This window comes from Homo sapiens, chromosome 8, assembly GCF_000001405.40.
Source record: "Homo sapiens chromosome 8, GRCh38.p14 Primary Assembly".
Taxonomy (NCBI): domain Eukaryota; kingdom Metazoa; phylum Chordata; class Mammalia; order Primates; family Hominidae; genus Homo; species Homo sapiens.
In genome coordinates this window covers 96400687-96612925 of record NC_000008.11, presented here as the reverse complement: position 1 = coordinate 96612925, position 212239 = coordinate 96400687, and the positions used below count along the sequence as shown (strand labels likewise).

Genomic DNA, 212239 nt, shown 5'->3' with positions numbered 1-212239 from the left:
GCTAAAGACCATATACAGCAGATAAACAAAAATAAATGAAACTTTACAACCATAAACTGTAAGAGTGAAGTCACCCAGAGTTTGGAGACAGAGTGGGACAGAAGTGATTTTGGTAACTGTTTTTATCACTGAAAGATGTGGTTTTACCCTTTTAAAGTTTTTTGTGCTGACTTAATGTAATTCCCCAGAAATGGCCAAGTCTCAAATTTCACAATTGTCATAAAATATTAGAACCAAAAAAAACCTTAGTGATCACTCACTTCAGATTACTCCATTTATCATCTGGCTTAATTTTAATTGGAAACCTCTTAGGGTCTCACCGATGTCTGGTGTGGGCTTAGAATTTAGAAGTTCACATTAGAGATAGTGTAGCTCAAAGTTGTTGCCTTTTTTGGTACTACCAAGTATGTTTAAAAATATTTTTTTCTCTACCACCCCCTTATGAAATTATAGTAATGCTATAAAGATCACACTTATAAAATTAACCCCACAATATTTCTAGGTTTTATATTTTTGCTCACCTAACATCTTTCCTTGATGTTTCAAAATGTCTAAGATATTGAAGAAATAAGCTCCTTAGAACTATGAAGTAGGACACAGTAGTTTCTTTAGGGACACTTGAAGAAAGTAATCATATTCTATTTAATTAGCTTACTCTCCTAGACCTAACAGACTACATCCATAACAAGTACATTTTGTCTAACTTGCAAAAAAGTGCATGGACAAAAATTCAGTAAACGTTTGATGAGAAACTATCAACCCTTAAGAAATGGCAATTTTTATAATCTTGTTCACTTTTATTAAACAGGTCCTAATCCTGAAATTCAGGTACTACGCACCTGCAACTAAAACTGAAAAACAAAAATAAAACCCAAGTGCTTCCTATTCCCCCTACGGGCTGAAAATGGGACAGTGTGACTATCTCAAGTCTCTCAAACACAAAGCCATATTCACTCAAGAGAAATCGTTTACATGTGGTTAAGGAAACAGGAAATTTTCACATTGGCTTTAATATTTACATTTTACCAAAATTTTCCTGAACTCAGTAATCATTACTAACACTTTTTATAGTATTATTTACTGCATCTTAAAAAAAAAAAACTAAGCAGAAAGTGTACAGTTGAAGAAAACTGGATGTCAGTCTATACAATGATTTACTTTTGGCATGACAGACTTTATTTTGGCACTTTCACAAATATTTTGCTTTACAGCAGTGACAAAATATTTGCCAGAAATTTTTCTTTTCCTGGCACGGATATTCCCAGCAGTTGTTATTCTATGAATTGAATTTCACTCTGCTTTGCACAGTTAGAGGTATACCCATTCCTACCCTCTGTAATTGAGGGACACAGCGTGGCTTTAGAAAGCTAGGCTATCGTTTCCTTTTAGTCACTCTAAAGTGAATTGGTTCTGTAAGTGATGGGGCAGGAATCTGAGAATTAATTAAGGCCATTAAGGATTTAAAGTAAACACTGTTCCAAGTGTTGCTTAAAAAAATGTTTTTAATGAATTATGTGGCAATTCCAGGGAATGTTCTCAAAATGAAATATTCATACTTTATTAAAAGTAAATTGTATGTTGGAAAAGTTGCTTTTTTTGCTGTCTTCTTCTGACTTGGACGGCTCACAGTTTAAAACAAAATTAGTGGTAAAATAGAAAAAGGAAATGTTTAGTACAGAAAGTACCAGCCACAGTACCCTCATAACTCCATCTCCTTCCCCAGGCATCACTCTTTCCAGCCACTTCAATCCTAAAGCAGTGAGACCCTCATTTTAACACACAGAGCCTCCCTGCCTACCCTCCTTCCCTGTAACGTGAGCTACTGTAGTCCATTTATTAGTTCTTCGGTTAAGCTTCAGTAGACATTTGGAGCACAATTCCAAAGGTAAATCAATCTATAGGCCTAAGCCTTAGATACCAACATCAGGAAAGCCCCATTCAGATCTTTGGAATTTACAGTCTTGTAAGTTATTTGCAAAAGCAGGCGTCTGTCTTAATATTGCCATCAGTTATCCTATAAAGGTTGCAAACTTCGAAATCCCCTGGCAGCCTTCCAATATCTCTACCTAGACACACACAGGATAATACATTCAGATTTCCTCTGGCCAATTCAGAAGTGAATCTGGTAATAAACAGTCTCATCGACAGGCTCTTTGGTCTTGATTTACAGACACTGTGAAACACTTAGAAATCAAACCCACGTCATCCTTGAGAGCAGACGGCCGTTAGCAAAGGGGAGATGTACATTTGATCAAAAATGTACAAAATTTATAACAGTGACATTTTCAATATTAGGCCACATGATTTATTCAGTAGTTTTTATGTTCCCAAATTACAATTTATGTCTATTCATAAGACTACAAAAGTTACCATTAGAATTGTCTGTGCTTATAAAATACCAACTTTTTTTTTAAACTGTTACATATACTCATTAACACCAGTCTGCAACAAGTTACATAGAATCAGAGGCACTTCAAAGGCTTAAAAAGACGTTTACAACTTAAATGCATTTTTAAGAACAAAAACTGATTTTTCTTTAAACCTCTACTCGTACCTTCAAATTGCAAGAAATTAACAAATACAGTGGCCAAAGGAATCTGCAGCAACTTCTTAAAATACTGTTAACATCTTTGGGTTTGCTGAGGCTTGTCAGTAACTTACATCAAATCCTCCCAAAAGAAGATCTGATTAGATAGATATGACTAAACGGTTTTGTAGTAATAATCCAATTTTACACATTAATTTGCTGTTGCAAATCTGCCCAAAGCTACAGGTAATGAAAAATAAAGCAAGTGTAAAATGGATAGTCTGACACTTAAAAATTTATACAAAGTGGAAGTTAAAGTTTACATATTTGAAAATCACATATACACTAAATTACCATTATCTGAATTTTCCAAAGACAAATTGCACCATGACAGCTACAAAAGGCATAGGGTTTGGTTTTAAGGGCACAAGAAGGGAGGGCAGAGGAGAGGAAGGGGACAACAGATAAATTAACAAAGTAAGACCAACTTGGTAAGGTCAATCTGAGACATGCTGACACAAATGAAACAGCTTTCATCTTTGAGTCATAGGAAAAAGACAATCATTTTGTATTTGCGCATAAAAGTTTAAACCAATTCCATGAACATCGAGGGTTTTCATAACATAATATTTTGCCACTGCTATTCACAGAACACTGCAGATGTTAAATTTTAATTTTATGTTGTTCTAAAGAAATACATGAAATGTTTTAAATACAATGGGATTTTATCATTAAAGTGCCAGAATGGCTCTTTAATGAAAACAAAAAACAAAGATCTTCATTATTCTATGCAAAAGCTTTATTTTGAAAAGTTCAGTGATCTCATAAATAGAGACACTAAGTTGGAGTTTTACGCATAAAACTCCTTAGTAGGTGCCTTCTGATAAGCAGCACTGGATGGTTTGCGTTCTCCAAGGTCATAGCTTCCTTCATCCTTCTTTCTCATGCGATACACCAACAGCAGGATAAGAAAAATTGCAAAGAGAAAGCCAATAACTCCACCAGCAATGACAGCTGAAACAACCAAAAGGAAGATTACTTTAGAAGAGATTCAAGGGTTGCAGACATTAGCTTTATTGTCAAGCCTAATCTACTTACACTTTTATAAAAGGCTTAATTTGAAAACCCCAATAAAAAAAAAGCTGGATTCAATGAAGCAACCTGGTAACTATGCAAATCTGAAACTCCTCAGGAAGGTACAGTAATTTCTTTGGTTAGTGTTAATAATACCACCCAAAAACCTCGATAAGAAAAATCTGGCCTTGATCTTAACTAATTCCATACTTGAAAACTACTTTTGTCTTTTCAGAACTCACATTTCATATTCTAATTTTCTAACTGCTTTTTTTCAACAGAGAACATAGTATAATTGACTTAAAATTTTAAAGAGTATACATGAAAAAAAGCATGCAAATTTATTTCTATTCTTGGATTTGAGACTACCAAGTGTGCCTAAATCTTGAAAGTTTTCCCCTTTAAAATATTTGCACTTCCATCCAATTAAGTTAAAATAGAAACAACGTTCTTAACACTTTGGGCAGTACTTATATGAACTGCCTTCCCCTAAAGAACTTTTCGTTCTCTTTATTTTGAAATGTAGAATGCCTGTGAGCAAGACTGATGGATCTCCACACTCTGCCATCTCTCTACATCCAGTTGTTCTGGATCAATTCAGATGTTAACTTTCCCTCTTTTAGGCTACCTCCTATCCCCTGCCCGATGGCTGGCGAAGAGGTAGGTTGAGGGAGCTGGCAGACAATAAAGACAATGTTTGCTGAGCCTCTTGCTTCTCGCTCTGGAATCAAGCACCCACAAGACTGCTTTCAGCAGAAAGATGACAGCAAGCTTTGCTGCACTTTTGAATATCACTTAGACTAACAGAGGCCTATGTAGGCACCCTCCCACCTGAGGCCCACCAGGCTACTCACCTGCTAGGACTTCTGTCCGTTTAAACAGACTGTCTGAGTGTTTCTCAGTATACACATTTGTATCCTCTTCGGCTGGGTCCATTTTCCTTTCTGAGTCAGAGAGGTGAACTTTCTCTTTATCAGTTTCTTCAGGTGACTGGTATGGGAAACAGGGAAAGATTACATTGATTTAAGGAAATGTGTTGGAAAGAAGAAATAATAGATGAGTATATTCCAAAATTTTTTTTTCCCCCAAAGAATGAGTTTAGGAAATAACTGGAATAATCACTTGTGTGATGTTTATAGCAATGGGTGAGTGTCATGATGGACCCATGTAGTTCATGGTTTGCACAACACCCATCGCATGATCAGGCAAGTCGGAGAGCTAGTGAGTTCATAATAATCCTAAGGACATGGTGAGGTTGTTTTAGTGGACATTTCCTAAGATTTCTACTTTCTCACCACTCTTCTAACTGCAGGTCACCATCTCCCTCTGACTGCTCCAACCCAACAGCACTGCCCCAATTCTCCCTGCTCCTTCACTTCTGAACTACACAGGGCACTAGGACAACAGTTCCCTTTCAGATATTCTCTCACGCCTGACTGGGCTTTTCCTGTCCCCACTCTGTGGGGAGCAATCCCCAAGCCTTACTCCTAATGCTTCCCCCTAGTTATATTACCTTCAGCAAACCCTAGACCAGGACTTCCAGGGACTTGGATTGCGCAAGTAGCTCCTCCCTGATCACATCATACTTCTTTTCTCCACCTTGATTTCCTCACCTGTCTAATGAACGACACTCACTGGGTCTCGGACACTGCACAATGCTCAAGCAGAAATCTATGGGAATACCTCTCACAGCCGCATCTCTAGTCAGCATTATTCCCAACAAGCCAGCAGCCTGCAGGACATTAACTGTTGGCTGTACCACCTTTAACTCTACTCGTCAAGTCTAAGTAGTAATTAATTCACTGCTGAATCAGATCAACCTCCTTTTCTATTCCCATTAATGGCACTGTATTTTGGGGTGTTACCAAGTTATCTATTACGGCACATTTTCTATCATATGTTTTCCATGTCACAGCACTGTCAATTTGCCTCCCATCTTGCTCTCACATTAACTTCTTCCCTTGGGTTCTCATTTCCACAGCTTCGTTCAGGTGGCCAGCACATCACAGCCCAGCTCCCATCCCGCATCGACCTCAGAACTGCAGGTGTTGGGTAGCTTCCAGTCCTCACCCAACCCACCACTTACTCCCAGTAGAAAACCCTGTGAGGTCATTTCCACCACCTCTTCATTATCAAAAATGGTTCTTAGTATCTGTGCTGTAGTTTAGCGGTCCCCAATCTTTCCATGAATGGGAGGGTGGGGGGGATGGAGGGGGATGAAACTATTCCACCTCAGACTCTCATAAGGAGCACAACAGGCACAGTTCACAATCGCGTTTGCGCTCCTAGATCCTATGGGAATGGCACGCCTCCACTGATCTGACAGGAGGCGGAGCTCAGGTGGTAATGCTCACTCACTTCCTGCTGTGCAGCCTGGTTCCTAACAGGCCACCGCTACTGGTCCGTGGCCCCAGAAGCGGGTGGGGAACTCTGCTCTAGTTCATGCAGTTCTATCCCCAGTCCAAATGTTGCACTTCTTTTACTATCTGTTTGTCCTTAATGAAGCCTTCTCTGACCTTTTACCTCACTAAACCCCCAGGATTATTTACACAGAAATTATCTCTTGCCTTTCTAACTCTCAGCACCATCACTGGCCATCTTATGTGAATCACCCAAGGTTACGCTGATCCACATCACCTGAAAGGCATTAAAAAAAATACAGTCCTACTACTAGAGGTTCCATTTCAATTGGTCTGACTTCAGGTCACCATCTCCCTCTGACTGCTCCAACCCAACAGCACTGCCCCAGTTCTCCTTACTCCTTCACTTCTGAGCTATACAGGGCACTATGTAGCTGGCACTGACTTTTACTGCTATTTAAGTTCTCCAGACAATTCCATAGTTTAAGAACCAGTGGATTAGAGAAGTCCCATTCAAAGGAGTTGTTCATTCTCTAACAGTCTGAAGTTCTTGTCGGCCAGCATCACTGATGAAAACACTGTCAACTTCATTGAGGTTTAAAGGCTAAAGGTGGCTGGGTAGGGAGCCCAAGGTGAGAGGATCATTCGAGACCAACCTGGGCAACATACTGAGACCTTGTCTCTACAAAAAAATTTTTAAAATTAGCCAGGCATGGTGCTGTGTACCTGTGGAGGATCTCTTGATCCCAGGAGTTGGAGGCTGCGGTGAGCTATAATTGTGCCACTGCATTCTAGCCTGGGTAACAGAGTGAGACCCTGTCTCAAAAAAAATACTGCAGACAATAATCCTTCTCAGCTCTACTACTCTTCCTAAGTTCCTGAGAGCTTCCTACCATCTTCATTAGGACTCCACAGAGTCTAACATACCATGGCTCAGCAAAGCAAATGATTGCTTTCTGAAGGCTAGAGTTCATCCAAAATGGCGGCCTGCTAGTTAAGTCTAGAGGCTTAAAGAGTGTAAGAAGAAAAGACCTCACACCTTCTTGGGCTGTGCAAGTAGCTCCTGTGGGACCCTGACCACATCATACTTCTTTTCTGCACCTTAAGGCCACCCTCATTGCTAGGAAGGACCATAAGCTAGACCAGGTGGATCCATTTGTACTCTAGGGTATGTAAGATCAATAGGTCCCTGTCTCAGTGAGCAGAACGCTACACTTCTACTGAAGGTGGTATGTAATAAAGTATAATAAAGAGTAACTGTCATTCCCAAATTGCAAGAAACCCTGTACTACCTAAACTTCAACCTGCCATGACTTACAAAAAGCAGAGGCCATAGAGAAATTTCATTTCACTGGTGCACAATATGCACTGAAAATGTCACCGTCCTTTCTATTACTATGAGAGAAGGAAATACGACAGGCCTTCCCAGGCCTTCAGGTACCAAAGTAAAGCAGAAGAGAGCAGCTCATTGGCAGTATTTTTGCTGAGATTTTTCTATTCTTCTCATGAAAAGCCCATCATTAATTGGCTGCCTTGTGGAAAGACAGACAACAGGTCAGAGAATGGATTATCTGGGTTCTAGTCTAGAGACCTTTTCACTGCTCATTAGTACTGCTTTACTATTACAAGTTAGAAAAGGGAAGAGAAATCTCAAATAGGTGAATACTCAGGTTTGTGACTAGGGAGAGAGGTAAACAAGTTCTGGTGAGAAATGAAATGGACCTAAGTAGTTACTGTAATATGAGAGACTGAGTTTAATTCATCCATATCCATATCATCTTTGTCCCATTATTATTACAAATCATATGGTTTCACCATGTGATTGAGTCCCTAAAGTCATTTAAGAGAGTTGATCTTTTCAGTTTCCTCTGACTCAGCCTCTGATCCGGCAGGCTGAACAAAGCGTGCAATCCAGGGATCTGAGAGTGTGGGAACTGAAGGACTCCACAGAACTGGAGCCGCCCTGCAGCTGGAGGTGCACAAGCCTCAAGCGGCTCTGGGTGGAAAATTCATTTTTTAAGTCAAAATGTTTTATCGTATGGAAGCAAAGGCTTGACTAAGAAGATACCATTTGGTAATATGGAACTAATCTGAAATACCTTCACTCTTGTATGAATGTATGTGCAAAATGAATCCGCAAAAAGACAGCAGGGATGATTAAATGAGGCCAAGTAAAGATCTGCCACATCCATGTCTGGTTGTTTGGATGCCATGGAAATGCAACAGAAGTAAAAGCTTATGAGTGATGCTCTTCTCAAACAAATAACGAGATTCCCTTTTGTGCATTTTAGTCACTTAAATTTACAACAAACTAGATAGGATATCCGTAACAGTGACATTAATGCCACTGTGAGACCAATTGAAAAGCAAAATCTACACTAATGGTATCCTAGAGGCAATGTTCAATTCGGCTGTACCACATAAACAGCAAAATGAAAAATTTAATCATTATTATTCATGTTATTCATGATCAATATTATCATTATCAGTGCTGCAAACAGTGTTCGACACATAATGAATAGCACTCAACAAATCTCCTATAAATGGATGAATTTCTACTATTACTATATTGAACACAAATGATAGTAAGAATATAAATGTATTAAAATCTTTTGGGCTCCTTAATTTTTAAATTCACCTGCCAAAGTTCTACATTTTTTATCTCGATCTGATGCAATTACTTCCTTAAAACCAATTTTTAAAAACTTAAATTAGTGGTCAATCCATTGCTGTTAACAAACCAGACAGAACTCTATGTCAAATTAAGTCTTGCTTAGGATAGAACTCTCTATCACTACAAGCCAAAACTCACCCAGGAGAGTTGCTTCCCTCAAGCTAGTGAGTCCTAATTGTCTCTGACTTCAGCAGATTTAGTCAAGAGAAGTGGTCAAATAAAAATGTGGTAAGAGCCAAATGCATCTTTAGTAAATAGTAGCTAATTGTGCCACACACACTCTGAGGCAGTCATCGTACCACCAATTGCACCTGCACTTTTCATTTCTCCCTTTCTTTTTTTGTTTCATTCACTCAACTGAAACATTGATACAGTAGCTTTTATGCATGGATCCAGCACATGCCAGGTGAGTCGGTCTCAGTTCTCATAGGGCTCTCCCTGCCTTCCTACCGCCTGGCTTGTGAAGTCTACCACTAATAGTAATTGACCCTTCTTGGTCCTACAGAAAGCACTTCAATTTGGACAGGGCTGGCTTCCTGGCTGTTCCACATCTGCAGAAACCCATCCAGCGGTGCCATTCACCATTCCAGTCACAGGCACTGGGAGGATGGAGGAGGAGGAAGAACAAAGGTACTCTGGGGCAAGGGTAAGAAAAGCCCACATGCATTCTGGCCTGAAGACGGGATGATTCTTACTCCAAGGAAGGCCTGTCGCCACCTTCATCAAACAGCCTTCCATATCCATACCCTGTCTGCTGCTAAAGCTTGGCAGCATCTCATTTCTAATCAACAGATGGGTGAGCTCTAAAAGGGGATGCTTGTGCTTCTGAGTTTTCTTAAGCCATATGTTACCCCTGCACTGATTGCAAAGTCTACCACTACAGTTATTACACATGCTCATTTGGTGAATTGGCTTGGTCTCTTCTGCTCCACCAATTCAATTAATGCTTACAGAATGGTGACTAGGTCTCAGGTGCCATGCTACATGCACTCACATTTCATCTTCTTCAAGGCCCATAGGAAATGGGTTCAGAAGCTAAGAAACCTGACTGGATCCAGGATTTGAAACTTAGGTCTTTGCCAGACTTTAATATGCATGTTCTAACTTCAGTGGGTTACCTATTAGTGGATGGTCAGCTAACTGCAATATTAACGAGGTCAAAATCACAAGCTCCAAGTTTTCATTAGCTGGTCACTTTACTCAGGTCTAAGGCCAAAGACCTTATTCTTAATAAGTCAGCTCTCAAAATGAATATATACAGATGTACCCAGGTTCATCATCATCGAGAGAGGTCAAGGATTACATAGTACTGATGGTCGGCCTAGGAAGACTGAGAAATGACTTAGTGAGACTAGGACCACCTCAAGACGTGACCTGGAGTCTTCTAATTACGTAACCTACAAACCAGGAAACCAAAGAAACAGGGCTTTACTTCTTAACTGGGCTTCAGACGTTCCTTAAGAAGGAGGGCCATGTGAAAAATAGTTGTATATAATTTGAGCCTGGATGACAGAGATTATAAGTGGGTAAATGCCAAAATGATCAAAAAGAGTAAGGAAGAGCCATTTATAACACCACCTGAAGACCATTTGTCCTTACACAATTTTAAGTGGGGTCTTTTAAAAGAACTGTTGTGTACATAGTTCATGATGGGTAGCTCCAAAAAGAAGAAAATAATACAAAAGGGACTGTTGTGTACAGTCAGTAAAGTGAAGCATTTGTAATAACCTGATAATGCAATGCAATGGAAAATAGAACGCACCTTTGTCTGAGCAGGTATCTTGTTCTGTATATTCAGCGTCGTGGTTTCCACTTTTGGAGCAGCACTAGTCAACAGTATCTTTGGAAGTGGTCGAGATGTTGTCAGCTCTGGACTCTCTACATCCTCATCAGCTCCTGGAAAAGTAAGTGAAGATGAACTGAGCATGGCAATCATGACACAGATGTCTCCATTATCAGGCACTATTGCCTGACGTTGACACTGACAGAATCATGTTCTTTCAAAATGCTGGCTCTTTAAGACTTCAGCACAAAGCTTCCTGTGGTCTTCACCATGATGAAGAAGTGATTTCAAAGGTGTCTGTGGGTAGTCTAGCAAGTTTTTCCTTAATAGTATTATCCTGAACATTCAAGTAGCCCTTCTTTCACTTGCATGTTCCTTTTCTCCCTGCTTGACAAGATTTTTTCCCATCTACACTGAAACGTGCTCCATTTCCATTTTAAGAACACAACAGTCCAGGTGCAGGGGCTCACGCCTGTAATTTCAGCACTTTGGGAGGCCGAGGAGAGCGGATCACGAGGTCAGGAGATCGAGACCAGCCTGGCCTATATGGTGAAACCTCATCTCTACTAAAAATTCAAAAATTTAGCTGGGCGTGGCGGCGCACGCCTGTAATCCCAGCTACTCGGGAGGCTGAGGCAGGAGAATCACTTGAACCTGGAGGTGGAGGTTGCAGTGAGCAGAGGTCACACCATTGCATTCCAGCCTGGGTGGCAGGGTGAGACTCTGCCAAAAATAAAAATTAAAAAAACCCACAACAAAACAAAATGCAAACAGGAAAACTCTCCTATGGCTGACTCCTTATTTCATGTGAGTTCCTTGCCCTCTCTCCCGGGTTTTTGTTTTGTTTCTTTTTTTTTTTTTTTTTTTGGAGATGGAGTCTTGCCCTGTCACCAGGCTGGAGTGCAATGGCACAATCTGGGCTCACTGCAACCTCTGCCTTCCAGGTTGAAGTGATTCTCCTGCCTCAGCCTCCCGAGTAGCTGGGACTACAGGCGCATGCTACGACACCCAGCTAATTTTTTGTATTTTTAGTAGAGATGGGGTTTCACCATGTTGGCCAGGATGGTCTGGATCTCTTGACCTTGTGATCCACCTGCTTCAGCCTCCCAAAGTTCTGGGATTACAGGCGTGAGCCACCGTGCCTGGCCCTCTCCTGGTTTTACAGGCAGATTTTTCCAGTGGGGGTGGATACTCACTAGGTCTTGTCCTCATCATCTTCTCCACTCTGCATTCTACTCCCTCCAGGAGCATTTTCCCTGTCATCACTATTAATACTGTTTTGTTAAGGTCACCAGTATCCACAGCACCCAATGGCACTCTTCAGAATCGCCTTCCTCTAGTAGAAGAACTTCCTAGCACCACTGCACACTGTCAAGTGCCATCTGCTTCCGGACAAACCCTATTTCTTTGGGTTCCTAAGAGTTCCTGGCTTCCCCCTCACCTCTCTGGCTATTCTAAGTTTCCTTTGCTGGTTTATCCTCCTCTACCTCAACATCAAATATCAAAGAGTATCTGAAGGTCTGTCCCTAGGCCTCTTCTTCCTCTACACTTTCTCCCTCATCCATGTCCACAATGTCAATAAATGATGAGTTAAGCACAGATGATACCTAAATTTACATCATCGGCTTTTACCACCCCTCTCAAAGTCACATATCCAGTGGCCTTCCTGGCATTTTCACTTGAATGACTCAAAGGTACAACACACCTCTGAACATGTCCAAACCAGAACTCATGGTCCCTTTGTCTTCTCCTCCTGTGACCTTGCAGTGACTGAAGCCCTCTGTTCCTACACACCAGAACTCTGACTTCCTCTTCCTTACCTTGTTTTTGAATCCATTATCCAGTCCTATCAATCTTATCTTCTTATTATCCCTCCACTCTTAACACCGTTCTACAGTTCCAGGGCCACCACTCCAATCCAAGCCACTGTGACCTTTCCATGAAACACTGTACCTGCCTTCTTCCTAATAGGCCCCTGAGTGCCTAACATAGTGTCTAAGACATAACAGGCTCTGATCTGGTATTTGTTCAACAAGTGACTTTCTACCTGAGCATGATTTTTGTTTGTTGTTGTTGCCTTTTCACTAGAATAGCATTTGAGAATTTCTGACATTCAAATACAACATTCCTTTTAAGTTGATCATTTGTCAAATTTGTAACAACTCAAACAAACTCCAACTCTGTAACTCAAACTAACCAGGCTTCCTCGGACAACACATTGATAAATACCTCTAAATTCCTCAAACAAAAGAAAATGGGTATTTTCCACAGAATCGCATCAATGTAATAAGCAGGTGGGAAAGCAACACATGCTGGAAACATGTGCAATGGCCATGGTTCACTTCTTTCTTTTTCTTTTCTTGCTCTGTCACCCAGGCCAGAGTGCAGGGGTGCGATCATGGCTCACTGTAGCTTCAAACTTGCGGGCTCAAGCAATCCTCTCACCTCAGCCTCCTGAGTAGCTGGAACTAAATATATGTGCCACTGTGCCCAGCTAATATTAAAAAAAAAATTATTATTATTTTTTGTTGTTGAGACGGGGTCTCAACTATGTTGCCAGGTTGGTCTCGAGCTCCTGAGCTCAAGGGATCCTCCTGCCTGGGTCTCCCAAAGTGTTGAGATTATAGGTATGAGGCACTGTGCCCGGCTCCTGGCCGGTTCATTTCTTAATTTATCAACTGTCTCCTTTAATTTCAAAACATATATATTCATTATTATACAGAAGAAATGGCAGGGCATGTTGGAATAAATACAGGGTTTGGTATTAAGAAAGCAAACAAACCTAGTACTGGTTCTGGCATTTATTAGCTCTGTACTCTTAGGCAAGTAATACTTGAGTCTTGGTTTCTTCATTTGTAAAATGGGGCTAATAATAACTAACCCACGAAGGTACATATATATCACAGATACATATCTAACAGACATGATACATATTTAAAGCATTCTATATAAACTGTTACGTAAATATAGGTCATTAATAATGATGGGTCCAGAAATATAATGCTGTTTTATCAGGTGACCTAATTATCTATCAACATTTTACATATAATATGCTTAATTTGTTCCTACAATGAATCATTTTCTTACAAAGAATAAAACTTCAATGAGAAATGAAAAATTTCAGTCTAGGGCTTTTAAAGACCCTCTTGTTTCACAAGAGTTACCAATATGAGTCATCAACCTAGAAGTGGGATGAATCTGTATGAGGGAAGAGATTTGTAACGTAGAAAATCCCCCTTAAGCTGGCACTTTTAAAGTTAAAGACAGGGCCAAGCACAGTAGCTCGCGCCTGCAATCCTAGCACTTTGGGAGGCCGAGGCCGGTGGGTCACGAGGTCAGGAGATCAAGACCATCTTGGCTAACATGGTGAAACCCCATCCCTACTAAAAATAAAAAGAATTAGCCAGGTGTGGTGGTGGGCGCCTGTAGTCCCAGCTACTTGGGAGGCTCAAGCAGGAGAATCACTTGAACCTGGGAGGAGGAGGTTGCAGTGAGCTGGGATACCACCACTGCACTCCAGCCTGGGCAACAGAGTGAGGCTCTGTCTCAAAAAAAAAAAAAAAAAAAGATAGAGACAGATGGGCAATCTGTCTCAGATGGCTCTGCTGCTTTTAATATCTTTATTAAAAACATTAACTCTTTTGCTCAAACCAGAAATCTCGAAGCCCCACTGAATATCTCCTCCTTCAGGTCCTACTGTTCTCCCTGTCTGAAATAGACTACTCCAAGGCCTGTTTCCCTCTGGGAAACTCCTGCTCTCACTATCAAGTACAGCATCAATATCACCCCCTCTCTGAAGCCTTCCTTGATCTCTCCACCAGGGCACCGGTTCTGTCTCTATGTTCCCATGCTCATTCTCTTATTTTTTTTTGTTATTTATTTATTTATTTTGAGATGGAATTTTGCTCGTCACCCAGACTGGAGTGCAATAGTGCAATCACAGCTCACTGCAACCTCCGCCTCCCGAGTTCAAGCGATTCTCCTGACTCAGCCTCCCAAGTAGCTGGGATTACAGGCATGCGCCACCACGCCTGGCTGATTTTTGTATTTTTATTAGAGATGGGGTTTCGCCATGTCAGGCTGTTCTCGAACTCCTGACCTCGAGTGATCCACCTACCTCAGCCTCCCAAACTGCTGGGATTACAGGCGTAACCCACCACACCCAGCCTTATTTTCTTTTTTAAAAATAACATTTTCTTTTACTTATGGTATGAATGTGTCTCCCCAAAATCCATGTGTTAAAACCTAATCTCCAATGCAATAGTATTAAGAAGAGGGACTTCAGGAGATGAGCAGGTCATGGGGGCAGGGCCCTCATGGAATGGAATTAGTGCCCTTCGGAAAGAGGCTTGAGGGACACTGTTTGTCCCCTTTGCCATGTGAGGATGCAGCAGGAAGGCACCATCTAAAAAGTAGTCAGAAAGCCCTCACCAGACACCAAATCTGCTGTGCCTTGATCTTTGACTTCCCAGCCTCCAGAACTGAGACCAATAAATTTATAAATTACCCAGTCTAAAGTATTTTGCTATAGCAACCTGAATGGACTTAGACAACTTATAAAAATAATACTTTTTAAAATACATTTGCATGTATGAATTTGGAAACACAGAAGGAATAAATACAATTAGCCTATCGCCAGAGAAAACATTGTTAGATTTTATTTACTGAAGTGTCCCTAGAACCTAGAATGGTGCCTGTTCTCCCATGTACTAAGTGATTAAGAAATACTTCCTCAATGAATGAATATCCTCTGTGTCTTCTCACCTTCCAAATGAGCTTTTCATTTTTGACACGACAGTCCCACACTCTTAAGAACTCTTATGTCTCAGAACATTCCTGTTTTATAGTATCCTGTTTTTGTGCCATTGTTCGAGCATCTGCTTTTCTCTCTGAATTTACTATGTTTTTCTGTGAATTTTTTTCTTCCTGTAAGTGGCTGTCCTCTCCCAATTTGGGGGTTTCTCTTTCTCTCATGTTACAAGTTTTTCCTAAATATCTGGGGAGCCTTGGTTGCCTGTTTATATTGAAGAGGGAAACACCGAAAAGAGGACTAGAAGCTTTGAGCACACAGGAGAGGTGTGTCAAATGTAGGCAACATCCCCTCGACTGAAATTTTTCATTTCTCATTGAAGTTTTATTCTTTGTAATACAGAGCTGTACGTTTCACTGGAGAGCTCCCATGCCACTCTCTTTGAATTGGTCCAGCTTCCCAGAGGGGAGCCTCCCAGTCCCCTACCCAGAGGGTAAATGGACAGACTGCCAGTGTTCTGGGAACTGACTGGGAGAAGACAAGACAACTTGGGATCACACCATATTAAATTATTCTTAATCTAAGAACTTATTTTCTCTGTCTTACATAAGGTACCCCCAGCCCCATCTGTTCCTGAAATACCCCCGGGTTCTGTTTTACCCTCTCCAGATAATAAATCTCCAGGTTTCCCTCTGAGGGCAGGGAACATGAGCCCCTTTGCTACATGACAGAGGAAAGGAACCAGGGGATCTATTTCTTAAACAGACTTCCAGCCAATCATCCTGAGTTTAACATCACTCTCACCCTCCACTGAATGCCACCAATTCCTAGGTCCCAAGAGATTCTGCTGTGTTAACTGGGTTGCTTTTTGGCTCTCCCCACTGCGAACTAACTCGGCCTTCTGAAGCCTGCCAAGTCTGTCCCCACTAGCTCATCTTCTTCCCAGCTTTCAAAACTTCATGGCTTTTGTTTCCTTTACTGTTTCGTTTGTCCTTATGAGTTCATGCCCAATTCTTTTATCGTCAATTTAGTTGCACACTGAAAGGTAGTAGTGTTCGATCTGCCATCTTTAACCAAAGGTCTATATTTTACCTCTTACATTTTTGTTATACAGCCCTTTCCTATATTATGTCACCCCTCACCGGGTATCACAATGATTATTTCTCATGTTTGTATTTCTTTCATTAGACTCTTGGTCCCCTACAGACAGAGACCAAGTCTTTCTTATCTCTGTGCCCCAAGAGCATGGCACAGTGTGTGGCACACAGCAAATGCTTATGAAGGGTTTCATGTTTGCTTATGCCCATACTTGAGCCCACATATAGAACATAGTCCTATCTCCTTGCCCAGGAAGTCCCCTCTGGGCCTTCAGCCATTTTTTCCAATCCATTTGCTTTTCTACTGGATAGCTGGATGAAAGAAGGGACAACTGGTACACTGGCCAAACCCTGGGGTGTTTTTAAGCTGGAACTGGGTAATTCTAGAAGGGGTTTATGACACAAGGAGGCAGCACAGCAAAGGAATGAAAGAAAACACACTCTCACGCCCAACTCCCTCACTTTCTCACTATCCCAGTTCTATTACCTTCTAATAGTGTGACCTGAGGCAAGTGAATCTCTCTGTGCCTCAGGTTTTCTCGTGGGAATCATCGAAATACTAACAGAATCTATCGTTTCAGAGATGTTATAGGGGTTAGAGTAGTTTCTGACACAGTTAAAAGCTTCACAAATTTTAGTTACAAGTACTGCTGCTTCATGCTGAAAAACAACACTCCCAGCTCAGTGTAAGGTGGTTTCCAAAGTCAAGAACGAAGCTCTTTCACTTCTTCACAGCAGTGATCTGCCTAAGGCTAGGGCCATGGCACCAGCAGTGTGGGCCCAGGTTTAACCCTCAGCTTGATCTATCTGATCAGTGGGTTCAGGACTTCAAATGACCCTCCCTAACTCTCTTTTACCTGGATGGGGGCAGGGGGTCTGTAGAGGTTGGCAAAGTCATTGTGTTGATTTGCTAAGACTGTCCTTAAGTTTAATTTAAAGAAAACTTACTTTAAGCATACTGGTTTCTTTAAACTAGACTTAAGGTCAACCTTAGCAAATCAGCAAAATGACTTCGCCAACCTGTACACCCCACTAACAACTCTTGGATTCTAAGATCTGCGAAGTAGGAACAAAAAATGTCCATAGTTATTATTTCCTGGGACATATTGAAGATGACAGTTACAAAGAACTCTTAAGGTGCTAAAAAAAAAAAAGAGGTGCCATGAGTGAAAGATATTTATAGAGTTGTGGGCAATAAGAACAACTCTTTTCACACCCATTTTGTGTGTGTGATATATATCACTCTCCCAAGAATAACTAGAGTTATTTTTACATTAGGACTGCATTGTAAGCTCATTGTTACTAGGTCAGCAACCACCTCTCTTGTCTTTCTCAGACTTTCTGCTTTTCAACTTAAAACATTCACTCTTACATGGCTAGATTTCTACCAAAGACACAACTGATTTTAATCTGTTCTGGGTCATTCTGAAGCCCAGCTCAATCTGATCACAAAAGTTATACCGAACATAGATATCTAACAATCTGTTGAATCTGTTATAAAAACCCTAAAGCAAAAAAGGTCTGGATAAGTCTTGCCTACCATGCTGCTGACCACAAATTTCTCACTTGACTATTAATTAAGTATGTGGAAAGCTCTTCCCTTTTTTGAGCTTCTTGGGGGTTGATATGGTTTGGCTGTGTCCCCACCCAAATCTCATCTTAAATTGTAGTTCCCATAATCCCCACATGTCATGGGAGGGAGCTGGTGGGAGATCACTGACTCATGGGAGTAGTTACCCTCATGCTGTTCTCATGACAGTGAGTTCTCATGAGATCTGATGGTTTCATAAGGGGCTTATCCCCTCTTCACTCATACTTCTCCCTGCTGCCACCATGTGAAGAAGTACATGTTTGTTTCCCCTTCTGCCATGACTGTAAGTTTCCTGAGACCTCCCCAGGCATGCTGAACTGTGAGTCAACTAAACCTCTTTTCTTTTATAAATTACCCAGTCCCTGTGTTGTTAGCAGGGTGAGAATGAACTCATACAGGGGCCATTCTGAGAACAGGGGAAATATTCATCAATTATGGTAGATTGTAAATGTGACCAGAATCCCTTAATCCTCCGTGTATACATATCCTCTGTAAATGTGACTTTATGAATCCTTTCACTAAGAGGTGGAGTCTGTTCTGGCCTTCTGACTTGCTTCAACCAGTAAAATGTAGTAAAAGTGATGCTGTGCCCAGTTCTAAGGCCTGGCTGCAAGAGGCTTTGCACACTTCTACTTGCTGTTACTGTGAAAAAATAGCTTGCCTACTGGAGAATGAGAGACCACACGAACAGAACCCAAGTCTGCTCAGCTGCCCCAGGGATATGAGTACCCGAAAGCTGCAAACCCAACCTAAAGCTGTACACTCAACCGGCAGCTGACCACTGACATGTGAGGGAGCCCAGCCAGCCCAGCCTACATCACCAACCTACAGAATAATAAGTTAAATGAATGACTGTTACTTTAAGCCACCAAGTTTTGGGGTGGTTTATTATGTAGCCTTAGAGTGGTAACAGATAACTATTAAGGAATAATATACTAAGGAATCTGATCATGTCACTACATAATCATTTTACTTGGCTGCTGCATTTTCCTCCTACAATACCCTAGGAATAAAAACGTATTAACTTCTTGGTCTCATCTACAATTTTTAACATAGGGTAGGTGGTTTTATGAAACCAGTGTTTGAGGGATTTCTTGAAGGGTGGTTTCCATGACATCACTCTGAAAGTCTTAATACGATTAAAAGCTAATGTTGACAGAGCACTATGTGCCAAGCCCCCAAATCTAAGAGCTTTAGATGTGTCAACTCCCTTTTAATCCTCACAACAACTCTATGGTAAGGACTATTGTTACTTTCCATTTTATAAAGGAGGAAACTGAGGCTCAGCAAATAAATTCTCAAGATCTCACAGCGTAAGTGGCAGAGAGAGCTAGAATTAGCACCCAGGCCCTTTGATTCCAAAGACGGTGCCCTTAACCACTGTGCATCCTGCCTGTCTCCTTGAAGTAAGCACAGTAAAATGTGTGTGCGTGCATGCCTGGAGAATGAGGTCCAGTGTTTAGAAGCAGCCACCTTACCCGAGCCAGACGCAGAAGCGTAGTCATCGTCATCAATAGGATACACTCCTGAAGCTTCTTCAATGGAGCTGTTGTCAAGGTACATGTCTTTATCAGATGTCAGCTCTGCTCTCTGAGAAAGGAAAGACAAGGGAGTCAGGATGTTGAGAGATTAAGAAACACACTTGTATATCTGATTGTTCAGGTACATACTGCAGTGACTACCCCTCCCACTCCCACAGTAGTCTGAATCCACATCTCTGGCCACAGTCTTCCTCAGGCACCCTGACAACTTAACAGCAATTTGAGAGGTGAGCACGGACTAATAACCTGCAAGGGAAGCCTACACAGCTTAAACCAGTAGAATGAAAACATTTCGGAGATCTAAACTCCTATCTTGGGCTTATTTTGTTGCATTCCACTAAACTTACCTGACTTTCAGCCATCCCAATGCTAGTTATAAGCCATCTTGGGCATTCTCTTTGTCACTCCCTTACTGGAAAGGGAACAAAACACTTAGGACTTTCTTGGGGATGTATGCAAAGGTATTACGGCTTAGCTTAGGCTAAATAATCACCCAGGGATCCATCAAATCCTACCAGTGCTTGCAGGCCTGGCAATACTCAGAACTTTACCGCTACAGATGAGAGATCCCCAGTCACCTGGGTCCTCAGGCCATGCAGGCCTTTCTACCCCAGCCCAGACCTGTGCTGAGGCCAGCCACAGTGCCCGGAGAGGAGCAGCGCCCGTGAGGCTCACCTGACAGGGAGAAAGCCCACTGCACGCCTGCTTCTAGGGCTCATTGGCTTAGCAAAGCCTTAATGACAAATACAGATAAACCCACACGAGCACATTCTTTTTCTATTACTGGCAACTGGTAATAGCAAATCACACGCTTAATATGGAGAGGGATCAGTCACTAAGTATACCAGTTCCACAGCTTCTTAACTCTTCAGTAAGAGTTTAGTATTAAAATTCAACCTAATCCTGCCAAAAGAAGAACTTGCATGAACTGGAGACAGAGTAGAGGTATAAGACTTTAAAAAATGGTTTTAGTAAATTGATATTTTACTACCATTATCTCGCAAAAGCCCAGGAAAAAAATAATAAAGCAGACAGGCAGCTTTTAAACAACGCTTGTTTGGAAACAGGCAACACTCATTATTGCTCTATTTTTAAAAATCATATAGAATGTTTGCTCTTAACAGAAATTATAAAATAATGTTTCCCTTACTACACTGGCTTTCATTAGATTTAATCTTAAAATAAAATTTTCTCTTCCAGCAGTCGCTGTGATTGGAACCTTCCTAAGAGGACAGGTCCAACCCTCTGTAACAGTACCACTTTATTTTCTCAGGTTTCAGCAGCTGGCTAGCAAGGCTAAAGCACTTTAAACCTGAGCCCACATTCTCCACCAGGCCTCAGTGCCAACTGAAAGCAAAGCATGGGAATCTATTTTGTTTGAGCTATCACACTGGTGGATTCTGAGAACTGAAACCTTAGGGACTGGTGTTCCAGTGGCCTGGACCACCCTGAGCCAAGAGTGTGCTGCAACTTTTCTAGTAGAATGGTCAGAGCTTAACTCTGCAATCTGACGCCACCCTGTTTCACTGGTTTCCAAGGCTATCACCATTCCAGATTGTAATTCCCAAAGCTTGTGAACTGTGTCAGGAGCCCTGTGTTCTACAGCTCTATCATCAACTGCCTCCTCTTAGGCTCTCAGCTCCTTTAAAGGCAAGGCTTCCCTCCCCCAGTCACAGTGCCTGGCATATAGTAGATGCTCAGTAAACACCGCTTGGGTTGAACCACCATTCGTGCTCCCATGAAAAAGCCATTCTCCGTCCTGCTTGTCTTAAACTTTGTCCCATTTACTTCCCCTGGAGGACCTCCTGGTTTCTTCTCTCAAATCCTGGCTACTATGAAACAGGCTGTGACTTCTCCACTCCTTATACACCTCCTAATTATAAAGTACTATTTTAGGATTTTGTAGCATATGAACAGTTTAAGACATAAACCCTCACTGTTACTTTTCATTGTTTCATGTGCATTTTTCTTGCCCCTCAGCAGAGTACAACTCATTGAAGGCATGTTTTGAATGACCTGTGTTCTCTGTCCCTCTCAAAATGCATGGCCACAAAATAAATATTTGACTGAGATTACTTAAACCAAATTGGCCTTGGACTGAGGTTTCAGAGTTACATGTCACAAGACCTCCAGGATCCTCGTAGTTTAAAATCTCTCCATTTTAAGCCTAGGAGACCATCTGCCCCAAACCTCCTATAGCTTGCATTGCATCTATTTAAGTAACCTACAGTCTTAAAAGTAAGCAAAATATTCCCTTTCCATGTTAGAATCTTGTTTCCCTTTTCTTAACATTGAATGACTTTCATTTTCCTCTTGGCTCTGTCAATGAAGTTTGATGTGGCAAGGGTAATACTGAGATACTTAATCCCTATGTGTAAATTGAATTTCAATTCATTCGATGACCCAGTTGTCTGGACTAACACATCTGTCATGCTACCAGGCAGATGGGCCAAAAATGCCTCCCAGAGAATTCTAGCCACCTCACCGTTCAACCACACTGGCAGTCTGACAAGCCAACTGACTTCCTGGGACAGCCGTCAGGCCTGTATTTCAACAAGACTTGGGGTGGAAGTCAGGGTGTGTCTAGAGAAGCTGGCTTACCCTCAGCCACTCAGTTACTTGGGGTCTACAGGGCTCCCGGGTGGTCTCTGGGCTGACCAGATGTTTAATGTGTTTAAAGGCAGCCAAAAGTGTGTTTCTCTGTGATCCAGGGTGGTGAAAATAATTTTGAAATCAAAGTTCTCTCCCACTCTGATTTCAGGAGCACAAAGAACATAGGAGAAATTACCAATATCTTTCCATGAAGTCCAATTTAACATAAAGCAGGGCCCTTTTCACTCTGTAGCAGATAATGAATACCTCTATTGCCTTCCCCTTTAAAAAATAAAAAATAAAAAAAAACCCCTGCGCTCATGACAAATTCCTTTTATGAAGACTCCACACTCTGTTCTGAAAGGTTTCTGGAATGAACATGCCTAGGACGGGAAATGATTTATGCACCAATATTCCCTTGGGACAAGGAGACAAGCATCTCCTCAAGGCCATGAAAAGGGGTGAATTCGAAACTACCGATTTTACACCTGGCGAAATGTAGTCTGCTTGACTGAGGAGAAAACCTCGGGACATACTCTGCACACACTCCCTTACTCAATGGGACCGAGACGCTGGACGAAAGCAACTGGAAGGAAACGTGCAGAAGCACAAGTCCAGAGCTGCAGCCTGGCTGTAGGGTGTCATAACGAGGCTGTTTAATTTGGGACTGACCATCGCTGTGAGGCAGTGCCAATACTGTTGGCTAACAGGGTCCAGAGTACAAGCTGGGAGAAAAACAAAGCTGGTCTTTCAGACCTTTCCCTTTTGGCTGATGCAAGATGTGAATACAGGAGAGCAAAGGAAGGCTGTGGAAAGCAACAAGGTACGACCAAGAGGAAAATGTGCGGCAGACAGATAGAGGGTTCTGCGTAATGCCACATTCAGCCAGGGAAACTGAAGCACTACACTGCCTCCATAGATGAAATTCCCAGAGGAGAATGCGCATCTGATTCAGTTGTGTAAACCCACAATGCCTAGAAGGAAGGCAAGATACATACTTGTCTCCTATCTCCACCCCTTTGCCTCTGGCCCCCCGGCTCTGGCTAACTCATCATGTTGGGCCTGGACCTGGACTAAGGCCTCCTGACCTTGTCACTGCCCACGTCCGTGTCTTTGAAGCCATTCGATGCAGAGGGACTGTTCTTGAACTCAAACATCATCGTATCACTCTCCTGCCTTTATTGGCTCCCTGCCACATAGAGGATGACATAAAAACTCCTTAGTTGGGCCTAGCACAGTGGCTCACGCCTGTAATCCCAGCACTTTGGGAGGCCAAGGCGGGCGGATCACCTGAGGTCAGGAGTTTGAGACCAGCCTGGCCAACATGGTGAAACTCCTTTACCAAAAATTACAAAAATTAGGCGGGTGTGGTGGCAGGTGCCTGTAATCCCAGCTACTCGCAAGGCTGAGGCAGGAGAATCACTTGAACCTGGGAGGCAGAGGCTGCAGTGAGCCAAGACTGCGCCACTGTACTCCAGCCTGGGAGACAGAGCAAGGAGACTCTGTCTCAAAAAACAAACAACAAACAAACAAACAAACAAACAAACAAAACAAAAGTCCTTAGCCTGGAAAAAAGTTCTTTACCAAGTGGCCTCAGCTGCAGTTCTAGTCTCAGCTGCTGCTGCTGCTTCCTCTACCCAAACCCCAGGCACCAATACAAAAACACCAAGAAGAGATCTGGTGACACTACTTTCCTTCGTATTATACCCCTAAGAGGAAATAAACACCTTTAGGTTGGAAAATTGAGGACAGCGATGGTGATTTAGGCCTTCCACATTTGATGATAAAAATTTAGAGTTTGATAAAATGATTCAGCCCAAACTTATACGGTAGTTGTAATAAAAATGACAAGAACAAGTGTTAATTCAATACACAAAAGATCAAGTGTAGTAGAGTCTTGATGTAGTCAGAAACATCACAAACCTGTCCATTTTCTCAGCGAAGACAATTTGTAGGATAGCAACTGAACAAATCTATTTGTTTGATTTTTCTCATGTAGGTAAAACCTACACTGAACAAATACCATGTTTCAAACTGCCAGTGTGGAAATCTGTTATTTAGAAATTCAAAGCCTTGTTTAAAAAACACAACGCCTTACCTACTAAGCAGAGGTCCTGCACATGCTTTCAACCAGTGCAACCAACACAGTGGTCAAAATAATTAAAGCTCAAATTAGTAAATGTCGAATTTACTTTATGGTTTTAACTCAGGTTAACAACGAAAGCAGAAGGTAGAAAACTTAATTATGGATAACTCAGACTCCCAGACCCAACTTTCAGAAAATTAGCCTTTGAACATAAAAATAAAATATCCATGTGGCCTAATAATACATTTCTGTATCACATCACAGACAACAAACATCTAGATGATGCCTCCTGTTTTACGGTAAAGGCAGTCCAACTCCAATTATGACTCAAATGTATATTAACTTTTATGATGATTACAAAGTGCCAAAAAGGCTATAACTGTAGCTTATCTTTCCATAGGTGACTCAGTAAACTATTTTATTACTAGCAACACACATTGTAAAGGAAATAATAATTAGCTAAAAATTTATGTCACCCACACAGTCACTCAGAGATGATATACCTGTCCTTAAGCTAAACTTGTCAATTCTGGCTTAGGTCTAGCCCAAAGGAACATACAATTTTAGAGCTTGACTGGACACTATAGTCACCAAGATCACTGATTTATTTCACAAATGAAGAAACAGAACACCAGAGTAGCAAAGTAGCTCAAAAGTCCTCTGGTCTAGCTGGTGGCCAAACTGGAGCCCGAAGCTCTTGACACCTAAGTGTGGGCTCTTTCTGCTGCACTGTCATGCCCCACAACATGAGTGACATCAGACCATTCAGCCTCGGGTTCAAAAGGATTAGCTGTGGCTGTTAGGTGTTTATTACGTGCCAGGCATTTTGTGCTTAGCATTTTATTAAGCATTGGCTCATCTAATCATCTCAACAATCTCCAGGGCCTACCCAGGAGATTGTTGCCTGAAATCATACAGCTCCAAAAGTAGGGACTTGGGACCTCAAAATGTATGTCACTGAGCATGTTCAACATGCTGCCTACCTCGTCCCTCCCTTTTCCTGTGATTCACACATAATAATAATAAAGGACTGGGGAAGAACTACAATAAAGAGCTGTGTTGAACTTGGCTTAATCCAGCATTTTCAAACTTTGATCATGGAAATTCTCCCCCCAGAATATCGATTTAACATCTTTCAGAACTAGTATTCTTGGCATCATAGATGGGGAAAAAATTGCACTGAGAGTTTTGAGTTCTGGCTTAACAGTTACTTCTCTGCCTAATGCCCCTCAAATTTCCTACATGGAAGATGCCTGGAGCCATGTACACCAATTGTCATTCATTAATTTTTAGTAACGCCAATTCTAACAAGCAGGTGACCCATGCAAACTAAAAATGTAACAGAAGGAAAGAGCCCTTTGTTTACTGTGGGAAAAAGATGATCTTGCCCTTGAATATGTTAGATATGGCTGACTTATAAGCACATACTGTTGTCTTTACTAGCACTTACTTTAAGGGTTTGTTTACAGAGAACTAACTAGTATGTAGCAATTTCCTAGGCTTACCTTATTATCCTGTATATACATACAAACCATCCATGGAAAAAAGCCAAAATCAAAAGTGAGGTCACACATGAAAGAAAATTCTTAACCCTCCCTACATAAGAAATTCTTAAGAAAGGTCTTTAGGCTGGACACAGTGGCTCACACCTATAACCTCAGCACTTTGGGAGGCCAAGGCAGGCAGATCACCTGAGGTCAGGAGTTTGAGACCAGCCTGGCCAAGACGGTGAAACCCCGTCTCTACTAAAAATACAAAAAATTAGCCAGGCGTGGTAGCAGGTGCCTGTTATCCCAGCTACTTGGGAGGCCGAGGCAGGAGAATCGCTTGAACCCAGGAGACGGAGGTTGCAGTGAGCCGAGATTGCGCCACAGCACTCCAGCCTAGGTGACAGAGCCAGACTCCATCTCAAAAACAAAAAAGAAAAAAAGAAGGGTCTTCAGTTCCAAACTGCTTCAAACATCTTAAATAGTTCTTAATTCATTATATAGAAAGCTAAAGTCTCTTTAAGAAACACTTCAACATCCCTTCCACAGAGTGGGAATGAATTTAAATGATTTACTCATGCGTATTAGGAAAACAAACCCAAAGCCAAAAAAATAATCAGGTTACATGAAGGTAGAATCACATTTGGGTGGAAAGTGGGAGGCACAAGGATGACTGGGCTGGTCATAAAGATGTCAGGTAATAGGCAACTTTGGAGAAATTCCTCTAGTTCCATGAAGCTTCTGAAATGACCCAAGGTCTGGGAGATGACAGAATTCCTACTGTAATTATTCACAGTCCTTGAAGTCTGAACCACTTACTTGGAAGGTGCCACTGATGTTGGCTGTTCCTGTTGGATGCCTCTTATAGAGTGGGGCTCTTCTTATACCACTGAGAAAGCGAGTTCCTTGAAGATGCCCAAGACCCAGGCCTGAGCCTGATCTTTCTGCGTCCTCTCCCTTGACCGCCGTTGTGTTCTAGGAACCAATATATGGTAAAGGCTCCACAGAAAGTAGAAGAAACCCTTTTTTCTAAGGGGCTGAATCCAAGCTTTACGCCATTTGGTGAAAGGAAATAACCAAGCCCTTTAAAGAAACTACCTGGTTACCCCACAACTGAGAAAAACAGATCAATGTTCTCTTACATGGTCTCTTTTTTAAAAAGCTGGAATTCGGCCTTATTCTGAGGGGAACTGCCAGAAAAGGTAAATGTGACCTTGGAAGAAACCTTGGGCTCATGAAGAAGGCCTCCAATGAGCCAGGCATGGCTCTGGTCTTTGGAAAACATTTAAATGGCTGAGGAGTGTGTTAAAAAGTAACACCAAGTTAGGGTACTTAACTGCAGAAATTCTCCTCTTTTGTTTGAAAAAAGAACTAAACTTGCTTCAGAGCAGTTAGATTTCCTAAGCCAACAAAGCTCCAAGTAAAATCTGTTTCATAAAATGCTCAGCGCAATAATCAGTACATTAACTGCGACCCCCACCAACCAAAAAAAAAAAAAAAAAAAAAAAAACCTCTTGCCAGAGGATTACTTGGCACATCTAAACTTGTAGTCATGATTCAATATAATCAATATCATTTTCAGAAAGGGTCCTTGCTGTATGTACGTTGGGGCATCTGGTGGTGTAAAACAATTTTTCTTCCTACAGTGTTTGCTTATTCATTCTACAGAACAGTACCTAGTGCAGTAAGTGGTTTGTTGGGTAAATTTAAAACAGCATCTCAGATATGATGATCCAGAAAGATCTCATATGCTTATTTAACTGAATGATGTCCCCTTCCCCTGTCCCCAAGCATCACAACACATAAAACAGGATGCACCCGCCCCCATCCTTCTCATTTCTCTTCAATCTAAAGCTTGGCAACAATGAGCAGCCCTGGGTACACACACTCACTGAGTCTATGCTCACCTCCCAGTCATCGTATCACTGGCATATCATTCTACAAACTCATGTCATCCGAACCCTCAGGTGTTCCAAGCCATCATCTCATGATGAACTCTTAACTGAATAAAACCAGCTAAAAGGAAACTAAACCTTTTCACCCAAACTCTTGACACATTTCGTACATTTTTAATCAAAATAATTACAGAGACAACTAATTAAAAGCCAAATATCCCACCTGGAGAGAATGTTCACATTATGCCCTTTTGTTGCTTTTGAATTTCAAAACACTTGCATTACAAAATCCCATCAATACGTTTTTTAAAAATACACTTCATGAAACTGGTGTATTGCTTACACTAAAAACAAATAAACGAACAAGAAATCTTCCTCCTCAGCCACAAGGATAAAAGGCAACTGGGGGAAAAAAACAAAATAAAAGCAAAGCAGAACACACTGACAATTCTTACTTCTGTTTGTGGTAATGGGTTCAGATTCCTGATCCAGAGACAGAAGGGAAGCAACCTTTGTCTTGAATTAAATTTTCTGGCAACAACAGTAGGGATGTATGAGGCAATGTATACTAAAGCAACGCCTGGGACTTTGAGTGGGATTATGTTGAATATGCATGACACACAAAAGGAAAATGTTCATGACTTACAGATGTGCTCCGCATTGAGCTTTCTTCCTTTTTTGGAATATCAAACAGAGAGAAGCGAGAGGTTTGCAGCCATGTTATTACAGGCATCGCTGCCTCTCCCCTTCCCAAACTAGAATATTCTAGTATTTATTTTGCTATCCATATGACCACAGTTTAGACTAGAGTAAAAACAGAAGCTGTGTGAGCCTAACCTGAAAAGCTCCAAGTGCTGGAGAGGGTCAGCATTAATAAATTCTAACTGAAGTAATGAGATTCTGTTTCCTGGCGGAGTTTGGCAGGAGAAAGGGGGAAAAATATTTGGAATTTATTTCGTATTCAGAAGTGTTTGTAAAAACTACCATAATGGAACAGAGTCCAAGTCAAGCACAGGAAGCCAACAGGCTCTGGTTTAGATTTAATAATTCACTTTAAGGGTTTTTCAACTGCTACAATTCTAGGCCCCAAGGCATAACCACATATATTCTCCTCCCTATACAAGGGCTGACAGAATGCCACAGAAAGCTTACAGGACAGAAAAATGGGAAAGACCTTGGGGCCAAAGGGCAGACCACACCTTTCCAGGCTTCAGCTCAGGCTGGAGAAAGAATCTGAGTTCTGAGACTTGCCACAGTCAATGGATAGAATTTCCAAGTGTTTCAGAGGTCTGAGCTAGAACTGAGTCTGAATGTCAATAGGAATATGGAACACTCTGCTGCTGGCCTGTAAAAAGAAGCCTTGACTATTTAAAAGATGCCAACTAACAGAAATTGGCACAGACCCTTTGGAAATCACATTGGCAATGTGTTTTAAGAAGCTATGAAATCTTTTATACTATTTGACCAGATGTTTCTTCTCCCAGGAATTATCCTAATGAAATAAAAGTTAGGGTGTTTACTACTGCATTAAAGACAAATCAGGGAGACAATCTCAATGCCCACTACAGGGGTGTACTATGTCTGGTAAATAATTATGCATGATATATTAGTTTTCTCAACATAGCCATTAAAAATCATATACCACATAGTAATAAGTAAAAGTGTTTGTAACGACATATTAAATTTAAAAAGCATACATTAATTTTTTTCTAATATTACAACTATATTGCAATTTCTCATATATATATATACACACACACACACACACACACACACACACACATATATTTCAAATACATATATATATTTGGCCAAGCACTGAAAGGGAATAGAAAATGAAGAAGAAAGATAACTGGTTAGGGTGGTGGATTTATGTGTAATTTTTTTCCTAATTGATATTACAGCTACATTTTTGGCACTATAATGTTGCTGAAAGCACAGAAAGCACAAGACCGATAAGTCATAGACACAAATGACTTGGAACCAGCTTTCAGACATCAACTGTGCAAATAAACTTTTGAAAATTAATTAACAGCGAATACATCCAAACACAAGACACACACACACACACACACATATGTCATATATATTTTATATATGATATATAATATATATAATATATATTTTATATGTGATATATAATATATATATTACATATATCATATATATTGTATATTACATATATATATTATATATAAATCTAAAGCAAGTGTCATGAGCTGGGTGCAGTGACTCATGCTTGTAATCCCAGCACTTTGGGAGGCCAAGGCTGGAGAACTGCTTGAGCTCAGGAGTTCAAGATCAGCCAGGGCAACATAGTAAGATCTCATCTCTACAAAAGATTTTTTTAAGAAAAGAAGCAAATATTATGGAAGTATGTAAGTACTAAAAAAAAAAAAAAAAAAAAAATCACACTTCAGAAAAATGCCAACTCACAGAACAGTGCTTGGGCCACTCCTGATCCATTTCACCTGTGGTCACAAAGGCAAAAGGTCTAATAAAATGGATATTCAGTTGCAAGATTTCAGGTTTTAAAAATTCCTGGGTCTAATAACCCGTCTTGTTAGCGCCTCCTTGCTCCTGGGTTATTTCAAGTGGAGGAAGCCACTCCATGTCAAGGTGAGCTTGCTCCGTTTCCCAGCATACAAGCTCCCTTCCAGCTTAGCCCCAACCAGAGGAGGGAGATGCCTGCACTTGAGCCCTGTGCCTCCGACACACCTGCAGGGCTGACATGCCAGTGAGCTGGGCAGATGTTCCATACTGCTCCTGGTTTTCTGCGTCCAATCTATTACACCTAACTCACCTGTTTGTAATGGCAGCCTCTCCTTCTGCTGATTACAGGAAAGCCTATAAGTGGACACAGTGACCTGATCTAGGAGGACTTTTTAAATGAAGAAAATGACACTTGCAGTTGGTTCCTTATACTGGGAGCCTGAAAATGTGTCAGCACTTTCAAAGACTCTCTTAAAAATTTAAAAATCTAAACAAAAGCAAGAAAGCTAAAAAAGAAGGAATAAATCTAAAGCTGACGAGACCACCAATTTCAAAGCTGAAGTTAAAAGAAACTGTTCTGAACGGTAGGGTTTTTAATACCTAGCACCAAGTCACCAGGGTGGCTGCACTGTGTGTCAAAGAGATTATTCATATTCCTGATATCTACTGGGAAAACAGCCTGATTCTGCCCAAGACTCATAGCCCTGGGTTCTGTATTTATTTTTGTATATAAAGGAACTGTTCCTGGCCAAAATTTTTAACCAAGTAAAATAAATGATAATGGCCAACCAAGCAACTTTTAAAGAAATGGTTTGCTTGACAGAAGAACCAGGAAAATATTTAAAGGTATTAGAGCCCATTATGAAATCCATCACAGAAAATGCATGAAATTCCCCAGGAAATGAAGCCTTCCCCGAGCTGCACCATGGCAGTTGGGGCAGAAGCATTAGCTCCCGGTCAAACTGACATGCTTCACGCAGAGTATACTGATGATCACGTGACCTGTGCCATCTCAAAGCAAACGCATTTTAGAAAGGACTCCTGTTGGTGTGCTGAAGTGCTGTATATGAGTACTTTCTCTGAAGAAGACATTCAGGTTCTTGCCCAATAAGAGGGAAAGGAAACCTGTGGACAGTAATTTTTTTTTCACCAATGACAAATACTTCATCAGCTGTACAAACTGACACGTGGCCAAAGCCCTCAAAAATCCAAAAGGTAACCTAATCCACTCCCGTGCTGCCTTCTGTCTTTCTAATCTACCTCCATCAGAATCTATATATGAAGACATTCCAGCATCCTGCTGACAGAATCATATAGTACTCTTTTACCTTTTTTTTTTTTTAAGAGACAGAGTCTCGCTCTGTCGCCCAGGCTGGAGTGCAGTGGTGCAATCTCGGCTCACTGCAACCTCTGCCTCCCAGGTTCAAGAGATTCTCCTGTCTCAGCCTCTCAAGTAGCTGGGATTACAGGCATGTGCAACTCTATGCCCAGCTAATTTTTGTATTTTTAGTAGAGACGGGGTTTCACCATGTTGGCCAGGTTGGTCTCGAACTCCTAACCCTCAAGTGATCTGCCCGCCTCAGCCTCTCAAAGTGCTGGGATTACAGGCGTGAGCCACCATGCCCAGCCCTCATATAGTACTCTTATTCTTATGATATCAGGGTCGCACAGGATGAAAGGTAAAAGCGAATTTGCAAAATGATAAAATTACATGCTTAATTAAAAAATACTACTTAAGAAGCACTTTTGAGAATACGTTTAAAACAAGAACACATATTATTATTTTTTGCCCCCGAATGAGGCTGATTTATAGTAATTTACTAGTGACAATTAAAAGTCTCAGTTGGAACACACATGTGTAAGTACCATTTCATAAGAGATATAACATTTCATTTTCTAAAAATATGGAAGACGAAGAAAAGCAAAACAGTTAGGAATTAAAAATAGATCATCTCAGGAATTTTTTTTCTCCAAGTTAGTCCAGGAATAAAAAAAGCTGATTCTACTAGTTCTGAGGCAAGCCATACTACAGAGGCCCCTGTGGGATTTGGCACCCAGGGGTGCTAAATGAAAAGTGATGCTAAATTCAACACTATTTTATAAAAATCCCCATACTCTCTAGGATATTCAATTCTTCCCAAATTAATAGGGTACCCCATTCCTGCAAATAAATGCCTTCTGTAAAGTAGCCAATGGCAATGAGCACCCCGCTCCCTCTTTTAGAATGAAAGCACCTGGACTACCTGTTACATTTGAATTTTCTAGAGCCCACAGAGTCTTACTGAGTTAAACTCTGGAAGCCCAGTCCACATTAATGGTCTCTTGCTTGGGCCCTGTCCCATGCCCTGTGAGGATGGGACCAATGTTTCTAATATTTAATAGATTTAACTGCTTCAGGCACACTCACCTCCAGACAGAACCTCTGCCCACAGAGTGGAGTTTATTATTTAATTGGTATAAGATGAGTCTGTAGTCATGATGCTCACATGTAAGATGCCAAATGAAAACATGTCCACCCCTCAGTGGCAACAAGCAACAGCTGAGGATATGGAGGCTTGGGAGCTATCGGTTGCATTATCCCTTTGACTGGACATACCTGGCTTTGGCAAATGCTCTGGAACAAAGACATCCTCTGACTCTCCCTTCCTGCTGCTTAACCTTACACTCTGCCTGTAGAAAAATGACACGCTTCTTGCCCCTCCTGCTTTGGAGGCTAAAGAATGCGGCTGAATGATTGCAGCTGCCACGGTAACCTCTTTGGCATGCATGCCAGCAATGCCTCACCTAAGAGCCTTTCCCCTGCCTCGCTGCCCTGGCCCACCGGTGATGACCACAATCCGTTCAAGTGGTCACATTGCAGCGCAGCCCCCATGGTAACCCATTTAGAGCTGTTAAAGCTCATACCAAAGAATGATGTTTTTAATACAGATTGTTCTTTTTAAATCCTTTACAAAAGCAGCTATAATCAATCGTGCTGGGGGGGCTCTGTAAAAAGCTGCCATTCGGAAAGCCCTAATATTGATTCTTTTCCCTTTCACGGCTTTTAAGAAAACAATCCCATGCTAAGAAACTATAATCAATTTTTCTAGACTTTGCTAACATGAAACAGTATCTAAATTAAAATGTTATATTCAAAAATTACAGAAAAATTGTAGCAGATAAAAGAAAGCCATACGTTATCCTGCCTTTCATGTAAGAGACAACATGTTTGTTTAAAACAAATGCCAGTTGAACAAATTCAATAATTGTTAAATACTGATTAAAACTCTGCAACTCTTATAAGAGTTCTTTAGCAGATGACAATAGCTTAAAGATTGAGGAAAACTCTGTCTTCATTTGAGATCTGGCATTTCCAATTTTTAATTTGCAAGATAATATACTATTTTCTCTGTGCCTATTCTTAGAGAAAAGTATCAATTCTAAGCCTGTGTTTATAGACAGTCATGGTTCCAAGTGGTCACATCCTGACTGAACTTCCAAATACCAGAATATTTTAAGTCTTTTCACAGGAATTATGGTAGATATATTATTCTGTCAAGTTTGCCTTTTCACGCTAGGCCTCTTAGAAACTCAAGCATTTCAAAAGGCACAAAGTCAATATTTAAAAAGCTACAATGCACAGACAAAGCAATTTGGCATTTTCATTTAAAACTTATATTAAAAACCCTCACTAGCATCAACAGCCAATTTCCAGATTAGACATTAAAGGAAAGCACAACATAATCTAGTCTGTTATCTGTTTAGAAGAAAAAAAATTAAGACTTTATTAAAATGCCATACATAAAACGAATACAGAATTGAAATCTAAGTAGACTGACAGCCCATAATGCTTTATTGTCAGCGTGGCACCTACCACGTGAATGAAATTAGATCTGATCAAATCCGAAGTGCTGGCAAAGAAACAAAACACAAAAAAACTTAACTGCTATTTGCTTTGCTCCCAAATAAGAGCAATTGCAGTTACAAGGGACTGAGCTACAATTCCTGTGGCAAGTGTCTGATACGCATTCAGGTTTCACATTCCTGGTATCCAACAACCGCAGGAGTTTACTGAGGAAATGGGTGTACAATTTCCAAATTTATTAGTTGGGAAGTTTAATTCCCTTTCCACACCCACCCCATCATCCCCTCAAATTAGAGAAGGCCCCTGCTTTTTCTTTTCTTTCTTTCTTTATTTTTTCAACACCAAACTAAATAAGCAAGAGCTGAGAGTTCTGTAAAACTCCTTAACACTAGCTGATCAAGGGCCTAAACCATTGTCAAGCCATGCCGCCTGGGGCTGTCACACAGGGGGCATTTCACAGCTTCACTGGCCTGGCAGCCTTTTTATCCCCAAAGTCATCTTAAGCAACTGTTCTTCAGCAAACAGACCTCTGAGCTTCATCTCTTCCATTGTAAAATTGTGGCACAAAAGAGCTAAGCATTAAAGAGAAACCAGAATCAGCCTGGTCAACTAATTTCAATCCCATCCTTCTCTCTGAATGCTTTTATTTGCATTAGGGCTGTCTAATAAAATCTGTGATGATGGAAATGTTCTACATCTGCACTGTCCGAAATAACAGCAAATAGCCACATATGGCTATTGAGTCGCTGATATGTGGCTAGTACAACCAAGGTACTGAATTTTTCATCTTATTTACTTTTCAATCAATTTAAGTTCAAATAGACACATGTGGCTATTTTTCCAGACTTTTCTAGTGGCTACCATACTGGACAGTGCAGCTCTAAAGAGAATTTAAGAAACTGCTGTTGGAAGCCTGGACACATCAAAGCCACCTACCTTTGCTGGGCTAAGCCACTTAAACATTAACTGTACATTAACAGAAGTCAGTGCCTAACAACATAATTGCCTTTTCCATCACAACTCTCCCTTGGCACTACATATCTGGCAGAAAAATTAAGCAGTCCATCTAACTAGGTCATTTAATGACTATTTATCAAACAACTGCTATGTGCTGAAATGTCCTATCATTTGTGTAAAACAGTAAGCTTCATGCATGGATAGACAAACTAGAGTACAGCCACACAATGGAATATTATTGGCGATAAAAAGATATGAGCTATCAAGCCATCAAAAAGACATGAAGGAACTTAAAAGGCACATCGCTAAGTGAAAGGAGCCAATCTGAAGAGGCTCCATACTGTATGATTCCAAATACACAACATGTTGGAAAGGCATAACTACAGAGACAATACAAAGATGAGCAGTTGCCAGGGGTTCAGGGGAAGAGGGGGTGGGCAAATAGGTGGAGCACAGGGTATTTTTAGGGCAGTGAAATTATTCTGTATGATAATATAATAGTAGATACACGACATTATGCATTTGTCAAAACTCATGTAAGTGTATAATACAAGGTGTAAACCTTAATGTAAACTATGGACTACAGCTAGTAATAATGTATCAATGTTGGTTCATTAATCCCAATAAATGTGCCACACTAATACAAGATATGTTAGTATACAGTAAGAGGTGAAATGGGGGAATGCATGGGGGGTATATGGAACACAATGTTCTATCTGCTCAATTATTTGATAAATCTAAGACTCTACCGAAAAAATAGTCTATTCATGATCAAAAAGACAAATACCTGGAGAACTCCTGAGGCCTGTCCATATATTCTGCCCTGACCAACCATCCCTTCTACAGTGAAACCAGGTTTTAGATGAATCACACAAGAGATGGTTCTTGTTTGTTAATGATGTATGTACCTAGCTGCCTCATCTCTCTGGTATCAGACTCAATTAGCTTCAGCAAATAAACGACACATTCCTGGACTTCTGGAAGTTATAAGTAGCCCATTTACAGTTGTAATGGGTATTATACATTCATTCTCATTCATTCATTCTTGCCTACACTGTTCCATCAAGCAAGAAAGCAAGATGCCAGCAACAGATATGGAAAGTTCAGTCTTCTCTAGGAAAATAGCTCATTTGTGTACAAGTATTAAATAATGAGTTGCACCACCGTTCCATCCACCTAGCCAGCACAATCACTGGGATTTCTCTGATGTATTAATAAACTGCAGAGGATTAAAAGTCTACTACATCTCAATACATTCTTGGGACAACTGAGAAATGTAAATATGGGTTGAATATTAGAAATGTATTCACCATTAACTTTCTTAGGTGAGATTGTGTTTTCTCCTTTTTCCCAGGGGATAAATGCTGAATCCTCAGGGGTCAAGTATCCTGATCACTGAAATTTACTGTCAATGGTACAACCAAACAACAAAAAAAAGCTGTATATAAAGAGAATAGGCCGGGCGCGGTGGCTCACGCCTGTAATCCCAACACTTTGGGAGGCCGAGGCGGGCGGATCACGAGGTCAGGAGATCGAGACCATCCCGGCTAAAACGGTGAAACCCCGTCTCTACTAAAAATACAAAAAATTAGCCGGGCGTAGTGGCGGGCGCCTGTAGTCCCAGCTACTTGGGAGGCTGAGGCAGGAGAATGGCATGAATCCGGGAGGCGGAGCTTGCAGTGAGCCGAGGTCCCGCCACTGCACTCCAGCCTGGGCGACAGAGCGAGACTCCGTCTCAAAAAAAAAAAAAAAAAAAAAGAGAATAATAAAGCAAATCTGGTAAAAAAAAACAAAACAAAACAAAAACAAACTACCAATTATTGAACTTATGTGGAGAATATTGTCCTATGCTTTCAAGTTCTCTGTGTATCTGCAAATTCATAATTTAAAAGTTGGAAGGCAGTAGGGTAACTCCAGCTGAAAAAACTTCAGGTGACACCAGAGCTGGTATTAATCACTAATGGGACCAGAAAGTACCGCCTTCATACCAGGTACAAGAATGAGGTGAAATCTGCTAAAAATTATACTAGCCTGTAGTTAGCTGACTTAAATAAATTGGGCCCACAAAAGACTGCATGATGTATTTGTGTGTGGGGATCGGGGAGGGTGGTAACCACATAATATTCTAGGAGAAAAGACAGCTATGAACTTGACAGATAAGCTAGGGCCCTAAAGGGAAAAGGTTTCTTTGACAACGGTAAGGGGGAAGACAGAAAAGCAGGTAAGAGAGGCATCTTTATAAGGGCAGAAAACAAATCCAGTCACAGTAAGGAACTTCCTTATCAGAGCTACTTGCAAACTCTTTGGTGCACTTTCATTGGGAAAACAAAAAATCTGACATGCAGAACAGAAATCATTTTTCTATGTGTGTGGTTTTAATGGAATTCACGTATTCAGATAGCTAAAGAAACAAAATTAGAGGTAAACATTTCAGGCTGTGAATGGCTTAGATATTACCCCCAGGAAACAAAACCTTGCCTCCTTGAACAAGTGAGTGGGGGGAAGTGATTCAACAGTTATGTCAACAGAACAGAACTCAGAACTTGGCTCCTACTGCCATCCTCACCAACCCCTTAATTTAATTAAAGAAAGAAATTGTTCGTGGCATGAATACATAAATTATTCATGTATTGTATATTAATATATTAAAAGGATGACTTGAAAATTCAAACTGTACACTTATGATCTGTGTACTTTTCTGATTGTGTTATACTTCAGTGAAAAGTTGACTAAAACAAACATAAAGAGAGTAACCTGAATCTCAGAAACTCTCCCCGCCACCACCCCACCCTACCCCACCCTACCCCCACCACCCCGCAGGTTTGCAATTACAGGTATTTACAAGACACCTACCAGGTGGATCTCACAATTCTTTCAGGTTTTTTCATTCGTTACCTGTGTATCTGAGCACTGAAGTCAAAGAGATGCCAGTGCTCACTCAGGAAACATATTTAGAAGGCTCTGCATCTCTACAGTTTTCATGAAGGAGAAAGGCTTAGATTTCTGGTTGTCTAGAACAGGGGTTCCCAACCCCCAGGCCACAGACCAATACCGATCCGTGGCCTGTTAGGAACCAGGCTGCACAGCAGAGGTGAGCCGCCAGTGAGCATTACCACCTGAGCTCCGCCTCCTGTCAGATCAGTGGCGGCATTAGATTCTCATAGGAGCACGAACCCTATTGTGAACTGCACATGTGAGGGATCTAGGTTGCACGCTCCTTGTGAGAATCTAATGATAAATGTACTGCGCTTGAATCATCCCGAAACCATCCCCCACCCCTGCCCTCGGTCAGTGGAAAAACTGTCTTTCACAAAGCCAGTCCCTAGTGCCAAGCAGGTTGGGGACCACTGGTCTAGAACCTACAGGTAACGCAATACATTTTCCATAGTTCTTCCATTTTTCCAAAGACATAAAACATAAAATAAAGATAGGAGGCATTAAATGTCTTTTTCACAGAACAACAGTAAGACAAGCCTAGCACTTTAACACCTTCAGTAGAAAGCAGTCAAATGACTGTGAACAGGTGTAATTCCTACCACAGAGAACAAGGTCCTGCAGACCACACAGATAGCAGGCCTGGCTGTTATTTCAGCTAATGGAGATTTTGTACCTGGTAACCACAGATAACTGATCTTGCCTGGTTGTTGCTTGGTGGGGAAGGGCAGTTACTTCTGCAGAGAATATTTAGGAAGCAATTGTGGTTTAAATTCTAAATAGCCAAATGACAGCTCTAGATAAGTTTCTGATGAGACAGCTGCTGCTGGCATATATTTGAATTCAGATCAACCACAGGTAGGCTTTTTTGCTGCTGATAAAGCAGATGTTTTGGTGACTGTGATCTCACTTCTTTCTCTTCCCCTCAGATCCCAGGTGCACACTCCAGGTCTTCAGGTGGCTCTGCTGCCATCCCAGGGTTTCCCCATGAAGATCTAGTCTGTGTCCAGCCTTGCCAACCCCTTAGAAAGGCTAGAGACTTGCGAGACCCCCTAGGCTAAAGATGCTGGCTACTGTATCCACTTACACCAAGAGTTAATTCATTTATTCACTGAGCACCGTGCAGGGTGTGTGCACGGTGCTAAGATCCCAAAGCTGAAGGTGAGTTGGTGCTAGCTATGCAGAGGGGAGGGGGTGTGGAGGGGAGGGGGTGCAGAGGGCAGGGGGAGAATAGGGTCAAATGAGGCACACGGAATGCGGGCATTTAGGGCACCAAGACAGGATGAGAAAAGAGAGGAGTTTTAGTTCTGTGTGATAAAGGGTAGGGTGTGTGTTCGGGATAGGTGAAATAAGACTAAGAAGAGGGTCAGATTATAAAGAATCTTTGGTGAAAAACTAGGAGATTTATATTTCTTCTGTAAGCAAATGAGGGATGTTCAAGGAGAAGGTCAAAACTGTGTTTGGAAAGATCAGGCTGGATGTAGTGCAGATGACAGATTAGAGGGGCTTGACTGGAGGCAGTGTGATCCATCCAATTATGGCGGGAATTGTGTAAGAAGTGCCAAACCAGAAGGATTAGAAAGCCAGGGCAGAGTCAATGGTATTAAAGTAAGTAAAATCTACAGGTCTTGCCAACTTATTGAATGAAGGGTAAGTGAGAGGATATGATGATTTATTTCTTTAAATGACAATAGTCGCTGCTGTCCTCGTAGAGCAATTGTGTGTCAGGTGCTGTTATCACTTTACATGGATAAGACCTCAAAATCCTCCCAGCATCCAACGCCGCAGGTATTAGCCCCATTTTGCAACGGTGGAACCTGAGCCTTAGCAATCCCATGGTTTCCCCTTCATCACCCACACATGAAGTGTAAGCACAGCACCCAGGTTTCTAATTTGGGGTCCTGGCACTCTTGGAAACTTGCCAGAAGGTCAGGCAACATTGTTGTTGGGAGGTCTGCGAAGAGCATCCATCCTGAAGTCAGACACCTGGACTAAAACTTTGAGGTTGAGTTTTTCTGTCTATAAAATGAGACAATAATTGTGCCCATCTCCCAAATTTCACATGAAGATTAAAGAGAAAAAACGTGAAATAGTTCATGTAAACTGTAAACAACAAAACAAAAAACAAGAATACAAGTAATTATTTATATTTATGCAGATGCATCTGATCTTTCAGGCAGGCAAGGCCCCACATTAAGAAAGTGCTTATTCCTGTAGCTCAAGCCAGCTCTGGGGAGGTCACACAGTTTTCCTGGTCCGTGTCATAACTAAGCTGGTGGTCACAACAATCTGACCAATCCTGACATGAACAAAACAAAATAAACAAATAAAGCTGATTAGGACTGAAAAATAAATGAAGACTCTGCAGCTAAGTCTAAAGCTAACCCCACCTTCATATAAACCTACTGCAATAAGGAATTCCTTGGGGTAAGAAAGTATTCAACTAATGTAGTTAATGACTTATAGCAGTTGAAAATTGGACAGTAAATAAACAAAGATGACACCAACAGTGATCCTATAGAAATGGACCACGATATGTGCAGGGGTGGAAATCTAGAAATTGTGGGATGGTTTCTGGGCACAGATTTCTGGTTTGTGGTTCAGATATCAATAATTACATAACATGGGGCCTTTGTTGTTTTTTTTAACAAATTAGCTTACACAGCACCTAGGTTATGAGGAAATATCTAGCCATCCCAAGGGAGCACAAAGTACCCAGTCAACTTTTAAACTTGGGCCAGCCTGGAGAACCGAATGCAGGCACCTCTCTGCTTCATACCACCTGAGACACCACTAGAACCATTTGACTGGGGAGTTCAAATGTGGCACAGAACTCCTCCACAAAAGACCAGTGCACAGGCAGTGGGCATTACCACTTGCCAGACTCACTGGTCCTCAGCAGGTGGCCAGAGATGTTTCAAAGCCCAAAAAAACTTTCCATAAGATGAAAGATTTTAGGTATTAACCATCTTCTCCTTTAATATGAACAAACATTTTCCACCAGGGGTTCTGGAGTCAAAAACCACTAAGAAAACAATTCATTCTGCAGCACCTCCTGTAGGGTTGCCTCTCATTGTCCCAGACCCCCTGCTCCAGGAAAAGCAGTAGTAACACACAATGAGGCCACCAAGGTGGACTTGGGAAAAAAAACAGGGTGGCAGCAGCCTCCACGAGACTGCTTGAGCCAGCACTGATGGCCTTTAACAGAAGGATAAACAAACCCCAATTTACCTTCCTAACAACCCTTCCCTACTGAGAAAGCCAACCCTTCAATTTACTTGTCCTGAGCCAAGACCTTTCCAGAAAGAAAAGTCTACCTGTGCAATAATAATAAATGCTCCCAGTGACTTCACAGCGCCAGGATCCAAAGGCGCTAATGATACTATTATTGCTCCCTCTGGGTTCCAAAAGCCACCAAGCTGACAAAGACAAAGTTTATGAAATAGAAAATGTTCAAGGTACTGTCTTCAGGATTTTTTATTACTTGTGACAGTTTTAGTTTGTGAGCAGCTGGGTTTCCTTCCGTTTCAACACAAATTTGTTGTCAGGCAAAGTGGTATGTAAGCCAGCAAGAGGGGGTGCTGTCTTTAGGGTACCCACCAATTAGCAAATAATTAGAAAGCAAGGCAGTGCCTTCTCTGCTAGCCAAACAAGTACATCACTAGGGAAAGAATCAAACCCCAGAACCACAAACACAAGATTAGGCTGAATCATATAAATAGGTCAGAATACCAGCAATTTCGCATGGTTTAATCTGTATGGAAATTTGAGTTTTTTATTGCTTTGTTTCTATTTTCAAGTTTTATGCAGAGCAGTGGTATTCAAGCCCATAAGACCCCGGTGATCGGGGACCTGCCCCTTTCCATCCTAACTTCATCCCACCTCCCTAAGCATACACACTTTCCCCACTCCAGGGCCTTTGCAGCCGCTCTGCCTCTGCCTGAAATGCTTCCCTCAAGCCTTTTGTGTGGTCAGTTCCCTCTCATTTCATAGGACACAAATGTGACCCTCTCCAAAGAGGCCTTTCCTGACCATCTTACCCATTACTCTCTACCCAGCACACTCCAACAGAAGTATGACGCAAGCCACGTGTGCAATTTAAAATTTTCTAGTAGTCACATTTTTTAAAAGTGTGACACATATTTTTTGGCTTTTTAAAGTTGTAGTAAAATATACCTAAAATTTGCCATTTGAACTAGTTTCAAGTGTATAGTTCAGCGGCATTCAGTATCGTCACACCGTTGTGCAACCATTACCACATCCATCTCTAGACCTTTCATCATCCCAAACTGAAACTCTACCCATTAAACAGTAACTCCCTATTCTCCCTTCCCCCGGTAACCACTGTTCTAATTTCTGCCTCCATGAACTTGACTATTCCAGTTACCTCATAAGTGCAATAAAAGTGTCCTTTTATGCCTAGCTTATTTCACTTAGCATTCATTTTAATAACATGCTCTATTTAACCCAACGTATGAACACTTAAAATATAATCAATGTAAAAATTATTGAGATATTTTATATATTTTTTTCATACTAAGTTTGAATTCCAGTGTGTACTTCACCCTTAGAGCATTTCTCAATTTTGACTGACCATGTTTCAAGTACTCAATGGACACATGCACCTCGTGGCTATCACAGTGGAATGCACAGGTCTCTTTCATTGGCTTGTTTTATTTTCTTCATTTGCCTTTCTCAGCCGAAATTATTTTTTTCTTTGTAAGTCTACATACTTCTCTATCTCCCCTTAGCAGAGTATGAGTTCCCCAAGGGCAGGACCTGTGTCTTTGGGTTTTTTGTTTTTTGTTTTTGCCTGCTCTAAGCCAAGCACATATTAAGTGTGATACAATCATATAAATATTTCTAGACAAATGTCTTTAAGGCAGATGCTTTTGAAAATGGAAGGATCTGTCTCCAAAATATCACTTTGATCCTGTACTATCTGGAACAAAAACATCACTGGAGACTACTAGTTATCGTTCCCTTTGTACAGGAAGACTAAGCAGAGCTTGGGATAGTCGCTGAAACCCTGGCACCAGACTTGCCTGGCTCTGCCACTTACCAGCTGCGGGATCTCTCTGCACCTCAGGCTCATCATCTATAAAATGGAGAGGATAGTGATAGTGCCTACCTCAAGCAGCTGCCAAAAGCATTAAATCAGTTAACATTTAAGGCACTTTCAACAATGCCTAGCACTTAGCATCCTGCGTGTTAGATCAACAAATCACACGAATATATTTTGCATTGCCATTTCAGAGGTGACTCTGGACTGCTTCAAGCGACTCCCCTTCCTGTAGTCCATCTACATACAATGTCAGGACTCCTTTCCCAGAGAGCACATGTGCTCACACCTCCGGGCCCCTTATAGCACTAACAGTCCCCACCGCCTCCAGGAGCCACTCTAAATTTCCCAGCAGTACAGGAGGAGCCAGAAGCAGGGAGCAAAGTGAACGACCTTTGAGAAGACACCCAACTTCCCATGCCTCAGGTTCTTCAACTAGAAAATGGATTAACAATGGTACCTACTTTATAGGTTACTGAAAAATTAAATGAGTTAATATATGCCACGTACCTTTACAGTGCCTAAAACATAGTAAGCACTCAATAAATATCATCTAGTATTATTACAAGGCTCTCCACAATTGGACTCCAACTTTTACAGCTTCATTTTAGTTCATTTAGCAAATATTTAAGTACCTACTATGTACTGGGGACTGTCTCTATAAGGCTCTTGCTCTTACAGGAGCTTAGAGTCAGGTAGGAGAGAGATAAGAGCTGTGGTAATCCAGGAGGTAGATACTCTGCTAAGTGTGGTGTACTGTACTCTACACTGGCCCAGTAAGAGAACCTAACCTAGAACTGGGGTGAAAGTCAGGGAAGGCATTTCATGGAGGAAAGGATATCTAGGCTGAGAGTATAAGAAAAAGGAAGAGGCTGAGAGTGGTGGCTCATGCCTGTAATCCCAACACTTTGGAAGGCCAAGGTGGAAGGATGGCTCGAGGCCGGGAGTTCAACACCAGCCTGAGCAACGTAGTGAGACCCTGTCTCTACAAAACATTTTAAAAATTATCCGGACGTGTTGGTGTGCACCTGCAGTCCTAGCTACTCGGGAGGCTGAGAGGAGGATCACTTGAGCCTAGGAGTTCAAGGCTGCAGTGAGCCATAATTGTGCCACTGTACTCTAGCCTGGGGAAAACAGCAAGACCTTGTTTCAAAAACAAACACAAAAACAAGGAGGAGGAAGCAGTGAGCATTCTACATTCTATCTTATCTACCATTCTTATCCAAGCAGCAGCCATGTGTAATTTCCCTTCCCTGACACCCAGTGACTTTTCCTTACTCTTCACACTGCTCACCTGCATTGCACTCTGGGTTACATCTGCCTATCCCAAATAGATGAACAGTTCCCCATTTACCTGTTTCCCTACCATGAAGCAATACATGTTTATTGAATGAATTCACTTTTCCCCTAGTTTCTCTTAGGACTAAAGACCCATACTTCTAAAATGGTGGCCTGAATTATGTCCTAGACAGGGCTGCACTAACCAGCTCTGGGTTCAGCACACCCATGCTCAATTTACAGTTATTTAATCAGTTCACAATCTCCAAACCTGCAGATACAAGAAAGGGTGGCACTGTTTCTGTGGTATTTATTTCTACCTATAAATCAAGAACTCCAACCAAGAGCTCCATTTCCAGGTTTTCACTTAGGCAAGTTTTTGGACCTCTTTGACCACATACATCGCTCCAACTACCATGCCTGTCTGGCAAATACAGACAGAGCTTTGGGGCTCCACCACCAGACACTAAAACAATCATGTAAGCAACTGACAGTCGATTGGTATGTCTGACAGGTTATGGTTATGTGTTAAAAGTACCTATGAAAAGCAGATTCATTCAAGCTGTTCCCCACTTTTGTTTAAACCAACTCTTTGGGTTGGCCAACAATCTTACTCATTACAGATAACATTTCATTTTCCACCCCCACAAGGTATATTCTTTCACCACAAGATGTGCCAACAGTAATTAAGAACTTCTGAGGAAGAGAGGAAAACCCGCAGGCTTTGCTGGAGAAAGAGGGTGTACTTAGCTTAACCCTCCTATAACTTTGTAACAGAAGGCAAAGAAAATTGAGGCAATTCTCCTTTAAGTTTACTGATGCTAAAACGCAAGAATTTGTTTTACTGCCATACACTAGGGTAAAGAGCCAGTAATTATGCCTCTATACAAAAGCATGGGAGAAAATACGGACCTTCTAGTGTGCAGCAGACCTGGGTTCAAATGACAGCAACACTTTGAAGGAGTTTCCTCTTCCAAAAAGTGAGGATAAAGCCATTGCATTCTACAGGAGTTATAATAACTGCCTGCACATTGTCTAAGAGTGCCTGGCACTGTGCTCAACGGAGGTGCTCAACGGAGGTGTTACTCCACTCCACCTCTCAGACTATGGGTGAATAATTAGGTGTTTATGATAAAAATAAGTTTAGCAAAAAAATATCTATGACAACGAAATTATTCTTATGATTCTTAATCAGATTAAAAATGGCAGAACAAGAGCAAAATAATGTCTTTTGCAGCAACTTGGATGGAACTGGGGGCCACTATTCTAATGAAGTAACTCAGAAATCAAAAACCAAATACCACATGTTCTTACTCTTAAGTGGGAGCTAAGCTACGGGTGTGCAAAGGCATACTGAATGGTAAGGTGGACACTGGAGACTCAGAGTGGGGAAGAGAAGAGGGTGAGGGATGAAAAACTACCTATTGGGTACAATGGACACTATTCAGGTGACAAATGCACTAAAATCCTAGACTTCGTCACACACGATTAATTCATATAACCAAAAACCATGTATCCCTAAAGCTATTGAAATTCAAAAAATTTTTAATGGCAAAACATGCCAAAATTAAGACTTCTATAAGATGCCACTTTCTGTTCAAATTGCAATTAAGAGGTATGAAATCTTCCCCTTTCGCTACCAGAATTCTTCAAGTCAGGCTTTAACTACATTTGAACAGAAACTGTTATTGGCATGAACGCTTACTAATAAACTATCACCTTGTAAACTTTAAAAAATAAAGATATAGGCCAGACGCAGTGGCTCACGCCTGTAATCCCAACACTTTGGGAAGCCGAGGCAGGTGGATCACTTGAGGTGAGGAGTTCCAGGCCAGCCTGGCCAACATGGCGAAACCCCATCTCTACTAAAAATACAAAAATTAGCCGGGCGTGGTGATTGCTGCCTGTAATCCCAGCTACCTGGGAGGCTGAGGAAAGAGAATCGCTTGAACTTGAGAGGCAAAGGTTGCAACGAGCCGAGATCATGCCAATGCACTCCAGCCTGGGCAACAGAGTGTGACTCTGTCTCAAAAATAAAATAAAAATAAAGATATACTTGAACATACATATACAAACACATAACCACACCCCCCTCCCTAAATATAGATGCTTACAATAAAACTAAAGCATGAAAACAGGGCACATGCTTCTCAAATTATAAGGTCAGAATGACTTAATTATAACAAAAAATTAATAATAATAAAATAAATATAAAAATAAAATAAAAAATTATTTAATAAAAATAATTTAATAAAATAGATCAATCTCAGAGAAACTACAATCTGCAATTTCCTTTGTTATGTATATATGCTTGCTAGTTGTATTTCACATAAAACTAATAAGTATGAGAGTTATGATAAGATCCTCTTTAGACATGAAAACACACCCAAACAAAATTTGTTATGATCCACATTTCGATAGTTATGAACTGAATGCCTGAAAACCCCTGCACAATATGCTTTATCATTCTAATGAATTCAAATGAATTAATGTTTGTTTCCAGAGCTATCATACCATTAATGGTTTTATAACTCCATAGCATTAGGACAAATCAAATGCTCTGAAATAGTCAAGAAATATTTAGAGGTCCTGAGAGAGTTTAAGTGTTTCAGTTCATGAATTCTCAAAGTCAACTACAATATTCTTACATAATATGCATTTTTAAATTAAAATTCTGCCTTTAAGAGAAACATCTAAGAAGCCCATGAGAAAGTCAGCCAACAAGTATAATAATCATGATAAACCACCAGAACTTTCAGTTTGCTGCTTTACATCTATGACAGGAAGAACACTATTCCAGTGAGTGCTCACTGTGCCCATGTGAGGAAGACCAGATGGTGGTCATCACCAACATTTTACAGATGGGAAAAGGACTTCATCTAAGGTCCTCCCCAAGATCACACAGCTGGTACGTGGTGTACAGGGCAGGAAAGAAGCAAGACTCAAGCCCAGGTCTTCTCGGTGGCATATTTTTCACTAACAATATGAATCTTCTGTGGGGTAACAAGGCAGCTATGTCAACTGGCTGCAGAACTCTGAATTCTACAACTTCCAGGTCTTTGATCACTCTACTGCCTATCCCTGAATCCTTCACCTCCCATCCCCAGGAGGAACGCCGTTACATTCAATCTCTTTATTGCAGTTATCTACCCAGCCTTTCCAATCAGATGGACTTTGCAGAGGGAAGGCAGTCTTTCCCAAACTATGTGTAATGCAGGTATGACTGGAGTCGGGGAAAACTGAGACACAGATATAAAGGCCACACATTCAGTACTATAGTTATTGAAGCAACTGTTGCTAGGGTCCCAGATTTTCAATTCTCTGTCTCCCAACACCACACTTCCTATTATGTCTCTATCCTAATACATATACATATAGATTTATTCTATCCAAAACCCTATTAAGTTAAAACTCAAACTAAATTCATTTCAACATGGAGGAAAAAAAATGAAGATGTACATGGATCCTGTAAGACTCTGAGATATCTTCTGAATCAAAGATTAAATCAGATTTAGGGGTTGGGTGCGGTGGCTCACGCCTGTAATCTCAGCACTTTGGGAGGCTGAGGCGGGCAGATCACGAGGTCAGGAGATCGAGACCATCCCGGCCAACATGGTGAAACCCTGTCTCTACTAAAATACAAACAAAATTAGCTGGGTGTGGTGGCGCACGCCTGTAGTCCCAGCTACTCGGGAGGCTGAGGCAGGGGAATTGCTTGAACCCGGGAGGCGGAGGTTGCAGTGAGCCGAGATCGTACACTGCACTCCAGCCTGGCGACAGAGCAACACTCCCCATCTCAACAAAAAAAAAAAAAAATCAAATTTAGGATGGTCTCAGTGATCAGTATGCTTACCACACTGTAATTTTCCTAAAAATTACTTTCCCTTCCTCAATGTACATTTTTTAAAGAATAAATATACCTAGGCAGAAAGGGATATCCCATTGCTAACTTATCAAAGTTTATGAAGCAAAGTGAAGAATGTACAGAGATTGACTAAAATTTAACAACAAACAATTAAAAGCTGGTATTCTAAACAATCACAAAGTTCAACTCCCAAAACGGTGGGCAGGGTGCTTTCCCAAAGCACTGGCACGGCAGACTTCATCACTTACCTATGGGATGTGATAACACGTGTAAGCTGAACTGTAGGAAAAAACCTGGAATCTTGAGGTATTTTCTTGGAAAGTTTTATTTCATGTCAGATATCAGAAGTCTACAGGTGTGTAAGGAAAACAAGAAAATACGCCCAAATAAAACGTATCATAGGTACATTCGCCAATCAGAAAGCACTCTGTACACTTTTACTTTAGAATCCTTCACAAAGGTCCATTAAATTAGAGACCCTTTACCTCTCTGTGTGAGGCTAATCCACGTGCAACCCACACAACTCTACGGTCAAGGCCTGCATTCTACACCAGCAAAATGCAAGTGCAATGAGAAGTGAAAAATCTATGCGGTAAAAAATCTATTAGGTACTGATTATCTTCTAAAAAGTTCCAGATGCCCTACTCAAATCACATTCACCCTTGGACATCCCATCCCCCTGCAAAGTTGAAAGTACTCAAATCAAGTGCCTTTAATAGGCTATAGGCCTGGACAGATGACATGTATCCATGGCCACAGTGACTCCTCACCCCTCCTTTCCCCGCCAACACTAATGATACAGGTGGTTGACAATTACACTGTGAATGAGACAAAGGAATGATTCCTACATTTTTTTAATTCCCAAATTTAACCATAACACTAAAATGCAAAACCTTTTACCAGTACAACTGGGGACACCTGAGTCTTTAGAAAGGTGGAGTTACCAAGCTGCAAGACAATGCCTAGGCCTGGTAACGGCAGGAACAACAGAGATGCTGGCATCCCTTGGCTAAACTGCCTGCAGAATACAAGCCTGTAGTTTGTTAATTGGCAGCTGACTGGCTGTAGGGCCTGTTGGTCTGTAATGACAGAGTGTAGCCGCCAGTGGCTCACAGCTAAATATGTAAGTGTCCTCACCCAACATGCAGAGAGGAAACAGAAGTATAACCTTCAATTCATCAGTAGTTTTATGGACAAAGGGCCTGTCAGCTGGCACCAAGCAGGAGCTCAAAATGCATTTATGTTCAAAACACAATTTTAGCACTGTTGGATGTAAAATCCAATGCACAGATCTGAATAACCAATGGCCTCCAATGAATTCGATGTTTCTTTTAACCAAAACGTATTAGAATTAGAGAACTGTTTAGAAGAGTGGTTCTCAAGGTGCAGTCCCTGGGGCCGGCAGCATCTCAAATTCTCAGGCCCCACCCCAGACCTAATGAATCAGAAACTCTGGGAGTTGGGCCCCGTGTTCCCTGCTATAACAAGGCCTCCATGTGGAGTCTGATACATTCCTAAGTTTGAGGACCACTGGCTTAGAAGTCTGAGAACAAAGACATAAAAGTGGAAAAGTACAAGATATTTATAGGAAATGGAAGGAAGGGAGAGCACTCAGCTTAGTTAGGTAGCAAAGAGCATGAGAGGATGTGCTAGAATTAAAGATGACAGTTATGTAAAAGCCAGGAAATTCAAGACACTGAGTGCTAGCCTAGGAAGCCCGCACTCTCCCTGAAAATTGGGAGCTCTTGAAAATTTTGGAGGCAGGAAGTAAGGCCGTTAGAATGGTGGGCTAGGAAGGGCTAGGAAAGCCAGATGGAAGGCTGTCAAGACAGCTGATCCCAGCAAGGCTGAATACAGGCAAGGGAGAGATTTATAAGGTTTCAAAATTGGAACCTTTGACAAGACTTGGCAACACAGTCACCTCGCTGAGGTGTCTGAGATACGGACAGCGTGTGTCAAGGGAAAATGTCTTTCAGGTAGCTGTAACAATGGAACAGTAATTGGAGAGAAAGGAGTACAGAGCCACGAAAACAAATTAGGGGTGATGTGCGTCAAAATGATAGTCTGAAGGCGAAAAGTTAGGAAATATTGTCAGGAAAGGAAAAAAAAAAGAGTGGAGCTCTACTGCAAACATGTCCCCCACCAGAGTCACTAACCTGTCACTAAATTCACCTTGGCTCCACAGGAGAACCATCCAAGTCCCCAAATGGGAAATCTGGAATGGAGGTCAGCCTTAAGATATGGAACAGAAATGGGGCAATTTAAGCACAAAAGCTCTGCTTGAAAGCAATGCTAATTTTATTTTAGGTTTCACTAGAATGAAGATTTGAAGGTAAGGATTACCAATTCTAATTGTGTCGACGGAATTCCTGGTTCTAGTAGCTATACAAAATTTTGCTGTAATTATCTCATCAGTTAGAATGAGTGCATTAGGAACAAGAAGCCTGCACAAGAGGAGAAAATGAGGAAAGGACTCACTAATCCACCAATGCAGAGCTTCTGACGTTCACTCCAGTAACAATGAGTCTCTTCCTCAGAAGCCCCCCAGAGCTACCAAGTCCCACAGGGACTCCATGCCAACTCCCTGGCATCCTAACTTCCCAGGCTGACTGTGGCCTTCAGAAATCCTGCCATGGGCAAGCAGGGGAGGCAGCCCCAGGGAAAGATGCCACCTCTTTTCAGCATTAAGTCACTGAAAGGCTGTGGACCTGAAAAGACCCACATAAATACAGGAAACTGATCTTTGACAAAGGAGCAAAGGCAATACAATGGAGAAAGGACTGTCTTTTCAACAAATAGAGCTGGAACAATGGGACATCCACATGCAAAAACAAAATGAATCTAGACATAGATCTTAAAAACTCTTCACAAAAATTAACTCAAAATGGATCACAGACCTACATGTAACAGGCAAACTACAAAATGCCTAGAAGATCAATGGGGGGGAAATCAAAATGACCTTGAGTATGGCGATGACTTTTGAAATGCAACACCAAACACATGATCCACAGGAGAAATAATTGATAAGCTAGACTGCATTATAATTAAAAACTTCTCTGGGAAAGACACTGTCAAGAGGATGAGAAGACAAGTCACAGACTAGGAAAAAATATTTGGAAAAACAAAACAAACAAACAAAAACCCCATGCCTGACAAAGGACTGTTATCCAAAGGTTGTGTGGCAAGTGGTCTGCCCTCTTACCTGATAGGACCATCCAGCCATTCCATTAACTGGCATTTCTTTTCTCCCCTTTCCAGCACCTCTGAGTTTTGTTCTCAGCTGGATTCTTTCACTACTGGTATCCAAATTCTTCCACAATAATACATCTCAAATTAAGGGAAGCAACTGGGAATAGACTTGGTAAGGAAGAAATTTGCTTTTTAGACATGGTAAGAACATTTTTGTTACATGGACTGAGGGATGCTGTACTGTTGGGCCATCTAACAACAATGAAATAAACAACAGTGGTTATTAAGTGGCCTGTGAGTAATAGCCATCTGGAGAATAAACTCAATCAGGCCGCCCCACACAACCTGTACAGCATTCCCCTAGGGCCTTTGGGAATCCAATGCTTGTTTATACAAGCGCTCTAAAATGTGCAGCCCAAAGAGTATTGCTACAGTATGAAAGGCACTCTGGCTGCCTGTTCTTCCTCCCCTCAGCTTTGTCTTCAAGAGCTGTCTTCATGTCTTCTCTATGTATAGTGTATTTACAATCTCATAGCTAGAAGAAAATCCCCCTTGCTTGAGCAAGCATATACTGAGTATACTTTTATATGAACAACAGAACATACTGAAAATTGGACAGTAAATAAACATACCTTGGGCTGATTGGCTGTGTCTTCCTCCCAATGTGTGGAATCACTTGGCCCGGCTTTGAAGAATTATTTTGTCTCTCTTTTAATTATTATTATGATTATTATTATTATTTTGAGACAGCATCTTGCTTTGTTGCCCAGGCTGGAGTGCAGTGGTGCCATCTCGGCTCATTGCAACCTCCGCCTCCTGGGTTCAAGTGATTCTCATGCCTCAGCCTCCTGAGCAGCTGGGATTACAGGCGTGCCACTATGCCCAGCTAATTTTTGTATTTTTAGTAGAGATGGGGTTTCACCATGTTGGCCAGGCTGGTCTCGAACTCCTGACCTCAAGTGACCCGTCCACCTCAGCCTCCCAAAGTGTTGGGATTACAAGCGTGAGCCATCACGCCCGGCATATCTCTCTTTTTAGATAAAGGGGCTCTTAACCTGGTATTAGGGACTGTGTAAATAGTTTTAAAGATCCATGAACCTCTTGATTTTTTTTTTTTGGAAAATCAAGTATATGTACATAGCTTTCCTTAGATTCTCAAAGGGTTTAATGATCCAAAAATAATATAAGTACAACTATATTAAGTTCTCCAGGGAAATTCAGAAAAACTCCTTCCATCTTAAAAGTCAAACCATAAAATCACATACATAATAAAACCATCGCCTTAAAAACATAAAACTCCATCCTTTCCTATCCAAACATTTATTATGTGTTTTATTATGTTCCACCAACTATTTTAAAAGATTAAAATGAGACCATTTAATAAAATAATTCAGTTACATATCTTTGGTAGAACAGTTAACTCATATAGCACTTAATACACTTTCACATAAATATCCTTTAATCGTCAAAATAATCTGTGAAGATATGACTATTCATGTTCTACAGATATGGGGATAAATTTCACAAAGTTAAGAAATTTTCTCAAGGTCATAGTACTAGCAAGCTGAGGCTGAAACCATCTTCTGATAACAAAATCCAGAGTAACATTTTGTAAAATACTAGTTTAGAAAGATACCAATTGAACTATAGAGACAAAAATTAGATTAGTGATAGCCTAGGACTGGAAAGGGTTGAGAATGACAGGGTAGGGGTAGGGGTGACTGCTAATGGACACAGGTTTTTCAGGGAGGTGATGAAAAAGTTCTAAAATTGATTGTAGTGATGGTTCCACAACTCTAAATATGCTAAAAACCATTGAATTGGACACTTTTTAAATGGATGAATGGTATGTAAATTACATTTTACAGCTATTAAAAAATCAGTTGACAATTAAGGAGGCAAATGAATTATTGATATTTTGTCATTTTAAGATCAAATTATCAAGAATACAAACTCAAAAATGTAAATTTAGCCTAGGTGTTTTGTTCCAAAACAGACAATTCATTTCACATTAGGAAGTTCAGTAGTAAGTGGAAGAGAAAAGCTGGCTTACTATTCCTGGATGGATTCCACACTTGGTTAGAATTCTGCTGAAGAATTCTTGAGTTTCATTTCCCTTCTTAGAGAATGGAGACTACAAGACCTACTTGCACTCTATAACTCACAGAGGTATAAAACTCAAAACAAAACTTGATATTTACAAAGGTTGAATCACTAAATCGTCACTGGTAATCCACTAAAAAGGGAAGGAAGCAAAACCTACTGGAGGCAGTATCTGGTATATGGCTATATAAGCAGCAAATTATACCAGTGTCATGAGAAGTACTCATGAACATAGCAAGTCAAGCTTCTTTAAACTGCAGTTTCACTCTTCTCTTCAGAAATCTGCAGTGATTTCCTATTACTACTTACTTTAGTAAATCCCAATTCCTCTGCCTGGCCCCACAACATCATGTCATTTCCACCTTTTAACAACAGACAACCTCCAACAAGGTCGGTCACCCTCTTCACTATTCAATCTCCAAGTTAGTGAAGATTATCTAGCAATTCCTTCCTTTCTCCTCTCACTGTTAAAATCTGAAATCTTTCAAGCCTCACCTCAAGTTTTACCTCCTTGGACATTCAAGCCTTGACACTCTTGTCTCATGTCATCACACCCCACACAGCCACCATCGGCCCTTGTGTCAAATATGGCAACCTCATTTCCACCAGTACTCCTTAGGGAGATCCCAGAGAGCAAGCACCCAGCCCAGACTGAGCATAAAGTAGATGACTTACTCATTAAATTACTGTGCAGAAAATTACTCACCAATTACATTAAGTCATGTAAAAACAGTCTAAAAATAAGCCAGCTCCTCCACTGGCAATCCATGAAATAATCTGGAAATTAAATGTGACTTTTAAAATAATATTTGCATTAAGATTTTTCATTGAGGTTCTTTACTACCGTGCATCACTTAGTTTACTATTACATTCATGATCTGTGAGTTTGTTTGGAATGAATTATTAGACACACACACACACACATATTCAAATGTGATTATCTACTGGAAAGTCAGTAGATAAGTCAGTTGACTAGAAAGTTTATGGTTTGGATTATTTTTGTAATGTTATTTAATATTTCCCACCCTTATATTCCCCTCTTTGGGGCTGACCTCATGATCTGCCCACCTCAGCCTCCCAAAGTGTTGGGATTACAATGGAAAGAATTGGTGCTCCAAAGCTTTGATTCATTAAGATGCTTCAGAAACAGATATCAATTTATAGAGACATTTCATTTAAAAATCACATCCATTCATTTATTCAACAAATATTTCTAAGCACTTACTAGGTATAGACATTTAGTTATGAGAACCTTAAGACTATCTCAGACGGTGAAATTCAGAAATTCTGTGTTGTATGTTTACCTTAAAAAGATTTCCTCCATGGCAAGGCTGTAACTGAAGACCACCATCTACACAGGAAACATACCTATCCATGAAGGCCTATCAGCTGCACGCCACAAAACACCATAAGCCAACTCCTCTGCTTAATCATTGCTCCCAATGCCCAAACTCTGAGCCAGAACCCCCGACCCTGAGCCAGAATCCCCAACCCCCTCTCCTTTCCCAAGAATCAGGGCAAATCCAGCTCCTTTCCTCTCACCCTATATCCACTCACCAGAAAAGCAGCATGTCTGAACCCTAGCAAAACATTTCTAAATGACACACAGCTCTACCCTACACTTATAATCTTCTCAACCACCAAGAACAGAATGAATCCTTCTCTCAGACAGGTTTCATGCAATTAGAACTGCTCTAACTACTCATGTGTACCAATTATGGGCTTTATTTACAAAGTACCCTAAATGTAGACATGGGTTAGACACACCCTAACATCTATCCTCAGGATAAGTTTAACGCACTGTGTTCCTCCAGTACTTATGTATCTTCTTTTAAAAAACAAAAATACTCAGCATAGAGTTATAGGATCTTCCTGCTACAAAACAGTGTGTTCTTGGTTCAAGGGAAAGTCATCAAAGAGATAAAAATACTGTTCAGCAAGAAGTGGTACCATTCTTTTTTTTTTATTATTATACTTTAAGTTTTAGGGTCCATGTGCATATTGTGCAGGTTAGTTACATATGTATACATGTGCCATGCTGGTGCGCTGCACCCACTAACTCGTCATCTACCATTAGGTATATCTCCCAGTGCTAACCCTCCCCACTCCCCCCACCCCACCACAGTCCCCAGAGTGTGATATTCCCCTTCCTGTGACCATGTGATCTCATTGTTCAGTTCCCACCTATGAGTGAGAATATGCGGTGTTTGGTTTTTTGTTCTTGCGATAGTTTACTGAGAATGATGATTTCCAATTTCATCCATGTCCCTACAAAGGACATGAACTCATCATTTTTTAAGGCTGCATAGTATTCCATGGTGTATATGTGCCACATTTTCTTAATCCAGTCTATCATTGTTGGACATTTGGGTTGGTTCCAAGTCTTTGCTATTGTGAATAATGCCGCAATAAACATACGTGTGCATGTGTCTTTATAGCAGCATGATTTATAGTCCTTTGGGCATATACCCAGTAATGGGATGGCTGGGTCAAATGGTATTTCTAGTTCTAGATCCCTGAGGAATCGCCACACTGACTTCCACAATGGTTGAACTAGTTTACAGTCCCACCAACAGTGTAAAAGTGTTCCTATTTCTCCACATCCTCTCCAGCACCTGTTGTTTCCTGCCTTTTTAATGATTGCCATTCTAACTGGTGTGAGATGGTATCTCATTGTGGTTTTGATTTGCATTTCTCTGATGGCCAGTGATGATGAGCATTTTTTCATGTGTTTTTTGGCTGCATAAATATCTTCTTTTGAGAAGTGTCTGTTCATGTCCTTCGCCCACTTTTTGATGGGGTTGTTTGTTTTTTTCTTGTAAATTTGTTTGAGTTCATTGTAGATTCTGGATATTAGCCCTTTGTCAGATGAGTAGGTTGCAAAAATTTTCTCTCATTTTGTAGGTTGCCTGTTCACTCTGATGGTAGTTTCTTTTGCTGTGCAGAAGCTCTTTAGTTTAATTAGATCCCATTTGTCAATTTTGGCTTTTGTTGCCATTGCTTTTGGTGTTTTAGACATGAAGTCCTTGCCCATGCCTATGTCCTCAATGGTACTGCCTAGGTTTTCTTCTAGGGTTTTTATGGTTTTAGGTCTAACGTTTAAGTCTTTAATCCATCTTGAATTGATTTTTGTATAAGGTGTAAGGAAGGGATCCAGTTTCAGCTTTCTACATATGGCTAGCCAGTTTTCCCAGCACCATTTATTAAATAGGGAATCCTTTCCCCATTTCTTGTTTTTGTCAGGTTTGTCAAAGATCAGATAGTTGTAGATATGCGGCGTTATTTCTGAGGGCTCTGTTCTGTTCCATTGATCTATATCTCTGTTTTGGTACCAGGAAGTGGTACCATTCTTATACAAAGACACCAACTGACCAGACATGTGGCAAAGTATTTAATTAATAAAATCCTAAAACTGGTTAAAAGTGTGTGGGGCGGGGGAGGGGAGTAGCTAAAAGAGGAGGAATAATTTGTTTCGTTTCATTCTCTGATAAACATAATACAGTTTCTTACTAAGGCTAATACATAGCTAACTTCTCAAATTATCATTCCCAAAGAGGGGAATATAAGGGTGGGAAATATGAAATAACATTACAAAAATAATCCAAACCATAAACTTTCTAGTCAACTGATTTATCTACTGACTTTCCAGTAGATAATCACATTTGAATGTGTGTGTGTGTGTGTGTATGTGTGTGTGTGTGTGTGTGTGATATTCTAATAATTCATTCCAAACGAACTACATTTTGGCAACCAAGCTTACGAAGTTGAAAGGTGTAGCTTTCACTGAGTTTAACAAGGTACTATAGCTCAGGCTGGAAATAGCCTATTCTTGGACTAAGAGAAAATTTACACTATTTCAAACCTTCCCTGAAACAAACAAAGAAGTTTAAAATGTGGGTTTGTATGGGTGCCCCAACTTGCACTCATCTGGCACCCAGGGTCAATAAAGGGATTTTGAAAAATGAGTGAAGAAAATACATTGGTGAAGAAAATGCTGTCATATTTGAAGAGTAAGTTTTATCTGGAGTAACTGAGAAGTGGCCCCATTTTCTGAAAATGTTCAAAACCATGACGTATTACACATCAAAGGGAAAGATTTTAAATCTAGCCTAGTTTATTAAATTCTACAGATGACATAGCTTATGTTTAATATGTGTGCATATGTTTATGTAGCTCCCCTCATACTGGTATTTGTTCTCTGCACACTTTGACCTGGCGGCTTCCAGCAACTACTTGAATCATGCTTGATGCTCTGTAAACATGAAAAAATGCTAAGAGAGAGAAACAGAGAAGACAACAGAGATACAGCGCTTCACATTCTGCCTCTCACTCAATAAATATTGGTTAATTGATTGGAGTTGGAACTAAACAGAACATAGGATTCCTAATTTGTTCAAATCTAGCCAAGTGCTAGACGATCAGCTGATTCCAATGGTCTAAGAAAGGAAACAAAGTCCATATAATGAAAGAATCGGCATTATTCATTCTTTCATCCATCCATCCATCCACCTAAATATGTGGGTACCTCTTAAGTATGAGGCATCCTGCTAAGGCTGAGAATACAATGGGTAAAAAACTGGCAAAAGATCCCATCCTCCCAGAACTTAGTCTAAGGACAAAGCCACTCAAGTGCCACAAAAATACACTGCAGAAAAAGAGTTCCAAGCAGAGGGAAGTGGATGGAGTTTGGAGAGTATACAGTGGGGAAGGTGGGAGGAAGCGCTGACGTGGAGGGTAATTAGGCTTAAATTCGAAGAAGGAAAGGAAGAGAAACAAGGAAAGGGAACAGAGTTCCAGGCAGAAAGAGCAGCTTCTGCAAAGAAAGGCCCCTGGAGGGAGGAGCTGGGCCCACAGGAAAAGCTGTACAGCAACCTGTGCTGAAGGCAGGATGTCAGGGAACAACAGGGTTTGAAGACCAACCCAAAACAAGCAGCCGCCAGACCTGCAGCCCTAGTCAGTTACCTGTCTTAACATTAAAAAAGAAGAAAAACAAAATCAAAAGGCTTCTGTGACCTAGGAGAAAGCAGACTGGATCCCAAATCAGATAACCTGGATCAAGTCGTAACTGCCAGTTCAACCACCCCTGGGTGCCCAACATCCTTGAGCCATCTCTGTCCCATCATTGTCAACTGATGATAAGAACACCTCACTCGGAGCAAGGCTGTGAAAAATGAACCAGATAAAAGTATGTGAAATTGATCTGCAAAGATAAAGTGTTCAGCAAATTAACAGCATTATAAGATTAGAGGTCTTTTTTTTTTAACTAAATGCTGGAACATAAACCATGACCTGCTTAAAACCTACTTTTTTTCCTTTTAAAATCATATTAAGAAACATGTGCCCAAAGATATAATAGTTTTACACGAATAGCCTAATACTTGAGCTTTGCTGAAGAAAACGGTATTCACAAAACTCAAAATTTTATTAAAATTTAGAAGTTAACTTGCATTATAACTTTAAAATGGCAGGCTACTCAAATACGTATTTCAATACACCAGAATCTTATATTTTAAGTAATTACCATGTAAAATTTCTTATAAAACATGTATCTGGCATAAATCCAGAACTGCATATCATCTTATCAATTACTTTATTATACAGAGAGCTTAAGTCCAAACCAGACAGACAGATTAAGAATCTTTATATAAAATTAGGCCGGGTACAGTAGCTCACACCTGTAACCCCAACACTTTGGGAGGCTGAAGCAAGGCAGATTGTTTGATTCCAGGAGTTCAAGACTAGCCTGGGCAACATGGTGAAACCCCGTCTCTACTAAAAATACCAAAACAAAAAGCAAACAACAAAAAAACTGGTTGGGCATGGCATGCCTAAAGTCCCAGTTACTTGGGAGGCTGAGGTGGGAGAATCACCTGAGCCCAGGAGGTAAAGGCTGCAGTGAGCCGAGATTGTGCCAGTGTACTCCAGCCTGGGCAACTGGAGTGAGATCCTGTCTCCAAAACAAAAAAAAAAATCTTTAAATAAAAATCGTAAATAAACAGGGGTACAATTTCACAGTCTAAAGGCAATATTCTGAAGCAAAGTAATAAAGCATAAAGAATAACACTTGTGGTTCTTTAAGGTTGATAAATGGTTGTATTATCTACTCTGCTACTGGTGTGTGCGGTTCTTGTTGCCAAAAAATAGCAAGAAAAAAAAAATCGAATGGCTCTCAAACTAGTGTTGGTATAAGTTTAGCTTATCTCTACAACTTCCCATTACCCTTATCTCTTCCTAAGAGGAAGATATTAAAGCAATCAAACTTAGTTGTGGACTTAAAAGAAAAAAAAAAAAAACCTGTAATTTTCTGAAAATGTATCTTAAAATGTATTAACTTCTGAGCCATTTATACTTACAATATGCTGTAGGTATCTTCAAAATTATTTTTAAAATCAAAATAAAACAATATTAAAATCCAATAAGAATGCATTTTCACATAGAGCCTGCATAATTAGAATATATATTTTATAGATCAGCATCAAAATTGAATACTTGTAATTAATCTTTTCTAAAATTAATATCAACAGAAATACTGGTTTGTGGGGGTTGAGTCTTTTAAAAAGTTATACCTCACAGACACATTTCTATTTTAAATATTTATCAGATAAAACTTATTTTATGCCTTTCGGTAATTTCTCCCTCAATGTAAAAAAGGCACTTTCTAAAATAAATGTCAGATTTCTGTGTTATTTTTAAAATTTGAAACTTTTATTACATACAACCCCACATCTAAAATGGCTTTCTTTTCATCAGTCTGGTTATAAAACAGCTATTCAGGAATTCCTGAAATACCTACAATTCTTTTTCATTCAATACCAGAAAACTCTTAGTAGCTTAATGAATTGGAGAAACATTACTTTCTAAGAAGATACTTCAAGATAATTCAGAGGAATTTCATCATTCAGAGTCTCCTAACCTGGGGGAGGGGAAGTAGATACCATTTTATATGAAACATTAACTAAATACACTCAACAATTTTAAAGTATTCCTTCTAAGAACAACATAACCAAGAAACAAAATGGAGCTTCAAAATAGTACAAAATGACCTTAATTACATGCTATAAATCAGTGACAAAAATCTAAAAACTTCTTTGTCCCCTTCCATCCTAAATTTAGAGGAAGACAGCTTGTAAGTTAAAAAAATTTAAGTAAAATTTAGGACTTGACAATGATACTGAATCAGAGTAAATCCTTACTTGCGGCACTTATCAAATGTATTGAACTGATCAATTTTTTAGAATGGCAAAGTGTAAACTGATTTTATGTTAAAAGACTGCAGCATGATATATTTCCTTTCCTTTAGAGGTTGAACAGAATTCAGCCAAACGCACAGTAACAACACAGCACGATTTACTTCTCTCTCAATTTTGAAACCCACATTTGCTGAGATCAATAACATGGGATATAATTCAAGAACTTTAATAAATCAAAACAAAGGAGGGAGAGAAGTTCCTCAGGGCCTCTGGATAGAATATAGTCCCAAGATGGAGCTCAGAGTAAAAACAAGTTATGGTTTTATATTAGATACTAAAATCTGTATTTCATTCCTCATTTCACCTGGAGGCTGAGATATTAACTCAAACAAGATTTGAGTAAAGCAGGAGTTTTGTCCAAGCCTCGTGAGAAAAGAGCAACATCAAATCAGAGGCAAGCCAAACACACACCAATGTGTGGCTGGTTCTGTTGCAGAACTAAGTGATGTGTTACTTGCTCAAATTGGGGGACATTCAAGATGTCTAGGGACGCAGCATGAACACTCACCTCCCCTACCAATCAAGCCCCTGACTCATGGGGATACATACCCTGCCCCCAGCAGTAAACAGGCTCATCCTGTTTAAGAAAAAGGAAGAAGGAAGAGGAGATTGGGAGAAAGATGGAGATTATCTGAGAAAATCTATTCCAAGAAAAGGGTAATGGGAACAAGAAGACTTGGTACCCAAGTTCATTGGGATCACAGGGGGAAGCAAAGAAAGGCCCAAAATATGGAGGCCTGCCAAACTTACTGAGTAAGATCTCTTTCTTGGCATATCCTACCTGCCTACTCTCATAAATGATTAAATTCAATCACCTGTAAAGCTCATCAGCTCCAAAATTAACCACCCTGAAACTAGCTTGCATTTGGTGATGAGAGGCATGACAGGTGAGGAGGTGGGCCTTGGAGCTGGATGAGTTATTCCAGGTTCCACTGGACTGGAGACCTTGGACAAGTTACTGAACTGCTCTGTCTCCGGTTTCTTCGCCTGTAAACTAGGGCTAATAATAGTATACCTGTCTCATGAGATTGCTGGGAGGATTCAATGACTTAAAATACACAGAATGCTTGGAATAGGTACTTGGCACATAGTAAACAGGCAGTATATCAGTGTTAGTTATTAGTAATTATTTACTGAGAAAGTAGCCTGTTTTGTACTGTCCTACTGAAAAGAGGTGAGTTTCGATTAGGAAAATTGTAACTACAGGCAGGTTTTCTCTCAATCCCACTTAGTGAGTGAGAAGTGAACTTCTTGGAGCTTTTAGGAGGAATGTGATGCAACCCACAGCAAGGCTGTGACAGGTGTCTCTGCACTTGCACCACCTGCCTAGACTAGGTGTGGGTCAAAGAAATCCTCCCCACGGTAATGATGCTTGAACCAGGCAGAACTCCCCAGGGAGAGCCATCTACTATTCCAGCAGCCCTGCTGGCCAGTGGGGACTTGCATGAACATGCTATCACTGGCTGGGCAGGAGGCAAGTTCCAAGCCCTCGCCAATAGTAACTTGTGAGCTGTGGATACCTGGAGACCTTGCCAGTCAGATGATCACAAAGACTACAGGAAGGAACCCACAGCTGATACTATTAGACCTAGAAAAAAATCAGGACACCCATCAGCAGGAAGCACTTTGACTCCTGTCACCCCATGCGTGAGACCTCCACAGGAGGCTTCTAGAGGCTCCTGAGGCTGATGAAAAATAATCACAAAAGGGCACTGGTCTGTCTTGATTTGTGAGTTAATCTACAATGAATCACTGTAATATACTTTAAATAGAACATTTCTGATTTGCTAATGAAATCTGCCTATACAGCAGAGGTCAGGGGTCTTGTTTGGGCTGCCTAAGTTATTTCCCCAGGGCCCTGAGGTCTGTGTGTTGAGCGGGAACCAGCTCAAGTCAATGGACATGCTGGAGAGAGCAAAACTCCCTATGTCACAAGCACCTTTGACACAAGTGTGAGTTAACAATAATAATACCATCAGTCATTAAACTTGCCAGTGGAATTTGTCTACCTCTGAAAGTGACTGTCAACATTCTCCACCAAGTGCTTGGATTAAACGGGTTGAGTGTCCCTTATCCAAAATGCTTTGGACAAGAAGTGTGTTGGATTTCATATTTTTTCACATTTTCCAATATTTGCATTATCCTCACCAGCTGAGAATCTCAAATCTGAAAATCCAAGACCCAAAATGCTCCCGTGAGCATTTCTTTGTGTGTCACGTCAGTGCTCAAAAAGTTTTGAATTCTGGAGCATTTCAGATTTTTGGATTTTTGGAACCCCAACCTGTAACTGTATTTTAATCAAAATCCTAGTGAGAGGCTAGGAAAACCACCCTGTTTTCATTTTGATTTTCATTTTTGCATTTTACATTATACTTATTCATTTGTAAATATGAGATCTTTGAAAAAATTTTGAGCTCCCATTTTCAGATGAGCTAAGAGACCCATCTATGCTGTCTATATCTGGAAGTACTATACACCACCAAGGAGACCCCAAAATTCCAAGTTTAAAATTCCAAACCTAGCAGATACAACAATCTTAAAGATGAGCTGGATTTCAGGTTCAACGTTCAAAATGGATGAATTAGAAAGTAGATTCTAACTCTACTCTTAGCCAAAAAAGAAGTGTATATGCCACACATTATAACAGTTTCTAGGCTCTGAGTCAAAATTAGGAAATAATTTTTGTTTAAAACATGTTTATTCAACTAAAAAATCAAATTTAATAGTAAATACTTATTGAGTCCCTAAACAAAGGCATTTGGAAATATGCAAACATATATGCATTATTACTCCTACTCTCGAAGAGAAACTGATATGAAGACTTACAGAACCACATTTTCCTTGATGCAAGGTACCATGAAAACATAGCCTGATGAACTTACTCTAAATGAAGACAAACACAAGGCAAATTAATAATCACCCCCTTAAACTACTGGCTCCAGTTAGCCTATTAGGGGCCAAATTGGTTCTACCTACCAGCTGTATCAGAGACTGCTCATTTCCAAAAGAGCTGCCCAGTTTGCAGCAGTCACTGGACAGTTCTCAAAGATAAAGACTGTGGTCCCATTTCAGGGCTATCTACATGATAAGGCTTTTGTTATTCGCCCTCCACCTATTCTATACTTCACATCAGAGCCTCCAAGCCACCAGGCTGCTCAGGGAGGTTGTCATTCAACAACAGGAAACAAGAAAAGAAAAAAAGATTTTATTAGTTTATTTTATCTAAGCCAAGGCCTCTGGTTGGAGAAAAAAATGCAAAGGAGAAAGTTTAGAAATATTCAAAATTGTTTTTAAATAACATGCTTTCCTTAAGTTTTCCTGAGAAACTGGTGTCTCATTTTAGTACAAGAGTACTCAGTTTTTAGATTCCTATACTCAGATTACCTAAGAAATGTTTCTGACAGATATAATTTCCTATACAAGAGACAAAAGGTACAGAGGCACCTTCGAGTTCAATTTACTGGGGCACAGTGGTAAGAGGGAAGTTTCCACAACACAACATTATGCTGCAAAATCGCACTGAATATGGCATCTACTCCACGTGTACCCTGTTTTCTAGAATGCTCTAGGAAGTTCTGTCCCCCACGGAATTGGGGTCAAAGCTTTTTCACTGCCATAGGCCTACTTACCAGCAACACTGACCTCAAGTCAGTGAAGCGTACGACCCTCAATGCTGCAAATTCCTTGTTTCATGTTCATTGCAAAGCAGACGCTCAATGTTAAAACTGGGAGTTTAAACAGAAGACTTGGACCAGGAAGTTCATTGGCCCGTTTCTGGTGACAGCTACTTCTAGGAGCTCCTCACCTTTCCCTAAGATTCATGCCACTTCAAGAAGAGAAAAAGGAGATACTGAAGTGTTGGAGTAAAGTACAGGTTTAAAACAAGTGAAAAGGTGGCACTTTGCTCACTCCTGTCTGCAGATTAGAGAAGAATCCCTCTGTCAAGATGAATCATATCATCTATCTGCAGCAAAAAGCATCTGTGACTCTTAGAATGAACTTTCTCTTTGACCCTTCATGTCTGGGGAAACATTTTGAAATGTATGCATTATTCTTACCAGTTGAGAATCCCAAATCTGAAAATCTGAGATCCAAAATGCTCCCGTGAGCATTTCCTTTGTGCATTATGTCAGTGCTCAAGAAGTTTTGAATTTTGGAGCATTTCAGATTTTTGGGTTTGGGATGCCCAACCTGTAACTGTACCCTAATCAAAATTGTACAGAGAGGCTGGGAAAACCATCCTGTTTTTCATTTTGATTTTAATTTCTGCATTTTACAAAAATCAGCTACTTCAGTTGAGACCACTGAAATTGCTCCACCTAGCAAATAGTAGATATTTCAACTATGTTTATTATTTATCATTATTATTATTGTTGGAAGTAAGAAACATCTACAAAAGCTGCCATCAAGGGGTTAAGAAAATCAATCAAGGACTTGGCGTGGTGGCTCACGCCTGTAATCCCAGCACTTTGGAAAGCTGAGGCAGGCAGGATGGCCTGAGCCCAGGAGTTTGAGACCAGCCTGGGCAACATAGCAAAACCATCTCTACAAAAAATTAAACAAAATTAGCCAGGTGTGGTGGTGTGCGCCTGTAGTTCCAGCTACTTGGGAGGCTCAGGTGGGAGGATCACTTGAGCAGCAGGAGGTCGAGGCTGCAGTGAACTGTGATCATGCCACTGCATGCCAGCCTGGGCAACAGAGCAAGACCCTGTCTCAAAAGCAAATACATACATACATAAAAATTTAAAAAAAAAAAAATCAAACAAGGATCCATACCAAGTCAACTCAGATATTAACAAAAAGAATCCTTTAAACCTAGACGCTCATGCTTTTGCATACAAGCTACCCTAGTATCCTATATCAGCAGGCAAAAACATATACTCCCCAGGTATACCCAGACACCTTTTATTCCCATCTGTAATTCTTAGGAAGCGTGCACACTAGCATCAAGACTGAATACCGTGATGAGGTGAATGAATAAAGACCCTGTTAGCCAGACACATGGAGCCGCCTAACAGTTCCTAGTGGCTTCTTCCATAAATAGCCCAGTGGACAGCGTTGGTGCGAAGGTGGTCCCCAAGTTTATGGGTGAGCTTGAGTCATAATTAGGACTTCTGGATCCATATTTACTGACTGTGGCTCACACTGTAAGTGGAGCTGTAGAACTCTTTTATAGTGTAAGCTAATGAACCAGAGTTTTACATTTATTATCAAGTCATGACATGCAAGTAGACCTTTCAACAGTAGGTAAACATCATGACCAAAACGTTGTCAACTCAAATCTTTAAGATAAAATAACAATAAATTAAAAATAGCCTGCATCTTTTTCCCTCAGCTGAGATATGAAACCATTCAATCCAACACAAAAAGGTTTTGCAAATCAATAGGCCATTTAGAAATGGCTCATTTTCATTCTAGCATGATGGCTTTTAAAAAATTGTCACACCCAATACAGCAGCCTACAGGCTGAGTGGAAAATGCCAGTTCAGAAAAGCTTTGCTCATTGTAAGAGTTACCATCAGCAGACAGAATTCACAGCAGGATGCTCTGCTGGGTCCATTAATCAATACATGGAAATTCAGACAAAAGGCTTGTTTAGCCCCTCTTCCCAAAAGCATTTTTAATTCCACAAAGGAATCAGAAGCCAGAGACTGAAGCATGGTTAGAGTGCTAACCGTTCTGACGGATCTTTAATGAAACACTTGAGAAATCCATTCACACATGGTCCTGTTTCATACACCCGCTTTCTCCCCAGCTCCAAACTTGATAGCAATAACTAGTAATTCACCTCCTTACTGTTAACATAGCCCTCTCTGTGTACTTCAGCTGAAACCACTGAAACTGCTCCACAAGGAACAGAAAAATTCATTACACATTCTACGAAGAGCTTCTCAATCCCCTATTCCCCTGGCTTATTATTAATAATGGCACACCCACCCAAGCAAAAATAAAGGGAGGGTCATCTGTTGGAAAATCTAGGGCTCTTCTATCATTCTATCTTATGGTCTGGGGCCTTCTTTGTTCTTCAAGCTATTGTTTCTTTTTCACTAATAGGAATTTGTTCTGGGTTTTTAAAAAAGAGAGGAGAGAGAAAGCCAGCCACCCAATGAGCCAAGTACTAAATCATCTTATCCTAAATCCAAGTAAGGGCATGTCTGAGAATATGGTCAAGACTCTAGGACCTCTCTCCAGAAAACATGCATCCACATGAAATTCCAAAGTTTCAAGTGAGTTGCCCTCAAGTACATCCAGGGTTCATAGATTCCAAGTCACATCCTCCAACTAGACCAGTCTCTGATTTAAGGCTACTTTGGATACCTGTGAGGGACCACCATCAGGTCTTTAGAGGGGTGGATTAAGGAGGCTACCTTTCTAAAATATGTCAGCAGATTACAAATGGAAAATTTCTTTGCAATTCCTTAACAGTTTACAGAGGAGTGAACTCCTTTGTCAGCGGTCTATACCTTCTTCTGAGAATAAATTCTACCCTGTAGAGCCTGACTGCTGTTGCCTCGCTGCACGCATCACCTCAGGGGATTATGCAGCATCCCTGCACCTGATTTCCCAGCTAGAGTTCTAGTGTCCCCATCTTAACTCCGAAACCTCATCTAACACAGTAAGGACTGCCAAAATGCAGTCCCTGCTGCCTTGTCAGCAGACCCTCTTTTATTCCATAAAGCAGGGATTCCATCACACCAAGTTCAGCTGGATGTCTGTTAGAAATGCCGACGCCCAGGCCACCACCCTAAGCCCACAGAATGCCCAAACAAGCAATTTCAGGGTCGGGGTGGAAGGCAGGAATGTGGCTATTTAACAAGCCCATGGTACACTTCTAATGTACCCACAGTTTGAGAACATTGCTCTAAAATAATCTTCCACTGAAAGCTGGTTAGCATCCTCCTTGCCCTCCTTCTCTCCTAATATTACGTGCTCATTCTCACCTTAGACTTTGCTCCATTTCTTACCTCCACAAGGAAATCATCTCCTCTCCATCCACTTAAACCTTACTCATTTTGAAAGGCAAATCTCAAGTCCTCATTCCCCAATACTGACCTGTCATGGTGTTTCTCGAGGTGAATTTTTCCCTGTCTCCCTGACATCAGAATTACCTTGTTGGGGGAAGGGGAAGTGAAAAGATTATTTAAAACGCCAGATCCTAGGCCAGTCCCATATCTACAGGATTAGAAGAAAATGGAGTGAAATGTAAACATTTTTAAAAACCGAAGGTTACATAAAACAAAGAGAACCTGAAAACTATCAAAAGTCTTATCCACTGAATTTCGACTTTCTAAAAACCCTCTAAAATATTTCTGAAACCTAGGCTAGGCAGAGAAGAGTTAAAAATCTTAAAACCTGTTCTCTCAGCTAATGCAATGACAATAAGAGCCACAGGAGGAAAGCTAGTCAGGTGGGACAGCTGTGCTGCAGCTTAGCCTAAAAGGATAATACAGAGAGCAAAAGGGGCCAACTCACTGAGCTTCTAAAAACGACCTCAACTCTGCACTTCTTCACAGTAGCATTCTAAAAAGCATCTATGCAATTTAACTAAATGGTAGGCCCATAAAAAACTGTACACACTTAAAACAGTACATGATAACCTATTGCATAAAAATATACAATTACATTTTTAATTATGCACAAACCAGGTGATAATTATACCAATATAAGGTTCTCTGTAATCTCCATATGCTGTAAAAATCTACAATCACCTCATATCTTATGAGTGGGTGTAACCATGTCTAAACCCATTCATTTATTTAAAACAAAATGAACTGCAGAGTTTCCAAGGGATGTGGCACTGTGCAAAGTGCTGTGGGGACACCAAGATGAATGAGAAATGGCCAGTGCCCTTGAGAAGCTCACCACAATCTTGTAGGGAGGAATATAATAAAGACAAATGGCTGTGGTGTAAAGCAGGGTATGATAAGGGCCAGAAGAGAAATTCAAGGCACTACAGGAACTCAAGAGAGAAAAGAGCGATCGCTAGAACGAACAGAGAAAACATCATTGAGGCGGCAGCATTTCAGGTAGTTCTTGAAGGATGAGCATAAGTCTTTTAAGTGGAGGTTAGAATAGAAAAGACAGTCAGCAAGCAGGAAGGACAAGAGGTAAAGAATACAGACAGAAAAGCTCCTATGGTACAAATGTACTGAGACGGCAACTGAGGCAGAGTTGTCAAAAGGATGTTTGAACTGAGACCACCATCAAGGTATACCGGTAGGATGGTGATAATTTTGCATCAGTAAGTACACTTTGCAGATAGGTAAGTACACATCCAATTAGCCCAAAGGCACCGAGGTTATTTTTTTTTCCTAACAAGGAATACTGTAGGACAACATCAAATTAAACCAAAACAGAAAAGCAATTGTAAAAGAAAAATTCTTTCTGAAATATACTTACTGGGCAAGACATCTACAAGTCAATATCATGGGTAGGGTGATGGACATAGAGTCAGAAGACCTGGGTTTTAGTCTAAGTTCATTCTGACAGCTCTAGCATCTCGAGTAAGTCACTAACATACAGAATACAATCGATAATTTCTGCATCCTGTAAAATTGTTTGCTGATCCAATGACATAAATAGTCATTTCTAAAACTGTAATGCTCTTTCAAAATGTAAAGCAATACCGCCAGATAACTTTGAAAAATTATAAATTTATTTGTAAGTACACAAGGAACACGCACTTATAATACACACTCATATACACATACTGTTATGATTTTTAAAAACTCAAATATGATGGCTTCCCCAGAGCAAGGTGAGCATTTGGCTCAGGCTGAAGCACACACCAGGGACGCCAAAGAGAAATGGAAAGACACAGGATGCGGCTAAGACTGCCGGGCTGCTTGATGGAGCAACCCTAGAGCACCCTATGTTTAGACTTTCCATTGATTTAAAGTGATATTGATACAACTCCTTCACCGAAAACCAGCTCAAACTGATTTAAACAAAAACTTTGAATATAAAAATTCCAAAATAACACCTGATTATAAAACACTTATTTTGTTCAGATTACATGATGTTCCCTTAACAAATATGAAGGAATTAATATGGTCCTACCTAATTTCCTTCATTACCAATGTGGCTTTTCCTCATACCTAAGGTTAATCAATATTGAATATCCATTACACCATTATCTAAGTTAAATACATATGCAAATAAAAACAGGATTTTAAACAGACTAAGTTCATTTTCATAGTTAAAGAAACAAATGTGAGATATATACACATATTTGTACATTAAAGTCTTTTGTCTTTAGCCATAAAATACCTGAAGCTCTGAGTATACACATTAACCTGTTAACCTGCACTAAAAGATCCTATACTATGACTGATAAAATAAAATCTCCCTTTGATCAAGACTTTCAAATCCTAACTTATTAGACTAGCTTATCATTTAAAAGCCAAATAATTTTTTCCATCCAAAAAACATCTAAATGTTTGACTACACAGCTATTTCTCACATTCCTTATCTTCTGAATCTCCAGCAGCCTGCCTAAGTTCCCCTCCCTCTTTCTCCCCACCTTCCCCTGTATAACTATCCTCTCTATATGTTCCCCCTTGTAACAAGGATAGCAATAATATTTATCATCCAAACCAGGGCACTCTTAAAGGGGGAGCTATTAATAATTAATCCAGGCAAATAGGTATTAAAACTGGGACATATGGTCGCCCTACTTAGAACTATCATGCTGGACAGAAGGCAAACTCTATTCACTAAGAGATGGAAAATCTCATATTTAATAAGCTGAACTAGAACATAAATATTCTGACTTACCCCCGCCCTGAATTCCCACCTGGGAACCATGAACCCAGAGGAGAAGACGCTTGTCTTCTCGGGGGGAAGCTGCCCCACTGCCCCAACTGTCCCTTTCATTCTCCGGGATGCTAAGTTCAGGTCAGTGTGTACTGGGGCAACACCTGACAGAGAATTCTTTGAGACCACTGGAAAAAGCTTGAGGGCTTGTTCCTTCTCTGCTGTAAACAGAAGACTATCTAGCCTTCACTGCTAAAGAGGCATTAATAACCTTCAATTAAATAGGCATTAGCCATGTCAGCTTCCAACTTCAGAGCCTCATCCTCATCCAAAACATTCATTATGGTTTACTGTGCTGGGTGCTGTGAAGGTCAAAGTGCATAGCCCACATCTTCTCTGAATTTATAGTCCAAGATGAAAAATGATGTGGGCTATAAAATGGGAGATACATGCACATCAAATAAAGGCCTTACAAGTGCAGACCAAGGAGGAGGAGCAGAGCTGGATTTAGGAAAAGAGCAGAAGACAAACCAGTTAAAGCAGCAGCCGGTTAAAATGATCCACGGCATTGGCTTTGGGATGCAGCAGTGGGGCAGCACTACATATTGGGAGGGGAAGCTGGGGAGAAGTGAAAATTACAAAGAGAGCCATTTCTGGTGCTTTTTCATGGCTAGGTTCAAGTTCACCTGCACTGAGGACCAGAGCATCCTAATCCATGACAATGACCTTGTGTTCCCTATTCCAGCAGCATCACATGCTCACCTCTAACTCACCTGTCAGCTCCCTCAAGGCTGAGGGCCTTTGTTTCAGTCATTGGAGCTCAACTGGAACCAAAGAACAGGTGCTCAATAAACATTTTTAAAAACTGTGGTAAAATACACACAAAATAAAATTTGCCCTCTTAACCATTTTTAAGCCTATAGTTCAATTGCATTAAATATACTCATTGTTCTGCAATCATCACCACATTCATCTCCAGAACTCTTTTCATCTCAAAAAACTAAAAATCTGTGTCCATTAAACACTAACTCCCTATTGCCCCCTCCCTCAGCCCCTGGCAGCCGCCATTGTACTTTCTGCCTCTATGAATTTGACTACTCTAGGTACCTCATATAAATGGAATCATGAAATATTTGTCTTTCTGTTTCTGGCTGGCTTCTTTCACTTAGTATAACGTCCTCAAAGTTCATCCGTGTTGTAGCATTATTTCCTTCTTTTTTTTTTTTTTTTTTTTGAGATGGGCTTGCTCTGTCACCGGGCTGGAGTATTGTGGTGCGATCTCGGCTCACTGCAACCTCCGCCTCCCGGGTTCAAGGGATTCTCCTGCCTCAGCCTCCTGAGTAGCTGGGAACACAGGTGCACACCGCCATGTCCAGCTAATTTTTGTATTTTTAGGAGAGACGGGGTACAGCCTCCTGAGTAGCTGGGACTACAGACGCACACCACCACACCCAGCTAATTTTCATATTTAGGTAGAGATGGGGTTTCACCATGTTGGCCAGGATGGTCTCAATCTCTTGACCTCGTGATCTGCCTGCCTCAGCCTCCCAAAGTGCTGGGATTATAGGTGTGAGCCACCGTGCCCAGTCTACAATTTCCTTCTTTAAGGCTGAATAATATTCCACTGTATGTATACACATATCCATAAAAAATATTTTTGTTTATCTATAATACCTTTTAATCAATTAAATAACTATACTTCAGAGACTGAAAGACAGTCTCCTTAAATTTGACAGAATTTCAAATCTCTTAGACTGGAATATTTGAAATTTCTTAGATAAACAGAGATGAACTAAAGTCAGGTAAGAAAATGCTTCTCCAAGGCTCTCTTCTATTTCCTACCACTCAAAAAGAATGCACGACTCAATAACCTACTTGGCCCTATGTGAACTGAAATTTTTCTGGTAAACTTCCTTGCTCTTATCAGCTTATATTTTAATACTTCACTTTCAACGCTGTGGTAAAACCTACTTCATGAAGGCCAAGAGGATAGCCTCTTCAACCGGAAAAAGAAAACCACTACAGAATGAGAAAAACATTGCTAAATCTCTTTTCAAATCCTGACTTCCATAACCACAGAAGTTTGAAAAAGGAGTGTTGGGGGAAAGGAGTGTTGGGGAGGGAGGCCTCTGGCCAGCCACTGTCTTTCTAAGACTGGCTTCCTAAAGATGGGCGGGTGAGCAGAGGCAGGCCCAACTGAAGTTACCATACAGATTTTTTTTTTTTTTGGAGGCGGGGTCTCACTGTCACCCAGGTTGGAGTGCAGTAGCTCGGATCTTGGCTCACTGCAACCTCCACCTCCCAGGCTCAAGCGATCCTCCCATCTCAGCCTTCTGAATAGTTGGGACCACAGGCAAACACTGCCACACCCGACTAATTTTTATATATATATATATACACATATATATAGTAGAGACAGGGTTTTGCTATGTTGCCCAAGCTGGTCTTGAACACCCAAGCTCAAGCAATCCACCCACCTCGGCCTCCCAAAGTACTGGGATTACACGCCTGGCCTCCTGTGCAATTCTGATAGTTGTCAAGGCTGTAGCTGGCGGGGCGGGGGGGCTTTTTTTTTTCTTTCTTCTCCCCTCCTTGAGATTCTGAACAGACATCAGAAAGGCATAATCATAGATGATTTTCATATTCATGTAATGAACACTACATTTTTCTTCCTATTTCTTGAAACTTACTGGAGGCTTGACTGGTTTTAAAAGGATTTCTTCCGTCAATATGTCCCCATTTTCCCAACCAAGTTAACTGGTCAGAACTAGCCTGGGTGACAGTGAGACCCTGCCTCCAAGCAGGTTCCCTTCTGTGGTTATGGAAGTCAGGATAAGTTAATTTATATCATATGGTGTCCTAAGGGTAGGTAAGGGTTAAATTATACCTTGCTCCAGAAATGACACCTTATAAAATTGGAAAACCTGGGTAGGGGAATGACCAAAGACTATAAATATCAGAAATGCCATCTAACACGAGAAAACAGAATGAATGAAAAAAACGGAGTAGACTGCCTTGTTAAGTGAAAACCTAATTAAATTCACGTCATATTGCTTTTCAACTATGAATAAGAGGTTATAAAATCAGACTGGGCAACTTAAACGATGCAGGCATCATTTCCTACATTTCCTTTTGATCCCTATGGCATAGTGCTAGGCAAGCAAATATGTACTATACTTAACACGCTCATTTAGAGATTGATGTTTACTTGACTATTAGCAATAATGCAAGATGATTGTTTCTCTTCCTTTAATATAATTTAATAATTTTTGAAAATATAAATTCAACCAGAAAATGAGTCAACATATTATAAAATCCATAAATACTTCAGTACTTTATACGTGCACAACCCTACAAAGCACAAAATCTAGTCGAGAAGATCAGTAAGAAAATGTAAGTACCCAAAAATGTTTGAAGAAAATAATTTTATATCATCTCATTCACATGTAGATGGGTTTCATCTTTGAAAACATGGGAGATAAAAGATCTCCCTTTCAGGTCATGTCTGTAGAATCTGACAATTCATGAAGGCACAGACATGGACACATAAAATTCTATGCTCAGTACTCGTTATTACAAGATAATGTCAGGCCCTGGTTTGTCCCCTTATTTAAAAGAAAAACGAGAAAATTATTACAGCATAAATGCGGCCTTTTAGACAAAATTTATATGTTGCTTACTTTCTTCAGACACACAAATCATTTCCCAACACATACAGATTAAAGGAATACACCCTAATGATATTCAGTCATGAATCTAACTCAATCAAAGACAGCTCAACCTGTTACTGCCTTTCCTAAGACTTTCATAGGGATGACCAAAACCAGACGGCTAGCAGACTCACCAAGGACTACGTCCAGAAGGCAACGCCTTGATTAGTGGACAGGTAAGGCTGACTCAATACGGGACAGCCCAGACCCAGCCAGCTGTTTGGTCTAACTGTGCACAGGGCTAATGATTTTCTTTAGCAATTGCTCTTCACATTCTGAAGATTTGATTGAATTCTTAATACTGCATTCACAGCTCAGCAAAGAATATCCTTCTGAAATATCAGAGCATGGGTTACTGAAGAAGTTGCCATGGAAACTGTCCCTCCTTCAACTTTTAGCAATTAACAAACTTCCCAGCATTTCTACACTTTTCATATGCAATAGAATTGGAAGCAGATAACTCTGTTTTTTAACACAATTTAAAAGACCTTGAAACACTGGAAAAAAAAATACCTCTATATGCTTTAGAAAGACTTAACATTGGACTTTAAAAGCTTCAGTCAACTCAACCTCAGCAGAAAAAAATTCCCTGAAAGTAACATTTACAGTATAACTTTTTTTTATCTTTAGTACTTTTGTTTGAAATAGTTAATATGTGTATTTAAGAGGTACATTCATATTTTTGACACATTTTCATATTGACTTTGTTATTTGTATAGTATAAAACCAGCTTTCAGGAATGGAAGCCCAATATATAACACAAGCTTTGGCTGGGCGCAGTGGCTCACGTCTGTAATCCCAGAACTTTGGGAGGCTAAGGAGGGTGGATCACAAGGTCAGGAGTTCAAGACCAGCCTGACCAACATGGTGAAACCCCGTCTCTACTAAAAATAAAAAATTAGCCGGGCGTGGTGGTGTGCGCCTGTAATCCCAGCTACTCAGGAGGCTGAGGCAGGAGAATAGCTTGAACCTGGGATGTGGAGGTTGCAGTGAGCCGAGATTGCACTACTGCACTCCAGCCTGGCGACAGAGCGAGACTCCGTCTCAAAAACAAACAAACAAACAAACAAACAAAAAACAAAACATAAGCTTTACAGATAACACAGCCTGCAGGAAGTAAGAGTTTGTGTTATGACCATGCCCCAAGACTAAACATTCAGGAACCAATTAGGCCTGAAGTCAGGAGTCACTTGTCAATAAAAAGATTTTGAAGGCTCAACTGACAGGTATTTTTAAGTCCATCAGCCCTTGGGGAATAGAAGAAAGAACTTTTAAAATCTAAGTTATCCTTCATATTCATGGGCCTACAAAATATAAACAAAATACTCATTAAAATAGCATCCGAAACCAGTAAAAAATAACCAAAATATCCCAAAGCAAAAATCATACAGAAGAAAAATTATTAATTTCTTTTAACTTCTCTGAACACCTAGTCATTGATTTCTATGCAGTTTTTCTGACCTTACACCTCATTACTGCCTGATTTGCTATTTCCCGCAAAAGAAAATGCTGCCATCGAAGAATACTCCACTGCATGCGTGTGGTCCCTTAAGTATATGGTTTTCACAATTTTCGGAGAACTTTATGACTCCTCTTGGATACCTGGACACCATGAGATGCTGTAAACTTCAGGCTTGGGATCCCAAGCAATTCAAGACACTTTCAGAACACAGGCAACAGTTCAAATTCCAGCGGGTTTTAGAATCAGAGTGGGGTTTTTTTCCTTATCTAAAAAAAGAAAAAACATTAGAACTGCTAAAACCACTAGCCATCTTTCATTTTCTGTACCATTTATAAATTCTTTTGGTAAGAAGGAAAAACCTTATTGTCACAGTACAATCTTTTCAGCCCCCTAAAATTGCTCAAAATGTAATTAGGATGAATCGAGCTCTACTGTTTTTCATTACAGCAGACCCCCTACACACAAAGGTACTGATAATGCACCAATATTAGAAGGTACTCTATCTGATACCAGATGGAGCATGCCTTCATCATTTTATAATATAGATAAATTGAATGGCTGATTTTACTGAAGCCTGCCATTGTCAGTTTAGACCAGCTGCTGAAGATTCAGATGTAAAACTCCTCAATGGGGGACCTGAAGTCTGATCAGCCTTCCTAACAATGCAGAGTTACCTGCCAGTTATCCAGTATTCTGGCCAACAGCAGACTGAGTCTCCAATTGCCACAGAAGGAAAAGCATAGGTAATCAACCCTAAGGAAGCTCCTAGAGGCCAGAATTCCCTATCCTACCTGGTCTACCTTTGCATTTCTCAAAGTACCTATGATGACAGCACACAAGCTCTACAGAGCTGACTGAGACTCTGCCCTTGCTGACTGTTGCTACATCCCCAGCACCTAACACCATGCTAGGCACTCAAATATGATGACAATCCACCTAAAAGGTACTCAACTCAGTGGCTCATGCCTGTAATCCCAGCACTTTGGGAGGCCAAGGGAGGGGGACTGCTTGAGTCCAGGAGTTGGAGATTGGCCTAGGCAACATGGTGAAACCCCGTATCTACAAAAATTAGAAAAATTAGCCAGGCATGGTGGCACACACCTGTAGTCTCAGCTACTTGTTGAGGCTGAGGTGGGAGGATCCCTTGGGCCATAGAGGTTGAGGCTACAGTGAGCAAAGGTCGCACTACTGCAGTCCAGCCTGGGCAACAGAGCAAGACCCTGTCTCAAAATAATAAAATAAAATAAAATAAAATAAAAGGGTACTCAAGAAATATTCCTGAATCATCAGAGTGCAGCCTCTATGTGGAAGTACCCACGTCACTGCCTCCCTTCACTTGGTTATTCCTATCCATAGCTGTGGCAGACCCACTTCTGTCCCTTGGGAGAAAATTTTTGGAAGAAACAAAAGGAAAAAAAAAAAAAGAAAAGCTAGGATAAGCCACTTTCTTTTCAAATTTCTCACCCATAAATTAAATTCCTCAAGGGGCAAGTCCATGTCATCTGATTACTTCGGTAGTCCTCAGGCACATTTCCAAAAATGTTAGTGGGCTGACATACACAAATCATTTCTTTTTGGTTTTTCCCTTTCTATATCCATGCCTCTGAGCTGCATGAAAAAGCCATTTTTACGTTTCATAAAACTGCCTCATGTCATACTTAACTGGTCTGACCATCTTTTTATATTGTGTCTCAAGTCTCCATCCCCAAAACCCATTCACAACATCCTCTAAGGCAGGCTTCTTTGTTCTGTTCAGCTAATACCTGATCATTAGGACTGTGAATTAGGTATGGAAGACAATATTTTTCTAAGTTTTGAACGGAGGTGGAATAGCATGTGGATATAAAACTTAACTTTTACCTACTTCCAGAGTTGACATTCAGCCCAAAATACAGACACCTCACATTTACCAAGTGATCTCCCAAATCGAAGTCGATATATATCTCTACCCCTAAAATCACAGGAATTCCTCTTCGTTGTCAGAATCTCCTATTAACCTGTCGGCATTTTCTCTTTAAGTTCGTCAAAACAGGGCCTTAGGAAATATCTGAGAAGCCTCTTTTATTCCTCTTGGCCAAAACATGCTGCCGTGTGGGTAAAAAGTTGTAATGGGAGAATTGGTACAGATATTTGTAGAGTGGCCAGACTTAAAAATACAGGATGCTCTGTTAAATCTGAATTCCAGATAAACAAATAATTTTTAGTTTAAGTATGTCCCAAATAGTGGATGGGCCACACTTAGGCTAAAAAATTATTTGGGGCCGGGCACAGTGGCTCACACCTGTAATCCCGGCACTTTGGGAGGCCAAGGCGGGCGAATCATGATGTCAGAAGTCTAAGACCAGCCTGGCCAACATGGTGAAACCCCATCTCTACTAAAAATACAAAAATTAGCTGGGCGTGGTGGCACATGCCTGTAATCCCAGCTACTCGGAGGCTGACGCAGGAGAATTGCTTGAACTGGGACCTGGGAGGCGGAGGTTGCAGTGAGCCAAGATCGCACCATTGCACTCCAGCCTGGGCTAGAGAGGGAGACTCTGACTCGAAAAAAAAAAAAAATTGTTTGGCATTTATCTGAAATTCCATCTTAACTGGGTGCCCAATATTTTATCTAGCAACCCTATTTGTGATAGAAGAAAAAAAGGTTAACCCATCAGTGAGAAAGCAAGAACAGTGAGGCTTTGAATTGTAATGGTGAGCAAGGGTAGCAAAGATATGAGCAACAAAACTGAAGGAGCTGAAATAACTTAGAATGCTGCTAAAATATTCCTGGGGGAGAAGGGCAGCGGGAGATGACCCCGAGAACCATTAATAGAAAGTGAAAAGGCCAGCCAGGCACAGTGGCTCATGCCTGGAATCCCAGCACTCTTGGAGGCCGAGGTAGGAAGACTGGCTGAGTCCAGGAGTTTGAGATCAGCCTGGGCAACATGACGAGCCCTCGTCTCTACAAAAAATAAAAAAAAAATAGCCAGGTATGGTGGTATGCGCCTATAGTCTTGGCTACTCAGGAGGCTGAGGTGGGAGGATCGCTTGAGCCCTGGAGTTTGAAGTTACAGTGAGTTATCATCGCATCACTGTACTCCAGCCTAGGCAACAGAGCAAGAGTCTCAAAAAAAGAAAGGAAAATGGAAAAGCCACTGGCATGAAACAGTCTCAAATGTGCCACCACAAGAAATTGCCTAAAGTATTGAGAGGTGACAGCGTGCTGGCAGCCCTCGCATCCCTCACTTGCTCTCAGCACCTCCTCAGCCTCAGCGTCCGCTCTGGCCACGTTCGAGAGGTGGGCCCTTCAGCCCACCACTGCACTGTGGGGGCCCCCTTCTGGGCTAGCCGAGGCTGGGGCCAGCTCCCTCAGCTTGCAGGGAGGTGTGGAGGGAGAAACACAGGCAGGAACCGGGGCTGCGCACGGCGCTTGCAGGTCAGAGTGAGTTCCAGGTGGGCGTGGGCTCGGCAGGCCCCGCACTCTGAGCGGCCAGTGGGCACCGCCGGCCCCGGGCAGTGAGGGGCTTAACACCCGGGCCAGCAGCAGCGGAGGGTGCACTGGGTCCCCCAGCAGTGCTGGCCCGCCGGCACTGCACTCGAATTCTCACCGGACCTCAGCTGCCTCCCCGCGGGGCAGGGCTCAGGACCTGCAGCCCGCCATGCCCAAGCCTCCCCAACGAGCGCCGCCCCCTGCTCCATGGCACCTGGTCCCATCTACTGCCCAAGGGCTGAGGAGTGCGGGCACACCGAGCAGGACTGGCAGGCAGCTCCACCTGTGGCCCCAGTGCAGGATCCATTGGGTGAAGCCAGCTGGGCTCCTGAGTCTAGTGGGGACTTGGAGAACCTTTATGTCTAGCTAAGGGATTGCAGATACACCAATCAGCACTCTGTGTCTAGCTCAAGGTTTGTAAATGCCCCAATCAGCACTCTGTGTCTAGCTCAAGGTTTGTAAATGCCCCAATCAGCACTCTGTGTCTAGCTCAGAGTCTGTGAATGCACCAATCAGCACTCTGTGTCTAGCTAATCTGGTGGGGACTTGGAGAACCTTTACGTCTAGCTAAGAGATTGTAAATACACCAATCAGCACCCTGTGTCTAGCTCAAGGTTTGCAAATGCACCAATCAGTGCTCTGTGTCTAGCTAATCTAGTGAGGACATAGAGAATTTTTGTGTCTAGCTCAGGGATTGTAAACGCACCAATCAGCACCCTGTCAAAACAGACCAATCAGCTCTCTATAAAACAGACCAATCAGCTTTCTGTAAAATGGACCAATCAACAGGATGTGGGTGGGGCCAGATAAGAGAATAAAAGCAAGCTGCCCAAGCCAGCAGTGGGAACCTGCTCGGGTCCCCCTTCCACACTGTGGAAGCTTTGTTCTTTTGCTCTTTGCAGTAAATCTTGCTACTGCTCACTCTTTGGGTCCACACCACCTTTATGAGCTGTAACACTCACCACGAAGGTCTGCAGCTTCACTCCTGAAGCCAGCGAGACCAAGCACCCACCAGAAGGAAAAAACTCCAAACACATCTAAACATCAGAAGGAACAAACTCTGGACACGCTGCCTTTAAGAACTACAACATTCACCGCAAGGGTCTGCGGCTTCATTCTTGAAGTTGGTGAGACCAAGAACCCACCAATTCTGGATACAGTATGTACTTAAGAAAAAAAATCCCTTTAGCAAAGATGAACTCAGAAAAATGTGGGCCCATTTAGGGCACAGGGCCTATGCTGCTGGCACTTTGCTAGTCTCTTACACCAGCTTACAGCACCTCTAGAAGATGACTCCAACCTAGAAGACCCATCAGAGAAGGTGAATGCATAGCCCGGATGTACTCAGCCATTAAGTGCGGGCTAGGGGCTGCACTCAGCCTGTCTGAGTTCACAGCTCTTGCTCTTTCCCTCACAGTGTGTTTTTTTGGGGGGATGGGGGTGGCAGTGATAACTGAAAAAGTGTCATGCTGTCTGGGTACTCATTACATGCATTCTTAGTCTAATGTCTAAAGTTGGAATCTTTACCCCTCCCTTCTGTTCCACAACACTTCTGCAAAAGAATGACTGGAATTTAACGTTAACTAAGGGAAAAAATATTTTACCCATGTCCCTGGAGGTAGATTTTCTTTCTTTTTTTTCCCAAACAAAGCCCTACCAAAAAAAAAAAAAAAAAAAAAAACGCCTCAATAAGCAGAGAGACTCAGGGGCATCTGGTAATAATAATCCTATTCCTTAGTGCCCCAAGAACTCAGTTAGGCAGCGACTATTTTTATAAAACCTGAGACTGACAAAGCAGGGTGGGTCTTGTTTATACCTGGAGGCCCCCTTACTGCTCCCTGTTCAATGACAACTCATGGCAGCTATTACTAATAATGGTGATGAAAACGGCCCACATTCACTGTACTTATTTATCATATTTATTTCTGTGTGCACTGGGTGTTGTTCAAGACTTTGCACTAACTAATGCATTTAATCCATATAACAATCCTAGCAGGTAGGCAGCCTGTCCTTCACTTCACAGATGAAAAAACAGAGGCAAAAAAAGAGATTATAGAACTTCTCCAAGGTCAACCAGCTGTTAATGGAAGGTGTCGCTAGTCTACAGCTACCATCTTGAGGTCATGGTGGAACAAGTCACTCTGATGTTACAAACCTAGCGCCATAAACTGTCCTGAATTGGCACATAAATTTTGTGGTTCAGACAAAGAACTGAAGATGAGATGCCATGTTCCCATGTACATCTTGGTTGACACACACATAAATATATGTAAGGCTGAACCAAGCCCTCATTACACTAGAATCAGTGAATCATCATGGGGTTGAAGGAGAATTTAGAGATTACCAGAACAGATTTATAAAACCACGCCAAGTAACCACGGTTTCCTAATATTCTTAAAGGGTTTAAATAGTTGATGGCAAAGAAATCTAAGGATGGAGGTAGTGGTGAGTCATTAAAATGTTTACAATTTTAATTTTCTTTTCCATCTTACTTTTCTCTCTTTTATTTTTTAAAGTGAGGCAACTGCCAGCATACAAGTTTCATAGCCTGAGTACATTCTTTGTGTAAATAAAATTTTTTAAATCATTTTTACATATGTTAGACTATTTTTAGCATCGTAATCTTAATTTTTAACTTGAATTTGGGGTTTAAAAGAGCCTTTTATTCTTTAGGTTGTCCAAAAGAGATATATCTATAATTTACTAATATTAATCATACTTCTCCATATACAATATGGCAGAGGTAAACCTTTTGGAAAAACGTGCCCTATAAAAGTTCTAATGTACTGTAAGAACAACATAATGAGGCATGCAATGTAAAAGAGAAGTTATATTAAACTCCAGTTTCTGAAATGCTCAAATTCTATTTATCATAATGTCACTAATTCACTGTGTAACCTTGAACAATCTACTTTACCTCTCTGGGTCTCGATATGTAAATGCAGATGTGTCTCATCTGTAAAATGGCAGGGTTGGGTTAGATCACAGTTCCCAACTGGAATGCCCCAGGACAGCTGCGCCAAGGTTCTGATGCCCATCAGCCCTCAGGGGAGCTGGACACAGCCTAGGCTGGAGTCCTCAGATCCACTACCTCCAGCCAAGAGCAGTCATTTATTTCCCCAGGGTGTGCTGTGCACCTTTTCAATGTGTGCCATGATGTGAAAATGGTTGGGAAACACTGGATTAGATGACCCTGAGGTCCATCTTAGCTCCGCCATTCTGTCAGTCTTCCCGAGATTTTAAGGCTTCCTGAGATACTGCCCATGGCCAACTGTTATGTGGTTCTATAAACTGCAATGTAGGGCACAGTGCTTTATAAACAATATAAAACAATATTTCTTATTATCTTCATTTGTTATCTATGCTCAGAAAGTTAAGGTACACTGTAAGGTCCTAAAATGTTATATAAAGAAAGTAACTTATATTTTAGCAGGTTTTTTTGTTTCGTTTTGTTTTGTTTTAGACAGAGTTTTACTCTGTCTCCCAGGCCAGAGTGCAATGGTACGATCACAGCTCACTGCAACCTCTGCCTCCTGGGTTCCAGAAATTCTCCTGCCTCAGCCTCCCAAGTAGCTGGGATTACAGGCACCCGCTAACACGTCCAGCTAATTTTTATATTTTTAGTAGAGACGGGGTTTCACCATGTTGGCCAGGCTGATCTCGAACTCCTGATCTCAGGTGATGCACCTGCCTGGGCCTCCCAAAGTGCTGGGATTACAGGCGTGAGCCACCGCGCCCAGCCTAGCACCATTTTAATACTAACAAGGTGGTGGTATATTCTGATTTTTATAAGTAATTATGTTATGGCATATTAACATAGCTATTAATCATTCCAAAATTCTGCTGAAAGGTTATAATGACAATTAGTTTTCTAATTCCCCACATGCACTCCACCCCATGATTTAGACAAAACAATCACAATCAGAGAATTAAAATGTTAGGAGTCAATGAAAAGTAACCCCTTTAGGAAGTCAGAGAAAACATCATTTAAGCACCTTTAATGTATATAGTGTTTATCTCAAAGTAAAGCAAAACCAAAGGGCAGAGAAAGTCTACTTCCCCCCGCCCCTGCCACTAAATCTGGTTTAAACTAATAGGTTGGAAAGTTTGAAGCACATCATTCCCAGAAAGATGTAAATAAGCAGAATAAAGCTGGGAGAGGGAAGGCGGTAATGCCTGAGGAACTAGATGGGCTGGCATATGAGGGACCAGTTAAAAATGGAATCTCTGTGGCTCAGCTAAGTGGGCACCGGAACTTCTAACCATATACACACCAGGGATTGAGAAGAACAAAGAAGGAAAGGAATTATCAGCAATTCAGGGGTCACAGGGAAGGGGAAAAATAAGGGAAGAAAGCACTGAAGGAGGGAGATGGAGAGGAAGACCTTTGGGGTCAGCTGCCCCAAGTAAGAAGGCTACTCACTCACTCTACAAACAGGCCTTCTGCTCAAAGCTTCTTCCTCACACCTGAAACCAGCCTTGAAAGTAAGCACTGAGCAAGAAACCTTGGAATGAAAATATCCCAGGATATTTCCATAATGTGAAATGGGTCCATGTTTGCCGTTTTATTTTTGTTAGATTCTTAACTCTGACAGCCATAGCCGTCACTCGTACTCATGGAGTTTTTAAATGTAAAAATGGGTACAGGTTGGGATTTGTTTTAAATAACTTTTCTTATTTAAATTTAACAAATTCTTAACAGTAAATTTGAATGAGGCGGAATATTATAAATAAGCAAATAAAAATTACCTGTAAGTCAATCACCAGAGATAATTACTAATAACATTTTGATGTGTTTTCTTCCATTCATTTTTTAACATACCTATTGAATATTGACTGGGAAGGACGAATGGTTCACTGTGATGTCCAAAATTATCTCCTCTTCCATGTAGCTCTCACCTCTTGAATTTAAAAGTAAGACAACTCATTATCTAAGAGTGCATTGAGAGTGATTTGTGGTACTATTTTCCTTGGGAAAAACAAATGGCTGCCCTTGGGTGGAAGTAACTGACCTAGGGCCTCCACCCCAGCTCTGTCCAGCTGTCTTTAGGGCCGAGGGGCATCAGAATTTTGGCACAGCTGTGCCGGGGCATCTCAGCTGGGAAACTGATCTAACCCAACCCTCCCATTTCACAGATGAAGACACTGAGACCAAGAGAGGTAAAGTAGCCTGTTCAAAGTCACACTATGAATTAAAATTTGAGCACTTTAGAAACTGAAGCCCTATATGACTTCTCTGTTACATAAGATGCCTCATTATGGTCTTCTTCTGGGATATTAAGGATCATAAATCCCCTTCACAGGGCATATTTTTCCAGTTTTTCTCTCTGCCATTTTTTATATGGAGAACTGTATGATTAACAATAGTAAATTACAGACATATAATTTATAATTTTGGACAGCCCAAAGACTAAAAGGTTGTTTAAAATCAAACAAAGATTAAAAAACAACATTATGAAACTAAAATTAGAAAGACTATTTTTATTTTGAAATAATTAACTCTAGTCTTTAAATAGTAAGTTTCCCCAGTATATGTAAAAACCAAACCATTTAAAAAATTTTTTCTTTGGAATTTATTTTAACATTTTTCCTTTTAGAAAGTGTTGAAAATCTAACCATATTGTTATGAGCACTGAGTATTTGCATTTTCTAAATCTTTCTTAATTTTATGAGAGGACAATGAATACCGTGTGTTTTTTCTTTTGACATTTTTCTGTTCTAGTGATCATTATTAGTTATTTGTAATTCTTCAGTAAAATGAATACTGTTATGTACTTAAGTTGAGCAATCACTTAGAGTTTTTGGCTTTTAGGCTTAAAAAAAATCCTCTTTCTCAGAGATCAAATTTTCTCCACATTTTTTTTCTCGCTTAGAGCTTTAAATATATATACTTAAATCCAATCCGTATGAAAGATATTTTGGTGTGTCACCAAAGCAAAGATATAAATAGATTTTTTAAAATACCCAATTTCACAACCCCCTTCATCAAATAATCTGTTCCTTCCCCAACGACTTATAATTAAGTTATTCCATACGCTAAAAAAAGTTTTGAAAAGTGCTATTTTGTTGGATTATTTGCATGTTTTTATGCCCACATCATCATCTTTTATCAGCACTTTATAATGTGTTTTAATATTTGGTAGTAGAAGTTTCTGCTTCATTTTTCTATTATAAATATATCACACATGTAGATATATGATATAATGTAATATACATAGTCTTCCAAATGAACTATAGAATCAGTTAAAAAACAGGCTTTTTGTTTAATTGATTTTTGAAAACTATATGCGCAGATCCCTTAATACCTCAATTTTCTCTGGTAACTTAACATTAATTCTTGCACTCCATTCCAAACATTCAGTGCCTTTTAAATGCACCCTACAGATCCATCCCAAATATGTTGATTCCCAGTTCATCTGAAGACCCAACTCAAAGCAGCTTGGTTTTAAGACTCAACAAGTCTAACTCGGACTGGTAGGTTATGAGACCCCCTTGAACAGCCTGCACGAAGAGGCCCTGGGACTTGCCACTTACAGAGCACGCAGGACCAGATCACGTAGGGTTCTGTGTGCCACAGCAGTACGGCACTGGGGAGCCACTGACGGGCATGTAAGTAGGAGAATAACATGATCATATTTCTGTTTTAGGGGCAGAGAGAGAGAGAACTGTGCAAGTGGAAGCTAGATCAGTGTCATGCACCCACCAGAGGCAGGGAGAGGATTAGGAGTCTCCTATGATGTCTGTCTTACAAGAGCAGTGATAAGGGCAGGGGTGATAGAACAAAGAATGATTCAAGTGGGATTTATGTTATTGCAGTGTTTCCCCTATAGCAAAATAGGGTGCATTCAAACAGTCCCAAGGCAGAAATAATGAAGCTCCCAAACCTGTCCCTAAGCACGGTCTCTCTTCCCACCACGTCAATAGGCAGAACGTGCCTGCCCTCTTCCCCCTGTGGAGTGCAGTATTTACTAAGCACCTACTATGGATAGGTCAGGCACCATGCTAGCTGCTGAAATAAATCCTGGATGGGTCAATGCCAAAAATTAGCAGGAGACATGGAGAATGAAGAATATGACTCTGACATCCAAAAAGAGAGCCAAGTATTGGGAACAAGAGTCACCCAGACATTGGGAACAGACTGTTGTACAGAGCTACCACCTCCCTAGAGGCTACTTACCTGTCTGCTCCAAACCAGTGGCCAGCCTCCGTAACTCCCCTGCAGGTCCGAGCCTCCCCTGCACCAGAAAACAGTACCACTGGCCTTGTTCTACCAATGGATCGTCAGGGGAAAATCAGGAGCCCTGGCCACAGCTACACAGGGGTCAACACACAATCCAAGTTTTAGTTCCCTGACTTAACCCTTCAACGCTTGGTCTTTGAGGAGTACACCAAGTATTTATGAAGGCCCTTAAAAACTGTCCAAAAAAAAAAACCAAAGGCCTCTTTTCACTTTTACTAGCTTGATTCTTTAATTTTCACCCAATTCCTTCCTCCTCAACAGTGGTTTCCATAGTTCTCTGGGTGCAACCTGCGTTGGCCTTCCTGCAATCTGGAAAAGATCTTCTGTCTCCCTGCCTCCTTGAAAATAGGCAGACATTTGATCCACTTTTTTAAACTTCAAGGAGGGAGAGAAGAAGTTTCTGTAACTATAAAATATTTGGTCCCTCCACTTACTGGAAATATGCCACATAACAAGAAACATGAAACAAACAATCGTATAACAACTGGGTGGTTTTTGCAACCGCTTTAAGGAGATCAGCTTGGTCCTTTTTCCTATGTAAAAGTATTTGTGATGCTTCATTACAACAAAACTTCAAGTATTAGCTTTATAGAGGCCTATTTAAATTCAGAATCACAAAAAATCAGTACATATTCATAGAATTCTAACTTCCTTATGCCCATAACAAACATAGGTGCAAAGCCACTTTGGGGAGGCCCACAGGACCGAAATATCAGGAAAAGAACCACAAGGCTAAAACATACCTGGCCCTGCACCATGCCTGGCCCGCACATCCAAAAGCCATGACTAACTCTACCATTTGACGGTTAAACTTGAAGCCGTATGCTTAGCTTTGATAAGCCTCCATTCAAGGTCTCTGGGACTGACTTTGTTCATTTTTGAAACAGGTCAATGATGCCTACCCCACAAGGTTCCTGTGCGGCCCCACCCTGACAATGTGTGGAAAGTACTCTGTAAATAATGTCGTCCCAGACCCTTTTCCGGAGGCTTTCATTATCTTAGTTTTCTTCCTGAAACCGCCCCTTTCAACTACATGAATTTATGGTCTTATTCTGATTTTATATGTGGAGAAACTGAGACCCAAGCAGTATTTTTTCCAGGAAAAGAAAACTCCAACAAATTAAGAGATGCCCTCGGAGATCAATAAAGACTTGGGAATGCAGTTTGCCAGTAAGGTAACATCTTGGACAAGTCCTTTAACCTTTCCGAGCACCAGTCTGAGTTCAACTCACCAGCCTGGAGGGTAGACAAGCTGAAGAAGGTTTTGTCACCAGAGAGCTCTAAAGGAGATGGCAAACACTGGAGGAATTGGACCTCATATAAAGCAGCAAGGGCAAGAACCTTCTCCATGCCCCCAAGCAACGCACAAAGTAAGCCCAGGCAGGATGGGGTGCAGCCTCACTCTAATGGGAAGGGGGCTCTGATAAGGAACTTGTCCAGTGACCTCAGCATGGCACTCCAGTGCCACTGGAAAACAAGGCCTGCAGGTGGAAGTGAGCACAGGTGGGAGGCAGCTGTTAAAAGAGGAGCAGAAAGGAGACTACAGCAGCACCAAATGGGGTGGCTTCCCAAGGCCAAGCACAGAAGCTTCTCTAGGACAGCCAGGATCAAGACAGTGCCAGTTCCTGCCCTAAGTGATGTCACACATCAACCGGAAGCCTCATCACAGAGTGGGAACGGACAGCCTTGAACATTTCAAGAACACTTGGGCACAGGCCGAAATCACACCTGAGGTTTGCATGCAGAAGAGAGGGAGAGCAGGGCTTCCAATCATTCCTCTGGAATGAGCTGAAAGTACAGACTACGATTTTACATTATTGTGACCCAATTATTCCAGTATCTTCATAGCTCATATGGAGATCCATGTAACCCGACAAATAATGGCCAAAGTCTTGTCTCACTCAAACTGGTTCCACAAAAAACTGCAACTGATAAACCCTCAAACCCCACATCTTCCCAAGATTGAGCAGTAAACCACACAAAAATATAAATAGGAACCACCCACTAAAGTGCACAAATGATACTATATTAGGTCTCATTGAACAGCCCAATGAAGCCTGCAGTATTTATTAGGTGGAACCACAGCAGTGCTCTGACTTGTATTGGAAAGGAGAAAAAAGGAGGAGGAATGATTTCTAAATATGACTTCAGCATGTTGATAATAAGCTTTCCGGCACTGGTTCATTACGCCAGCCACCCTGCAATCATTAACCCCAGGTAGCAGTGGGGGAGCTAGGACAAAGAAACCCACTGCTTGCCCAAGGAGATTTCCTCATGCTGCCTTCAACAACAACTTTTAGGAAGTCATAACTCCCCCTTCTGAAACCAGAGGAGTTGATACCCTAAACTGGAATATATAACTGAAATTAGTTCTGACCGGTCTTAATTAAATCTTTGTAGCCAGTTGTCAGTGTGCTTGAGATTTTTCAAAATCTCTCTCTCACATGCTCAACAGATGTGGGTGGTAATCAAAGCCAAGCTGATCGGAGCTGCACAGACAGCGAGCAGCAGCTCCCCCAAACGAAAGGTCAGCCATGATAATGACATCCCCAGAGTGATGTATGTGCACGTTAAGAAGTTAAATCTCATGAAAAGAATGTCCAATAAAGCCATCAATTTTATTTTAGGTTCATCTGGCTGCAATTTCTGCCTACAGTCATCTCACTCCAGGAAAAGTCAGCACCGTGCAGGCACCTGGATTCACTTCGGGGTCTCTGGTATATGAACTATGACATTCCACACATAGTTTCCCAACGCAAGTACTGAAATATCTGTGCCCTACTTCTTAGCTCACTGTCTGTAAAACATTCCTTGCCCTTTGATGTGAAAGAAAAATACTCCACTTTACAACATTATCCTGGACTGGACTTCTTTTTTGAAAGAAGCCTAAAACAACACCACCATTGTGGCCACCCTGAGTGTCTGTGGCAACAACCAGAGAAGAAATAATCTTAAAGTTACCAACACGTTGAGCAACTTTACACCTACCTAAATCCTACTCCCCTGTATGATATTTTAAGGGAAAAGAAATCATTAGCAGAATTTCCCACAATTATCTTTGAAAAAAAATCCGCGTCTTTTTTTGGATGGATTCTTGTACCAAATACTTAAGCATTCCTCTGTCTTTAAAGCACCAGGGTAATCTGTTATTAAATGCACGTTTAAACCAACGTTTTATAACCTTGCTGCTGTTTTCAATGAGTCTCCGCCTCTTCCTACCAGGCATTTTGGGCTATAATAGCAGTCCCACAGCCACCTCCTACTGAATAATTATAATAGTGGGCCAATTAAACTAATCACCTTTCCACATATTTTTATCCGGCTTACAGATGTAAATCTCCCCCAGAATGCCGAGAATGAAAGGTTCCTCCCCAATAGCACCTAGGACTCCAAGAGTTACCCCTGGCAGAGATCCCATCCATTAGGGGCAACCTTAATGCTCAACCAAAACTAGTAAGTAACACATTCAAATATGCGATATTCATATATATTCACCACACACTCATCTTTCCTCTTCCAAGAAATCTAAAGGATTCATGAACTACTTCCACAGTACAAAAGTTTAACTTCGTGGTTTAGCTTAAGCAGCAAAACACCACCAAATCCTCTAAAAAGCAATTACCAAGAATGACAGTGCTGAACAGTGCGGGATTTTAGATGCTCAGCAATCCACTGTATGCATTTTTTGAAGGAAAAAAGATTTTAAAGAAAGATTTCAAATTCAGAGGTTTATCACTGTTGCATGAACCATTTACTATGGAGCAACTAACTGAATTAATAACTCCTCGGAGAAATTTTTCTTGATGACTCACACAGAATCTTCTGGCTCTGAAAGGGAGGATACGTTTCCATCCAAACGCCAAGTAACAAGCAGTGAAAAGGAAAAATTCCAACCCTAGGCAAAAGCAGCAGGTGGGAAATACACTCATTTGTATAAAGCTAATCCAGAAATAGCCATTTCCCCTTTCTAGATAAAGCCACAACCTGAGGAATGTTACTTCTTCTGGTCAGGGTGACAATTTGGAAGCAGTTCATGGACCAGATTTATTTTACACCTTACATCCTGAAACTGCTCTATCTTGTTCTCTAAAAATCCAATTATATAACTTAATGACTATTTCAAATATGGATCATAGATCCTTAAGCTATTTCCCTTACCTTAGTAGTTCAGTGATTTTCCCCAATAGTTTTATAATACATCCCATAAACTAGAATAACTGTCTACAGAGAAAATCACTTTTAGTTGACTCCTCTGATATCAGCACAGTACAGAGACAGCTTTGAGAAAGTGTTTCTCGATAGGGTGAAGAGACACTGCAAGCAATTGGGGACAAAATGGAGGAAAGGATTAACCACCATTTCATACCTTCCTTCTTTTTCCGAAGTAGCCAAGACTATGTCTTTAGTGAAGAACAACAAAAATAATACACGGCGTTCCCTTCTGTTCTAACTTTTCTCCAGCCAGAGGAGAAAAAAAAAAAAATAGGTAACCACTTGAAAAATTCTCTTTCAGGCAATATGTACTTCAAAAGCTCATCCAACAATAAATAGACACAGGCATGTCCTGATTAGGTTACTAAATAAAAAGCACTTCCCAAGGCATAGCTCTAAGGCAAGACTTTTTTTCCTACTTGGGACCTCTTGTCCTAACATGCACTCCAAGCCTTCCTTTCCCCTTTATTTACAGCTATAGATATAACCAAAATCCCAGAAAAAGAATAAATGCAAACAAAGACATTCCACTATATCTCAATAGGGCATCCTAAATAAATAATTTTCACTTGAGTTTTGCAGAAAGGATGGTAGGACTACAGAAAAAGACACACACTCAGCTCACACTCAACCTTTAAAAATAAAGCAATTTAAAATCTCATAATTAAGAAGTATAAAAATACATCCCAAATGTACTTGGAATTTTAGTGAATTAGGCCATCCTGATTTTTCTCTTGGTTACTCAAAATGCTTTAGGTTGACAATGTTCAATAAGTACCCCCATATCAAACAAAACACGAACAGCTCAATCTTTTAATTGAGCAAAAAGAGAAGGCACACATGTTTTAGTGATACGCTTGGATTTAATGTGTTATTTCCTACAAGAAATTAGCTCCCCAACCTTTAAAAGGAAGAAAGCTGAGGATCTTGTTACAACCGCAAAGCAAGGAAAATGCTCAATACCCGACACAGATGTGAAATAAATAGCAACATATTACTCTCAAAGAACTCTAAATAGACATATTTTTTTGACAGAGTCTTTTGTTACCTGGACAGCCTTAGGCTCAAAGACCTCACACACTTTTCTTACAACACAGATAATGCGAGCCCACCTACCTTCTCCAGACTGGAGGCCATAAATCCTCCAAGGCTGCCCTGATCCAGACATCGCCATGGTTGAACAAAAGAGTTCATTCCATAAACATCCTTCCTTGTTTTCAGAGCAGTCTCCCTAGATCCGAGCTTTCCCTCCTAACACCTTCCCAGGACGCCTGTTCTGCCTTTATGAATCATACATGGTAGCTACTGGAATGATCTATTTACCTGTCACTTATTAAGACTTACACACTAATAAAATGTTATTTGAAAGAAAAATCTGAATATCCCTGGACAGTCTATAAGAAGTGATTAACACATAATTCAAAAATGCTTTTGGTTTCCTCTCAGCGCAGTTTTCAAAAATACACAACATATTATTTATACGAATGTGAAAATCATCCCATTAGGGATGTGGTGCTGCATGAAACAGCTTAGCTGGGAATGAAGACACCTGGACTTAAGTTTTGACTGATTCTCCTTGGGCAAGTCACCTAACTTCTCTGAGCCTCTGCTTCTTGATCAATAAAATGAAAGGGTCTTAAAAGGCACTTGCAGTTCCAAAATTCTACAATCCGTTTCCTTCCTAGATTGTTCTCTCAAATCCAGTCTCCCAGAGCTCCGCCTTCTTTTAACCTCCATATTGTTTTGGCTTTTGCCCCTGGGTGTCCAGGGGAAAAGTCCTTTGTTTAGAAGACAGCCCTGAGGTTCCCCCAGGGGCACAAGGGTTAATGCAGGTCTCAGGATGTGCATAATCAAACTCAGACAGCAGCTGCTGAGTTGCAGCTAATCCTTAGAGAACTGCATCAGACCTCCTCTTTCTCTCACAGTGAAATTGCCTGGCACCAGGCCTGTTCCGGCTGTTTGGACCTTATGTTTTCGGCACATTGCAAACAACATCTTCTTGTGGATTCAACTCTCAACACGCCAATGGGTTTCTCTGTTTTGCTTTTTCTAGCTAGCTCTCCAGAAGCAAATACTTAAAACATAAGCACACACCCTGTCCACAAGCTGAACATCACATATAAACAGCTTGGGAATGTGAGGAGAGGCTCTGGAAAGGAAAAGGCAGTAAGACTCCCTGTAAATGAATTATTACTGCTCCTCTAATCACTTTGACAATCAATACTTCAAGAAACAGTAAGAGTGAGTGAAGCAGCAGAAATCACCTTTAGAAACTGCTAAATGTATAGATCTCACGCTAATTTCTAATACTAATCTGGTGTTCCCATAAAGTCACCACCTTTCTCTACTTCAGTTCGATGGCCCTTGAAAGTGACAATTATACTGTGTTTTCTTGGAAATATAATGTGACTAACACCCTAGCTTTAGTAAAATGGATTCTATTTGTAGATTCAAGAGAGCTTTTTACAATATATACTTTTAAAAGTAAAAAGTTGTCACTACAGTTTCATTGGCTGGATTCTTATATCAGCTCTACCCAACAAAAGTCATCTTGTTCCAGGAAGTCCCGTGAGAAAGGCCAAGAAGGCATGTTATGAGAAATCATTTAGTTCCAGGTAACAACTATTTACTAAATTAGCCAAATTAGTGGGCAGCATAAATTATGAGAAGCTATCAACTTGTTGATATCATCAATTTTATACTACTACTTCTAACGCCGAGCGTGGTGGCTCGCACCTGTAATCCCAGCACTTTGGGAGGCTGAGGCAGGCCGATCACTTGAGGTCAGGAGTTCAAGACCAGCTTGGCCAACAAACCCTGTCTCTACTGAAATATAAAAACCGAGCCATGCGTGGAGGTGCGCGCCTGTAATCCCAGCTACAGGAGGTTGAGGCACAAGAATCGCTTGAACCCGGGAGGAGAGATTGCACCACTACACTCCAGCCTGGGTGACAGAGCTAGACTCTGTCTCAAAAGAAAAAAAAAAATTTATACTACTTCTAAAAAATAATTAAATTGCGATTTAATTTTTTTCACCACTTAAGTGTAAATTTAGGATTTTTCCCCCCTAGATTATCTAAGATAAAAGAGGTTTCATTAAATAATGTGATATTATGATGTGTTCTCCTAAGACAACTATTTTGTTAAACCTTCCCAGAAAACAACCTCCAACCAGATCACTCTTCAAGAACACATTCCTTCTTTAATCCTTATTCTCTACTAAATATGTCATTTTGAAACATTTTGAAAAATTTCTGTAACGTGGAGCATTAAGAAATGACGAAAAGTAAACATCACTAATCAATTGTACTAATACTTTGAAATTTGAGGATTTTACAAAAAATAGTGTGGGGGGAGGGGCAGGGAATAAATAACTGTAAATCAGCTTTATGATTTCCAAACTGCTCTCTGGGGAATTACAGGAAGCACTGCACTCTGGGCACTCTGGGTCGGCCTCCATTTACAAGAGACTTAGAGCAAACCCCCTCTCTCCCCTAGCAAGGCTCCTCCCACCGCAGAGGGATGTAGGAGAGGCTGCAAGCTCCCTCTAACTTAGATACAGAAAATTGTCACGCAAGGGCTCTGTAGTGGGAGTGTCTGGATGGATTTTGTTGAGCGTAGGCTGGATTTGCATGTGTGTTTTTAGATGAAAAACATTAAAATCAAACCATAGAAATCACTGTAACAAATTAGCAGGACAAGACAGACATGCACACTTCTTGACTGAAACCTAGGATGGACCTCCTCCAAATGGTCTCACTTGAAGACTGTGCCAGACGTCAGTTCAAAAAAATTTAACGGATTAAAACTAACAGCTTAGGAGGTGAACCATATTATTCCTAATTATTATTACCACTCTATTCATGCACCAGCTGTGAACAATTAAAAGCCTATAGTTCTAAATTCCCACGGACCCAAGAATAAAATTAAGACATTTTCACAAGAAGTTTCAGCTCTTTATCTGTAGTTAAAAGCTCTCAAGGTAGGCCAGGCACGGTGGCTCACGCCTGTAATCCCACCACTTTGGGAGGCCGAGGCGGGCGGATCACGAGGTCAAGAAATCAAGACCATCTGGCCAACATGGTGAAACCTGTCTCTACTAAAAATACAAAAATTAGCCGGGCCTGGTGGCGGGCGTCTGTAGTCCCAGCTACTTGGGAGGCTGAGGCAGGAGAATGACGTGAACCTGGGAGGCGGAGCTTGCAGTGGGCCGAGATCGCGCCACTGCACTCCAGCCTGCGTGACAGAGAGAGACTCTGTCTCAAAAAAAAAAAAAAAAACCTCTCAAGGTAAGGCAGTCTCTCCAACTAGGTCCACAAGGCAGAAGTGCACCGTGTCACAGGAAAGTCTTGGGTTTTTCTTTTTTTTTCTGTCAGGCATTTTTTACCATTAAAAATTAAAATAACCAAGAAACATTACAAAGATCACATGACTAGGCTTTTTATACCATGAAGCGAAACAAAACTTCGAAAAATCAGCTGCTTAAGGGTGAGGACAGGGGCATTCAGAACTCATTAAGTATCTTAGCCAAGACCTCACTGTCAGGGCTAGGCCAAGGACTAGAGATATCTAAAATGCACCCCACTCCAAAACATTCTGAAAGGCATTCCATTTCAGGGAGGGAGAGAAAAAGAAAAAAACCAACAGCAAACCAATCGTTCTGCGGCTCTTTGTATCCCTGTTAAATTAGCTCAGCTGAGGCAGGAGGGACTTCATGGTCAAGTCTCCTGGTGTAGTTAACGTCTTTAATTCCTACCTATTGACTTGTCCATTTCCCTAATCACCTAAATTAAGGCCACAGGAAAAACAATTTTAAGATTCATGTGTGCATATATATATACACACACACACACACACACACACACACACATGCACACACACAAACGTGTGTATTTATGCACACACATATATACATACAAAAATATGTACATATAGTACTTCATATAAATCATACAGATAAAAGGAACAGAATTGAGAGTGCAGAAATAAACCCCTACATTTATGGTCAATATATTTTCAACAAGTGTGCCAAGAATTCAACGGGGAAAGAATAAGACTTTCTAAGAAAGTGTTGGGACAACTGGATACCACATGCATAAAGAAGAAAATAAACTGTACCCCAACCCCACAACATATGCAAAAACTAATTCAAAATAGATTTTAGATCTAAATGTAAGAACTAAAACCATAAAACTCTTGGAAGAAAATAGGAATAGATGTTTCCAATTTTCAGTTAGGCAGTGTTTCTTATATATGATACCAAAAACATAAGCAACAAAAGAAAAAAACTGATAAGTTTGACTTCATAAACATCTAAAACTTGTGTGCTTCAAAGGACACTATTAAGAGAATGAAAAGACAACCCACAGAATAGACATCTGAATAGACATTTCTTCACAGAGTAAATACAAATGGCTAAGAACACAAAAACACATCTTGCTCAACATCATCAGTCAGTAAGAAAATGAAAACCAGAACCACAATAAGATACCACTTCATACCCAATAGGGATTGTAATCAAAAGGACAGACAATAATAAATATTGATGAGGATGTGGAAAAACTGGAACCCTGTGCACTGCTGGTGGGAATGTAAAATGGTACAGCTACCTTGCAAAACAGTGTGGCAGTTTCTTGAAATGTTATACAGAGTTACCATATCACCCAGAAATTCCACTCGTAGGTATATATACTCAGGAGAAATGGAAATATATGAACATATAGCCCCATGAAACTTGTACACTTGGACACAAATGCTTATGGCGGCATTACTCCTAATAGCCAAAAGGTTGAAACAACCCAAATGTCCACCAACTAACAAATGGAAAAGGGGGTATGACTATATGCAATGCACAATAAATATTTATTTGGCAATAAAGAGAGATGAAGTACTAGTGCTACAACATGAATGAACCTTGAAAACATGCTAACTGAAAGAAGTTAATCACAAAAGGCCATATATTACATGATTCCACTTACATAAAATGTCCACAATAGGCAAATCTACAGAGACAGAAGGGAGACTAGTGGTTGCCTAGGCCTTGAAGTGAGTGGAATGAAAAGTGACTGCAAATGGGTACAGGTTTTTTTTTTTGAGGTGGGGGGGTGATTAAAATATTCTCAAGTTAGATTGTGGTCACTGTTGCACAATTGTGTGAATACACTAAAAACTACGCTTTAAATGGGTGAATTTTTGTGGCAGGTACATTATACTTCAACAAAGCTATTCAATGTTATGTACCTATATGTACAACTCTAAGTAGCATAAAATATTGTTTGACAGTTATCCTATTGCATGGCTAAATAAACTATTTTTAAAGGAATAATTTCTAGATAACGCTTGCTATGTTTTGATCTTTAGCTCAGTGTCACATTTTGCATTTTAGAGAGGGGAGGGCCTTAGATCCCGAACTAAAAACCCAAAAAGGTTAAGCAGAGAGGTGGGGTCCACAGAAAGCCATTGCAAGCTTTCTAGGTTTTCAGCCAAAAGCAATGATTCTGTAACTTCAGTATGTTTCAGCTACATTCAAATGCAGGGTCTGAGATGGGATGCAAGAATGTGCATTTTTAACAAATAACCCCAATCCCCAAGGTGATTCGAACACCGGCAGTGTGACAACAGTACTTGGGGCAAAGAGATCCATCAGCCTGGAAGGGCTCCCCTTCCAGCCCAACACTGGGTTCTTTGGCCAGTCCCAGGGCTAGGGAGCCGTAAGTTGGTGAAAGTGTCATGATCACAGTTGGGCAGTATTTTCCACCTGCCTCTAATAATTCTTGCCATCAAAATCATGGGCATTTGGGAGATTTTCAAATTTAAAATTTTCTGGGTAGCTCACACTGGTAAAAATATCCGCCTTTGGGAGAGAAGATTCATCAACTTCTCGGGACCTCAGAATACAATACCCGTGGCCTCATGATCTTTTTGGAGTATATTCACTTGTCCAGTGTTTAAGAAAACTATCAGATTCCAGGACAAGACTCTATGTTCAGTGTATAATATTCAGAGCCAAAAATACAGAAAAAATCTGCTGGGAATTTTCATCCACAGAACACGGACAGCTGGCCCTTCGCACCCCAGTTGTTTCCTGTCTCTAACAGGTGGACATTTTCCCTCTACAGTGGAACTTTACCTCCTACTCCGACTTCTATTTCCCATATCAAGAGCAACCTCCATCCTTCTATTTCCCATATCAAGAGCAACCTCCATCCTCTTATCTGTGAGGAAGAAATCCGAGCTACAGCAGCTAGATGAAGTGGCATCTCTAAGAGAGGAAATGGTTAGTCATGAAAGATTACCGCATTCTAAATGACAACTGTAACCAATTTAGTTGGCTGCCAAAGGAGAAGAGAGGAGAATAGAACACAGTGTTAAAGTCTGGACTGGAATTTTAAAAACTTCATTGCAAGGCAGTAAGTAGAAAGTAGGGGGAAAAAGCGACTCCTTAAGAAAAGCATAGCCATTATAGAACTATTGAAGGTTTGACTGCAGAGACTAGCTGGTTTTACAAAAAGGGAAACTGAGGTAAAAGAGGTTGAGTGATTTGCCAGAGGTCACAGCTGGTAACTGGCAGAGAAAGGCCAGCCTATAAGAACCCAAGTCTTCTGGCTACCTGTCCAGCATTCTCTTGCTTTACCCAGAATAAAGAAGGAAACATGGAAGTGAGCGCTAGCACAGGAAAAATCAAGAGGGAGACAAATGGTTCATGACTAGAGCAGGGATTCCCCGACCCCCGGGGCCACAGACCAGTACTGGTCCATGGCCTGTTAGGAACCCAGCCCCACAGCAGGTGAGTAGCCATCCAATCTCATTACCGCCTGCACTCCGCCTCCTGTCAGATCAGTGGCAGCATTAGATTCCCCTAGGAATGCAAACCCCTGTGAATTACACAGGCGAGGAATCTAGTTTGCACACTCCTTGTGAAAGGAGTCTGATGCCTGATGATCCAAGATGGAACAGTTTCATCCCAAAACCATCCCCCCTAACACCTGTGGAAAAACTGTCTCCCATGAAACCAGTCCCTGGTGCCAGAAAGGTTGGGGACCATGGACCTAGAGTCCTTCTGTACATTAGGTGTTTCAGGGTTCTTGTCACACTGGTCACTTAAGCCTCAGAAGGAAAGCTCTGCACTATGACACATGGGTCATGGGTGATCAAGGTCCAGCATGAGTGTCCCTGTCCAGCCGAAGAAGGGTTGCCTGGTCAAAGTGCGGATAAGTGAATGCTTGGGAAATTAACAGTGCCTCCCAAACCCCTGGCAGGTTGGGACAGTGGCTACTTTCCCTTTACATTCTTCGTGCTGGCCTGTGGGCCCTCTGTCTCTCTTCCCTCTCCCTAAAGTCCACTCATGGTGTCTTGAGTTTGCTGTTTTCTCCCAGGCACTCACTGCTCTGACTCAAACCAGATAGTCAAGTGTGCCATTCTAACTGGTTAAAGTACCTGTCAGAGTCCCTTGAAGTTTGAGGTAATGTTAGATTTCAATGGTTACATACACAGTCCCCTAACTTTGGCAAATAGAGATCTTGCCATCAGTTTAACAGCAAGTTGGTCCTAGAATGCCAGACTCCTTCAACTATAGGCAACAAAAGATGTCTAGTCTCAGTCAGACCAAGTTATCAGGAAAGGAAATAAAATATAGTTTAAGTTGCTCAGCACTCACCTTTAAAATGTCGTACAGAATCTTCTAAGGTTAGAAGGAAGCTATAAAGGTCAGCGACTCTCCCCAGCCAGTTGATGGCTTGAATCTCCTCTAAAGATCCTCAGTAAACAGCCATCCAAACAAACACCAGCTTAGCTCCAGGTATGGGTCCTGCCTCCTGCTTAAGTAGCCTGTTCCATCTTTGACTGCCTCTTAGAAAGGCTTTCCTTTTACTCAGTCGAGATCGGAAGTTTCCACCCTTTTCACTCTTGGTTGTCCAAAAGTATGTAAGATCCAAGAAGACAAAGGGTCAGGTGCAAGTCATGACGTTACATCTTTCTCATGCTTATTAGATGATGATACTACCAAAAGATGTTTTTGTCGTTTTTAAAATTTCCAATAAAAGAAAAAACAGAACCCCTGGCACATGTAGAATGCTAAAGCTGGTTTATATTCAATAAACTAAAAGGTTCTATTGAATGAATACTAAACACATCTGTAAATAGTTTATAGTATTAAATCTGTTTGCATCTTCTGGGTTTTCTGCCTCTATTTATATCTCAAGGCACAAAACAACAAAAGCAGCCTGTGAAGGCTCAGAAGGGTAGTTAATGCTCAAAGGAGAGAAACAACAAACGCCAGGAGGCACATCCCAAAGACTCTCTTAATATTTATTAAACCAACAATAGTGTTTTGGGTAAATCTTATTAATGGAATACACAAAGTTCTGGGCAAATGAAATTTTAATTCATTTATAGCAGATGTGCCTACAATCCACATTTTCATTAAAAGGACAATAAGCAGTTGAGAACCTTGGAAATACCATGTTATTTTGAATATGATATATTATTTTTCTATCATGTAAGACTGTCACAACTTTTTTTAAAAGCAGGATGTAGTATGCTTTTAGAATTTTCTTCTAAAGCTTGCGAGAAAGGCCTTAGTCTTGGAAATTACCTCAAATCCTTTGTGTAATGAATAAAGTATAAAAAAGTACTAAGTATAAAGTATAAAAAACATACTAAGAAAACAAAACCTTGAGAAGGAGACGGTAAACACAAGTTCAATTCATCATCTCTCCAACACTCATCGTTTGATGCACTAAAGGCTTCTATTTACATAATCTTTAGCAATTAAAGATTAAATAATTTAAAACATTCTTAAAAGCATTTGTCAAAGTTTATATTTTCTTTTACTCTTATTTACCAACCACTAAAATAAGAGATCAGAAGATCAAAAGTACACTGTTACAGTCTCCTATGTTTATTAAACTCAGCAAACACATTTATTCCTAAATACCCTTTATGTCACGTGCTAATAATCTTCAAATATTCCATGCTTGACTAACTCGACAGTAAATAGCCCCCAATGCCCCCACATCTGGCTTGAGCACCCCCATGTTCTCCACTTTCCTTTCTTGTCTGGGTCTAAATGCCAATTCACAAAGGAGTGAGGTAAAGGTCTCTCTGTTCTAAGCCTGCTATTAAACAGTTCTCTTTGGGGGAACCAATCCTTTTCTATCACAGTCCACGGGATTCTGGGGACACTTCTTCATGTGTAGTTCCCAGAAATTAAGGAACTAGGAAGCTATTCTGGGATTCTTACTGGAAGAACTAGGAAAGAGTAGTGCTTTCTACTGAAACTGCTGACAGGACAGGCTGTTAACTTGAAGTTGCCAGACTCCATCTTGCCACCACCAGAGGAGAAGTCGCTCCTGGTTGTCATCAATACCTAAAGTCTTCCCTTTTTAGTAACAAAACATCCCCAGATTTTAGTTGGGCACGTGGCCACCCATGTAGAGACTACATTTCCCAGCCCGCATAGTACCTTGTGTGACCACGTGACTATGCTGCAAATAGTGGGATATAAGTGTAAGTGACATGTTACCCCTCCAGGCTGTGGCATTAAAAGGAATGGGTATGTTCTCCCCCTTGACTCTGTCTCCTGGCTGGGAGACAGTATGGATGGACTGGCCACCTTGGACCAGCAGGTAAGAACTGCGTGTGAGCACAGCAGAGCTATCCCACCAGACCTGTCTTGGGACTGTTGTGTCAAACAGAAATAAATCTACTTTAAGCCACTATGTTTAGGAATCTCTTTTTAACAACAGCTTAGCTGTTACTCTAATTCTGTAAAACCTGAAAGTGAATCTAACAAAGTAAGGTTGAGCTGAGAGTTACGTAAGCCTTGAGGCTGATTAAAAAAAAAAAAAAAAAATCACATAAGCCTCTTGATGCAGCCAGATCTGAAAACAGAACTACTCCTGAACTCTTCCATTATCTGAACCAAAAAGTTTCCATTGCTTAAGCCAATCTGAGTTGGGATTTTCATTACTTGCACCAGCACTCACTCGATGAAATGGTCCTGGGTCCTTCACAGCTTTCGGAGCCTTGCCTTGCCCCCAGTGATTGCTTCCCTGAGTCACTGCCAGGCAGAAGCCAAAACAGCTGTTCTACCTCCTCACAAAACTTTTAAATTAAGGGCGTTCTAAGGGCTGGCTTCTACAAAGGAAACTCACTATTTCTATAAATCAGTGTTTCACAAACTTTAATGTGCTTATGAGTCACTGGGAATCTTGTTAAACTTAAATACGATTCAGTAAGTCTCAGGTGGGGTTTGATAGCCTGGATTTCTAAAGAGCTCCCAGGTGATGCCCACACTGCTGGTCTGGGACCCTCATTTTGGGTAGCAAGGTCCTAGAGCAGCAGCCTCTAATCCTGACTGAACACTGGAATCACCAAGGCAGCTTAAGAAACAAAAATACTGACACCCGTGCCCCACAACCAGGGACTCTCAATAGTGTCTGTGCTGTCAAGGTGAGAACCGTAGCTCAGAGGTTCTCGAACGTTAGCATGCAGAAGGATCCCCTGAAGGGCTTTTTAAAGCTCAAGACTGCTGGGCCCTACCTGCAAAGTTTCTGATTGCTTAGTCTGCAGAGAGGCCCAGAATCTCCATTTCTAACAAGGTCCGAGGAGCTGTAGATGCTGCTGATTAGTCCCTACTTCGAGAACCACTGGCCTAATCTGTTACTCCTTGTAACAGACCTCAATTTCCACTGAGAAAAAGCACTTATATCTACTAATTGTATTACATGAATGCTCTGGAACATTTATCTATCAGGCATACACTCCTAACGGGGAGAACGAAGAGAATTCACATTTGCATTTTCTCTGTGCATGCTTAATACTTTGTAAAGACACTTTAACCCCATCATCACCAAAATAATAAACTGATGTTGAATTTTACTCTAGATATTACAGACTTACTGGGTTTAAAAGCCTATGAATCATAGTAAATGGTTCATTTTAATAGCCTTCTCAGAATAATCCCTCCTCCAACTCCATTGTAGGACAGATACATGTTGAGTGGCAGTAGGGTCAGCATTGTAATGTTATCCTGCAGAGCAATTTTTAAAAGCTTTGAGAAATCCAGAATTCTTCAACAAGGTTTTGTTCCCTGAGTCAATTAAAGATAGACCCTTTTATTCAAATTGTGTGTTTTAGAAGTGAGTGAGGGCAAGCATGCTCCCAAATTAGATACCCGAACAAAGTAAACTATGAATAGATTAGATGATGGGCTGCTGCTTTTGTGCTTAAGCATGAACTAAAGACAACTCAGATGTCTTGCTCACAAGACAGCCTAAAGCACTCTCTCTTCCTATTTCAGCTGCAAACAATACAGCTCCATGGAATTGAAGCGACTTGAACCAGGTCCAAATTGCTGAACTTAAGTGCAGGTACGGTAAGAAGACCATTATTAAGACACCTATGTAGGACCTATACATGATCAGTATATTCAATCAAGTCCCAGAATGTATTTCCAATCAGTAAAACATGCAATTTTTCTGTTCAAAGTATGAACTCAGGCAAATCTAATAAGCTGGCCAAACATGCTTTTCTGTAACCAGACCAAGAGGACGAGTGTCCCTTGCTCCACTAGGAAAAGTTTTCCTTCAGGAAGGGCAATGTGTGCATTTTTTTAAAAGACATCCTCAGATAAACTTACTTTATAGCTATGCAGTCTTCTGTCTAAAGACCTCTCGAATGTTTCCAAATCCACCAAAATAATAGTCAAAAGAAAAAAGTATGATCCAGCAGAAAAGACACTGGAGAAAAGGAAAAAGCTGGAAGGGAGCAAGGATTTCCCAATTCCACACTGCTTAGACTGTGACAGGCAGCAGATGAGTCCTGGAAAGCCACCTCATTACATGGGGCTTAATCACAGCAGTAGAAAGCATACGTTAAGAATACAAAATCTTACCTGCTAGGCTGCTCTCTAAACTGGAGACTAAGAAGTCCTCTAGAGCAAGGTTCTCAAGCCTTCTGGAAGTGAGAATAAGCTTTCACAGGGAGCTGGACCCCAACCACATAGATTTTGATTTAATTGTCTGGAGTGGGGCCAAGGCATGAATAGTTTTTAAAAGCTCCCCAAGTTTATGTAATCGGCAGCAAGGGCTGAAAACCCGTGATGGAGAATATGCCCTCCACTACCCAGATGGAAAACCTAGAGAAACCAAAATGCCTCCTCCTTTCACCAAAACACAAGAGCCACAAAAAGAAGAGGAAAAAAATCGGTCTGTCCTCCTGATCTGGTCAGTGGCACCATCAGTCTTCTCTGCCTCATGTTCAAAACCTCAAAAGACTATTGACACTGTCTTCTTTGGTCAGTACATCCAATTAGCTGTCCATTTCAATCATCATCAACACTGAGAGTCTAGCGCAGGCTCTATCCTGCGCACTCTTATTACTGCTTGACACCCATTAATTAAGGCATTAGCCCTCACAACACCTCTATGAGGTGGCTACTATGACTAATCTCCTTTATACAGATGTGAAAATGGAAGCATAGAGAGGTTAAATCACCTGCCCAAGTCCAGAAATTGGCAGAGCTGAGATTTAGAGAGGTTCCATTAATTCTACCTCTTAGTTCTCCCATTACCAGACTGAAGTTTGCAGAGAGAAGCCATTAAAGCAATATGCTAAAAGTTGGTAAAGAAATCAGAATATCAGTGACCTGGAAGATTAGGCCAACCAATGAAAAGGAAGATTCTGACACTTCATGATTCGGGGCTGCAACCATCCATTAGATACTTCATGATTTGAGGCTGCAACCATTAGACACTTCATGATCCAGGGTTGTACCCATTGGACTACATTAAACAGTTGGTGATACAGTTAGACACTTTCACTGCTCTCTTGAAAGATTACAGTATCATAGAAAGACTATTTAAAGCTAGAAAAACTGAGGCTCTAACTTGTGCTGGGCCACATAAAATGCAGCCTTGGCAAGTAATACCGCCTAGCAGTTGTGAGACAGTTATAGACAATGAATGGAAAATGCCTATCTATAGTAGGAGAAGGCTGTGGTAATGGTAATTTTTAATGTTACTGCCTTTTAATAAAATTCTTTCCTTAAAAATATCTCACAGACTTATTTTTCTGAAAAAGCTTGACTCAAATACATTTGTGTTATGATAAAATTTATAAACCAATAATCTTTTTTTTTCTTTTTTTTGAGATGGAGTCTTGCTCTGTCACCCAGGCTGGAGTGCAGTGGCTCAATCTCTGCTCACTGCGACCTCCGCCTCCTGTGTTAAAGCCATTCTGCCGCCTCAGCCTCCTGAGGAGCTGGGAGTACAGGTGCCCGCGACCACACCCGGCTAATTATTATTATTATTATTATTATTATTATTATTATTATTATTATTATTTGAGACGGAGTCTCACTCTGTTGCCCAGGCTGGAGTGCAGTGGCGCGATCTCTGCTCACTGCAAGCTCCGCCTCCCGGGTTCATGCCATTCTCCTGCCTCAACCTCCCAAGTAGCTGGGACCACAGGCGCCCGCCCCCATGCCCGGCTAATTTTTTGTATTTTTAGTAGAGATGGCGTTTCACTGTGTTAGCCAAGATGGTCTTGATCTCCTGGCCTCGTGATCCACCCGCCTCGGCCTCCCAAAGTGCTGGGATTACAGGCATGAGCCACCGCGCCTGGCCTATTTTTGTATTTTTAGTAGAGACAGGGTTTCACCATGTTGGCCAGGCTGGTCTTGAACTCCTGACCTCGTGATCCACCCGCCTCTGCCTCCCAAAGTGCTGGGATTACAGGCGTGAGCCACCACAGCCGGCCAATATTCAAGAGGAAACTCTTGGGAGAAAAGAGGAGCCTACATCTAAGATTGGCAAAAGGAATTGGGTAAAAAAGCACTTCTACCTGGGCTGTAAGTGCATCAGACTCTCTCCTGGAAGGCACTGACATATTTTTAGCATAAAAATCCAAGGAATGTTCGTTTTCTCTTAACTACAATAGCAGCCTTCTTTCCCCCAGAAAATGCAGTATTAATTCATGAGGATTTTGCTTCTGGTCCCGATTCTTATCTCCAGGAAGCTTTTATCTCCTTTTCTATCTATAAATCTCCACAATCTTCCTAAGACTTACAAATCAACTCTATTTCAGTCTCTGGGTCTTCCAAATCTCAGTCCTCTCAACTGTCTTCCCATAATTAGCCTGAAGTTTCACCAGCAAGTAAAGGAATTAGTTGGAGCACAGTTTTGCTGGAAATAGAAAAAGTATCTAAACACCAAAGGATTCTGCACAAAACCCACTAACCACACTGATGCTAAATGTATAACGTAAAATGTATGTTTCATGGTATTTCATTTATTTGTCAAACATGTGCCAGAAATAAGTGCATTAGGTGCTAATCATTAATGTGGGGAATGAGGGAGTAGAAGCAGCCAGAAAAGGAATGTTTTATAAGAAAATACACTAATAAAACAGCGTAGGCTAAATTTACAACTCTGCCACTAATTACCTAGGTAATCTTGGATAAATCACTTAACCTCTCTGGATGTGTTTCCTTTTAAAAGTCCATTCCAGCTCTAAAATCCGTTGTTACAAAAACTAAAAAAGCAAAATCCAAAAGAATACAGTGAGAATTATCCCAACACTTTTATACCTCTTTGATTACTTAGCTATCTTTTTTTTTTTTTTTTTTTTCCTGAGACAGAGTCTCGCTCTGTTGCCCAGGCTGGAGTGCGGTGGCGTGATCTCGGCTCACCGCAATCTCCACCTCTCGGGTTCACGCCATACTCCCACCTCAGCCTCCCGAGTAGCTGGGACTACAGGCGCCCGCCACCACACCCAGCTAATTTTTTGTATTTTTAGTAGAGACAGTTTCATTTTGTTATCCAGGATGGTCTGGATCTCCTGACCTCATGATCCACCTACCTCAGCCTCCCAAAGTGCTGGGATTACAGGCGTGAGCCACCGTGCCCGGCCAGCTAAGGCTATTTGATCTAACTGAACACCTACTATAAGGTCCACAGCCTGGGCCACATAGTGAAACCCCATGTGAACAACAACAACAAAAACTCAGCCAGGACTGGTGCCTGTAGTCCTAGCTACTCAGGAGGCTGAGGTAGTAAAATGCCTTGAGCCCAGGAGATCGAGGTTGCAGTGAGCCATAATCACACCACTGCACTGCAGCCTGGGCAACAGAATGAGACTCCGTCTCTTATAAGTTTTCACCGGATACATATATGTAATGTATATAATATATGATGTGTATAATATATAAGTATATATTATAAATGTATACTTTTTACCCGATTACATATGATATATACAAAGGCCCAGCTCTCACTTTTAAGACCCCAAAGATTATAGAATATGGAGAATCAAGACTGGTTGAAATATAAGGTTACTTTCTCCCCTGATAGAAATATCAACAGATCATTCAGGTTCTAAACAATTTCTTACTCTTTCTACCTTTTGTACATTTTACCACTTGGAAGTCTTTCTTTGAAGAGAAGATTGGGAAAAAGAGAAACATATGAAAATCAAGTGTCTCCAAGTCATCAACAGAATTCTCCTTTTTCTCCAACATACTGTGCCACTTCAAGGAAGGTTTTAGGAAAGTTTTGCTTTTCCAGGAGACCAGTGACTTCTCTTCTACAAGGGGTTCTTCTTATTCTCCATTGTGGTTTTTTGGCAATTTTGATTGTACAAATGCCGAACTAGATTCAACATAAACTGATGCATATTTTACATATAACACATATTTTAAGTGCTGGCCCAACTCATTTTCAATTCTCTAAATAATCATAAGGTAGACAGTAGTTACTTGAAGGTGAGTACCATGTCATAATTTCTTTTTAACTTGCAGGACCAACATAGAGCTTTGTCCTTTGTTGGCTTATAGTAACGTGTGTCCATTGTTAAACTGATTTATCGAGTACAAAACTTAATTCAATAACTAATCAGCATAATCACAATACCTAATCAAATCTAATAATCAAATCAAAACACCATTCTTATTTAAGCGAGTTCAGAAGTGGGACATAAATAAAGTTAAGATTTTAATTCATTAGTAAATTTATATAAAACAGTGTTTAAAATGTAGGGTTCCAGGCCGGGCGCGGTGGCTTATGCCTGTAATCCCAGCACTTTGGGAGGCCAAGGCAGGGAGATCACGAGGTCAGGAGATTGAGACCATCCTGGCCAACATGGTGAAACCCTGTCTCTACTAAAAATACAAAAAGTAGCTGCGTGTGGTGGTGCACCTGTAGTCCCAGCTACTCAGAAGGCTGAGGCAGGAGAATGGCTTGAACCTGGGAGGCAGAGGCTGCAGTGAGCCGAGATCGCACCACTGCACTCCAGCCTGGGCGACAGAGCGAGACCCTGTCTCAAAAAAAAATAAAAATAATAAAAATAATTAGGGTTCCGATGCTGACCTTCTTTAAGTATTTTAATTATAATCCAAGTACTACCAAAGATTTTCCAGTCTTAACTAAATTTCCAACTTGTATGCAAGTTTTAGCTAAGTATTATTCAGGAAATATGGGTGACAGGGGAAATACAAAATATAATTAAGCATCATAACTTGCGTGACTAAAAATAAACCAGTTTTATGATGACATTCCACCACAAAAGAAGTGAAAATGGCCTGTTCCTGCTTTAACTGATGACATTATCTTGTGAAATTCCTTCTCCTGGCTCATCCTGGCTCAAAAGCTCCCCTACTGAGCACCTTGTGACCCCCACACCTGTCTGCCAGAGAACAGCCCCCCTTTAACTGTAATTTTCCTTTACCTACCCAAATCTTATAAAACGGCCCCACCCCTATCTCCCTTCGCTGACTCTCTTTTCGGACTCAGCCTGCCTGCACTCAGGTGAAATAAACAGCCTTGTTGCTCACACACACAAAAAAAATACAAAATAAAAATAAAAACCAGTTCTAAATTTGTGAAAATATATGTCCCATAGTGTTAAGAGTCAGGATGCAAGTGAGAAACACAAAACATATGCGTATATATTTATACATAAACATATAATATACTGCAGAATCACAAAACTTAAAGATGGAAGAAAAGAGAAACCAACAGGTTTAAATCACCTACTATGGGTCAAGCTTTGTGTTAGAAGATTTTAGTCATTATTGAGGCTAATCTTCAAAATAACCAAAAAGCAAAATATTCTAATCCCAGTTTCACACTGAAGAAACAAGCATGGAGATGATAAGAGACTTCTCATGGCTTTTAAGTGGTAATACCAGAAACTGAACCCCAATTTATCTGATTCTAAAACATTCAAAACCATCTCTTGCATTTTCTTAATTTGGGAGAGTACACAGTGAACCTGGGCAATGCTAGAACAACTCCATATGAATTAGAATCTATATATGTCATGGCCCATCCTTTATTGGGTTGTCACACACCTGTCACTCATGCAACTAGAGACTGTTGCCTAACAACTTTGTAAACAGAGGCCTTTTGGTTCCTAAACATGTCAAGTGAATTGAGTCCGAAGCACAGATGTACTAGCCAAATATAATATGCCTTCAGTTAACCAGAATTTGGGAACCTTTATATTAATACTTTCACATGTACTTTGGTCAGATGCTTTTTCTGCATCTGTTGAGATGATCATATTGTTATCTCCCTTAAACTGTTAATACCTGCATTGCTTTTCTGATGTTGAAACTGTCCTTGGAAAAATCCCAATTGGGCTCATCATTATTCTTTTAATAAACTGCTGTATTCAATTTAATAATACTCTATTTAAAATTTTGACATCTAATATAGATGACATTGGCCTATAGGTTTGTTTTTTCTGCTCTTCTTGTCTGGTTTTGACATAGAGTGATGCTAACCTCCTAAAATGAGAAAGAACAGCCTTCTATCATTCTCTGAGCTTTATAACATATCTTTCTCTGAAGGATCAGCAGAACTTACTTAAACAACAATCTAGCTCTGGTGCCATTTTTTGATTGAAATTTTTGTTGAGATAACTATAGACTCACACACAGTGTAAGAAATAATACAAAGATCTCTTGTGCCCCTTCCTAGTTTCCGCCAATGGTAACATTTATAAAACTACAGTAAACATCACAACAATGATATTGATATTGATACAATCTACCAATCTTATTCTGATTTTCCTAGTTTTACCTGTATTCATGCTGTGTATGTTTGTGTATGTGTATCTACACAGTTCTATGACATGTATGGATTTGTATATATACATTATCTTTATACACACACACACCTTTTAAAATATAACCAAGGTCTCACTATACATAGGTTTATATCTAACTTTTTGTGTACTATAGTTTCTAAGTTATAAATACCCTTCAAATAAATCTTTAATGGCCACATGATATTCAGTGTCTAAATTAGAATCTTATTTAACAATTACTCTATTATTGTACACTTGGGTTGTTTCCATTTTTTTAACTATTATAAGTAAGAGACTTCAACAAAGACATTAAATACTATTTACCTGGTAATGATTTCCTTTGGACAGATTTGTGGAGGTAAAATTACTGGGAAAGATGAGCTTTTCACATCTTAACACGGATTTGTCCTGTCCCTGTAAGGAACCTTTCATCAGCCAGAAATAATAAATGGCATATTTTCTCACATCATCCACTTTTAGAGAAAAGCTGACTACAAACATATTCCCAATATCTCAGCGTAGAACTAGTCTACCCCAAGACAAGAAGAAAGCCCCTGTTATGAAAAAGTAGGCCTTAGCATGCATATGCTGAGCCACCCTCTGGGCTAGAGCTTATCAGATGAGCCCAACTAATGTGTGTGCCAAGCCCTTATTCTTCAGAGAAGCAGAAAGCCAGGAATTATAACTAGCATGTGACACAACGCATGGACATTCCCTTATGCTAAAAAGTCCCTACTTATTGTGTCTCACATAATCCTAAAAACTTATTTTAGGATATTCAGTTTTACAGATGAGAAAACTGAGCCCAGAAGGTTAAAAAACTTGCCCAAGGTTACATAATAAGTGTATCCAAACCCAGGCAACACTACCATAGTCTGCTCATTTAGATTCTTGCTTGTGGTCTGCACAGTACTCAGACCAGGCTCAAGTGCTCTAGAGAGGGACCAAACGGAAGGCACCAGTTAAAAGCCCCACTCTGGAAATGGAGATCCAGGCCAGAAACCATATGAGGAGACTAAAACACTTTATGAGATTTATAGTTTAAAAAGACCCCCAGTATATCAAGTCATGTAGTCTTCTATCTAGAATGAAAGTTATTTTTACCACGCAGCTGTTCTTTATGTTACACTGGCTTGTATCAGAAAATATATAAAAAAATACTAGTGATATGGTTTGGCTGTGTGTTCACCCAAATCTCACCTTGAACTGTAATAATCCCCATATTTCAAGGGCGGGGCCAGGTGGAGATAACTGAAACATGGGGGCGGTTTCCCCTATACTTTTCTTGTGGTAGTAAGTCTCACAAGATCTGGTGGTTTCATAAATGGGAGTTCCCCTGTACAAGCTCTCTTGCCTGCCACCATGTAGGACGTGCCTTTGCTTCTCCTTTGCCTTCCACCATGATTGTGAGGTCTCCCCAGCCATGTGGAACTGTGAGTCCATCAAACATCTTTCCTTTATAAATTACCTAGTCTTGGGTATGTCTTTATTAGCAGAGTGAGAACAGACTAATACAAATAGACATTAGATCACGAATACGCAGGACAATGTATACCACTCCTAGTAAACAATGAACACTCAGTTCAAGGTAACAGGTTACCATGAGCTATTAGAAATTACTTGCCTTTCTGTAAGGTGAATAAATTCCATGTTTCAATAATAAAATTAGAAGTATTTGACAGGGGATTAATAATTACTTATTAAGTTAATCTTCACATTTCTCCTACCACACCCTAAAGTGCAGAAAAAGTAAATATTAAGGAGAGAGAGTTTTTCTCGTTCAACTCCATCATTTTAGAGATGAGAAAACTGAGGTCTCACAGGGATTAAGACAGTTAATTACATGTGTATAAAACCTTGCTTTTGCCTTGACTTAAAATGTTGTATATTTAGTCTACTGTATTTATATTTAATAACAAATTACACATAAATACATACTTAACTCAGCTGGTTGCAGTGGCTCACGTCTGCAATCCCAGCACTTTGGGAGGCTGAGGCAGGCGGATCAGTTGAGGTCAAGAGTTCAAGACCAGCCTGGCCAACATGGTGAAATCCCGTCTCTACTAAAAATACAAAAAAAGAATAGCCAGGCGTGGTGGTGTGCACTGTAATCCCAGCTACTCGGGAGGTTGAGGCAGGAGATTCACTTGAACGGGGGGAGGAGGTTGCAGTGAGCCTCATTTATGCCACTGCACTCCAGCCTGGGCGACGGAGTGAGACTCTGTCTCAAAAAAAAAAAAAAAAAAAAAAAAAAAAAGAAATACGTATTTAACTTTTCCCTTAAAAAAAATTTTCCTTTAATAATTGCGTATCTTGTCCCGTGTGTCATTCTTATACCATGAGACTAAATTCTATTAATTGCACACACTCCTTAAACATCACGGTTACTTGTATTTAATATACCTGTGTAATCATAAAAAAAAACACCAAAATGCTTTGTAGAGAGCATACTTACTGAGTCTTTGTGACATTTTTCACAAAATAGACTGAATAGTAGAGAAAAAAACTGTGAAAACATGTCTTTAATAACATTTTTCCATTTTTCCAAGACTATGCATTGGCTATCACGCCACCAGCTGCATACTCATTGGCTTCACTCTGCTGATGTGAAATGCAAATGGAAAATCTCCAAAGATTTCAAGGCTTCTCTCTTCTCCCACTCCTACCAATTCTTTGAGATACTTGAGAAAAACAGACATTCACAATTCTATTTCAACAGTGTCCTCTCCCATTCAGAGGCATTCACCCCTCCATCCTTGTTGCTAAAGCTAATGCTGCCTAGAAACAGACTTATCAAAATGCAGTTGAGATTTTTAATAGTAAGACCTAAAGCCCAATGGCTAAAAGAAGAAATTTAATGCATTTCCACTCTTTTTTTTTTTTTTTTTTTTGAGATGGAGTCTCACTCTGTCGCCCAGGCTGCAGTGCCATGGCATGATCTCGGCTCATTGCAACCTCCGTCTCCTGTGTTCAAGCAATTCTCCTGCCTCAGCCTCCCAAGTAGCTGGGATTATAGGTGCCCATCACCACGCCCGGCTAATTTTTATATTTTTAGTAGAGACGGGGTTTCACCATGTTGGCCAGGCTGGTCTCGAATTCCTGACCTCAGGTGATTGGCCCACCTCGGCCTCCCAAAGTGCTGGGATTACAGGCATGAGATATCGCGCCAGGCCACATTTCCACACTTAAAAAATAAAAATAATCCCTTTTCTGCCCCCAGATCCCCAAAATATACTCACTACCCCTGCCACCTCATTCTAAATGACCAACGGCATACCAACGCATGATACAGACTAAATTCTAACTCTCTCCTTCCCATGTGCTGGAATCTCAGCACAGCCTCAGGGAAGAGGAGGAGGTGTGACTGTGCACAGCTGATGTGTCAAGACGTTACATCAATGTCTTCTTTATTCTTGACACCAACCCTGCAATGCTGATGACACTGAGTGCAGAGGCATCAAAACTGGACAACTAGCCCAGGTCCACTGGGGGCTGGTGTATTCAGTTGACCCTGAACCATAATGCCTTCAGTGGCCAGCGTGAAACTTCTTCAGGAGTGCCAACCAACCCCAAAATGTCCAGGCCCACGGGTATCTGCACTTCAGCATGCAGTGTCAACAGATGTTTACCCAGCTCAGCACTGCACAGGAGTAGGAGATTTGGAAACATGGTTTCTTCCTATAGCACTAACCTTGATGGGAGAGAAAATTCACCTATTTAGAATGTCAGAGAGGTAAGAACATCTGACATGGCTCCCTCATTTCATTCATTTCATTGCCAAAAAAAAAAAGGCCAAGAGAGGAAAGGAAGAAAAAAAAATGTCCTATCTTCCGTGCCTCAAGCACCATTCATATGCTCCCTTCATTTCATCTTCACAACAGTCATGTTATAAAGGCATTCTTAGGTCCAATTTACACACACACACTTTTTTAAGTGACTCAGAGCTTTAATATACTGTCCAAGTTCTGACACATTAAGTGGCAAGGTACCAGCATCTGAACCCAGACTTGTCCACCTCCCAAGCCCAAGCCCTTTGTATTCTAAGCCCAGCTACTGCTGAAAACTCTAGTAGTAACATAGAATAGCACATAATTAAGGGGTAATGCTGTGATCTAGACCAGCGATTCCCAAATTAGTCTGATTCATTAGAATCATCTCAGTCGCTTTATAAAAATACAGTTTCCCCCACACTCCCACCCCCATTCAGGTTTCTGATTGTGTAAGTCTGAGAGGAGGCCTGAAATCTGTATTTTCACATACTTTCAATGATTCTGATCATCAGTATGCCTTGCTATTTACAGAAGGATTAAAAACAACAGGGCTGGATCAGCCATGAAAAGGTATTTGGAGCTTGCATTTAATCAATAGCATTTAAAAGGAGAAACACTGAAAAAGTAGCAATGTCCAGGGAGTGTTCATGATAGTGATATCAATGGGCCAGGGCTGGGAGATGTGGTGGAAAGTGATCAAGGGGGTAACCAGAAAGGAAGGCTATTATGGGGCCGCTTATAAATCCAGCAGAGGCATACAGACTATATGCCATGATAACAAGGACACGGAGGTGTCTAGACCATGGGCAACATGATCAAAGTGGTGGAGGACAAACCAAACTGCATGCAAGTGTCTGGGCCAGGAATGGCAACTACAAGGCTACTGACATAGAAGCACAAGCTGGCATGCCCCCAAGGAAGAAAAAAAGAGGGAAAGCTCTTCATTTGAAATTTTCTGTCCCATCAAGATTAGTGCTGCAGGAAGAGACCAATGGCCAGGCATAGTGGCTCACGTCTATAATCCCAGCACTTTGGGTGGCCGAGGCGGTGGATCAGCTGAGGTCAGGAGTTGGAGACCAGCCTGGCCAACACGTTGAAACCCCATCCCTACTAAAAATACAAAATTTAGCCAGGTGCAGTGGCATGTGCCTGTAGTCCCAGCTACTCGGGAGGCTGAGGCAGGAGAATCGCTTGAACCTGGGAGGTGGTGGTTGCAGTGAGGTGGCTGCAGTGAGGTGGTGGTTGCAGAGTGCCATTGTACTCCAGCCTGGGTGACAGAGTGAGACTCCATCTCAAGAGGAAAAAAAAAAAAGATTAGCGCTGCAGGAAGGGACCACATTTCCAAACCCCGACTTCTTTGCAGTGCTGAGCTCAGGTCAGGAGCTGGGTAAACACCTGTTGGTGCTGCATCTTTAAGTGCAGGTTCCCATGGGCCAGGGCATTCTGGGGCCGGTTGGCACTCCTGAGGAAGTTCCACGCTGGCCACTGAAGGCATGAAAAAATGAACGGAAAGATCACTAGAATGCAAGCTCCAAGAAGGCAGGGGGATATCTGCCTGGTTTGCTCACTGCTTTACCTCAAGCACCTAGTAGGTATGAAATAAATATCTGCAGAATGAATGCACAGCTGGACTTAGAGGCAGACTGGACGTGGAAACCAACAAAGATGAATGAGTCCAGGGCTTCTTCAAGATTTAAATCCAAATGATTAGAATGAAAATGATAGTACTGTCACAGTTGACTAAAAAAGTTAAATAAGAGTAGATTGGTTTTAGCAAAGATTCTTCTTCATTACTTCTGGCTTTTCTCTAAGACTTTATTTTGGCCTCTAGTCCACGAAAAGAATTCAGTGGTTTGGAGATTCTGCAATGCACCCTTCTGCCTTGGGAAGAAGAAAAGGATGGGCAAAATCTTTTAGTTTGATTTTTGGCAATGGAAGAAGGACAATCTAGTGAGAATCTAAACCCAGATGGCATTCCTCACAGGACAACTGGATCCCCACCAGCAGGTATGCCAACAGCACAGTGGCTTGACTGGACTTGCTATAAACCTTAATGACAGGGCTGGTGGGGCTCTGTGTGACTGGGTCAGCTTCAGGGGCCTTGCCAACCTAAGGAGACTCCAAGCCACCTCTAGCTGGCCAGTCAGGTCTCTGGGGGCTTTTGGAGACTTGAAAACTAGTTCCACCCAGGGAACAAACCAGTTCACCTTTTGAAATCCTTTCCAAACTAATGATTATCCAAGGCGCCATTTAAGTGATCATATTACACAGGGTAGGCTACCCCTCGAAGGGTGGTTACCATCAAAACTAGACATATCAGGTCCTAAAAGCAGAAGCTGAAGGGCATGCTCAAATTGCTTCTCAGACATCCATTTTCTGCAAGCCTGATCTTTCAAGATCTTTCCTTCTTAAATGACATCCTCCTTCTGCTAATACCCAACTAAGAGAGAAAGAGCCCTTGTTTTTATAAAATTCCCTAGCAAAAGCAATTTGTTTCACTCATAAAACAGCCAAACTATATTTTCTAAAGAACTGCAAAGTTACATGATTTCGATTTTAGTTACCCTTCTAATGCAAACTTTCCAGAGCCTGCCTTTCATAATACACCGAGAGATAATGCATGGGCCCAAATGACTTGACAGTTTCTTTTAATTTACAGACATCTAAGAATGTTTATAAAATTCCTCTAGTTCAAAACACTTCCTTTTCTTAAACATATTTCCAGTTCAAATTATGTGTTTATAGCAGTCTGCAATATATTATTTCTAAAGATAAACAGTCATGTACAAAATGGACAGAAAACCAGCAGCATATCACTACTGCCACACTCAGTCAGATTTTCCCCTTGCCTGGTGCTCCGCAGCCAAAGTCCTAACCTGCCAGTGGAAAGTATGAATGGATCACTAGGAACAGGCTTTCCCAGCTGCCTCCAGGATCCATAAAGGAACAGCTACCAGTTCCTTTTCATAGGCAGTTTTGAGCCTTAGTTCCTGAGAACCTCTTTTTTACCCCCAGAGCTAAGTATAAAACTTAAGAATTCACTAACTGTAGGCAGTTTTCCTTTCTTCCTTTAAAGGGAGACTTTAAACCCAAATCACTACTTCTAAATCCCAGGAAACAGTTGCAGTTTTCAAATTAAAATGCAAAGTCCTGGAAATAATATTCTGTAATTGCTAATTTTTTTTTAAATTCAGTCTTTTGACTTCATTTATATTTTTGCTGCTATACATGAAACAAACGGAGACTGAAAAGTAATTTAAATGGACTGTTAGCCATTCTGGGCCTTGAAACAGCTTCTATTTAGAAAGACTGACTCACTGCCTAACAAAGATTCTCTGCTAGTCTCTAAGTTGACATTTTATAAATATCTAATCACCCTTTTTGGATGATTTTCCAATTACTGAAAACAGTGTCTATCACAATGAAGCAGTTCACTCGGAAAGCATCCAGTTCTGGTTCAAATTGAGAAATATTAGAACCCCAAAGATACACAGTTCAGGGGAAAGCTGTCACCGGGGAGGACAGGTATATAGTTCGGCCAAAAAACTTCCTTAAGGAGCACTGGTAGATTTATGCAAAAACCCAGAGGAGCAGAAGACAGAAACATTCTTTCTCCAGAATCCCAAAACAGTAACATTTCCTAGCAAATCCATGAATAAGACTCAGCAAAAAAAAAGGGCCTCCTTAACCATGTGCAGTTTTTTAGGCAGGCTCTTGAAATTTATTAGATGAAGTCCCTTTGCCCTGTTTTGCAACAAGAGGAGCAACAACGCTCATCTGAAATAAACAAGAGAACTGCTGCCTTTTGGTGTACAAAGAGCCAAAGTTCATCCTAACTGGCTGGGAGATAACTAATACCAACGGATTAAACCATCATTTGCCAAAGGGAAACACTGATAAGGCTGGGAGTTCTATTTTACAACCTGAGCACCCAAAATACTCATGTAGTCTGTACAGTTTCCAATTCTACATGCTCTCCAACCACAAAGAACGTATGGGGATCTGCTAGCACACACAGAGGCTCCCACACTGATTAAAAATGTCCATCTGCCGCTCGATGCCAAAGAGGTTTCCCAGTCCTAAATTAGCCTCAGCACAAAAAAGGGGGGGAGGGAGACTCAAACTCATAAAACTACCTAAAAGACCTTAAGATGATATAATTTGTCTTTGAAAAGACCATTCAATTAATTAGAAATTGACACGTTATTAAATGGCAAAGGGAGAGGACGTGGGGAACCAGAAGGGCCAGAAACAGCCGCACTCCCTGAGACCCCAGAGGGCACTGAGGCTGCAGACGAAATCTGGGGTGCTCAAGCTTCCACCTGGCCCGACAGAGCTCCTGGCGCCCAGGTGGAGGCAGCTGCGGACGAGAGGAGGCCAAGGAGGCAGTTCCCTTTAGAGGGCGCTCATTGGGCGACGTGGGGAAACAAGCTCCAGCCCCCGAAGCGCGACCAAAAGGAGAAATCAAGTTCCCACCGCCAGGGCGGGGGAGGGAAGCTGGGTGCCGGCAGGCGCTCCGCCGGAGACGAGACTCCTCCCGGCCCCAGAAGCGCCCCGCCAGGGCCAGAGAGGGCGAGCGTGGCGGGAGGGAAGCCTCTGTCCCCCAGCGGCCAGGCGACCCGAAGCCGAGCGCCGTGTCACACGTACCCCGCCTCGCCCTGCTTGCGGCACTCCCGTGTAACTCCTATGAAAATGTCCTCCCGTCCCTGACGCCCCGCGGTGCAACCTCCACCCCTCAACGAGGAGGGGGTCGCCGCAGGACTGGGAATCCAGTGGCCGGCGTCCCAGCATTTTCGGACGCGTTCCGTGCCTCCCCCAGTATCCCCTTGAGGGATCGCCTACTGCGATTCCACGTAGTGTCGGTTACCTCGCCCTAGCCGCAGGGAGCATCAAACAAAAGAACTTTTGCAAACTTTTCTCTCTGGACACTCGCGGGTCTCTTAAATCTGGCCCCCATCTCCCCAGAACTTGCATGCAGTCAAACAGGAAAGCTGGCGCGGGGGGGATGGTGTGCGGAGGAAGGGACCCCGAAGTTTCCAGGTCATCCCTGGTCTCGAGGAGCGCGCGGAGTGGAGCCGTTCCCTCGCGGGCCCGACCCAGGCTCCCCCCTCCTGCCACCCTTTCCCCTCCGTCCTTCCCAGACCACGCAGCAAGACCCGCCGAGGGCGAAGAAGTTGGGAGTGACTTCAGGGGCCTCTGCGGCTAGACCAAACCGCAATTCTCGGTGCCCCCATTCCCGCGGACCGCGGGGTAACGCCAGCGAGCAGCGCTTTTCTGAGGAAGGGAAGAGGGGGAAAGGGTGACCGGACGAGCGCATTTGTCCCAGCGGATCTCCGGTGTATACTTGGGGACTGGGGGTTCCCCAGGTGGCGCTCCCCTATTCCCTGCGGGCTCCTCTCGTAGCTTCAAACACCCTAAACGGCGCGCGCATCCTCCGCCTGGCCCACTCACCGACTCCGCCGACACGCAGGCCACCAAGCCCAAGGTGAGCAGGATCCACGCGCGCCGCATATTCCCCAGGGACCGGCTGCTCCCAGCCGCTGCTTGCAACCAGGGCAAAACGAAGCCTCCTGCCCAGCGCTCGGCGCAGCCCGCGCACACGAATCCGGAGCAGAGTACCGCAGCGATTGCGGCTCAGGCTCGGGGACTCGGGCTCGGGGCTCGGGGGCGCTCGCTTCCTCCTCCTGCGCCTGCTCCCGCCGCCCGCAGCTGCGCCCCGGGAACGCGGCGCCCTCTCACTTGTTGGTTTCTGCACTCCCGACACGGAGTTGGTGCTCCGGGAAGGCTGCTCTCTGAAGCTCTTCTTGCTCTGCTGTGGTTTTGCTCCTCCGCGGACTCCTTTCCCGTGCCGAGGTTCAGTTTCTGGTTTTAAGGAATAAATTCGCTGGCTTGAAAGGGAGCTACGGCAGAAGTTTAGGGGCAGAGCGGCGGGAGCGCGCGATCCGCGCGGCTGGAGCTCCGGGGGTATCTGGAGAGCAGCGCGTCCAAGCGGGGCCACTGGCTCCGCGGCTGCGCCCCTCCTCCTCCCGCGCCGCGCCTCCCTCCCCGGGTCCTCCTCCTTCTCCTCCTCTTCTTTTCCTCTGGCTCCCTCCCTCCTGAGCCTGCTTCTCCGGGCTCCCCTGGGCGACTGGGGAGAGGAGGCGGCAGTGTGACTCCCAGATAAACCCGGGAGAAATTCCTACAGGATTACACGCCGATTGGCAGCTCCGAGGACCAGTGGGCGCCGCGGCTCCGCGCTGTGGCTGCGCCGGCTCTGCTCACCGGCAAGCCAGGGCTCCTGCGTTTTCTCAGTCCTTTTCTTCCTTTCTCTCCCCACTTTTCCTCTCTCCTCTATGCTCTTTTCTTCCCCGTTGTCTTTTCTCTTTCCCTTCTTCACTTTCCCTTTTCTAGAGAACAATTAGTGAAGAAACGAGAGACGTATGTAGCTTTTCTGCCTTGAGAATTCGACCAGTAGAAAGAAACTGCTTTGTGAGTTGAGGGAAAAAAAAAGTGTAAGATGCTTTCAAGCAATGTGAAGTGTTCATAAATCGCCAGTTCATGAAAATTGCATTTTAAAAGAGAAGATAATTAATGTAATAAATATATAGTGAGAGTGTTTCCCATTCTCCCAAATCCTTCCGCACCCCCAAAAAAGGGACATGGAGGAAGGATCCTGTAAACCCAAAGTGCAACAGTTTGAAAGCTCCTAACTTCATTAAGGGCTTAAATACCATTTCTCCCTCACACACAGTTTATGCCACTAAGGCTTTTTATAGGCTCCATTTTAGCAGATAGGTGTTAACGTTTGGAAGCTACAAATAGGGTAATTTGATGAGAAGTTGGATAGAGACCCTGAATAATAACAGATTTAAGATAACTTCAAAGAAAAGAGGGATAAAGTAATTCTTAGTTTGAAGAAAATAATGAACATGTATTTCCTAAATGGAAGTAGCTGACATGAAATATTTTGTTACAATGTCTGTGGCATATTATAGAACATGGCAAATGCGTATTCCCTTCCAGTTTCTTTTTCTTACTGTCACAAATTTTACACACAAATCCCTTGCAGTTCGTGCCATCATTTTTCTCTCTGACTTATAGAGTAAATGAATTATGACGCCATTCTGCTCCTGGAATGCCCACTACAGGAAACCAGAGACTTTTCTGTCTGTTCACCATTGTATTCTCATTCCTGGTACATAAAGACACATGATAAATATTATCTTGAATAAATTTTGCTCTAAAGCTCAATTTATACCGTATAAGAGTTGTGAGCCTTTAAAATACACCAATGTAGATATATAGATATGAGGCCATGGTAATTTTTCAACTCAGTATTAGAATAAAATACAGTCATACCCTCAGTGAGAATTAAATGTCTTAGTAACCTATTACTGTAATAAATCTCAAAGAAAGAAATTTAACTGGAGAATTACAACTCAAACTTGGAGACACTTATTCCTTTGGTTTTGTGTGCCAGCTACCAAACCTACAAATGCTCATGAGCAAGTCTAAGGCATTGGCCAACAAAAAGGTAATATGGAGAAATAGAAGAGTAGGCAAAGGAGAAAGAAGAAAAAGAGCAATAGGCCAGAAGTTGTAACATCAGATGATGCTTCTGATTCCACAGACACTGTAGCTGGCATCTGTGCCAATGTGGGCTCCACTTAGCTTTTGAAAGAATGAACCACAGCCTTTTTTTTTTTTTTTTTTTTTTTTGAGACAGGGTCTCATTCTTGCCCAGGCTGGAGTGCAGTGGCCTGCACTGTAGCCTCTACCTCTCAGGCTCAAGCAGTCCTCCCACCTCAGCTTACCAAGTAGCTGGGACTACAGGCACAGGCCACCACACCAGCTAATTTTTGTGTTTTTTATAGAGACAGGGTTTTCCATTGTTGCCCAGGCTGGTCTCAAACTCTTGGGCTCAAGTGATCTGCCTGCCTCAGCCTCCCAAAGTCCTGGGATTAGACACGTGAGCCACCAGCCTAGTGCCCTTATTTTTAAGATGGAGTCTGTGGGTTGAAGAGGTTCATGAGATGGGGAGACTTCTTAAAAAGGCCTCCAAAGGAAAAGCAGCAATGCAAAATACATGCAAAGAGCCATAAAATACCAGCTCTGTCCTCATAAGAGGCCTCGTCTACTCGCCAGCCTTCAGGCAAGGCCACACCTCCATTGTCCCCAACAGTTAAGTATTCATCAAATAAATTGGAATTCCAGTAAAACAGGAAGTGCACTCCACTGATTTGCTGGTTCTCACAGTTATTGCTGTTTACTGGGGCACCCATGTAACAAGAAGCGTGGTGAATGCTCTCTGATTCAGCTTGGGCAGACAGTGATAAAAAATGAATAAGTGGATACACGTGTTGAAGGGATATTATCTGTTTGCTGCCCTGAAGGCACACCCCAAGGCTCTTGGTGTTGATGAGATGCTCAGTGACTTGTTTCTTTAAAGATGATAAATACTCCATTGAGAGTATATATAATAAGGGAATTGGTACCATTTTGAGTGACACAATATTAAGGAGATGAAAACAAATATTCAAGATCTTGTGTTCAGATTTATTAACAGCTGTGGCAAGAAGGATAATCTGACAGTATAAAAAGCACTTACACAAGAGCTGGCTACAAAGAGGTCACCCATGCTGAGTGGGGATGGGGACAGAAGTCAGGGGAGGTCCGCTGGTATTAGTCAGGATTTGTCTAAATTCGCAAACGATGTAGGCCTGTTTGTGTGTTTTGCTAATTGGAAATGTTTAAAAAACTGATGGGGACTAAAATTTGGCAGAATTTTGTGTAGTATATCTAATTCACTAAGTATAGCTTGTGACTAGAACCAAAGGTTCTTTGCAAATATACTTCAAGTCCTCAGGTTTTGAGGGCTATGCTTTGAGGGGCACAGCTTAACCAATCACTTCCCAAATAGCTTCATTGATTGCTAAAAGAATAATTACCACACTTCAAGAGTCTCAGGAGAAAATATTAAAAATAAACAACATAGAGATTAAGATGCAAACATGTAAAAACAAATAAAAAATAAAGAGAACCAGACAAGTGAAAAAATAGAAATGAAAGCTACTAAAGACAGTTTTTAACCTAAACTGACACATCGGACTCTGTCACTACGGTAACAAATGATACCACATTACAACCGTGGATAAACAGGTGTTCTGTCCTGAGGTGAGTTGTCAGAGTAGGGGATAGCGGAAAAAAAAGATGCCATTCTGTTGTTCTCGGTTGTTCTTCCACTTGGCACCCCCTGGACTGTTACCAGGAGTCCAGGCTAGAAATCAATTTGGTAGGATTGGCTCTTATGAAATTCACTTGAAAGATGATAGAAGCTGAGAGGAATAGGATATCCATCCAGCCAACCATTAATGAGCCATCGCTAATACTGGCAAGTGAGCTGAGGCCATGACCAAAATCTACAGGCAATCCAAAAAAATCTATTTTCAGGCCTGGCGCGGTGGCTCACACCTGTAATCCTAGCACTTTGGGAGGCCGAGGCAGGCAGATTGCCTGAGCTCAGAAGTTCAAGACCAGCCTGGGCAACACGGTGAAACCCCGTCTTTACTAAGAACAACACAACAAAAATTAGCCAGGTGTGATGGCGGGCACCTGTAGTCGCAGCTACTTGGGAGGCTGAGGCAGGAGAATTGCTTGAACCCGGGAGGTAGAAGTTGCAGTGAGCCGAGATCATGCCACCGTACTCCAGCCTGGGCAACAGAGCGAGACTCTGTCTCCAAAAAAAAAAAAAAAAAGTCTATTTTCAGCCTCAAACTTTCCACTGTTCTCTTTATTCACCTCCATCAACCCCTTCCCAGAGAAGTTGGCTGATTTGAGTTTCATAAAATGATATGGTGCTAATGTTGAACAAAATTGTTACAGTTTTGGATAGGAGGACACAGGAAAATCAAGGAAGTGTATAATACATAAAATAAGACAGGAGATAAAACAGTTACTTCTGTTTTTCTTTTTCTTTTTTTTCTTTTTTTCTTTTTTTAGAGACGAGGGCTCACTATATTGCCCAGGCTGGCATCGAACTCCTAGACTCAAGTGATCCTCCCCCTTGGCCTCCGAAGGGTCTGAGATTACAGGTGTGAGCCATCACACTTGGCCCTTCATGTCAGTTTTTCTAACAGTGTGGTATGGTTCTTTAAAGGCTGGCAAAATTTGACATTCAGTCAACAAATATGTATGGATCACCTGCTGCAACTCAGGTACTCACTGGGTAGGCACATGAATTTTCTTGAACCTTGTTAGAGTTAATACATTTTTAAACTAAGAGTTGTTCTCAAGTCATGAATCTGTGACTAAAGTACATGATGAATTTCATTCTAAAATCAGATAAAGTTTAAAGAAAACATTATTTATGGACTAAAATACATATCCAAAGAGCCATATTTGAATGTTATAGATTTGGATGTATGAATCCAGGAAGGTACCACAGAGGTATCTTCAAGTTATTTTGCATTGCATTTGTATATATCCAGTTGAACAGGAAAGTCTAACCTTGATTAATTTTATGTAAAATGGTACTATTTTTTAAATTGACAAATAAAAATTGTATATATTTATGGTGTACAGCATGCTCTTTAAAAATATGTAGCCAGGTGCAGCAGTGGCACACACACCTGTAGTCCCAGCTACTCGGGTGGCTGAGGTAAGAGGGTCACTTGAGCCTAGGAGTTCAAGGTTACAGTGAGCTATGATCGAACCACTGCACTCCAGCCAGGGTGACAGAGCAAGACCCTGTCTATTAAATAATTAATTAATTAATAATGTGTACATTGGGGAATGATTAAATCAATCTGATTAACATATGCATTGCCTCACAAACAAATTTTTTGTGGTAAGAGCACTTAAAATCTTTTTTCTCAGCAGTTTTTGAGGATACAATATATTGTTAGCTATAGTCACTATGATATACAACAGATCTCTTGAACTTACCATGAATTCAACTTTTTAAGATTACACATAAGTGGAATCGTGGTATTTGCCATTCTATACCTGGCTTAGCATAATGTCCTCCAGGTTCACCTATGTCATCACAAATGACAGAATTTCTTTTTTTTTTTCTTTTTTTGAGACAGGGTCTGGCTATGTTGCCCAGGCTGAACTCCAACTTCTGGGCTCAAGCAATCCTTCCACGTAGCTGGAAGAGCCCCGCTGCCTTCTTTTATAAGGCTAAATGGTATTCCATTGTGTATATGCACCACACATTTTCTTCATCTGTTGGTGGACAGTCCTACTCTTTTTTTTCTTTTTCTTTTTCTTTTTAGAAAGGGGGTCTTACTCTGTGGCCCAGGCTGGAGTGCAGTAGTACGATCATAACTCACTGCAGCCTCAAACTCCTGGATACAAGTGATCCTCCCTCCTCAGCCTCCCAAGTAGCTGGGACTACAGGTACTTGCCACCGTGACCAGCTGGGACTACTCTTATTACTACTCTCTGCAGGTGATTACTTTAATGGTAACTAGCTCTAACCTCATTGACTGTTCTTAGAAATCCATCCTCTCCAAGGCCCTGGAAAGGGGCCTACATGTTACATATCATCATTTAGATGATTCCACACCTCCTTGATCACAATTATGTAGACCAGGGCTGGAAGCAGGGGGAGGCAATTTATTAGTGGGCCAGTGGCCAATCAGATTCACCTTTCAGATTATTTGAGCCAAGGAACTCAGAGTCTAACTAAATTGTACATTGTTGACCTGGGAGTAATCCAGAATTGCTAAGGGGTCCTTGTGTGGTGAGAGAGAAAAGGTTGATGTAAAATGGAAAGAATGAAGCAGATGAACAGAGAGAAGCAACAACAGAGGATATATGGCTCCAGAATAATGTAGTTTTCCGGATTTTGGTTTTTTTTTTTTTTCCAGTCCCTTTTCTAGCCTGTTTTGAAACCCAAATAAACTTTCTTCCTTTAGGTTATACAAGATACTATGGTATCCTTAAGGTAAATTCCTCATTTTTCTTTAGCTAAAGAGCTAAATTTACTAGTAATTAATTTATTACTACTTCTTGGTAAACAAATGAAGCCAGCCCAAGACAGAGATGAAAATGAAGCAAAGAGCTTTGACTACCTTAGCTTCACTCTGGATAGAATGGAAATCTTGCCATTTAGTGTTTTATGAGCCATGTATAGTTAAGAACAGTTTTAGTGAAGATAAACTACTACTAACATTATTTAGATTTTCAGGAGAAAACACAAACTTTTAAAGAAAAATTTTACTTATGAATTACCTTGGGGGAAGTGTTTTCCATGTAGAATTTGGTATCTTTAAAACTCTAAAAGCAGAGTAGAATACGTAGATTCTTTGCTGAATTAAATAGTATTAGCACTGGGAACACCTACAAGTTAATGCCAGGAATTGCCTCACTGAACACTTTTCTAAAAGATCTAGAGGTCAAGGCACACAAATGTCCAGGTGTGAAAATGTTACTAAATTCTTTCAGCTAGTGAAATGAGAAACAGGTAGGATAGCCACGCCTGGCTGAGTTGTTAAGTAACCCAATACATTAAGGATACCTAACAGAGGCTCTTACACCGGCTGTTAGGGTAGGCTGTGCCCTGTAGTGGTTAAAACCTCAGCCTTTGGAAATATACAGACTGGGGTTTGAATCCCAGTTCCACTCTTACAGTGTTCTTAAAGGCCTTGACACCTGAGCAGGCCACTAAATTTAAACCCGTTTCTTCATCTGTAGTTTGGAGATAATTGGGTTAATGTGTGGAGCCTATGAGTTAATAATACGCATAAAGTATTTAGCAAGCTACCTTGCACCTAGTGAACTTTCAATAAATGCCAGTTGTCTCAATAAATGCCAGTTGTGGTTATTAGTGTTTCCTCTCAATAAATGCCAGTTGTTACAAATGCCATTTGTGACTAGTATTTTCTCTGCCTGGAATAACTCATCTGTTCTCTCAACTCTCTTTGCCTGCCTAACTCCTGCTTGCCCTTTAAGGGTCAGTTTAGAAGTGTCCTCATTAGCAAATATCTGAATGCCTACTGTGTGTTGCACACCTCCTCCAGGAAGCCTTCGCTGATCCACCAGATTAGATAACAGACTTTTATGATAATTAATTCTAACTTAGCATGGAATATTGGAGTTGCTATAAAATTTGCTCTTAGAAACATGTTCTGTTGTGGCTAAAAGTATAAACATAAAACTGAATACCACTCAGAAAGACCTAGGAAACAAGAACACACACCATTCTATCTTTTTAAGTGCCATAACAAGTTTAAATCCAACTAAGAACCCAGGAAAATAGTATAAAATTCCAAACTTGCAAGTTCTGAAATAGCAGTAAATAGTTTTGAATTGTTAAAATGAAAATCAAATGCTCCTAGGAGTTCAGATAGAAATAAGAAAAATGCTTCAGGGAAAGAAAAAAGTACAATTTATCATGAAATGGGAACTCAAAATGTCTACTTTTTGCTCTTGTTCTTGTAGCTGTTAGTAATACAAATGACAAAGGCTGAGGGTTTCTCTGCAGGTTTCATTCCAGTGTCGCACCACCAAAGCTAGTGTCTCCTCCTATCCCCCAACCCCTACTCACCACAGGCACACCCCAACACCCCAAGGTGACCCATGTGAATAGCCTGGTATGAATTGTCCTCTCTTTCTCTATTTGTATAATCCTATAGGGATACACTCACAAATCCATGACACACACATGAGTTTTTTTGTTGTTTGTTTTGTTTTGTTTTGAGACAGAGTTTCATTCGTTGGCCAGACTGGAGTGCAATGATGCGATCTCGGCTCACTGCAACCTCTGCCTCCTGGGTTCAAGCAATTCTCCCACCTCAGCCTCCTGAGTATCTAGGATTACAGGCGCACACCACCACACCCAGCTAATTTTTGTATTTTTAGTAGAGACGGGGGTTCTGCTATGTTGGCCAGGCTGATCTTGAACTCCTGACCTCAGGTGATCAGCCCGCCTCAGCCTCCCAAAGTACTGGGATTACAGGCATGAGCCACCGAGCCCAGCCCCACGCATGAGTTTTTAATGCTTGTTTGTTTTGTTCTTAGTTGTTTTTAAAAATGGAATCCTATTAAACACACTTTCATCTTGTCGAAATCCCTCCAAGTCACCTGATGGAACCTTCATTCATGTATATAATGTGAGTCTCTTACCCCTCGGTACTGGTATTTCATACTTGATCTAGCCATTTCCCTGTAATAAGCATCTCTTTTGTTTCCAGTCGAGTATTTTCCCCTACTGCAAATAATATGACAGGAAATACCTTTTACATATTTCCTTAGTTACTAGTGACTTTCTTTCTGTGGGCTAGATTCCCTAGAGTGGGATTGTTGGATTGGAAGGTATAAATGTTTGTAGTTTTATGGGATGTTGCTTGACAGTTTTACAGCAACAACAAGTTCTCACACTCCCACCAGTGATGTTGAGGGTATCTTTTTTTTTTTTCCTTTTTCCACATCCCAGCCAGCAATAGGTGTTAGCTTTCTTCTCAGCCAGTTTGATAAGTATGAAGTGACAGCTCATTGCTCTTGTTATGTGCAATTTCCTGACTACTAGTGCTTTAGAGCATCTTTTCATGTGTTCGTTGTATTTGGAGTTGGTCTTCTGTGAACTGTCTGTTCATATCTTTTCCCCACCTTTCTACATGGTAATATGCTTTTTTTGGAAGAGCTCTGATATGATTGCTATTAACATTACTATGTTATTAATCCATCTTGCATATATTCTTCTTTTTTTTTTTTTGAGATGGAGTCTCACTCTGTTGCCCAGGCTGGAGTACAGTGGCGCGATCTGGGCTCACTGCAACCTCCGCCTCCCGGGTTCACGCCATTCTTCTACCTCAGCCTCCTGAGTAGCTGGGACTACAGGCGCCCGCCACCACGCCGGGCTAATATTTTGTATTTTTAGTAGAGACGGGTTTTCACTGTGTTAGCCAGGATGGTCTCAATCTCCTGACCTCCTGATCCGCCTGCCTCGGCCTCCCAAAGTGCTGGGATTATGGGCGTAAGCCACCGTGCCCAGCCGCATATATTCTTATATATACTGTAACCACTTTCAATTATCTATTCTACCCACTGATCTGTTTGTCTATTCCCATGTCATAGCATATTCATTTGATTACCACAACTTTATAGAACCCTCTGATATTCCCAAAGTCAATCTCCCTGCTCTCCCTTACCAGACACTGGTGGTTGTTTTTCCCATGCTTTTCTTGAATATTTTTGGGCATTTTCTTCATCCACATAAATTCTAAAGATATTTTAGACAATTAAAATAAACCATTTTAGGATTCCATTTGGAATTGAACTAAATTTATTCATTGGTTTTGGTACAAGTAACATTTTTATGATATTAAGTCATCTCAAACCAGAAAATGTTTTACTCAACTTTGTTCAGATCTTTTTTAAATGTCTGCTCATAAGATTTTATAGTTTTCCTATAGATCCTGTGAACCTCTTGTTATATATATTCCCATTATTTACTTACATTGTGTCACTATTATAAATAGAATTTCCCCTATTTTCATTTAAGAACTTACTGCTAGAGCAGAGAAAAACTGTCTATCTTTAATATTTATTTTGTATACTACCATCTTACCAATAATTTTTAAGTGAAGCCAGTACATATTTTACTAGAATCTCATGGATTTCTAGGTAGGCAATTAGGTCATCAGCAAAAAATGTGGTTTTAATATCTTTTTTAATGTCTATGCCAGTTGTTTAGTAACTAGTTTTAACAACTCGTTCCTGGTTTTAATGGAAATGGTTTAGTGTATTGTGTGTTATAATTTGGAATGACACTTGTGGTTTGTTTGTGAATTGTCTTTAGTAGATCAAAAAGTTTCATTACTTATCTTGAGTTTTTGTTAGAGATGGTTGTTTAGTTTTATTCAAGCTCTTTCAGAATCTACTGATATAATCCTATGGATTTTATCCTTTAGTCTGTTAATGTAATAGATTGTGCTGATGGTCACTGAGAGTGATTTTCAGAAAGCAAATCACTCCCACATTCCTTGAAAAAAATGTGCTTGATCTTAGCGCACCAGTTTTTGAGAACTTGCTGATGTCTTCCTTTATTTTGTTTAGAAGTTTTGCATCTTATTTGAAAGTGATATAGGTCTATAATTTTTTATCCTGTGTTCTACTAGATCAGGCTGTGGCATTAAGGTCTTGCTGGCTATGTCAAATGAGTTGGAGACTTTTCTATATTTCCTCTCTATCCTGGACTAATTTGCATAGCATTGAAATGATCAGTTCTTTAGAAATTAGGTAGCACCCAGTCCAAATGCCCATTTGGTTTTGGTGCCTATTTAAGCAGTAGCTCTCTTACTACCCTTTCTTCTGTCATAATTGGTCTATTCAGATTTACGATTTCTTCTTGGGTCCATTTTAGTCATTTGTATTTTGCTTGAAAACCATTATTATCCTCCAGGTTTTAAAACCTGTTGTCAGATTTGCCTTTAGAGAGATAAATATTTCCTTATTGTTAAAAATTTCTCTTGCATTTTTTTTCTCGTTTTTTTACCTTGTCTCTTTGGCTTTCTCTTCTTTCTTATCAGGCTCCTGAGGGATTTATTTCTATTATTAATCTTTTTCAAAAGACACTTTTACATAAACTTTCCTTACTCTTTTTGTGTTTGTTTGTTGTTTTATCTTTGTTGTCATTCCTTTTCCTGTTTTAAAAATTGATCTCTTTATAATTTCTTAATTGAAATTCTAAGTTCTTTTATTTTTAATTTCTTTAATGATAAAACAGCATTTGAGGCTATGCATTTTCTGTGGATAATTTGTCCTTTCTGCTTAGGAGCTTATAAGATTTTCCAGTTGTCCCTAGAATTTAGGGGGTTTACTATGCTATGCCTGTGTACTTGTGATTTCTCTTCAATGGATCATTTAGTTTACTGATTCAAGTCTTTCTCCTCAAGTGAAAGGTTTCATTTGTTTAGTTGTTTTGTTTTGTTTGAGACTGAGTCTCGCATGGCACCCCCCCGGCTGGAGTGCAATGGTGCGATCTCGGCTCACCGCAACCTCCGCCTCCCGGGTTCACGCGATTCTCCTGCCTCAGCCTCCCGAGTAGCTGGGACTACTGGCGCACACCACCATACTGGGCTAATTTTTTTCTATTTTTAGTAGAGATGGGGTTTCACTATGTTGGCCAGACTGGTCTTGAACTCCTGACCTCGTGATTCACCCGCCTTGGCCTCCCAAAGTGCTGGGATTACACGCATGAGCCAACGTGCCTGGCCTTGTTTAGTTTTTTAAAAATTGTTTTCTCTCTTTCAATATATTGTTTTCTCTTTCTGAAACTTCTATTATTTGTCTTTTAAATGTCCTGAATAGATAGCCTCCAAATCCCTTACATTTTCTGTCATGATTTCCAACTTCTCACATTTGTTTGATTGTGTCCATGAATTTCCAAACCACTAATTCAGATCAGTGACCATTCTCTCCTTTAATTTCCCTGTGAAATTTCTAATGAGAACTCGTGTTTTTATTATTAATGAGTTATTATTATTATTATTTGCAGATGCACTTGGGCTCTTTAAGTGCTTGGTTTTGTTGGTTTGTTTTGTTTCCAGCTTATGTTTTCGTCTGTCTCCTGTAGCAGTTGTATTTCCTTGGGCGTGTGCTTGTTCTCTTGGTTTTTTCCTCTCTCTGGCTGCTGGGTGCCATCATATGCAGTGTCATGTTTCTTTGTCGGCTGGTTCTGTCTCAGACCTGGTTGGTGGAGAATCTTCACAATGGGGACCCACAGGTGGTGGAAGACAAAGGGCTTCTCAGGTGTCCCTACACCCATGGGGCAGTCTGCTGCCAGTTCTCTTGCTTCCCTGCCAGGTTACCTACAGGAAGCTTCTCTCTTCCTTGGTCCTCAGTCTCAAGGGCAGAGAAGAATTGCCCCCTTTTGGCTTTGCAGAGGTGGCCAGGAAGGCTTAGCATACCCACGTAGAGCAGGCAGTGTCTCCTACCTCACAGACGCTGCATGGCCCATTTCTCTTCTGGATCCTCTTGGGGAAAATCAACAGTATACATGAGGGCAAATGGGGATGTGCTCAGGACTACCGCTACTGTGAACTCCCCAAGTTATATTTTCTTTTTTGTTTGTTTGTTTGTTTCAGAGATGGAGTCTGGCTCTGTTGCCAGGCTGCAGTGCAGTGGTGCGACCTCTGCTCACTGCAACCTCCACCTCCCAGGTTCAAGTGATTCTTCTGCCTCAGCCTCCCAAGTAGCTGGGACCACAGGCACCTGTCACCACGCCCAGCTAATTTGCTGTATTTTTAGTAGAGACAGGGTTTCACCATGTTGGCCAGGATGGTCTCCATCTGTTGACCTAGTGATCTCCCAGCCCCTGCCTCCCAAAGCTGAGATTACAGGCGTGAGCCACCGCACCCGGCCACCAAGTTATATTTTCTAAAAGGAAATAAACTAACAAAATTATAACAGGGTAAATGGAAAAGGATATGGAGTCAAACAGATCCGGGTTAGAAGCCGATTTAGTGAGAACAGAGGAAGTTTAAATAACAAGAGTACTTTGCTGCTGGGTGTGGTGGCTCACACATGTAATCTAGGTACTTTTCAAGCTGGACAAGCTGTTTTACACCTGTAATCTCAGCACTTTGGGAGGCTAAGGTGAGAGGATCACTTAAGCCTAGAAATTGAAGACCATCCTGGGAAACATAGTGAAACCCCATCTGTAAAAATAAAAATTAAAAAAATAATTGCCTGGGCATCATGGCGTGTGTCTGTAGTCCCATCTGCTCTGGAAGCTGAGGTGGGAGGATTGCTTGAGCCCAGGAGGTAGAGGCTGCAGTGAGCAGTGATTGTGCCACTGCACTCCAGTTTGGGCAACAGAGTGAGACCCTGTCTTAAAAAAAAAAAAAAAAAAAAAAAGGAACATTTTGCAAGGTGAGTATTTCAGGGAAAAAGCTTCTTGCAGACCAAGGAATGTTTGCATTTATAGACTAGAAACTATAGCTGAAGGAGTTGTCCAAATTGACTCAGCTAGTGAATTTTAGAGCCAGGATTCCCAGCCCAATGTATTTGGAGCTTTTAAAAGTCTTCTGAAATCTTTTCCATAAATTCTTCTTGGCCAGGAATTGGAAGCATTAGCTACCTGTTAGCTTTTTAAAGGCTCAAGCAAAATTTATAAATATCTCACCAAGAATGTTTTCAGTTTTGTTTTTTAATGTGATTTTTAGTTTTCCCCATTTGTAGATTTTTAAAATCTTTTTAGTATCAAGTACTAAATGACTTGTACCGCCATCAGAGAATGTAATTTGGATATTTCTATCTGTCATTGGTATGTGCTTTGAGCAAAAGGGGACCTTAAGAGAAGCAATGGTGCGTGCCTGTAATCCCTAGCTACTGGAGAGGCTGAGGCACGAGAATCGCTTGAACCTGGGAGGCAGAGGTTGCAATGAGCCGAGATCATGCCACTGCACTCCAGCCTGGGCGACAGAGTGAGACTCTGTCAAAAAAAAAAAGAGAGAGAAGCAAAAGAAAGTCTTTGCTAAGTGATCTTTCTTCTTAGGGATATCTATAGTGGATGCTCACCTGGAATACCAGATGCAGCTGGGGTTAATGTGCTTCAGAAAGAGGCATGAAGGAAGTTTGAAGGTCCTACAGAAAAGCAGCAAAGAAGCCCACAGTGTTCACTCTTGATATTGTACATTCTACCCCAACACACAGCATTCTATGGGTTTGGACAAATTTGTAACAACATGTGTCTGCCATTATAATATCATACAGAATAGTCTCACTGCCCTAAAAATCCTCTGTGCTCTGTCTATTCATCCCTCCTTCCCCCAACCCCTGGCAGCCACTGATCTTTTTACTGCCTACAAACTTCGGCTTTCCCAGAATGTCATACAGTTGAAATCATATAGTATGCAGCCTTTTAAGATGAGCTTTTTTCACTTAGTAATAGGCATTTAGGTTTCTTTCATGTCTTTTCATGACTTGATAGCTCATTTCTTTTTAGTGCTAAGTGATAATTCCATTGTCTGGATGTACCACTGTTTATTCATTCACCTACTGAAGGGCATCTTCATTGCTTCCAAGTTTGGGCGATTGTGAATAAAGCTGCTATCAGCGTCTAGGTGTGGGTTTTGTGTGGACATAAGTTTTCAACTCCTTTGGATAAATATCAAGGAATGGAATTCCTGGATCACATGGTAAGAGTATATTTAGTTTTGCAAGAAACAGTCCAATTGTCTTCCACAGTGGCTGTACAATTTTGCATTCCCACTAGCAATAAATGAGAGTTCCTGTTGCTCTGTATCCTCACTAGCATTTGGTGTTGTGAATGTTTTAGAGTTTGGCCATTCTAATAGGTGCATAGTGGTATCTAACTGTTATTTTTATTTGCATTTCCCTGATGATGAATGACAAGGAATACCTTTTATATGCTATGTATCTAAAAGAAAAAGAAAAGGAACCATTATGAGACCAGTGTAACCCTAAGAACAAAACCTACCAAAGATATTACGAAGAAAGAAAACTGCAAACCAGTCTCACTTATGAACATCAATACAAAAATCTTAGCAAAAGATTACAAAATCAAATCCAGCAATATATTAAAAGAATAAGGAATGCAAGGATGGCCTTATAGTTAAAAATGATCTATACATTTTACCATATTACAAAAAAGGGGGAAATATTTTATTAATAGATGCAGCAAAAATATTTGATAAAAATTATGACTTTATCATAAAACTCTCAGCACATGAACAATAGGAAGTAACTTTCTCAGTCTAATGAGCATCTGCTTCAGTTATTTATTACTACAAAACAAACCACCCCAACATGCAGCAGCTTTAACAAGCAATTTTTTTCTTTTGAGACAGTCTTGCTGTGTTGCTCAGGGTGGAGTGCAGTGGTGTGATCTCAGCTCACTGCCTGGGTTGTGTGATCTCAGCTCACTGCCTGGGTTCAAGTGATTCTCGTGTCTCAGCCTCCCCAGTAGCTGGGACTACAGGAGCCCACCACCACGCCCAGATAATTTTTGTATTTTTAGTAGAGGCGGAGTTTCACCATGTTGGCCAGGTTGGTTTGGAACTCCTGACCTCAAGTGATCCGCCCACCTCGGCCTCCCAAAGTGTTGGGATTATAGGAGTGAGCCACTGCACCAGGCCCCAATTTTTTGAATATATATATTTTTAAATTTTCATTTTAGGTTTAGGGGTATATGTGAAGGTTTGTTACACAGATAAACATGTGTCACGGTGGTGGGTTGTACATATTATTACATCACCCAGGTATTTAGCTCAGTACCCAGTAGTTATCTTTTTTGCTCTCCCTTCTCCCACCCTCCACTGTCAAATAGACCCCAGTGTCTTTTGTTTCCTTTTTTGGGTTAATATGTTCTTATCATATACCTTCTACTTATAAGTGAGAAATGCAGTATTTGGTTTTCTGTTCCTGAGTTAGTTTGCCAAGGATGATAGCCTCCAGTTCCATCCATGTTCCCGCGAAAGAGATGATCTCGTTCTTTTTTATGGATGCATAATATTCCATGGTGTATATGTATTGTACCACATTTTCTTTATCCAGTCTGTCATTGATGGGCATTTGGAACAACCATTCTTTTTTTTTTTTCACTCACAAGTCTGCAATTTGAGTAAGGCTCAGGGAGTACAGGTCAGCTTGTTTCATGCAATGTCGGCTGGGGCAGTTTGACCCGAGGCTGGGGGCTCTGTTTTCGAGCTGACTCAGTCACATGGTTCACAAGTTGGTACTGGCTGTCAGACAGGAACTCGGCTGAGCTGTGAGCTAGGAACCTTGGTTCCTTTCCACGTGGAACCCTGATCTGGCTTCTTGGGCTTCCTCACAGCATGGCAGTGGGGTTCTGAGAATGAGTATCTCAAAAGTTCCAGGGAGAAGAGCATGGCATCTTTCATGACCAACCCTTAGAGGTCACATGCTTCCCTTCCATCATACTCTATTGATTGAGACAGTCACAAATGCCTGCTCATGTTCAACAGGAGGGAAAATAAACTCCACCTCCTACTGGTATCATGGCAAGGTTCTAGAAAAACATGTAGGATAAAAAATATTGTTGAGTCCATCTTTGGAAACTATCTGCCATAATAACTTTGAAAGACCTTAAGCTAACACCAATGTTAATTATGAAATATTGAGCACTTTCCTTCTAAAATTGGTGCTATACACTGAATGTTTATGCCCCTCCAAAATCCGTATGTTAAAGTCTAATCCTCAATGTAGTGGTATTTGGAGGTAAGTGTTAGTGAGGATGTGAAGAAATTGGAACTTCATACACTGCTGTTGGGAATATTGCAGATGTTGGCTAAATGCTTACAGTGGATTAACTGCCCTGTGAATACTGACAGTCTATCTTTACAGTGGATTAACTGCCCTGTGAATACTGACAGTCTATCTTCCTAGGAAAAAATAAATATATGTCACAAAATAGCCCTTGACAACATAATATTTGGATTAACCATTGGCATGAACCCATATGATGTTTCCTGTTTTTCTGTTGTTTCCTGATTAACCTCCTTCCATCATAGAATCTGCCCTCCCCTTTTAATATACAATTGCCTCTGCTCAGAAGTATTTGAAGACAAAAAACTAGCTGCTAATAAAGATCTGAATTATGTTGGCAGACATTCATGGAAAAGAGACCTAAGAATTCAGTTAAACTAAAACAGTGGGGGTTTTGTAAATATTAGCCCCAATACTGTGCCTTTAAACGAAACTGAACTAAACCGACTCATTCTCACATTTTAGGGTACTTTAATCTTTTTCCTTGGGATAGCCCAAGACTATTTACAACCAGAATTCCACTGGTTCCTGTCCTATTGGCTTTGTCCTCCTTTTCTTTTGGCTCCATTCACCCTTTGGATTTGGTGGCTGAACTCGGATTTTCACGTTTGGACTGTGCAGGACACTCGAAAACGTGGATCCTACTCAACTCTTGCTGCACTTACTCAGACTGCTTCAGGTAAAATACCTACCTACCTTTGGAGTCTGAGTCTGGTGCCAGATTGGGTCCCATTCCAATTGCCCAGTGGGTGGAGGGTTGGGAGGAGGTGGATTAGCCACTACAGTTCAAAAGATAACAGTCTTCTTGTCTCTACAAGTCTTAGTAAATGGCCTCTTCAAGTCCCAATAGCTCCTTGCTTACCAATGGCATTCAAAGCCCATTTTGATTTCTAGTGGTAATGTAAATTTTAGAGCCTGGAGGAAGCAAGATAAAATCCAAGTAGCCCCCACAGGCAAAAAATGAAAAACTCAAAGAACTATGCATGTCAGTTGCTGCTATTAGGGTGAAATATGCACTGATGAATTGTTGGGTACAGCGATAAAAGCCCAGGAAGTCATTTTGCTAGGCTCACCATTGATATTTGAGAATAACATTTAAGCATTTTCTCTTTCTCCAACTGTAAAATTTAAGCATTGCCTTTGTCTAACTGTAAGCCAAAAAGGAAAAACAGACAAAGTGGGAGGGAGGGGTAAGAAGATTTCAGGTGGCAAAGACTCTTTGAATTGAAACTTGTAAAATACTTTATAATCCTTGAATTATTGTAAGAGAGCAAATAAACCAATTGTGAAGTCACTACTTTTATTGTGATTTACCTTTTGGGATATAGGAGAATCTCACACATACAAAATTGGGTTAAGTGTAATCGATCCTTGGTTCACAAACGCTATTATCTTTGGTCCACATAAGCTATCTTTTATTTTTCACTTATTTATTTTCTAATTTGTTTTTGCTTAATTATTAATGAAAACCTATGAACCTGCCATTCAATCTAAGATCTACAATTATCCCAAAACTGAAAACTTTGCCAGGTATGGTGGTGCATACCTGTAGTCCCAGCTACTTGGGAGGCTGAAGCAGGAGGATCACTTGAGCCCAGGAGGTCAAGGCTGCAATGAGTTGTGATCATGCCACTGAACTCCAGCCTGGGTGACAGAATGAAGCCTCATCTCTAAAAATAAAAAACTTGGCTGGGTGTGGTGGCTCACGCCTATAATCCCAGCACTTTGGGAGGCCAAGGCGGGTGGATCACGAGGTCAAGAGATCGAGACCATCCTGGCCAACATGGTGAAACCCTGTCTCTACTAAAAATACAAAAAATTAGCCAGGCATGGTGGCAGGCACCTGTAGTCCCAGCTACTCGGGAGGCTGAGACGGGAGAATCACTTGAACCCAGGAGGCGGAGGTTGCAGTGAGCCAAGATTGCACCACTGCACTCCAGCCTGGCAATTGAGTGAGACTCACTCTGTCTCAAAAAAATAAAAATAAATAAAAAACAAAACTTGCCTGTGTGCTATCTTCAATTCTAGAAACACCCCCATTTTGAGTTTTGTGTTTATCATGTTTTGTATATACATAAACAATATGTTGTTTAGTTTTGCTTATTTTATATCTCAAACTTGCTGTTCTCACTCATTATTATGTTACTCAAATTCATTTATGTTCTGGTGGGTAGCTATGGTTCACTTGTCCTGTTGGGTGACTATGTCACAGAATATCTATTCTGCTAGTGTGAATATCAGTTTTTGCTGTTCATAGAGATATGGATGTTGAGGTAGAACACAAGAATATGCCTAGGAGTAGAATTGCTGGGTCATGAGATATGGGAATGTTTAACTTTACAAGATAATGCCAAATTGTTTTTCCAAAATGGATGTAGCAATTTACATTCCTGCCTGCAATCCTGTTGAGTCCCATCCTTCTGAAACTCGGTGTCAAATTAATTTTTGCCAATTGAAAGGGTATAAAATGGTATCTCATTGTGGTCTTGATTTGCATTTCCTTTTTAACTAATAAACTTGAGCATCTCTTCAAATGTTGCTTTGGCCATGTATATTATCTCTTCTGTGAAATGCCTTTCCATTACTTTTGGGTAGGCCTCTATTAGGTTATTTGTCTTTTCCTTATTAACTCTTATTAGCTTTATATACTTTAAAACTATTATTATCTATTATGTGTGTTACAAATACCTTATCTCAATATGTACCTTATCTTTTCACTTTTGAAAGGTCTCTTTGATGAGCGGAAGTCCTTTATTTTAATCTAGTCAAAGTTGTCAAGCTCTTATTTTATGACCAGTGCATTTGGATGTACTCTTTCAAAGATCCATGGTCAGAAAGTTTTAAAGTTTTACATTTGACATGTAAATCCTTAAACCATTTAGAATTGATTTTTGTGTTTGATATGAAGTAGGGATCCAATTTCACTTATTATTGTTTTTCTCTTTATAAATCACATTTCCGTATTCTCCGTTTTTCAGGTAGAAAGATTGACAGAGTGCCTAAGAAGAAAACCTCTCAATATATATTTTTCTCATTAGAGTCAAAGATGAGAAGACCAAGTCACCCATTTATGAGAACACAAATCTAATGAACTGCCCAGAGATTTATCGTCAGATTATAGGAATGGGAAGGGCTTTCGGAGTTGTAGAATTCATCACTCAGTCTCCAGAGACACTTCAACTAAATCACTTAGGACAAACAAATATTTGACTCATTTTAAGATTTCTCTGAGAAAAGATTTCTCATTCCAACATGTGATTGTTTTTGTTGAAAAGTTTCCCCTCAGCCTAGTCATGGAATTATGCTCATTTCCCTTATATTGACCCCTACAGGGAATTAACTTATTGTAATAATAATTTGCATGTGTAGCGCAAATCTCCCCAGACATTCTAACCCCAAATTAATTTAAGTTAATGTTGCAGATAAAGGTTTTGAACCTGACTCCATAAAGACTTTTACTGGCCTATAGAACATTTACCTCTCTTCTGGACTACGTCATCACATTGATGAGCCAATAGTAGTTATCATTAATGGCATAAAGAATATTGAGGTTCTTTTTTTTCAATTGAAAGACATTGCATTCAGTTGATGTGAAGGACCTCTTCAAGGAGAACTACAAACCACTGCTCAATGAAATAAAAGAGGACACAAACAAATGGAAGAACATTCCATGCTCATGGGTAGGAAGAATCAGTATTGTGAAAATGGCCATACTGCCCAAGGTAATTTATAGATTCAATGCCATCCCCATCAAGCTACCAATGACTTTCTTCACAGAATTGGAAAAAAAACTACTTTAAAGTTCATAAGGAACCAAAAAAGAGCCCACATTGCCAAGTCAATCCTAAGCCAAAAGAACAAAGCTGGAGGCATCACACTACCTGACTTCAAACTATACTACAAGGCTACAGTAACCAAAACAGCATGGTACTGGTACCACAACAGAGATGTAGACCAATGGAACAGAACAGAGCCCTGGGAAATAATGCCGCATATCTACAACTATCTGATCTTTGACAAACCTGACAAAAACAAGAAATGGGGAAAGGATTCCCTATTTAATAAATGGTGCTGGGAAAACTGGCTAGCCATATGTAGAAAGCTGAAACTGGATCCCTTCCTTACACCTTATACAAAAATTAATTCAAGATGGATTAAAGACTTAAACGTTAGACCTAAAACCATAAAAACCCTAGAAGAAAACCTAGGCATTACCATCGAGGACATAGGCATGGGCAAGGACTTCATGTCTAAAACACCAAAAGCAATGGCAACAAAAGCCAAAATTGACAAATGGGATCTAATTAAACTAAAGAGCTTCTGCACAGCAAAAGAAACTACCATCAGAGTGAACAGGCAACCTACAGAATGGGAGAAAATTTTTGCAACCTACTCATCTGACAAAGGGCTAATATCCAGAATCTACAATGAACTCAAACAAATTTACAAGAAAAAAACAGCCCCATCAAAAAGTGGGCGAAGGATATGAACAGACACTTCTCAAAAGAAGACATTTATGCAGCCAAAAAACACATGAAAAAATGCTCATCATCACTGGCCATCAGAGAAATGCCAATCAAAACCACAATGAGATACCATCTCACACCAGTTAGAATGGCGATCATTAAAAAGTCAGGAAACAACGTGCTGGAGAGGATGTGGAGAAAGACGAACACTTTTACACTGTTGGTGGGACTGTAAACTAGTTCAACCATTGTGGAAGTCAGTGTGGCGATTCCTCAGGGATCTAGAAATAGAAATACCATTTGACCCAGCCATCCCATTACTGGGTATATACCCAAAGGATTATAAATCATGCTGCTATAAAGACACATGAACATGTATGTTTACTGTGGCACTATTCACAATAGCAAAGACTTGGAACCAACCCAAATGTCCAACAATGATAGATTGGATAAAGAAAATGTGGCACATATACACCATGGAATACTATGCAGCCATAAAAAATGGTGAGTTCATGTCCTTTGTAGGGACATGGATGAAGCTGGAAACCATCATTCTCAGCAAACTATCACAAGGACAAAAAACCAAACACCGCATGTTCTCACTCATAGGTGGGAATTGAACAATGAGAACACTTGGACACAGGAAGGGGAACATCACACACCGGGGACTGTTGTGGGGTGGAGGGAGGGGGGAGGGATAGCATTAGCAGATATACCTAATGCTGAATGACGAGTTAATGGGTGCAGCACACCAACATGGCACATGTATACATATGTAACTAACCTGCACATTGTGCACATGTACCCTGAAACCTAAAGTATAATAATAAAAAAAAAGACATTGCATTCAGTTTAATTTTGTCTAAGCCTAATCCAATTTATTTTTAGCTCTAATGAACCTAGGAGAGAGAGTAAATATACAGCTGGAACTAGAAACAATAATTGTTCTAAACAATAACAACAGCAACAACAACCAAAAACTAAATTACAAACTGAATTTAAATCTAATTCTCAGGTTTTTAGATAACAGGAAAACAAGGGGGAAAATAATTAAATAGGCAGTAGTTCCGTTTTAGTCAACTATGCACTGAAAACAGAACAAGAAAGCCCTTCGTGCAATTCAAATACAAGATCATACTCTTGGATATTTTATCTGATAATAAATATAAGTATCTTCTTATTTATAAAGTATTAAGACAAAAATAAGCCAAGAAACCTACCCAAACCTGATAATTTTAAGAAAGGCCATACATTCTTTCATCTCTTCCCACTATGTATGTTCTGATATTCTTCTTCCCTGTAAGATTTTCTTCTTGGTACCTTTCAATTTGCTCATCTTTAACATTCTCACTGTAGACCCTTTGTTATAGACTAAAGGATACTATTTTTTAAAGTGCAGGGCTTGAATTAGAGTTCTTCTGTTCCTCTTTAGTAGTCTCAGTATAGTTATCCAAGAGTAACTTATAAAGGCACTTATCAGTTTGTTACTGGTAGGGTCTTGACTATGCATCATCCACATTCTTGGCATTTTGAATGAAGCAACGAAAGCATAGATTTATTGAAACGAAAGTACCTGCCACAGAGTGGTAGCAGGCTGGAGCAAGGGGCTCAAGAGACTTGGTTACAGAATTTTCTGGGGTTTAAATACCCTCTAGAGATTTCCCATTGGTTACTTGATTATACCCTATGCAAATGAAGACTTGGCCAGCGACCAGTCTGATTGGTTGCAGTAGGGGACCAATTAGAGGTACTTTCTATTTTTCATCTGCAATAGTGGAGGGGGGCAGATAGCAAAGGGGGCAGCCTTATCCTGGCTAACACGGTGAAACCCCGTCTCTACTAAAAATACAAAAAGTTAGCAGGGCGTGGTGGCGGGTGCCTGAGGTCCCAGCTACTCGGGAGGCTGAGGCAGGAGAACGGCATGAACCCAGGAGGTGGAGCTTGTAGTGAGCCAAGATCACGCCACTGCACTCCAGCCTGTCCTTTTGATTCAGTTCTAGGAAGTAAGTGTGAGTTGGCCTTAGGTTCTTTTCCTCCAGACCCTATTCTCCTGCCTCAAGTTTAGGTGGAAATTGTTGACAATGGCTTTATTGCTTTTATGTACAATAGAAAATAGTAATGCACATTTAGGGGTGGGGGAAAGAAGATATATAAGCATTTACTTATTTTTGTTAGAAAATCTCTTGTGTAGTAATATTGCTAATAGCGATCTAAATGAAGGCTCAGTTGAGGCCATCATAAAACTATTCAAATATTGAAATACACTTTTAAACTCTAAAACTGAAAGCTACATTCTCTCATAATTAGTAAATGAACTAGAGGTTATATTTCTGTTTTCATTTTATGTTCAAACATGTGTACTCACAACTTTTCCCCCAAATTAGAAGCTATACAAGCTCTTTTGGGTTCCCATCAAAGAGTTCTTAATTTCCTGCTTTGCCTATGCCATGAATGTGATGAGTTTTGAACAAATCATTCTATTTTTCATTCATTTAGTTAATATGTTAAATAGAGATTACCAGCACACTTTGCAAGCCTTTGTCATAAATAAAAATAGTTGAGAATGAGTAAGTACTACATGCTATGTTTACTAGCACAATTCCTTATTTTCCCTTAAAGTAGTTTGTAAGGCATCTGGGTTCTGGTCTATCACTATTCTTGGTTTAGAACTAAAAAGAATAAGGTAAAGAATCCTAGAAAAGACTCTGTAAACAAAGAAAGGTCCCAAAATATATATTATTGTATATTTTTAAGAGACGAATAGGAAGAAGGAGTAAAAGTATCTTTTCTGTCCTTTTCTTCCAAGTTTCAACTTTATACCCTAAAAATACAAAAATCAACTAATTACATTGGAGACTCAATGAGTAAGTGTCAACACAAATGCCAGTGTGTTTCTAAGTTGGAAATTAACAGAGGGCAGGTCAGGAGTAGCTTCTCTTCCATCCCTCCCAAGTTCCACCTTTGATGCCTAAGCACCTCTGTCCCAGGGAGGACCTGCAGCCTTTCACCGGGCCATGACTGGGGCAATCTCCCCAGGCCAGGCTGTCCCTGGTTACCCTGTAGGCCTGGAGGAGCCTGGTTCCCTCACTGAGTCAGCTCAAGGCAGGTCCCACAATTCAGTTTGGTCTGTGTTTAGCTCTTGGCAACTGCTCAGAAAAAATAGAAAGGTGGTGGATAAGATGGAAGGGGCTAGAGAAGCAAAGGGATGGTGGAGAATCACTAATTGTCATTTTCTTGTCCTCTCCAATGGCAAGTGATTGGTCATTGTCAGTTGCTCCTTTCATGGAACACTTTTATGTCCTGGGGAGAACACTGTCCTTTAGATTTGTTGTCTGGACCTCCACTGGAGTATGTAGTCAGTGTCTTTCAGTGAATTTGTCCAACTTTTCAGTGAATCCAAGAAACAGTGCTCTTTCAGTTCCCAGGGTAGCTTGCCAATGGCCATTAGTTATTTTGTTTTAAAGAAAAAAAAGCAATATATCGGGATGAGGAGAGGCAACATTTATATGGATGATATGAAAGAGAAGAGTGTAAACTGAGGTAGGAGTTGTCTTGGATAGTAGGGGAAGTCAGGAAGAAACATAAATATGTAAATGACAGAAAATGCAATGACAAAAACTCATAAACACTATGGTCATAGACACTATGGTAATAAATGCTTACATATTAAACAATATATCACCTAAAGGAAAAATAGAAAGATAATAGTATGAATTGCTGAGATGTCTCAAAATTTAATGGTTTATTTAGTCTTTTTTCTGTTTTTCTCTCACTCTTCAGGAAAAACTACAAATATAATTTTGCTTGTCTCGGAAACTTTTTATTGGGTTTCTAGTTGCACCAAAAATTTGAGCTTTTAAGTTTTACTTTTAAGATCTAGGACATACGGAGGCCTTAAGGGTTAGAAGTCATTGTGCCTTTTTTTTTTTTTTTTTTTTTGCAGTAAATGAATTGACTTTGTGGCAATTAAGGCCGGGTTGAAAATAGCATTACACATTCTGTGTGCATAGGACACAATGACATCTGAAGGTGACCGATAGAACAAAGCCTGGTCTAAATGTGTGCTGTTTTCATGAGGTGAGTGCAGGCTGAATGTTGGCTCAGCCCATTCTGTGAGGCTTTCCTTGCTCTTCCAGCCCAACCCTCTTCTTCCTCCGCAGCCCCACAGCTCCTTAGTGTTTCTTGGGCTACCTGTCACGTGCCTACACAGCTGCCAGTGTCTTGAGGCCTCAGACCACATTTTAGGTCACATTCCCTTAAAACAAAACAAAACAAAAAGCCCATGACAAAACTTTGTGCGCATGTGTGTGCATGTGACATATCGAGAGAGCTCTCTCAGGAGACATCCACAGGGGAGGGAGGCAGCAGGATAAGGAAGGGAAAGGACATGGCTCCCAACAGGTCTTTGTGAGCTCTGGAGCATAAATTATGCTGCAGAGTCTGTCCTGCCTTGAGACTGGGAGCAGGACTTTAATACCCTCCTCCAGGGGTTCCTGGCCACGCATGAAGTCATCTCAGCTCTGAGCACGGTGGCTTCCATTGCCCAAAGGCAATTCTCCGGACATGTTTGCAGGGGTGAGCCTTCAGCCAAGCATCCACAAAAGCTGGGGAGACAAGCATACCAACCAACAGTAAAAGGGATTCAAGGGATCCGGCTGGAGCACCAGCATCTTCTGCCCCAGAGAGGACCCACTTAGCAGAAATCTGCATGGATTATGACTGAGGAGCAGAATCTGGCAGCATGGACTACTCAAGACCTAGGATCAGATGATGATAGTAAGAGTAATCAATATAGGGCTAGGAGCAGGGGCTCACGCCTGTAATCCCAGCACTTTGGGAGGCCGAGGTGGGTGGATCACTTGAGGTCAGGAGTTCAAAACCAACCTGGGCAATACAGTGAAACCTCGTCTCTACTAAAAATGCAAACATTGACTGGGCGTGGTGGGTCATGCACTTTGGGAGGCCAAGCACTTTGGGAGGCCAAGGCAGGCAGATCACCTGAGGCCAGGAGTTTGAGACTAGCGTGGCCAACATGGTGAAACCCCATCTCTATTAAAAATACAAAAAGTTAGTCAAGCATGGTGGCGGGTGCCAGTAATCCCAGCTACTCAAGAGGCTGAGGCAAGAGAACTGCTTGAACCCAGGAGGCGGAGGTTGCACTGAGCTGAGATTGCACCACCGCACTCCAGCCTGGGCGACTGAGTGAAACTCCATCTCAGGAAAAATATAAATAAATAAACAAAAATTAGCTGGGTGTAGTGGCGGGCGCCTGTCATCCCAGCTACTCGAGAAGCTGAGGCAGGAGAATTGTTTGAACCCTGGAGGCAGAGGTTGCAGTGAGCCGAGATTGCACCACTGCAGCATGGTGGCTTCCCTTAAGGCCTCCGTATGTCCTCCAGCCTGGACAACAGAGCAAGAGTCCATCTCAAAAAATATATATATATAAATAATTTTTTAAAAAATCACCATAATAGCTAATACTTATATACTGTTTACTACATGCCAGGCACTGTACTAAGCCCTTTTGTTAAATGAACATATTTAATCCTCACAGTAACCTGATGAGGTAGGTACTGTTCTTCCCAATTTACAGATGAGGAAATTAACACTCAGAGAGGTTGCATCCCTTCACTAAGGGTAACTGCAAACAGGTGACTGAGCTGAGTTCTGAATCCAGGTGGTTTCTCTCCCGAGTCCCTGTACTCTGTGGCCTCTTTGTAGCCCCATTTCCTTTCCAATCCAGAATTCAGCCACCACTGCCAGGAGAGTGGCAGTGGGGTGTGTATTAGTCTCCTATGACTGCTATAACAAATTACCACACTTGGCGGAGTAAAACAACACAAATGTATTATCTTACAGTTCCAGAGGTCGGAAGTCTCAAATGGGTTCCACTGGACTAATCTCAAGGTGTCAGCAGAGCAGCGTTTCTTCTGGAAGCTCTGAGGGAGAATCCAGTTTTGTTTTGGTGGGGTTTTTTGGTTTGTTTTTATTTTTGTTATTTTTTGTTTGTTTGTTTTCATTTTCCAAATTCTAGAAGCCGCCTGCATTTCTTAGCTTATGGTCCTTTCTTAGCTTATGGTCCCTTCTCCCTTCTTCAAGGCCAGCAGTGTAGCATCTTCAAATCTCTCTCTCTCTAACCCTGACCCCCATTTCTGTTGCCATATCTTCTTTGACTCTCCTGCCTCCGCCTTTCACTTACAAGGATGCTTGCGATTACACTGGGCCCACCCAGGTAATCCAGGATATTTTCCCTATCTCTCTATCTTTAAATTAATCATGTCTTCAAAATCTCCTTTGCCATGTAAGGTAACATATTCATAGCTTCTAGGAATTAGGACCCAAGCATCCCTGGGGGCCATTATTCTGCCTACTGTAGAGTGGCAAGGAGTTGTCTCAGATTTCATTTTGGCCACTTAACCCAGCAGAAGGAAAGTTCAAGATATATTTTAAGTTTAATTATGGAAGAATAAAGCCACATTTCTTTCACATCTGAATTGGTAACCTGAGATTCATATCTGGTAATATGGTTTGTACATGTCTTATAAGCTACATCCATTAACTTATTTATTCATTCATTCATTCGCTTAACAAGCATTTATCTACTGCATACGTGGACTGTTTCATGAGATAAATTATCTTCTGTAGTGTTTTAGCCATTTTACATCTGGGGGACACTTTGCTACTGGGATCTAGGCTACCCCAAATACTACAATTAAATTTGATAATACAATTTTAGATGTGAGCACACAGAGGTTAGTTACTCTAAGTCAGATTCCTTGTTGCTATTCCTTATTATTTGGGTTAGATTGTTTGTAATTTTCTTTTTTTCTTTTTCTTTTTTCTTTTTTTTTTTTTTTGAGGTAGAGTCTCACTCTGTCGCCCAGGCTGGAATGCCGTGGTGCAATCTCAGCTCACTGCAACCTCCGTCTCCTGGATTCAAGCAATTCTCCTGCCTCAGCCTCCTGAGTAGCTGGGATTACAGGCATGTGCCACCACGCCCAGCTAATTTTTGTATTTTTAGTAGAGACAGGGTTTCACTATGTTGGTCAGGCTGGTCTCAAACTCCTGACCTTGTGATCCAACCTCCTTGGCCTCCCAAAGTGGTGGGATTACAGGCACGTGCCACCATGCCTGGCTAATTTTTGTATTTTTAGTAGAGACGGGGTTTCACCATGTTGGCCAGGCTGTTCTTGAATTCCTGACCTCAGGTGATCCACCCACCTCAGCCTCCCAAAGTGCTGAGATTACAGGCGTGAGCCACCACGCCCAGCCAGGTTGTGACTGGATTATTTCACTTAGCATTATGCCCTCAAGATTCATCCACGTTGTAGCATGTGTCAGAATATTCTTCATTTTTAAGACTGAACGTTATCTCATTGTGTGTATATGCCACATTTTGTTTATCCATTCATCCATCGGTGGACATTCGGTCTACCTATCTGTAATTCTTTCAGAACCTAGGAGGCTTCACTGCAAAAGAAAGGTTCTACAGGTAATATTTTAGATCAATTCTATTTCTCTACCTCCAACAGACCTTCCTTACCAACCACATTCTAATTCTGAAATAACACACTCAGGTATTTAGATGATAGTTGAATCGATGCATGAATAGATACAATGTAAGGTTTTATTTGTTTAAAAAAACAAAGCACTTGAGTAGTCACTAGTACATTTCCCGCACATTTTGATGTGCCATGTAGAAAAACAAATCTACTCAAGAAATCAGTTGAAAATATGATTAATGAAGAGCATTACTGTAAGATATAAGGCCTGAAGTTGACATCAGAACATCTACAATTATATTCATTACTCTGAAATTTTGCATTTGCCTCATGCTGAAGAACAGAATACAATTTTATAGCTCTATTATGATTGCACATAGCTTTTTGCTCTGTTATCTCAAAGAGAAGGCCTATAATTTATACCTCCTATCCTTAAAAAGATATTTTTCAGCTTTACATTAAAAGAGAAAAAGAACGTTTCAAACGCTGATTTAGGTCAGAAGTTAAAGTTGTTTCATCAACTCAACAATTAATGAAACTTGGATTTTGATTATGAAAGAACAGTGTCACTTCATTTTTGATGTCCATCCTACAGAAATATTGGTAAATGTATACAAGGTTGTGTGAACAAAGATATCTGTTGGATTACTGTTTATGTAAAGAAAATAGAAGTGTCCGAAATATCCAACAATAGGAGAATGGTTATATGGATCATGGTACATTGAACTACAGACTAATATGTGACCATTTATAAGAATGTAACAGTCACTATATCCTTACCTGGAAATAGCTCCAAATGTATTGTTATGTTAAATAAAAAGCAAGCTGCAGATTAATACATACGATACTCTTTTATTCAGCCCATCTTTGTTGAAAATCAACCACCTAATAGCTAATTGTGAGGATTTAATGAAGTATAATTCATGTAAAGCTTCCATAGAACACAGCCCACACATATATCAAGTGCTCCACAATGTTAGCTATTTTACTAGATAATATTTTGCTTATAAAGTAGCAGAATAATAAAATAAGCAGAATAACCTCCAAGAATAAGTCTCCAAGATATGATGTTTCCATTCCTTTAAGCAATAAAGTGAAATCGTGGACTTGGTCTTCATCATCCCCTTTTCTGCTTTGTGGACCTGCTTCTCTTCGGATTTCCAGGGTCCTTGGGCTATAGTACCTGCATCCTTTCATGGGTCATACCCTATCTACTCAGGATGCCTCATGAGGCCCTTATTCAGGTGTCTCATCTTTGAGCAGAGGATAAAATATTTATCTTTCCTGTGTTCCAGCCCCATTAATATACTGACTGAATTACTAGCTAACCAAAAAAGCTAATCTATATCAGATCTATGAGTCTTTGCTAAGGATTCTCATTTTTCACAAAGATGTCTACATTTAACAGCATATTTTGGAGACACTCTCATCTTATGGCATCATTGTCTGCCATTCTGGGTTCAGAGTGCAGAGAGAATGAGTTGTACAATCTGGGTTCTGCAATCACATGGCCTGGCTTGGAAGCCCAAATCCACCATGTATTCTTAGTTCTGCAATTTAAGGCAAATTACTTACTTTTCCTAATTCCATTTTCTCCATTTGTAAATACAGAATAATACACATTTTTTAAAGGTCCTTGGAAGGATTATTAGGATAATAGATGTGAGGCATGTAGCATAGTGTGGGGCATACAGAGTACATTCACCAACTCATAAAGATATGACTGTCTACATAAATCAGTGAACATCTAGACAATTTCATATTCCCTCTCTCTCTAATGTGTGTGGTAGTCTCATCTGCTTATTACAGCTATAAATTCCTTGAATATGGCACTCTGCCTTCTATTTAAGATTTACCCCCATAGCTAAGGTGATTTGGTGCTGAGATTTTCCAGGGAATCTTTTTTGTCCCCTTTGAAAGATCAAGGTGTGGACCATGTATCAGCTTTCTAGACTGGACAGTATGGCCAGAAGAATAACATAGAAATTAAGACTGTGCTTCCTGGAGTCCAACAGACAGAATTCTGCCACATATTCACTGTGTGATCTTAGGCAGATTATTTAATTCCAATAAATCTGAATTTCCTAATATGTGTATGTGACTAGTAAAAATTCCTAACTCATAAGGGTTAGTATGAGAGTTCAATATGATTGTGTATATAAAAAAAAAGTAGCAGGGTTGCTGGCATATAATACATGCTGATAAATGTTAACTGATAACATCCTCCTCCTCCTTACCTGAATGCTAGAAAACCTAGCCCTAATGCTTAGCGTATAGTTCTCATTCCTTCATTTGGACAATGGCTTAATGAGTGCCAACTACGCCAGGAACTGTAATAGGCACTTTAGAATATAAAGATGAATGAGTGTGTTCCTATAATCATGTTGCTCACTAAATGATGAAGGAGACTGACAGACAACATGGTAAGTTAAACGATGAGAGTGGTAATGCAGGAGGAAGAATAGAAGGAAATCAATACATTTTCCTGATGAATTCAATGGGCTTAAATGTGCTCACTGCAAAGGCTGACCCACCATCTCTATTTCCTTCCAGAACATAAAAGTGTATTTTGTCCAGGCCCAGGGAAAACACTGTACTCCACTATCTGCCTGTTAGTAGAGGCTTCCTGGCAGGGCTTTCAGGGCAAGTGAGATTATGACACAGAAAGACATATTCTCAAAATGGCAGAACCCTGTGGTTGCCCTCTGAGCCCCTATGCTGGACGTGGCTGCTTTGCTCAGGTCTGGGGCAGGCCCTCCATTCATTCACTCATTTATTCGTTCATTCATTCATTCTTTCATTCAGGGAGTGAATGGTCTCTGGGTCACTCTCTTATTAACGTGGGTGGTTGGGCTCCTACATAAACATGTGTATGCCTAGCATGTTCCATGTTCACAAACACTCAAAACCTTCTGTCAATGATTTCCTTTTTTAACGGTTTGTATATCTTCTATGTTTACATATTATGATGCTGTATACAGGCTTTTGTGTGTAGAGAAGAGGGCACATGATTCAAGCCTTGGATTTCCCACTAGCTTTCTGGGCAATACTGCTCTCATCTGTAAAAAGGGAGGTGATAACACTGGCCCTGCCTCCCTCCCATACATATCAGGATTCAAAGAAGGAAGCACATTCTGGAGTAAAGAAAACTATATACATTTAAGTCAATGTTATTGTTATTACTAAAATGAATACCTTTTTAATTTATCACTGTTTCTTTTCTTAAATAATAGAAAAATCAGTGAAAAAAATCAATGGAGAAATGTTCTCAATTTGCCAGTTGCTTGTCAGTATACATGTTTAGTAAGGACACACTAAAAATATCTTGTACAAAGGGATGCCTCAGAATGTTCAAAGGGGATGCGCCTACAGCATCAGGGTGCAGTGAAACATTTGTCAGTCAGCGACAGGCTTTGCAGAAAGGCCTCATCTATGCAATGATATAGCACTTTATTACAGATGCTAAATGGGATCATTGCTTATAGAGATCCTGAATGTGGTATTTTAATAAAGCAGAAGACAGCTGGCCTCTGTTAACCAGACAGGAGGACATGAGTGGATGATGACTTTGATCTCTGAAGAAATTTATAGAGTGGGATAAGAAAGGAAGAAGGGGAAAGAGCAATAATATCAAAGCAAGAAACATCCATTAACAAGGAGCTAGGGCAAGAAAAAGATTCCAAGTCCAGTTCCCTGCCTCTGTCCAGGGAAATGAATCTAAATTCCATCACAAAAACACTATATTGAGCGACAATGGTTCCAGAATTCCCCACGGATACCAAAATCTATGCATGCACAAATCTCTTACATAAAATGATAATGTAGTATTTGCATACAACCTATGCATACCCTTCCGTATACTTTAAATCACTCTAGATTACGTATAAAATATAATACAATTTAAATAGTTGTTATACTATATTGTTTTCTGTTTTTATCATTTTTATTGTTTTTTTTTTTCCAAATATGTTCAACCCCCAGTTTGTTTAATCTGCAGATGTGGAACTCATGTATATGGGGGGCTGACTGCATATGAATATTTGGGTCTTGCCAGAGCAGAAAACTGCTGTAAAACTTGTAACTCTATAAACCTTGACATACTCATTTTTGAGCATGGAAGGATTCAAACTATATACATGTTTGTTATAGTATAGTTAAATCTAATCATGAGGTGAAATTTGCATTTGGGGAAATAATAGTTAGAGTCGCTATTTTAATTCCTGTGCAGCATTCACACTGAGGCCACACTTTTCCCAGACTTCTCCAAGCCAATGACTAGCACAGTGGAGTAGAAGAGCCTGGTGATTTCTGCCCAAAATGGGACACCTCTACTGGGAAACTTTTGCTCTGGAATTCCCCCATAACCTTGGCTGAGACTTTCTCAGAGCTAAACTACAGACTAAGTCTCTTCTTACTCAAGCCTCTTTCCTTCCCTTCTCCTTTTGCTGGGGTCAGACCAGCCTCACATCTGAAATATTTCCCTGTTAGACCAGCTCCCTCTTCTCTTTATCCTCCACAGCCATTCCTCCCAATAAATCCATCGCACTTCTAAATCCACCTGCTTTCTGGTGAGCCTGAACTGACACATATCCTCAAAGGTTTGTTGTGAAGATTAAATGAGATCATGCATGTAAAGTGCTTGTCATGATGTTGGAATCATAGCAAAAGCTCATTGAGAACGAGTTGAATTTTGAGAAAGAAGAATACAGTTGGAAGAATCACACAATTTGATTTTAAAACTTATCATTAAGCTACAGTAACCAAGAAATGAGGGTATTGATGAAGGAATATAGATGCACAAATCAATGGAACAGAATAGAGAGTCCAGAAATAGAGCCACTTCAATATATCCAATTGATTTTTTACACAGGTGCAAAAGCAATTCAATGGAGAAAGGATGATCTTTTCCAACAAATGGTGTTGGAACAATTGGACATTCATAAACAAAAAAAATGAGCCTTGACCTAACTTTATATCTTACACAAAGCTTATCTTACACAAAGATCTTTCAAAGATCTATATGAAAAATCTAAAACTATAAAACTTTTAAAAAAAGAACACAGGCAAAACTATAACATGGGGTTAATTCTTAGACATAAAGGAATGACTCATAAAAGAAAACAATCATACATTAGACTTCATCAAAACTTTTTACCCTTGAAATGTACTGTTAAGAGAACGAAAAGACAAGCTGTAGACTGGGAGAAAACATTGGTAAATTAAATATCCTGCAAATGACTTAATATCTAGAATATATAAGAATCCTCAAAATCAACAGTAAGAAAACAAACAAATCAATTAAAAGCCAGGAAAGACAAACAGATACTTCACTAAAGTGGACATATGGATGGCAAATAAGCAAATGAAAAGATACCCAACATCTTTAACCATTAAGGAAATGCAAATCAAAATCACAATGAGGTATTGCTACATACCAAGTAGAATGGTCAAAATAAAAAAATACTGACAATACCAAGTGCTGGGAAGGATACAGAACAACCAGAACTCTCAGACATAGCTGATGAGAATGCAAAATAGTCAAGCTATGCTGATGCTTCCATATAAAGTTAAATATAGGTTTATCATATGACTCAGCAATTCCACTCCTAGGTATTTACCCTAGAGAAATGAAAATGTGTGCATAAAAAAAATCTGTACACAAATATTTATAGCAGCTCTACTCTCAATTGTCTAAAAACAACCCGAATATCTTTCAACAAGTGAATGCATAAACTGTGGTGCATACATACAATGGAATACTACTCAGCAATGAAAAGGAGAAAACAATTAATACATGCAACAACTTGGATGCATCTCAAAAGCACTATGCAGAGTGAAGGAAGTCATTCTCAAAAGGTTATGCATTGTATGATCCATTTATGTGACATTCTCTAAAAGACAAAGCTATAGTGATAGAGAACTGATCAGTGGCCCAAGGATATGGGTGAGGGGAGGATGTGACTACTAATGGGCAGCCTAAGGGAATTTTTCTGGAGTGATAGAATTATTCTGCATCCTGACTGTGGTAGTGTTACCGAGAAATCAATGGGCTTGCTGCCTGATGTACACAGAGGTGAATACCATGGCACTCACTTTTGAGCAAAAATTCTTTATTTGGCAAGGAGACAGGAGGAAATGCCCCAGTGTGTCTCCCCAAGCTGGGTTTGGGTCAGGTTTTATAAACATAGGGTAATGAGGTGTGATCTGGTTGGATCTTGCAATGAAGTGATGCTGGGAGGCATGATCTGACTGGATCCTGCTATCGACCGTGGGGCAATGCCAGAGCTCGATCTGATTGGATCCTGGATCCTGACATGCAGTGTCTGCTTCTTAATTCAGTCTCTGCTCCTCAGTCTGGGCACTTAGGTTCCCCCTGTGATTGCACACTTGGTTCATCTGGGCATGCTCAGGTTACATGACCTTCATCCTGGGGGTCTATGGCAAATGAAAAACAACTCACAACATTGTTGCATAAAAGTTGAGCCAGTGGCTGGGCACAGTGGCGCAAACCTGTAATTCCAGCACTTTGGGAGGCCGAGGCGGGCGGATCACCTGTGTCAGGAGTTCGAGACCAGCCTGGCCAACATGGCGAAACACCGTCTCTACTAAAGTATGAAAAAAAAAAATTAGCCAGGCATGCTGGTGGGCACCTACTGCAATCCCAGCTGCTCGGGAGGCTGAGGCAAGAGAATCGCTTGAACCTGGGAGTCGAAGGTTGCAGTGAGCCAAGATTGCACCACTGTACTCCAGCCTGGGTGACAGAGTGGGACTCTTGGCTCAAAAAAAAAAAAAAAGTTGAGCCAGATTGATCTGGTGTGGTTACCGTAGTGGTTACATGAATCCATACTGTATTAAACTTCATACCATTATGTACCAAAAAAAGGTTGATTTTACTGTATGATAATTTTTAAAAATGAAGTTAAAAAAATTTGGTCATTGATATAAATATTGATATCATTGAGTGTTTATTATATAAATAATAGTTGTTATTGATTATTGTCTACTTGTTTTACGTATTCCTAGTTTTTACTTCCCCCACCCTGCTAAACCTCTACTCAAGCTCATGCCAACTCTCTCTTGCTGTTGGCATGCTAAAACCTCATTCAATCCTGAAGTAAATCTAGGAATATTTTCTTCAGAAAATTGGTTCCGCAAAGGATAGCTAAAAATGCTGTTAACTTTCCCGAGTTAATAATGATGACGATGATGATGATGCAGATTATGATAACAGCATTCTGAAACTCTGAAGTGTTTTCCCAATGGTTCATATGTGTAGGACAAGTTATTAACAGTAACTCTTCTTCCTGGCATGAAAGCCAGCAAGTCATGGCTCAAAATGGGGTGAGGACTTCCAGAGGGGTGCCTTTGGACTAAAGGATTATTTTTGCTTCCTGGGAAGACTCTCGATGGGTCTGCGTGGCGGGGTGGAATTATAGAAATAACTATAAGGATTGATTCATCTCTTTTTCTTTCCTTTTTTTTTTTTTTTTGTGACGGACTTTGGCTCTCGTTGCCCAGGCTGGAGTGCAATGGCACGATCTCAGCTCACCGCAACCTCTGCCTCCCGGGTTCAAGCGATTCTCCTGCCTCAGCCTCCCGAGTAGCTGGGATTACAGGCATGCGCCACCACGCCTGGCTAATTTTGTATTTTTAGTAGAGACAGGGTTTCTCCATGTTGGTCAGGCTGGTCTCAAACTCCTGACCTCAGGTGATCCACCCACCTTGGCCTCCCAAAGTGCTGGGATTACAGGCATGAGCCACCATGCCCGGCCAATCCATCTCTTTTTCACTTATTTTCTGATTATGCCCACTCTTCATCAGTTGCTGACTTGCTTCTGAAAACTAGGCAATCCTGTCTACCGGGTACCTGCTGGATTGCAGATGGTTTGCCTTGGTTGAGTGATGGAACACTCATCCAGTGATGAAGACTGGCATGGGGGCTCCCAGGGCACCAATTGCATGAATCAAATGTAGCCAATTAACTGTCTTTTCCCCCTTTGGATAGTCCTATTATTTTTCTCAAAAGCACATCCACCTCATCTACCTACCAACCACAGAACCACTCTGAGTTCGGAGTTCCTACGCAAGGGCAACAATTCTCTGGTTGAATTCAGAAGTCCACAAACCTTATTTACGCAGTCACTGGAAGTTCATCCACAGTTTTTAAGGAAAATTCACCAAGGATAGCAAGTGTGACTTTTGTGGGTACAGAGATCGCTGCGGGTGTCCCACTTGATGGTATTTTCCATGGCAGATACCTGAAATGCTTTCTCAGTGTTTTTTCCAAAGGCTGTGTTCAACAACAATGGTTATTCAAATTAACAAAGCTTAAACAACACTAAGTTACTATTCTTTTTATTTGTCAAGTTGGCAAAGCATGACCTTGGCCATGCCCTCGCTCTGCAAGTACACAGCTTGAGTGGACCCAGGGCCCCAGGTCCAGCCAAAGCCCTCTTCCTGCACACATATCCTCATGTTTTAACTTACTATTGTCTATTTACTTTATTTAATAAAGTTTACTGCTTTTCTATCATAAAAGCAATGTGTGCTTAGTATAGAAAAATATATAAAACACCAAAATATGTAATCAAGCAAAAGTATTCCCTGTAATCTCAACACTCATAGAAATCGCTGTCAAAATGTTGATAACATTCCTTAAAGTGTTTTTTGTAAGCAGTATTTTTTCCTGCTTTGAAGTAGAGTTAGGATGACATTAAATATAGTATTTTCTGGCTTTTATTTTCACAGAACCTCTCATCAGGCATAGCCTGTTTGTACCTATGTTTTCATTTTATTTAAGTAGGGAAGTACTCAACTCAACAATTCTTGTCCCAAATGATAGTTTTGACATCTCATCATTAAAAATTCATACCACCTACGCCTGCCTCACTGCCAGCTTCAATTCCTTGTTTTGTTAAAACTTTTGCATGCATGTTTTCTCTGTTCTCTGCCATAGGGAACTCCAGGGAGAGGGAAAGATAAACATTTATGTGGGGTTTTCACTTTCGGTTAAGAGCTTTATGGCTAACAAACTTCTTTCGCCTGTAAAAGGCCTCTTGGGATCAAATTCTGTTTCTTAGAGAGCTTCAGATGTGTCCATGCAACACCCTGGCATCCTTCCACCAACTTCCCAACACAGAGAGAAGATACACATCTGATTCTAGTGTTACCATCCTTATTAATGCCTCATTTCTTCGCTGGAATAACACCACCTGCCACAGCTTAGAGTTAAAGCCTTCCTCAGTGTTTCTTGTAGTACCCAAGAAAAACAAACACCCATTTGCTACAATCTTTCAAATCTGCTTCCTGAGAAATAATGACCACAGGGGATTCCAGCTGCTTCACAGGCTCTGAAATGGCATCAGCTTTAAAAATCTCCTTCAGACCTGTGCTCCAGAATTAGGAAAGAATGTGAAACTTTACTGTACACCCAAAGAGAATGCAGAAAAATACTAAGTGTTCTGAATTTACAAACAGGGTAAGGGATCATCAAGGCTCAACCTAAGTGCTCTCCTTCAGGGAAGGATTCCTGCAAGAGGTAATATCTGAGGAGAGGTATGAGGAATGAGTAGGAGTTAACCAGGGCGGGGTGGGGGCAAAGAGTGGGAACATCTTGGCAAATGTGTATGATATGATCAAAGGCACTGAGGCAAGAAGTGGGGAAGGAGAGGTGCAGAGGGAGAGCAGTAAGACCCAAAACCAGGGAACAAATCTCTCAGAAAAACCCCCACCAGTCTAGGCTGAGTGTAACTATTCTGTTGGGATTCACTGATGTGGGATTGTTGCTGCTTGCTACAATTTGCGCCATATTAAAATCCCAATATGTAAACTAAGATACAAACAAATGTATTTTTAGCAATTCTCACTTTTGAAACTTCCTTCTTTCCACATTTTCTCCTCAATAAGAACCTAGCTCCAAATAGTTTCCATCCTTTTTTGATGTAGAGTTGTATGTAAGTTTAGATTATTAGCAACGGTCTCACCCAACAGTAGGAGATAATCTGCTTATATTTGAATAAAGATATGAGCGTTTGTATGTGTATGTGTGTGTGTATGTGTAAGGTGACACAATAGATATGCTTTATCCATTGAACTTTATTCCCTAAGTACATTTTCATTGCTCTGTGGCTTGGCCCATGCTGTTCCCCATGCCTAGAATGCCATTCCTCCTATGCCTTCCCCATCTGATGAATCTTTGCTAATCTTTCAAACCCAATACCCACTCCTTGATGCCATTCACCATGGCCCAGGCAGCGTTCATTGTTCCAGCTGTCTTCCCAGAACATTTTCTATCAGTTTTGAACACTTAAGATGCTCAACTGTGGCTGGGCATTAAGATTGTTGGGGTTGTTTTGTAAAAAATACCTTTTCTTAGCTTTACCCCTCGAGATTCTGATGTCATTGGTCTGGGGTAGAGCCTAGGAATCAGTATTTTTAAAAAGCTCTCCAGATATTTCTAATGTGAATCAATATGGAGAACCAATACTTATCCTAAGAATCTATCTGTTGACCTGTCTTCCTCCCCTATTAGACTTTGTGATGGTTAATTTTATATGTCAATTTGGCTAGGCCATGGTACCCAGATAGATAGTCAAAACGATTCTAGCTGTTACTGTGGATGGACTTTTTAGTGAGATTAACATTTAAATCAGTAGACTTTGAGTTTCTTTGTTACAACCAAGAACCCTGACCAGCTGCAAACCCACACAGAAATAGAGAAGGAACCTTAGGGTAGGCATTTAGATCTTGCAGAAGAGAAAGCAAAAGCAAAACCACAGCTACGCTTGCTCAGAGAACAATTCAGGCACCACATGGCACCAATTACGACATTTTTCAGGATTAGTAAATCAGTACGAATTAAGCACAGATCACCTCCCATAATATGGGTGGGCCTTATCTAATCAGTTTAAGGCTTTTAGAGAAAAAGGTTGACACTCCTTCCCTCCACCCTCCAAGGAAGAGAGAATTCTGCCTCCAGACCATCTTTGGACTCAAGCTGCAACATCAACTCTTCCTTGGGGCTCCAGCCTTCAGGCCAACCATACAGATTTTGGATTTACCAGCCTCCATAATTGCATGAGCCATTTCCTTAAAATAACTCAGTCTCTCTCTGTCTCTGACACACTCTCTCTCTCTGTCTACATATATATATATGTATACGTACACACACACACTCGGATCTTATTGGTTCTGTTTTTCTGGAGAACCCTGACTAGTACAAACTGTGAGCCACTCCTGGAAGGCAGCTGTGGCTGATTCCTCTCCATTTCCCCAGGGCCCAGCACAGTATTGGGCACACAGATGGTACAGCACTTCTATTAGCCAGGGCTCTCTGGTTGCATGTAACAGAAACCAATTCAATTAGCTTGAATAAAAGGGGGAAATGAATAATGAGGACACCAGGGTGTCTTCCATGATCAGAGGGTGATATGGTTTGGCTCTGTGTCCTCACCCAAATCTCATCTTGAATTGTAATCCCCATTTATTGAGGGATGGAGGTGATTGGATCATAGGGGTGGATCCCCCATGCTGTTCTCGTGATAGTGAGTGAGTTTGCACGAGATCTGATGGTTTTATAAGTGTTTGACAGTTTTTCCTTCACACCTCTCCTACCGGCTGCCATGTAAGACATGCCTGCTTCCCTTTCTGCCATAACTGTATGTTTCCTGAGGCCTCTCCAGCCATGCAGAACTGTGAGTCAATTAAACCTTTTTTCTTTATAAATTACCCAGTCTTGGTCAGTTCTTTATAGCAGTGTGAAAACGGACTACAGAGGGCAAGGAAGTTCTTAGGTCTTAGTAAAAAGCACTGAGAGCTCATTAGGACTCTGACCCCATCTCTTATTCTTGCTTCTCTTTATTTCTCTTTCCCCTGCTTTCAGCTTTTCCCAACATGGCTTTACCTTTCTTCTGCAGCTCAGGATAAAAATCTTGGCATCATTCTTGATTCTTCTCTTTTTCTCACACTCCTCATCAATCAGTCTGCGAATCCTATCAGCCTGACCTTCAAAATATTTCCGAGTACAAATACTTCATCCTGTCATTATCAATACTAAGCCATTATCATCTCCTACGTGGAGTACTGCAATAGTGTGTCCGGAATTGGTGCGTTCTTGGTCTCACTGACTTCAAGAATGAAGCCACGGACCCTCGCGGTGAGTGTTACAGTTCTTGGAAGCAGCGTGTCTGGAGTTCGTTCCTTCTGATGTTCGGATGTGTTCAGCATTTCTTCCTTCTGGGGGGTTCGTGGTCTTGGTGGCTCAGAAGTGAAGCTGCAGACCTTCGCAGTGAGTGTTAACAGCTCTTAAGGCAGCGCGTCTGGAGTTGTTCGTTTCTCCCAGTGGGTTCGTGGTCTCACTGGTTTCAGGAGTGAAGCTGCAGACCTTTGCAGTGAGTCTTACAGCTCATAAAGGCAGTGGGAACCCAAAGAGTGAGCAGCAGTAAGATTCATTGCAAAGAGCAAAAGAACAAAGCTTCCACTGTGTGGAAGGGGACCCCAGCAGGTTGCCACTGCTGGCGTGGGCAGCCTGCTTTTATTCTCTAATCTGGCCCCACCCACATACTGCTGATTGGTCCATTTTACAGAGAGCTGATTGGTCCGTTTTGACAGGGTGCTGATTGGTGCCTTTACAATCCCTGAGCTAGACACAAAAGTTCTCCATGTCCCCACTAGATTAGCTAGATACAGAGTGTGGATTGGTGTATTTACAAACTCTGAGCTAGACACAGAGTGCTGATTGGTGCATTTACAAACCTTGAGCTAGATACAGAGTGCTGATTGGTGCATTCGCAATCCCTTAGCTAGACACAAAGATTCTCCAAGTCCCCACCAGACTCAGGAGCCCAGCTGGCTTCACCCAGTGGATCCCATACTGGGCTGCAGGTGGAGTTGCCTGCTAGTCCCCCACCGTGCGCAGGCTCCTCAGCCCTTGGGTTGTTGATGGGACTGGGCGCTGTGGAGCATGGGGCAGCGCTCGTTGGGGAGGCTCCAGCCAGGCAGGAGCCCATGGTGTTGGGGGTAGGCTCAGGCATGGCGGGCTACAGGTCCGGAGCCCTGCCTCACAGGGAGGCAGCTGAGGCCCGCTGAGAAGTGAGCACAGCTGCTGGCCCAGGTGCTAAGCCCCTCACTGCCCGAGGCTTGCAGGCCGGCCGCTCCGAGTGCTGGGTCCCCCGAGCCCACGCCCACCCGGAACTCTTGCTGGCCAGCAAGCGCCGGGGGCAGTGCCGGGGGCAGTCCCGGTTCCCGCCCGCGCCTCTCCTTCCACACCTCCCTGCAAGCTGAGGGAGTCGGCTCCGGCCTTGGCCAGCCCAGAAAGGGGCTCCCACAGTGCAGCGGCGGACTGAAGGGCTCCTCAAGCGCGGCCAGAGTGGGTGCCAAGGCCGAGGAGGCGCCGAGAGCGAGCGAGGGCTGCGAGGGCTGCCAGCATGCTGTCACCTCTCAATAGCTGTTCTGGGCCCCTGGGCCTACAGCTTATTTACTGCCCGCATGACTGATCCTCAGAAACATCAGTGAATAGTCAGTATACCAATGTTTCAGGTAAGGAATTCGAGAGGCAAAATACTAAGTGGCTAGCCTAAGATAACACAGCTTGAAGAAATTAAAATTGAGACCCAAACCAATTAATTATAGATTATAGATCATAGGTTTAAAAAAAAAAAACCAGTGGGTTTACAAACTAATTTTGGAATTTGGGATCTGTTTCCAAACAACATCTTAATATAATTCCAATATATACATTAGATATGAACAGAGTTGCTGGGATCGAAAGGTGGGATTGGCCTCCAGGACACAATGGCTCTACGTGATAGAGTGTGGAAGTCAGCACCCTGCATTGCACTTTGGCATTGAAGGATGGAGGAATGACCAGTGAGAACACAGCTTCCTCCCATTGTAAGTGGAGTCCATATGATGTGTGTGCTTTATTTCAACAAGTTTTATCACAGTTCAATCCCAGTTTCTTCTGCACACTGAAGTTGAACCCATTTCTCCCATTATTTCTACTCTAATATAGGAAAGAGGAGAATCTTGCATCTTGACAGATCGCCACCTGGTAGACTATTCTGCGATATTCTTACCTGGGTTTACTAGAGAACAAATACAAGATTAATCTTGGGCAATGTCTATGGAAATCCTAAAGTTCTCCTTTTTTTAAGCCATTCTTTACAATCCTCCAAAGGGATGCTTTAGCCAGGAGGCTCAGTGAGGAGCAGAAAGGCTGTGGGCAAAGGTCGCAGGGCAGCCACTGATGTGGCTCTCCTCTGCCTCATCTCCAGTGACTCGTTAACAAGCCAAGTTGCAGTGAAGTGTGCGTGACCTCTGTGGCTTTCTGCCACATTGCCATGTGAGTGGCATCTCAACAGAATAATGTTAAAGAGTAAACTTAAAAAAAATTGCTCTTGTGATTACTTTTAAGTTTCAGGGTTGAAATTTAATCTCTACTAATTCCTGGAGAAGAAAAAACAAGTGGCTTCCACAGTCCCAGCTCCTGGTGTCACTACTCACTGTCCCTCCCCCACCACACACACACACCTTGGGGTATAAGGAGGTGACCATGTATAAACCCCAACAACCCACACTTCAGGAAATATATCAATGCCAGTCTGTTTTATTTCTGTGACTACTGGCAGCCAGAGGGGCTAAATGGTGGCTACTGCAGCATCAGACAGGAAGGCGATAGCTTCATGGGGTGTCTAACCACTTCCAACAATTGTACTAGGTCAAATCCTTCACTGATACGATCTATTTGATTTTTTCCGGAACTTTAAACTTTTATTTCTATGTCTTATCTTTCATAATTTCTATCTCTGCTCAGTTTTGCAGTAGGTAATTTGATCATATCAGTCTTCCAATTTTCTAATTCCTCCTTCAGGGACAAACTGTTTCTAGTATAGTATGTTTAAAAGCATTTACTGTGGGATTACCCCCAAAACAATAACGACTAACTAGTATCTACTCTAACAAAATAAAGCATAGAGGAGTCTTTACTAAACATTGGATTAGTTTCAAAACAGAAAACAAAATTTTTTGTTTCAAGATAGTCAAATAAAATCAATAACAACCTAACAATCAAATGAAATGAATTAACTTTTTTTCCTCTCTTTTTGGGAGACTAGTCAATGCTAGCAAGGGTGTGTGTGAAATAGATATTTTCATATATTTCAGGTGTCAATATAAATTAGTACAATAATTTTAAGAAGCAATTTAAAATATGTATATTAAGAAAGTTTCTTCGGTAGTTAAAGATTATGAAACTTATGTAACAAAGATAATGCTCTGAAAATAACATTACATTTTGTTTGTTTGTTTGTTTTGAGGCGGAGTCTTGCTCTGTCTTCCAGGCTGGAGTGCAGTGGTACTATCTCGGCTCACTGCAACCTCTACCTCCTGGGTTCAAGAGATTCTCCTGCCTCAGCCTCCCGAGTAGCTGGGATTACAGGCGCCCGCCACCAAGTCCAGCTAATTTTTTTTTCTGTATTTTTAATAAAGACAGGGTTTCACCACGTTGGACAGGCTGGGCCTGCCTCAGCCTCCCAAAGTGTTGGGATTACAGGCATGAGCCACTGTTCCCATCCTGGAAATAACATTAAGTTTTAAAACAAAGTATAAATTATATGTGCAGTATGAATTATTACTATGGAACATACATGGAATAAATTGGGAACAGAATTTGGTTTGGGGTGGTAGAATTATAGGGTAATGTTTTTCTTTCTGCTTTTTCTTATTTTAAAATAATAAATTTCATTGTACTGCTTTTTATGAATGTAAAATTTACATAACATAGAATTAAGATTTTTAAACTGTACAATTCAGTGGCATTAAGCACATCCACAATGTTATACAACCATTACCTCTATGTTGTTCTAAAACATTTGATCACTCCAAAAGGAAACCTCATATCCATTAAGAAGTCTCTTCATACTTCCTCTTCTCCAATCCCTGGCAACCACTAATTTGCTTCTGTTTGTACTAATTTACCTATTCTGAATATTTTATGTAAATGGAATCATACCATATGTGACTTTTTGTGTCCAGCTTGTTTCACTTACTTAGTATGTTTCCAAGTTTCACCTATGTAGTAGCAGGTATCAGCACTTCATTCCTTTTTATGGCCAAATGCTATTTCATTGTATACTATACCACATTTTATTTATCCATTCATCCATCCATGGACATTTAGTTTGTTTCCAACCCTTGGCTATGGGAAGTAAATAGTGCTGCTATGAACATTCACGTACAAGTTTTTGTTTGACACCTATTTTCAGTTCTTTTGGGAATATACCTAGAAGTGTTGGTACAGAACTAGAACTAGTTGCTCAGTGAAGGCATATTTATCAATTTTTCTCTCTCAATTTGTGTGCAGCATCTTGGATGTGATGGAAAGCAGAACCATAGAGTAGATTTCTCATCAGCACAGTCCAAAGTGAAAGTGACAGGAAGCGCGTGAGCTCTGGTGAGCAGCCGCGGTTGTCCTGAGGACACCCTAGTCTAGTGTTACTAAAGTGCAGTCCAGGAGGCATCCTGTGAACAACATAGTGCCAATCAGTGGACCGGCATTTTGAGGAGTATGGCTTAGGGCTGGTAAGGTGCTAAGCACTGATAAGAACCTGAGGAGGTTTTGTAATAAGACTAATGGAGATCCAAGAATCCTTGAATTAGGGTTAAGGTAAGAGGGGTCTTTTAGGTCTGTAGGGACATAACAGTAGGCTTCTATTAACCTTGCATGGCAGCCTCAGGCCACATCTGGAGGTGGGGAGGAACAAGAAGTGTCTGTACACCCCTTTTTCCTGGCAGCCCTTCTCCTCTCACCGTTTATGACTCAAGGCTGGCTTGATGGATTGATGGTTACCCAGGCAACAGAGGTTGTATGGCTCTTATCAAAGGTTCTGCTTTGTGTGTGACAATTTAGTCAGGATCACTGGGCTTTGCAATGCTTTTCTGGCACAATTGGGGCTCTCATCTGGAATTTGCTTCCAGTTTCATCACAGAGAGCTGGTCTCAATGTTATGGGTATGGGCTGAATGCACCTCTAACTTCTTTTTTTCCTGCAGGAAGAATAAAATCATAAAAACAGATTACAAATGGAGAAAACAACCCCCTTGATAAAATGGATAGAAACTCATTTACATATTATTTTTTGAATGTCATATGTTTAAGCCCACAGGAGCCCCTGCAAGGATATTGCAAAGATTGCAGCCAGCACACACACACACAAAAAAACTACCTGAGAAATAGTTACTCCTCTTAATGGGAAATGGAGATTAATCCCAATTGGGCATCAAACATCAGCCGAGTGCTCAAAAATTGTAGAGGCAGAAAATGTTGGAGATTATTAATCAAAGTTCTGGCTGGGTCAAAGTGATCTTCCAAGTTGGTGCAGCCAAATATAAACATTTCAACCAAAGGTGAGTAGCCTTTAATGCTTCTCCGTAACGACAGTAAGAGTGCTTTAATTAAATAGGAGAGTGAAGCAAGTAGCTGATGTGAATCTGTTCTTAAGATATTCAATGCAAAGCCCAAGTTTGAGCACTTCTTTCCAAGCTTTCAGTGCCATTCTAGGGTCTGGATTTGGGCTAGTCAACAAGTGTCTGCTGGTAGCTAATACCAGGATTGAAACATCAAAGAAAGGCACCTTAACCTTGAAGTCAGGTCCTGTTCCTTAAGTAAGCGTTAGCCTCAGCATTTGAGTAGTAGAATTTCCAGGGTTAACGTTCTTCCCTTTGAGGCAACTGAGAACTTGGAAAAAAGTGTCCTTCCTGAGCCTTTGGCTCTGCGAGTTTCCTTTAGAACCCCTATGGCCCTTCCAGATTTATCTAGTTATTCCAGTTAGCAAATAGCGTTCAAAACTGATTCATAGTGATCCTGCAGGGGTGAATTGAGAAGGAGTCTAAGGCCGTTTCGGGGCTTAGTAACAGCGTGTGCTACATGCTGCCGCAGGCCTGGGAAAGGATTTCTACACCTGCCATTTCTGTTTGGCTTAGAGTCCACAGTTGTTTCCCATTACTAGGGCTGTTTCCCTGACCTGAGATCCTATCTTCCCACCCATTGTCCCAGGCCTGCCTAGTTTCTCAGCAGTGGGATGGAGTGGAATGGGTTTTGGTTCAAACTGCCCTGTATTCAAACCCTAGCTCTGTTGCTTATTAGCTGTGTGTCTTTGGTGAGAGAATGAATTGAAATAACACAAGTAAAATATACGGGAGAGGACCTAGGCATGGTAGGTGCTCAATTAATGGTACTCTTTTTTTATAACTCAAGTAGAGCTACTTTTTGGAAGCTATTTCTGGCTCGCTTAGTTCCCATGGCCTCCCGCACACCCTCTCCTATGGACTTGTCCCACTTGACTGTGATCGCCATTTTCATCTCTCTCCCCAACTGGTCTGACTTATTTGTCTTGTTTATCTCCCTGTATCTCCAGCAACCAACACCATGTCTGACACATCTTAATTGTTCAAGAAATGCTGCTTGTTGACAACTTGCTCCTAAGCTACTAGTTCTTACCTATCTGCCTTAACAAGTTAAGATATTATGGCTTGAATGATGAAAAACATCAGTTCATAAGGCTTCCATCAGCAGTGTCAAGGGCAAAGTCAGCCCTAGAAGCAGCCGCTCTTCTCCAATAGAAATGAGCCAACAGCACAGAATGTGAAGAGAGCCCCAGTCATTTCCAAACCATCAAACTACAAAAGAGCTCTTCCAAACCACCATATGGCCGGTGAGGCCAGATGCATCCACTGACAAGCATCATGGTGACACACTGAGCCAGGCTGCTCACTGAGTCACTGGTGGTCAGGAGGTAAGACTTTTGATGCTGCTGGAATCAGGATCCCAGTGGGGTTTAGGGAATGATGCATCTACCCAGCTGCTCTTAGAATTCTCTATTAAGTTCTTAACCCTCCTAAATTAGACCTCAGGAGCTTAAGCTTGGCATTGGGTGACCTTATAAAGAAAGCCATGAAATGGTCTCTGTACCAGACCTCTGTGTGGGGAATTAAGTAGAAAATTTCTTAACATATTTCCTGTTGGTTCAATGCTGTGGCCACCCCTATTGTTTTTCTTTGTTCTGCCTTAGTGCAGAGGGGGTCTTTTAACATAAAATAGGTACATATTTTTCTATGGGAGATGATTGGTTTTAGCATGAAAGAGGCTGGCTTATGTGGTGGGTACTCTACCTAAAGAATTTGAAAACACAGGCAAACAGGACCCCAGTCAGGGAACTATGGAGAGCCCTCCAAGATGACACTCATCAGCTCCACCCCAGGGCAATGACGGTATGAGGCTAGGACCTGGGGAGATGAGTGTTGAGAGGGTGGGATGCCAGGAGGCCAAGGGGAAGTGGTTTCTGTGTGCCACATAATATTGAATCAGTGCTTGCTGAAAAGTGGCCCAAAGGGAAAGTGAAGACATATATATGTATTATATGCATGCAACATATATAGTAGATAATATATATAGTACATACTAGAAATATAATCTATTAGGGGCCACATGTGTTTCTGATAAGCCATAGCTAAGATTAAGTTTTTCTTGAGATAAACTAAGAGGGTTCATCTTTCTGGACTTTGAGGACCACAGTGGCAGGATTACGTGGGCGTATCTCATTTCAAAAGGAAAAAAGGAAGCTCCTGAGCACTAACCTGCCTGGAGAATTCTCCCATTCTCTTATCCATGCCATAACAATCACTTTTACTACAAGTCAGACACGGTTCAATGCTTCCCATGTTTTAACTCACTAATTCTGTAAGTATTATCATTTTATCATTTGTAACTGAGAGGAACTGAGGCACTGAGAAATAAAGTAGCTTAACCAAGTCACGGGAGCTCATGGTGGCAGAGCTGGAATTGTGAGTGTAGGCCCTTGGAGTCTAGAGCCTGTGCCCCTCACCGCTAGGCCGTACAGCCTTTCCTCAGCCATCGAGAGCCTCTTCCACACACCTCCTTTAATCCTGACCCGCCTCTTGCTTCCTGCGGCTGCTCCCTTCTGTGATCCCAAACTGTGCATAGGGGGCTGGGCAGTGGCCCTCCTGTTACTTGGAGTATCTATTACTCACTTCTGGGCTAGTCTATGAGATAGGAGCATGAACCTCATCTCTTAATCATTTTTTAATTCCTTGGTGTCCCATTTGATAAAATGCACAAAGCTAGTACCGACAAATGTTTGACAGATGAAATGAATGAGTAAGTGAATAAACTTAGGAATACGGGAGAAAACTGGGGTCATATGTGCATCATCAGACCTGGTAACAATAGCCATTAATATTTATTGATGGTTTGCTATGCTCCAGGCAGTATGCTGAGGACTTTGCATGCGTTATCCATTTAGTCATTAGCATGACTCTCTGGGACAGGTTCTGCTTCTATCCGCATTTTACATTTCAGGAAAACAAGGCTCCAATAGATGGACTTACTCAAGTTCTCACAGCTAGTGATCTGCAGAGCTAGTATCCCAACTCACATCTATCTGATGCCAAAACCTATGATCTTAAATCTCCACAACCTTTTACTGTGTTCAGATCCCTGGCCTGATAGTCTAACCTTGCATACTTGGTCATGGCAATCTAGCAGAGGCTTTCAAAGCTACATTTTTAAAGTCCTACCATCTTTGCTGTGGATCTCCCTAAAACAATGCTGTCTGTGGTTGTCTTGAAAATCCCTGTTTTTCTTATTGGTGTTAAACCTAGCTACTGGTCATCACATTGGTATTACCACTGCCTAATTTGTAATGGACCCTTGCTATGTACAGGGCTAGATTCTCTTAGTATTTTAATGCATTTAATTCTGTCAACAGCCATATGAGGAAAGTACTTTTATTAAATTCATTTTATGAATGAGGAGGACACTGAGGCCCAGAGAATCAAATTAACTTGCCCAAAGTTCCACTATAAGTAAGGGACAGGCTGGTGTTTAGTTCCAAGCAGCCTGGTTGCAGAGCCTGCATTCTCAGCTGCTGTGCTAACCTGACTCAGCAGCAGGATTGGGTGGTTTCACATCCCTGCCTGTGGTTGCAGTTCTTTAATTCGCTTGGGATCTTCAAAGGCCAAGGCTATGGGCTTGATCTCTGATAGCACTAGTCTGTGCCTTAATCCTGGCCAGATGTCCTGCAAATATCTCATAGATCTAGGACCTTGGTTACCAAGGAGACCAGGTGGGAGAATGGGGATGAATTAGTGCCAGTCAACCAGTTCTGTAGGGAAAACTGTGCTGCTGACAATAGGTCAGAACTAGCTTCCCCATATCATTAAAATACTCACTGAAAACATGTTAGTCAACAAATCTGCCTTACTTACATGCCCAAATGCTAAACCTGTCCCCAACTGGCTTTACGTGCACAGAATGTTGGCTCTCACATCCATGATTCGTTGAAAAGGTCAAATTCCACTCTGGCTGTTTCATCAGAAGGGTAAATACTGTGTGTTAGATATTTGATGTGCATAGACTAAGAGCATTTTCCAGTGAAAGCTTCAGAGGTTTGTGGGCAGAGCCAGAGTCACAGGGGATGTTAGAGCTGCCAGGAGTTTTAGGGAATCAAAGTCCAGCCCCCAAAACCCCTGTTTTACAGATAAGGGAGGCCAGATTGCCCCTGCATGCTTGCAGCTAGTGATGGCAGAACCAGGACTAGACCTCCCATCTGCCATGAACTGGCTGATGGAGATTGTCAAATTATGTTATCAAAACTCTTTAGAGATTTATCTGGCTTCATTGGCAAAGGTTGGGAATTGAAAGTGGATATTCCATCATTTGAGAAGGAGGAAGGATGTGCTATTAGGGCGTTAGCATCTCTCTATAGTCCAATTGAAATGAAAAATTAATCGACTTTCTGGCCAATTCAATCAATCAAGGTAGTCAATGGGAAGTTATTTCCTCAAATACTCAGGTTCCATGTTTGAATTAACTGCTGTCTGTATGTTAATTCTATGTAACTGCTCTATGTATTTCACTGTTTCTATTAATAAAATAATATTGAAGTCTTTTTTTAAAATCTTGACTAATAGGAAAATTATCATACTATCTAATAGATCTTATAAATCCTTTGTCTTTCACAAATCTTTGCATGAAAAACAAGTCTGTCACTTCAAAAATAATTTGTCATATAGGGTTTCCATTTGGAATGATGAAAACTTCTGGAAGAAGACAGGAATGATGGTGGCACAACATCACAACTGAACTTAATGGCACCAAATTGTATACTTTAAAATGGATAAAATGGTAAATTTTGTGGTATTATTCCATAATAAAGTAATTTATAAAGAAGCCCAATTATTGGGAATAGAAAAAATCAATTCAGTGACAAATAATATATTTCATTGATTTGTCCAATAAATATATATGGAGTACCTGCTATGGGTCAAGTACTTATTTGAAAAATGTTTGAAAGTTGAGTACTTGCTAACTGTAAGGTGTTACACAAATATGTTTGTGGATAACTGTGAGTGTGCTTGTGGGGCAAGTGCTGGTTACTTACCCTTCACACCCTTCACTCTTGTGGATTCACTCTTTACTCTTTTCCACATTGCTTTGTATTTTGGAAGTCTCTCCTGAATGGACTGCAGCAACAGTTTCCCTTACCAACCTGGCCTCCTGTTAGGTTTGGCCAGTGGTGGGGTGGCAGCGGGTGGGGGGATGCCAGGAGAAGAAGAGGGAGAGGGAGGAGTGTGAGGTTTGCATATATTCCTTCAACTCCTTTCCTGCTGGTTCATTGTAAATTTGTTGCATCCCTCTACCACAGGGGCCCTGTCCCAGAAATCCAAAAGTATTCAAAATAGAACTAAGTTTCAAGATCTTCTACTTTAAGGTTGCTTCTGAGTTTTCTTTTTCTTTATGGCTCATGTTTTAAAAGATGACCACATTTTCAAATGGGTTAACATTTTCTAAAAAGTCCATTTTAGAAAAAAATGGAGTTCCAATTAACAGAGTTTTGAATTATCCAATATATTTTATTATAAAACAAGAAAGCACCATTTCAACTAGGGAGCACTGATTGCTTAAAACTACACTCTTTTGAATAAACCCATATTAGTTTAATGAAGTTTTCCTGTGATTAGTATAATCTACTGCAATTGTATTCAAACCCCAAATTATGGGTATTATATGCCCGAAATACAGCACTGGTTAAAGGCAATTAGTTTAATCACTTTCCTGATGGGAAATGAGACAGGGACACCACAGAGCAGGGCAGCCCATTAGCATGTGATGTGAAGAGGCCAGCCCTCCTTTCTGCTTCTTGCAGGGCACAGCCTTACTCTCTTACGCCTGCCGCTGCACTCTCCTCCTACAGCACATGGCGTTTTACAAAACACTACCCTATGTAGTGGTGGCTTTTTTCTGTTAATCAATATCCTCAAGCCATGTAGTTCAGGCCTTCCTCATCACCCACCTGGACAATTGCCACCATGCTGCCTTGTAAGCTCATGCAGGGTGCTCACTGCCCGGGGTGCCTCGCCAGAGGGAGAGCTTAAATCCAGCCTGACTCTGCTCATCACGCCTGTTTGGTGCTTCTACCCAGAAAAGGTACCTTTTCCTAACTTGCTCAAATGTGGCAGCAGCAGCCCTGTTGCCACCATCTCTTGCCTGGTCTCTCTTCCTCTGGTCTTGCCCTCTTCTTATTCATCCTCCCACTTACAAACTTATAAAATGTGGGTTTGACCATGCTGCTCCTGCTTAAGCCTTTCAATGGCTCCTTATTCTAGAGAGCAGCGCTTCTCAAACTTCCACATTCAAGTGAATCACCTGCCATGAAGGTGGGGATGGATCTTGTTAAAAGGTGGATTCTAATTTAGTAGGTCTCAGGCTAGTAAGTCTCAGGTGGAGCCCGAGACCTTCCATTTCTAACTAGCTCCCAGGTGAGGCCGATGCTGCTCGTCTGCAGATCACTTTGAGTAGTAAGGCTCTAGGGCAGCACTGTCCAAGGGAAGTCTCTACGATGGTGTCTGTCCAATATAGTAGCCACCACCTGTATGCAGCTACTGAGTACTTGAAATGCAGCTAGTGTGACTGAGGAACTGAATTTTAAATTCAATTTAATTTTAGTTAATTTAAATTTAAATAGGCACATGCAGCTAGTGGCTACTGTATTGGACAGCACAGCTACAGAGGATAACATCCATGCTCCTCAGTGTGACTTACAAAGCTCTCTGCAGATCTTTTGCCCACTTCTTGTTCGTTGTTTTCTGCCCTTCCCTATCTCTCATTTTATGTTACACCACGAAACTTCCATAATTTTCCAAACAAGTCACGTGTTTTCATGTCCCTACTTTGCAAGTGCTGTTCCCTTGCTTGGAATTCCTTTCTCTACCTTTTGTGCCCAATGATGCAACATCTTCTGATTCCCATTCCAGCCCCTCCTCTTCTAAGAATCCATCACTGACCATACCCTGCTAACAGCAACCATTTACCGAGTGTCTCCATGTAGTGTAACAGGGCCCTGCACACACCTTATTTCATTTGATGTGCACATTAAGTTTGATATATGAAAACAGGCATCAAGTGGCTTGCCTAGGGTCGCAACTAGAAAGTTGAAAAACCACAAATTCATACCTAGGCTGCCTGATTCTGAAGCTCATTCTTTCCCCACCACACCATGGTACCCTCTGCTTGCACAGGACTGTGATATCCATAGCACTAACCATGTGATGGTGAAATTGTTTGTCTATGGTCTCTCTTCTCCATGAAATCATAAGCTGCTAGAGATCACAGGCTAGGTATTTTTTATTTCTGTATTCTGGGGGCCTGCTACATCATGAATGCTTGATCACTGTTGTTGAAATGTGTATGTTTCTTCTCTTCAACTCCATGGTAAAATCCTTGAGTGTGACAACTGTGTGTTCTTTTTTTGTTTTGGTTTGGTTTATTTTGAGACGAAGTCTTGCTCTGTCGCCCAGGCTGGAGCGCAGTGGCGTGATCTTCGCTCACTGCAACCTCCGTCTCCCGGGTTCAAGCGATTCTCCTGCCTCAGCCTCCTGATTAGCTGGGATTATGGGCATGCAACACCACGCCCAGCTAATTTTTGTATTTTTAGTAGAGACGGGGTTTCACCATGTTGGTCAGGCTGGTCTCAAACTCCTGACGTCATGATCCGCCCACCTCGGCCTCCCCCAGTGCTGGGATTACAGGCCTGAGCCACCGCGCCTGGCCCTGTGTTTTATTTCACGGATGTGCTCAGTGCTTGGTAGGCCCCTGATGAGTGCTGGAACAAATGAATGCATAATTAAATGAGTGTGCTGACTACGGACAACATAGGCAAGGATTTTGTTAGGAACTCAAGGGTAGGGATTCTTCTAAGCAACTTTAATGCAAGAGATAGATGGGTACCGAATAATGACAAGGAGGAAATAAGGGGAGAGTGTAGGGAAGTGTGAGAAAGGCTGAGAATGGGAGAAAACTGCAATAACAAGAATTTGATGTGTGCTTCCCTTCAAATCTCCTTAATTAGCATGGACAGTGTTCCCCTGAATTAACATCTTGAAAAGTACATGTTATTGAGAAAGTGAAAAAATGGGAATGCTTATATGCTGATAGAAGGACCCAGGAGTGTAAATTGGCATGACCTTTATAAGGGAAATTTGGAATAGTATTCATATTCTTTAAAAACATGCGTGTCCTTTATCCTATCAATTCTACTTGTGGGAATTTATCCTAAGATAATCATAGCTATGTACTGAATTTTATCAGCAAACGCATCATTATAACATTATTTATAATGATTAAAAATAAAAAAAACCTTTTGAGCCCCTAGATTAAATTACTTATATCCATATGATTGAATACTATTTAGTCATTAAAGTGGTACAAAATTATATATATTGATAAAGAACAACTTTATATATGTTTAAGATAGAAAAGCAGGTTACAACATGGAATATTTCATATTTTTCCTATTTAGGGGGGAAAGTTTGAGGGTGCTTGTATATGCACAGATAAAACAAAGACCTAAGGAAATACCTGAGTCTTTTAAAAAATAATTTCAACTTTTATTTTAGAATCAGGGAGTACATACGCAGGTTTGTTACATGGGTATGTTGCATGGTGCTGAGGTTTGGGGTACAACTGATTCTATCACCCAGGTAGTGAGCATAGTACTCGATAGTTTTTTAACCCTTGCTTCCCTCCATTCCCACTCTAGTAGTCTTTAGTGTCTATTGTTGCCATCTTTATATCCATGTTTAATTTCCACTTACAAGTGAGAACATGGAGTATTTGGTTTTCTGTTCTTGTGTTAATTTGCTTAGGATAATGGCCTCCAGCTGCATCCGTGTTGTTGCATAGAACATGATTTCATTGTTTTTATGGTTGCATAGTATTCCAAGGTATAAAAGTACCACGTTTTCTTTGTGCAATCCACCGTAGACGGGCACCTAGGTTGATGCCATGTCTTTGCTACTGTGAATAGTGCTGTGATAAACATATCAGTGTATGTGTCTTTTTGGTAGAACAATATATTTTCTTGGGGCTATATACCCAGTAATTGGATTGTTGTGTTGAATGGCAGTTCTGTTTTAAGTTCCTTGGGAAATCTCCAAACTGCTTTCCACAGTGACTGAGCTAATTTACATTCCCACTAACAGTGTATAAGTGTTCTCTTTGCTCTGCAGTCTCACCAGTATCTGTTATTTTTTGACTTTTTAATAGTAGCCATTCTGACTGGTGTGAGATGCTATCTTGTTGTGGTTTTGATTTGCATTTCCCTAATGAGTAATGGGGTTGAACATTTTGCATATGTGTGTTGGCTGCTTGTCTGTCTTCTTTTGAGAAGTGTCTTTTCATGTCTCTTGCTCACTTTTTAATAGTTATTTGTTTTTTGCTTGTTGAATTGTTTAAGTTCCTAATAAATTCAGGATATTAGACCTTTGTTAAATGCATAGTTTGTGAATATTTTCTCCCATTTTGTAGGTTGTGTTTACTCTGTTGATGATTTTCTTTTGTTGTGCAGAAGCTCTTTAGTTTAATTAGGTCCCACTTGTCCATTTTTTTGTTGTTGTTGTTGCAGTTGCTTTTCAGGACTTAGTTATACATTCTTTCCCGAGGCTGATGTCCAGAATGGTGTTTCCTAAGTGTTCTTCTAGGATTCTTATAGTTTGAGATCTTACATTTAAATCTTTAATCCATCTTGAGTTAATTTTTGTATATGGTGAAAAGTTGTGGTCCAGAGTTTCATACTTCTGCATATGGCTAGCCAGCTATCCCAGCATCATTTATTGAACAGGGAATCCCCAAAAAGACTCTTAATAAGTTCCCTTGGTGATAGGATTTGATTATTTTTGCCTTTACACTTTGCATCAGTATGTTCTACTTTTACGACCAGAAAAATACATTAAAAAAAAAGGACATTAATATGTTCACTAGTTCCATTTTACCCTGGTATCTAATTATCAGATATCTTCTAGAAGATCCAGGATACACCTCATAGGAAATCTATAGGAGGCCAACTGCTTAGAAATGTCTCCAGCTCCAGGAAGTCATGCTCTCCTGTCATCATTCAATGCCCTGATTTCTTGATTTCCAGTATCTATTATTTTCCTGACTCTGCTTTCAAATCTAGCCTAGCTCGGCGCCATCTCACCTTTGTCCAGCCTTTATTCCATTGATGTTCCCCTCAGGTGGGCCATCTGTGGTAGACATGAGCCTCTGGTGCTCAAAGCCTGGCCCAGGTGTGTTTTTCACTGCCCTGTTTATTTCTGTTTGCTGTGCATTTTGACATGTAACTTCCTAATCCCTGTTGTCACCATCATCTCTTGCTCTTTTGTTTTTGAGATGCTGTTGTCGTCTTTCCTCCCTTCTGCTGTCTCTTCCTTAGCCTCATAGTCAGCAAGGATAGGGGTCATACACTTGGTCCAGTGTGACTCATTCCACCCACCAGGAGCCTGTGAGTCTTAGATGAAAAGCAAACAAGTAATTAGAGCCTATTCTAGCATCTAGACATAATTTGCTCTATGAAAAAGACCTTTTAAAAGAGAGAAACAAGCGAAGGAATAGCTTACTGGTTTGTTCCAATAAGCACAAGATAGGTTTTAGAAGCACAATATGAAATCCTTCAAGGAAACTTTACATGATCATCCTAAGGAATTTTTCAGCTTTGTGTAAGGAGGAGAGAGTTCTAATAACAAAATTAGAAAATGATGTGGTCCGATTTTTTTTCACTCTGTGAAGACTGTAGATTAAGCTATCTGCTTGTGTTTTACAATATTTTTATAACATATTGCAGCTCCCTGATGTCTATCGGCATTACAGAGTGTGGCAAAGGGATATGCAGGGGCAGCAAAACATCATGGGTGTGAAGAGAGAGGCCTGTACATAGAAACTGCTAAAAAGACCATAGGGGGTTGAGCATGGTGGCTCATGCCTATAGTAATCCCAGCACTTTGGGAGGTCAAGGCAGGAGGATCACTTGAGCCCAGGAGATCGAGAGCAGCCTGGGACACATAGTGAGACCCCATCTCTACAAAAAAAAAAAAAAATTTCAATTAGTCGGGTACGGTGGCACACACCTATATTCCCAGTTCCTGGGAGGCTGAGGCGGGAGGATCGCTTGAGCCCAGGAGGTTGAGACTGCCATGAGCCATGATTGTGCCACCGCATTCCAGCATGGGTGACGGAGCAAGACCTTACCTCAAAAAATAAAAAATAAAGACCATGAGAATGAGGCCAGGTCTGGGACACCACATCCATCAGTGGTCGCTTCAACTGGAATAAATCAGCAAATACTCAGGAGGTTGGTGGGGAAGCAAATACCGAGAGCCAGGAAATGTACACCTGCTTGAAGAAGAAACTGTCCTCAACTAGTATGGCAAATGCATGCAGGTCACACCTCCCACAGTGAGTGTATGCTGCTAACTCATTGGTCATCCAACAGCCATTGTATCCAACAGCACTTCCCACCTCTCCAGTCCCATCTCTCTCCACATCCCTATTGTCTCTACATTGCATCAGCTCCATGAATGCACTGTAATGCCATCGGCATCAGAGCCTGTGCCTACACCCCTCCAGCTGCCAGGAATATTCCTTCCCTTCCTGTTTGCCTAGGTAACTTCTGCTCATCCTTCAGAACCCAGGATGTATCTATGTCTGTCTATACCTATGTCTATGTCTATATTGAGCTTTATATGTAAATAGAGATGTGGATGTAGATACTCATACACACAAACACAAAAACACACACACACTCAATTTATTGTGTGTATGGCACAATAAATGGAGTGTGGCGGGGCACAGGCTTAGGAAGTTTCAAGGTCACTTCCTCAGGAAAGTCTTCTCTGATCACCCTGCAGACCAGGTCAAGTGCCCTGTTATAAGTCCTCTGGCACCATGTATCTCTCTATTGTATGGTAATCACAGTGTAATTAGAAATGTAAACTCTCAAGGGTAGGGATTCACTGTTGAGTCCCCAGTATCTAGAGCAGAGCTTGGCACTATAATGGATGTTTAATAATATTTATTTGTATGTTTATTAGATTCACATCTGTCTTCCAAGCTAGAAGGTAAGTAATCTAGATACTGTGTTTTTATTCATGGTCTGTTTCCAGCACCTAGTACAGAGCCTGGCACATAGGACGCATTCAGCAAATGTCTGTTGAGTGAATGACTGAACTCTATACCATATGCTGACACAGTGAATGCAGGGGTGAATGAGGGCCAGTCGCTGGCCTCATGCAGTTTGCATGAGGCAGATCTTTTAGTGGGAAGACAGATGAGCAGACCATTACCATTCAGTGTAAAACATGCTGTGAAGAGTGAGAGCAGAGTGCAAAGGAGACACACAGGAGGACATCTTAGCCAGTCTAGGCTGAGGGAAGGGGAGAAGTTTGCGTGGGGATGGGGGTTCATAAAAGGGACTCTGGAGGGGGTGGCATCTAAGCAGAGAACAGGTGATGGCAGGAAGAAATATGGGCAGAATCATTCTTGGCCAAGGGAGCAGCACCAAAACCCAAAAAGAGAGTTGGAGAAAGACAGGCAGAGACCAAAGGAGACAGACACATGGACACGAAGGACAGACTACCAAGTGCAGTGTAGAAGCAGTGATACTTACCTTTGTTTCAATTTCCTTTTAGCGGGGTGATATAGATATTGCATGATGCTTGTAAAGAAACTTATTGCACAAAATAGACATTATCTATGAAACCGTTTCATTAAAAAAAGAAGCCTAGTTGGAAGGTTTCAGTATGTAAGCAGGTGTGCATTTTCTGACTTCAGAAAGTCCCCTTAAAACGTCCCCAGGATTGATCCTTGTTTATGCCATCCAAGCCTCAGTTAAATTCAACTGGAGAGGGATTCTGCTGCAGGGCATGCATTGCTGATGCACTCTCTGAGTGACTTGGGCTTACAGGTTAATGACTAGCAGGGGAAAGAGTGTTTTTATAACAGGATCAGCACTCATGGACTTTTTCTTCCCCTAAAAACTAGCTCTGCTCTCGAAAAGCCCTGGTCATGTGCCTCAGCAGCTGATTAGGGAGGATATGCTATTTGTTGTGTATCACCTTCCCCACGACTTACGCCTCTCAGTCACCTGTATTCATTTAGAAGACGTTTGTTATGTGCCTTTTTAGGCTCCCAGCCTATTCAAGGGAAACACCAGTATTTGAGTTCCTATGTACCAAGAACTCAGAGAAAACTAAAAGACCTAGTCCATAGTGTCAAAGAACTAACAATTTAGTTGAGGATACGAAATATATGCATCTGAAGCAATTAGGGCATAGTACTAATAATATTCTGTTATTTTCAAGCAACTGAAACCGTATCTTCCCTCTTAAGAAAAAGGGAAAATTCCTGAGTGGAGACAAGGGAATCACACATAATGGAAAGAGAGTTTGACAGACAGGATGTGAAGAATATAGGGCAGCTCAGGGATCTCAGTAGCAGGAATGTGTGGACCTTTGTCAAGATCTGTCATTTAGGGATATGCATATAAAATATAAGGAAAAAATTAAAACCATCTAGTATCTCACCTCCCAGGGGCAACCGCCAGTATGCTTCTGACATATATTCTTCTAGTCTTTTTGTTTTTCCTTTGAGCATCTGGGTGAGTGTGTATATTTGTCACAAAATTGAGATTCTGCACTTTACGCTGTTTTGTGTCTTGCTCTTTTCGCTTAACATTATACTGAAAACATTGAACTGTCATTGAAAGCTCTTTGAAATACATCTTTCAGTGGCTGCATAATTTTAGTATGTGGCTGCACCATAATTCATTTACTAGTCCCTATTATTGTTGAGCATATAAATTATTTTCAATTTTTCACTATTATAAAATATACTGTAATAAACATCACAGTACATTGTCTGAATTATTGTCTGAATTTCTGAGTGGGAAAAAACGTTTCAATCAAGGATTTAAGACAGAATCATTACCTGTGATTTTAAATGCCTGGGATAACCTGAAACATTCTGCCCAGCCAAAATACCGTTCCACTAACTTTGCCATTTTACGAGGGTATCCATTCTTTTACACTCCACAATCAAAACACCATTTTGTAAATCACTGATTTCTTAGTGCTCTAAATACAACAACTTAGTCACTGGAAAGAAAGAATGACCCTAAAACCAAATCAATATCAGGCCAATTATTTATTCTTGGTCCTTGGACATGAATCTATTTTGTGGAGGCTAGGGAGAGTCAACTGATTGCATTCTGCTTTTCAGTAGACTTTTTCTTCTGGGTCAGGAGAGGAAGGAGGCAGATATGTTCTGGGAAGAGGGATAAAATCTAGGAGACAATTAGAGACCTCAAAAGATTCTAGTTTTTAATCTTTTATTTAATAAACACCATGTGTCAGACGTTGTTCTGAGGGTTTTATGAATATTTAGTCACTTAATCTTGCTACTAATGTGTATTAGTTCATTCTCACACTGCTATAAAGAACTTTCTAAGACTAGGTAATTTATAAAGGAACAAGGTTTAATTGACTCACAGTTCCAAATGGCTGGGGACACCTCAGGAAACTTATGATCATGGTGGGGAAGGGGAAGCCAGGACCTTCTTCACATGGCAGCAGGAGAGAGAAGTGCAAGCAGGGGAAATGCCAGACACTTATAAAACCATCAGATCTCATGAGAACTCATTCACTATCATGAGAACAGGATAGGGGAAACCACCCCCATGATCCAATCACGTTCTTCCCTCAAGATGTGGGGATTACAGGTCCCTCCCTCAATACATGGGGATTACAATTCAAGATGAGATTTGTGTGAGGACACAGAGCCAAACCATATCATTCCATCCCTGACCTCTACCAAATATCATGTCCTCACATTTCAAAACCAATCATGCCTTCCCAACAGTCCCCCAAAGTCCTACCGCATTTCAGCATTAAGTCAAAAGCTGCAGTCCAAAGTCTCATCTGAGACAAGGCAAGTCCCTTCCATCCATGAGCCTGTAAAATCAAAAACAAGTTTATTTCTTCCAAGGTACAATGAAGGTACAGGCATTGGGTAAATACATCCATTCCAAATGGGAGATATTGGCCAAAACAAAGGGACTACAGGTCCTATGCAAGTCCAAAATGCAGTGGGGCAGTCATTAAATCTTAAAGCTCCAACATAATCTACTCTGACTCCATGTCTCAAATCCAGGGCATGATGATGCAAAGGGTGGGCTCCCATGGCCTTGGGCAACTTCATCCCTGTGGATTTACAGGGTACAGCCCCACTCCCTGGCTACTTTCATGGCTGGTGTTGAGTGTGTGAGGCTTTTCCAGACACACAGTGCAAGCTGTTGGTGGATCTGCCATTCTGGGGTCTGGAGGATGGTGGCCCTCTTCTCACAGCTCCTCTAGGCAGTGCCCCAGTGGTGACCCTGTGTGGGGGCTCCAACCCTGTATTTCCTCTTTGCACTGCTCTAGCAGAGGTTCTCCATGAGGGCTTTGCCCCTGCAGACTTCTGCCTGGACATCCAGGCATTTCCATACATTCTCTGAAATCTAGGCAGAGTTTCTCAAACCTCAGTTCTTGACTTCTGTGCACATGCAGGCCCAACACCACATGGAAGCTGCCAAACCTTGGGGCTTGCACCCTCAGAAGCAATGGCCTGAGTTGTACGTTGGCGCCTTTTAGCCATGACTGGGATGCAGGGAACCAAGTCCTGAGATGACACAAAGCAGCAAGGCCCTGGGCCTGGCCCATTAAACCATTTTTTCCTCCTAGGCTTCCCAACCTGTGATGGGAGGGGATACTGTGAAGACCTCTGATAGGCCCTGGAGATATTTTCCCCATTGTCTTGGTGATTAACATTTGACTCCTTGTTACTTACGCAAATTTCTGCAGTTGGCTTGAAGTTCTCCCCAGAAAATGGGTTTTTCTTTTCTATTACATTGTCAGACTACAAATTTTCCAAACTTTTATGCTTTGCTTCCCTTTTAAATGGAAGTTCCAATTTCAGATCATCTCTCTCAAGTTCAAAGTTATACAGATCTCTAGGGCAGGGGCAAAATGCCACCAGTCTCTTTGCTAAAGCATAGCAAGAATGACCCTTGCTCTAGTTTCCAATAAGTTCCTCATCTCCATCTGTGACCACCTCAGCCTGGACTTCATTGTCCATATCACTATCAGCATTTTGGTCAAAACCATTCGACAAGTCTCTAGGAAGTTCCAAACTTTCCCACATCTTCCTGTCTTCTTCTGAGCCCTCGAAACTGTTCCAACCTCTGCCTGTTACAAAGTTGGTTCCACATTTTTGGGTATCCTTATAGCAGTACCTCACTCTCCGCAGTACCAATTCTCTGTATTAGTCCATTCTCACACTGCTATCAAGAACTTTCCTGAGACTGGGTAATTTATAAAGAAAAGAGGTTTAATTGATTCACAGTTCCACATGGCTGAGAACACCTCAGGAAACTTACAACCATGGTGGCAGGTGAAGGCAAAGCAAGGACCTTCTTCACATGGCAGCAGGAGAGAGAAGTGCAAGCAGGCAAAATGCCAGACACTTATAAAACCATCAGATCTCATGATAACTCACTATTGTGAGAACAAGATGGGGGAACCGCCCCCGTGATCCAATTGCTTCCCTCCCTCAACATGTGGGGATTATAGGTCCCTCCCTTGAAACATGGGGATTACAATTGAAGATGAGATTCAGGTGGGGACACAGAGCCAAACCATATCATAATGTTATGAGGCAAGCATTATTATTACCTTCATTGTATGGATGAGAAGACTGAATCACAGAAGTAAAAGTAAGGGGTAAAGCTGGGATTTGAACCCTGAAACACTGGCTCTCAACAACTGTACCTTGTTTCCATGAATATACTGAAGTTGATATTTTAAAATCAGGATGGTTGAAAAACGCTCAAACACTATAATCAAAGAACATCAAGCCAATATGCTTTTTTTTTCTTTTACTGGACTTTAGTATTTCTTATCTTGTACAACCCAAGCATTAGCAACCTGGACATCTCTAGGTCTTCCAAATCTCACTTTAATATTGTAAAAACTGGCTCAATGCTCTCTTCAGCAGCACATATACTAAAATTGGAATGATACAGAGAAGATTACCATGGCCCTTGCACAAGGATGACATGCAAATTCATGTTCACAAAAATTCATTTGTGATTCATGTTCTTGTTAATGAGCAATAAGAAAACATCTGAAGGTACAAAACTCACTGATAATACTAAGTATAGAGATAAACACAAAATATTATGACAAGGTAATTGTGGTGTGTAAACTACTCATGCACTGAGTAGAAAGACCAAAAGATGAACCTATCAACTATGATGACGATAACAGCTTTTCAAGACAGACAGTGTAAGATATAAATAGAAACAACTAAAAGTTAAAAAGTAGGGGTGATGAAGTTAAAATGTAGACTTTGTATTAGTTTTGTCTTTGCTTGTTCGTTTTTGCTATCAATGTTGAGTTGTCATTAGTTTAAAATAATTGGTTATAAGACATTATTAGCAAGCTTCATGGTAACCTCAAATTAAAAAAGCCTACATTAGATACACAAAAAATAAAAAGCAAGAAATTAAAACACACCACCAGAAAAAAAAAATCACCTTCACAAAAAGGAAGACAGATGGACGGACAGATGGAAGGAAGGAAGGGAGGGAGGAAGGGAGGGAGGGAGGGGGGAAGGAAGGAAGGAAGGAAGGAAGGAAGGAAGGACAGATCACACAACAACCAGGAAAAAAATCGATAAGTAAGTCCTTATCAATAATAACATTGAATATAAATGGACTAAACTCTCCAATCAAAATGTATAGAGTGGCTGAATGAATTAAAAAACATGATCTGAGCCGAGTGCAGTGGCTCACACCTGTAATCCCAGCAATTTGGGAGCCTGAGGCAGGTGGATTGCTTGAGCCCGGGAGTTCAAGACCAGCCTGGGCAACATGGCAAAACCCTGTCTCTACAAAACATTCAAAAATTAGCCAGGCATGGTAGCATGCGTCTATAGTCCCAGCTACTCAGGAGGCCAAGGTAGGAGGATCACTTGAGTCTGAGAGGCAGAGGTTGCAATGAGCCAAGATTGTGCCACTGCATGCCAGCCTGGGCAAGACAGTGAGACTCTGTCTCAAAAAACAAACAAACAAACAAACAAAACCCCATGATCTGTTGCCTACAAGGAACACACTTTATGTATAAAGACACACAAAGAAATGGAAAAATATATTCTATGCCAATGGGAACCAAAAAAGAGCAGAAGTAGCTATACTTATATCAGACAAAATAGATTTTAAGACAGAAACTATAAGAAGAGACAAAGAAGGTCATTATGTAATTGTAAAGGGGTCAATTCAGCAAGAGGATATAACAATTGTAAATATATAAGCACTCAACATTGGAGGACCAAGATATATAAAGCAAATATCATTACAGCCAAAGAGAGAGAGATAGGCCCCAATACAATAATATCTGGAGACTTCAACATCCTACTTTCAGCATTGGACAGATCGTACAGACAGAAGACAAACAACAAAACATCAGACTTAATCTGCACCATTAACCACAAGGACCTAATAGATATTTACAGAACATTTCAACCAATGGCTGCAGAATACACATTCCTCTCCTCACCTCATGGATCATTCTCAAGGATAGACCATATGTTAGGCCACAAAACAAGTCTTTATAAAAATTCAAAAAAATTGAAATTATATTGCATCTTCTCTGACCACAATGTAATAAAATTAGAAATCAATAACATGAGGAACATTGGGAACTATACGAGCACATGGAAATTAAACAATATGCTCTTGAATGGCCAGTGGGTCAATTAAGAAAATAAGAAGAAAATTTTAAAATTTCTTGAAACAAAAAATGGAAACAATAAGTACAAAAACTTATATGATACAACAAAAACAGTAGTAAGAGGAAAGTTTGTAGCAATAAACATCTACATCAAAAAAGCAGAAAAACTTACACAAACAACCTAACAATGCATCTTTAAAAACTATAAAAGCAAGAGCAAACCAAACCTAAAATTTGTAGAAGAAAATAAGTAATAAAAATCAGAGCAGAAATAAATGACATAGAAATGAATAAAACAATACAAAAAATCAATGAAACAAAACTTGTTTTTTTAAAAAAAGAGATAAACAAAACTGACAAACCTTTAGCCAGGCTAGTAAACCAAGAAAGAAGACCTAAATAAATAAAATCAGAGAGGAAAAAGGAGACACTGCAACTGATATCACAGAAATTCAAAGGATCATTAGAGACAACTATGAGCAACTATATGCCAATAAATTAGAAAACCTAGAAGAAATGGACAAATTCCTAGACACATACAACCTACCAAGATTGAACCATGAAAAAATCTAAAACCTGAACAGATTAATAACAAGTAATGAGATTGAAGTCATAATAAAAAGTCTCCCAGTAAAGAATACCCTGAGACCCCATGGCTTCACTGCTGAATTTTCTGAAGCATTTAAAGAAGATCTAATATCAATCCTACCCAAGCTATTAAAAAAAAAAAAAAGAAGAGGAGGGAATACTTCCAACTCATTCTATGAGGCCAGTATTACCCTGATACCAAAACCAGACAAAGATGCATCCAAAAAAATGATTTTTTTTAGTTTTCTAAAAACACCAAAGATATCCCTGGTGAGTATTAATGCAAAAATTATCAACAAAATAAATACTAGCAAACCAAACTTAACAACACACTAAAAAGATCGTTCATCAAGATCAAGTGCGATTTATCTCAGAGATGCAAGGATAATTCAATATATGCAAATCAATCCATGTAATACATCATTATCAACAGAATGAAGGAAAAAAAATCATATGATTATTTCAAGTAATGCTGAAAAAGTAGATGACAAAGTTTAATATCCCTTCATGGTAATAACCCTTGAAAAACTGCATATAGAAGGAACATACCTCAACATAATAAGAACTATATATGACAGACCCACAGCTAGTATTACATTGAATAAGGAAAAACTGAAAGCCTTTCCTCCTAAGATCTGGAAGAGGATAAGGATGCCCACTGTCACCACTGTTATTCCACATAGTACTGGAAGTTCTAGCTAGAGCAATCAGACAAAAGAAAGACATCCAAATTGGAAAGGAAGAAGTCAAATTATCCTTGTTTGCAGATGATATAATCTTATATTTGGAAAAACCCAAAAACTCCACCAAAAAACTATTTGAACTGATAAACAAATTCAGTAAAGTTGCAGGATACAAAATAAACAAACAAAGGTTAGTAGCCTTTCTATATTCCAACAGTGAATAATCTGAAAAAGAAATGAAGAAACTAATCCTATTAATAATAGCTACCAATAAAATAAGCTACCTAGGAACAAACATAACCAAAGAAGTGAAATGTCTTTACAATAGAAACTATAAAACACTGATGCAAGGAATTGAAGAGGACACACACACACACACACACACACACACATACAAAATGAAAAGATATTCCATGTTCATGGATTGGAAGAATCAATATTGTTAAAATATTCACACTACCAAAAGCAATCTACAGATTCAGTGTAATCTCTATCAAAATACCAATGACATTCTTTACAGAAGTAGAAAAAACAATCCTAAAATTTATGTGGAACCACAGAGGACCCAGAATAGCCAAAGCTATCCTGAATGATATGGTTAGGCTGTGTCCTCACCCAAATCTCATCTTGAATTGTAGCTCCCATAATTCCCACATGTTGTGGGAGGGACCTGGTGGGAGGTAATTGAATCATGGGGGCAGGTCTTTCCCATGCTGTTCTCATGATAGTGAATAAGTCTCATGAGATCTGATGGTTGTATAAAGGGGAGTTCCCCTGCACATGCTCTCTTGCCTGCTGCCATGTAAGAGGTGACTTTGCTCCTCCTTTGCCTTCCACCATGATTGTGAGGCCTTCCCAGTCATGTGGACCTGTGAGTCAATTAAACCTCTTTCCTTTATAAATTACCCAGTCTCAGGTATGTCTTTATTAGCAGTGTGAGAACAGACTAATACACTGAGCAAAAAGAACAAAATGGGAGGAATCACATTACCTGACTTCAAATTATACCACAGAGCTATGGTTATGGTAACCAAAATGACATAGTACTGGCGTAAAGACAGACACACAGACCAATGTAACAGAATACAGAACCCAGAAATAAACCCACATATCTACAGTGAACTCATTTTTGACAAAAGTGCCAAGAATATACATTGGGGAAAGCATAGTCTCTTCAATAAATGGTGCTGGGAAAACTGGATATCCATCTGCAAAAGAATGAAACTAGATCCCTATCTCATGCCATATGTAAAAATCAAATCAAAATGGACTAAACACTTACATCTCAGACCTCAAACTATGAAACAACTAAAAGAAAACATTGGGGAAACTCTCCAGGACATTGGACTGGGCAAAGATTCCTTGAGTAATACCCCACAAGCACAGGCAACCAAAGCAAAATGGACAAATGGGATCACATCAAGTTAAAAAGCTTCTGCACAGCAAAGGAAACATCAACAAAGTGAATAGACCACCCACAGAATGGGAGAAAATATTTGCAAACTACCCATCTGACAAGGGATTGATAACCAGAATACATAAGAAGCCCAAAGAACTCTATAGGACAAAATCTAACAATCTGATTAAAAATGGGCAAAAGAGCAGAATAGATATTTCTCTAAAGGAGACATAAAAATGGCAAACAGGTGTATAAAAAGGTGCTCAACATTAGTGATCATCAGATAAATGCAGATCAAAGCTACAATGAGAGATCACCTCACCACAGTAAAAATAGTTTTTATCCAAAAGACAATAATGAATGCTTCTGAGGATGTGGAGAAAAGGAAACCCTGATACACTGTTGGTGGGAATGTAAACTAGTACAACCACTATGAAGAAAAGTATGGTAGTTCCTTAAAAAACACTAAAAATATAGTTACTACATAATCCAGCAATCCCACTGCCAGATATATACCCCAAAGAAAGGAAATCAGTATTTTGAAGAAATATGTGCACTTCCACATTTATTGTGGCACTATTCACAATAGCCAAGATTTGGAGGCAATCTAAGTATCCATCAACAGATGAATGGAGAAAGAAAAGTGATACATATACACAATGGAGTACTATTCAGTCATAAAAAAGAATGAGATCCTGTCATATGCAACAACAGGGATGGAACTGGAGGTCCTTATGTTCAATGAAATAAGCCAGGCACAGAAAGAGAAACTTCACATATGCTCACTCATTAGTGGGAGCTAAAAATTAAAATAACTGAACTCATGGAGATGGAGAGTAGAATGATGGTTGCCAGAGGCTGGGCAGGGTAGTGTTGGGGGAGGGGGGTGCAGTGGTGATTAAAGGTTACAAAAATATAGTTAGAAAGATTAAATAAGATCTAGTATTTGATAGCACAACAGGGTGACTACACTAAACAGTAATTTATTGTGCATTTTAAAACAATTAAAAGAGTACAATTGGAATGTTTGTCGTACAAAGAAACGATAAATGCTTGAGGTGTGGATACTTCATTTACCCTGATGTGATTATTATACATTGTACATTTGTATCAAATATCTCATCTACTCTATAAATACATGTATACATACTATGTACTAATTTAAAAAAAACTGCCTCAAACCCATGAAGTGAACATTGCAGTTGTCTCTCCAGCATCCATGCACACTCACCTGCCCTTCCTCCATGTGTAGAAGCCATGATTTGAGTGGGTTGACCCTGCCCCTGTTGGTGTCAGTATAACCTCACCTCTTCGTCTCAGTGATTATTTCAGAGATGGGGAGTCCTATGGTTGAATGTGTCTTCCAAATTTTCTGTGTTAGGAACTTAATCCCCAGTGAAACAGTGTTGGGCCATGGGACCTAGGAAGAGGAGATTAGGTCATGAAGGTTCTGCCTTCATGAATAAATTAAAGTTGTTATCAAGGGAATGGGTTAGTCATCTTGACAGTGGGCTTGTTATAACAAGCTTGACTCCCTCTTGTTCTCTTGCTCTTCTGTCTTCTACCATGGAATGACACAGCAAGAAGGCCCTCACCAGATGCTGAGTAGAAGCCAGCACTACGCCCTTGGACTTCCCAGCCTCCAGATCTGTGAGCCAAATACATTTCTCCTGTATAAATTACCCAGTCTGGGCCGGGCGTGGTGGCTCATGCCTGTAATCCCAGAACTTTGGGAGGCCAACGTGGGTGGATCACGAGGTTTAGGAGATCAAGACCATCCTGGCTAACATGCTGAAACCCCGTCTCTACTAAAAATACAAAAAATTAACAGGGTGTGGTGGCGGGCACCTGTAGTCCCAGCTACTCAGGAGGCTGAGGCAGGAGAATGGCATGAACCCGGGAGGCGGAGCTTGCAGTGAGCTGAGATCGCACCACTGCACTCCAGCCTGGGTGACAGAGTGAGACTCTGTCTCAAAAAAAATAAAAATAAAAATAAAAATAAATAAATAAATAAATTACCCAATCTGTGGCATTCTGTCATAGCAGCACAAAATGGGTGAAGACAGGGAGTAACCAAAGAAGAAAAGCCCATCAGCACCTAGTGTTCCTTGCACCACAGGGACTCGTTCAAATTGGTTCAATCTTGGAAAGTGCAAGGTTTTGTTTAATAGTTGTGGAAGGAAACAGCTCCCTTTTGCATCTCACCTCATTGTTCTCTCTTCCTTGTACCTATAAAGGTACTGAGTCCTTGTTTCTTTGACTTAACCTTCCCAAAGAACCAGTACCACAAGGCAGAGTATGTGGCAGATGTTTACTGGAAGTTGAAGACAATGGAGATGGCTACATAACACATAGAACAACAAAAACTCAACATAAAAGATTAGCCTGTTTTCCAAAGTCTCTATGCTCCCCCTCCAATCTGGCTTTCTTTTCCCCTTAGTCACCAGTTTCCACCACCATGCTCAACAACTCTGGCTCCAACTTCCCTGCATCTTGTTTATTTTCCCTCACTTCCTGGGCCCCTCACCCTCTTCTTCTCCAGCTGCTATGCAAAACCAGAACATTCTCATTTCCTTTGCAAACTAGTTCAGCCTTCCTTTTTCTTATCTTCTTCTTTACAGCAAGGTTTATGTTTTATTTCCCACCCCGATGAATAAACCAAGATATTTTTTAAACCCAAATTGCTCCTTGAGAGAAATTGTACTGTGGCTTCCAGCTTTTAGAATATTTTCTCTATGTTGCACTGTTAAAGAAAATATGATCTGCCCTATCAATTGAACAGACCTTGTGCCCTGACTTCACAGGCCATTTTCTGCCAGCCATGACATCCTATCAATTCTGCATCAGAGAAACTCTCAAATTAAGCCCTTCTTCTCCCACCCTACTCTGTTCTGCTATATTTCAGGCCACCATTGTCTCTCCCTAGACTGGGGTTACCAAAGACCATTCCACAGACTCTGATAAAGTTTGTGCTAATCTTCAGGGAAAAATAAAAATAATGCAGTGAGTTTCTCCATAAGTCTAAATTCATTTAGAATAACTAATTCAAAACTGGATATCCACATGTAAATAATGAAGTTGGACCCTTACCTTTCATCCATATACCAAAATTAATTTAAAATGAATCAGAGACTTAAATACAAGAGCTATAAAATTCTTAGAAGAAAACATTGGGAAAAGCTTCTTGACACTGGATTTGGCAATGATTTCTTGGCTTTGACACCAAAAGCACAGACAACAAAGGATAAAATTGATAAATTGTACTTCATCAAAATTAAAACCTTTTATGTATCATAGGCCATATAAACAGAGTGGAAAGGCAACCCACAGAATGGGAGAAAATGTTGCAAATTATATATCTGATAAGAGAGTAATATCCAAACTATTTAAGGAACTCCCACAACTTAACAAAAACAAAACAAACAACTGGATATACGAATGGGCAAAGGACTTGAATAGACATTTCTTCAAAGCTACACAAATGGCCAATAAGCACATGAAAAGACACACTAATCATTAAGGAAACGCAAATAAAAGACATAATGAGATACAACTTCACATCCACTCAGATGGAAATTATCAAAAACAAAACAAACAAAATCGAAAAACAAGCATTGGCAAGGATACGGGGAAATTGGAATACCTAGAATGAGTTAGGGTGTATTTCCTCCTGTTCAATATTTTGGAAAAGTTTGAGAAGGACTGGTGTCAGTTCCTTAAATATTTGATATTTCTTGAAAAGAAGAATTCTTTTCTTAAGAATAAGAAAATATTTCCTGGAAGTCATCCATTAAACCTGCCCTCACATCTAAGTATTAGATTACATGCTATGTCAGAGATTCATGGTTACACATTATAGCCTTTTCCTACTTCTCTAAGTGAAGAGAATTCTGACTTTTTGATGGGTTCTTTATGCATTGTACAAGCCACACACTGTCACTTCTGTCTTGTTCTACTTGTTAGATGTGAGTTATTAAATCCAGCCCACACTCAACAGGAGGCGGTTATACAAGAGTGATTACCAAGAACCAGGGATCACTGGGGACCATCCTGAAGGTGAGCTACAATGGATCTACTGTGTGCCAGGACCACCTTAGGCACTTTACATGTGTCTAGTCTTTACAGCATTGTGGCCAAGTAGGTATTATTATTACTATTTTAGAAATTTAAAAAACATAAAAGAAAATACTAATGTGGTGGCCATGAAAATACTCTGCTCAAATCTCCTTCCAGAGAATCTTCTGTGGAGAGTATAGTTAGTTGACAGCCCCACTGTTACTCTAGAATTATTCCCAAATTTGAACTAAGGCATTGCTTTCCCTGGGCTGCTGCTGGCCAGTGACTGAACACAGCTGGGGCATCAGAGATGGCCCATTCCTGGAGGATGCAGGTCTTATCTAATGGGCAATGTTCACTCAGGGACTTCCCATTGGCCTGTCTGAAAATGTCTCAGAAAAATCTGGGGCTTTTCCTACACAATCCTCCTTCCTTACCACTCTTCTTTCACAGATGTCAGACCCGCCTTGGAGTCTAAGACTGTCCTTGCCCATTCCTGCTCTTTGCCTTTTATCCTTCACAGGAATTTTCTTCCAATAAATCTCTTGCATGTCTAATTCTACATGGTGTTTGTTTCTCAGAAGACCCAAACTTATGTGTCAGAAAAGTTGAGTGATTTGCCCAAGTGAGTTGGGGGCATAGATGGGATTTGAACACATGTTTTGACTCCAAAGGCCAAACCCAAGCTCCTTCAACACAGCATGCTATCACTTTGTACTGGGTTAATGGTGGCCCTCCAAAAGATAAATTCATATCCTAACACCTGTAACCTGTGAAGGTGACCTTATTTGGAAAAAGGTCTTTGTAGATATAAGTTAAGGATCTTGAATTATTTGTGTGGACCCTAAATCTTATGACAAGAATCCTTAGACAAGACAGAAAAAGAAGAAGACACAGATACAGGGAGAAGGCCAGAGATTAGAAGGATACCCTGAAGTCATCAGAAAGTGGAAGAGGCAAGGAAGGATATTTCCCAAGAGCCTTCAGTGGGAGCTTGACTCTGGATATCACCTTGATTTCAGACTTCTGGGCTCCAGTTCTATGAGAGAGTAAATTTCCACTGTTTTCAGCCACCCAGTTTGTGGTCATTTGTTACGGCAGCCACGGGGAACTAACACAAGTATTTAACCTCTAACTTTAATACTAGCACAGTGCCTGGCACATATTAGGTGTTTTTAAAGCGTGATCCTTGTGGCACATATACACCATGGAATACTACACAGTCATAAAAAAGAATGAGTTCATGTACTTTGCAGGGACATGGATGAAGCTGGAAGCCATCATTCGTAGCAAACAGAAACAGAAAACCAAACACTGCATGTTCTTCCTCATAAGTGGGAGTTGAACAATGAGAACACATGGACACAGGGAGGGGAAAATCACACACTGAGGCCTGTTAGGGGGTTAGGGGCAAGGAGAGCGAGAGCATTAGGACAAATACCTAATGCATGCGGGGCTTAAAACCTAGATGACGGGTTGATAGGTGCAGCAAACCACCATGGCACATGTGTGCCTATGTAACAAACCAGCACATTCTGCACGTGTATCCCAGAACTTAAAGTAAAATTAAAAAAAAAAAAAAAGAGTGATCCTTACTTGCTCTGGGAAGGTTTTTAAAAAGAGCTAATTAGTTAATAGATAACTACATGGGGATGATGAAACAAAGCTTTAAACTGCTTCTAAGTAACTCGGATTGAATACTATAAAATTGTACTTGACGATTGATTTCTAGTTTGAGTGTTATCTAGGAAGAGAATGAATATTTGTGGAGTGCCTGCTGTGTACCAGACACTAAGATAAGTTTTATTCATAAATTACATCAGTGGGAGGAAATATTATAAATTATAACGGTGAAAGCAAGGCTTTTGGAGTCAAATTTGAGCTCTGATTCTCATTAGCTGTATGACCTTTAGCAAATTATTTGAACTCTCTTAGCCAAAATTTACTTATCTGAAAAATAGAAAAGTGATTCCTATCTCCCTTCCCTGCTTTGAAGATTAAAGGAGATAATGAATGAAGCAGCTGAGCACAGTGTCTGGCACATAGAAAATTTCAACAAACATCAGTTATTAGGAGTGAACCATGCTGGTGGGTGCAGGACTGTCGAAGTGGGAACTAGGGCTCTCATCTGAGAACAAGAGGTGCTAGATACTCCCTTCTAAGAGGTCAGAGAACTACAGTGTTTGGGACAAGCTAAGTCCCCACAGGGCTTGCTGAGAAATTCCAGTTTCAGCCCCACAAACACGAACCCCCCAACTCCTTTCTCCTGCAGGTGAACTGGGAGTATGGAGAAGACAGTCTCTTTGTGTTAGGCCTGCATCTCCCTAAGGTCGAGGAGGGTGGAGGTGGGAGGGGGTGCTATGAATTTACTTAAGGGAGGAGACTAAACTGAGCCTCTGCCTATACTAATGTGGCGCTGCGGCTGTCTAGCATAGGAACGTTGCCAGGCCCGTGAACCAGCAGAGGTTCTGAGTCTTCCAGGACACTCAGGTTTCCGTGACATACCAAAGCTTGGAAGGAGAAATGCCTTCCCTAGTTCCCTCCATCCCTGTCTGTAACCTGTGACAGACAACCCCAGTATTCCACACACCCCAACAAGGCTGCCTAGTCAGGGAGGGGACCCTTGGCAGCAAGAGGCTGTTAGGGGCTCAGGGCTGCTTCCGTCAGAGGGCTGATCTGGGGAGAGCAAGCTGAATACTGATCTCCCACACCACAGGCGAAGCAGCAGGAAGACCCTCACAGGGCCCTCCGAGGAACCAACAAACGGGTTTCACAGAAGTGCCCATATTTGGACGCCTGCCATACCCTGGAACAAATGGCCCGTCGTCATCAAATGGAGGAGCTGTGGTGGCCAACAGAGCGGATTACAAGCTTACAACAGGCATCCAAATAAGATGAGACCTGCCTGTCTTTCTCCTCCTGCCCCCAACACCAGCGCAGTGCATGCTGGGAAGGGGGAGGTGTTGGGGGAAGCTGAGGAGGCCAGGCCGCCCTCCCAGGGTCTGGCCGTCCTGTCAGCCTGGGTTGCCCATGAGAATCACATGGGGAAGCTTTCAGGAATTCTTCATGAGCCCAGATATTCTGGTTTAACTGGTCTGGAGTGGAACCTAGGCACTGACATTTTTAATGAGCAGCTGAGGCTGCAAACCACTTCTCTAAAGCCAAAGTAGTAGCCTGCGCCGCTGGGGGAAGGTGTAGGATTGCAAGAATTCGCAAATACAAATAAAAGTATCATATGACACTTACGTTAAACACTATCTAAAATTCTAATTTCACTGGGCATTCTGTATTGATAAAATATTGATAGTGACAATCTTAGGAGGGTAGGAAAAATATTTGGATTGGGTAGAAGATTGAAATTTGAAAATGAACAAACAGGGCAGAGTCTTAAGGATCAGAAGTAACGGTTTAGTATTAAAAGGTGACTGCAGGCCGGGCGCGGTGGCTCACGCCTGTAATCCCAGCACTTTGGGAGGCCGAGGCGGGCGGATCACGAGGTCAGGAGATCGAGACCATCCCGGCTAAAACGGTGAAACCCCGTCTCTACTAAAAATACAAAAAATTAGCCGGGCGTAGTGGCGGGCGCCTGTAGTCCCAGCTACTTGGGAGGCTGAGGCAGGAGAATGGCGTGAACCCGGGAGGCGGAGCTTGCAGTGAGCCGAGATCCCGCCACTGCACTCCAGCCTGGGCGACAGAGCAGGACTCCGTCTCAAAAAAAAAAAAAAAAAAAGGTGACTGCAATGTTATGGAATGGGGCTGAGCTGTCAAGAAAGGAGATGTTACCCGGTGAAAAATAGGGGTATTTGACATAAGCACACTGGGGGCAGTTGCAGAAAAAATAAAACCATTTCATATTTATGCCCCTAGTGAGATGAGCCTCCCAGTAAACCAGTTATGTCATTACAACCAACAACCTTGCAGAAGGGATGAGAGAATGGAAGCTGAGAGAATTTATGTGATTTGTGGAAGTTCAACACAGCTCGTAAGTGACAAACCAGGATTTGAACCAAAGTCAGTTTGTCTTTAAAAAAACAAAAAGGTAGCAAGTTCTTTCTACTATACCATAATGACTTCTAGAACTTTTCTTTCTCCCTTTTCGTTTGTTTGTTTGTGTTTTTTTTTGAGATGAAGTTTCACTCTTGTTGCCCAGGCTAGAGTGCAATGGCTCGATCTTGGCTCACTGCAACCTCCACCTCCCAGGTTCAAGCAATTTCCCTGCCTCAGCCTCCCGAGTAGCTGGGATTACAGGCATGCACCACCACGCCCAGCTAATTTGTATTTTTAATAGAGATAGGGTTTCTCCATGTTGGGCAGGCTGGTCTCAAACTCCTGACCTCAGGTGATTCACCTGCCTCAGCCTCCCAAAGTGCTGGGATTACAGGTGTGAGCCACTGCACCCGGCCTAGAACTTTTATTTGGTACTAGTAATACTAGTAGATTGCTTCCCTAAAACAAGCAGGGAAAGGAAGCAAAAAGCCCAGAGAAGCGCCCCCACCACCCTCCACCCCCTACCCCCATTAAAGTACAGAGTGAAGAGAGGCAGGGACTGGGGCTGTACATTTTGGACCCTACAGACTGGTCCTATCCCTGGCCTTGCTGACATCTGTAGGTGATCAAGGTGAAAGCAGAAGACCCTTCTGTCTCCTCATTCTCTCAGCTGCTGAGCAGCCAAATATGGGGAGCTGCGTGAATGTTTATTTCGCAGGAAGTTCTGCTGCTCCATCATGATGTCTCCTGCTTATATTTCTGTAATTAAATGTCATCTCATTGTGCATGTACTTGTTGTGCTTAAGCCCCAAGGCTGTTTTAGTAAAGGGTACAATTTTGTAAATCAAATGGAGAAAAATAAACGAAACCACCTGTTCTGTGAGACAGTGTGCTGCCAAGCGTGGAGCTCTCCTGTCCCTCCCTGCCTCCTCCAGAGTCCAGGAGGGGAGGGCAAGAGAAGCCCCCAGGATGGGGGGTGAGGAGTGTAACCACTTCAGTGAGGGGTACCTTGTCCCTATTCAAAAGTAACTCTTTAGTAGGGGGCTCACCACTGCAGGGCCTTGGCTTTCAGTGGGCCAAGAACAGCTGTTGTGACAGGCGGGGACAGCCACTCAGGACATGAGGGAAGTCAGGCTGCAGAAGGTGGACAGCCCAAGAAGTCCCTTAGGCTCACATATGGGAAAGCAAAACTTATGATTGAATAATTCCAGCCTTTGCCTCGCCCATTCTCACCTTCTGTTAAACAAAAAGCTGTCTTTTCCCTCTCAGGGTCTCTCCTTCCTCCCCCATATGGAGAACTCCGTGTTTGCCAGCCTGTCTCCTGGGATTTCAAGATGCGGCATAAGAGTAGGTACAGAGAGACAGGACAAGAAACATAGGAAGGAAGAGAGAGGGAAACTAAACCGACTGGCTTGTGGGCTGGGCTTTGGGGAGCATTCTTTGTAGAGTTGAGAGGGAGATACAAAAGCAGTCTTAGGTTGGGAGAGAAATGGATTTGTTTCTCCTCTAAATAATTTATCGAGGAGAAATTCACATAACATAAAGTTAACCAGCTCTACGGGAACAATTCAGTGGCATTTGGCATATTCACAATGTTGCGCAACCAACCACCTCTGTCTCATTCCAAAATGCTTCCATCGCTCCAGGTAAGGGTATTTTAAGGTGTGTTGATGTGGATTATGCATTTGATCCCTTAATGTTTGTCAAGGGACGGAAGTGAAGATTGGAGTATATTTTTAATAACTGTTGACTTGTAGACTTTAACCTAGCAAAACTGGGTCAGGTGGACCCAAGGGGTTATTTGGGTTCTGTACAGCCATGGCCCCCAGGGCAGGAGACCTGTAGGAGTGCCTCACCCACCACCACATTAGGCTCTGTGCTCCCAGGTTTCCTACAGTGACTTTGGTACCTTGGTATTCTTAATGACCTGATCTTACCAGGTTACATGTTGGTGGGTGGGACGCACTCTGTGATATATCCTGCACCTATATGCTCTAAGACTGAGAGTCTGACCTCAGTATCCTCCAAGAGAGGACCCCACCAGCAGCCTGGTGTGAGCTTTGGGTTACCTCAACCCCTGAAGCAAGCTGAACTACTCATTCTTCTCCAAACATTCCCTGAAGCCTCCCACCTTTGTCCTTTCTGGTGTCTACACCAGCTTTCCCCCAGTTCTTTACTCCCAAATAACCAGATGCTAACAGTTTTTAAATTTTCTTATTGCTCATATAATATCTGATATGTGATTATGCATGCATGCTTAAGTACATGTACTTTCTCTCTCTCTCTCTCTCTCTCTCTCTCTCTCTACATATTTGAGTTTTTTGTTGGGTTCATTGCTTGCTTTGGAAAAATTGGATCATGTATTCTCTGCATCTTCTATCTCTCATTCAAAAATATCTCATAGAAGTTCCTCTCAGTCCCCTGGTATGTTTCAGATTCATTATTTGTGTTGGCAGCATTGTAATCCATAATGAGGCTCCTTCATAATTTATCCAACCCTTTCTCTATTGATGGATATTTCCTGTTTTAAGTTTCTGTCCCTCTAAACAATGAAGCAAGATTGTTGTACAATATATATCTTTATATACCAATGCTTTTACTTCTATTGAATGGATTCCAGGGTTGAAAGTCATGTGTATTTTAAAATTTAGTGTATATTGCTTTCAAAAAGGCTGAAACATATTTTCGGCAGCAAAATATGGAGTACTTTTTACCCTCATCCCTAGTAGCAACCGTTGCTACCCCTCGTTTTAATTTTTTTGTAGTCTTATAGTCATGAAGCCATATTCCATTGTAAACTTAATTTGTAGTTTGCTGACTCCTGATGAGCATGAGCATCTTTTTCAACTGTTTATTTGGCAGAGGGATTTGCTTTTTCTGTGTATGTTGTACTTCAATACAAAACTTTCTTAGAATTTAAAAATCTGCTGGGTTTATGATTGGGATTGCATTACGTTTTTAATTTTTTGGAGAATAAATTTTTTATGAGATTAACTCCTCTCAACAAATTGCATAGTATTAAAATGTATCCCTATTTTGTTTATGTTTTTTCCCCATAGGATTGTTTTTCACATAGTCCTGTACCTCTCTTTTATATTTATCCCTCAATGTTTTATAGATTTTAGCTGGGCACAGTGGCTCACGCCTGTCATCCCAGCACTTTGGGAGGCCAAGGTGGGCGCATCACTTGAGGTCAGGAGTTTGAGGCCAGCCTGGCCAACATGGTGAAACCCCATCTCTACCCAAAATACAAAGATTAGCGGGGCATGGTGGCAGGTGACTGTAGTACCTGCTACTCAGGAGGCTGAGGTAGGAGAATCACTTGAACCCGGGAGGTGAAGGTTGCAGTGAGCTGTGATTGTGCCACTGCACTCCAGCCTGGGGGACAAGAGCGAAACTCCGTCTAAAAACAAACAAACAAAAACAAAAAAAATTTTATAGATTTTTATCACTAAAATTAAATATTTTTCTCATATATATTTCTTGATGAATATGCTATAGCAGATAAATGATTAATTTAATATGCATTTTGGTGAACCTTGCCACCTTACTGAAGTCTTTATTAATCTGAGTGTTGGGTTTTTTTGTTTTTTGAGACGGAGTCTCACTCTGTCACCCAGGCTGGAGTGCAGTGCTGCGATCTCAGCTCACTGCAGCCTCCACCTCCCAGGTTCAAGCGATTCTCCTGCCTCAGCCTCCCAAGTAACTGGGATTACAGGCGTGGGCCACCACGCCAAGCCAACTTTTGTATTTTTATTAGAGATGAGGTTTCGCCACATTGGCCAGGCTGGTCTCGAAATCCTGACCTCAGGTGATCCTCCTGCCTCTGCCTCCCAGAGTGCTGAGATTACAGGCATAAGCCACCATGCCTGGCCTAATCTGAGTGGGCTTTTTTTGTTTTGTTTTGTTTTGTTTTTTAAATTAGTTTTCTAGGTTTTCTAAGAATGCAATCATGTGATTAATGAAAGAAAATATTGTCAAATATTTATGCCAGTGATTCAATTTTATATTCTTATTGTATTTTCTAAAAACCTTATCCAAGACAATGTCAAATAGTAATGGTAACAGCAGGCATAAATCTGGAAAAGAAAAGATAGAATCATGAGCAAAAAAAATTCCAATACTTTGTCACTTCTTTCAAATGTTTACACTAATCATTTATTTTTCTTACCTTATTACATTTGTTTGACTCTCTAAGTCTCTAAGAAAATGTTGAATTAAAATGGTAATAGTGGGTATTCGTGTCTGATTCTGATTTTAATTGAAATGTTTTTGGTGTTTTGTTAACTAGAATATTGTCTTGGTTTTTGATAAAGAGATTTTATTATCTCCAACAATCCTAATTTTTATTTTACTTAAAGTTTTAATAGGAATAGCTACTGAATGTTATCAAGTGCCTCTGCAGAAACTACTGATAAAATGATATGGTTTTTCATCTTTAATTTTTTGATAAAAAGACTTATGTTGATATGTTTCTTGACGTTGAGCTTTGTAATACTAGAATAAATTCTCCTTACTTTAGTGTATTAGTCTTTTTGCCACATTACTAGATTCTATTTGTCAACATTTTATTTAGGATTTTTGCATCTACAGTTATAAGTATTGGTCTATAATTTTCCTTTTTATGCTGTCTTTATAGGGTTTTAGTGTAAAATTAAGCTTGGTTTGTAAAATAAATTCAGAAGCTTCCATTTTTATTCCTTGGTCTAGAATATATTGATAAATATTACTATTATCTATTCTTTGAAGATTAGAAAACTGAGCTGTGGACTTCTCTGTCCTGACACCCTTTTCAATGGTAGATCTTTGATCATCTTCCTGATCTGGCCCACTGTAATTAGTTATTCAGGTTTTCACTTCTTGGATTAACTTTGGTAATTTCCTTTAGATCTTCAATTTTGTTATCATGGAGTTAGCATATAATACATACTTATAATTGTTCAAATCTCTTCTGTATCTGAGACCATGGCTCTTTATTCATTCCCAATCTTGTCTTTTTGTTGTTGTTGTTCTTTTTTCTTTAATTAGATTTCAGAGAGGTTTATCTGTTTAGTTGAACTTTTTAAGAATTAGCCTTTGGGCTAGGTGCGGTGGCTCACGCCTGTAATCCTAGCACTTTGGGAGGCCAGAGGCAGGTGGATCACTTGAGGTCAGGAGTCTGAGACCAGCCTGGACAACATGGTGAAACCCCAGCTCTACTAAAAATATAAAAATTAGCCGAGTGTAGTGGTGTGCACCTGTAATTCCAACTACTCAGAGGCTGAGATACGAGAATTGCTTGAACCCGGGAGGCAGAGGTTACAGTGTGCCAAAATAGCACTACAGTCCTGCCCTCCAGCCTTGGCAACTGGGTGATACGAAAGAATTAGCCTTTGGATTTGTTGACAGTGTCTCCTGTGTTTTTGTTTTCTGTTTAGTTCACTCCGTTTTCATGTTTATTAATTCTCCTTTAGAACACTTTTTCTGCCTCACTTTCCTCTCCCTCTCCAGAGAAGTCTTAATAAAATAAATTTGACTTTGACTTTATTGTTCCGTCCTTCTCCCACTTTTAGGTTTTGCTGACATACGGAAGAACTTTTCAATCTAGATTACCGTTATTAGAATTTACTTGGAGTATTTATTGCCTATTTCAGGAATCCTTATTTAGAACTTGTATTACACATTCTTAGATAGTCTATCATTATGGGTTTAGATATTATAAATATCTATATAAAAAGCAAGCATGGCTCACTGCTATTTCCTATCTTATTCTTCTTCCATAATCTTGAGTTCTCTGTTCTGATTCATCTGTTGTTTCACCAGAGTCTTTTCTCTCATATTTTCTCCAGATAGGTATGAGAATAATATATTCTCTGAATTCTTGCATACCCCAAATATCTTCCTTTCTTGCTGATATATGAAGGATGTCCTGGCTGGCATAGTCCTTTTTTCTCAGGAGTCCATAAATGTCACTCTACTAACTTCCAACACAGCAATGTTAAGTGTCAATCTGATTCTTCTTCCTCGTTCTTTTTATCTGTGAATTTAAAAAATTTATAGTGCTACCTGTGGAATTCAGAAATTTTACCAAGATATGATTGGGTGTGTGCCTTTCCTCTTTAATATAGCCTAAACCAGTGAAACCTTCCAACATACTTTCTGATCCTTCTTTTTTTTTATTTTTATTTATTTATTTTGAGATGGAGTCTTGCTCTGTTGCCCAGGCTGGAGTGCAATGGTGTGATCTCAGCTCACTGCAACCTCTGCCTCCCGGGTTCAAGTGATTCTCCTGCCTCAGCTTCTGGAGTAGCTGGGATTACAAGACGCCTGCCACCACACCCGGCTAATTTTTGTATTTTTAGTAGAGATGGGGTTTCACCATGCTGGCCAGGCTGGTCTTGAACTCCCGACCTCAGGGATCTGCCTGCATCAGCCTCCCAAAGTGCTGGGATTACAAGCATGAGCCACTGCGCTCAGCCTCTGATACTTCTTTATCCACAGGAAATGTTCTTGCACTATCATTTAATTGTTGCCTCTTCCCACCTGTTCCTTCATCTGGAATTACAGTTTTCCTGTGCAGTGGACATCTTGACTTGATCCTCAGGCCCTGAGTTGAATTTCAACACTGACTGTTCTACTCTTCACCTAATTCAATTAGTTTTCATTTGAAAAGTCATGTTTATTTGTTTAAATTCCAGGTCATCTTTTAAGGACTTTTCTTAAATCTCCTCAGTTTCTCATTATTTTTATTTTTGTATGGGTCATAGACTTATCTCCTCCAATAGCTCTAATTTTTGATGAGTACTTCTTCTGTCCTGGTTGCTTTGTTTGTCATTTTTCTCTCTCTCTAGCTGTTGTCCTTCTCTGATGTGTGCTTTTTCTGTGTTTACTCCTTGGAGCTCAGGCATAGCTGCTAAGAATCTTATGTGGTCTCATTTCCAAGGGTAGGAGATGGCCTTGTGGTCTCAGTCCTAAAGGCCAGTAGTGGAGCACACAGGGGTTGTTGGGCCCTTGTGAAGGTACCACAAGAAGCAAGACTTTATGTTTTATTATGTTTCCTATCATTCATGAGCTCCCCACCTCAAGGATGAAATGGCCTCAACTTACATTTTCAGCCCTGGAAATCAGATATGCCTTTCCAGCTGATGAGGATGTTCCTCAGGGTTGGAGAATCCCCTGAGGCCAGCTTTCTGGGGAAACTCTGTTCAGATACTTACCTGAGTCCTTCAGACACTAGTACCCAGGCTCTCACATAGCCCAGAGGGGAGAAGCCACTAAACTGTACAGGTGCCCTCTGATCAGCTTCTACCATCTGTCTGGATTATGTAGGATAGTCAGGCTGGAATTGCAGTTGGGAGGGGAAAAAGTTAGGACATGTTAAGCTACCATGTTCCTGTATTCCTGCTGATTTCTTCAAGTCAAAACTCTACCCATCCTTAAAGGGTGTTCACAAAAGCCACTTCCTATATCCTTCTTGATCCTCTTGTCTCATGGCTCGTTCTCAACTCTGGCCACACCCTAAAATCTCCTGAGGAACTTTAAAAAATACTAACACCTGGGTCTGTTCTGGTCTAACTGATGTGGAGTGCAGTCTGGACTTCAGGATTTTTATTTTTTATTTACTTATTTATTTATTTATTTTTTTTTGAGATGGAGTCTCGCTCTGCTGCCCAGGCTGGAGTGCAGTGGTGCGATCTTGGCTCACTGCAAGCTCTGCCTTCCAGGTTCACACCATTCTTCTGCCTCAGCCACCCGAGTAGCTGGGACTACAGAAGCCCATCACCACGCCCGGGTAATTTTTTGTATTTTTAGTAGAAATGGGGTTTCACTGTGTTAGCCAGGATGGTCTCGATCTCCTGACCTTGTGATCTGCCCGCCTCGGCCTCCCAAAGTGCTGGGATTACAGGCATGAGCCACCACGCCCGGCCAACTTTGGGATTTTTAAAGCCCTTCATGTGGCTCTAACAAATGAGTCTGACATGCAGCCAGGGTTGAGTATCTAACTTGGTGTGATCATCCCCTCCTCCCAGCATTCAGTCTTTCTTGTATCATAACTTTTGTGTGCTTATTTTATCTTCCTACTAGTAAATGTCTTGAGCCCACATTCGCTTATTCTCTCAGTAATTCAGTTATCCACTTCCTCACTTTATTCATTCATTTAACAAATATTTAGTATGTGCCATCCTTCAGGCAGCAGGCCCTGGAAGATTCAAAGATAAATACGAGTCTCTGTGTAAATATATTTACAGACTTGTTTGGGTTAATATTTTGCAAATGGACATGAATTTTTCTTAGTGCTTCTCCTTAAAACAGACCTGGAGAAAGCTGCTATAGACTGCTCAGCCACTCTGCCCTGACAAGTGTGTGTGAGGAAAAGTGCTATTGCAATTTCAATTTTTAAAAATCCAGATAAATAAAGGTGGCAATTCCAATTGTTGGCAGAGACAAATGGGCAAAGCCAGAAAGATCTGTGAACAGGAAAGCCTCAAAAGTCACACAGCATGCAGACTTGTGTCTCAAACACCTGCTGCTCACTCACCTAGAATCCCTAGAATCCAAACTCCCACAAGAAATGGATAGCAAGTTTCTTTTTTCTTTCCACAAATTTCTCTTTTTTTCCCCTGACTGGGTATATTCACAGGTCCTATATAAATAATGTTTGCTCTGAGTCATAAACATGAAAAACCATTTCTAAGTACTAAGGTTCTGGTGCCGTCTATTGTTTGCAAATCACTGCTGCACACTGGTTGGGAGGCAGGGCCATAGAGGGAAAGCCTGCTGGCTCTTGAGCTGGAAGATGCAGTCCTGGGACCCCACCGCTCCTCTGAGAGCTACCTGCATGGGTCATGTGTACCCTTCACACATGACTGGGAGCCCAGGTGATCTCTTTCCATCCTGAGTGAACATTTGTGTGGACAGGCTTTTCAAAAATGTGCATCTGGAATGCCAGAGGAAGGGCGTCTATGCAGAGAAGTTGTCCTGAGGCTACATTCCGCAAGCACTGGGAAGCTAAAAAAATAAAATAAAATAAAAAAATAAAAACCAAAAAACAAAAACCTGACTTTTGAGCTAGAATAACAAATACCACCAAATTAGAGTAACTTTTCTCCCCTCTTAATTTACCGTATTTAAAGTCACCTCACCTATCAGGATCCTAGCCAGGAACCAGGAAAAGAAGCCAAAAAGGGCTCTAAGTACAGTTGGAGATGGTGGAAGTTTTGCCGCATGGACATTCAGGCATTTTATATCTAGGAATACCAAGCTGTCATCCAACATCCATTTCCTTTTCTTTTCTTTTCTTTTTGGAGATGGAGTCTGGCTCTGTCACCCAGGCTGGAGTGCAATGGCACGATCTTCGCTCACTGCAACCTCCGCCTCCCAGGTTCAAGTGATTCTCTTGCCTCAGCCTCCCAAGTAGCTGGGATTACAGGCGTCCACCACCATGCCCAGCTAATTGTTTTTGTATTTTTAGCAGAAACGGGGTTTTACCATGTTGGCCAGGGTGGTCTTGAACTCCTGACCTCAGGTGATCCACCAGCCTGGGCCTCCCGAAGTGCTGGGATTATAGGCGTGAGCCACCACACCCAGCCCCATTTCCTTTTCTTCATACCTAGTTTTAATAAGTTGAAGTATCTGGCGTCCAAACTTCCTACAGATGGATAGTAACACATTGGAGGGCATAAGAGGATGTTACAGGCATGCACACTGACAGCCATGAGAAGCAAGCAGGAGACAGAAAAATGAAAATGTGCAGGTAGTGGCATTTCTCTGTCTTTTCAGCTCATTCCATGTTCAACAAATATGAACGTTTCATCTCTTCCTAGAAATTCTGATACCTGGTCCCAGGCAGACATCCTCCTCCTCAGCATAGGCAGGGTTGCTCAGGAGGCAGAATCTGGAGCATGTTGGCATGCAGGTTTATTATGGAGAGTCCTGGGGACCACTACTGTGGAAGGAAGGGCAAGGAAGCAGAAGTGGGCAGAGAGAGAAGTCAAGCCACAGTGTGGCTCAACAATAGTCTTGACCACCTCCATGGGAGGCTCCAGAGCCAGAATAGTCCTTTAGAGCTGCCTTGTTTGGACCACAATGAACAGGTCTTTATATTCATAGATCAATAGTCACTGAAGCAGGCTGCTGAGGCTTCCTGGGCAAGGAGGCTCTCTACAGCTGAGGCAGTCCCTGGAGGGCTGGCAGGAAAGGCTCTCTGCCACAGCATCCCCTGCAGCCGACACAGCAAGCCCCTCCTTGACGGGGACCATGGTGACACATCACGGTGTCCACGGTGCTCCTTGACTCATGCCCTGGAGGACCAGGATAGTCTCACCTTCTCTGTGCCTTACTTGACTGATGGCTGTGACAGAGACTGCTCATTATCCACAGCCTATCCATTCCAGATTTGGGAGGGAGGGTAGCAAGGCACCCAGCTAGAATATTTTATTTCTCTACCTTCCTTGTGAGTTGGCGTGGCCATGTTATTTTGGCCAATGAGATATAAATAACAGTGCTGTGTAGGAGTTCTGGGAAGGCTTTCTTAGAGTTACACACTCAGCTTTCTCCTTTTCTGCTCCCTGGAATGTGGTCATGAGAGCAGAGTTCTGGCAGCAATCTTGAACCATGAAGTAACTTAAGGATGGGACCTGTGTATTTCCATAGATCAGAAAGACAGGCAGAGCCTGAGTCCCTGATGACTCGAGCTGCCATTCCGGAGCAGTTCCAGACTTCTTTTTGTAAGAGATAAACAAATGGTTATCCTGTTTAAATCACTGCTATTTTGAGATTTCTGTTTTGCAGCCAAGTTCAGGGGCCAAACTCTACTGGGGATTTATGATTAATTAAGATAGTAATTTTTGCTGATTTTGGAATCCATCATCTCTTCATTACCACTGTAGCTATAGTAGAGGTCCTTGTTTCTCCCTCTGCTCTTCACCCCCTGCAATAAATTGCCCATACTGCTGCCAGAGGGATTTTCTACTTGATAAATTTGAACATGTCCTTCCCATTGTTAAAAACCTTTCAAGAAACTCTTGAGCTCTAAATTGTCTGTCATACTTTGTCTTATGAATTGAATATTAGGACACGTCTTACTGCATATTCGTGTTTATTCAACTATGCAGTTTTTATCGTGTGTTCATGAGTATTCAAGGAACATTGCTAGAAACAACACTGGCAGTTCTGCAGGCTGGGAAGCCACCGACTGGAACAACATCCCATAATGGCCAAGGAAATAACATAATTTTATTGTTAGTAAGCTGAGAGTTGGGCAAGTCTAGACCCACCTCTGAGCCACAGTCTAGCAGCCACCCTTATTTCTAACCTTATTTCTAACTCTTCTTTAATAGAATTCCAGTGTCATCTGAGCCATTCCACTTTTCCTTCCTTTGGGTGCCCTGAGCAGGCCCAGCTCCTTTGTAATGAAATGGAAATTACAGACCACCCCTGAGGCCCAGGCACAGCCAATGGTATGTTGCATGACGATATCAATGTTTTTACCCCAAGCAGATCTCTCTGACTTAATTTTTTGTGTGTGTATACATTTTTTAAAATGATACTTTTGTTTTGACATAATTGTAGTTCACATACACTTGTAAGAAATAATAACAATACTCTTCACCTAATTTCCCCCAATGGTAATATCTTACATAATGGTAATATCATGACCAGAAAATTCATATGGATACAACCCACATCAATTAAAAAAATTTTTTTGTTTTCCTAACTTTTTTTTTTTTTTTTTGAGACGGAGTCTTCCTCTGTCGCCCAGGTTGGAGTACCATGGTGTGATCTTGGCTCACTGCATTCTCCGCCTCCTGGGTTCAAGCGATTCTCCTGCCTCAGCCTCCAGAGTAGCTGGGATTACAGGCGTACGCCACCACGCCCAGCTAATTTTTGTATTTTTTTAGTAGAGACAGGGTTTCACCATGTTGGACAGGCTGGTCTCGAACTCCTGACCTCAGGTGATCTACCCGCCTTGGCCTCCCAAATAAACTTTTGTTGGTATATGTTATATAGAGTCTGGATGCTTCTTGTGATGAAAATACACTTTTTCTTTATTAAAAAAATAAAAAGTTTTTAAGAGCTCCTCTTCCCCTTGGGATAAAGTCTGGAATTCTCTATATGGGCTTCAAACTCCTCCAAGTTCCGGCCCTAACTCCCCACACTTATCTATCACAGCTCTTACCAGGATCCCCCAGACCCAGCCTTACAGAGCTACTCCACCACCTGGAAAATCCTCCTCTTACTGGGTCTAGATAATTCCTATCTGTCTTTCAGATGAAGTGAAGTCTATAACTCTTCCTAGAAGCATTAGCCACACTCTTTCAGACTGGGTTACATGCCTTTTAATTTTCATTTGTTTTTACTTCTTGAGTGCCTGGCACACAATAGATCAGGGGTCCAATCCCGTAGGCGTGAACTGGTAGGCAGCAGTGGCCTGTTAGGAACCAGCCGCACAGCAGGAGGTGAGCACCCAGTGAGTGAGCATGACAGCTTGAGCTCCGCCTCCTGTCAGATCAGCGCTGGCTTTAGACTCTCATAGGAGCCAGCCTTATTGTGAACTCTGCATGTGAGGGATCTAGGTTGCGTGTTCCTTATGAGAATCTAACTAATGCCTGATGATCTGAGGTGGAACCGTTTCATCCCAAAACCATCCCCCAACTGCCCTATGTCTTATATGAAACTGGTCCCTGGTGCGGAAAAGGTTGGGGACCACTGCAGTAGGTAACCAAAAAATATTTGTTGAATGAACAAGTGAGTGGGTAGCTCTTACCAGTTTAAGAGTGTTGGAATAAACTGCCCACTTCTCCTTTCCCATAACCTGACTCTAGATTCCACTTTTGGATGTGGAAATCTTGTTCAATTGCTTTTCTATGGGCAGCACCCAGCCCAATGCCTTGCATATATTGGGTGCTCAATATGAGACAGTGGCTGGCTGGTGGGGAGCTGGGAATTGAGACAAGAAGAGCAGTGTGAGCACAGGCATGAGATAGTGTGTTCCAGGACAGCGAGTAGACCATTTGGCTCAGAAAAATCATTTTACAGCCCATTTAATCCATGTCAGCAGTGAGTCTGGCTTATAGTGCTGGGCATCTCAACATCAGACATTTGATGGATCCCTCCTGCTTCTGTGCTGCTAAAACACAATGTAAAAGAATCTGCAGCTTCTGCAACCTTATACTCTGTGAACATCATTAACCTCTATGGGCTCAGTTAGTGCCTATATTCATCTATCGCTATTCACAGAAACTCCTAGAATTACCAATCGAAGGGAATTAGTGTGGCAGATCTGCTCCATTCACCTTCAGGAAGGTAAAATTTTGCCCAAATTCTCAGATAGACTTGAAATGAGTTCCTGAATAGCTGTGTCACCCTTAGTAACTTAAAAGGAGCTCCCTACTCTCTCAGCACAGCATTTTATCTTAGGGTAATATGAAACTCAGGAAGCTGCAGTCCACACACAGTTTGGTAGTTGGCAGCTTCTACTGCATGCCTGCAGCAATAACACCCACTCCTGCCTGTTAGATGCTCTTTCCCATAGAGTCAGGATGCACCACCAGTGAACCAGAGGCAGGGTCACTGGGGCTGGATGTCCCCAGTTTTGAACCCTGGTTCTGCCATTCTCTTAGTGTGGATTTAGCCTCTTCAGTTTCCACATCCATAGAACATGGAAATATGATGGTCCTACCTCATAAGAATAATTGTGAGAATTCTGTGGGCTAATGCATGGCAGCTCACACCACAAGTGCAGGCACACAGCAGGTGCTCGATAAATGTTAGCTCCGATCGTCATTGCTATTATAAAAGAGTCACAATCAACCATGAAGTATGGGGGCTCAGGAACACAGAGGGGGTGTTCTTATAGGCATTTCTCTTATTTTTCATTATGCTAGGTCATTGGTGTATAGATATAATTAATATTAGCTTTACCACCGTGGTAAGCTGAATAATGGCCCTCCAAAAGACATGCATGTCCTAACCACTGAAACCTGTAAATGTTACTGTATATAGCAAAAAAGGATATTGCAAATATGGTTGAATTAAGGATCTTGAGATGGGGCATTATCCTGGATTATACAGATGGGCTCTAAATATCCTTATAGGAGGGAGGAAGAGGAACAGCTGACACACACAGAAAAGAGGAGAAGTGATGTGACCATGGTGTGATGTGGCCGCAAACAAAGGAATGCCATCAGCCATCAGCAGTTGGAAGAGACAAGGAATAGTTTCTCCCGTAGAGCAGAGAGTGTGGCTCTGCTGACACCTTGATTTCGGCCTAGTTGAACTGATTTTGGACGTTAGCCTCAAGAACTAAGAGATAATACATTTCTGCTGGTTTTTTGGGGATTGTTTTTTGAGAGACTGGGTCTTACTCTATTGCCCAGCCTGGAGTGCAGTGGCACTGTTATAGCTCACTGCAGCCTCAAACTTCTGCTCTCAGGTGATCCTCCCCCATCAGTCTCCTGAGTGGCTGGGACTACAGGTGAGCACCACTATGATTAGCTATTTTTTAATTTAATTTAATTTAATTTAATTTAATTTAATTTAATTTAATTTAATTTTTTTGGTAGAAACAGGGTCTCGCTATGTTGCTCAGGCTGGTTTCAAACTCTTAGCCTCAGACAATCCTTCTGCCTCGGCTTTCCAAAGTACTGGGATTACAGGTGTGAGACACTGCACCGGCAGTTTTACTGTTTTTAGCAACCAAGTTGTGGAAATTTGTTATAGTAGCCACAGGAAGCTAATATATCACTTAGCTGCATTTTTAATTTTTATTTTTGCTATTTGTTTTTAAGGTTATTTCCCCTATCTTTTTTGTTCTTTAGGAAAAAAGCATGCGAAATTAATGGACCCCAGATTCAAGTTATAAGTAGCAGATTTTGATGCCTTTTTATTTGCATTCCTGAGTGGTAAAGTGTTATTTTGCTCAATATTGGTCTTCTAATGGGTTCTATGGAGCTTCAGTACAATTTACATTTTAATACTTAATCTGTATTTTAATCTTTAATAAAAGAATCTGAATTTAGAGTATTGCAGACCTGAGGGTTAGGTGAGAAGTTATTGTTTTTTTCATAATAAGTGGTTTTAAAAAACCAATTACTTATTAGTGATGTTTCTAATAGAGTTTAAGTGCTGAAGACAATTAGCTTTTACTTTAGAATTCCCACAGTAAAATCATGGGCTGGAAAGCGAGAAGACAACTGGGTGCCATTTTTACTTTTCTGGGACAATCATGTGGAGTGTTTTAAACTGTACGGACTCAGGGGAGGAACATGATTTTGGGGACAACTGGACTGGCCATCTCTCTGTCTTGTTTGTTGTCTGAATGAGCCCATTTGTTCAGCATGGTCGGAGAATCCCTGTAAAGATATTCAGGCCTCTTCTCCTTGTAAAAATGCAAATACAGTTGTTTCTTATTATTTGTGGTAGTTATGTTCTATAAAGTCACCATGAACACGGAATGAACAAATACTGAGCCATTGATCCAAGGGGCAATGCAGGGTTAGACTCTTTGGAGTCTCTGGTGATAACATTTTGATCAACTAGTCAATATATAACCTTATTTTATGTGTGTTTCTGTTGAAAGATACCTTGTTTCATATACATTATTGATTCATTAACACTGAACTCATGTCCACCAGCACTAGAACTCATGACTAAGTGGAGCTTAGCTAACATGCATGTTTTCTTTGTAAGACACATTAAGCCTAGACCTAGACCACAAAAAGGACACGTGTAGAATATGGCAGCTGACACAAGAAGGCAGTGTTAGCTAACACGCGTGTTTTCTTTGTAAGACACATTAAGCCTAGACCTAGACCACAAAAAGGACACGTGTAGAATATGGCAGCTGACACAAGAAGGCAGTGTTGCCTCGTTTGACCTCACCTGGGAATGTGTGCCTCGGGCTACTCACATTTTTCACCTCTCTATGCGTGTCCATGAAGCTCTCTGTGAGTGTTGATTTTGGAGTTACAAATACATTTTAGTGAGCGCCTGTAGGTACCTTTGAAAATACACAATCCGGGCCGGGCGCGGTGGCTCACACCTGTAATCCCAGCACTTTGAGAGGCCGAGGTGGGCAGATCACCTGAGGTCAGGAGTTCAAGACCAGCCTGGCCAACATGGTGAAACCCTGTAGATACTAAAAAATACAAAAAATTAGCTGGGCATGGTGGCGGGTGCTGGTAATCCCAGCTACTCGGGAGGCTGAGGCAGGAGAATTGCTTGAACCTGGGAGGCAGAGGTTGCAGTGAGCCGAGATCGTGTCATTGCACTCCAGCCTGGGCAACAAGAGTGAAACTCCATCCCAAAAAAAGAAAAGAAAAGAAAAAAAGAAAATACACAATCCACGAATAATGAGGTTCAAATGTACTCCATAGAAAGCTAATAAAGCAGGCTTCACCAGCAGTGGGCCCTTTGATGTGAAGTGACTTATTTGAAACTATAAGCTGAGCCTGTGCTCATAGTGAGATATAGTTCTTATCATTGAGGAGCTTAGAATCTGGTAAAGGAGCTGGGCAAGGAATCAGATGCCTTATACCATGGGTGCCTTTACAAAGCTGGGTCAGAATTCTCCATGGATGGGGAGAAGCATATCTGAGAGGACTACAGAGACATTTCCTGGCAGTGGGTCTTTAAAAAGGAGAAGGGAAGAGGATGAGGATTCTAGGCTCCCAGGAGACCGAAATGGTGAGGGAAGAGAGGCGGAAAGGGAAGCCACGAAACAACAAAGGAATGTTTGCTTCCATTGCAATTTTGTCTGGAGTCTGTACTCCACGTGCTAGTAGCAATTGCAGAAAGATCTGATGACGATGTGATTATAATCTGATTAACTTTTCTTGACATAGACACAGGGGAAAGTTACATATAAAGAGGATTCAGTTTGGCAAAGACAAAATGTTTGTGGGATGACTCAAGTTCCTGAATATAGTTTTTATTATACAAGATCTAGAGCTAAAGGGGGATATGATTTTATCAAGTCCCTTTTCTTCATTTTTCAGAAATGATTAAATAATTACTCCGAGGTCTTAGAGCAGCAAGGCTAGAAGTAGGGTCTCCTGATGTCAATGTCCACCCTGCATCATCTTTTAAAAATAGACTTTATTTTATGTCTATTTTATATTTTAGATCTATTTATTTACCAGTTTTCGGTTCACTAGGACCTACAATTTTTTTAGAAGAACTGAGCAGAAGATACAGAGAGTTCCCATATATCCCCTGCCCCCACACAGGCATAGCCTCCCCCATTGTCAACATCCTCCACCATTTGTTACCATTCATGAACCTACACTGACACTGACACATCATTATCACCCAAAGTCGCTAGTTTATTTCAGGGTTTACTCTTGGTGTTGTCCCTTCTATGGGTTTAAACAAATTTATATTGACATGTATCCACCATTATAGCACCATATAGAATAGTCTCACTGCCCTAAAAATCCTCTATGCTCTGCCTATTCATCCCTCCCTCCCCCTAACCCCTGTGAACCACTGATCTTTTTATTGTCTCCATACTTTTCCAAAATTTCATGTTGGAATCATACAGTATGTAGCCTTTCACTTAGTAATAAGTAATATGTAATAGTAATTAGTAATAAGTGAAATGTAATTAGTAATTAGTAGTAAATGAAATGTAAGTGTATATTACTAAGTGAAAGAAGCCAATTACATTTATATCTCTCACTTAGTAATATGCATTTACATTTCCTCCATGTCTTTTCATGGTTTGATACCTCATTTTTCTTTAGCACTGTATAATATGCGGTTGTCTGGATGTACCACAGTTTATCCATTTACCTACTGGGGATATCTTGGTTGCTTCCAAGCTCTGGCAATTATGAATAAAGTTGCTATAAACATTTATGTGCAGGTTTTTGTGTGGACATAAGTTTCAGCTCCTTTGGGTAAATGCCAATGAGCATGATAGATGGATTGTTTGGTAAGAGTATGTTTAGTTTTGTAAGAGAGTTTCAAATTCTCCTTCAGAGTGGCTGTATCGTTTTGCATTCTCACAAGCAATGGGTGAGAGTTTCG

General features: G+C 41.1%; 1 protein-coding gene, 2 long non-coding RNA genes and 1 pseudogene across 6 annotated transcripts, besides 6 other annotated features; 1 reads left to right on the top strand and 3 right to left on the bottom strand.

The window, feature by feature from the left end:
• Positions 1-1135: 1135 nt before the first annotated feature.
• Positions 1136-119113, bottom strand: SDC2 (syndecan 2). Of its 4 annotated transcripts, none has more exons than XM_024447228.2 (6): positions 83655-91476; positions 75501-75626; positions 19335-19446; positions 10398-10531; positions 4456-4591; positions 1136-3541 (listed from the first exon to the last, which is right to left on the bottom strand). In XM_024447228.2, exons 3-6 carry the CDS (start codon positions 19417-19419, stop codon positions 3378-3380), a joined length of 519 nt encoding a protein of 172 aa, XP_024302996.1. In that variant the 5' UTR covers positions 19420-19446; positions 75501-75626; positions 83655-91476; the 3' UTR covers positions 1136-3377. The 4 variants fall into 4 exon arrangements, with proteins under 4 accessions (XP_024302996.1, XP_011515514.1, NP_002989.2 ...); XM_011517212.4 differs by lacking the exons at positions 75501-75626; positions 83655-91476 and adding exons at positions 26382-26537; positions 28657-28710; NM_002998.4 differs by lacking the exons at positions 75501-75626; positions 83655-91476 and adding an exon at positions 118595-119113.
• Positions 22900-23400: an enhancer, noted in NCBI's record as "H3K27ac hESC enhancer chr8:97601754-97602254 (GRCh37/hg19 assembly coordinates)". NCBI's record gives its function as "activates a minimal SCP1, AML or CMV promoter by ChIP-STARR-seq in primed H9 embryonic stem cells {active_cell/tissue: H9 hESC(primed)}" and the evidence as "EXISTENCE:reporter gene assay evidence [ECO:0000049][PMID:30033119]".
• Positions 32466-32971: an enhancer, noted in NCBI's record as "OCT4-NANOG hESC enhancer chr8:97592183-97592688 (GRCh37/hg19 assembly coordinates)". NCBI's record gives its function as "activates a minimal SCP1, AML or CMV promoter by ChIP-STARR-seq in naive H9 embryonic stem cells {active_cell/tissue: H9 hESC(naive)}" and the evidence as "EXISTENCE:reporter gene assay evidence [ECO:0000049][PMID:30033119]".
• Positions 57433-74739, bottom strand: LOC124900253 (uncharacterized). The gene is made up of 2 exons (XR_007061018.1): positions 72666-74739; positions 57433-71012 (listed from the first exon to the last, which is right to left on the bottom strand). It is a non-coding gene; the product is annotated as an uncharacterized LOC124900253 (long non-coding RNA).
• Positions 61397-61897: an enhancer, noted in NCBI's record as "H3K27ac hESC enhancer chr8:97563257-97563757 (GRCh37/hg19 assembly coordinates)". NCBI's record gives its function as "activates a minimal SCP1, AML or CMV promoter by ChIP-STARR-seq in primed H9 embryonic stem cells {active_cell/tissue: H9 hESC(primed)}" and the evidence as "EXISTENCE:reporter gene assay evidence [ECO:0000049][PMID:30033119]".
• Positions 91737-92237: an enhancer, noted in NCBI's record as "NANOG-H3K27ac hESC enhancer chr8:97532917-97533417 (GRCh37/hg19 assembly coordinates)". NCBI's record gives its function as "activates a minimal SCP1, AML or CMV promoter by ChIP-STARR-seq in primed H9 embryonic stem cells {active_cell/tissue: H9 hESC(primed)}" and the evidence as "EXISTENCE:reporter gene assay evidence [ECO:0000049][PMID:30033119]".
• Positions 92251-92545: a silencer, noted in NCBI's record as "tiled region #5310; HepG2 Repressive non-DNase unmatched - State 14:Gen5', and K562 Repressive DNase matched - State 9:DNaseU". NCBI's record gives its function as "represses a minimal TATA promoter and a strong SV40 promoter by Sharpr-MPRA in HepG2 and K562 cells {active_cell/tissue: HepG2 | K562}" and the evidence as "EXISTENCE:reporter gene assay evidence [ECO:0000049][PMID:27701403]".
• A 34392-nt stretch (positions 119114-153505) lies between the features above and the next one.
• On the bottom strand, positions 153506-193152 carry LOC105375653 (uncharacterized). The gene is made up of 5 exons (XR_928432.2): positions 193049-193152; positions 187419-187607; positions 179626-179701; positions 155474-155637; positions 153506-153782 (listed from the first exon to the last, which is right to left on the bottom strand). It is a non-coding gene; the product is annotated as an uncharacterized LOC105375653 (long non-coding RNA).
• Positions 157994-158063: an enhancer, noted in NCBI's record as "active region_27665". NCBI's record gives its function as "activates an Ori minimal core promoter by ATAC-STARR-seq in GM12878 lymphoblastoid cells {active_cell/tissue: GM12878}" and the evidence as "EXISTENCE:reporter gene assay evidence [ECO:0000049][PMID:35858748]".
• RNU6-1172P (RNA, U6 small nuclear 1172, pseudogene) lies at positions 181766-181872 on the top strand (annotated as a pseudogene).
• Positions 193153-212239: the final 19087 nt, after the last annotated feature.

Excerpts from the sequence above, each read along its gene's own strand:
- SDC2 (NM_002998.4), bottom strand. The coding sequence starts at position 118,654 with ATGCGGCGCGCGTGGATCCTGCTCACCTTGGGCTTGGTGGCCTGCGTG. Across the intron at positions 19,447-118,594 it reads CCTGCGTGTCGGCGGAGTCG|AGAGCAGAGCTGACATCTGA; the intron begins GTGAGTGGGCCA and ends TTCCTTTCTCAG. Across the intron at positions 4,592-10,397 it reads AGATACCTGCTCAGACAAAG|TCACCTGAAGAAACTGATAA; the intron begins GTGCGTTCTATT and ends TTCCCATACCAG.